Below are 288358 nucleotides of genomic sequence, written 5' to 3' on the forward strand. Positions count from 1 at the left end.
AGGCGTGGTAGATGTAGCACACGTTGATCCTTAATTGGAAATATGCGTGGTAGTAGACGGTGATCCTTAATTGGAAATAGACGTAGCACACGTTGATCCTTAATGGAAATAGGCGTGGTAGTGGCTTTGATCTTGTCCGGATCGGAAGCGTGGTTTGGATTTTAGATATTGAATCGGAAAGCGGTGAAACGTTGGGTTCACATTGAGGTACCGCATGCATAGAGTCACATGTCTTGCATTGAGTCACATTAGAGTTATGTGATAATTGAATGTATGTATTTATGTGATTGTGATGTGTGTTCGAGATATGGTAATTGAATTTGGTGATGTTTGGATGCATAACTTGGTGAAATATGTGATTATGTGATAATTGTGGTTATGTGTATAGTTGAGAATATAGCATTGAATTTTAATATTAACTCCTTGAGTTTTGATGTATGTTTGAAACATATGAAATAAATGTGGATTAATGTTATTGACATGATGATACGAGGTGTGATGAATTCCGTTAATTGTTGATTTAATCATTGTGCCTGATTATACTTTTTCATAATGATTTGAATTCTCACCCTTTCTGTTTGAATGTTACCTTTACATGGGTATCGTGCAGATACTCCAGAGTAGTATTGCTGAAGTAAGTGGACGGTAGCTCGCTCGAGATTAGCCGGAGAGTTTCCGTATTTTAGTTTGAAGACTAGGTAATGAGTCAATGCTCTGGTCATGTAACACTGGGTAGATTAGTAGTATTGAACTCATATCTTATTTGGATATGCATTATGTTATTACTTGGTTTATTTTATCTTGAGGTGATTATTGAGAGATGATCATGGTATGGGACATGGATCATGTTATGAAATACATGAGTATTCATTATTTTCCGCTGCGAACGCATATTCTTGGGTATTCATGATAATTGAAATGTGTTATTTTATATGACCAGGTGTATTGTATATCGATGATGAATGATGTTGGTTTTTGAAAGCTTTTAGTTTTTGAAAACGTCGATGTGAGGCCCTTATGTTTATACACGTGCTTATTTACTCTGATTATATGTTAAGTATTTTGGGGTAGAAAAAAGGGTGTTACACCATACACATTGGCGCCTCTTCATGAGGCCCAATGCATGTGCGCCAATGCATCTGGCGCCTCTTCTTACTAATTCTCTCTTGGATTATCCGAATAAGATATCGATGTCTATAAAATCTCTAAAGACGAATAATAACAATAAAAAAAATTAAAAATACTATAATGCCGCCAACTGCAATCAAGTAGATGTAGAAAGGAGGATTTGAGGATTTGCTCGTGAAAAAACAAAAGAATTTAACAGGTACTTAGTACTACATATTTGGTGTGATGCTTTGTCATTCCTCGGCTGATTTTAAACAATTCCACAATTTTTATGCCTATTTATTTATTTTAAACGGCACTTAGTAATAGACAATGTGAATTATGAGGAAGAAACTTACCACCCATGTCTCCCTTTGAAAGCTGATTAGGATCATAGTTGGCCATTTAAAGTCTCCCTTTGAAAGCTGATTAGGATCACAGTTGGCCATTTAAAGTTCTTTGCTCATTGTGATGAAATTTTGACCCATTTTATCCAGTTGAAAAACCATCTTATCTTGTTTCAACATCTTGTGTTGGTTATTATAGTGCCGCCTTAGGGAAAGGTTGATTCCAATGGCGTCTGTGCTGCATTTTTGGAGGAGCGGTTAAACATGGGTCTGAACTTCATTCTTTCTGCCGAGGTCAGAGCGCTTTCCTTTGTTCATATACGTTTTATCAGATTATTCATCATTCTTTGACATGATTTTCATATTTACTTATTGCAGCTTGATCACAAGAAAAAAGACTACAAATTTGGATTTGGTTTGACTGTTGGAGAATAAAATAGCATGACTAGAGCTGTATTTCCTTTTACATTAGCCAGCCTAGCCTAGCAAGTTTTCTTGCTTCATTTTACTTGTTGGAGATTTTTCTTTTTGGGAAAAAGAAACACAGGAGGAATATATCATTTGTGTCGGCAAACATCATTTAATCTACAAGTTGGCCTAAAAATACTTCAAATTTGTTGCCATGTTTTCCCTGGAGGGAGATGTAAAGTGATAATAGATGACCATGCATATTATAAGATTCATTTCAACATAATGCTCATGTTTGCTAATATCTTTCGATTTCTCAAGAGCGATGACTTAAAAAAGTCCTTGCATAATTTGGTGATTATGTTTACCATTTGGATGTTTTCACAGATTCATACTAATCAAACTTAATAAAGCGATTTGGATGTTTTTGCAGATTCATACAAGAGTTTTATTATGTAAAAATAATCAAATTAGTAAAGCGATTAATACTGATATCTAGTATTCATAAGAAGGCTCTAGATACCACTCAAATACGCCGATTAAGCACATGCTCTTGTTGAAATTCGAATCCATAATATATTGAATGGAAAATGTTGTGGACTATATATACATACATATATATATAAATAAAAGAGCACTAAGATCCATCTTCATTTTGAGTTTTTAAATGAGATTTATTTACTTTTTTATATTATATTACACCTTTTTATTTTCTAAACAACTTTTCTATATCTTTTGAATATTCATACAACTCAACAAAAACTCAAATGAATTCCATCAAATCCTATAATATATTCCATATTTATATTATATAAAAAATATAATTGAAACAATTTAATTCAAATATATTAAAAATTATACTTTTAATATATATATATCTATATATATATATATATAATATATATATATATATATATATATATATATATATATATATATAATTAAAAGAACTTAAAATAAATTACTAGTACAAAATGCAAAAAATATTATATTAAAAATATTTTTCAATAATTGTTATTCTTCTACCCATAATGTTTTCATATATGTTTTATCAAGTTGATTGATTTAGTAAATGCCAATTGTTTTTCTTTATACCGAATATTGAATTATAGAGGTAATTCTAAAAGAAAAACAACTTGTTTCGTTTTGTCTGGTTGACAAGATATCGAACGTATACTTTTTTTTATATTTTTATTTATTTTAATATGTTTTTTGTTTTCAATTTTAATTAAGATTCGATATATTTATATATGTTTTTATGAAATCTATAACATTAATTTTGTTTTTTAATTCACATGTTCAATTATAAACAATTTAATGAATGGAATGACTAGTGTTTACATCCTCTAATACAAGTGTAAATGTTTAAACGGAAAGTAGTTAGCATTTATATTCTCGTCGATAAATTAATATTTATCTATTATATTTATTTTACACTATCAATAAATCAAAATTGTCCAGTAAATATGTGTTAATGTAATATTTACATATAATAAATAAAAATGGTTCATAACATGACTTTCAAGGTACTTATATTAAAAGTAAAATATTACGAATATATAATTTAATATATATAATATTAATTAATTTTATATATTATTATATTCATTCTCAAACACTAGAACACTTTTTTTTACCATAATATAAATTCTTTTACATTAATATTAAATATAAAATATTACATTAATATACTCAAATCTTTGCCCTACAAATGGGGCAGGTAAGAGCCATTTTTAATAAATATTGGGGCAGACAATTTTTATGAAATGCATGCCCGCATGGTAAAGTATGAATTATTTCTCCATCTTCAAACTCGTACACACATATCATACACTGATTTTCAGTGTGTTGGAGCGGGATGGATGAGTCAAACGTTGACTCATTGATTCTCTCTTGGATGATCCGAACAAGATATCGGCGTCTATAAAATCTCCAAACACGAGTAATAATAATAAGAAAAATAACAAATATTATTAAAGTAGCAATTCCTATCAAGATGGCGTAGAAAGGATAATTTTGTGTTCCTGAAAAAGTAAAAGAATTTAACTTAAATATAAAAGACAATTCTATTGAATTGTAGAAACATAAATAAAAAATTACAATTATAACGAGAATACCTGCCATGCTAAAATTGACGGAAAGAAATCTTCAAAAATCAATAATTTGGCATTAAATATATATATCAACATATTATAAATATTAAGGGTGACAAATATTTGATACATGTGTGGTGGACGAAATTAAGTATGTATAACCAGACAATCTTAAACCTTACATTGGTATCTTCAAAGAATATGTTGGAGTGAGGTCGGCGAAATTAATGAAAAATATGAAAGTGTAATGTTTCGCAACCAACTATAACAAATTAGATGTGAAAATAGCTTGGGAGATAGTATGTAGAAAATATAATGATATTATGCTTACAAAGTTGTAAGTTGCATGATGATGAATGGTGTAATGGACTAGTTTTATAGCAAATTGGCTTACCGTATTTCACTAAATTTCTTTATAGGATTATTTGTTTTAAAAATTTAATTATGCTATTATGAGACATTTTTATCACATGAATTATTTGTCCATTATTTTCAATCTTTTTACTCAAATGCAAAACAAGTTACTTTCATAAAAATAAATAGATTTTGAGAATACATGCTAATAGCTAGCAAGGAACCACTGCAACTTATTAATTGGACAAAATGCATAACAATTATTTGTGAGAAGCATATTCGTAGAGGACCACTTACCTACCAAAATATGAAAGCATGCTTAATAAACTCACTACCTCTAAAATAGATAGAAAGTTTGGTATCATATGGTATTAGGTATCATAAGCTACATTGCTACTAGATTAAAAGTTGGATTTTCTTTTGTTTCTATTCATTTTCCATCTTAAAATTTGAGAATAAAATTCAATCGTTGCAATAAGTAAGCAAACACTTCATATACATTTATTATGCATTTTGACGAAAATAATCAATAAATAGAACACTTACACTATTTTGGTTATTATTAATCCTATTTTACTATTTTTGTTCACATGATTTTCTAACAAAAATAATTCAATAGCTAAAATGACTATTTAAAATAAATTTATAACGAAAATAGTTAATAAAGAGATATATTTGTAACAACTAATATATTAATAAACACAATATTCCATCTTTCAAAACATGTCTTACATTATTAGATAAGATTTGATTATTGTGATTTATAATTTTTATTATAAAATTATTAATAACTACAAATATTAAAAATTAATATGTAGTCACTTAATTTATAAAAAATAAATAATAAAATAGAAATAGAAAATAAAATACTTAAATAATAATTTTTATAAATCTATTGTATATTTTATTAATTATTTACTCACTTATATTGTCAATTTTAAATTTAGTAATTGATTACAACAAACACATTGAAGAACTTATACACAATTTTGTTCATTATAATTTTGTTCATTCATTATAATTTTGTTCATTAATAGAGCTTGTAGACTATAATCAACACCTACAAAATAATAGGAAATTATCTTAACAATTGGGAAAGACTATATAATACATAATGATTTAGGATCTTTCATCTTTGAGAAAAATAATTATATTTTTTGTCAGTTAAAAAAATATACATATTTATGTATTTTTACGTGTCTCGTGCTACTTTATATAATTTTATTTAATTATCAATAAAATCTTAAATTCTATGTGATCACTTATGTCACTAATAGTGATTAAGTGATATATCATTTAAATTGATTGAATAATATTCTAAAAGTCAACTGCTTATAACTATAAATGAACTATCGGTGCATGGCCAAAACTGAGCAATTTTTTTTTTATTTCTACAATCTATACATATGTACCTACAACCTTTTATATGTTGCAATTTACATGATAATGATAAACCACATGAACAACTAACACTTTCTTTTTTCATTGTACTCATCATACTTTGTTTTTATAATTAAATTTCTTAAACAAAAACCCACTTATACTAACCATATTTTATACAAACCATATTGATATATTGCCAGAAGATCATAAAGCTTATTGTGATATTTTAACAAAGAAAGGTACATTTATAATTTTAACATGAGATATTGTTCCATTATATTCACTATTTGGAGACAGTTGGAATTATATAACTCAACCAGAAATTACATCCCCTATAAAAGTCCTGAATAATCAAAGTAACCTAGAAATACTACTATATTCATTAAATACATTTATAATTCTAAATAATCTAAAATGACTTTTTCACTGAATACCAAATAAATGAACTATGGCATAATCATCACTGAATACCAAATAAATGAACTATAGCATAATCATCACTGCTTAATGTAATTCTAAATAAAATCTAAAATGACTTTTTCAGTGACCTTGTTTCCATCTTGATTAGTTACATTAAAAAATGAAAGGAAAAAAAACATTAAAACTGAAATACATGTTTCCCGTGTCACCACAAAATTTTCAACAAAAAATAATACATATTTTACACCAAAAGTAAAACAAAAATCAATCATAATGGAAAAAAAGGAAAAGAAACTACTAAGTCATCAACCTTCACTCCAACTCCAAATGCCACTATAATAATAATCAAATATTCGAAATTGATGTTCTTTAGCCTTTACAAAGCGAGTTTTATAAAGAAATATCCAACATAATATATCTATATCTATACATCACTTATATGCAATGTATTGCCATATGCATTACCAACATTGAATTGAGTGTCAACTGACATTTTCTAAAACTACCAATAAATTAGCATTTCATGTAAAAATTAATTAAGTTTAAATTTTTCTAAGTGGTAAACATTACATAAATCCATTGAGTGAATGAGACGCAACTATGTGTTTTTAGAATCAAGAGTCGGTAAGTGTAATAACTTCATAGAATACCTTTGTGTTTACCTATAAAGATACTAAGCATATATCGATATGTTGTTCCAACAACCATTCTCATACTTCTCAAGCTACAACCTATCATCAAAATGGAATCAATTAAAATTAGATTCATATTTTTGAATACAAAAGGAGTAAAAAAAAGCAAGCAAATTGGATGTCTCATAATAGATCAATTTAGAAGAAGAACAAAACTTTAAGAATAGGAGTCATCAAACAAATTGATGCTTTATTAGTTCCTTTATCCCCTCAACTTCACCTATTGATGCTTGAATGTTCCACCAATGCAGTACCATACTATCTTAAATCCATATGTATATTAGTATATACTTGATTATCATCGCAAAATCCCAAAAACGGATCAACCTGATTATATTAAGTACACATTAGTTAAGATGTTTTCTTTGGAGAAAGCATATAACATGGCTTCCAGACCAACATTGAGTAATAATAAAGATTAATCACTCACTTTAGATTTTGCTAATAAAATGTGCCCGTCATTCAATATATTTTCCAGGAAAATATCAAATCCCAGCGGATAATAGAAACATAGACCTCATTATTTTAGGTTCTAAAACATTATATTTTTAAAGATTAAAATAATCAGAATGATGATTAAAACAATCAAAATAATCAGGGTGAATGTGCAAAGAAAAACTACATGTGCAAAACAATTGGTGTCAATATGAATGAATGAGCTATAACTTCTATATTTGAAGGCATGTTAGTAGGAAGGTTGACATGAATCCAAAAGGCAGAAATGAAACTATGAACACGAAATGTGCATCACACTTTGTTTTAGAAAATCCCCATTGAAGGTAAAGATGGAAACCGTGAAAACATCAAAGATGACTACGAGAAAAAAAAAGTGAGACAAGGGATTACCTTACAAAAAATGGGAAGAATTCAGCCGAGACCTTCCATCGAAGACGTCTGTAATACGTATACAAAATCAAAAACGAAAAATAATTAGGCGGAAACCTTTCATCAGAAACATGGTGAGCAAAACCAGGCATTCTACTATGATTTCTACAACTAACACTATAGCTACGAATAAGTTTCTCACTAACCGATTCACTCCCTTGTTCATTAACAACCCTCCTAAGCTTCTGTCAAGACTCGGCAATCGGCTTATTAACAACATCACCAGAAACAAATTCTTTCTCTCCCAACTTATCTTCCTTTCTCCTCTGTATTAATCCCAATTTATTCCACAACTTGCCCCATTTGTGAAACTTGTTCGGCCCCTTTTGATCAACTCCAATTTCAACATCACAGGCTTCCTTAGAAGAAAGACGTTGTAGTACAATTAGAATGAACAATACCATTGTTCTTAGGATTCAGATTAGCACCCCTCAAATCTTCCTCAATGATCAAGACTTTTGCACCAAAGAATAACTCGGTTGTGGCCGGTGAAACCTTGGCATTAGATATCACTCTCAATTCATCGACATCTCCAATCACCATTGATTTCCTACGAGAATTTGACCTATCAAAACTTCTCCTTCTCCGAACTGAATAATAATGCTTTGTCTGATCTGAATCACCAGGATAATGCTCTCCACCACCACCACCACCACTTTCCAAATTCACCACCTCTTCTTCTTCTTCCTCAACCAAAACCTTATCACAATGAATAGAAACCATAGGGGAAAACCTCGGACACGCTTTCCCAATCAAATAACCATCCCAAGAAGCCCGAGGTGCATCGAATGAAAACCTCGAATCATCCACAGATAACCTAGGATCGGTATCACATGATCTTCTTCCCAATGATAAACCATACTCTCCAACTTCCAATTGCGTCTCTCTAAAATTCTTGTCCTACGCTTCTCAACCTCCCTGTTCGTCAAACCAACACCATTGCCGATGACAGAACCATCGCAAGCACTACCGCTTCTCTTCAACTTCTGTTTCCACAAGCATTCAAACAATGAACATAGAAAATAATGCGTATTCATTTATCATGTAAAGAGATGAAAAATATAGAGAATACTTACACTGAATCCAAATGAGGATCAAACAACTGCTGGAGGAAGATGGAAGAAAAAATAGTTAAAAGGTGACTTGATAATGCTATGACTTAACCGCAAGGAAAATTGCTTCCTTCTCTCTCTAAATTTTGCTACTTTCTAAAGCTGAAGTTCAATTTTCTCAGTTTGAGAATCCAAACCCTGTGACCTACCCAATATCCTCCCTCAACAGCATATAATTCACACTCATGCTTGAGTTTTCTCCATTTCTACAATCATTACTTCAAAAGCAGATCATTCATTTGAAGTTTTCGTGATAGGTTCCATCTCCATTTCACTAACATTGTGCCTCTCATTTTCATGATCAGTATCTTCAACGTTTTCGGGAAAAGGATTGCCCGTCTGCAGAAAGTTCGGGTTCTGGTTCAAAGGCAGAAGATAGCGGAACTATAGGCTTTAGTGTTTCACTTACAGGTGGCTTATACTTTACAATCATTTCATCAGAAGGAATTGGTTCGTCATCTCGGCTACTGTGGTCCCACATATTCCCTTGTTCTGCAAAACGCCAGTTATTTTCCTTAGGGTGAAGCAGCTGAGCCAGGAATCCGGGGCATTGTATGACCATGAGCAAGAACGATATCATTTGTTGTTGATGCTTCTCCATTCCATCCAGACGATCACTCAATAGAAGCAACTTACTCAGAGGATTCAAGGTGCTTCTTAGTTTAACCAACTCCTGTGTCAGGGTTTTTCTATCCGATTTGAGATTCTCCCCTTGTTTCCACAGGCTAGAATTAATCGCTTCTAGTGAGGGTTCATCAGAATTAATCAAGAAATTATAATTATCCAAAATTGATAGAAAACATAAACACAATTCTGCAATTAAAGTAGAAGAATCAAGAAAATCATGACCTAAAAAACGGGAAGATATATATATATATATATATATATATATATATATATATATATATATATATATATATATATATATATATATATATATATATATATATATATATATATATTCTATATTGGAAAGGAATAAATGCGATTGTTTGTTATTACAGCTGGGGAATCAGTGGAACCCTAGATCTTATTAAATCAACAAATTTAAGATCAATTCTGAATTTAGACCGCTAAAAAAATGAAACAGCGATGATGATGATGAAAGATTGGGATGGAGAAAGAAATGGGAATGGATGAGTTTATGGGAATTTTTGCAGAGATCCACACGATTTTGGAGGGAGAAAAACAAATAATAGTGGATTTTCACCGGAAAAATACTGATATTTTTTTTACTTTACTTATGTACAGTATATTTTTATTTTGACCAAACTTGTGTATTTTAATGAAAAAATGCTAAACTTGTTTTTGGTCAAGTATGAAATTATTATATTAACATGTGTATTTATTTATTTTGACCAAACTTGTGTATTTTAATGAAAAATGATTTTTTTTAAAGTCTAAAAGTATTATTTTAAAATGTGTATATTTGATTTTTTAAGAGAAAAAAAATAATTAAATTATTTTTACATTGTCATCATTGACGATGTATCATACCACATCACATTTATATTTTAAAAGAAAAAATAATTTAATAGACTATTACTTTTCTATTATCATGTAAAAATTATTTTAGATTATCAATGCATATCTATTAAACCTTTTTTAATTAAAATAATAATTATATTTTAATATTTATAAGTTTTATTGTCTGGTATAATAGTAAAGATTTAAATTTTGAGAGTGTGTTTCTCTCTCTCTCTCTCTCTCTCTCTCTCTCTCTCTCTCTCTCTCTCTCTATATATATATATATATATATATATATATATATATATTATATATATATATATATATATATAATATATATATATATATATATATATATATATATATATATATATATATATATATATATATTAGGTTTTAGTAGTGTTTTATAAAACTAAAAAAAATAATGAGTTATAAGTGTCAACAATTTAATATATTATAAAATATTATTTTAAATATTATTTTTTAGTTGGTTTTAATAAAAACATAAAGATAATACAATGTCGGTGTAAAATATTTTTACACTATTAATTAATAACATTCAATCATGTCATATCAGTATTTTAAAAATAAAAATATAATTTAATAGATATATGTATTTAATTGATTAACAATGTAGAAATCATAAATATTTTTTTCTTTTATAATTATTAAAAATATATCTTTTTGTTTTGTTGATGGCATTTGTTATTACTCTTATAAAAAAGGAAACAATTTTAACAACTAAATAAGTTGTTAAAACAAATTAGTTAACTAGATAAATTATATTATATTTAATATCTCTCCTTAAGTTTGAGCATAGAAAGTATGTCATAATAAAGTAATAGATAAGATTTGGATCAATAGGTTCAATGAAAACGCTGAGAAATTATTGTGTGATAGAAAGAATGTGAAAAAGTTGTTGTTTCTCAAATGAAGTGGGAATCAAGTTCAATATATTTGTGTATTTATAGAAGGGGAAATTGATATCAATATGTTTTATGGACTATTTATCAGAATATAGCATTGTTGTTTGTGAATAAGTAGTTTAAAGCCAATGATACGATTGATAAGTCATCGAAGCTCACATGCACTTGATGTCATTGTTTTGTATTCAAACTGATGATGAACTTTTCAATATAATTTTGAAGGGTAATTCAGTATTTTAGTATTAGTTTTTGTTAAGATTGACCTAGTTAATATAGGTTAGCACTTTTGTCTACGTGACATTATTGTTTGTATATATAAACAGTATAGTCGTCAATAGTTGATAGTGCAATACTGAGTGTGTGCATTATGTACAATGTATGTGCAACCACTTATTGTAATCATTCTGTAATAGTAGTGGAAGTTTATTATTCTCTCACTTCTTCCATCTTCACCTCCTTCATGTTATGCACCAAACATTGGTATCCAGAGATTTAGTTCATATCCACAGGGAAACATGGGTGAACGATGAGATGTTGTGTGGTTGATTTCGTTTCTTGAATTCGTGTTGAATTCCTGATCGGAATCGTAACATAATCACATTCTTGATTTTGTGGGATTGGGAAACACTAATGTTTCGTGAGATCTGAGTGGTTTGCACAAGGTTGAAGATGAACAAAAATGGTAATCTGAATAATAAGCTTCTAGTGTTCGATGGTAATAACTGGAATTGATGGATGATTAAGATGTGTATGCTGTTTGACGCTCAAGATGTTCTTGATCTCGTCAATGATGATTACATTCCGGTTGCACTTCCAGAAAATGAAACGGATGTACAGAGGAATGATCAGCTTGATCTGAGGAAGAAGGACCAGAAGGCGTTGTTCTACATCCATCAGTGTGTGGATGTGAACATGTTTGACAAAATCGCTTATTCGATGATGGAGAAGACTGCATGGGACACACTGGTATGGTGCTACGGTGATGATGCATCCGTGAAGAAGGTAAAGCTTCAGTCTCTCTAAGTAGTATGAGAATCTCGGCATGAAGAACAATGAGAAGGTATCTTACTATATCTCCAGAGTGATTCTTATCACAAATGAGACGAAGTTGTATGGAGAAACTCTCTCTGAAGAAAGTATCATTGAGAAGGTACTTAGATCTCTTACTCCTCAGTCTGATTATATTGTTATAGAAACTGAACATTCTAAGGATCTTAGCACCATGAGAATTGAAGAGCTGTAAAGCAGTCTAGAGGCACAAGAGTTGCGTCTGATTGAGAGAAACTCTGAAATAGAGGTAGAGCAACAGGCTCTGAAAGCAGCTTCTGGTAAGAAATATCAGAAGCAGTCTTGGTGAGAAGCAAGGAAGAGATCTAATGGTGTTTAGAAGTCAGAAACCTCAACTTCTGAAAGGCAAAAGAATGCTTAGAAGGGGAAGGATAAGTATGACAAGAGGAAAGTTCAGTGCTATTGTGGTAAGAAGTTTGGCCACTTCGTTGCTGATTGTTGATCAAACAAGGAAAGGAAGTAAGAAGAAGCAAATGTAGGCCAAGGAGATTCTGATGATGAATTTGTGCTAATGATGGCTTCTGAATCTGATTATGCATATTTGAAGGTGTTTGGTTCTGTTTGTTACAAACATGTTCTAGATACTAAGAGAAAGAAGTTGGATGACAAAAGTCGAGTTATGTTGCTTGTAGGGTACCACAGTACAGGTGCTTATAAGCTCTATTCTCTTGTCAATAACAAGGTTGAATTCAACAGAGATGTAATTATGAAGGAATCATAAGTATGGGGTTAAAGTAAATCTTAATCAAACTCTAGTGTAGAGTTAACCTCTAAAGATACTTTAGAATCTGAAGGTTCTGAAGATGAGTGAGAATCAGAAAATAATTTTGAAGGTAAGCCTGACTCTGAAGGTGAATCTGATTCTGATCCAGATTCTGATGGTGATTCAGAATCTGGTGGAGATCTAGACTCTAGGAATATTCCATACTCTGAAGGTGGTCATGCCTCTGAAGGTGGTACTTCTGAGGTTTTAGCATTTGATATTGTTCCAGCATCCGAAGGAGATTCTTAACAACTTCAGATGCCACAAAGAATCAGAAGCATATCAATAAGGTTTGCAGAGTTTAACATGCTGCAAGATACTTAAGTAATCTCTTAAGAAGAAGTTATCAAGTGTGCCATATTAGTAGACTTTAAACTAGTGAGTACTGAAGAAGCGCTCAAGAAGAAAGTGTGGTTGAAGGCCATGAAATAAGAACTTGAGGCTATAGAAAAAAATAAGACTTGGAAGCTGACTGAGCTCCAAAGAACAAGAAAGTCATCAGTGTCGTATGGGTTTTCAAGGTAAAACTAAAGCCAAATGGATCAATTGGCAAACACAAAGCAAGGTTAGTAGAAAGAGGCTTCCTACAGAAACCTGGGTCAAATTACTTTAAAGTGTTTGCTCCTGTAGCAAGACATGAGAATTAGATTGGTGATTAGTGTAACACCCCGATAAAATATGATAATTATTTAATTTAAGTTTAATAGTATATTATGATGATAATATGAATGAGAGGGTATTATTTTTCAAAATAAAAGATAAACCATTCATATATATTATTATTAGTATATTTATTAATTTAATTAAATAATTGGAATATTATTGGAATAATAAAGTTGGAATTGGAACGATTTTTGGAATCAGTAAAGAGTCCCATTTGGTAAAAAGGTTGTTTACACGTGAAAACAGAGAACACGTGATAATTGGGAGAAAAGAGAAGAAACTGAGAAAGGGAGAAGAAGAGGCTAGGGCTCAAGAGGAGAATTCACGATTTTTGAAGGTCAAAGAATCAATTGCCGGATTAACTCAGGTAAGGGGGTTTATCGTCGTTTAATGGGTATTATGGGTTAACATGTAATGGGTAGTGATAAGCCATTGAATTGACCATAATCAGGATGATGAATGCTGCAAATTGTGATGAATAAAATTATGTTAAAAACCGTGAATGGATTTGTATTTGGATGAGTTGTAATTTTCTGGTGTTGTAGCTTTTTACGGAATCGAAATCGGAGGTCCGGAAGTCCTCCAACGGCGAAAAATGCGGGTGATTCTGCATTCTGTTCATTGTTAGCGCAGGGACAGCTTTCTGTCTTGCGTTAACCGGTTAACCCAGAGCGTTAACCGGTTAACACTGTTATGATAATTAAAAAAAAAATAATTTCTGTTTTGCGTTAACGGGTTAACACTGTTATAATTTGCCAAAAAGCGTATTCTGTCTTGCATTAACAGGTTAACCCAGGGCGTTAACAGGTTAACGCTGTTGAAATACTGTTAGAAATGCATTCTGTCTTGCGTTAACAGGTTAACCCAGGGCGTTAACCGGTTAACACTGTTGAAAAACTGTTAAATTTGTATTCTGTCTTGCGTTAACAGGTTAACCCAGGGCGTTAACCGGTTAACACTGTTGAAAAACTGAAAAATTGTATTCTATCTTGCGTTAACAGGTTAACCAAATGCGTTAACGGGTTAACACTGTTTGAAAAGTGAAAAATTGATATTTAAATATGGTGTACATATTGGATGGGCAGAAGTTTGATTTTTCTGAGCTGTTGTTGTGCAGTTTTGGTTGTTTTAGCTGAGTGATGTAATTTAGCTGATGTATGATATAGTAGGGATCATTTCCCGTTGTTTTGAGCAGTATAGGTATTAGTAGAGTGTGCTAATACTGTGATTTATTATTTGGCATGACATGATATGATTCTGTGATAAATATGCTGATGATGTATGATGGTATGCATAATGCTGTGAATATATCTATTATGTATGCAATTGTGGATGGACTGTTTATGGCTTAGAGTGTGAGCATATGTCCATTGTGGATTGTTGTTGATGTTTGCATGCTAGGTGATTTAGCGTGCATAACATGGCCTTTATGGTGGTAGCTAATTCCCATGGTGAGGAATTAGTGAGTTGTTTATGGCTTAGAGTGTGAGCATATGTCCATTGTGGATTGTTGTTGATGTTTGCATGCTAGGTGATTTAGCGTGCATAACATGGCCTTTATGGTGGTAGCTAATTCCCATGGTGAGGGATTAGTGAGTGAGTCACTAGGTCTCAAATGAGTGGGACTAGTGAGCTTGGTAGCCGTATCTGGGTTTGATCGGTGAGGTTGAACTATATGTTCCCGAATAGTCGGTACCGCATGCATGGAGTCTCATTTCATAATGTATGTATGGCGTAAATGAATGGATGTATTCCAATATTATACGTGTGTTTTGTGTTTGTGTTTGTGTTGAGTATGATTATGAGTTGATGTTGCCGTTGCTGAATGTGTGATATGATTAGGGTGATGAATGTGTTAATTTACTTAACATTACATGATATTTTATAATGCTTATTATATCGATTGAGGAACTCACCCTTACAACTATGTTTCAGGTAACGAGCAGTGATTGAGTAGAAGCTAGTGCTTGGAGTCTAGTGTAGTTCCTTAGTGAGTCATGCTCTGGTATATGTAACATCGGGACGGGATGTTTTACCTTGTTTTCATTGTTGGTTGTTGAACAATTTTACATGTAATGTGTTACATGGTTCGAATGTTGTTAGATTTCTATCCGCTGCGAATTGTGCAATGTTTTATTTTGATTAATAAATGAGCATGACAAGTTATTTGGTGATTGGTGTGAAGTGTCAAGTGTGACACCCTGAAATTGCATATCTACTCTGATTTATATTTTGTTGTTTTAATTAATTATTGGGGTATTTTAGAAGGGTGTTACATTAGTGGTATCAGAGCATAGTCGGTCGAGTCGGGTCGTAATTATTCTGTTTCCCTGTATGTGATAGGTGTTGTGTAACCCTATCAGTACTTATTGTTTTAGCTTGTTGGATTAACTCATAATAGAGATGGCTGGAAGAGGTAGAGACGATGCTGCGATTGCTGAGGCTCTGGGTATGCTAGCTGGAGTACTTGGAGGGAATCCGAATGTTGTGGGATTGGGAGCTGCTCGTCAACTGTGTGAGTTCCAGAAGAACAATCCTCCAATGTTCAAGGGGGCATACGATCCAGATGGTGCTCAGAAGTGGTTGAAGGAGATCGAGAGGATCTTTCGAGTGACTGAGTGTGCCGATAACCAGAAGGTCAGGTTCGGTACGCATATGCTGTCAGAGGAAGCAGATGATTGGTGGGTTGTTGCCCGCACTGAGTTGGAAGCTGCTGGGAGTGCTGAGATCACTTGGGCGGTGTTCAGAGAGAGATTCCTGAGGAAGTACTTTCCAGAGGATGTCAGAGGAAAGAAAGAGATAGAGTTCTTAGAACTGAAGCAGGGCAACCGGTTTGTTACTGAGTATGCTGCTAAGTTCACAGAGTTGTCGAAGTATTACACTCCCTATGATGAGGCAGTAGCAGATGGGGCAGAGTTGTTTATGCTGTTAGCGACTTTGGAGGCTAAAGATAAACTGGTGATTTGCGATCTAGCCGTGGTGTGTGATTTTCCTGATGTGTTTCCTGAATAAGTGAATGAATTACCGCCAGAGCGTGAAGTTGAGTTCTCGATTGATTTGGTACCTGGTACTAGGCCGATATCGATGGCTCTGTACCGTATGTCTGCTGTTGAGTTAACTAAATTGAAGAGTCAGCTGGAAGATCTGTTGGATAAGAAATTTATTCGTCCGAGTGTGTCACCGTGGGGCGCACCAGTGTTATTGGTTAAGAAGAAAGAAAGTACTATGAGGTTGTGTGTGGACTGCAGGCAACTGAATAAAGTGACGATCAAGAATCGGTATCCTTTGCCGAGGATTGATGATTTGATGGATCAGTTGGTTGGTGCGAGTGTGTTCAGCAAAATAGATTTGAGATCGGGGTATCATCAGATACGTGTGAAAACTGAGGATATTCAGAAGACTGCTTTCAGAACAAGGTATGGACATTTTGAGTATTCTGTAATGCCTTTTGGTGTGACTAATGCGCCTGGGGTATTTATGGAGTATATGAATAGGATTTTCCATCCGTACCTAGACAAGTTTGTTGTGGTGTTTATTGACGATATTTTGGTGTATTCGAAATCTGAAGAAGAGCATGCTGAACATTTGAAAGTGGTTTTAGGAGTTCTACGAGAAAAGAAGTTATTTGCTAAACTGTCCAAGTGTGAATTTTGGTTAGAAGAGGTTAGTTTTCTTGGTCATGTGGTTTCAAGAGGTGGTGTTGTTGTTGATCCTTCTAAGATAGAAGCGGTATCTAAGTGGGAAGCTCCGAAGTCAGTTTCTGAGATAAGGAGTTTTCATGGACTTGCAGGTTATTATAGGAAATTCATTGAGGGATTTTCTAAGTTGGCGTTACCGTTGACGATGTTGACTAGAAAGGGGCAAGCGTTTGTTTAGGACTCAAAATGTGAAGAAGGTTTCCAAGAGTTAAAGAGAAGGTTAATTACTGCTCCTATTCTGATATTACCAAGTCCGTCGGAGCCATTTGAGGTTTACTGTGATGCTTCATTGTTGGGTTTGGGTGGTGTTTTGATGCAGAATAAGCAGGTTGTAGCTTATGCTTCGAGACAACTGAAGGTTCATGAGAGGAACTATCCGACACACGATTTAGAGTTGGCAGCTGTGGTATTTGTTCTGAAGTTATGGAGGCATTACTTGTACGGGTCAAGATTTGAGGTTTTCAGTGACCATAAAAGTTTAAAGTATTTGTTTGATCAGAAAGAGCTGAATATGAGACAGAGGAGATGGTTAGAGTTTCTGAAGGATTATGACTTTGGTTTGAATTACCATCCGGGTAAAGCAAACGTAGTGGCTGATGCATTGAGTCGGAAATCATTGCATATGTCTATGTTAATGGTTAAGGAATTGGATTTAATTGAGCAGTTTAGAGACTTGAGTTTGGTGTGTGAGAGTACTCATAATAGTGTTAAATTGGGAATGTTGAAGTTAACGAGTGGTATTCTAGATGAGATTAGAGAGGGTCAGAAATCCGATGTGCTTTTGGTTGATAAGTTGACTCTAGTGAATCAAGGTCAAGGTGGTGAATTCAGAGTTGATGAGAATGGTGTTTTGAAATTTGGTAATCGGGTGTGTATTCCGGATGTTACCGAACTTAAGAAGAGTATTCTTGAGGAAGGACATCGTAGTGGCCTGAGTATTCATCCTGGGGCTACGAAGATGTATCATGATTTGAAAAAGTTATTTTGGTGGCCGGGAATGAAAAGAGAAATTGCGAGTTTTGTTTATTCTTGTTTGACTTGTCAGAAGTCAAAGATTGAGCATCAGAAGCCGTCTGGGCTAATGCAACCGTTGGCTATTCCAGAGTGGAAGTGGGATAGTATCAGTATGGATTTTGTTTCTGGTTTACCGAGGACAATTAAGAATTTTGAAGCTATTTGGGTGATTGTTGACAGATTGACAAAATCGGCTCATTTCATTCCGATCAGAATGGATTATCCGTTAGAGAGATTAGCTGAGTTGTATATTGAGAAAATTGTAAGTTTGCATGGTATTCCGTCGAGTATTGTTTCGGACAGAGATCCTAGATTTACATCGAAGTTCTGGGAAGGTTTGCAGAGGGCTTTGGGAACTAAGCTGAGATTAGTTCTGCATATCATCCGCAGACTGATGGTCAGACTGAGAGGACGATTCAGTCACTGGAGGATCTTTTGAGGGCTTGTGTTTTGGAAAAGGGAGGTGCTTGGGATTGTTATTTACCTTTGATTGAGTTTACCTACAACAATAGTTTTCATTCGAGCATTGGTATGGCACCGTTTGAAGCTTTGTATGGTAGGAGATGTCGGACACCTTTATGTTGGTATGAGTCCGGTGAGAGTGTTGTGGTTGGACCGGAGATTGTTCAACAAACTATGGAAAAGATTAAGATGATTCAGGAGAAGATGAGGATTGCTCAGAGTCGTCAGAAGAGTTATCACGACAAGAGGAGGAAGTCACTTGAGTTTCAAGAGGAAGATCATGTGTTTCTTCGTGTTACTCCGATAACTGGGGTTGGTCGAGCTTTGAAGTCGAAGAAGTTGACACCTCGATTTATTGGTCCTTATCAGATTTTGGAGAGGATAGGGGAGGTAGCCTATCGTGTCGCTTTACCGCCGTCACTTGCGAATTTGCATGAGGTTTTTCATGTGTCTCAGTTGAGGAGGTACATTCCTGATCCGTCGCATGTGGTCCAAGTAGATGATGTACAGGTGAGAGATAACCTGACTATTGAAACATCACCTATGAGGATCGAGGATCGAGAGTTGAAGCAGTTGCGGGGTAAAGAGATTGCTTTGGTAAAGGTAGCTTGGGGAGGACCAGCAGGTGGCAATGTGACTTGGGAACTTGAGAGTCAGATGAAGGAGTCTTATCCAGAGTTATTCGCTTGAGGTATGTTTTCGAGGACGAAAACTCTTTTAGTGGGGGAGAGTTGTAACACCCCGATAAAATATGATAATTATTTAATTTAAGTTTAATAGTATATTATGATGATAATATGAATGAGAGGGTATTATTTTTCAAAATAAAAGATAAACCATTCATATATATTATTAGTAGTATATTTATTAATTTAATTAAATAATTGGAATATTATTGGAATAATAAAGTTGGAATTGGAACGATTTTTGGAATCAGTAAAGAGTCCCATTTGGTAAAAAGATTGTTTACACGTGAAAACAGAGAACATGTGATAATTGGGAGAAAAGAGAAGAAACTGAGAAAGGGAGAAGAAGAGGCTAGGGCTCAAGAGGAGAATTCACGATTTTTGAAGGTCAAAGAATCAATTGCCGGATTAACTCAGGTAAGGGGGGTTTATCGTCGTTTAATGGGTATTATGGGTTAACATGTAATGGGTAGTGATAAGCCATTGAATTGACCATAATCAGGATGATGAATGCTGCAAATTGTGATGAATAAAATTATGTTAAAAACCGTGAATGGATCTGTATTTGGATGAGTTGTAATTTTCTGGTGTTGTAGCTTTTTACGGAATCGAAATCGGAGGTCCGGAAGTCCTCCAACGGCGACAAATGCGGGTGATTCTGCATTCTGTTCGTTGTTAGCGCAGGGACAGCTTTCTGTCTTGCGTTAACCGGTTAACCCAGGGCGTTAACCAGTTAACACTGTTATGATAATTAAAAAAAAAATAATTTCTGTTTTGCGTTAACGGGTTAACCCAGGGCGTTAACGGGTTAACACTGTTATAATTTGCCAAAAAGCGTATTCTGTCTTGCGTTAACAGGTTAACCCAGGGCGTTAACAGGTTAACGCTGTTGAAATACTGTTAGAAATGCATTCTGTCTTGCGTTAACAGGTTAACCCAGGGCGTTAACCGGTTAACACTGTTGAAAAACTGTTAAATTTGTATTCTGTCTTGCGTTAACAGGTTAACCCAGGGCGTTAACCGGTTAACACTGTTGAAAAACTGAAAAATTGTATTCTATCTTGCGTTAACAGGTTAACCAAATGCGTTAACGGGTTAACACTGTTTGAAAAGTGAAAAATTGATATTTAAATATGGTGTACATATTGGATGGGCAGAAGTTTGATTTTTCTGAGCTGTTGTTGTGCAGTTTTGGTTGTTTCAGCTGAGTGATGTAATTTAGCTGATGTATGATATAGTAGGGATCATTTCCCGTTGTTTTGAGCAATATAGGTATTAGTAGAGTGTGCTAATACTGTGATTTATTATTTGGCATGACATGATATGATTCTGTGATAAATATGCTGATGATGTATGATGGTATGCATAATGCTGTGAATATATCTATTATGTATGCAATTGTGGATGGACTGTTTATGGCTTAGAGTGTGAGCATATGTCCATTGTGGATTGTTGTTGATGTTTGCATGCTAGGTGATTTAGCGTGCATAACATGGCCTTTATGGTGGTAGCTAATTCCCATGGTGAGGAATTAGTGAGTTGTTTATGGCTTAGAGTGTGAGCATATGTCCATTGTGGATTGTTGTTGATGTTTGCATGCTAGGTGATTTAGCGTGCATAGCATGGCCTTTATGGTGGTAGCTAATTCCCATGGTGAGGGATTAGTGAGTGAGTCACTAGGTCTCAAATGAGTGGGACTAGTGAGCTTGGTAGCCGTATCTGGGTTTGATCGGTGAGGTTGAACTATATGTTCACGAATAGTCGGTACCGCATGCATGGAGTCTCATTTCATAATGTATGTATGGCGTATAAGATGAATGGATGTATTCCAATATTATACGTGTGTTTTGTGTTTGTGTTTGTGTTGAGTATGATTATGAGTTGATGTTGCCGTTGCTGAATGTGTGATATGATTAGGGTGATGAATGTGTTAATTTACTTAACATTACATGATATTTTATAATGCTTATTATATCGATTGAGGAACTCACCCTTACAACTATGTTTCAGGTAACGAGCAGTGATTGAGTAGAAGCTAGTGCTTGGAGTCTAGTGTAGTTCCTTAGTGAGTCATGCTCTGGTATATGTAACATCGGGACGGGATGTTTTACCTTGTTTTCATTGTTAGTTGTTGAACAATTTTACATGTAATGTGTTACATTGTTCGAATGTTGTTAGATTTCTATCCGCTGCGAATTGTGCAATGTTTTATTTTGATTAATAAATGAGCATGACAAGTTATTTGGTGATTGGTGTGAAGTGTCAAGTGTGACACCCTGAAATTGCATATCTACTCTGATTTATATTTTGTTGTTTTAATTAATTATTGGGGTATTTTAGAAGGGTGTTACAATTAGGACAACTGCTAACAGGAATTGGCATCTGATGCATTTGGATGTGAAATCTTCATTTCTGAACGGTCCATTGCAAGAAGAGGTATATATGTCACAACCTCCTAGATTTGTGAAAAAGAATCGGGAGGTATATATGTCACAACCTCCTGTATGGACTAAAACAAGCTCCTAGAGCTTGGAATCTAAAAATTGATTCATTTTTCAAGCTCCAAGGATTTAGAAAGTGTAGATTGAGTGGTGTCTATGTTTAGCATACTTCTGAAGGCAATATTATTTTGGTATTCCTATATGTTGATGACATATTGCTAACATGAAGTTGTGAACATGAGATAGCTAAGTTCAAGAAGGTGTTGATGAATGAGTTTGAAATAACTGATCTAGGAAATATGACATATTTTCCAGGGATGGGGGTTATGTACTCTGAGAAGGGTATCATTTTGCATCAGTCGATGTATGAACTTGAACTTCTGAAGAGATTTGAGTTGCTGAATTATAAGACTGCGGTCACACCTTCAAAAACAAATTACAAATTGGATTAGATCCTAAAGGTGATGATGTAGATGCTACAACTTTCAAGTAGTTGGTTGGCTTTATGAGGTATTTATGTAATACCAGACCTGACATTTGCTATGCAGTTGGAATGTTAGTAGGTTCATGAGTAAACTGAAGTGGTCTCATTACCAAGTTGTTGTCAGGATTTTGAGGCATATTAAGGACTATGAAATATGGAGTTTTGTTCCTTTTTGGAGAAAATGCTAGTTCAAAGCTAATGTGTGTCGTAGACTCTTATTGGTGTGGAGACAAAGTTGATAGAAGAAGTAATTTTAGATATTTGTTTAAGTATCTGGGAAGTCCTACTTCTTGGTGTTCCAAGAAGCAACCAATTGTTGCTCTGTCAATCAATGAAATTGTAAGAGTAGTGGAAGTTTGTTATTCTCTCCCTTCTTCCATCTTCATCTTCTTCACCTTGTGCACCAACATATGGTTTTCTAGCTTTTGGATTTTTGAAAAATTAGTAAGTTTTCTGGAAAACATCTCTTGCAGGTATAAGTACCAATCTTTAAGGTGTGTGTGCAATCGGTTAAAAGGCTTCCTAATCGGTTTCTTAATCAATTCGATCAAAAGGTATAATTAATTAGACAACGATTTTGGATTTCTTAATTACTCATAATCGCTTCTTAATTTATTATGTACTTGCTAGAATTAGTTTAAAGAAGTTTTGAGAAGAAAAAAAAAGAGTTTGAAATGATTTTATAAGATAAAACACTAAGCACAAATATTGGCAGAGCCAGGAACTTAGATCAGGGGTACGCAATTATTTTTAATATATATATATATATATATATATATATATGTATATATATATATATATATATATATATATATATATATATATATGTATATATATATATATATATATATATATATATATATATATTCTTTTTCTACTATCTTTAAGCATTAAATTTTATTGATCAAAACACAAAAATTAAGAAAATTATTAATTTTATTGACAAGTAATGTCGTTTAATAAATTAACATACATATGAGTAACTTTTATTATATTTAATATAAGTTGTATGAAAAAAATATAACATAATTAAGAGAGATGCATTGATAAAAAGAATATTAATGTTATTATTATTTTTTATTATAAATAAAATAAAATAAAAATTATTAGAATCCTATAAGAAAACAATATGCTTTAGATAAGACTTTCATAACTTTTGCTCTTCTTCCGCCACATCACGCTTTTGAGGTTCACTACAACAAACAAGACCTTAGACAGCGCTTTTTTTAGCCTTAGACAGCGCTTTAAAGCGCTGTCTAAACCTCCGCTGCTAAAGGTTTAGACAGCGCTTTTTTAAATCTTAAAAGCGCTGTCTAAGCCCCCCCCCCCTTAGACAGCGCTTTGGCCAAAAGCGCTGTCTAAGCCCTCCCCCCCCCTTAGACAGCGCTTTGGCCAAAAGCGCTTTATAAGACCCTCTTATTTTAAATTTTTTAGGTATACCTTAGACAGCGCTTTTGAAAAGCGCTGTCTAAACCCCACCCCCTTAGACAGCGCTTTGGCCAAAAGCGCTTTCTAAGACCCTCCTATTTTAATTTTTTTAGGTATACCTTAGACAGCGCTTTTTACAAAAGCGTTGTCTAAGGTATACGAAAATTTTTGAAGCTTTTGTTTTAAACCACATTTTTTCCAGGTTTATAAACCAGAATTTCTACCTGTTTTCAACCAGATTTTGACAGACAATTATCACATTTTATATATGCCATTTTGGCCTTTTTTCTACCAATTTTTGGCTAACAAATATATATATATACCACTTCAAACCAATTTTGCCTTAAATGTATCAAAATATATACAAATTTATGTACACATTTACAAGTCATAACATATACTACAAATGTACACATTAATTACACAAATTTATGAACAAACATTGAGCTTTATCAAAATTAAACTAAATATTTGTACTAATCACCATGTTAATGCCTATTATTAGGTTGCCATGGCAGTAGTAGCAGCTTCAAGCAGCCTCCTAGCATCTGTGCCGTGTTCAGGTAACTCTGCAGGGGTCTGCCAAAAATTACAAGCAAGGAATTAATTGTTATTAAACTCCTTTAAGAGCAAGGAATGGATAGTTATTTAAAAACAACAAATATACCTTTCCATATAAGTTTTCCTTTGTGGCTGATGCACCATTAGAAAGCAACAACCTAATTACATCAGCATGCTCACCTCTTGCAGCATGATGAAGAGGCTGCAAAAATGGTGACAAAATATGGCAAACAAATCAGAAGAAATTAAGTAAACAAAGATGAAATAGGACTAGGAATTGGGATTGAGCCGGTATCTCTAGACATTCGACTCCCCCACCCCATCCTAAAGAAACACAGATATTTATAGTAGATTATACTATTAGTAGGATTGACTTAAGCCTCATGAATAGAAACTTAAATTTTAAGAAGGGTAAAAAAACTCACAATATCACCCTCAGAATCGACTGATTCTAACATCCTTTTTATATGCTCGGCGTCATTAGCTCTGTTAAGTAGAAGTTGGACTATCTCCAAAAACCCTGATATTGCCATTCAAAGTAGAACAACATCACAAATCTCAACCAAAAATACAAAGAGATTTCAACGTATAAAACATGATTTCAAGTTAATTCCACCTCCTGCACACGCATCGTGTAAAGGAATTGCTCCATCCTCATCTTTAGCCTCCAAATCAGCTCCTCTTTCTAGTAGAAGCTGCCGTTCATTATACACGATCAATAATTCACGTGTTTCAAAACAATAAAAGAGAAAAAAATTGAAGGAGCAAAATAACAAACCTGTGCGCATCCAAAATGGCCGTACAAACAGGTCAAATGAAGAGCTCTATCCCCATCCTCCAAAGGTTCATCAATACTACCACTCAAGTTATCTGAAATTATGCCAACACGTGGATAACCATCATCAGAATTAACAAAATGACATCCATTAGTTACCCAATATTCTAGTTAGCGTGTCTTTTAGCTCACATATCAAAACATAAAAGCTATAGTAGATCATTCAATGGTCATGGTTCAATTCTCAAAAGAGACTAAACCAGGATCAAAATACTCAAAATTACCGAACATTAGACAGTGTATTCATGGTTCAACCAATTGCAATATTCAAAATAATGAAATAACCATAATTTTCTCTGCAAATCATCTCAAACCTCCTCCAATTTAAAAATATATCCTCTACAATTATTCATATCAAGAATCAATTTCCATAAAAAATAATACAGTTTATCTAAAACAATAAAATTCATAGAGCTACAACCATGTTCACTCATCATTGGCAATTGACAATAATATATCTCACAAGTTATATATCTATCAAATAACAGTAAAAAAATAGGGTTTTGGATTCATAATTTTCTATGGAGAAGTAGGGTTTAAGAGAGAGGTAAACATTGAAGTAAAACAGAGACTAAAGAATTATGATGTGGAAGAAGAAATTGAGAGAAAGGAGAATAGAAACGATTTGTAGCACTTATTCTTTGAAAAACCAAGCTTGATATATACCTGTATCATACTTGTTGCTATCAATATCTATGCCAATAACCCGTGATGCACCAGCACTTTTTGCACCCTCTGCAACCTGTCAAGTACAAATTATGAATCATAACAGTAGCACACAAACAGGGAAAAACATGAACATCTGATATTGTAACTTTAGAAACTTACAGCAAGACCAACAGTTCCAAGGCCGAAAATTGCAACAATTGACCCTGGCTCAACTTTTGCAGTGTTCCAGACAGCTCCAAGGCCTAAAAAGTGAAGAAATAAAATAGTAACCATAAACTCGCAATAACAAGTGAACCAGGTTTAGGAAGGATACATATCCAAGAACACGTATTAAGGAAGAAATATAACAATTAACTAATAAGACAATCAAAAGCAAACTTCTTATTTCAACCCACCAATCTCCCCCCGGTATTGCACCCCTGGTTAAACCATCATTCTCCATGGAGCCATGACCTACAAATGGTGAGAAACAATGCCAAGGTAAAGTCAACATGTGAGTGAATGCCTAATGAAACAAAGCAAGATATGAAATGCAAGAAAATGGTCAAGAAATTCGGCAGCATAACCAAAGTCAGAACCATATTGTACTGTAAGCCAAAGCATATGATACACAAGCTGCACTACACATGATCATGGTTGTGGAATACAAGAGTTTAACAAAAATTCAGAATCATGAAAGATCCTTGCAAGGCATACTGACCTGCTATGATCTTACTGAACTACATGAAGCTAGGGATACACATTCTGAAAAATCACTGAGTTAAGACCAACATGTCCTAGTCCCATGAAGCATTGTCCTCCATACCTGCACATAATGGGACCTAGCAAACCAAAGTTGCACATCAAGCAAAATCCTGCTACCAGTCAGTAAACATTGGAACCATTCACAACATGAAACTAGTCAACATGCTCAACCACTATGGACAATCCAACAATCACATGGATAAGCCAAGGCATTATGGAATTACCTTGCAAAGCTGCCAACAGATACTTATTATACCAGCCAGGATCTTGCAGCTAGCCATGAGCAAATAAGACCATGCCACAAATCCTGCAATGTCAAGCCAGTTCCAAAGTGGTCAACCAGAAGATAAACCCTGAACAAATGGAGATAGTGTTACAGTACAGAACATACCATCAAAATCAAGCTACAATGCTGACCAAAGCAATATACTCATAGAAGTCTTCGACTACTTGGGTCTCTTTAAAAGTCTCTTGATGTCTCGTCCATGCTCACTTCAATAGAATCAATAAATCAAATATTGAGTCTTCAAATTTCAAATTTGGATAACAAGCTTCACCATCCTATGATAGAAGAAAAAAGAGAATAGAGAATGCTAACTGTGATATGGTATAACATATATAGTTAATGGAAATTTTTAAACTACTATAAGAATCAATAAACTAATTAAATTACGAAGTGCATGATCAGGGTTAAGCAATGAGAAGAAAATTCACAATCCCAATCAGATTATAACGGTTTGTTCGGCCTTAAGCTTGTGCCGGCCCTAACCCTCCACTCATTATTGCAGGAAGGTGACAGTGAGGATTCAAAAGTGGAAATATCGATTTGAAAATGACTTCTTAAATAAAAGAAAACTCACCGGTGGTAACAGGTCCAAGAGTGGCTTGCTTGTACAATCCATAAAGGATAAGCAAGTTTTCATTTGATGGACTCTCTTTTAGAGTCTTGACTTTCGCAGCATGCTCCTCAAAATCCTCCTGCATCACATTAACCAAGTGTGTAATGCTTGAAGTAATCATTTACTTATACTTATAAGCATAATATCAAGCACATGCAGAATTTTGATACTATTTCTATGAAAATGAAAAACATCACATGTTATGTTCATGTTCAGTACAGAGATCAGATTTAACATTCCTGCATAAAATTCAGCAAACAGTTTGAATCACATCATTTGAATAACAGGGTTTTTTCATACTGATAGCATTGAACAATTCCCAGTAACCGATTGCTGATAAAGAACTCCCCCAATTATAGTAAAAAGCAAACAAACCAGACCAGCAGGACTAGCATGCTTATCCCAAATCGTCACATTAATAGCCACCGTGAGAAACTTATTCACAACCCCAGTAACCGTAAAAGCAGTAGCCGAAACCGCTTTTCTCGCAGCAAATCCAAAGAAACTGATAAGCAAACCAAACACACAAGACAAAGAAACCGCAAGAAACGCATTCATCTCAAACAAACTCCCGGTACTCGAATTAATCGCATTCGAAACCTCAAAATTCTCTCCAGTTAGAAACCAAAAGAAAGGAGCAATCATTAAAGACAAGACATTGTTATAAAGAACAAAACCCCAAGTATTCAACCCAAGACTCATAACCATATGCTTGATATAAACCATCTCAGTAGTAATCGTAACCAAATAAGCAAAAGCCCATGAATAAGCGGTAAGAGTAAAACCCGAATCGGTAGCAACATAACCAACGGCACCAGCAAGAATAACAACAAGCGAGAAAAAAGTAAGGTTAGAAGGCGAAGGTTGACCTCGAAAAGCGGTATCAGCGAGAGCAACAAGAAGAGGGGTAAGAGATCTGAAAACAATGAAGGTATCAACGTTAGCGTGACGGAGTAGATTCGTGTTGGTGAAGATAGCGAGGAAGAAAACGAGTGCGGCAGGGAAGAATTTCTTGGCGATCGGAATGGTGAAAGGATCGTGATGAAGAAACCCTAATTTTCCGAAAAGGTAAACGCCGAGAGCTGAAGTGAGGTACTGTAAAGCGGTTAAGAGACCAGGGTAGTTGAATTGAGTGATGGCGTATTTGTTGATTATCGCTAACAAGCTTGAATAGAGAGCGTAACCTATCACCAAACCGCTTGTGGCGTAGTGCGATGGCTTGGTTGATGATGACATTGTTGCGGTTTTTTTTTGAAGGATTCAACAATGGTGTGAATTGGTTGGGATTTTTTTTATGGTGTTTGAAAATGAAGTGGATCACCGACACTAGAGAAAAATGGGGTTTTTAGGGTTGATTGGATTGGAGGAAATTGGTGTTTGTGTGTGTCAGTGAAGTGTAAATTGGGAGCAGAATGAGTAGAGGAAAAATGAAGAGGGAAAGAGGACAGCGCTTTTGGTTTTAATTTTTTTTTTTAATTTAAAGACTTTAGACAGCGCTTTATCAAAAGCGCTGACTAAGGTCTATATTTAAAAGCGCTTTCTAAAAGCGCTGTCTAAGGGGGGGTCTTAAACAGCGCTTTTAGAAAGCGCTGTCTAAGACCCCCCCTTAGACAGCGCTTTCATTATTTTTTTGGAACATTTTCCGTGTTTTATTTTAATTTTAACCTTAGACAGCGCTTTCTTTTAAAAGCGCTGTCTAAGATGCGCTGTTAAAAGTCATTTTTGGCGTAGTGGTTATTTGCAGTCCTATAGTTCATTTTTCCAACTCAATTTATGTAGTATTTTAGTTGGAAATGATGTTTGATAAAAAAGGAGCGAGGGGATGAGAAAATAATTCTTTAATTACAATTTTTATGTTTGACAAGACCTTCAGTTTTATGCATACGTACCAACATAAAAATGAGGGATCAAAACTTCATAGTTCGTGGTAAAAATTTCAAAGAAATAGGTGAATTGATATTAACATAAGCTTAGAGATCTTTTGTTATCAAAAGGAAAATACTCAACCAAATATGCACCGATAATGAGGGATTTTCAGCATTTAAGAGGGAGGGCTCAAAATTGGATCTAATCAACAAATATGTTAAATGGAAAGACTTATAATCAAAATATCATGGAGATGAGAGAATTATATCTCAACAAAGGTAACTCAAATCTAACTGCTCTCTTTTGAAAAGTTAAAAGAAAAAGGCACAAAGTGGCCAAAAGGATTAGATGAGGTTGTTACTTCGTTTTGTCTTTTGAAATTAAAATCAATATGATTAAGTTTATTTACAATGTGTGTATGTGTTATTAGAAGTAATTCATATTTATTAGTTGTACTATTTTCTTAGCCCCTAAGTTTGTTAGAGGGTATTTTAGTATTTTATCCTATTCTAGTAACCCTAGTTTTAGCTTATAAATAGGGTGACAATCATTGTAACTTTTATCATGTTTTGTAGCCGTCATTCTTAATAGAATATTTCCGTTCATCATTCATTCTACCTTTGCACCAACAATTGGTATCAGAGCCTGGTTCGGATTCATTGGGAAACACGGGAAACACGAGTGAACGTGAGGTCTTGTGTGTTTGATTTTGTATCTTAGATTCGTGTTGAATCTTGAACAAAATCTGATCAGAATTTTAATTCTGTGGGTTGGGAAACACTGTGTGAGAAATCTGAGTGTACTGTGCAAGGTAGAAAGATGAACGGAAACAGCAACATGAACACCAAACTTCCAGTATTTGACGGTAAAAACTGGAATCGTTGGATGATCCAAATGCGTGTACTGTTCGGTGCTCAAGATGTTCTAGATCTTGTCACTGATGGTTATGTTCCGGTAGCAGCAAATGCGACGGATGAACAGAAAAACGCGCAGAAGGAAGTAAGGAAGAAGGATCAGAAAGCATTGTTCTTCATTTATCAATGTGTTGATGTAAATGTGTTTGAGAAGATTGCAGATTCAACGACAGCAAAGGCTGCGTGGGACACACTGGTTAGATGTTATGGTGGTGACGCATCAGTGAAGAAGGTGAAGCTTCAGTCCTTGAGAAAGCAATATGAGAATCTCAACATGAAGAATAATGAGAAAGTTTCTGAATACATCTCCAGAGTGATTCTGATCACTAATGAGATGAAAGCGTGTGGAGAAACTCTTTCTGAAGAAACAATCATGGAGAAGGTATTGAGATCCCTTACCTCTCAATTTGATTACATTGTGGTAGCAATAGAACATTCCAAAGATCTGAGCACCATGAGAATTGAAGAGCTGCAGAGCAGTCTAGAAGCGCAAGAGTTGCGTTTGACTGAGAGAACTTCTGAAAGGGAAGTAGAGCAGCAGGCTATGAAAGCAACTTCGGATAGAAGGTATCAGAAGCAGTCAGAAGCCAGGAGAAGATCTGATGGTGGTCAGAAGTCAGAAAGCTCAATCTCTGATAGACAAAAGAATGCTCAGAAGGGAAAAGAGAAGTATGACAAGAAGAAGATCCAATGTTACTGTTGTAAGAAGTTTGGTCACTTTGCTAGAGACTGTTGGTCAAACAAGGAGAGAAAATCAGAAGAAGCAAATATAGCCAGAAGTTCTGATGACGAATCTGTGCTATTGATGGCCTCTGAATCTGATGACATGGATCTGATAGACTGGTGGTATATGGACACTGGCTGTTCAAATCATCTTACTGGAAACAAGAAATGGTTGGTTGACTTTGACTCTGAAAAGAGGACAAAGATCAGATGTGCTGATGACAAATATCTTAATGCAGAAGGTATGGGAAATGTCAGAGTGATTCTGAACAATGGGAAAACAGCATTGATTCAGAATGTGTGGTATGTACTTGGCATCAGAAGCAATCTGATGAGTGTGGGACAATCAATTGAGAAAGGTTTTTCAGTTACCATGAAGGGCAATCTTCTGAAGTTGTATGACTGCAATCAGAAATTGATTATGGAGTCAGAACAGGGAAGGAATAGAACATTCAAGGTGAATTTCAGAACTGCAGACTCAGAATGTCTTAGTGCAACAAGTGCTGAGAAGGAGAGTGAGTTGTGGCACAGAAGATTTGGTCATTTGAATTTCAGAAGCTTAAAACATCTGAATTCAAAGAAGTTGGTACATGGAATTCCTGCAATTAAGAAGCCTGAAAAGTCATGCAAAGTTTGCATGGAAGGAAAACAACCACGATTTCCATTTGCGTCAGAAACTGCTCCAAGAGCAAAACATGCCTTGGGAGTTGTACATTCTGATGTGTGTGGTCCATTTCCAGTAGCATCGATTGGAGGGAATAAATACTTTGTGTTATTTGTTGATGAATTCACAAGAATGACATGGGTATCCCTTATTAAGTTTAAACACGAGGTGTTTGATGAATTCAAGAAGTTCAGAATGAAGGCTAAGAATCAGAGTGGTCAGAAGTTGAAGATTCTTAGAACTGACGGTGGAGGTGAGTATAACTCCAAAGAGTTCCAGAAGTTCTGTGAGGAGAATGGAATTGAGCATGAGGTTACTGCTCCTTATATCCCTCAACACAATGGTCTTGCTAAAAGAAGAAATCGCACTTTGCTTGATATGGTGAGAAGCATGCTAAAGGAGAAGAAACTTCCTCAGAAGCTCTGGGGAGAAGCTGTTGCCACTGCAACGTATGTACTCAACCGATGTCCTACGAAGAAGTTGAAGGAAATAGTTCCAATACAGAAGTGGACTGGAGATAAGCAAAGTGTTAGTCATCTGAAGGTATTTGGTTCTGTTTGCTATAAACATGTTCCAGAAGCCAGAAGACAGAAGCTGGATGATAGAAGCAAAGTGATGATTCTGATAGGGTACCACAGTACAGGTGCATACAAGCTCTATTGTCCAGAAACCAACAAAATTGAATTCAACAGAGATGTGATTGTGAAGGAATCAGAATTTTGGAATTGGGATAAGTCTCAATTTGATTCTGATGTTAGAACTTCTGAAGAAAGGTCAGAGTTAAGAATTTCTGAAGTTGGAGTAAACTCTGACGTTGATTCTGATTCTGATAGTGATTCTGACTTTGGAGAAGACTCAGAAGATGAAGGCGACTCTGATGATCCAGACTCTGATGACCCAGACTCTGATGGTAATCCAGATTCTGGTGGCAATTCAGACTCTAGAAATATGCCAGCCCCTGAAGTTGGTCAAAGCTCTGGAGGAAGTCAACCATCTGAAGCTAGAAACTCTGAAGCTCAAGACTCTGAACAAGTTCAGAGACCACAAAGAATCAGAAACATCCCCAGAAGATATGCAGAATTTGACATGCTGCAAGACACTGAAGTAGACTCTGAAGGAGAAGTTATTCAGTGTGCCATGGTAGTAGACTCTGAACCCATAAGTACAGAAGAGGCTCTTAAGCAGAAGCTCTGGCTGAAGGCCATGAAAGAAGAACTTGATGCTATAGAGAGAAACAAGACTTGGAAGCTGACAGAACTTCCAAAAGACAAGAAAGCCATCAGCGTCAGATGGGTTTTCAAGCAGAAGTTAAAGCCAGATGGTTCAATTGGCAAACATAAAGCAAGGTTGGTAGCCAGAGGATTTCTACAGAAACCTGGGCTGGATTACTCTGAAGTGTTTGCACCTGTAGCAAGACATGAAACAATCAGAATGGTGATTGTAATAGCTGCTAACAGGAATTGGCCTCTGATGCATTTAGATGTAAAATCTGCATTTCTGAACGGTCCATTAGAAGAAGAAGTTTACGTGTCACAACCTCCTGGATTTGTGAAAAAGAATCAGGAAGGGATGGTGTACAGATTATACAAAGCTCTATATGGATTGAAACAAGCGCCCAGAGCTTGGAATCAGAAGATTGATTCATTTTTCAAGAAGCAAGGCTTTCAGAAATGTGAGATGGAGTTTAAAGAAGTTTTGAGAAGAAAAAAAAAAGAGTTTGAAATGATTTTATAAGATAAAACACTAAGCACAAATAGTGGCAGAGCCAGGAACTTAGATCAGGGGTACGCAATTATTTTTAAGATATATATATATATATATATATATATATATATATATATATATATATAAGCATTAAATTTTATTGATCAAAACACAAAAATTAAGAAAATTATTAATTTTATTGACAAGTAATGTCGTTTAATAAATTAACATACATATGAGTAACTTTTATTATATTTAATATAAGTTGTATGAAAAAAATATAACATAATTAAGAGAGATGCATTGATAAAAAGAATATTAATGTTATTATTATTTTTTATTATAAATAAAATAAAATAAAAATTATTAGAATCCTATAAGAAAACAATATGCTTTAGATAAGACTTTCATAACTTTTGCTCTTCTTCCGCCACATCACGCTTTTGAGGTTATTTGCAGTCCTATAGTTTATTTTTCCAACTTAATTTATGTAGTATTTTAGTTGGAAATGATGTTTGATAAAAAAGGAGCGAGGGGATGAGAAAATAATTCTTTAATTACAATTTTATGTTTGACAAGACCTTCAGTTTTATGCATACGTACCAACATAAAAATGAGGGATCAAAACTTCATAGTTCGTGGTAAAAATTTCAAAGAAATAGGTGAATTGATATTAACATAAGCTTAGAGATCTTTTGTTATCAAAAGGAAAATACTCAACCAAATATCCACCGATAATGAGGGATTTTCAACATTTAAGAGGGAGGGCTCAAACTTGGATCTAATCAACAAATATGTTAAATGGAAAGACTTATAATCAAAATATCATGGAGATGAGAGAATTATATCTCAACAAAGGTAACTCAAATCTAACTGCTCTTTTTTGAAAAGTTAAAAGAAAAAGGCACAAAGTGGCCAAAAGGATTAGATGAGGTTGTTACTTCGTTTTGTCTTTTGAAATTAAAATCAATATGATTAAGTTTATTTACAATGTGTGTATGTGTTATTAGAAGTAATTCATATTTATTAGTTGTACTATTTTCTTAGCCCCTAAGTTTGTTAGAGGGTATTTTAGTATTTTATCCTATTCTAGTAACCCTAGTTTTAGCTTATAAATAGGGTGACAATCATTGTAACTTTTATCATGTTTTGTAGCCGTCATTCTTAATAGAATATTTCCGTTCATCATTCATTCTACCTTTGCACCAACAATTGGTATCAGAGCCTGGTTCGGATTCATTGGGAAACACGGGAAACACGAGTGAAAGATGATAAAGTATACATTATGATTTTTAAAAAATGAAAATTACCTGTTTGATTGTGGGAACAACAACCCATTTTTTAAACGATCCAATGCTAGAAACATGTGATATGTCCATTCCAAGATATGGATTACTTTTGACTTGCACGAACCCAGGACAATGAATATTGTAACATCCTGATCCACCTGCCTGCATGTTTGTATCCAATTGAGCAAAACAATATTAAAATTATTTTTGTCTAATAAATTTAATAGTCATTTTATTAAGAATATTTAAGAATTATTAGGAACATTAAGTTTATAATAATACCATCCAACGTGATGTTAGGTAAATTTCTCTATCTCCATATAAGTTTGGCATAACCTTGTATATGAAAAAAATTGATACAAATAATTCATTAAAAAAAGTTTTATTGAAACATGAAAAATAAACCAAAAATACATGTATGAAATCTTAAAAATAACCTACCCTGATGCCATCAAATATGCTATTTAAATTAGATGGTTGACCACTCTCAACCAAAATTCCAGATAAACTATATTGTTTTCCTTTAAGCTGTAAATTATATGCACCAACGTATGCATATCCTCCATGAAATGTCGTAGTTTGATTTGTATCGAGGGTGATCGACTAGAAAATAAGAATACATATATTTCGATTAATAATTAGAAAATTCTTAAATACTAAAAATATTGGTGTAGACCCCGTTGCATCAACTTATTTTTCAAAATTTTAATTTAAATTACACAATATATTTGTAGTTGTGAGAAATTATTTTTAATTTATATTGATACTTAATCCTCAATAAATATATTATGATAGCTTAAATTTATTATATAATTTATAACCTTACACTGCATGATATGATTAGGAGAGTCCACTTACATGATACTCATGTGAATTTGATTGAAAACCTTTAATTTGATGTTTTTTTGTTTTCTTGTGAAAGGGAACTTTTTCTATTGGGCATTCTTCAATGATTTTACCATCAAGATCATAAGATGGTCTTTTTTGCACAATGTTTCTTGTAAAGGTTGGATAAAGCTATTTGGCAATGAAATGGAAATAAAACTAGGATTTATATTTCAAATTATGAATGATAAAATGCATAATAAATCAAGTAATCTTATTAAACCTATAAGGATTTAAACTTTTTATACCTGGATTTTATGATTTTTTAATAAAGGATGCTTTATAGAAGGTTGCTTCTGGATATTAATACAACCAAAATCAATGTCCACACGATGCTGGATATGTTAACAAAAATTACAATCATGTAAAACAGATGTAAAACAAATTATAACAAAGGAAAATAAATAATAAACAATACCAACGATATCAAATATAGTAAAATAACTTGTCTCATTTGATAGAGTTTCAGTTCTTGCATCAAACATTGCTACATGTTATGCAAAAGCTAAGAACTACCACCAAAAGTAACGTCAGGATTTTATAGAATTTACTTTTAATTGATTTTTATGTAATACTTGTTCAATTATTTATACGTATTTATACTAATACTAACTTAAGCTTCCTATATAAAATTGAACACATAATTTCGAGTTTAAAAATAAAAATAAAAATGATATTAAATTTAAATAAATGATTAAAAAAATTCAATTAATCTATTCAATATATTGTTATAACCATTAATAGTTTATAACTTGGTGATTTTAAATAATAAACTTGTTAATAGTAAAATAAGATATTAATTATTTATGATCTTTAAGGCGCTTGGGATTTGACAATCAAGTGATTTTAATAATATTTATGTTGTGCTATTAAATTTAAAATAATTTATATAATATAAATAAAATTATAACTTTTTGAAATATGACTTTTTAGATTAATTGAATAACTAATGTATTTGATCAATATATAGATTAAATATATCAATTATTTAATAAATATAAAATTTGATGTTTGATTAAAAAAGAAATGAAGGAAGTACACCAACTTTATATATTTTTTTGTTGACTCAATATTTGTTTCATTGTGAATTTAGAAACTAAAAATAATAATAATAATAATAATAATAATAATAGTGATAATTATTATTATTATTATTAAGATTATAATTATTATGAATAAGATTACCTGAATAATAATAATAATAATACTTAAATGTAATTGAATAAATTAAATAAGTATCTTGAATCATGTAATCCATAATCTAAAGAAATTATTAATAATCATTAATATTTTAAAATTCGTAAACAAATTTGAATTTAAACTTTACAAGATCAATCATTCTAAAGAAATTCAATCATGCTATATCCGAAGCGGCCTCATTTTTTAGAAAAGAAAAACGGTATATATATATATATATATATATATATATATATATATATATATATATATATATATATATAATATATATATATATATATATATATATATATATATATATATATATATATATATATGAATTAAATCTTAGAGAAAAATGTTTTGATCAAATATTACGAATCTTATTCATTGAAGTTTTTTTAATCAAATGTTGATAAAAGTGAAACAGTTTCATTTATTTTTTTTAGATTCACCATCTTAATTCTTATTGAATTTATTCATAATTTTTGAAAAATGATTAATATTTAACATATAAATAAAATTATAACTTTTGAAAAATGATTAAAATAATAAATGTACTTCATCATTTCTTTGTTATAACCAAATTTCGACTTTTAGAATCATTGAATAACTATTGTATCTGATTCATATTTATTTCATATATATAGTTTTATATTCAACATCTTAAGTCTAAAGATTTTTTTTTTACAATCATGTGATATAAATAATTTTTATGTTGTACCTTTTAAATTTTAAAATTATTTATATATTATAAATGAAATCTTAACTTTTTAAAAATTCATAAAATAATAAATGTATTATATCTATTTTTTATTATAATCAAGTTTTGACTTTTTATATTTATATAACAACCAATGTCTTATTAAATATCTTATTAAATATCTTATTAAATATACTCTTTATTATACAATATATTTAAAAATATTACATTAATACTTAAATCTTTGCCCTATAAGGATTTTTTTTTAAATAACCAACTTTTTCAAAAAAAATACCAAAATAACCATGTTTTCAAAAAAATACCAAAATAACCAACTTTGGGAGAGGATGCGTCGTGTGGATTGGCGCGTCCACACACCTTTAAGCGAAGCGCAATCACACACTCGCATTGATGGACTGAACAGAGTCGCCACCGAACTTTATTTATTTCTAAAAAGGAAAGGGGAAATATCGATAAAACCCAAGAAAAAAACGACAATGATTATTGGTCGTCGCAACCAAATCAGGGTTCGGGAGTCGGTTACGCAAGGGGAAGGTATTAGCACCCCTCACGTCCGTTGTATTCAACGGGAACCGTTTAGTTAGTTTCGTTTTGAATGTTAGCTTATGTTAGTCTTCTCAAGTTATTATGAGGGAGAGAAAGAATAGAAGAGGGAAGAAATGTTTTTAGATTTTTCGACGAAGGACTAAACCTAAGTTTTTTATTAGTGGGTCTGACAAGATTTATAAATTCTGCTCCTACGTATCTCAAAAGAGAAATCAAGGCTTACGTAGTTCTGGGTAGAAAAATGTTTGTTTGTTGGTCGATTTTAGCGAAAGCTATACTGTATTAATCGACGAAAACATTGTTTTACCTAAAACAGATGAGGAGTGGACGCGTACCACACATCGAACGGATTTATAAATCTACGTTCGGAAAAGCGTCACCTATCTCGACTCAACAATCGTGGACGAAACATTGTTTTGCATCACCTTAAGACAATATGTCTTTCGTTTATGAAAAAGGTTTTTGATTAATCACATGGCGGCGAGAAAGAGTTTGATCGGTTGGATGTATTTTTAGTGATGACGAGAACTTGGATGAGCGAGATATCCATCTCGAATCCTAGTCTCAGGAGTGCACGGTATACACCATGTTCCACTTCCATCTTTATTGAAAAAAATGTTTAATAAAGATTAAGTATTTTTAGGTTTGATTGAGAAAGGGTTTGAAGAAACCGCATTGACAATTTTAGACGATAGCGAGAGTTAAGATAGGCAAGGCATCCACCTTGAATCTTAATCTCAGGAGTGCACGGTATACACCATGTTCCATTTCCATCTTTATTGAAAAAGTGTTAAGGTAGGAATGAAGTATATTTTTTGAATTTTGAAAGACGAATATTTGATGAGAACGAGACATGAGCCTCGGGATCAATCACTCGGGGTTCCACTGGAATGCTAGATTCCAATGGTCCTTTTTCATTCGAATTATTTAAGAAAATTATTTAATGGACAACGAACACTTGATAAGAATCAAATGTTCAAAGGGTTACGCCAGAATGCTTGATCCCAACGGCCCTTATTTTATAAAAGTTAATTATCAAGCGTTTTAAGAATGAAAGAGAGGAATGAACGGTTAATCCAAAACAAGGGGCTCAGGACTGATTATTCGAGGGTTCCCACCGGAATGCAAGATTCAGATGGTCCTCTTCTTTCAGGTTTTTAAAAAAGGGAATTTAATCGGGTTGTAAAGATAGTTTAAAAATAAAATAAAATTATAGGGATAAAATTAATTTTACAATTTTATATATATATATATATATATATATATATATATATATATGTATGTATCGAATTTATATATATATATATATATATATATATATATATATATATATATATATATATATATATATATATATATATATATATATATATATATATATATATATATATATATATATATATATATATATATATATATATATATATGAACGAATTCCCACCAGAATGCTAGATTCTAATGGGAGGAAATGAAATTAAATGTCGAAACTATGGAAAGTTAGTGAAATTTAAATTGAAAAATTTAGTGAATTTGAAAGTGATTATTTATATGTGTAAAGGTATGAACATGGATACCAATAACCTAATTAAATTAACTAACACGCAAAAATCGACTAACCGAATAAAACCCAATATCGGAAAGTCAACCATTAATTAAATCTAAAAGGTAAACATTTAAAAATCTAAACAACTAAATAACGATTAAATTAAATTGATAAAAATATAAAAGTAAAATAAATAGCAAGAAATTATAAAAATTAAATGAAATAGTAAGCATAAAAATAAAAATATGGAGATATGCTACTCCCAAGTATCAAACCCATCCCACTAAAGAAAGTGAAACTGCTCTCTCTCCACTAGGACACTTATGGTCATCGGTTATCTTAATGATAACTTGAATATATGAACAGGGATAGCTAAAGGTAGTTTAGAATACAAATGAATTAAAATGAGATGGGCTACTGTTAATGGACCACTAATTAAAATTATGGAGGAATATAAAACGTAACCCTAGCCGCCTGGCTGTTGGGTTGAGATAACCATACATTAGTACCATTAACTCCAGCAGACAATAGTTAATGGAAAATTGCAAAAAAAAATTAAACGGTCATTTAATTTTTTAAAGAGATTTTAAATGCTCTTAAAATAAATAAAAAGAAAATGAACTGGGAACATGAAACAAATCCAAAGGATCCGTTCGTCTTCCTCACGAAGACAAACCTCTTCCTCTCTCAATCTCTCCTAAAGCTAACACCTTTCCAACTCTTAATCTCTCGTCGTCTCTCAATCGCTCATCTCCTCAAACTTTTGCACCTACCTCACAATACCCTACTCTCACCCTAAAATGCACAAGTCCATGGCTCTCAAAGAAAATCAAATAATAATGCTCACCTTCGGCGGTGGTTTCCAAGAACTCCCACGACAGCTTTTCGGTGGAGAATGTTGGTTTTTCGCTACAGCTCCCTCTCCTCTTCTGGATTTTTCGCCATCTCCAAGATTAGGTTTTTTCGTTTGGAAAAGTTTAGGGTTTCTTTCGCCTCCAAGATTTAGGGTTTTCGTCGTGGTTTTTGCCTCTTCCTACAGTATTCGCTTTGCTCCTTTTTATACTCAACAACTTAGGGTTCTGAGCTAGCTTATGGAGATCCAAAAGGGCATCTCCTGGAAGTACTTTAAGGCGCTCAGATTTTGGTCTGCCTTATTTGACGTTAATTCAGAAACGGTAATACAAACCTACACTTTCTTCTTCTAACTTTGTCTCAATTCCGTTTTGGGCTGTTTGTTAACTTTTACCGTCTTACCGAGTTGATGTATTTTTTACTGCAGTGAATTTCCACTACACATTTGAAAAAAAATGGAAGGTGTGTTGCTGAACTAATGGAATGGGATCGTGTTTGATTTGTTGTTGTTGATACTTGCAGCTTAACGTTTCAGATGAAGATATTAATCCATACTTTCCAAAATGCTGAAAGGCAACATAATATTACCATTGATGGAGTAGGAATCTCTTATCTTTACGTTGTAACAAAAATTGTTTCAAGTGAATTTCTTCATTGGTAGCAACGACCACTCCATTGGGACAAAAGCTTGTAAAGTTAATTGCGTAGGTTAGAGTCAAATCCTAACATCATTGTTGACTTGTTGTAAAAAGGTTCATACTTTCTGGTTCATTTATTCATTTGTGGAGTAAGCAGTTTGGATTTGGGGAATAGTTCTTTAGCTCATTTGTTTTTATCGATCCTTTTTGCTATTGCAGATTGAACGTGATGCTGGTCGTTTGATTGATTGTAGAGCTAGGATGAAATTCAGTCCTTTAGGGGCTTGTGCACTGGCCGGTACAGGGCTCCCCATTGACCGGTTCATGACATCAGATGCATTGGGATTTACAGCTCCGATGAGGAATAGGTATCTTACTTTTTACTTGCTTGAAATCAATCCATTTAGTTGTACTTGACATATGATTAATGTTAACTATGTGAATGTTCAAATGCAACCTTTTTACCTAAATAACTGACTATATTGTTATATTGAATAGTATTGATGCAGTTTCTGACCGATATTTTCTACTGGAGTTTCTTTCTGCTAATGCCATCACAGCAGTGCATCTTTCTCAATTGGGTGAAGAATGGGTATTGTGGGCTTCAGAAGAATTTGGATTTATCACTCCAAGCGACCCTGTTTCAACAGGAAGCAGCATAATGCCTCAGAAAAAGAATCGGAACCCAATGGAACTTGTTCGTGGTAAGTCTGGTAGAGTCATAGGGGGTTTGGTCACTCTTCTAACAGCGTGCAAAGGACTTCCACATGCTTACAATCGCGATTTGCAGGTAGTTAGATAATCAAAGTATATTTTATGGCTGTGCATGTTTTATGTTATGTTATTGCATTCGTTTGTTTTGTCTAAGCACTGTTTATTTGAGATTCATTAAAGAAAGTTGCTTTCTGTTGTAAGTAGGAAGACGAAGAACCAGTGTTTGACAGTGTTAGAGCTATTTTGGGAATGCTTGAAGTCTCAGCAGAATTTGCAATGAACATTACTTTCAATCGGGAAAGAATACAAAAGTCTTTACCTGCTGGTTTTCCTGGTGCAACAACACTTGCTGACTATCTTGTTAAGAAGGTAAGCCACATTAATTTAGCCTTCTCTCAATAAGCATCCCATCTCGAACTTCGTCCCATAGAGTAACTTTTGGTGCTTGAGCGTTGTTGTTGACTGCCTGTGATATTGTTGGATTGAATTTGGAAGAATTCTGCTAGTAGCTTTTATGCAGATACACACCTGTTATGGATGTATAGGCTGCAATATGATGGTTATGACATGAATTTGATCTTAATCAAAATGCACACTTGATATGAAGTGAGGCTGCTAGGTGAATGTTAACTGATTTGACCATGCTGTTAATGCCTGCCTGTAGGTTACTTGGATCACCAATTCAGTAGCATAGCTTTGATTATCAGTTTAGTGTAGACATTAGCATAATTTTGCTTGGTTTGTTTGCTGCTGCTATGCTATGTACAACATGCATGTTTTTCTGTTATGAAAATTTTGCAGGTTAAGGTTGGTTTAAGATGGTCGCACGTGAAGGACGTGTTTGGTGGTTTGAAAATGAACGGTTATTGCAGGATGATATCGCGCCACATTGAGTTTTAACCGGGGTCTCTAAGCACCATGGTTAGTTCAGAAATTTAACCGTTTTGAAATGGTTTCGGTGGGTGTGTGGTCTCAGGTGAAGCATCCTTAAAATCCCTAAAGTCATAATCTAAATCATCAATGTGATCCAAACCGGAGCTTGATAATTCGGAGGGAGTCACGTATCAAAATCATGAATGAGGGTGAGAGATGAATTTATAAAGTTGGGGATGGTTAACCGAATCGGGCAGTTGTTAGTGAAATTGAAGTGGAAATCAGTTAAATGTTAGCTGGCTGTTTAAACTGGGAGCTAGTTAGGTTGTATCCCTACTGAGTTAATTGGGAAAAATGTTGTTATGTTAGTAATTAGTTTAATAGAATTCTATTATTATGAAGTTTGTGTGAATTAGTGTTATGCTATTAAGAATGAAATTAGTTCAGTTATAAGCTAGTGTTAATGTTAAGTCTCATTACATTGTCTTACTTGAACTGTTAGTGCAGAATTTCTTATTAATTGGAAATTTTTGTTCAACTGTGAGGAATTATTCTTACTGTTATGTTTATTAAGCTCTGCAGGTTAGTAGGTGTTGCAGGTTGAATGTATGGGGATTGCTTAGCTTTCACTTCATGTTCCTTAACAATTGACACATCTAATGAGGCAGGAATAAAAGAGAAGGTTATGTAGACAATGATGGCTGCAGAGAAAGCATCCATATCATGACGTTGTGAGTGTTGGCTTTGTGTCATTGGTAGAGAGTAGTTTTGTTATGGAGTTAAGGCGGTCGAGAGAAGGCGCGAGAAGGCCGCAGAAGAGGGGTTCGTCCAGGATAATTGGTTTGGTGATTGATTCCAACGGTTCCTCGGTTCAATTTTATATGTTGTGGATTAAATGCTTGGAATGCTTGGAATGCAATCTTGTAACTTCAGATACTTTTTTTTGTAATGTTTATGTTGACACATATGTGGTTGTGGTTCATAATTGGATGTAATTAGAATAGAAATGTGAATGTATTATGGTTTATGGAATTGAAATGCTCATAATTATGCTCATAATTGTTGGATATATTTGTTTATGAAATTGAAAATGAATGTATGTATGGTTGAATTGGAAACTTGATGGTTACGGGTTAATAAAAATGGAAAAGTGAATGTATGACCTATGTTGTAATTTGAGTTAATGGTTTAATACAACATTGTATGGTTTGAAGAGAAATTGAGTGGTCGATTACACATATTAAAATTGAATTGGTTTATGTATGGTATAGGATAAAAATGGTTTAGAAGGTGGAAGAAGGATAGGGTCTAAAATGAAAATGAACAAAATAAAGAAATGGACTTTATATTGAACATGGTTAAAAGTGAACATGAACATGAATTAGGACTTGGAAAGTGTCAATGGTCATATAGTTGACTTTGGTCAACATGGCAAAATTGTAGTTTTTTTTCATGTATTGATACATTTGAATGCAATAATGGACTAAGGTTCCATGGATCTTAGATGCAAATGAACTTTAGGCCAAGTGACAAATGAAAAAAAATGAAAAAATTTCAGGACCAAAATCGGGGTATGACAGCTATAGACGGTTGTGGTTGCAGGGTTTGGTTCTTGGTTTTGTGTTTGGGTGGGTGGTATGAATGGATTGCAACGTTGGATGGTTCGTTGTTGGGTGGTTGGCATGAACGGGTTGTGATGTTAGGTGTGTGGTTGTTTTGTGTATGTGGTCGGTTGATGTTGTGTGGTTGGTTGTTGAGTTTCGGTGGGTTCACATTGGTGTTGGTTGGTGAATTGGTGTGGGGCATACGATGACAAAGCAAATTGGCGCGGATCCATAAAATACTGCGGCTCAGATACAAATTGCTGAGTTGTCACAAACCTAAACCATGCCATATATTTTAGAGTCGGTCTTGCACCTTGGATGACTGGTTCGTTCAAGATGTGTTGTCGTCGATTCCTCCATTGACGACACATGTCTTTTGCAAAGTCTCTCCAGTCAGAATAATCCCACTGTTCATCGACCCTTTTTTGATGCCAACTCCCCAAACATGTGGGAGATTCTGGAATATGTTGTAGCATTCCTAACTACAGTTTGACCCGGTCACTTTGGTGCATTTCAAATGTAGTGAATCAGATAATCGGTGTCTTCGATGTCCAAACTGCAGCATCGTCATGGTTCACATCATGATTCAGACCCAGATATGGCCTCCAAACAAACTGGAAAAAAAATACCAAATCTTAGATGGAAAATAATTTGAGAAGAATTTTTAAATTAAAATATAGTTTGGTAGAAGTATTACATCATCATGTCCAATGTGGTCCAATAGATTTTGATAGATTGCAATAGCGTGTTTCGGACACCTATTGTAGATCATTCCCCTTACTGACCACCTAAGATAATAAAAAGAAGTGAAAAATATTATTTACTGTTAATTTAAATAATAAATATAATTAACTAAATGGTGAATGGTAAAATGCTAGAGTTACTTCGTTGCAAAGGGGAACACGAATGGGCGCTCATTTATCGGGGCGAGCGACGGCATCCTAGACCACCCCCAAGCTTGAAGCAAATAAGCACATGAAAAAAAAGTACAGGTATTCTTTTTTGCAGTTCTACACATTGCACTATATAGATGGGCCAACACAGCTGAACCCCAACTATAAGTGTTTACCTTATTAATGTTGCGTAATAAAGGTAAATACATTATATTCATAAAATTACCTGTACTTTCTGGAAACAAAAAGTTACCAAATAAAATCATAATATAACACCGAGCTATTATTATTTTCTCATACTCGGTTGAATCGTCGGACAATACTATACTGGCATAATATTGTTTAAGATATTTTAAATTTATACCTTGCCCCCTTGCTTGACCGGATGTGTCTCCCTCAGTTTCGTCGTCTAACAAAGGGGCACCCAGTAATTCATTGCATATATTGTTGTCTTGGTTAACTTGCCCATTCACTGCCTTTCTGTCTATACAAAGACCCAACAACATGTACACGTCCTCAAGTGTGACGGTACACCCACCAATCGGAATGTGAAATGTGTGGGTCTCGGGTCTCCACCTCTTCAACAAATCCAAAATGAACTTGTAGTCCACCGAGTACGAAACAATGTTTAGTAGATTTCTAAATCCACATCCTCTAATATATGGTTCTATTAAAGAATCGTGGGGTACATATTCATGTACACGGCATCTAAGCCGCTTTGGATCCTAATAACAAAAAAATAAGAAAATACAATTAGAAGAAGAAATACATACTCAACAAACACACATCTATAATAACTAATCCTAAAATAGAAACTAAAAAGAGAGAGATTACAAAGGTATAACACAAAAAAGATATGTATAAGAAGTAATCCTAAAATAGAAACTAAAAAGAGAGAGATTACAAAGGTATAACACAAAGAAGATATGTATAAGAAGTAATCCTAAAATAGAAACTAAAAAGAGAGAGATTACAAAGGTATAACACAAAGAAGATGTGTATTAGAAGTAATCCAGAAATAGTAACTAAAAGAGAGAGAGATAACATACAAATGCCGATATATTCTCGATTGTGCCTTTGTGTTCATCGCCCATAGTCAACAAAGACATGATTTGAATTTGCAAAGCTTGAGTTTGGTAGATGAAAGAAATGTGGTAGAAGAAAATACTTGAGTATTGATGAAGATGATTTGATATTGTTGATATGAGAGACTATTTATAGATGAATGAGTGAGTAGGTTTGGAAACCTAAAAAGAGTGTGATTGGTTGCATGGAAAGGCAAGAGGAGACAAGAATGACAAAATTCAGCATGGAAGAGCATGTGAGGAATCTTCTTGGCGCATGTGAAGAAATCACATGCAAGGGAAGAGGAGCCCTTGAGTTTGGCGCCTACATGTGATTTCTCACATGAAAGGAAGACGCGCCCTTCCTCTTGGCGCCTTAGTATAAGGCAATTGGAAGGGGCGCCCTTCCTAGTGGCGTCTTTGTCTTGTTTTGTGAAAGGGCGCCCAAGCCTTTGGCGCCTCAGTTACTTTATGGCGCCTAGGGAATGGGCGCCTAGGTTGGAATCTTAGGGCACAAACATCAAAGATTCTTTGATTCCCTGGCGCTTGTGTATTCTTTTCAATCTTTTCTCTGCGTGCTGGATTTCTTCAACTGCATGCATGGTCAAGTCTGTGCAAACAATTACCAAATTATCAATGCATTGACCAACTTACCAATGACCAACTATTTATGTTGTGCAGTTGAACAACTTAGCAATGCATTCAATTTCAATTCCATTCAACACAATGTCTTCCACACAACATTATATGACCATTGCACATTTCGAAGGTGAAATATTTGATCATCAGTTGTTCGGTTTTTGTTTCCGAAACACAGAGGTGACTCCGTTTATACTAAATCGGCGATCAAATTTTTCACATCTGAAACAAAGAATAGAAAAGAAATTGCAGTGCAATAATGTGGGTCAGATCATCTATAAAAATCCAGTTTGTTTTACAGAAAACCAGGTAAAATTCTATCAAAAGAAGATTCGAGATGATGATGATGTTCAGCATATGTTTGGCAGTCACGAACATTCCGGTTACAACAATATAGAGTTGTATATATTACCACATCAACAACACGAGTGTTTTGTGAGACTGATGACGAACAAGCTGAGGTGAATGTTCCAGACGATGAAGAAGAGGAACCTGAGATCATGGTTGATTCGATGGTGAACGCTGAAGAGGAAGAGGAGCCAATACCAGCAAGTCATGTATATTGCCCACCCCAACACATGACAAGGTTAAATTTGGTTTCAGATGAACCTTCGGCAGATGTATGGTACAATCCTTACGTGCAAATGCAAGGATCTCTGAAACAAGGAGACAAATTTCGCACAAAAGAGGAATGTGTAAAAGCCATTAAGAAATTCCACATACAACTAGCAACAGATTTCAAAGTAGACAGAACTAACGCATCGAGGTATAAAGTTTATTGTTCGAATGAGCACTTCCTTTTTAAGTTGTCAGCTTCGTACCGGAAGAGGAGCGAGTCTTGGGAGATTGGATCAATGGGTCCAGATCACACATGCATGCTGACAAACCCAATGCAGGATCATCGTAAATTAAGCTCTCAGCTAATATGCGATGAAATATTGTCTGTTATTGGCGATAATCCGTCGTTAAAGGAATCTCGCATATTAGGGAAGAGTACGAGTACGCACCATCATATGGGAAGGCATGGATAGCTAGAACAAAAGCTGTTGAAAAAGTGTTTGGCAATTGGGAGGAATCTTACAAGCAACTTCCAAAATACCCGTTGGCTCTAAAACACTATGCTCTTGGGAAAATTTTCAAGATGGAAACATTGCCCGCATATACACCAGATGGTACGTGTGCTGTTGGAAATAGAATATTTCACCGTCTATTTTGGGCGTATCAACCGTGTATCATAGGTTTTTCTTTCTGTAAACCAATTATACAAATTGATGATACATGGTTGTATGGAAAATACAAAGGAACGTTACTGATGGCAGTGGCACAAGATGGGAACAACAATATTTTTTCGATCGCCTTTGCCCTAGTTGAAGGGGAGACTACTGAGGGATGGAGTTTTTTCCTAAGAAATCTCTGATTGCACGTTGCATCTCAGCCTTACTTGTGTTTGATCTCTGATAGACACCCCTCAATCATTAGTGCATATAATAACATTGACAATGGCTGGCAAAATCCTCATTCGGCGCATGTGTTTTGTATTAGACACATTGCTCAGAATTTCATGCGGGAAATCAAAGATCAGATGTTGCGTAAGAAGGTTGTCAATGTAGGTTACGCATTAACAAAACCTTTTTTCAAACACTACCGCGAGGAAATAAGATTGTCAAACGAAGATGCGGTTCGGTGGATCGATAGTATTCCGTTGGAGAAGTGGACTAGGGCATACGACAGCAGACAACGTTGGGGCCACATGACAACAAATCTTGTGGAATCAATGAACTCCGTCTTCAAAGGAATTCGTAACATACCAATAATCGCTTTGGTGCAAGCTACATATTTCAGGCTAGGGGCCTTTTTTGAAACCAGACGCTCAAAGTGGAGTTCCGTGTTGTAATCTGGACAGTTGTTCAGTGATGCTTCATTGAAATTCATCAGACATGAAGCTGCCAAAGCAAACACACACGTGGTTACGGTATTTGACTGAACTAAAGGTTGGTTTAGTGTTGCCAAGTCCATGGATCACAATGAGGGCATGCCAATGAGACAGTACAGAGTTAAATTAGATAGAGGTTAGTGCGACTGTGGAAGGTTCCAAGCCTTTTGTACCCCCTGCTCCCATATCATTGCGGCATGCTCAAAGGTTCGAAGGGATCCATCCTACTTGCTATCTGAAGTTTACAAAGTCGCCAGCCTTTCAAATGTTTATAAAATTAGTTTTTCGGTAGTGGCAAAAGAGGATTATTGGCCAGAATATCAAGGGGACATCGTGTGGCACAACGAAGTTATGCGAAGGAAGTAAAAGGGTCGCCCTAACAGCACCCGGATTCAAACCGAAATCGATACGGCGAACAAAATGGTTAGACTATGTAGTTCATGTCGTCAACTAGGTCACAATCGTAATAACTGTCATAGTGTTGGAACGAGCATAACCAGATAAGTTCAAATGTACCTTTGTTGCTATATATGGAAACTTAAATTTATTTCAAAGTACCTCTGTTGCAATATATGGAAAATTAATTTTACTTCATAGTAGACGTCTGTGACGAAAAGACAGTTGCTCATAAAAAATAACACAAACAATTAAAACAACTAGAATACAAAAACTATGCGATTATAACCATTAAAATAATTTTGAACATGTACTGCATCATCCTACGAGCGTCTTGGTCGGTTCTAACATCCACTCATTCGCGCACTTCTCCGTTTTGGTTGAACGTGGACACAAGCCATTGTATTCTTCTAATCCGTTCACCCTCTCCAATTTCTCCCTCTAACCAACTGTACAACGTCCGATTAAGACGTTCAAACGTATCTGTGTTCCAAAGTCGAACCTGTATCGGAGTCGCAACGGCAGAAAATATTACATCAGCATTTTGTTTCTGAATGTATGCAGACATTGTTGAAACAAAGAAAATTAAAATCAATGGTTGAACTAGACTAGGAGATGAATTTGAGTGAAAATAATTGTATGCAAGGGGATGGTATTTATAGAGACGGAAGATGAATTGGAAAAAATACGTAGGCGCCAATTGAATTGGCACCCACATGACACACACACACACACACACACACACACACACACAGACGCCACAAAAATTAGCGCCTTGCACACAAACACACACAGGCGCCATTGCCTCTGGCGCCTCCTCTTGGAGGGCCATGCAGGCGCCACACACATTGGCGCCTCCTCTTGGAGGGCCATGCAGGCGCCATATGTAACAACCCAATTTTTAGTATTGTTTCTTATATTATTATTATTATATTTTATTTATTTATTTGGAGCGTTAAGTAATTAGTTGATTGTTAGGTAGTATAACAATTGATTATATTAATTAATTTAGTTGATATGAGATATATTTAAATAATTATATTAATTAACTTAGTGTGTATGTTGGGTTGGTTTAAATTATTTGAATTAAATAGAGATATTTAAATATTAGGTTTTATTGGGCCTATTAATTAAATTAGATGTATTATGCTTTAAGCCCAAATAGAATACTAATATAAATAGTAAGAGGAGAGGGAGAATATGATTCATTTGATCATTTGACAAAAATAGAGAAAGAGAATAGGAAAAGTAAGGAGAAAAGGGGAAGAACAAAAGAGAAGCTAGGGTTTCCATCAAATTGAAGAGGTAAGGGGGAATCCTTATTATTATGGGTTAGTATGATTGGGTCAATGGGTAGAAACATGTGTAGGTTGAAATCCTTAAATTGCATGGTTTTGGAATTGTTAGGTATTGATGAATATTCTCGATTTGTGGTGATTGGATTGTGTTAAAACTGTAAATTAATGTTATATTGTATGAGTCATAATTTTCTGAACGTGTAGCTTTTTATGGAATCGAAATTGGAGGTTCGAAGCTCCTCCAACGATGAAAAACATAGAAAATTCTGATTCTGTTTTACGTTAACCGGTTACCCACCGAGCGTTAACCGGTTACTTGCTTAAAAATTTGTGATTCTGTTTTTGTGTCAACCGGTTACCCACTGAGTGTTAACCTGTTACTTGCTTAAAAATCTATTGATTCTGTTTTTGTGTTAACCGGTTACCCACCGAGCGTTAACCGGTTACTTGCTTGAAAATCTGCACAGGAATTTGTTTCTTTTTTATGTTAACCAGTTACTCACCGAGCGTTAACCGGTTACTTGCTCTGTTTTGTTTTAACCGGTTACTCACCAAGCGTTAACCGGTTACCACTGTTTGAAAAATGAAAAATTGAGATTTTAAAAGTTGTATTCATTGGTATGAAATCTAATTGTGTGTATTTGATAATTAGCCTATATTTGTGGATGATATATTGTTATGAATGTGTATGTGTACCATTGGTGGATAATTCATAGAGTTGAATTATGTTGATATGTGGAATGTTAAGATGGTAGAGATGATCTTAATTGCATATGTGTTGATATGTGTGCATTCATTCATGGCATGGTCGGCTTCATAATGAAAGCGGTGAAACCGTGGGTTCACATGGTAGCACACGTTGATCCTTAATTGGAAATAGGCGTGGTAGATGTAGCACACGTAGATCCTTAATTGGAAATAGGCGTGGTAGATGTAGCACACGTTTATCCTTAATTGGAAATAGGCGTGGTAGTAGACGGTGATCTTTAATTGGAAATAGGCGTGGTAGATGTAGCACACGTTTATCCTTAATTGGATATGCATTATGTTATTACTTGATTTATTTTATCTTGAGGTGATTATTGAGAGATGATCATGGTATGGGACATGGATCATGTTATGAAATACATGAGTATTCATTATTTTCCGCTGCGAACGCATATTCTTGGATATTCATGATAATTGAAATGTGTTATTTTATATGACCAGGTGTATTGTATATCGATGATGAATGACGTTGGTTTTTGAAAGCTTTTAGTTTTTGAAAACGTCGATGTGATGCCCTTTTGTTTATATGTGTGCTTATTTACTCTGATTATATGTTAAGTATTTTGGGGTAGAATAAGGGGTGTTACATTAGTGGTATCAGAGTCTGGTCGACCAGTTGGTCAATAGTCGTTAGGGTTTTCCATTCCGTGGTATTTGATTTGTGTATCTGACACAATCGATACTGTTTGTTCGGGCTATTCAGGACGATGGTTGCAGGCAGGAATGACGATGCAAATCCTGAGGCGCAGAGGATGTTGGCTGAATCCATGGGTCAGATCCATCAAGCGAATGCTGGTAACCGAAACGGAGATGATGATGAATTCCGTGTTTTGGGGAGATTCCAGCGGAACAATCCTCTTGTTTTTGAGGGTGAGCATGCACCTGAGAAAGCTCAAGCTTGGCTGAAGGCAATTGAGAAGATCTTCAGAGTCATGAACTGTACAGATGCTCAGAAGGTGCAGTTTGGTACCCATATGCTTGAGAAGGAAGCTGAAGATTGGTGGAATAACACTCTTCAGAGGTTCGAAGAAGACATCATTGAGGTTACTTGGGCTCTTTTCCATGATGTCTTCTTGGAGAACTATTTTCCGGAAGATTGTCGTGGGAAGAAAGAGGTGGAGTTCCTAGAATTGAAGCAAGGAAATGGTACTGTTGCGGAATATGCTGCTAGATTTTAGGAGCTTACCAAGTATTGTCCTCATTACAATACTGGTAATGCTGAGAGATCTAAATGCTTGAAGTTTGTGAATGGCTTGAGACATGATATCAAGAAGGCCATTGGTTACCAAAAGATTACTCGTTTTGCGGAGTTGGTTAACAAGAGTCGGATTTATGATGAGGATAGTAGGGAGAGTGCTTCTGTCTACAAGAGTTTGAAGGGGAAAAACCAAGATCGTGGGAAACCGTATGATGACAGAAGGAGACAATCTGGTTTTGGCAAGAAGCCAAGTGGGGGAGGATCTTCTACTCCACTTAAGTGTTTCAAATGTGGCGTTGAAGGTCATCGTGCTATGGATTGTAGTAGGGATCCTGTGACGTGTTTCAATTGTGGCAAGAGTGGTCACAGAGCAAACCAGTGTGGAGTTGGTTCGAGCGTGACTTGTTTCAATTGTGGTGAGAAAGGTCACATTAGTACCAAATGTGATAAGCCGAAGAAGGAGCAAGCGAAAGGAAAGGTGTTTGCATTGTCTGGTGCGGAGGCCACTACCGATGATAGGCTAATCCAAGGTACGTGCTTTATTAATGGTACACCTTTGATTGCCATTATTGATACCGGTGCAACACATTCTTTCATTTCTTTGGATTGTGCTAAGAGATTGAATCTTATATTATCTGATATGCATAGAAGTATGGTTATTGATACACCTGCTATGGGTTCTGTTTCTACTTCCTATGCGTGTTTGAATTGTCCGTTGAGTATCTTTGGTAGGGATTTTGGAATTGATTTAGTTTGTCTTCCTTTAGAGCAACTTGATGTGATTTTGGGTATGAATTGGTTAGAAGTTAATCGGGTGTATATCAACTGTTTCGAGAAGACGGTTATTTTTCCTGAGGTTGGTGCTCAGGAAGATTGGTGTGTGTCTGCTAAGCAAGTTGATGAATCGGTGCAAGATGGTGCAGAGTTGTTTATGTTGTTGGCAACTTTGGATATTCGTGAGAAGAAGACGATTGAAGAATTGCCAATAGTTTGTGAGTTTGCGGAGGTATTTCCGGAAGATATAAGTGATTTACCGTCGGAACGTGAGGTTGAGTTTTCGATTGATTTAGTCCCTAGAACTAGTCCTGTATCGATGGCTCCCTATAGAATGTCTGCTTCTGAGTTGAAAGAGTTGAAGAGTCAACTTGAAGACTTACTCGAGAAGAGGTTTATTCGTCCTAGTGTGTCGCCGTGGGGTGTGTAACACCTCAAATTTGCACCCTACCATTGTGTACATTCATTGCATACTAGGTCATAGCATTAACAATGTCCACTGCATAACATTGCATTGTCCATTTGCCCAAGTGCAAGCTCAGTTGATAAATCAGGTCAAACTAATCAGGAGAATCAGGCAATCAAGCAAGCAAGTGCCATTTTCATTGAGACAAAGTTCTGGGGTTGATTTTTCAAGCTCATGTGGTCCAAGGATCATTTTGAAGTGGTTTGGCCAAAGATTGGATGCTCGGAAGTCACCAGTCATTGTTCAGTCAACCAGAAAACCCTAGAAAGTCAACTGTGGTCAACTGTGCCTGATTTTATGGATTGGAAGGTGGGAAATGGTTTGAAAGGCCTCATTCATGTCCATATAAGTCTCATTTGACATGCCAAAGACCAAGGTTGAAGATTTGGAGGTCAGACAGAAAGTTTCCCAAAATAGCAGGTGACCTGTAATTTCAGCTGCCCAAAATGGAAACTTTTTCTCCTCAAAATAACTTCATCATACAAGCTTCAAATGGAATTTTGTCCAACATGAAAGTTGAAGATCTTGGTCTCACCTTTCCAAAAAGTCCAAGAACTCCAAAATCCAATGTGTGGTTTGCAAAATATGGCTCAGTGAATTTCAGAAAAGACCCGTAATCAAGAGGGCATAACTACCACATGGTTTGTCCAAATTGCAAGTTCTTTATATGCACAAACTCCATTTAATGTGTACTTCAAGGGTGCTTAATTGGATTTCTTTGAAAAGGCTCAATGCAAAAGCTCATTTTTGAAGTGAACTAATTAGAGGGAGGGGCAAAATGGTCCAAAATGAGAAATATGGGGAATTTGAAAATAAGGCCAATACCATTAGCTTCCAAATGATTTTTGTGGTTTGCTCAAAATGATAGTTTGCTGCTAAGATGCTTCTAAAGGTTAAAAGGCAAAAATACCAAATGCATTACATGAGCTAAATTTCACTAATCCATTTTTTGGCTTAATGGTGATTATAGTGGGATTAAGGACTGCATATATAAACTGAATCTAACAGAATTTTGCAGGGTTAATCACTTCTCACAAGTCTAACAGAAAATCAAAGAAAAATTCTCTCATATTCTCTCATTCCTCTCAAAATTTTCACAACACTCTTTAGCTTGAATTCACCAATTTCATGGATCTTGGAGCAAAATCTTGTTGAATTCGTCTTCTATATTGGTTGCTGAGTTTCTGTTTGCAGGTGTGAGATCAAAAATCATCAAGAAGTTGCACTGTTGAAGCAACTTCCATTTTCATGACAGCTTGAGGAATCCGTCGGAAACAGCACAATCGAGCCAAAAGATTGATCCTACTGCACTTCCTGATCAACGTGCTGCATCTGTTTCTGCAAATTGGAAGCTCAATCCGCGCGATTCCGTTGCTGCACAATCTCAAGGTTGGAAATCGAAACTCGCGATTGCTTCGATTAGCTTAGGGATTCTGTAGTATATTCATTGTAGAGCATGTATAAGCTTGTAGAATTGCATTTCGTTGAGAATTGATTGATTAATTCGCGATTGAAGTTTCGTCGCCATTTGTTCGTTCGTCCGATTCGCACTGTATGTTAATTTATAGACGAAATCGCAGCCATATTCGTATTCCTGATGAAAAACCGGTTCGATCGGTATATGATTTATGCATTTTCATTGACATTTGCCAAAAACCTAAATCCGGATTGGAGAAGTTGAAGAACAGACTATGAACATTCAATTTTCTGGGAATTTCACGCGGTAGATCCTCCATCTCGCGATTGCCTTTCATTTTCTTGTTTCTCAACGCCCGAGCCAGTAGAACAATGACACGTCAATTAATTGGACGGTGCCGTTTTGGCATCAGGCTACGTTATTACGTTTGTGCCGTTAGCTTCATAATTTAATTAATTAAATTAAATCCAATATAATTCTAAATAATATTGCAATAAATATTTAGCAACTTCAAAAATTCATAAAATGTCCAATTTTAATCCAAATAAATTCAGGATTTTTTTGTTGATCTTCTTTTTTTCTCTATTATTTTATAGAATTAAAAATAAAGATTGTGCTTGGTAGAAAAATAAATTGCCATAGAGATATCCATGATGTATGCCAAATTCACATGATTTACCATTTTAATTATAGAATCAACAGGCTTAATCCAAACTAATTGAAATTTTAGATATTGATTCCTGACTCATTTCTGGAATTTTTGAGATATAGTTTGTATTTTTTGGCCTTCTGGTTTTTTAGATATGAATTAATGAAATTGAATGTGACCATATGTGACACCTTGTGATATGCTGAATTCCCCAAATTTTTGCCATGCTTCCCCTTGGCCAATGGCCTTAATTTTTTGCATGTAGCACCATTAACATGTTAACATTCACTGTGAATTTTTGTGGATTTTTACAATCCATTTTCAATTTGATTAATATTTTTTCTTGCTGCCTAGCATTTTAGAGCTTCAATTGTGTAACCTTTTGTACATATGTTGCCATATTCTCATACTTAATCCAATGACCATGAAATTTGATAGAGTAGTTCCTAACACATTGAGCTCACATTTAGCTTTGGTCCCATGTATTTCCCATATACCATCACTGTTTACCATTAGATTGAAGTTGATGCATATTGTTGGGCCTCATTTGATTGTATTTTTGCATGCTTTGACATGTTTAATTAATCCCCATAGTTCCACTAGGCCAAATTGTATGAAAATTGACATGTAGCTTGTTGAATGTCCTCTGTTTAGGATATACTTTTTGTGGAATTTTCCATGCTGTTTTGGTATTTTTTGTGATGTGATCTTGCTGATTGCTCATATGTGGTTTACATTTGCTCCCTTTGCCTTACATGTTGTATAAATTGAAATAGGTACATAGTTTGGATATGGGACCAATTGGGATCCCTTTGTAATTGAAATATCTTGGTTTTGATCATGATTGGCTTGCTGTTTTAGGATTTTTCCTTCTTTTGGACCCTAGGCTAGTCCTAGTGGTCTTGTCACTTACATTTGAACTTGTCTTTGGCTTTTCAGGTTAAGAAGTTAAGGCTTAAGGATATTGTTTCACATTTGGGATTATCTTACTTGACTTGTAAACTAATGTGGCTGTTTTGTAGGATGTTGGTTCACATTGAGCTTTGTGCTATGCACATTATTGTTTGATTATGATTGTACATTGTTGATTCTTGTATTGTTGTCTGATTATGAATGGGATGCTGATTATGTTGGATTGTTCTCAGGTACCCTTTAGTTGCTCAGTTCTCTTAAGAACTTGCTTTGCTTTGCTTATAAGCAATTGGCATTGAGGTATGGAACTTTCTTCTTCATGTAGTCTGGAGACCCGGCTGTTACCGGGCCGGGCAAACTGTCTGAAGTCCTCCTTAAGAGGCAATGCTTGTGTATGTTTATATTTGTCCCAAGCAGGAAAAGTCCTCATTTGAGGCAATTGGTGGAAGGTAGGGATAAGCAATCTATCCCCCACTATTCCGTGAGTCTTCTCCTTGCTCCCATTACATGGTTGTAGCATTGAGATCCAAGCCCAAGATCTTGTACATTGTACAGTCGAGTCTATGTCCTGAGCGTAGAAGGGTCCCCCCATTCTAGACCCACGCTCCTTTGTCTGATGCTCTCTCTGACCAGAGATAGAAGCAATGAGGCACACCCCTCATCACCTTTCATCTAGCTTCACCTTAGCCCCTCAATGGCAAGGTTAAGAGCTAACCTGACCCCGATACAGAGGCTTGTTTGTTGAGGTTGATATGACCCCTCGACTAAAGCCTAGCCTTGATGTTTGAGCCCCTTGTTGGTGTGTTTATTTCATGCTGTATATGTTTGTGTGGTGTGATTGTATCCCCTAGGTTTGCTAGACTCCGCGTAGCCTCGTTTGCATGTCAATTAAGGTAGCACGGTTCCTTCGTATAGGACTTCCTTTCTTGCTTGAGCTTTCCTAAAACACAAACAAACATTATCCGCTCTTAAGGATACGTCAACTCCTTCTACTACAGGTGAGTAAGTCTCCAAAGGTCGAGCATCAGGTAGATTGCGTAGTGACGTTATCCACTTAAAAAACACAAACCAACAGGAATAGTTTAGCCGAACTACGGCAACTCTGATTCTCATGTCCAGATGAGATACGTAGGCACGAGATGCGATGTCTTGTCGAGTTTGACTAACAACTAACACTAATGTTTTTCTCTCGCCCTCGTTGCGATTGAGACCTCCCCCTTCTCTTGCCCTAGTTGCAATCGAGACCTTTCTTCTGCCTGTGTCTTCGTTTTGTGTTGTTGTGTGCTCGGAAGCTGATGTAAGTCCATCGAGTGGCGTTCGGGTTCCAGTGTGTTTTTTGGTTCGGATGCTGATGTAAGCCCAGTGATTGGCATTCAGGCTCCTCGTTTGCCTTCTTGTGTGTGTTTTGGTTCGAATGCTGATGTAAGCCCAGTGATTGGCATTCAGGCTCCACGTTTGCCTTTGCCTGTGTTTGTTTGCGTGCGTGTTAGCCGAGCTACGAATGCTCTGATTCTTCTTCGTCCAAGAAGATACGTATGCATAGGATGCGACGTCCTAGCGAGCATGTGTTGTTTCCCCGGTCCGAACTACTTTGACTCTGATGTCTATGCTTGATAGACTAAGTAGGCCCAGGATGCGATATCCTGCCGAGTCAGTCTTGTCTGTTTTCTTGTGTCTCCTTCAGCCAGTGTGTGTGTGTGTGAGCAGTGTTTTTAGCAACCATTTTCCTTCCTTTAGTGCGTGGATCCCGTCGAGTACGACGGATGCGTAGGGGTGCTCATACCTTCCCTTCGCATAACCGACTCCCGATCCCATTCTCTTTGGTCGCGAGACCACGTCTTTTCCAGGTTTACTTCGAGTGTTTCCTTTCCCTCTTTTGGGATAAATAACGCACGGTGGCGGCTCTGTTGTTCTTGTTTTCCCGCCGGTTTTTCGCGTAATGCGACAGCTGGCGACTCTGCTGGGGAACGTAGAGAAGTTGACCTGTGCTGGTCCTTCTTCCCTAAGCGAGTCTCTCCTAGCGCTCTCTAGGTTAGGGCTTTGGTTGTTATATGCTGCTTTATTTATTGCATTCATGTCGTTTACTGTTTGCTTTCAATGTGTGCATTAATGTTTGCATTCATTCATTTTATCTGCTGTGCTGGCTGTGTTTCTCTGTTTGGGGTGGGAGTTACTCGAGGTAAAAGGCCCAATACCCAGGCTATGAGTGCAATCTAGGAAACTTAGGAATAGAGTGATTCATGGGAAGCGGGTGGTATGGCGCCACTTAGCGAAACATCGACGTCACGAGCAGTTCAGACCCTGGTGGGGTATCATCGTTGCATGCTTCAGGTGTGTATATGATGGTATTCTGCGAAAGGTTATTTATGCTGCGTTTCTTTCGACCTTACCCTGGCCTAGATGACACCCGTGAGTGGGGAGGGGATGATCATTTTTACAGGTGTTGCTGACTTGTTGGTGACTGGTTGGTGACTCTTGGCACTGATGATGACTGTGAATTATGGACATTTATTTCTGGGACGCCGGAGTTCTGTCCGTGGTTTATCAGCGGGTTCCGTTTATTTCGGATCCCCGGGTTGAATTTGAAAGTACTTGTTCAGAGAATCTGGCTGTCATCCGTTCAGTGGATGTTCCTGTGATAGTGATGTAATCTCTGGTTCCGTTTATTTCGGAACCCCCCAAGTCGGATTTATGGTGACTTAGTCCCGATGACTGTGACTGATTCAAAGAATGGGTCTTCAGACGACTAGATGGCACAGTGACCTGCATTCATGCATTTGCATCATCCCATTTGCATCCATCTGCATTCAACCCATGTCTATCCGTACTCAGGGTCCATTTTTTATTAAGATTCTGGTTGAGAGACATCCAGATGTCAGAATGTTATTAATGAAAAATTATTTGTCTCTGTGATGCTAGAATCAAAGGACAGATATTCCTGGTATGGGTAGACACTGCATGCGTGAGTCATACTAACCCATTTGCTGTTTTGTAGGTATCAACTAGTGCGCATAGCTCGTCTGATCAGACATCCTGCTAGGGGGCAACAAATCCGAACTGATGGATCCTCCCAACGCCGGTATCCTCGAACTGAAAGAGATGGTGAGAGATTTGTTCAGTGTTGTGCAAGGGCTTGCCTTGGGGCAGAAAGCCATGGCCGAGAGATTGGAAAGGATTGAGGGCTGGATGATCAAGGAGAAAGTTCAGAGAAAAGCTCCATCATCCGAAGTGACAAATCCCTCTGAATCTGTAGCAAAGAAATTCTCTGACAGTGGTCCTTTCAAGAAGGAGGTTGAGCCAGTTGGTGTGCCAGCAAGGAAAGAACGCAGTAAGGATCGTTATCATCCTTATGCTACCGCTGCAACCGCTCCTGTTGGTAATCCACCTGTACCACAGCAACAACCACCACCTCAACAGAAGGCACCGAGAGCTAGGAGCCAGGTGAAGAAGAAAAAGGAGGAGCGTCAGTTCGAGGAACCACCTGTGACCTACACCCTTCTGTTCAGGAAATTGAGGGATTTGGGGTTAGTCCGGCCAAGGATTCTGATTCCCATAGCACAACAGAAGAGGCCTGCACATTATGACGAGAACGCCAGGTGCGAGTTCCATTCTGAGGCACCCGGGCACAGTGTTGAGGGTTGTAGGGCTTTCAAGCATGTCGTCCAGGACATGGTGGACTCAAAGATCATCATCTTGGCACAGATCATGGATGGGGATGTCAATCCTGTACCCAGGCAGGGTCCTGCAAAGATGAAGATGGTGAAAAAAGTCAAGAAAGGAATGGAGGTGACTGAGGAAGATCAGTTAAAGGGTCCGATGCCTGCGGTCTCAAAACCTCTGATGCAGGATGGAGCTTTCCCTGTTGTTGATAATTGTTGTGCGGCCGTTGCCACAGGGGGGTGTACATTGATGGGAGATACGACCCGGAAGATGAAAGAAGTGGAAATGGATAGTGAAATACTTGAAACGCCCAGTCAAGCAATCGAAACCGTACAGGTGGAGAGCGCTCTTGTTGTTGAGAAAGAGAGGAAGCTATCCATTTCTTCCTATAAACAAGCTCTAGAGGTGGTGAAGAACAAAGAGGCCCGAGGTTGGGGAAGGATCATTGACATAGTGGTGAAGGCAGACATGTACGGGATTGGTTATCCAGATCAAGAGTCGTCTAGACCAAACAGAGGACGTCGTCCACCGTACATCTTCGTCAGTGCAGGAATGCTGAATTCTGATCAGGCTTGTTCAGTGAGTGGAGAGATCGACCGCGACCGCGAGCTAGAGCTGTGGATAAAGTCGTGCGTACCAGGCAACTGGAAGGCCTCCAAAAGCATCACCGTCGCTCATCCGGAAGAGTAGTTTTTCTGTGTTAATTTTGTTTGCATGAAAGCCATACGTTTTGCCCGAAACGTACTGGTCCATTGTAAGGGCCACCTCATGTGTTTCATTGTGCAACATTTTGCATCAGTAATAAATGGATGTTTTTGTGATAAAAAGCGGTGTTCCCTGTTTTTCATTTTTTGCAGTTTTAAAAAATAAAAATGGCAATGTTTTTCGTTTTTCTTTTGAACTTGTCTCGTTCCAACCACAAAAGTGACCATTCTCCTGATCTCATGGATAACAATTTGGTTGCACCTCTATATGCCTTCGACAATCCGATCTATCATGCCGAAGAAAAAGGCGAAGAAGATTGTGATCTGCTGGAATTAGCCAGGGTGTTGAAACAAGAGGAGAAGGTGATTCAACTGCACGAGGAGCGAGTCAAGATTGTCATCCCAAGTACCGCCGAGGTCAGAGAGGAAACGAAAGTTGAGGCCGCTTCAGAGGCAAGTCAAAAACAGAATGGTAGCCCTGTCGAAAGAGCAGGTTGATATCTTCACCTGGTTGCATCAAGGTACACCAGGGTGGAATACCCATGTTGTGGGGCACGAGCTACCACGAGAGAAGACTATCCTCTAGTGAAGAAGAAAACCGGCGCCACGGATCAAAGGGCTACGGTGACTTTGTTTCATGGTATGACTCATCGTGAAAGCGAATGCCATGTTGATGACATGATGACAAAGTCCCAAGCAGAAGAGGGGCATCCGGTGGATCCGGGGCAAATTGTTTGGCCAGACCGAAACTACTCAGACTGAGGTTGAGTCTAAATCAGTGCACTTATGGAGTGCTGTCCGGTGAGCTGCCGAGGCTTGTTGTGGGCAAATCAGGGGAATCGAGGACGATCCTGTGAACAAAAAAAAAATAAAAAAAAAAGGAAGAAAAAAAAAACAACACTAGAGACGCCTGAACCGAAAAAAAAAAGAGAAAGAAATCAATGGTCAGGTGGAATGATGACTGCCAAGGGGCATGGAAAAATGAAAAAAAGAATAAGTTGCAGGAACCTCCGATTCTAATGCCTCCCGTGGAAGGAATAAATGTTGATTTGGTACTTGACAGCCCTCAAGGGGTCTAGGAGGTGTGTGGTGGGTCAGCATGACTAGTCTTGTCGAAAAGAGCATGCAATTTACCTAAGCAAAAAGTTTATCGACTGTGAAACAATACACTCACTGCTCGGAAAAACTTGATGTACTTTGGCATAGGCTGCTCGCCGACTGAGACAGTATGCTGGTTCATACCACCTTGTGGATGTCCAAAATGGATCTGATCAAGTATGTGCTTGAGAAGTCAGCATGGACCAGACGGGCTGCGAGAGGGCGAATGGTGTCGACTGAATACGATGTTCGGGGTACCTCCCAGAAAGCAATCAAGAGGAGGGTATTGTATGGTTATCTCGCCTAACAACCCATCGATGATTCTCAACCAAGGAAGTTTGGAGTCCCTGATGAGGACATCTCGAGGTACTCAAATCAAAAGATTGAGAGTGACCGATCCGGGAGGAGGGGCCTGACCCTGAATCCGAACGGATTCTGATGTCTGATGGGGAAAGTTTAAAGTGAATGAGCTGGTGCTTCCCCGACAACATTTGAATGCACCAACGATGGTGGCTGAGTACGAAGTTGGTATCCTGAGTGTCGTACTTCGATACATGCATCTACTGGGGCAACACCTTCCTCATTCAGTATGAGATGGAAGTGATATTGCCTGCTGGAGGCTAGATCTCATTGTGGAGAGTCCAGGTGGACATAGAATTGAAAAAGGCTGAGCGGATAAGGACTCGGTATGACACATTGAGCCTGACCGAGAAGAAAAGGGCTGACAGTTACTTGTCAAGGGGCAGTTGTACCCAGTAAATGAAACGTGTTGTTAACTAAGAAGTGCGACCTCGTGCATGCCACGTGAGAGAGTTGGTTTTGAAAAGGATCCTTCCTCCTCAAGACGATCATGGGGCAGATGGACAAACAGTTATGAATGTCCATTCGTGGTCAAGAAGGTTTCCTATGACAGAGCCTTGTTGTTGACAACCACGAATGATGAAGATTTTCCATTCCCTGTGAATGCGGACGCAGTTAGAAAATACTTCGTGAAAGAGACCCGCTGGACAAAAAGAATAAGAGAGTCCAGGCAAAAAAGGGCATCCCGGCGAACCAAGAAAAAGAGAGAAAAGGTTCGGGCAAAAGTTAGGGATAATAAAAGGAAAGAACTGTACACCCGGCAAGTCGAAAACCCCACAAGGGCGACTTGGGCAAAAAAGGGTATCCCGGTGGACTGGAACCCGAAAGGGCGGTCCAGGCAAAAGAGGGATTGAAACGAACAACTGCGTCCAGCATGATCGTTTGTGCTTGAGATATGACTTGGATAGTCCCCGGCAGAGATCGATTGGAAGCGTCTTGTTCAGAAGACAGAAAGTGCGGAAAGTCTTGAGGACATATGGGGTATAACCGAGTTGGAACCCGATGAGATCACGGTGTCATATTGCCAATAGGATAGATTTTTTCCTTTGTACGCAATCACCTCTTTCCAGGGTTTGCTTCCGGTGTGTTGCTCAATTTTGAGCCATCCTTTTTGTTTCAGTCAGTAAAATGCGTATTCAGTCAAATAGTTTTGTTTTTGTTTTCATTACCGCTTTGATTACGAAAACCTCCGTTTATTTTGATGAGAATATTTGCATTTTGAAACATAGAGGTCCCTTCCGGTGCATGCTTGTAAGATTGAAATCTGGAAATCTTATTCGGAAGTTTGAGTGACCAAGATGTTGAAGGGTTGGCACGCCTGGGGCACGCTTTTATCTAACAATCTCTTGTGCAGGTACCGTTAGATATCTTCATTCGCTGGCAAGTAGTGATATGAAACCTTTTGATAAAAGATCCCCACAGAGTCCAACCAGGGGCAAGGGATAGATGAACAATGAAAGGACGGCGAAAGAGTACGACGACGATCCTGGAGGGTTAATCAAGAAGACTCTTCAAAGTCTGAGGACCGGGAAGTTTGCATGAATCCCATGAGTTCGATCCTCGTGGGATGAATTAGAAAAGTCCAGATGAGCCTGGGAGTTCTCAAAAGTGGAAAGTCAACACTGTGGTAGGATGGTGAACACCAGTGTTCGACGAACCGAAGGGCGGCCCGTGTCCGATAGGCCGTATTTCCCCAATGGGTTTGAGAGTGTCATCTCCCTAGCAGATTCGAGATCGGTGCATCCCCAGCAAGCCTGAAGGTTACCATATCCTCAGCGGAGTTGTGATTGCTTTCCAAGTCTGAAGCTGTCTTCTCGGCAGAGTTTGTGTTGATGGTTCTCCCCCAGCAAGGTTCCCAAGAGGATCGGGTTCGGCGAAATCATCCCCAGTAGAGACAAGCATGGGTTGCCTCCCCTAGCTGGGTAATCTCCAAGCAGTATGGGTTCGATGGAGTTCATCCCCAGCGAGGTTTGCCTTTCCCCAGCAGGGTGGAAATGGACGTGGTAATGAGATCCTCAGCGCAGTTCTTGGAGCTCCCCGATGTTGTCTCTGGAGGAGACGTGTTTTTATGCATTCATCATGTAGATAAGCATAACATACTGCATCATTAGTGCATAGCATTTCCATGATCATGGGGCATTACGCTAAAAAAAAAACTCATGCATCTGCATTGCAAGCATATCCATTAGCCCGAGGCCGTGGTGATCATCCGAGAATGGGTCGTTGGAAAGAGTTTAGCATCGCTTGGATCGATTTCAGAAGTGGATATCCCCAGCAGGGTTGAGAGAGGCGCTTCCCCAACAAGTGACCCCGCAAGTGAGTGGGTATCCCCAGCGTTGTTACTCCCCGATTGGTAGCATCTTGCAAGCCTGGATTAATTCCCCTAGCAGGTGTGGGTGTGTCTGATCTCTCCATGTAGAGTCTACCCCTTAAGCAGAAAGTGTCTACCATTTCCTTCTGCGCTCCCCACTGAGTTATACCCTCGTGGATGACGGTTGTTTCCGTTCCCTCCCTAACGGGATGGGTTTTCCCTATTGAGTTCTTTCCTCATTAGGATGAGTCTTGTTTCAGTCTGCCTTTTGGGATTGATCCTAAATTGGCTCCCTGTCGGCTGTCTCTTGTACTTCCCTGGGGCATAAATGAATAGTTGCCCACTAACCGGCACTCATTCATCCTATCCTCAGCGGGATTGTGGGCTTCTACCTACAAACCGGTAGTTGTAAGTCCTATCTTTGTGGTTTTCTACCTACAAGCCGGTAGTTGTAAAATCCCACTTTCCTCCCCTATCAGAGGTAACCTTTGTGGTTCATTTTGTTTGTTGGCCTCTACCTGCAAACCGGTAGTTGTAAGTCCGATCTTTGTGGTTTTCTACCTACTAGCTGGTAGTTGTAAAATCCCACTTTCGTCCCCTTGGTGGAGTTAACCCTCTGTGCTCATCCTAGTTGATGACGGTTACTTTTTCCGTGGTTTTCTGCCTACTAACCGGTAGATGTAATCCCCTCTTTGCAGTTATCAGTACCCAGTTTGCGGTACTGATAGTCTTTTCCCCTCTGGATACTCGCCTTGATCAAGCAGTATTGCCCCTAGTGGGTCTCCCCCTTTCTTTTGGGTATTTGCTCCGAGTTAGCAACTTTATCCTCTTTTGATTGGTCATTTTTGCATACCTATTCCTGGTACCCCGATGCCTTTCTTTTCGGTCGTTTATCCATTTAACAACCTACAACCCGGTTATGGATAATCTTCCATGCGAGTGTATTATCTACGTTCTGACGGCTATAGATAATATGTCTCATGCACTCTCTGGTCAGTCTTTTGATTGTTTTCTCCAGCTGAGTAAGATTCGTATTCCTTGTGGAATCGAATATCCATCCTTTAACAAGTTTGCCTTTGCTCTCTTCAGGATGATGTCGGTCGATCTATCCATTTAACAACCAATCCGGTTATGGATAATCTTCCATGCGAGTATGTTATCTACGTTTTGACGGCTATAGATGATATGTCTCATGCGCTCTTCGGTCGAAGTCGTCCTCCCCAGTCGAGTAAGATTCGTATTCCCTATGGAATCGAATGTCCATCCTCTAACAAGACTGCTTTTCTAGCCCTCTTCAGGATGTTGAGTGTTTTGGAACACAAACCAATTCACGCTTTGGTCGGTCACCTGTTTCATACCTACAACCCGGTATCCTTGGTGTTCCTTCCTGTTTGCTCGCTGTCGTGACCTTGTTCCCCAGTGAGATCCCCTGCAGGTGTTCGAACCTTGCCTGGTCATCTTGTAGATGTCAGTATACCGTCAGCACCCGCGTGTGTTGTTTCTTTGGTGTCGGTAAACACCATCTTTCGGTGATTTCCAGTCATGCGTAAGTGTCTGGTCTTCCTTGGTGTCGGTAAACACCATCTTTCGGTGATTTTCCAGTCATGCGTAGTGTCTGGTCTTCTTTGATGTCGGTAAACATCATCTTTCGATGTTCGTAACGTCGTCCCTTCCCTAGTGAAGTTTCCTCCTCTCCGTTGGTGTCGATAAACGTCGAGTTTTTCCTATGCGTCCGTTGGCGTATAGTTGATATCTTTCCCCACAGGGTCGTCCCCGGAAGTTTTCTCCTCTCTGTTGGTGTCGATAAACGTCGAGTTTTTCCCAATTATCCGTTGATGATTTGGTTGTGTTCACTCTCCCCAGAAGAGTTCCTCCTCTCCGTTGGTGTCGATAAACGTCGAGTTTTTCCTATGCGTCCGTTGGCGTATAGTTGATATCTTTCCCCACAGGGTCGTCCCCAGAAGTTTACTCCTCTCCGTTGGTGTCGATAAACGTCGAGTTTTTCCTAGTCGTCCGATGATGTCTAGTTGCTTATTCCCTACAGATCATTTGGTAATACCATATGATTCCCCTCAGAGTTTCCTCCTCTCCGTTGGTGTCGATAAACGTCGAGTTTTTCCTATTCGTCCTATGACGTCTAGTTGTACCCTTCCCCAAGTGGATTTACCTCCCCGTTGGTTTCGATAAACGTTGTGTTTTTCTCATTCGTCCGATGACGTTTGATTGTGTACCCTATTCCCATTCATTCATTAATGTCTGGTTGATTTCCCAGCCAGAATTCCCAGTAGACGTCCTATTTGGTGTCCGGTTGTGGTCTCCCTTTCGTCCTATGACGTCTGGTTGAGTTTTCTCCTTCTCCGTTGGTGTCGATAAACGTTGAGTCTCCCTTTCGTCCTATGACGTCTGGTTGAGTTTTCTCCTTCTCCCTTTCGTCCGATGACGTCTGGTCGAGTCTCCCTTTCATCCTATGATGTCTGGTTGAGTTTTCTCCTTCTCCGTTGGTGTCGATAAACGTTGAGTCTCCCTTTCGTCCTATGACGTCTGGCTGAGTTTTCTCCTTCTCCGTTGGTGTCGATAAACGTTGAGTCTCCCTTTCGTCCTATGACGTCTGGCTGAGTTTTCTCCTTCTCCGTTGGTGTCGATAAACGTCGAGCTTCTCCCTTTCGTCCTATGACGTCTGGTCGAGTCTTCCCATGCATCCTATGATGATTGGTTACCTCTCCGTTGGTCTTGGTAAACGTTGAGTTTTTCCCCATTTCGTCCGCTGACGTATGGTTGTATCTCTCTTCCCATTCATCCGATGATGTCTGGTTACCTCTCCGTTGGTCTTGGTAAACGTTGAGTTTTTCTCATTACGTCCGCTGACGTATGGTTGTATCACTATCCTTCCATTCATTCATTAATGATTGGTTACCTCTCCGTTGGTTTTGGTAAACGTTGAGTTTTTCCCATTGCGTCCGCTGACGTATGGTTGTATCCTTTCCTGGTTATCCCCAGTAGAGTTGATTTACCTCTCCGTTGGTCTTGGTAAACGTTGAGTTTTTCCTAGTTGTCCGCTGGCATCTAGTTGAGATTTCTGATCCCAGTCATCGTGTGTCGATGTCTGGATGTGGTTGTGCTTTTGAAGAGAAGATAGGAGAAAGAAGAAAACAAGAAAAATTCCCAGCAGTGTGCAAATTTCTACGGTTCTTGGTATTCAATCCCTGTTTACCCTGAAAGTCTGACAGCCGATGCTCTCATCCGTTCGGGTTCCCAGTTGATTGAATAGGGGCAGCTGTAGCACCTCAAATTTGCACCCTACCATTGTGTACATTCATTGCATACTAGGTCATAGCATTAACAATGTCCACTGCATAACATTGCATTGTCCATTTGCCCAAGTGCAAGCTCAGTTGATAAATCAGGTCAAACTGATCAGGAGAATCAGGCAATCAAGCAAGCAAGTGCCATTTTCATTGAGACAAAGTTCTGGGGTTGATTTTTCAAGCTCATGTGGTCCAAGGATCATTTTGAAGTGGTTTGGCCAAAGATTGGATGCTCGGAAGTCACCAGTCATTGTTCAGTCAACCAGAAAACCCTAGAAAGTCAACTGTGGTCAACTGTGGTCAACTGTGCCTGATTTTATGGATTGGAAGGTGGGAAATGGTTTGAAAGGCCTCATTCATGTCCATATAAGTCTCATTTGACATGCCAAAGACCAAGGTTGAAGATTTGGAGGTCAGACAGAAAGTTTCCCAAAATAGCAGGTGACCTGTAATTTCAGCTGCCCAAAATGGAAACTTTTTCTCCTCAAAATAACTTCATCATACAAGCTTCAAATGGAATTTTGTCCAACATGAAAGTTGAAAATCTTGGTCTCACCTTTCCAAAAAGTCCAAGAACTCCAAAATCCAATGTGTGGTTTGCAAAATATGGCTCAGTGAATTTCAGAAAAGACCCGTAATCAAGAGGGCATAACTACCACATGGTTTGTCCAAATTGCAAGTTCTTTATATGCACAAACTCCATTTAATGTGTACTTCAAGGGTGCTTAATTGGATTTCTTTGAAAAGGCTCAATGCAAAAGCTCATTTTTGAAGTGAACTAATTAGAGGGAGGGGCAAAATGGTCCAAAATGAGAAATATGGGGAATTTGAAAATAAGGCCAATACCATTAGCTTCCAAATGATTTTTGTGGTTTGATCAAAATGATAGTTTGCTGCTAAGATGCTTCTAAAGGTTAAAAGGCAAAAATACCAAATGCATTACATGAGCTAAATTTCACTAATCCATTTTTTGGCTTAATGGTGATTATAGTGGGATTAAGGACTGCATATATAAACTGAATCTAACAGAATTTTGCAGGGTTAATCACTTCTCACAAGTCTAACAGAAAATCAAAGAAAAATTCTCTCATATTCTCTCATTCCTCTCAAAATTTTCACAACACTCTTTAGCTTGAATTCACCAATTTCATGGATCTTGGAGCAAAATCTTGTTGAATTCGTCTTCTATATTGGTTGCTGAGTTTCTGTTTGCAGGTGTGAGATCAAAAATCATCAAGAAATTGCACTGTTGAAGCAACTTCCATTTTCATGACAGCTTGAGGAATCCGTCGGAAACAGCACAATCGAGCCAAAAGATTGATCCTACTGCACTTCCTGATCAACGTGCTGCATCTGTTTCTGCAAATTGGAAGCTCAATCCGCGCGATTCCGTTGCTGCACAATCTCAAGGTTGGAAATCGAAACTCGCGATTGCTTCGATTAGCTTAGGGATTCTGTAGTATATTCATTGTAGAGCATGTATAAGCTTGTAGAATTGCATTTCGTTGAGAATTGATTGATTAATTCGCGATTGAAGTTTCGTCGCCATTTGTTCGTTCGTCCGATTCGCACTGTATGTTAATTTATAGACGAAATCGCAGCCATATTCGTATTCCTGATGAAAAACCGGTTCGATCGGTATATGATTTATGCATTTTCATTGACATTTGCCAAAAACCTAAATCCGGATTGGAGAAGTTGAAGAACAGACTATGAACATTCAATTTTCTGGGAATTTCACGCGGTAGATCCTCCATCTCGCGATTGCCTTTCATTTTCTTGTTTCTCAACGCCCGAGCCAGTAGAACAATGACACGTCAATTAATTGGACGGTGCCGTTTTGGCATCAGGCTACGTTATTACGTTTGTGCCGTTAGCTTCATAATTTAATTAATTAAATTAAATCCAATATAATTCTAAATAATATTGCAATAAATATTTAGCAACTTCAAAAATTCATAAAATGTCCAATTTTAATCCAAATAAATTCAGGATTTTTTTGTTGATCTTCTTTTTTTCTCTATTATTTTATAGAATTAAAAATAAAGATTGTGCTTGGTAGAAAAATAAATTGCCATAGAGATATCCATGATGTATGCCAAATTCACATGATTTACCATTTTAATTATAGAATCAACAGGCTTAATCCAAACTAATTGAAATTTTAGATATTGATTCCTGACTCATTTCTGGAATTTTTGAGATATAGTTTGTATTTTTTGGCCTTCTGGTTTTTTAGATATGAATTAATGAAATTGAATGTGACCATATGTGACACCTTGTGATATGCTGAATTCCCCAAATTTTTGCCATGCTTCCCCTTGGCCAATGGCCTTAATTTTTGCATGTAGCACCATTAACATGTTAACATTCACTGTGAATTTTTGTGGATTTTTACAATCCATTTTCAATTTGATTAATATTTTTTCTTGCTGCCTAGCATTTTAGAGCTTCAATTGTGTAACCTTTTGTACATATGTTGCCATATTCTCATACTTAATCCAATGACCATGAAATTTGATAGAGTAGTTCCTAACACATTGAGCTCACATTTAGCTTTGGTCCCATGTATTTCCCATATACCATCACTGTTTACCATTAGATTGAAGTTGATGCATATTGTTGGGCCTCATTTGATTGTATTTTTGCATGCTTTGACATGTTTAATTAATCCCCATAGTTCCACTAGGCCAAATTGTATGAAAATTGACATGTAGCTTGTTGAATGTCCTCTGTTTAGGATATAATTTTTGTGGAATTTTCCATGCTGTTTTGGTATTTTTTGTGATGTGATCTTGCTGATTGCTCATATGTGGTTTACATTTGCTCCCTTTGCCTTACATGTTGTATAAATTGAAATAGGTACATAGTTTGGATATGGGACCAATTGGGATCCCTTTGTAATTGAAATATCTTGGTTTTGATCATGATTGGCTTGCTGTTTTAGGATTTTTCCTTCTTTTGGACCCTAGGCTAGTCCTAGTGGTCTTGTCACTTACATTTGAACTTGTCTTTGGCTTTTCAGGTTAAGAAGTTAAGGCTTAAGGATATTGTTTCACATTTGGGATTATCTTACTTGACTTGTAAACTAATGTGGCTGTTTTGTAGGATGTTGGTTCACATTGAGCTTTGTGCTATGCACATTATTGTTTGATTATGATTGTACATTGTTGATTCTTGTATTGTTGTCTGATTATGAATGGGATGCTGATTATGTTGGATTGTTCTCAGGTACCCTTTAGTTGCTCAGTTCTCTTAAGAACTTGCTTTGCTTTGCTTATAAGCAATTGGCATTGAGGTATGGAACTTTCTTCTTCATGTAGTCTGGAGACCCGGCTGTTACCGGGCCGGGCAAACTGTCTGAAGTCCTCCTTAAGAGGCAATGCTTGTGTATGTTTATATTTGTCCCAAGCAGGAAAAGTCCTCATTTGAGGCAATTGGTGGAAGGTAGGGATAAGCAATCTATCCCCCACTATTCCGTGAGTCTTCTCCTTGCTCCCATTACATGGTTGTAGCATTGAGATCCAAGCCCAAGATCTTGTACATTGTACAGTCGAGTCTATGTCCTGAGCGTAGAAGGGTCCCCCCATTCTGGACCCACGCTCCTTTGTCTGATGCTCTCTCTGACCAGAGATAGAAGCAATGAGGCACACCCCTCATCACCTTTCATCTAGCTTCACCTTAGCCCCTCAATGGCAAGGTTAAGAGCTAACCTGACCCCGATACAGAGGCTTGTTTGTTGAGGTTGATATGACCCCTCGACTAAAGCCTAGCCTTGATGTTTGAGCCCCTTGTTGGTGTGTTTATTTCATGCTGTATATGTTTGTGTGGTGTGATTGTATCCCCTAGGTTTGCTAGACTCCGCGTAGCCTCGTTTGCATGTCAATTAAGGTAGCACGGTTCCTTCGTATAGGACTTCCTTTCTTGCTTGAGCTTTCCTAAAACACAAACAAACATTATCCCCTCTTAAGGATAGGTCAACTCCTTCTACTACAGGTGAGTAAGTCTCCAAAGGTCGAGCATCAGGTAGATTGCGTAGTGACGTTATCCACTTAAAAAACACAAACCAACAGGAATAGTTTAGCCGAACTACGGCAACTCTGATTCTCATGTCCAGATGAGATACGTAGGCACGAGATGCGATGTCTTGTCGAGTTTGACTAACAACTAACACTAATGTTTTTCTCTCGCCCTCGTTGCGATTGAGACCTCCCCCTTCTCTTGCCCTAGTTGCAATCGAGACCTTTCTTCTGCCTGTGTCTTCGTTTTGTGTTGTTGTGTGCTCGGAAGCTGATGTAAGTCCATCGAGTGGCGTTCGGGTTCCAGTGTGTTTTTTGGTTCGGATGCTGATGTAAGCCCAGTGATTGGCATTCAGGCTCCTCGTTTGCCTTCTTGTGTGTGTTTTGGTTCGGATGCTGATGTAAGCCCAGTGATTGGCATTCAGGCTCCACGTTTGCCTTTGCCTGTGTTTGTTTGCGTGCGTGTTAGCCGAGCTACGAATGCTCTGATTCTTCTTCGTCCAAGAAGATACGTATGCATAGGATGCGACGTCCTAGCGAGCATGTGTTGTTTCCCCGGTCCGAACTACTTTGACTCTGATGTCTATGCTTGATAGACTAAGTAGGCCCAGGATGCGATATCCTGCCGAGTCAGTCTTGTCTGTTTTCTTGTGTCTCCTTCAGCCAGTGTGTGTGTGTGTGAGCAGTGTTTTTAGCAACCATTTTCCTTCCTTTAGTGCGTGGATCCCGTCGAGTACGACGGATGCGTAGGGGTGCTCATACCTTCCCTTCGCATAACCGACTCCCGATCCCATTCTCTTTGGTCGCGAGACCACGTCTTTTCCAGGTTTACTTCGAGCGTTTCCTTTCCCTCTTTTGGGATAAATAACGCACGGTGGCGGCTCTGTTGTTCTTGTTTTCCCGCCGGTTTTTCGCGTAATGCGACAGGGTGCACCTGTTCTGTTGGTCAAGAAGAAAGAAGGTTCTATGAGATTATGTGTTGATTATAGACAACTGAATAAAGTGACGATTAAGAACAAGTATCCACTTTCGAGGATTGACGATCTGATGGATCAGCTGGTTGGAGCTTGTGTGTTTAGCAAAATTGGTTTGAGGTCTGGGTATCATCAGATTCGTGTAAAGGCTGAGGATATACAAAAGACTGCTTTTAGGACAAGGTACAGTCACTACGAGTGCTCCGTGATGCCTTTCGGTGTGACTAATGCACCTGGTGTATTTATGGAGTATATGAATAGAAATTTTCATGATTATCTGGATAAGTTTGTTGTTGTGTTCATCGATGATATATTGATTTATTCCAAGAGTAAAGAGAATCATGCAGAGCATTTGAAGGTTGTGTTATCGGTGTTGAAAGAGAGGAAGTTGTTTGCTAAGCTCTCTAAATGTGAGTTTTGGTTGAGTGAAGTAAGTTTTCTTGGACATGTGATTTTGAGTGGTGGTATTTCTGTGGATCCTACGAAGATTGAGGCTGTATCTTAGTGGCAAGCTCCTAAGTTTGTTGCTGAGATTCGAAGTTTCCTTGGTTTGGCTGGTTATTATAGGAAGTTCATTGAAGGATTTTCTAAGTTTTCGTCACCATTGACGCAGTTGACTAGGAAAGGTCAAGCTTTCATTTGGACTTCGTAGTGTGAAGGGAATTTTCAAGAGCTTAAGAGAAGATTGACTACAGCTCCTATTTTGATTTTACCGGATCCGTTAGAAACTTTCGTTGTGTATTGTGATGCTTCTTTGTATGGTTTGGGAGGTGTTTTGATGCAAAAAGGGAAAGTGGTAGCTTATGCTTCAAGGAAACTTAAAGTTCATGAGAGGAATTATCCGACGCATGATTTAGAGTTGGCCGCCGTTGTGTTTGTGTTGAAGCTTTGGAGACATTATTTGTTTGGATCGAGATTTGATGTGTTTAGTGATCACAAGAGTTTGAAGTACTTGTTCGATCAGAAAGAATTGACTATGAGGCAAAGGAGATGGTTGGAATTCTTGAAAGATTATGATTTTGGTTTGAATTATCATCCTAGAAAGGAGAATGTTGTAGCTGATGCATTGAGTAGGAAGTCATTGCACATGTCTATGTTGATGATTCGAGAGTTTGAATTGTTGGAGCAATTTAGAGATTTGAGTTTGGTTTGTGAAGCGACGTCTTCGTGTGTTAAGCTTGGTATGTTGAAGCTTACGTGTGGCATTCTTGACGAAATTAGAGAAGGTCAGAAGTCAGATTTGAAATTAGTCGATGTTATGACATTGATTAATCAAGACAAAGGTGGTGACTTTAGGATTGATGAGAATGGTATCATGAGGTGTCGTGATCGAGTTTGTGTTCTGGATGTTGCGGATTTGAGAAAGAGGATTCTTGAGGAAGGGCATAGAAGTGGTTTGAGTATTCATCCTGGTGCTACTAAAATGTATCAAGACTTGAGAAAGATGTTTTGGTGGCAAGGTATGAAGAAGGATGTAGCGGAATTTGTGTATTCATGTTTGACTTGTCAAAAGTCGAAGATTGAACATCAAAAGCCGTCTGGTTTGATGCAACCGTTATCTATTCCCGAGTGGAAGTGGGATAGTATCTCTATGGATTTTGTTTCGGATTTGCCGAGAACATCGAGTAATTGTGAGGCGATTTGGGTCGTTGTGGACAGGTTGACGAAATGTGCTCATTTTATTCCGATGAGGATGGACTATTTGATGGAGAGACTTGCTAAGTTGTACATCGAAAGGATTGTGTGTTCGCATGGTATTCCGTCGAGCATTGTTTCGGATAGAGATCCGAGGTTCACTTTGAGATTTTAGGAAGGTTTGCAAAGTGCTTTGGGTACGAAGTTGCGTTTAAGTTTGGCATATCATCCGCAAACTGATGGTCAAACGGAGAGGACTATTCAGTCACTTGGAGATCTTTTAAGGTCTTGTGTTTTGGAACATGGAGGAAATTGGAATAATTTCTTGCCTTTGATCGGGTTTACGTATAACAACAGTTTCCATTCGAGTAATGGAACGGCACCTTTTGAGGCTCTTTATGGTAGAAGGTGTAGAACTTCTTTATGTTGGTACGAATCGGGAGAGAGTGTTGTGGTTGGACCCGAGTTGATTCAAGAGACTATAGATAAGATTAAGATGATTCAAGAGAAGATGAAGGCTTCTCAGAGTCGTCAAAAGAGTTATCATGATAAGAGGAGGAAAGCTCTTGAGTTTGAGAAAGATGAGCATGTGTTTCTTCGAGTTACGCCAATAACAGGTGTTGGTAGAGCTTTGAAGTCGCGTAAGTTGACGCCGCGTTTCATTGGTCCTTATCAGATTTCCGAGAGGGTAGGTGAAGTGGCATATCGGATTGCATTACCACCGTCACTTTCTAATCTTCATGATGTGTTCCATGTGTCTCAATTGAGAAGGTACATCGCGGATCCATCGCATGTTGTTCCATTAGATGATGTTCAAGTGAGGGATAATTTGACGGTCGATACATCACCTATGCGAATTGAAGATCGAGAAGTGAAGAAGCTTCGTGGTAAGGAGATTTCTTTGGTGAAAGTGATATGGGGCGGAGTCGCCAATGGCAATATTACTTGGGAACTCGAGGATAAGATGAAGGAGTCGTATATGGAGTTGTTCGTTTGAGGTAAATTTTTGAGGCCAAAAATCTTTTAAGTGGGGGAGAGTTGTAACAACCCAATTTTTAGTATTGTTTCTTATATTATTATTATTATTATATTTTATTTATTTATTTGGAGTGTTAAGTAATTAATTGGTTGTTAGGTAGTATAATAATTGATTATATTAATTAATTTGGTGTGTTAATTAATTATTTAGTTGATATGAGATATAATTAAATAATTATATTAATTAACTTAGTGTGTATGTTGGGTTGATTTAAATTATTTGAATTAAATAGAGATATTTAAATATTAGGTTTTATTGGGCCTATTAATTAAATTAGATGTATTATGCTTTAAACCCAAATAGAATACTAATATAAATAGTAAGAGGAGAGGGAGAATATGATTCATTTGATCATTTGACAAAAATAGAGAAAGAGAAGAGGAAAAGTAAGGAGAAGAAGGGAAGAACAAAAGAGAAGCTAGGGTTTCCATCAAATTGAAGAGGTAAGGGGGAATCCTTATTATTATGGGTTAGTATGATTGGGTCAATGGGTAGAAACATGTGTAGGTTGAAATCCTTAAATTGCATGGTTTTGGAATTGTTAGGTATTGATGAATATTCTCGATTTTTGGTGATTGGATTGTGTTAAAATTGTAAACTAATGTTATATTGTATGAGTCATAATTTTCTGAACGTGTAGCTTTTTACGGAATCGAAATCGGAGGTCCGAAGGTCCTCAAACGATGAAAAACATAGAAAATTCTGATTCTGTTTTACGTTAACCGGTTACCCACCGAGCGTTAACCGGTTACTTGCTTAAAAATATGTGATTCTGTTTTTGTGTTAACCGGTTACCCACCGAGCGTTAACCTGTTACTTGCTTAAAAATCTGTTGATTTTGTTTTTGTGTTAACTGGTTACCCACCGAGCGTTAACCGGTTACTTGCTTGAAAATCTGCACAGGAATTTGTTTCTGTTTTATGTTAACCGGTTACTCACCGAGCGTTAACCGGTTACTTGCTCTATTTTGTGTTAACCGGTTACTCACCAAGCATTAACCGGTTACCACTATTTGAAAAATGAAAAATTGAGATTTTAAAAGTTGTATTCATTGGAATGAAATCTAATTATGTGTATTTGATAATTAGCCTATATTTGTGAATGATATACTGTTATGAATGTGTATATGTACCATTGGTGGATAATTCATAGAGTTGAATTATGTTGATATGTGGAATGTTAAGATGGTAAAGATGATCTTAATTGCATATGTGTTGGTATGTGTGCATTCATTCATGGCATGGTTGGCTTCATAGTGGAAGCGGTGAAACTGTGGGTTCACATGGTAGCACACATTGATCCTTAATTGGAAATATGAGTGGTAGATGTAGCACACGTTGATCCTTAATTGGAAATAGGCGTGGTAGATGTAGCACACGTTGATCCTTAATTGGAAATATGCGTGGTAGTAGACGGTGATCCTTAATTGGAAATAGACGTAGCACACGTTGATCCTTAATTGGAAATAGGCGTGGTAGTGGCTTTGATCTTGTCCGGATCGGAAGCGTGGCTTGGATTTTAGATATTGAATCGGAAAGCGGTGAAACGTTGGGTTCATATTGAGGTACCGCATGCATAGAGTCACATGTCTTGCATTGAGTCACATTAGAGTTATGTGATAATTGAATGTATGTATTTATGTGATTGTGATGTGTGTTCGAGATATGGTAATTGAATTTGGTGATGTTTGGATGCATAACTTGGTGAAATATGTGATTATGTGATAATTGTGGTTATGTGTATATTTGAGAATATAGCATTGAATTTTAATATTAACTCCTTGAGTTTTGATGTATGTTTGAAACATATGAAATAAATGTGGATTAATGTTATTGACATGATGATACGAGGTGTGATGAATTCCGTTAATTGTTGATTTAATCATTGTGCCTGATTATACTTTTTCATAATGATTTGAATTCTCACCCTTTCTGTTTGAATGTTACCTTTACATGGGTATCGTGCAGATACTCCAGAGTAGTATTGCTGAAGTAAGTGGACGGTAGCTCGCTCGAGATTAGCCGGAGAGTTTCCGTATTTTAGTTTGAAGACTAGGTAATGAGTCAATGCTCTGGTCATGTAACACTGGGTAGATTAGTAGTATTGAACTCATATCTTATTTGGATATGCATTATGTTATTACTTGGTTTATTTTATCTTGAGGTGATTATTGAGAGATGATCATGGTATGGGACATGGATCATGTTATGAAATACATGAGTATTCATTATTTTCCGCTGCGAACGCATATTCTTGGATATTCATGATAATTGAAATGTGTTATTTTATATGACCAGGTGTATTGTATATCGATGATGAATGATGTTGGTTTTTGAAAGCTTTTAGTTTTTGAAAACGTCGATGTGAGGCCCTTATGTTTATACGCGTGCTTATTTACTCTGATTATATGTTAAGTATTTTGGGGTAGAAAAAAGGGTGTTACACCATACACATTGGCGCCTCTTCATGAGGCCCAATGCATGTGCGCCAATGCATCTGGCGCCTCTTCTTACTAATTCTCTCTTGGATTATCCGAATAAGATATCGATGTCTATAAAATCTCTAAAGACGAATAATAATAATAAAAACAATAAAAAATACTATAATGCCGCCAACTGCAATCAAGTAGATGTAGAAAGGAGGATTTGAGGATTTGCTCGTGAAAAAACAAAAGAATTTAACTTAAATATAAAAGTGAATTCTATTGAATTGTAGAAGTATAAATATAAAATTAAAATTATAACGTAAATATCTCTGTTAACGCCCATGCTAAAGTTGAAGGAAAAAATCTGCAAAATTAATAATCAACCTATTATAAATATGGAAATATTTGACACATATGTGGTGGAGGAAATTAAGTATTTATAACTAGGGCTGGACAAGAAACCGTCAACCGGACCAGTCCGCAAAAACCGAAAAATAAAAACCAAAAAGTGCAGTTTCAAACGGGCCAGCGGTTTGACAAGCCCAACAGTGCGGCCTGTGGTGGATTGTAATGGGCGGTTCGGTTTATGGAGAAGCAACCGGCGGTACCCATACCCGCCCAATCCAGCTGAGTATATTTTCCAATACGTAGCCGTTTTATTTCTCCCACATAAGCGATGAAAAACTCTAGCGAAGAACCTGTTGCTCTGAAAATTATAGATAAAAGAGTTTTTCGTTGTTTATTTGTTTTTATGAAACTTGCGCCATTGTTGCTATGTGTAAGAACTCCTTCGCAATCTCAGTAACTCATATTCTTTATATCCAACTCTCATTGTATGGCGTTGTTGTTCTGTTTTAATCACTGTAGTTGATGATCCACATTCATCTTGACTTGTTTTTATTTTCCCCTCTTTTGGTATGTTCCTGATAAATGAATTTCTTATATGTTATTGTGTTTGATAAACTTTGTTTCATTTTATTTTTTGAATTGTGTTGCTCTATCTTCACTATGATTATGAATTAATTGATGTTTAATTTTCATTTCAATCATATTGATCTCTTTCTCATATTATTAAAAAAATATGTTCTTCCATTTTATGCAGAATCTTCTCAATTAAAGGATGAAGCCACTCAATTATAGAGAAAGAAAACTCATCACAGAAGTCATGCTCTTATCTTGTCTCCTCCACTAAAATGTTCAACCCTTTCTCTTCTTTTATATAAGCTATTTCTTTGATGTTGAATACAAAATTAGATAAAATACTCTACTTGCTTGTGTCTATTTTGTAATAGCTAATCATTATTAAATGCTTTTATAAGTTACTGATTTACTTTTTCTTAGAACCAAACGGGTTTGTAAATAATTGGACTGCTTTACTATAGAAGTTCATATATATAATTATTTGCATCTTTTGTAGCAAGACCAATTTGCTATCAACATTCATTCAGCCTATCAATTTTACTGAGCAAGAAGAATTTGAATACTAAGCTATTGTATCGGCTGTTTTTGAGGTCAAGCAAGTGGATAGTATTGCATCCCATTCAAAATTTGACTTGATTACTTCTGTAGATGCTAACATCAATAATAAGGTTTTTAGCTAACCAACTTATGTTTCTTACGCATGTCAATAATAGTAGTTTGGCTCATATTTAAGTCATGTAATGGTCAATCGGTCAATGTCATTGTTGAGTGAGAGAATTTCTTAGTTTCTTCTTTGTATGAATCGCTTAGTAAGTTCAATTTATGTATACTAATGTAAATGTATGGACTTGTGCATCAGGCCATCAACTTAGGTTTTTTTAGATACATTCAGTTTGTTATGTGCAATTTTTTCCCGTTATCACGGGTTGATGTAGAATTGCGTGTGTTGTTCTTACATGCATTATCTGCAACTTGCTTGCTTCCCTCTGCTTACTTATTTAACAACTATTTATTTATCTAAAGTTTATGGTTGTCCCATCTGATGTTTGTATACATGTTCTTCCCTATACATTATGCTGCTTCCTAAGTCAATTTCAAGGATTTTGTTTTTCTATTCTTCCTGTTATAATACAATTATGTACATCCCGTTTTTCTGCTATATCGTTTTTGTGGATGATCTGCTCTGCTATCCGGGATTGTTAACATATGCTACATATTATCTTATTTTGTGTTCAATGTTTCCATTTTTATCACCTACTTATTTTATTCATTTTATATGGCTACCAAAATATATCAAATTGCTTGTATTCATCCAGGTTGCCACTGGACAAATTGCCAGCACTGGAATGGCCCTTCTAAGCTATGTTCAGAAGGTATCTGATAAGGTGAGTCAATCATGACATAGTAGATTTGTGCTTTTCTTAGTCCTTTTTATTTCTTAAATTGAATTTTCCTTGCAGGTTTCTCTGGCTACTGATTTAATATGCAACTTCAACTCCATATTGGCTGATTTTAAACAATTCCACAATGTGAATTATGAGGAAGAAACTTACCACCCATGTCTCCCTTTGAAAGCTGATTAGGATCATAGTTGGCCATTTAAAGTCTCCCTTTGAAAGCTGATTAGGATCACAGTTGGCCATTTAAAGTTCTTTGCTCATTGTGATGAAATTTTGACCCATTTTATCCAGTTGAAAAACCATCTTATCTTGTTTCAACATCTTGTGTTGGTTATTATAGTGTCGCCTTAGGGGAAAGGTTGATTCCAATGGCGTCTGTGCTGCATTTTTGGAGGAGCGGTTAAACATGGGTCTGAACTTCATTCTTTCTGCCGAGGTCAGAGCGCTTTCCTTTGTTCATATACGTTTTATCAGATTATTCATCATTCTTTGACATGATTTTCATATTTACTTATTGCAGCTTGATCACAAGAAAAAAGACTACAAATTTGGATTTGGTTTGACTGTTGGAGAATAAAATAGCAGGACTAGAGCTGTATTTCCTTTTTCATTAGCCAGCCTAGCCTAGCAAGTTTTCTTGCTTCATTTTACTTGTTGGAGATTTTTCTTTTTGGGAAAAAGAAAACACAGGAGGAATATATCATTTGTGTCGGCAAACATCATTTAATCTACAAGTTGGCCTAAAAATACTTCAAATTTGTTGCCATATTTTCCCTGGAGGGAGATGTAGAGTGATAATAGATGACCATGCATATTATAAGATTCATTTCAACATAATGCTCATGTTTGCTAATATCTTTCGATTTCTTAAGAGCGATGACTTAAAAAAGTCCTTGCATAATTTGGTGATTATGTTTACCATTTGGATGTTTTCACAGATTCATACTAATCAAACTTAATAAAGCGATTTGGATGTTTTTGCAGATTCATACAAGAGTTTTATTATGTAGAAATAATCAAGTTAATAAAGCGATTAATACTGATATCTAGTATTCATAAGAAGGCTCTAGATACCACTCAAATAAGCTGATTAAGCACATGCTCTTGTTGAAATTCGGATCCATAATATATTGAATGGAAAATGTTGTGGACTCTATATACATACATATATATAAATAAAAGAGCACTAAGATCCATCTTCATTTTGAGTTTTTAAATGAGATTTATTTACTTTTTTATATTATATTACACCTTTTTATTTTCTAAACAACTTTTCTATATCTTTTGAATATTCATACAACTCAACAAAAACTCAAATGAATTCCATCAAATCCTATAATATATTCCATATTTATATTATATAAAAAATATAATTGAAACAATTTAATTCAAATATATTAAAAAATTATACTTTTAATATATATATATATATATATATATATATATATATATATATATATATATATTAAAAGAACTTAAAATAAATTACTAGTACAAAATACAAAAAATATTATATTAAAAATATTTTTCAATAATTGTTATTCTTCTACCCATAATGTTTTCATATATGTTTTATCAAGTTGATTGATTTAGTAAATGCCAATTGTTTTTCTTTATACTGAATATTGAATTATAGAGGTAATTCTAAAAGAAAAACAACTTGTTTCGTTTTGTCTGGTTGACAAGATATCGAACGTATACTTTTTTTTATATTTTTATTTATTTTAATATGTTTTTTGTTTTCAATTTTAATTAAGATTCCATATATTTATATATGTTTTTATGAAATCTATAACATTAATTTTGTTTTTTAATTCACATGTTCAATTATAAACAATTTAATGAATGGAATGACTAGTGTTTACATCCTCTAATACAAGTGTAAATGTTTAAACGGAAAGTAGTTAGCACTTATATTCTCGTCGATAAATTAATATTTATCTATTATATTTATTTTACACTATCAATAAATCAAAATTGTCCAGTAAATATGTGTTAATGTAATATTTACATATAATAAATAAAAATGGTTCATAACATGACTTTCAAGGTACTTATATTAAAAGTAAAATATTACGAATATATAATTTAATAAATATAATATTAATTAATTTTATATATTATTATATTCATTCTCAAACACTAGAACACTTTTTTTTTTACCATAATATAAATTCTTTTACATTAATATTAAATATAAAATATTACATTAATATACTCAAATCTTTGCCCTACAAATGGGGCAGGTAAGAGCCATTTTTAATAAATATTGGGGTAGACAATTTTTATGAAATGCATGCCCGCATGGTAAAGTATGAATTATTTCTCCATCTTCAAACTCGTACACACATATCATACACTGATTTTCAGTGTGTTGGAGCGGGATGGATGAGTCAAACGTTGACTCATTGATTCTCTCTTGGATGATCCGAACAAGATATCGACGTCTATAAAATCTCCAAACACGAGTAATAATAATAAGAAAAATAAAAAATATTATTAAAGTAGCAATTCCTATCAAGATGGCGTAGAAAGGATAATTTTGTGTTCCTGAAAAAGTAAAAGAATTTAACTTAAATATAAAAGACAATTCTATTGAATTGTAGAAACATAAATAAAAATTTACAATTATAACGAAAATACCTGCCATGCTAAAATTGACGGAAAGAAATATGCAAAAATCAATAATTTGGCATTAAATATATATATCAACATATTATAAATATTAAGGGTGACAAATATTTGATACATGTGTGGTGGACGAAATTAAGTATGTATAACCAGACAATCTTAAACCTTACATTGGTATCTTCAAAGTATATGTTGGAGTGAGGTCGGCGAAATTAATGAAAAATATGAAAGTGTAATGTTTCGCAACCAACTATAACAAATTAGATGTGAAAATAGCTTGGGAGATAGTATGTAGAAAATATAATGATATTATGCTTACAAAGTTGTAAGTTGCATGATGATGAATGGTGTAATGGACTAGTTTTATAGCAAATTGGCTTACCGTATTTCACTAAATTTCTTTATAGGATTATTTGTTTTAAAAATTTAATTATGCTATTATGAGACATTTTTATCACATGAATTATTTGTCCATTATTTTCAATCTTTTTACTCAAATGCAAAACAAACACTTCATATACATTTATTATGCATTTTGACGAAAATAATCAATAAATAGAACACTTACACTATTTTGGTTATTATTAATCCTATTTTACTATTTTTGTTCACATGATTTTCTAACAAAAATAATTCAATAGCTAAAATGACTATTTAAAATAAATTTATAACGAAAATAGTTAATAAAGAGATATATTTGTAACAACTAATATATTAATAAACACAATATTCCATCTTTCAAAACATGTCTTACATTATTAGATAAGATTTGATTATTGTGATTTATAATTTTTATTATAAAATTATTAATAACTACAAATATTTAAAAATTAATATGTAGTCACTTAATTTATAAAAAATAAATAATAAAATAGAAATAGAAAATAAAATACTTAAATAATAATTTTTATAAATCTATTGTATATTTTATTAATTATTTACTCACTTATATTGTCAATTTTAAATTTAGTAATTGATTACAACAAACACATTGAAGAACTTATACACAATTTTGTTCATTATAATTTTGTTCATTCATTATAATTTTGTTCATTAATAGAGCTTGTAGACTATAATCAACACCTACAAAATAATAGGAAATTATCTTAACAATTGGGAAAGACTATATAATACATAATGATTTAGGATCTTTCATCTTTGAGAAAAATAATTATATTTTTTTGTCAGTTAAAAAAATATACATATTTATGTATTTTTACGTGTCTCGTGCTACTTTATATAATTTTATTTAATTATCAATAAAATCTTAAACTCTATGTGATCACTTATGTCACTAATAGTGATTAAGTGATATATCATTTAAATTGATTGAATAATATTCTAAAAGTCAACTGCTTATAACTATAAATGAACTATCGGTGCATGGCCAAAACTGAGCAATTTTTTTTTATTTCTACAATCTATACATATGTACCTACAACCTTTTATATGTTGCAATTGACATGATAATGATAAACCACATGAACAACTAACACTTTCTTTTTTCATTGTACTCATCATACTTTGTTTTTAGAATTAAATTTCTTAAACAAAAACCCACTTATACTAACCATATTTTATACAAACCATATTGATATTGTCAGAAGATCATAAAGCTTATTGTGATATTTTAACAAAGAAAGGTACATTTATAATTTTAACATGAGATATTGTTCCATTATATTCACTATTTGGAGACAGTTGGAATTATATAACTCAACCAGAAATTACATCCCCTATAAAAGTCCTGAATAATCAAAGTAACCTAGAAATACTACTATATTCATTAAATACATTTATAATTCTAAATAATCTAAAATGACTTTTTCACTGAATACCAAATAAATGAACTATGGCATAATCATCACTGAATACCAAATAAATGAACTATAGCATAATCATCACTGCTTAATGTAATTCTAAATAAAATCTAAAATGACTTTTTCAGTGACCTTGTTTCCATCTTGATTAGTTACATTAAAAAATGAAAGGAAAAAAAACATTAAAACTGAAATACATGTTTCCCGTGTCACCACAAAATTTTCAACAAAACATAATACATATTTTACACCAAAAGTAAAACAAAAATCAATCATAATGGAAAAAAAGGAAAAGAAACTACCAAGTCATCAACCTTCACTCCAACTCCAAATGCCACTATAATAATAATCAAATATTGGAAATTGATGTTCTTTAGCCTTTACAAAGCGAGTTTTATAAAGAAATATCCAACATAATATATCTATATCTATACATCACTTATATGCAATGTATTGCCATATGCATTACCAACATTGAATTGAGTGTCAACTGACATTTTCTAAAACTACCAATAAATTAGCATTTCATGTAAAAATTAATTAAGTTTAAATTTTTCTAAGTGGTAAACATTACATAAATCCATTGAGTGAATGAGACGCAACTATGTGTTTTTAGAATCAAGAGTCGGTAAGTGTAATAGCTTCATAGAATACCTTTGTGTTTACCTATAAAGATACTAAGCATATATCGATATGTTGTTCCAACAACCATTCTCATACTTCTCAAGCTACAACCTATCATCAAAATGGAATCAATTAAAATTAGATTCATATTTTTGAATACAAAAGGAGTAAAAAAAAGCAAGCAAATTGGATGTCTCATAATAGATCAATTTAGAAGAAGAACAAAACTTTAAGAATAGGAGTCATCAAACAAATTGATGCTTTATTAGCTCCTTTATCCCCTCAACTTCACCTATTGATGCTTGAATGTTCCACCAATGCAGTACCATACTATCTTAAATCCATATGTATATTAGTATATACTTGATTATCAACGCAAAATCCCAAAAACGGATCAACCTGATTATATTAAGTACACATTAGTTAAGATGTTTTCTTTGGGGAAAGCATATAACATGGCTTCCAGACCAACATTGAGTAATAATAAAGATTAATCACTCACTTTAGATTTTGCTAATAAAATGTGCCCGTCATTCAATATATTTTCCAGGAAAATATCAAATCCCAGCGGATAATAGAAACATAGACCTCATTATTTTAGGTTCTAAAACATTATATTTTTAAAGATTAAAATAATCAGAATGATGATTAAAACAATCAAAATAATCAGGGTGAATGTGCAAAGAAAAACTACATGTGCAAAACAATTGGTGTCAATATGAATGAATGAGCTATAACTTCTATATTTGAAGGCAAGTTAGTAGGAAGGTTGACATGAATCCAAAAGGCAGAAATGAAACTATGAACACGAAATGTGCATCACACTTTGTTTCAGAAAATCCCCATTGAAGGTAAAGATGGAAACCGTGAAAACGTCAAAGATGACTACGAGAAAAAAAAAGTGAGACAAGGGATTACCTTACAAAAAATGGGAAGAATTCAGCTGAGACCTTCCATCGAAGACGTCTGTAATACGTATACAAAATCAAAAACGAAAAATAATTAGGCGGAAACCTTTCATCAGAAACATGGTGAGCAAAACCAGGCATTCTACTATGATTTCTACAACTAACACTATAGCTACGAATAAGTTTCTCACTAACCGATTCACCCCCTTGTTCATTAACAACCCTCATAAGCTTCTGTCAAGACTCGGCAATCGGCTTATTAACAACATCACCAGAAACACATTCTTTCTCTCCCAACTTATCTTCCTTTCTCCTCTGTATTAATCCCAATTTATTCCACAACTTGCCCCATTTGTGAAACTTGTTCGGCCCCTTTTGATCAACTCCAATTTCAACATCACAGGCTTCCTTAGAAGAAAGACGTTGTAGTACAATTAAAATGAACAATACCATTGTTCTTAGGATTCAGATTAGCACCCCTCAAATCTTCCTCAATGATCAAGACTTTTGCACCAAAGAATAACTCGGTTGTGGCCGGTGAAACCTTGGCATTAGATATCACTCTCAATTCATCAACATCTCCAATCACCATTGATTTCCTACGAGAATTTGACCTATCAAAACTTCTCCTTCTCCGAACTGAATAATAATGCTTTGTCTGATCTGAATCACCAGGATAATGCTCTCCACCACCACCACCACCACTTTCCAAATTCACCACCTCTTCTTCTCCTTCTTCTTCTTCCTCAACCAAAACCTTATCACAATGAATAGAAACCATAGGGGAAAACCTCGGACACGCTTTCCCAATCAAATAACCATCCCAAGAAGCCCGAGGAGCATCGAATGAAAACCTCGAATCATCCACAGATAACCTAGGATCGGTATCACATGATCTTCTTCCCAATGATAAACCATACTCTCCAACTTCCAATTGCGTCTCTCTAAAATTCTTGTCCTACGCTTCTCAACCTCCCTGTTCGTCAAACCAACACCATTGCCGATGACAGAACCATCGCAAGCACTACCGCTTCTCTTCAACTTCTGTTTCCACAAGCATTCAAACAATGAACATAGAAAATAATGCGTATTCATTTATCATGTAAAGAGATGAAAATTATAGAGAATACTTACACTGAATCCAAATGAGGATCAAACAACTGCTGGAGGAAGATGGAAGAAAAAATAGTTAAAAGGTGACTTGATAATGCTATGACTTAACCGCAAGGAAAATTGCTTCCTTCTCTCTCTAAATTTTGCTACTTTCTAAAGCTGAAGTTCAATTTTCTCAGTTTGAGAATCCAAACCCTGTGACCTACCCAATATTCTCCCTCAACAGCATATAATTCACACTCATGCTTGAGTTTTCTCCATTTCTACAATCATTACTTCAAAAGCAGATCATTCATTTGAAGTTTTCGTGATAGGTTCCATCTCCATTTCACTAACATTGTGCCTCTCATTTTCATGATCAGTATCTTTAACGTTTTCGGGAAAAGGACTGCCCGTCTGCAGAAAGTTCGGGTTCTGGTTCAAAGGCAGAAGATAGCGGAACTATATGCTTTAGTGTTTCACTTACAGGTGGCTTATACTTTACAATCATTCCATCAGAAGGAATTGGTTCGTCATCTCGGCTACTGTGGTCCCACATATTCCCTTGTTCTGCAAAACGCCAGTTATTTTCCTTAGGGTGAAGCAGCTGAGCCAGGAATCCGGGGCATTGTATGACCATGACCAAGAACGATATCATTTGTTGTTGATGCTTCTCCATTCCATCCAGACGATCACTCAATAGAAGCAACTTACTCAAAGGATTCAAGGTGCTTCTTAGTTTAACCAACTCCTGTGTCAGGGTTTTTCTATCCGATTTGAGATTCTCCCCTTGTTTCCACAGGCTAGAATTAATCGCTTCTAGTGAGGGTTCATCAGAATTAATCAAGAAATTCTAATTATCCAAAATTGATAGAAAACATAAACACAATTCTGCAATTAAAGTTGAAGAATCAAGAAAATCATGACCTAAAAACGGGAAGAGTAAAATATATATATATATATATATATATATATATATATATATATATATATATATATATATATATATATATATATATATATATATATATATATATATATATATATATATATATATATATATATATATATATATATATATTACTCTTCCCGTTTTTTACCAGAAGCATTTGGACTTGAGCAATTACCGGGAACATTTAACGAATACCGGATTTCACATCATTTAGCAATGATGTTGCCTACACAAAAGAGCCAATTAGAATCTCCAAAATGAAAATGAACATACAGTAGGGATATGAAATGATTTCAGAATAGAGAAACGAAACACATACCAAGCGATTCGTTTCAGGAAGCGAAAGCCAATGGTTATAAAGTGTCTGGACGAAGGTGAAATTAGACTTGAGTCCCATAGTAGACACTTCTGGGAGGTGCAACAATTCAAAATCCAATGAAGCCACATCGCTAACAATCTCCATTCTCATCAAAAACCAAATGTATCGATCAAATCGGGGATTAGGTTTTCAATGCGTTTGTAGAGAAACCGCGTGCAGATTATATTCTATATTGGAAAGGAATAAATGCGATTGTTTGTTATTACAGCTGGGGAATCAGTGGAACCCTAGATCTTATTAAATCAACAAATTTAAGATCAATTCTGAATTTAGACCGCTAAAAAAATGAAACAGCGATGATGATGATGAAAGATTGGGATGGAGAAAGAAATGGGAATGGATGAGTTTATGGGAATTTTTTGCAGAGATCCACACGATTTTGGAGGGAGAAAAACAAATAATAGTGGATTTTCACCGGAAAAATACTGATTTTTTTTTTACTTTACTTATGTACAGTATATTTTTATTTTGACCAAACTTGTGGATTTTAATGAAAAAATGCTAAACTTGTTTTTGGTCAAGTATGAAATTATTATATTAACATGTGTATTTATTTATTTTGACCAAACTTGTGTATTTTAATGAAAACTGATTTTTTTTAAAGTCTAAAAGTATTATTTTAAAATGTGTATATTTGATTTTTTAAGAGAAAAAAAAAATTAAATTATTTTTACATTGTCATCATTGACGATGTATCATACCACATCACATTTATATTTTAAAACAAAAAAATAATTTAATAGACTATTACTTTTCTATTATCATGTAAAAATTATTTTAGATTATCAATGCATATCTATTAAACCTTTTTTAATTAAAATAATAATTATATTTTAATATTTATAAGTTTTATTGTCTGGTATAATAGTAAAGATTTAAATTTTGAGAGTGTGTTTCTCTCTCTCTCTCTCTCTCTCTCTCTCTCTCTCTCTCTCTCTATATATATATATATATATATATATATATTATATATATATATATATATATATATATATATATATATATATATATATTTTAGGTTTTAGTAGTGTTTTATAAAACTAAAAAAATAATGAGTTATAAGTGTCAACAATTTAATATATTATAAAATATTATTTTAAATATTATTTTTTAGTTGGTTTTAATAAAAACATAAAGATAATACAATGTCGGTGTAAAATATTTTTACACTATTAATTAATAACATTCAATCATGTCATATCAGTATTTTAAAAATAAAAATATAATTTAATAGATATATGTATTTAATGGATTAATAATGTAAAAATCATAAATATTTTTTTTCTTTTATAATTATTAAAAATATATCTTTTTGTTTTGTTGATGGCATTTGTTATTACTCTTATAAAAAAGGAAACAATTTTAACAACTAAATAAGTTGTTAAAACAAATTAGTTAACTAGATAAATTATATTATATTAATATCTCTCCTTAAGTTTGAGCATAGAAGGTATGTCATAATAAAGTAATAGATAAGATTTGGATCAATAGGTTCAATGAAAACGCTGAGAAATTATTGTGTGATAGAAAGAATGTGAAAAAGTTGTTGTTTCTCAAATGAAGTGGGAATCAAGTTCAATATATTTTGTGTATTTATAGAAGTGGAAATTGATATCAATATGTTTTATGGACTATTTATCAGAATATAGCATTGTTGTTTGTGAATAAGTAGTTTAAAGCCAATGATACGATTGATAAGTCATCGAAGCTCACATGCACTTGATGTCATTGTTTTGTATTCAAACTGATGATGAACTTTTCAATATAATTTTGAAGGGTAATTCAGTATTTTAGTATTAGTTTTTGTTAAGATTGACCTAGTTAATATAGGTTAGCACTTTTGTCTACGTGACATTATTGTTTGTATATATAAACAGTATAGTTGTCAATAGTTGATAGTGCAATACTGAGTGTGTGCATTATGTACAGTGTATGTGCAGCCACTTATTGTAATCGTTCTGTAATAGTAGTGGAAGTTTATTATTCTCTCACTTCTTCCATCTTCACCTCCTTCATGTTATGCACCAAACATTGGTATCCAGAGATTTAGTTCATATCCACAGGGAAACATGGGTGAACGATGAGATGTTGTGTGGTTGATTTCGTTTCTTGAATTCGTGTTGAATTCCTGATCGGAATCGTAACATAATCACATTCTTGATTTTGTGGGATTGGGAAACACTAATGTTTCGTGAGATCTGAGTGGTTTGCACAAGGTTGAAGATGAACAAAAATGGTAATCTGAATAATAAGCTTCTAGTGTTCGATGGTAATAACTGGAATTGATGGATGATTAAGATGTGTGTGCTGTTTGGCGCTCAAGATGTTCTTGATCTCGTCAATGATGATTACATTCCGGTTGCACTTCCAGAAAATGCAACGGATGTACAGAGGAATGATCAGCTTGATATGAGGAAGAAGGACCAGAAGGCGTTGTTCTACATCCATCAGTGTGTGGATGTGAACATGTTTGACAAAATCGCTTATTCGATGATGGAGAAGACTGCATGGGACACACTGGTATGGTGCTACGGGGATGATGCATCCGTGAAGAAGGTAAAGCTTCAGTCTCTCTAAGTAGTATGAGAATCTCGGCATGAAGAACAATGAGAAGGTATCTTACTATATCTCCAGAGTGATTCTTATCACAAATGAGACGAAGTTGTATGGAGAAACTCTCTCTGAAGAAAGTATCATTAAGAAGGTACTTAGATCTCTTACTCCTCAGTCTGATTATATTGTTATAGAAACTGAACATTCTAAGGGTCTTAGCACCATGAGAATTGAAGAGCTGTAAAGCAGTCTAGAGGCATAAGAGTTGCGTCTGACTGAGAGAAACTCTGAAATAGAGGTAGAGCAACAGGCTCTGAAAGCAGCTTCTGGTAAGAAATATCAGAAGCAGTCTTGGTGAGAAGCCAGGAAGAGATCTAATGGTGTTCAGAAGTCAGAAACCTCAACTTCTGAAAGGCAAAAGAATGCTTAGAAGGGGAAGGATAAGTATGACAAGAGGAAAGTTCAGTGCTATTGTGGTAAGAAGTTTGGCCACTTCGTTGCTTATTGTTGATCAAACAAGGAAAGGAAGTCAGAAGAAGCAAATGTAGGCAAAGGAGATTCTGATGATGAATTTGTGCTAATGATGGCTTCTGAATCTGATTATGCATATTTGAAGGTGTTTGGTTCTGTTTGTTACAAACATGTTCTAGATACTAAGAGAAAGAAGTTGGATGACAAAAGTCGAGTTATGTTGCTTGTAGGGTACCACAGTACAGGTGCTTATAAGCTCTATTCTCTTGTCAATAACAAGGTTGAATTCAACAGAGATGTAATTGTGAAGGAATCATAAGTCTGGGGTTAAAGTAAATCTTAATCAAACTCTAGTGTAGAGTTAACCTCTAAAGATACTTTAGAATCTGAAGGTTCTGAAGATGAGTGAGAATCAGAAAATAATTTTGAAGGTAAGCCTGACTCTGAAGGTGAATCTGATTCTGATCCAGATTCTGATGGTGATTCAGAATCTGGTGGAGATCTAGACTCTAGGAATATTCCATACTCTGAAGGTGGTACTTCTGAGGTTTTAGCATTTGATATTGTTCCAGCATCCGAAGGAGATTCTTAACAACTTCAGATGCCACAAAGAATCAGAAGCATATCAATAAGGTTTGCAGAGTTTAACATGCTGCAAGATACTTAAGTAATCTCTTAAGAAGAAGTTATCAAGTGTGCCATATTAGTAGACTTTAAACCAGTGAGTACTGAAGAAGCGCTCAAGAAGAAAGTGTGGTTGAAGGCCACGAAATAAGAACTTGAGGCTATAGAAAAAAATAAGACTTGGAAGTTGACTGAGCTCCAAAGAACAAGAAAGTCATCAGTGTCGTATGGGTTTTCAAGGTAAAACTAAAGCCAAATGGATCAATTGGCAAACACAAAGCAAGGTTAGTAGAAAAGGCTTCCTACAGAAACCTGGGTCAAATTACTTTAAAGTGTTTGCTCCTGTAGCAAGACATGAGAATTAGATTGGTGATTAGGACAACTGCTAACAGGAATTGGCATCTGATGCATTTGGATGTGAAATCTTCATTTCTGAACGGTCCATTGCAAGAAGAGGTATATATGTCACAACCTCCTAGATTTGTGAAAAAGAATCGGGAGGTATATATGTCACAACCTCCTGTATGGACTAAAACAAGCTCCTAGAGCTTGGAATCTAAAAATTGATTCATTTTTCAAGCTCCAAGGATTTAGAAAGTGTAGATTGAGTGGTGTCTATGTTTAGCATACTTCTGAAGGCAATATTATTTTGGTATGCCTATATGTTGATGACATATTGCTAACATGAAGTTGTGAACATGAGATAGCTAAGTTCAAGAAGGTGTTGATGAATGAGTTTGAAATAACTGATCTAGGAAATATGACATATTTTCCAGGGATGGGGGTTATGTACTCTGAGAAGGGTATCATTTTGCATCAGTCGATGTATGAACTTGAACTTCTGAAGAGATTTGAGTTGCTGAATTATAAGACTGCGGTCACACCTTCAAAAACAAATTACAAATTGGATTAGATCCTAAAGGTGATGATGTAGATGCTACAACTTTCAAGTAGTTGGTTGGCTTTATGAGGTATTTATGTAATACCAGACCTGACATTTGCTATGCAGTTGGAATGTTAGTAGGTTCATGAGTAAACTGAAGTGGTCTCATTACCAAGTTGTTGTCAGGATTTTGAGGCATATTAAGGACTATGAAGTATGGAGTTTTGTTCCTTTTTGGAGAAAATGCTAGTTCAAAGCTAATGTGTGTCGTAGACTCTTATTGGTGTGGAGACAAAGTTGATAGAAGAAGTACTTTTAGATATTTGTTTAAGTATCTGGGAAGTCCTATTTCTTGGTGTTCCAAGAAGCAACCAATTGTTGCTCTGTCAATCAATGAAATTGTAAGAGTAGTGGAAGTTTGTTATTCTCTCCCTTCTTCCATCTTCATCTTCTTCCACTTGTGCACCAACATATGGTTTTCTAGCTTTTGGATTTTTGAAAAATTAGTAAGTTTTCTGGAAAACATCTCTTGCAGGTATAAGTACCAATCTTTAAGGTGTGTGTGCAATCGGTTAAAAGGCTTCCTAATCGGTTTCTTAATCAATTTGATCAAAAGGTATAATTAATTAGACAACGATTTTGGATTTCTTAATTACTCATAATCGCTTCTTAATTTATTACGTACTTGCTAGAATTAGTTTAAAGAAGTTTTGAGAAGAAAAAAAAAAGAGTTTGAAATGATTTTATAAGATAAAACACTAAGCACAAATATTGGTAGAGCCAGGAACTTAGATCAGGGGTACACAATTATTTTTATATATATATATATATATATATATATATATATATATATATATATATATATATATATATATATATATATATATATATATTATATATATATATATATATATATATATATATTCTTTTTCTACTATCTTTAAGCATTAAATTTTATTGATCAAAACACAAAAATTAAGAAAATTATTAATTTTATTGACAAGTAATGTCGTTTAATAAATTAACATACATATGAGTAACTTTTATTATATTTAATATAAGTTGTATGAAAAAAATATAACATAATTAAGAGAGATGCATTGATAAAAAGAATATTAATGTTATTATTTTTTATTATAAATAAAATAAAATAAAAATTATTAGAATCCTATAAGAAAACAATATGCTTTAGATAAGACTTTCATATATGCTTCAGAAGACAGAAGCTGGATGATAGAAGCAAAGTGATGATTCTGATAGGGTACCACAGTACAGGTGCATACAAGCTCTATTGTCCAGAAACCAACAAAATTGAATTCAGCAGAGATGTGATTGTGAAGGAATCAGAATTTTGGAATTGGGATAAGTCTCAATTTGATTCTGATGTTAGAACTTCTGAAGAAAGGTCAGAGTTAAGAATTTCTGAAGTTGGAGTAAACTCTGATGTTGATTCTGATTCTGATAGTGATTCTGACTTTGGAGAAGACTCAGAAGATGAAGGCGACTCTGATGATCCAGACTCTGATGACCCTGACTCTGATGGTAATCCAGATTCTGGTGGCAATTCAGACTCTAGAAATATGCCAGCCCCTGAAGCTGGTCAAAGCTCTGGAGGAAGTCAAGCATCTGAAGCTAGAAACTCTGAAGCTCAAGACTCTGAACAAGTTCAGAGACCACAAAGAATCAGAAACATCCCTAGAAGATATGCAGAATTTGACATGCTGCAAGACACTGAAGTAGACTCTGAAGGAGAAGTTACTCAGTGTGCCATGGTAGTAGACTCTGAACCCATAAGTACAGAAGAGGCTCTTAAGCAGAAGCTCTGGCTGAAGGCCATGAAAGAAGAACTTGATGCTATAGAGAGAAACAAGACTTGGAAGCTGACAGAACTTCCAAAAGACAAGAAAGCCATCAGCGTCAGATGGGTTTTCAAGCAGAAGTTAAAGCCAGATGGTTCAATTGGCAAACAAAAAGCAAGGTTGGTAGCCAGAGGATTTCTACAGAAACCTGGGTTGGATTACTCTGAAGTGTTTGCACCTGTAGCAAGACATGAAACAATCAGAATGGTGATTGTAATAGCTGCTAACAGGAATTGGCCTCTGATGCATTTAGATGTAAAATCTGCATTTCTGAACGGTCCATTAGAAGAAGAAGTTTACGTGTCACAACCTCCTGGATTTGTGAAAAAGAATCAGGAAGGGATGGTGTACAGATTATACAAAGCTCTATATGGATTGAAACAAGCGCCCAGAGCTTGGAATCAGAAGATTGATTCATTTTTCAAGAAGCAAGGCTTTCAGAAATGTGAGATGGAGTTTAAAGAAGTTTTGAGAAGAAAAAAAAAAGAGTTTGAAATGATTTTATAAGATAAAACACTAAGCACAAATAGTGGCAGAGCCAGGAACTTAGATCAGGGGTACGCAATTATTTTTATATATATATATATATATATAATATATATATATATATATATATATATATATATATATATATATATATATATATATATATATATATATATATATATATATATATATATATATATATATTCTTTTTCTACTATCTTTAAGCATTAAATTTTATTGATCAAAACACAAAAATTAAGAAAATTATTAATTTTATTGACAAGTAATGTCGTTTAATAAATTAACATACATATGAGTAACTTTTATTATATTTAATATAAGTTGTATGAAAAAAATATAACATAATTAAGAGAGATGCATTGATAAAAAGAATATTAATGTTATTATTATTTTTTATTATAAATAAAATAAAATAAAAATTATTAGAATCCTATAAGAAAACAATATGCTTTAGATAAGACTTTCATAACTTTTGCTCTTCTTCCGCCACATCACGCTTTTGAGGTTATTTGCAGTCCTATAGTTTATTTTTCCAACTTAATTTATGTAGTATTTTAGTTGGAAATGATGTTTGATAAAAAAGGAGCGAGGGGATGACAAAATAATTCTTTAATTACAATTTTATGTTTGACAAGACCTTCAGTTTTATGCATACGTACCAACATAAAAATGAGGGATCAAAACTTCATAGTTCGTGGTAAAAATTTGAAAGAAATAGGTGAATTGATATTAACATAAGCTTAGAGATCTTTTGTTATCAAAAGGAAAATACTCAACCAAATATCCACCGATAATGAGGGATTTTCAACATTTAAGAGGGAGGGCTCAAACTTGGATCTAATCAAGAAATATGTTAAATGGAAAGACTTATAATCAAAATATCATGGAGATGAGAGAATTATATCTCAACAAAGGTAACTCAAATCTAACTGCTCTCTTTTGAAAAGTTAAAAGAAAAAGGCACAAAGTGGCCAAAAGGATTAGATGAGGTTGTTACTTCGTTTTGTCTTTTGAAATTAAAATCAATATGATTAAGTTTATTTACAATGTGTGTATGTGTTATTAGAAGTAATTCATATTTATTAGTTGTACTATTTTCTTAGCCCCTAAGTTTGTTAGAGGGTATTTTAGTATTTTATCCTATTCTAGTAACCCTAGTTTTAGCTTATAAATAGGGTGACAATCATTGTAACTTTTATCATGTTTTGTAGCCGTCATTCTTAATAGAATATTTCCGTTCATCATTCATTCTACCTTTGCACCAACAATTGGTATCAGAGCCTGGTTCGGATTCATTGGGAAACACGGGAAAAACGAGTGAAAGATGATAAAGTATACATTATGATTTTTAAAAAATGAAAATTACCTGTTTGATTGTGGGAACAACAACGCATTTTTTAAACGATCCAATGCTAGAAACATGTGATATGACCATTCCAAGATATGGATTACTTTTGACTTGCACGAACCCAGGACAATGAATATTGTAACATCCTGACCCACCTGCCTGCATGTTTGTATCCAATTGAGCAAAACAATATTAAAATTATTTTTGTCTAATAAATTTAATAGTCATGTTATTAAGAATATTTAAGAATTATTAGGAACATTAAGTTTATAATAATACCGTCCAACGTGATGTTAGGTAAATTTCACTATCTCCATATAAGTTTGGCATAACCTTGTATATGAAAAAAATTGATACAAATAATTCATTAAAAAAAGTTTTATTGAAACATGAAAAATAAACCAAAAATACATGTATGAAATCTTAAAAATAACTTACCCTGATGCCATCAAATATGTTATTTAAATTAGATGGTTGACCACTCTCAACCAAAATTCCAGATAAACTATATTGTTTTCCTTTAAGCTGTAAATTATATGCACCAACGTATGCATATCCTCCATGAAATGTCGTAGTTTGATTTGTATCGAGGGTGATCGACTAGAAAATAAGAATACATATATTTCGATTAATAATTAGAAAATTCTTAAATACTAAAAATATTGGTGTAGACCCCGTTGCATCAACTTATTTTTCAAAATTTTAATTTAAATTACACAATATATTTGTAGTTGTGAGAAATTATTTTTAATTTATATTGATACTTAATCCTCAATAAATATATTATGATAGCTTAAATTTATTATATAATTTATAACCTTACACTGCATGATGTGATTAGGAGAGTCCACTTACATGATACTCATGTGAATTTGATTGAAAACCTTTAATTTGATGTTTTTTTGTTTTCTTGTGAAAGGGAACTTTTTCTATTGGGCATTCTTCAATGATTTTACCATCATAAGATCATAAGATGGTCTTTTTTTGCACAATGTTTCTTGTAAAGGTTGGATAAAGCTATTTGGCAATGAAATGGAAATAAAACAAGGATTTATATTTCAAATTATGAATGATAAAATGCATAATAAATCAAGTAATCTTATTAAACCTATAAGGATTTAAACTTTTTTAACCTGGATTTTATGATTTTTTAATAAAGGATGCTTTATAGAAGGTTGCTTCTGGATATTAGTACAACCAAAATCAATGTCCACACGATGCTGGATATGTTAACAAAAATTACAATCATGTAAAACAGATGTAAAACAAATTATAACAAAGGAAAATAAATAATAAACAATACCAACGATATCAAATATAGTAAAATAACTTGTCTCATTTGATAGAGTTTCAGTTCTTGCATCAAACATTGCTACATGTTATGCAAAAGCTAAGAACTACCACCAAAAGTAACGTCAGGATTTTATAGAATTTACTTTTAATTGATTTTTATGTAATACTTGTTCAATTATTTATACGTATTTATACTAATACTAACTTAAGCTTCCTATATAAAATTGAACACATAATTTCGAGTTTAAAAATAAAAATAAAAATGATATTAAATTTAAATAAATGATTAAAAAAATTCAATTAATCTATTCAATATATTGTTATAACCATTAATAGTTTATAACTTGGTGATTTTAAATAATAAACTTGTTAATAGTAAAATAAGATATTAATTATTTATGATCTTTAAGATGCTTGGGATTTGACAATCTAGTGATTTTAATAATATTTATGTTGTGCTATTAAATTTTAAAATAATTTATATAATATAAATAAAATTATAACTTTTTGAAATATGACTTTTTAGATTAATTGAATAACTAATGTATTTGATCAATATATAGATTAAATATATCAATTATTTAATAAATATAAAATTTGATGTTTGATTAAAAAAGAAATGAAGGAAGTACACCAACTTTATATATTTTTTTGTTGACTCAATATTTGTTTCATTGTGAATTTAGAAAATAAAAATAATAATAATAATAATAATAATAATAATAGTGATAATTATTATTATTATTATTATTATTAAGATTATAATTATTATGAATAAGATTACCTGAATAATAATAATAATAATAATTAAATGTAATTGAATAAATTAAATAAGTATCTTGAATCATGTAATCCATAATCTAAAGAAATTATTAATAATCATTAATATTTTAAAATTCGTAAACAAATTTGAATTTAAACTTTACAAGATCAATCATTCTAAAGAAATTCAATCATGCTATATCCGAAGCGGCCTCATTTTTTAGAAAAAAAAACGGTATATATATATATATATATATATATATATATATATATATATATATGAATTAAATCTTAGAGAAAAATGTTTTGATCAAATATTACGAATCTTATTCATTGAAGTTTTTTTAATCAAATGTTGATAAAAGTGAAACAGTTTCATTTTTTTTTTAGATTCACCATCTTAATTCTTATTGAATTTATTCATAATTTTTGAAAAATGATTAATATTTAACATATAAATAAAATTATAACTTTTGAAAAATGATTAAAATAATAAATGTACTTCATCATTTCTTTGTTATAACCAAATTTCGAATTTTAGAATCATTGAATAACTATTGTATCTGATTCATATTTATTTCGTATATATAGTTTTATATTCAACATCTTAAGTCTAAAGATTTTTTTTTTACAATCATGTGATATAAATAATTTTTATGTTGTACCTTTTAAATTTTAAAATTATTTATATATTATAAATGAAATCTTAACTTTTTAAAAATTCATAAAATAATAAATGTATTATATCTATTTTTTATTATAATCAAGTTTTGACTTTTTATATTTATATAACAACCAATGTCTTATTAAATATCTTATTAAATATACTCTTTATTATACAATATATTTAAAAATATTACATTAATACTTAAATCTTTGCCCTATAAGGATTTTTTTAAAATAACCAACTTTTTCAAAAAAAATACGAAAATAACCATGTTTTCAAAAAAATATCAAAATAACCAACTTTGGGAGAGGATGCGCCGTGTGGATTGGCGCGTCCACACACCTTTAAGCGAAGCACAATCACACACTCGCATTGATGGACTGAACAGAGTCGCCACCGAACTTTATTTATTCCTAAAAAGGAAAGGGGAAATATCGATAAAACCTAAGAAAAAAACGATAATGATTATTGGTCGTCGCAACCAAATCAGGGTTCGGGAGTCGGTTACGCAAGGGGAAGATATTAACACCCCTCACGTCCGTTGTATTCAACGGGAACCGTTTAGTTAGTTTCGTTTTGAATGTTAGCTTATGTTAGTCTTCTCAAGTTATTATGGGGGAGAGAAAGAATAGAAGAGGGAAGAAATGTTTTTAGATTTTTCGACGAAGGACTAAACCTAAGTTTTTTATTAGTGGGTCTGACAAGATTTATAAATCCTGCTCCTACGTATCTCAAAAGAGAAATCAAGGCTTACGTAGTTCTGGGTAGAAAAATGTTTGTTTGTTGGTCGATTTTAGCGAAAGCTATACTGTATTAATCGACGAAAACATTGTTTTACCCAAAACAGATGAGGAGTGGACGCATACCACACATCGAACGGATTTATAAATCTACATTCGGAAAAGCGTCACTTATCTCGACTCAACAATCGTGGCCGAAACATTGTTTTGCATCACCTTAAGACAATATGTCTTTCGTTTATGAAAAAGGTTTTTGATTAATCACATGGCGGCGAGAAAGAGTTTGATCGGTTGGATGTATTTTTAGTGATGACGAGAACTTGGATGAGCGAGATATCCATCTCGAATCCTAGTCTCAGGAGTGCACGGTATACACCATGTTCCACTTCCATCTTTATTGAAAAAAATGTTTAATAAAGATTAAGTATTTTTAGGTTTGAGTGAGAAAGGGTTTGAAGAAACCGCATTGACAATTTTAGACGATAGCGAGAGTTAAGATAGGCAAGGCATCCACTTTGAATCTTAATCTCAGGAGTGCACGGTATACACCATGTTCCATTTCCATCTTTATTGAAAAAGTGTTAAGGTAGGAATGAAGTATATTTTTTGAATTCTGAAAGACGAATATTTGATGAGAACGAGACATGAGCCTCGGGATCAATCACTCGGGGTTCCACTGGAATGCTAGATTCCAATGGTCCTTTTTCATTCGAATTATTTAAGAAAATTATTTAATGGACAACGAACACTTGATAAGAATCAAATGTTCAAAGGGTTACGCCAGAATGCTTGATCCCAACGGCCCTTATTTTGTCAAAGTTAATTATCAAGCGTTTTAAGAATGAAAGGGAGGAATGAACGGTTAATCCAAAACAACGGGCTCAAGACTGATTATTCGAGGGTTCCCACCGGAATGCAAGATTCAGATGGTCCTCTTCTTTCAGGTTTTTAAAAAAGGGAATTTAATCGGGTTGTAAAGATAGTTTAAAAATAAAATAAAATTATAGGGATAAAATTAATTTTACAATTTTATATATATATATCGAATTAATTATATATATATATATATATATATATATATATATATATATATATATATATATATATATATATATATATATATATATATATATATATATATAATATATATATATATATATATATATATATGATCGAATTCCCACCAGAATGCTAGATTCTAATGGGAGGAAATGAAATTAAATGTCGAAACTATGGAAAGTTAGTGAAATTTAAATTGAAAAATTTAGTGAATTTGAAAGTGATTATTTATATGTGTAAAGGTATGAACATGGAAACCAATAACCTAATTAAATTAACTAACATGCAAAAATCGACTAACCGAATAAAACCCAATATCGGAAAGTCAACCATTAATTAAATCTAAAAGGTAAACATTTAAAAATCTAAACAACTAAATAACGATTAAATTAAATTGATAAAAATATAAAAGTAAAATAAATAGCAAGAAATTATAAAAATTTAAATGAAATAGTAAGCATAAAAATAAAAATATGGAGATATGCTACTCCCAAGTATCGAACCCATCCCACTAAAGAAAGTGAAACTGCTCTCTCTCCACTAGGACACTTATGGTCATCTGTTATCTTAATGATAACTTGAATATATGAACAGGGATAACTAAAGGTAGTTTAGAATACAAATGAATTAAAATGAGATGGGCTACTGTTAATGGACCACTAATTAAAATTATGGAGGAATATAAAACGTAACCCTAGCCGCCTGGCTGTTGGGTTGAGATAACCATACATTAGTACCATTAACTCCAGCAGACAATAGTTAATGGAAAATTGCAAAAAAAAATTAAACGGTCATTTAATTTTTTAAAGAGATTTTAAATGCTCTTAAAATAAATAAAAATAAAATGAACTGGGAACATGAAACAAATCCAAAGGATCCGTTCGTCTTTCTCACGAAGACAAACCTCTTCCTCTCTCAATCTCTCCTAAAGCAAACACCTTTCCAACTCTTAATCTCTCGTCGTCTCTCAATCGCTCATCTCCTCAAACTTTTGCACCTACCTCACAATACCCTACTCTCACCCTAAAATGCACAAATCCATGGCTCTCAAAGAAAATCAAATAATAATGCTCACCTTCGGCGGTGGTTTCCAAGAACTCCCACGACAACTTTTCGGTGGAGAATGTTGGTTTTTCGATAACAGCTCCCTCTCCTCTTCTGGATTTTTCGCCGTCTCCAAGATTAGGTTTTTTCGTTTGGAAAAGTTTAGGGTTTCTTTCACCTCCAAGATTTAGGGTTTTCGTCGTGGTTTTTTGCCTCTCCCTACAGTATTCGCTTTGCTCCTTTTTATACTCAACAACTTAGGGTTCTGAGCTAGCTTATGGAGATCCAAAAGGGCATCTCCTAGAAGTACTTTAAGGCGCTCAGATTTTGGTCTGCCTTATTTGACGTTTATTCGGAAACGGTAATACAAACCTACACTTTCTTCTTCTAACTTTGTCTCAATTCCGTTTTGGGCTGTTTGTTAACTTTTACCGTCTTACCGAGTTGATGTATTTTTTACTGCAGTGAATTTCCGCTACACATTTGAAAAAAAATGGAAGGTGTGTTGCTGAACTAATGGAATGGGGTCGTGTTTGATTTGTTGTTGTTGATACTTGCAACTTAACGTTTCAGATGAAGATATTAATCCATACTTTCCAAAATGCTGAAAGGCAACATAATATTACCATTGATGGAGTAGGAATCTCTTATCTTTACGTTGTAACAAAAATTGTTTCAAGTGAATTTCTTCATTGGTAACAGCGACCACTCCATTGGGACAAAAGCTTGTAAAGTTAATTGCATAGGTTATAGTCAAATCCTAACATCATTGTTGACTTGTTGTAAAAAGGTTCATACTTTCTGGTTCATTTATTCATTTATGGAGTAAGCAGTTTGGATTTGGGGAATAGTTCTTTAGCTCATTTGTTTTTATCGATCCTTTTTGCTATTGCAGATTGAACGTGATGCTGGTCGTTTGATTGATTGTAGAGCTAGGATGAAATTCAGTCCTTTAGGGGCTTGTGCACTGGCCGGTACAGGGCTCCCCATTGACCGGTTCATGACATCAGATGCATTGGGATTTACAGCTCCGATGAGGAATATGTATCTTACTTTTTACTTGCTTGAAATCAATCCATTTAGTTGTACTTGACATATGATTAATGTTAACTATGTGAATGTTCAAATGCAACCTTTTTACCTAAATAACTGACTATATTGTTATATTGAATAGTATTGATGCAGTTTCTGACCGAGATTTTCTACTGGAGTTTCTTTCTGCTAATGCCATCACAGCAGTGCATCTTTCTCAATTGGGTGAAGAATGGGTATTGTGGGCTTCAGAAGAATTTGGATTTATCACTCCAAGCGACCCTGTTTCAACAGGAAGCAGCATAATGCCTCAGAAAAAGAATCCAGACCCAATGGAACTTGTTCGTGGTAAGTCTGGCAGAGTCATAGGGGGTTTGGTCACTCTTCTAACAGCGTGCAAAGGACTTCCACATGCTTACAATCGCGATTTGCAGGTAGTTAGATAATCAAAGTATATTTTATGGCTGTGCATGTTTTATGTTATGTTATTGCATTCGTTTGTTTTGTCTAAGCACTATTTATTTGAGATTCATTAAAGAAAGTTGCTTTCTGTTGTAAGTAGGAAGACGAAGAACCAGTGTTTGACAGTGTTAGAGCTATTTTGGGAATGCTTGAAGTCTCAGCAGAATTTGCAATGAACATTACTTTCAATCGGGAAAGAATACAAAAGTCTTTACCTGCTGGTTTTCCTGGTGCAACAACACTTGCTGACTATCTTGTTAAGAAGGTAAGCCACATTAATTTAGCCTTCTCTCAATAAGCATCCCATCTCGAACTTCATCCCATAGAGTAACTTTTGGTGCTTGAGCGTTGTTGTTGACTGCCTGTGATATGGTTGGATTGAATTTGGAAGAATTCTGCTAGTAGCTTTTATGCAGATACACACCTGTTATTGATGTATAGGCTGCAATATGATGGTTATGACATGAAATTGATCTTAATCAAAATGCACACTTGATATGAAGTGAGGCTGCTAGGTGAATGTTAACTGATTTGACCATGTTGTTAATGCCTGCCTGTAGGTTACTTGGATCACCAATTCAGTAGCATAACTTAGATTATCAGTTTAGTGTAGACATTAGCATAATTTTGCTTGGTTTGTTTGCTGTTGCTATGCTATGTACAACATGCATGTTTTTCTGTTATGAAAATTTTGCAGGTTAAGGTTGGTTTAAGATGGTCGCACGTGAAGGACGTGTTTGGTGGTTTGAAAATGAACGGTTATTGCAGGATGATATCGCGCCACATTGAGTTTTAACCGGGGTCTCTAAGCACCATGGTTAGTTCAGAAATTTAACCGTTTTGAAATGGTTTCGGTGGGTGTGTGGTCTCAGGTGAAGCATCCTTAAAATCCCTAAAGTCATAATCTAAATCATCAATGTGATCCAAACCGGAGCTTGATAATTCGGAGGGAGTCACGTATCAAAATCATGAATGAGGGTGAGAGATGAATTTATAAAGTTGGGGATGGTTAACCGAATCGGGCAGTTGTTAGTGAAATTGAAGTGGAAATCAGTTAAATGTTAGCTGGCTGTTTAAACTGGGAGCTAGTTAGGTTGTATCCCTACTGAGTTAATTGGGAAAAATGTTGTTATGTTAGTAATTAGTTTAATAGAATTCTATTATTATGAAATTTGTGTGAACTAGTGTTATGCTATTAAGAATGAAATTAGTTCAGTTATAAGCTAGTGTTAATGTTAAGTCTCATTACATTGTCTTACTTGAACTGTTAGTGCAGAATTTCTTATTAATTGGAAATTTTTGTTCAACTGTGAGGAATTATTCTTACTGTTATGTTTATTAAGCTCTGCAGGTTAGTAGGTGTTGCAGGTTGAATGTATGGGGATTTCTTAGCTTTCACTTCATGTTCCTTAACAATTGACACATCTAATGAGGCAGGAATAAAAGAGAAGGTTATGTAGACAATGATGGCTGCAGAGAAAGCATCCATATCATGACGTTGTGAGTGTTGGCTTTGTGTCATTGGTAGAGAGTAGTTTTGTTATGGAGTTAAGGAGGTCGAGAGAAGGCGCGAGAAGGCCGCAGAAGAGGGGTTCGTCCAGGATAATTGGTTTGGTGATTGATTCCAACGGTTCCTCGGTTCAATTTTATATGTTGTGGATTAAATGCTTGGAATGCTTGGAATGCAATCTTGTAACTTCAGATACTTTTTTTGTAATGTTTATGTTGACACATATGTGGTTGTGGTTCATAATTGGATGTAATTAGAATAGAAATGTGAATGTATTATGGTTTATGGAATTGAAATGCTCATAATTATGCTCATAATTGTTGGATATATTTGTTTATGAAATTGAAAATGAATGTATGTATGGTTGAATTGGAAACTTGATGGTTATAGGTTAATAAAAATGGAAAAGTGAATGTATGACCTATGTTGTAATTTGAGTTAATGGTTTAATACAACATTGTATGGTTTGAAGAGAAATTGAGTGGTCGATTACACATATTAAAATTGAATTGGTTTATGTATGGTATAGGATAAAAATGGTTTAGAAGGTGGAAGAAGGATAGGGTCTAAAATGAAAATGAACAAAATAAAGAAATGGACTTTATAATGAACATGGTTAAAAGTGAACATGAACATGAATTAGGACTTGGAAAGTGTCAATGGTCATATAGTTGACTTTGGTCAACATGGCAAAATTGTAGTTTTTTTCATTTATTGATACATTTGAATGCAATAATGGACTAAGGTTCCATGGATCTTAGATGCAAATGAACTTTAGGCCAAGTGCCAAATGAAAAAAAATGAAAAATTTTCAGGACCAAAATCGGGGTATGACAGCTATAAACGGTTGTGGTTGCGGGGTTTGGTTCTTGGTTTTGTGTTTGGGTGGGTGGTATGAATGGATTGAAACGTTGGATGGTTCATTGTTGGGTGGTTGGCATGAACGGGTTGTGATGTTAGGTGTGTGGTTGTTTTGTGTATGTGGTCGGTTGATGTTGTGTGGTTGGTTGTTGAGTTTCGGTGGGTTCACATTGGTGTTGGTTGGTGAATTGGTGTGGGGCATACGATGACGAAGCAAATTGGCGCGGATCCATAAAATACTGCGGCTCAGATACAAATTGCTGAGTTGTCACAAACCTAAACCATGCCATATATTGTTGAGTCGGTCTTGCACCTTGGATGACTGGTTCGTTCAAGATTTGTTGTCATCGATTCCTCCATTGACGACACATGTCTTTTGCAAAGTCTCTCCAGTCAGAATAATCCGACTATGCATCGACCCTTTTTTGATGCCAATTCCACAAACACGTGGGAGATTCTGGAATATGTTGTAGCATTCCTAACTACAGTTTGACCCGGTCACTTTGGTGCATTTCAAATGTAGTGAATCAGATAATCGGTGTCTTCGATGTCCAAACTGCAGCATCGTCATGGTTCACATCATGATTCAGACCCAGATATGGCCTCCAAACAAACTGGAAAAAAATACCAAATCTTTAGATGGAAAATAATTTGAGAAGAATTTTTAAATTAAAATATAGTTTGGTAGAAGTATTACATCATCATGTCCAATGTGGTCCAATAGATTTCGATAGACTGCAATAGCGTGTTTCGGACACCTATTGTAGATCATTCCCCTTACTGACCACCTAAGATAATAAAAAGAAGTGAAAAATATTATTTACTGTTAATTTAAATAATAAATATAATTAACTAAATGGTGAATGGTAAAGTGCTAGAGTTACTTCGTTGCAAAGGGGAACACGAATGGGCGCTCATTTATCGGGGCGAGCGACGACATCCTAGACCACCCCCAAGCTTGAAGCAAATAAGCACATGAAAAAAAAGTACAGGTATTGTTTTTTGCAGTTCTACACATTGCACTATATAGATGGGCCAACACAGCTGAACCCCAACTATAAGTGTTTACCTTATTAATGTTGCGTAATAAAGGTAAATACATTATATTCACAAAATTACCTGTACTTTCTGGAAACAAAAAGTTACCAAATAAAATCATAATATAACACCGAGCTATTATTATTTTCTCATACTCGGTTGAATCGTCGGACAATACTATACTGGCATAATATTGTTTAAGATATTTTAAATTTATACCTTGCCCCCTTGCTTGACCGGATGTGTCTCCCTCAGTTTCGTCGTCTAACAAAGGGGCACCCAGTAATTCATTGCATATATTGTTGTCTTGGTAACTTGCCCATTCACTGCCTTTCTGTCTATACGAAGACCCAACAACATGTACACGTCCTCAAGTGTGACGGTACACCCACCAATCGGAATGTGAAATGTGTGGGTCTCGGGTCTCCACCTCTCCAACAAATCCAAAATGAACTTGTAGTCCACCGAGTACGAAACAATGTTTGGTAGATTTCTAAATCCACATCCTCTAATATATGGTTCTATTAAAGGATCGTGGGGTACATATTCATGTACACGGCATCTAAGCCGCTTTGGATCCTAATAACAAAAAAATAAGAAAATACAATTAGAAGAAGAAATACATACTCAACAAACACACATCTATAATAAGTAATCCTAAAATAGAAACTAAAAAGAGAGAGATTACAAAGGTATAACACAAAAAAGATATGTATAAGAAGTAATCCTAAAATAGAAACTAAAAAGAGAGAGATTACAAAGGTATAACACAAAGAAGATATGTATAAGAAGTAATCCTAAAATAGAAACTAAAAAGAGAGAGATTACAAAGGTATAACACAAAGAAGATGTGTATTAGAAGTAATCCAGAAATAGTAACTAAAAGAGAGAGAGATAACATACAAATGCCTATATATTCTCGATTGTGCCTTTGTGTTCATCGCCCATAGTCAAAAAGACATGATTTGAATTTGCAAAGCTTGAGTTTGGTAGATGAAAGAAATGTGGTAGAAGAAAATACTTGAGTATTGATGAAGATGATTTGATATTGTTGATATGAGAGACTATTTATAGATGAATGAGTGAGTAGGTTTGGAAACCTAAAAAGAGTGTGATTGGTTGCATGGAAAGGCAAGAGGAGACAAGAATGACAAAATTCAGCATGGAAGAGCATGTGAGGAATCTTCTTGGCGCATGTGAAGAAATCACATGCAAGGGAAGAGGAGCCCTTGAGTTTGGCGTGTAACACCCTTCTAAAATACCCCAAATATTTAATTAAAATATAACAACATATCAATCAGAGTAATATGCAATCAAGGGTGTCACACAATATTTCACACTATTCGCCATAAATATTTAGTCATGCTCATTATTTAACTCAAAACATAAAGTATTGCACAATACGCAGCGGATAGAGATCAAATCGATCATTCAAACATGTAACATACTACATGTAAACTGGTTCAACAATCATCAACAACACAATTAAAATGTTCCCTCCCGATGTTACATCTATCAGAGCATGACCCACTAGGGAGACTACACTAGACTCCAAGCATTAGCTTCTACTCAACTCATTACTCGTTACCTGAAAAATAGTTGTAAGGGTGAGTTCCTCAATCGATATAATAAGCATTATAGAATATAATGTCATGTTAAGTAATTTAACACATTAATCACCCTAATCACAACATACAATCAGTAACAGCACATCGGCTCAACATCATACTCACACCAACATAAATCACAAGTATAATCTCAAATCATACTCCATAACAACACAAACACACGTATAATATTGGAATACATCCATTCATATTATACGCCATACATACATTATGCAATGAGACTCCACACATGCGGTACCGACTATTCTTGAACATATAGTTCAAGCTCACCGATCAAATCCAGATACGGCTACTAAGCTCACTAGTCCCACTCATTTGAGATCTAATGACTCACTCACTAATTCCTCACCATGGGAATTAGCTACAGCCCCGAAGGCTATGCTATGCACACTAATCATCTAGCATGCAAACATCAACAACAAATCCACAATGATTCACTCACTAATTCCTCACCATGGGAATTAGCTACAGCCCCACAGGCTATGCTATGCACGCTAATCATCTAGCAATGCAACATCAACAACAATTCACAATGGACATATGCTCACACTCTAAGCCATACAACAGTCCATTCACAAATACATGCATAATATATACACTCACAGCATTATGCATATCATCATACATCATCAACACATGTATCAACACATCATTATCATGTCAATCAATTACACACAGTATTAGCACACTCTACTAATACCTATACTGCTCAAAACAGCGGGAAATAATCCCTATTACATCATACGCCAACATAGGCCAACTCTCAATTATGTACACAACATTAAAAAACCAATTTTTCCACTCTGCAACAGTGTTAACCGGTTAACGCCCTGGGTTAACCGGTTAACGCAGCACAACACGCCTCCTGTCCCAAAACTTAACAGTGTTAACCGGTTAACGCCCTGGGTTAACCGGTTAACGCAGCACAAACAGCAATATCTCAGCAATCACAACAGTGTTAACCGGTTAACGCCCTGGGTTAACCGGTTAACGCAAGCAAAACAACACATTTTCACAATTCAAAACGGTGTTAACCGGTTAACACCCTGGGTTAACCGGTTAACGCAAGACAGAAGCTGTTCCTGCGCTAACTCAAGGCAGAATGCAGAATTCTCCGCATTTTCCGCCATTGGAGGACTTCCGGACCTCCGATTCCAATTCCGTAAAAAGCTACACTTTCGGAAATTTACAACTAACCCAAACACAGATTCAATTACAGTCTAACACAACTTATTCATCAAAATTTCTCAGCATTCCTAAATCCCAATTAGGGTCAAATTACGGTTTATCACTACCCATTACATGCTAACCCATAATACCCATTAAACGACGATAAACCCCCCTTACCTGAGTTAATCCGGCGAATCTCAAGCTCCAAGCTCTTCTCTTCTCCAACCTTCTTCCTCTTGCTCTGCCTCTTTGCCCTTTTCCTCTTTCACGACCGCTTCTCTGTTTTTCACGTAAAAACCTTTTTACTCCAATGGGACTCTTTCCTTAATTCCCACTTATATATTATTCCAATAATAATATTCTAATAATAAAATAATCCAATTATTTGATTAAATTAATAATATACTATTAACTTAATTTAAATAATTATTTTATTTTATTGGGGTGTTACAACACTCCCCCACTAAAAGAGTTTTCGTCCTCGAAAACATACCTCAAGCGAACAACTCTGGGTAAGACTCATTCATCTTACTCTCCAGTTCCCAAGTCACATTGCCACCTGCTGGTCCTCCCCAAGCTACCTTCACCAAGGCAATCTCTTTACCCCGCAATTGCTTCAACTCTCGATCCTCAATCCTCATAGGTGATGTTTCAACAGTCAGGTTATCTCTCACCTGTACATCATCTACTTGGACTACATGCGATGGATCATGAATGTACCTCCTCAACTGAGACACATGAAAAACCTCATGCAAGTTCGCAAGCGACGGCGGTAAAGCGACACGATAGGCTACCTCCCCTATCCTCTCCAAAATCTGATAAGGACCAATAAATCGAGGTGTCAACTTCTTCGACTTCAAAGCTCGACCAACACCAGTTATCGGAGTAACATGAAGAAACACATGATCTCCCTCTTGGAACTCAAGTGACTTCCTCCTCTTATCATGATAACTCTTCTGACGACTCTGAGCAATTCTCATCTTCTCCTGAATCATCTTAATCTTTTCTGTAGTCTGTTGAACAATCTCCGGTCCAACCACAGCGCTCTCACCGGACTCATACCAACATAACGGTGTCCGACATCTCCTACCATACAAAGCTTCAAACGGTGCCATACCAATGCTCGAATGAAAACTATTGTTGTAGGTAAACTCAATCAAAGGCAAATAACAATCCCAAGCACCTCCCTTTTCCAAAACACAAGCCCTCAAAAGATCCTCTAATGACTGAATCGTCCTCTCAGTCTGACCATCAGTCTGCGGATGATATGCAGAACTCAATCTCAGCTTAGTTCCCAAAGCCCTCTGTAGACCTTCCCAGAACTTCGATGTAAATCTAGGATCTCTGTCTGAAACAATACTCGACGGAATACCATGCAAACCTACAATCTTCTCAATATACAACTCAGCTAATCTCTCTAACGGATAATCCATTCTGATCGGAATGAAATGAGCCGATTTTGTCAACCTGTCAACAATCACCCAAATGGCTTCAAAATTCTTATTTGTCCTCGGCAAACCAGAAACAAAATCCATACTGATACTATCCCACTTCCACTCTGGAATAGCCAACGGTTGCATTAGTCCAGACAGCTTCTGATGCTCAATCTTTGACTTCTGACAAGTCAAACAGGAATAAACAAAACTCGCAATTTCTCTTTTCATTCCCGGCCACCAAAATAACTTCTTCAAATCATGATACATCTTCGTAGCTCCAGGATGAATACTCAAGCCACTACGATGTCCTTCCTCCAGAATACTCTTCTTAAGTTCGGTAAGATCCGGAATACACACCCGATTACCAAATTTCAAAACACCATTCTCATCAACTCTGAATTCACCACCTTGGCCTTGATTCACTAAAGTCAACTTATCAACCAAAAACACATCGGATTTCTGACCCTCTCTGATCTCATCCAGAATACCACTTGTTAACTTCAACATTCCCAATTTAACACTATTGTGAGTACTCTCACACACCAAACTCAAGTCTCTAAACTGCTTAATCAAATCCAATTCCTTAACCATTAACATAGACATATGCAATGATTTCCGACTCAACGCATCAGCCACTACATTTGCTTTACCCGGATGGTAATTCAAACCAAAGTCATAATCCTTCAGAAATTCTAACCATCTCCTCTGTCTCATATTCAGCTCTTTCTGATCAAACAAATACTTTAAACTTTTATGGTCACTGAAAACCTCAAATCTTGACCCATACAAGTAATGCCTCCATAATTTCAGAACAAATACCACAGCTGCCAACTCTAAATCATGTGTCGGATAATTCCTCTCATGAACCCTCAGTTGTCTCGAAGCATAAGCTATAACCTGCTTATTCTGCATCAACACACCACCCAAGCCCAACAATGAAGCATCACAGTAAACCTCAAATGATTCCGACGAACTCGGTAATATCAGAATAGGAGCACTAGTCAACCTTCTCTTTAACTCTTGGAAACCTTCTTCACATTTCGAGTCCCAAACAAACGCTTGTCCCTTTCTAGTCAACATCGTCAACGGTAACGCCAACTTAGAAAATCCCTCAATGAACTTCCTATAATAACCTGCAAGTCCAAGAAAACTCCTTATCTCAGAAACTGACTTCGGAGCTTCCCACTTAGATACCGCTTCTATCTTAGAAGGATCAACAGCAACACCACCTCTTGAAATCACATGACCAAGAAAACTAACCTCTTCTAACCAAAATTCACATTTAGAGAGTTTAGCAAATAACTTCTTTTCTCGTAGAACTTCTAAAACCACTCTCAAATGCTCAGCATGCTCTTCTTCAGATTTCGAATACACCAAAATGTCATCAATAAACACCACAACAAACTGGTCTAGGTACGGATGGAAAATCCTATTCATATACTCCATGAATACTCCAGGCGCATTAGTCACACCAAAAGGCATTACAGAATACTCATAATGTCCATACCTTGTTCTGAAAGCAGTCTTCTGAATATCCTCAGTTTTCACACGTATCTGATGATACCCAGATCTCAAATCTATCTTGCTGAACACACTCGCACCAACCAACTGATCCATCAAATCATCAATCCTCGGCAAAGGATACCGATTCTTGATCGTCACTTTATTCAGTTGCCTGTAGTCCACACACAACCTCATAGTACCTTCCTTCTTCTTAACCAACAACACTGGTGCACCCCACGGTGACACACTCGGACGAATAAATTTCTTATCCAACAGATCTTCCAGCTGACTCTTCAATTCAGCTAACTCAACAGCAGACATACGATACGGAGCCATCGATATCGGTCTAGTACCAGGTACCAAATCAATCGAGAACTCAACTTCACGCTCTGGCGGTAATTCATTCACTTCTTCAGGAAACACATCAGGAAAATCACACACCACAGCTAGATCGCCAATCACCAGTTTATTTTTAGCCTCCAGAGTCGCTAACAGCATAAACAACTCCGCCCCATCTGCTACTTCCTCATTCACCTGCCTGGCTGATAGAAACAAACTCTTTCCTTCTTCAATCTCAGGGAATATCACAGTCTTATCAAAACAGTTAATAGAAACTCGGTTAAACACCAACCAGTTCATTCCCAAGATAACATCAATCTGCACTAATGGAAGACACACAAGGTCTATCCCAAAGTCTCTATCAAAAATACTCAAAGGACAATTCAAACAAACTGAAGTAGTAGTCACTGAACCCTTCGCAGGAGTATCAATCACCATACTACCAAGCATCTCAGATATCTCTAACTTAAGTTTCACAGCACAATCCAAAGATATAAAGGAATGAGTAGCACCGGTGTCAATAATAGCTACAAGAGGAAAGCCATTAATATAACACGTACCTCGGATCAAACGATCATCTGCAGAAGTCTCAGAACCCGATAAAGCAAAGACCTTGCCTCCTGACTGATTCTCTTTCTTCGGCTTAGGACACTGTGGACTGATATGACCCAACTCTCCACAGTTGAAACAAGTTACAGTCTTCAACCGGCACTCTGCAGCCAAATGACCACCTTTGCCACACTTGAAACACTTCATCTCAGCACTGGTACACTCATGGACACGATGTCCAGCCCGACCACATCTATAACACTTAGCAGGGGCACTAGAGTCTCCCCCACTAGGCCTCTTCATCCCACTCTGCTTCTGGAAACCTTTGCCAGCTGCATACGGTTTTCCACGATCATTCTGATTCTTGCCTTTCCTATCAACTCTCTGTTGATAGCTCTCTGCTCTGGCTTTGGAATCCTGTTCAAAAATCCTGCAACAGTCAACCAAGTCAGAAAACACTCTGATCCGCTGATATCCAATAGCCTGCTTGATCTCGGGACGTAACCCGTTCTCAAACTTCACACATTTCGAAAATTCTCCAGCAGCCTCATTATAGGGAGTATAATACTTCGACAGCTCTGTGAACTTAGCAGCATACTCCGTAACAGACTTGTTACCCTGCTTCAATTCCAAGAACTCTATCTCTTTCTTTCCTCTGACATCCTCTGGAAAGTACTTCCTCAGAAATCTCTCTCTGAATACAGCCCAAGTGATCTCAGTATTCCCAGCATTTTCCAACTCAGTGCGGGTAGCAACCCACCAATCATCTGCTTCTTCTGACAGCATATGCGTACCGAACCTGACCTTCTGGTTATCGGCACACTCAGTCACTCGGAAGATCCTCTCGATCTCCTTCAACCACTTCTGAGCGCATCTGGATCGTATGCTCCCTTGAACATTGGAGGATTGTTCTTCTGGAACTCACTCAGTTGACGAGCAGCTCCCATTCCCACAACATTCAGATTTCCTCCAAGTACTCCAGCTAGCATACCCAGAGCCTCAGCAATCGCAGCATCATCTCTACCTCTTCCAGCCATCTCTATTCTGAAAACCCAAACAAACTAAAACAATGAGTACTGATAGGGTTACACAACACCTATACCGTACAGGGGAAATAGAATAATTACGACTCGACTCGACCGACTATGCTCTGATACCACTAATGTAACACCCTTCTAAAATACCCCAAATATTTAATTAAAATATAACAACATATCAATCAGAGTAATATGCAATCAAGGGTGTCACACAATATTTCACACTATTCGCCATAAATATTTAGTCATGCTCATTATTTAACTCAAAACATAAAGTATTGCACAATACGCAGCGGATAGAGATCAAATCGATCATTCAAACATGTAACATACTACATGTAAACTGGTTCAACAATCATCAACAACACAATTAAAATGTTCCCTCCCGATGTTACATCTATCAGAGCATGACCCACTAGGGAGACTACACTAGACTCCAAGCATTAGCTTCTACTCAACTCATTACTTGTTACCTGAAAAATAGTTGTAAGGGTGAGTTCCTCAATCGATATAATAAGCATTATAGAATATAATGTCATGTTAAGTAATTTAACACATTAATCACCCTAATCACAACATACAATCAGTAACAGCACATCGGCTCAACATCATACTCACACCAACATAAATCACAAGTATAATCTCAAATCATACTCCATAACAACACAAACACACGTATAATATTGGAATACATCCATTCATATTATACGCCATACATACATTATGCAATGAGACTCCACACATGCGGTACCGACTATTCTTGAACATATAGTTCAAGCTCACCGATCAAATCCAGATACGGCTACTAAGCTCACTAGTCCCACTCATTTGAGATCTAATGACTCACTCACTAATTCCTCACCATGGGAATTAGCTACAGCCCCGAAGGCTATGCTATGCACACTAATCATCTAGCATGCAAACATCAACAACAAATCCACAATGATTCACTCACTAATTCCTCACCATGGGAATTAGCTACAGCCCCACAGGCTATGCTATGCACGCTAATCATCTAGCAATGCAACATCAACAACAATTCACAATGGACATATGCTCACACTCTAAGCCATACAACAGTCCATTCACAAATACATGCATAATATATACACTCACAGCATTATGCATATCATCATACATCATCAACACATGTATCAATACATCATTATCATGTCAATCAATTACACACAGTATTAGCACACTCTACTAATACCTATACTGCTCAAAACAGCGGGAAATAATCCCTATTACATCATACGCCAACATAGGCCAACTCTCAATTATGTACACAACATTAAAAAACCAATTTTTCCACTCTGCAACAGTGTTAACCGGTTAACGCCCTGGGTTAACCGGTTAACGCAGCACAACACGCCTCCTGTCCCAAAACTTAACAGTGTTAACCGGTTAACGCCCTGGGTTAACCGGTTAACGCAGCACAAACAGCAATATCTCAGCAATCACAACAGTGTTAACCGGTTAACGCCCTGGGTTAACCGGTTAACGCAAGCAAAACAACACATTTTCACAATTCAAAACGGTGTTAACCGGTTAACACCCTGGGTTAACCGGTTAACGCAAGACAGAAGCTGTTCCTGCGCTAACTCAAGGCAGAATGCAGAATTCTCCGCATTTTCCGCCATTGGAGGACTTCCGGACCTCCGATTCCAATTCCGTAAAAAGCTACACTTTCGGAAATTTACAACTAACCCAAACACAGATTCAATTACAGTCTAACACAACTTATTCATCAAAATTTCTCAGCATTCCTAAATCCCAATTAGGGTCAAATTACGGTTTATCACTACCCATTACATGCTAACCCATAATACCCATTAAACGACGATAAACCCCCTTACCTGAGTTAATCCGGCGAATCTCAAGCTCCAAGCTCTTCTCTTCTCCAACCTTCTTCCTCTTGCTCTGCCTCTTTGCCCTTTTCCTCTTTCACGACCGCTTCTCTGTTTTTCACGTAAAAACCTTTTTACTCCAATGGGACTCTTTCCTTAATTCCCACTTATATATTATTCCAATAATAATATTCTAATAATAAAATAATCCAATTATTTGATTAAATTAATAATATACTATTAACTTAATTTAAATAATTATTTTATTTTATTGGGGTGTTACATGGCGCCTACATGTGATTTCTCACATGCATGGAAGACGCGCCCTTCCTCTTGGCGCCTTAGTATAAGGCAATTGGAAGGGGCGCCCTTCCTAGTGGCGTCTTTGTCTTGTTTTGTGAAGGGGCGCCCAAGCCTTTGGCGCCTCAGTTACTTTATGGCGCCTAGGGAATGGGCGCCTAGGTTGGAATCTTAGGGCACAGACCTCAAAGATTCTTTGATTCCCTGGCGCTTGTGTATTCTTTTCAATCTTTTCTCTGCGTGCTGGATTCCTTCAACTGCATGCGTGGTCAAGTTTGTACAAACAATTACCAAATTATCAATGCATTGACCAACTTACCAATGACCAACTATTTATGTTGTGCAGTTGAACAACTTAGCAATGCATTCAATTTCAATTCCATTCAACACAATGTCTTCCACACAACATTATATGACCAGTGCACATTTCGAAGGTGAAATATTTGATCATCAGTTGTTCGGTTTTTGTTTCCGAAACACAGAGGTGACTCCGTTTATACTAAATCGGCGATCAAAATTTTCACATCTGAAACAAAGAATAGAAAAGAAATTGCAGTGCAATAATGTGGGTCAGATCATCTATAAAAATCCAGTTTGTTTTACAGAAAACCAGGTAAAATTTTATCAAAAGAAGATTCGAGATGATGATGATGTTCAACATATGTTTGGCAGTCACGAACATTCCGGTTACAACAATATAGAGTTGTATATATTACCACATCAACAACACGAGTGTTTTGTGAGACTGATGACGAACAAGCTGAGGTGAATGTTCTAGACGATGAAGAAGAGGAACCTGAGATCATGGTTGATTCGATGGTGAACGCTGAAGAGGAAGAGGAGCCAATACCAACAAGTCATGTATATTGCCCACCCCAACACATGACAAGGTTAAATTTGGTTTCAGATGAACCTTTGGCAGATGTATGGTACAATCCTTACGTGCAAATGCAAGGATCTCTGAAACAAGGAGACAAATTTCGCACAAAAGAGGAATGTGTAAAAGCCATTAAGAAATTCCACATACAACTAGCAACAGATTTCAGAGTAGACAGAACTAACGCATCAAGGTATAAAGTTTATTATTCGAATGAGCACTTCCTTTTTAAGTTGTCAGCTTCGTACCGGAAGAGGAGCGAGTCTTGGGAGATTGGATCAATGGGTCCATATCACACATGCATGCTGACAAACCCAATGCAGGATCATCGTAAATTAAGCTCTCAGCTAATATGCGATGAAATATTGTCTGTTATTGGCGATAATCCGTCGTTAAAGGAATCTCGCATATTAGGGCAGAGTACGAGTACGCACCATCATATGGGAAGGCATGGATAGCTAGAACAAAAGCTGTTGAAAAAGTGTTTGGCAATTGGGAGGAATATTACAAGCAACTTCCAAAATACCCGTTGGCTCTAAAACACTATGCTCTTGGGAAAATTTTCAAGATGGAAAAATTGCCCGCATATACACCAGATGGTACGTGTGCTGTTGGAAATAGAATATTTCACCGTCTATTTTGGGCGTATCAACCGTGTATCATAGGTTTTTCTTTCTGTAAACCAATTATACAAATTGATGATACATGGTTGTATGGAAAATACAAAGGAACGTTACTGATGGCAGTGGCACAAGATGGGAACAACAATATTTTTTCGATCGCCTTTGCCCTAGTTGAAGGGGAGACTACTGAGGGATGGAGTTTTTTCCTAAGAAATCTCCGATTGCACGTTGCACCTCAGCCTTACTTGTGTTTGATCTCTGATAGACACCCCTCAATCATTAGTGCATATAATAACATTGACAATGGCTGGCAAAATCCTCATTCGGCGCATGTGTTTTGTATTAGACATATTGCTCAGAATTTCATGCGGGAAATCAAAGATCAGATGTTGCGTAAGAAGGTTGTCAATGCAGGTTACGCATTAACAGAACCTTTTTTCAAACACTACCGCGAGGAAATAAGATTGTCGAACAAAGATGCGGTTCGGTGGATCGATAGTATTCCGTTGGAGAAGTGGACTAGGGCATACGCAAGCAGACAACGTTGGGGCCACATGACAACAAATCTTGTGGAATCAATGAACTCCGTCTTCAAAGGAATTCGTAACCTACCAATAATTGCTTTGGTGCAAGCTACATATTTCAGGCTAGGGCCTTTTTTGAAACCAGACGCTCAAAGTGGAGTTCCGTGTTGTAATCTGGACAGTTGTTCAGTGATGCTTCAATGAAATTCATCAGACATGAAACTGCCAAAGCAAACACACACGTGGTTACGGTATTTGACTGAACTAAAGGTTGGTTTAGTGTTGCCGAGTCCATGGATCACAATGAGGGCATGCCAATGAGACAGTACAGAGTCAAATTAGATAGAGGTTAGTGCGACTGTGGAAGGTTCCAAGCCTTTTGTACCCCCTGCTCCCATATCATTGCGGCATGCTCAAAGGTTCGAAGGGATCCATCCTACTTGCTATCTGAAGTTTACAAAGTCGCCAGCCTTTCAAATGTTTATAAAATTAGTTTTTCGGTAGTGGCAAAAGAGGATTATTGGCCAGAATATCAAGGGGACATCGTGTGGCACAACGAAGTTATGCGAAGGAAGTAAAAGGGTCGCCCTAACAGCACCCGGATTCAAACCGAAATCGATACGGCGAACAAAATGGTTAGACTATGTAGTTCATGTCGTCAACTAGGTCACAATCGTAATAACTGTCATAGTGTTGGAACGAGCATAACCAGATAAATTCAAATGTACCTTTGTTGCTATATATGGAAACTTAAATTTATTTCAAAGTACCTCTGTTGCAATATATGGATAATTAATTTTACTTCATAGTAGACGTCTGTGACGAAAAGACAGTTGTTCATAAAAAATAACACAAACAATTAAAACAACTAGAATACAAAAACTATGCGATTACAACCATCAAAATAATTTTGAACATGTACTGCATCATCCTACGAGCGTCTTGGTCGGTTTTAATATCCACTCATTCACGCACTTCTCCGTTTTGGTTGAACGTGGACACAAGCCATTGTATTCTTCTAATCCGTTCACCCTCTCCAATTTCTCCCTCTAACCAACTGTACAATGTCCGATTAAGACGTTCAAACGTATCTGTGTTCCAAAGTCGAACCTGTATCGGAGTCGCAACGGCAGAAAATATTACATCAGCATTTCGTTTCTGAATGTATGCAGACATTGTTGAAACAAAGAAAATTAAAATCAATGGTTGAACTAGACTAGGAGATGAATTTGAGTGAAAATAATTGTATGCATGGGGATGGTATTTATAGAGACGGAAGATGAATTGGACAAAATACGTAGGCGCCAATTGAATTGGCACCCACATGACACACACACACACACACACACACACACACACACACACACACACACACACACACACACACACACACACACACACACACACAGACGCCACAAAAATTAGCGCCTTGCACACAAACACACACAGGCGCCATTGCCTCTGGCGCCTCCTCTTGGAGGGCCATGCAGGCGCCATATGTAACAACCCAATTTTTAGTATTGTTTCTTATATTATTATTATTATATTTTATTTATTTATTTGGAGCGTTAAGTAATTAATTGATTGTTAGGTAGTATAATAATTGATTATATTAATTAATTTGGTGTGTTAATTAATTATTTAGTTGATATGAGATATATTTAAATAATTATATTAATTAACTTAGTGTGTATGTTGGGTTGGTTTAAATTATTTGAATTAAATAGAGATATTTAAATATTAGGTTTTATTGGGCCTATTAATTAAATTAGATGTATTATGCTTTAAGCCCAAATAGAATACTAATATAAATAGTAAGAGGAGAGGGAGAATATGATTCATTTGATCATTTGACAAAAATAGAGAAAGAGAAGAGGAAAAGTAAGGAGAAAAGGGGAAGAACAAAAGAGAAGCTAGGGTTTCCATCAAATTGAAGAGGTAAGGGGGGAATCCTTATTATTATGGGTTAGTATGATTGGGTCAATGGGTAGAAACATGTGTAGGTTGAATTCCTTAAATTGCATGGTTTTGGAATTGTTAGGTATTGATGAATATTCTCGATTTGTGGTGATTGGATTGTGTTAAAACTGTAAATTAATGTTATATTGTATGAGTCATAATTTTCTGAACGTGTAGCTTTTTACGGAATCGAAATCGGAGGTTCGAAGGTCCTCCAACGATGAAAAACATAGAAAATTCTGATTCTGTTTTACGTTAACCGGTTACCCACCGAGCGTTAACCGGTTACTTGCTTAAAAATCTGTGATTCTGTTTTTGTGTTAACCGGTTACCCACTGAGTGTTAACCTGTTACTTGCTTAAAAATCTATTGATTCTGTTTTTGTGTTAACCGGTTACCCACCGAGCGTTAACTGGTTACTTGCTTGAAAATCTGCGCAGGAATTTATTTCTTTTTTATGTTAACCGGTTACTCACCGAGCGTTAACCGGTTACTTGCTCTGTTTTGTTTTAACCGGTTACTCACCAAGCGTTAACCGGTTACCACTGTTTGAAAAATGAAAAATTAAGATTTTAAAAGTTGTATTCATTGGTATGAAATCTAATTGTGTGTATTTGATAATTAGCCTATATTTGTGGATGATATATTGTTATGAATGTGTATGTGTACCATTGGTGGATAATTCATAGAGTTGAATTATGTTGATATGTGGAATGTTAAGATGGTAGAGATGATCTTAATTGCATATGTGTTGATATGTGTGCATTCATTCATGGCATGGTCGGCTTCATAATGAAAGCGGTGAAACGGTGGGTTCACATGGTAGCACACGTTGATCCTTAATTGGAAATAGGCGTGGTAGATGTAGCACACGTAGATCCTTAATTGGAAATAGGCGTGGTAGATGTAGCACACGTTGATCCTTAATTGGAAATAGGCGTGGTAGTAGACGGTGATCTTTAATTGGAAATAGACGTAGCACACGTTGATCCTTAATTGGAAGTAGGCGTGGTAGTGGCTTTGATCTTGTCCGGATCGGAAGCGTGGCTTGGATTCTAGATATTGAATCGGAAAGCGGTGAAACGTTGGGTTCACATTGAGGTACCACATGCATAGAGTCACATGTCTTGCATTGAGTCACATTAGAGTTATGTGATAATTGAATGTATGTATTGATGTGATTGTGATGTGTGTTTGAGATATGGTAATTGAATTTGGTGATGTTTGGATGCATAACTTGGTGAAATATGTGATTATGTGATAATTGTGGTTATGTGTATATTTGAGAATATAGCATTGAATTTTAATATTAACTCCTTGAGTTTTGATGTATGTTTGAAACATATGAAATAAATGTGGATTAATGTTATTGACATGATGATACGAGGTGTGATGAATTCCGTTAATTGTTGATTTAATCATTGTGCCTGATTATACTTTTTCATAATGATTTGAATTCTCACCCTTTCTGTTTGAATGTTACCTTTACATGGGTATCGTGCAGATACTCCAGAGTAGTATTGCTGAAGTAAGTGGACGGTAGCTCGCTCGAGATTAGCCGGAGAGTTTTCGTATTTTAGTTTGAAGACTAGGTAATGAGTCAATGCTCTGGTCATGTAACATTGGGTAGATTAGTAGTATTGAACTCATATCTTATTTGGATATGCATTATGTTATTACTTGATTTATTTTATCTTGAGGTGATTATTGAGAGATGATCATGGTATGGGACATGGATCATGTTATGAAATACATGAGTATTCATTATTTTCCGCTGCGAACGCATATTCTTGGATATTCATGATAATTGAAATGTGTTATTTTATATGACCAGGTGTATTGTATATCGATGATGAATGATGTAGGTTTTTGAAAGCTTTTAGTTTTTGAAAACGTCGATGTGATGCCCTTTTATTTATATGCGTGCTTATTTACTCTGATTATATGTTAAGTATTTTGGGGTAGAAAAAGGGGTGTTACATTAGTGGTATCAGAGTCTGGTCGACCAGTTGGTCAATAGTCGTTAGGGTTTTCCATTCCGTGGTATTTGATTTGTGTATCTGACACAATCGATACTGTTTGTTCGGGCTATTCAGGACGATGGTTGCAGGCAGGAATGACGATGCAATTGCTGAGGCGCAGAGGATGTTGGCTGAATCCATGGGTCAGATCCATCAAGCGAATGCTGGTAACCGAAACGGAGATGATGATGAATTCCGTGCTTTGGGGAGATTCCAGCGGAACAATCCTCTTGTTTTTGAGGGTGAGCATGCACCTGAGAAAGCTCAAGCTTGGCTGAAGGCAATTGAGAAGATCTTCAGAGTCATGAACTGTACAGATGCTCAGAAGGTGCAGTTTGGTACCCATATGCTTGAGAAGGAAGCTGAAGATTGGTGGAATAACACTCTTCAGAGGTTCGAAGAAGACATCATTGAGGTTACTTGGGCTCTTTTCCATGATGTCTTATTGGAGAACTATTTTCCGGAAGATTGTCGTGGGAAGAAAGAGGTGGAGTTCCTAGAATTGAAGCAAGGAAATGGTACTGTTGCGGAATATGCTGCTAGATTTCAGGAGCTTACCATGTATTGTCCTCATTACAATACTGCTAATGCTGAGAGATCTAAATGCTTGAAGTTTGTGAATGGCTTGAGACATGATATCAAGAAGGCCATTGGTTACCAACAGATTACTCGTTTTGCGGAGTTGGTTAACAAGAGTCGGATTTATGATGAGGATAGTAGGGAGAGTGCTTCTGTCTACAAGAGTTTGAAGGGGAAAAACCAAGATCGTGGGAAACCGTATGATGACAGAAGGAGACAATCTGGTTTTGGCAAGAAGCCAAGTGGGGGAGGATCTTCTACTCCACTTAAGTGTTTCAAATGTGGCGTTGAAGGTCATCGTGCTATGGATTGTAGTAGGGATCCTGTGACGTGTTTCAATTGTGGCAAGAGTGGTCACAGAGCAAACCAGTGTGGAGTTGGTTCGAGCGTGACTTGTTTCAATTATGGTGAGAAAGGTCACATTAGTACCAAATGTGATAAGCCGAAGAAGGAGCAAGCGAAAGGAAAGGTGTTTGCATTGTCTGGTGCGGAGGCCACTACCAATGATAGGCTAATCCAAGGTACGTGCTTTATTAATGGTACACCTTTGATTGCCATTATTGATACCGGTGCAACACATTCTTTCATTTCTTTGGATTGTGCTAAGAGATTGAATCTTATATTATCTGATATGCGTAGAAGTATGGTTATTGATACACCTGCTATGGGTTCTGTTTCTACTTCCTATGCGTGTTTGAATTGTCCGTTGAGTATCTTTGGTAGGGATTTTGGAATTGATTTAGTTTGTCTTCCTTTAGAGCAACTTGATGTGATTTTGGGTATGAATTGGTTAGAAGTTAATCGGGTGTATATCAACTGTTTCGAGAAGACGGTTATTTTTCCTGAGGTTGGTGCTCAGGAAGATTGGTGTGTGTCTGCTAAGCAAGTTGATGAATCGGTGCAAGATGGTGCAGAGTTGTTTATGTTGTTGGCAACTTTGGATATTCGTGAGAAGAAGACGATTGAAGAATTGCCAATAGTTTGTGAGTTTGCGGAGGTATTTCCGGAAGATATAAGTGATTTACCGCCGGAACGTGAGGTTGAGTTTTCGATTGATTTAGTCCTTAGAACTAGTCCTGTATCGATGGCTCCCTATAGAATGTCTGCTTCTGAGTTGAAAGAGTTGAAGAGTCAACTTGAAGACTTACTCGAGAAGAGGTTTATTCGTCCTAGTGTGTCGCCGTGGGGTGCACCTGTTCTGTTGGTCAAGAAGAAAGAAGGTTCTATGAGATTATGTGTTGATTATAGACAACTGAATAAAGTGACGATTAAGAACAAGTATCCACTTCCGAGGATTGACGATCTGATGGATCAGCTGGTTGGAGCTTGTGTATTTAGCAAAATTGGTTTGAGGTCTGGGTATCATCAGATTCGTGTAAAGGCTGAGGATATACAAAAGACTGCTTTTAGGACAAGGTACAGTCACTACGAGTACTCCGTGATGCCTTTCGGTGTGACTAATGCACCTGGTGTATTTATGGAGTATATGAATAGAAATTTTCATGATTATCTGGATAAGTTTGTTGTTGTGTTCATCGATGATATATTGATTTATTCCAAGAGTAAAGAGAATCATGCCGAGCATTTGAAGGTTGTGTTATCGGTGTTGAAAGAGAGGAAGTTGTTTGCTAAGCTCTCTAAATGTGAGTTTTGGTTGAGTGAAGTAAGTTTTCTTGGACATGTGATTTTGAGTGGTGGTATTTCTGTGGATCCTACGAAGATTGAGGCTGTATCTTAGTGGGATGCTCCTAAGTTTGTTGCTGAGATTCAAAGTTTCCTTGGTTTGGCTGGTTATTATAGGAAGTTCATTGAAGGATTTTCTAAGTTGTCGTCACCATTGACGCAGTTGACTAGGAAAGGTCAAGCTTTCATTTGGACTTCGTAGTGTGAAGGGAATTTTCAAGAGCTTAAGAGAAGATTGACTACGGCTCCTATTTTGATTTTACCAGATCCGTTAGAAACTTTCGTTGTGTATTGTGATGCTTCTTTGTATGGTTTGGGAGGTGTTTTGATGCAAAAAGGGCAAGTGGTAGCTTATGCTTCAAGGAAACTTAAAGTTCATGAGAGGAATTATCCGACGCATGATTTAGAGTTGGCCGCCGTTGTGTTTGTGTTGAAGCTTTGGAGACATTATTTGTTTGGATCGAGATTTGATGTGTTTAGTGATCACAAGAGTTTGAAGTACTTGTTCGATCAGAAAGAATTGAATATGAGGCAAAGGAGATGGTTGGAATTCTTGAAAGATTATGATTTTGGTTTGAATTATCATCCTAGAAAGGAGAATGTTGTAGCTGATGCATTGAGTAGGAAGTCATTGCACATGTCTTTGTTGATGATTCGAGAGTTTGAATTGTTGGAGCAATTTAGAGATTTGAGTTTGGTTTGTGAAGCGACGTCTTCGTGTGTTAAGCTTGGTATGTTGAAGCTTACGTGTGGCATTCTTGACGAAATTAGAGAAGGTCAGAAGTCAGATTTGAAATTAGTCGACGTTATGACATTGATTAATCAAGACAAAGGTGGTGACTTTAGGATTGATGAGAATGGTATCATGAGGTGTCGCGATCGAGTTTGTGTTCTGGATGTTGCGGATTTGAGAAAGAGGATTCTTGAGGAAGGGCATAGAAGTGGTTTGAGTATTCATCCTGGTGCTACTAAAATGTATCAAGACTTGGGAAAGATGTTTTGGTGGCAAGGTATGAAGAAGGATGTAGCGGAATTTGTGTATTCATGTTTGACTTGTCAAAAGTCAAAGATTGAACATCAAAAGCCGTCTGGTTTGATGCAACCGTTATCTATTCCCGAGTGGAAGTGGGATAGTATCTCTATGGATTTTGTTTCGGATTTGCCGAGAACATTGAGTAATTGTGAGGCGATTTGGGTCATTGTGGACAGGTTGACGGAATGTGCTCATTTTATTCCGATGAGGATGGACTATTTGATGGAGAGACTTGCTAAGTTGTACATCGAAAGGATTGTGTGTTCGCATGGTATTCCGTCGAGCATTGTTTCGGATAGAGATCCGAGGTTCACTTCGAGATTTTAGGAAGGTTTGCAAAGTGCTTTGGGTACGAAGTTGCGTTTGAGTTTGGCATATCATCCGCAAACTGATGGTCAAACGGAGAGGACTATTCAGTCACTTGGAGATCTTTTAAGGTCTTGTGTTTTGGAACAAGGAGGAACTTGGAATAATTTCTTGCCTTTGATCGAGTTTACGTATAACAACAGTTTCCATTCGAGTAATGGAACATCACCTTTTGAGGCTCTTTATGGTAGAAGGTGTAGAACTCCTTTATGTTGGTACGAATCGGGAGAGAGTGCTGTGGTTGGACCCGAGTTGATTCAAGAGACTACAGATAAGATTAAGATGATTCAAGAGAAGATGAAGGCTTCTCAGAGTCGTCAAAAGAGTTATCATGATAAGAGGAGGAAAGCTCTTGAGTTTGAGAAAGATGAGCATGTGTTTCTTCGAGTTACGCCAATAACAGGTGTTGGTAGAGCTTTGAAGTCGCGTAAGTTGACGCCGCATTTCATTGGTCCTTATCAGATTTCCGAGAGGGTAGGTGAAGTGGCATATCGGATTGCATTACCACTGTCACTTTCTAATCTTCATGATGTGTTCCATGTGTCTCAATTGAGAAGGTACATCGCGGATCCATCGCATGTTGTTCCATTAGATGATGTTCAAGTGAGGGATAATTTGACGGTCGATACATCACCTATGCGAATTGAAAATCGAGAAGTGAAGAAGCTTCGTGGTAAGGAGATTTCTTTGGTGAAAGTGATATGGGGCGGAGTCGCCAATGGCAATATTACTTGGGAACTCGAGGATAAGATGAAGGAATCGTATCCAGAGTTGTTCGTTTGAGGTAAATTTTTGAGGCCGAAAATCTTTTAAGTGGGGGAGAGTTGTAACAACCCAATTTTTAGTATTGTTTCTTATATTATTATTATTATATTTTATTTATTTATTTGGAGTGTTAAGTAATTAATTGGTTGTTAGGTAGTATAATAATTGATTATATTAATTAATTTGGTGTGTTAATTAATTATTTAGTTGATATGAGATATAATTAAATAATTATATTAATTAACTTAGTGTGTATGTTGGGTTGATTTAAATTATTTGAATTAAATAGTGATATTTAAATATTTGGTTTTATTGGGCCTATTAATTAAATTAGATGTATTATGCTTTCACTACGCCAAAAACTGGAATAGACAGCGCCCCTTAGAGGGCGCTTTATTACAAACGCGCACTCTAAAGTGAAGAGAAAAAATAAGGAGCATACTATTGGAATAGACAGCGCACTTTAGAGGGCGCTTTTGTAACAAAGCGCACTCTAAAGTGAAGCGAAAAAATAATGAGGAAATGGAGGGACACCAATAGAGGACGCTTTATTGAAAGCGACCTCTAAGGGTAACCTTAGAGGGCGCTTTTGAAAAAGCGCTCTCTATGTCCATGTACATTTCCAGTTTATAAGGCGCTTTTGGAAAGCCTTAGAGAGCGCTTTCAGAAGCGCCCTCTTAGGCCCCCTTTAGAGGGCTCTTTTGTAAAAAAGCGCCCTCTAAAGTGAAGTCAAAAAAAAATAATGAGGAAATGGAGGGACAACAATAGAGGGCGCTTTAGTGAAAGCGCCCTCTAAGGTTACCCTTAGAGGGCGCTTTTAAAAAAGCGCTCTCTAAGTCCATGTACATTTCCAGTTTAGAAGGCGCTTTTGGAAAGCCTTAGAGAGCGCTTTCAGAAGCGCCCTCTTAGGCCCCCTTTAGAGGGCGCTTTTTTTACAAAAGCGCCCTCTAAGGTCCCCTTTAGTAAACATTAAAATTATAACATATACTGCATGTCTCTTTATTTTCCCTTTCTACAAGCTATTTCGTTTACGTAACTGGGTTTTCTCTCTACTGCGTCCACCGTCTACTGCGATTACTCTCGTCCTCCGTTCGTTCTCCCTCCCTCACCGTCGTCGTCGCCGTCGCCTTTTTCTGCTGCTGCGTTCACGTCCACCGTCATTGTTCACTTCTTCTCCATCGTTACCGTCACCTTGAAGGTATTTCTCTTCTCCATCTTTACCGTTCACTTTCTTCATGTGTTTGATTAGGGCATTTTCTAAACTTAGTTTTACATTTTGTGCATTATGTTGATTAATGTTGTTTAGGGCAAACTGAGTTTTTTATTTCTGATTGAAAACTGATATCATTTGAAGTGTGTTTGAGCTTGTGCTTGGAAGTTTGATGATTATGGATGCAAGTTTGTTCATGTTCCAAACACCATAAGTTTGCATTGGTCTTTTGCATGCAGTAGGTGTGTGTGAGTTTGCATTGGTATTTTGCATGCAGTAGGTCTTTTGCATGAGAAATGGAAGGTATATGAATGTGTTGACGTATTGAATCATTGTCTTACTTGGGTCTTATTGAATCATTTCTATATTACAGATAAAATGGCTAACCAAGACGATACCCATGCCGCGAATGAATCACGTAATAATGTTGAAAAAGAAATCAAACGAGGATTGACTGTTATGAAGTCAATCATTCGTGCAAGAGACAAGGGTGTAAAATTTGAAGTGCATTGGAGTGCTGAAGACCAACTAATTGAGCCTAACGGTTCAATGTTGGCAAGTTACATTGGTTTTCGTGTTCGACAACATATTCCGATTACATGTGATAATTGGAGAAGTCCGGACTTGAAGGTTGGCAAGGAAAAAATATGGTCGGAGATACAGGTACTTACCATATATTGTTATATGTTTTTTTTGTTGACTATTTGTTAACCATATATTGTTATAATATGACTTTATAATAACACACTCCATTTGTATGTTTTTTAGAGATCCTTTCACATCGATGAAAGCCGGCAAAAATATTGTATTCAATTGGCCGGAAAAAGACTCCGAGGATTTCGATCCTTTTTGTGCAACAAATTTCTCAAGGATGAGGAAGGAAAATTTGTTGAAGGAGAACGTCCAATGAAGTATGCCGAGATTATTTCATCCGATGAATGGGATAACTTTGTCGCCAAACGAAGAAACGAAAAATTCCATGTAATGTCTATTAATTATGGTATTATACAATTGTTAAGTTACTTGGTTCTAATATGCCTTAAACTTTTTTATCCAGGAAGTAAGCGACAAAAATAGGAAAAGGGCATCAAAACCCGCGTATCCGTACAAAAAAGGGCGTACGGGTTATGCATGGTTACAACAAAGAATTGTGAGTATATTCAAATGCTATGAGCTTATACATTGTCACAATATGTTATAATTGATGATCTTATAATCTAATTCAATGTGTAGCTAGCCGAGGAGAAAAGTGACGCAACATCTCTTCCGGAGCACGTATTATGGAAGGCTGCTCGGGTTGGGAAGGATGGGGCTGTCGTTGAAGCGGTCCAAAATGTTTATGACGAATGTGTAAGTATATGTAACATTATTTCTTTAATTATATCGAAAATTTTGTTAGACATATAATTCAATTTTAATCTCCTCTAATAATATTTCAGGAGACTTTATCCCAAACCGTACCTTCAACCGAGGTCCAGGATTGCAGGAGCGTACTTAGTCGAGTACTAAATGTTCCTGAGTATTCCGGTCGTGTGAGGGGTAAGGGTTTTGGTGTGACTCCGTCGTCATTTTATAAAAAACCAAAAACAAAAAATCCTACCAACAAAGAGGTGATGGAGACCTTGGCGGAGTTAAGGGCACAAGTACTCCAACTGCAAATCGAGAATGCAAGGTATAGAGAGGAAAGGTGCGCCTCCGAGGCAAAAGATACTAGTGACCGAGCTAGTATCAATTATCAACCGAAATTTCCCGAGGTAATTATATATGTTATTATGAAATTAAAATAGCACTTTTTTACTTGACACATATACAAGTTAACAATAACATTTATTATTGGTTTAGGGCATTTCACCTTGTCAGCTGTATCTATCGTCACCAACTTATCGCATGGTTGGCAAGGGAAAAGTGCACAATACTTCGGGTGAATTACTTCACCATAATCCCCTCCCGGTGGGATTTATGAAAGTTTCGGTTGACCTCGTATTAGATACGGACGCCGTTCTACCATTACCTGACGTTGTTTCAGAGACAACATTGATGCGAGATGCAGTCGGATCCTTTGTTGGTTGGCCGTCAGATCTAATTTTCCCTGATGCCGAGGTATATATGTTCTAAATGATTATGAATATTTAGTATTCACATTTCAATTCAGCTACAATTGTGATATCAAACACAATAACATATAAGAAATTCATTTATCAGGAACATACCAAAAGAGGGGAAAATAAAAACAAGTCAAGATGAATCTTCTCAATTAAAGGATGAAGCCACTCAATTATAGAGAAAGAAAACTCATCACAGAAGTCATGCTCTTATCTTGTCTCCTCCACTAAAATGTTCAACCCTTTCTCTTCTTTTATATAAGCTATTTCTTTGATGTTGAATAAAATATTAGATAAAATACTCTACTTGCTTGTGTCTATTTTGTAATAGCTAATCATTATTAAATGCTTTTATAAGTTACTGATTTACTTTTTCTTAGAACCAAACGGGTTTGTAAATAATTGGACTGCTTTACTATAGAAGTTCATATATATAATTATTTGCATCTTTTGTAGCAAGACCAATTTGCTATCAACATTCATTCAGCCTATCAATTTTACTGAGCAAGAAGAATTTGAATACTAAGCTATTGTATCGGCTGTTTTTGAGGTCAAGCAAGTGGATAGTATTGCATCCCATTCAAAATTTGACTTGATTACTTCTGTAGATGCTAACATCAATAATAAGGTTTTTAGCTAACCAACTTATGTTTCTTACGCATGTCAATAATAGTAGTTTGGCTCATATTTAAGTCATGTAATGGTCAATCGGTCAATGTCATTGTTGAGTGAGAGAATTTCTTAGTTTCTTCTTTGTATGAATCGCTTAGTAAGTTCAATTTATGTATACTAATATAAATGTATGGACTTGTGCATCAGGCCATCAACTTAGGTTTTTTGAGATACATTCAGTTTGTTATGTGCAATTTTTTCCTTCTATCATGGGTTGATGAAGAATTGCTTGTGTTCTAATTGGATGATTGGATCATCTCTACATTAGGTCTATTTGAGTTATCATTATTCTGAATAGTTTACAAGCTTTACTGTTTTATCCCCTAATCCGAAACATATCTACCGATTCAATCTGTTGCACGGTGTGGTACAATTTATTGACATGCGAATAAATCCATTTTATTACTGAAAACATTGACTTTTGTTTTGCAGAGTGTCACCAATCATTTATCATTGGGTGGGGATGTATTTTGGAATGGTCAGCATCGGAAGTCTGGTGTTGGTTATGCTGCTCGCTACAACACTGATAAAATGGTAATGATGACTTAAGACTTGTTCTTACATGCATTATCTGCAACTTGCTTGCTTCCCTTTGCTTACTTATTTAATTTCGGATCTTTCACAACTGTTTATTTATCTAAAGTTTATGGTTGTCTCATCTGATGTTTGTACACATTTTCTGCCCTATACATTATGCTGTTTCCTAAGTCAATTTCAAGGATTTTTTTTCTACTCTTCCTGTTATAATACAATTATGTACATCATAAAGATAATATACCAAGCGGATATAGTATGCTTCTACTTATCGAATTGTATTGGTTATTGTTATCCTACAAAGGGCTACCATTAGCACAGTCATGGTGTGGTGGGGGCCCTGACTGCAACAGCACTTGCCACTGCATCACAGTTCATTGTTGCAACCACGGATAGTGGGAATAGAGTTGTGATAGTGCTCCCCCATCTATTCCTATATTGACTTAACCTCCGTTGTATCGAATAATGGCCATCCCGTTTTTCTGCTATATCGTTTTTGTGGATGCTCTGCTCTGCTATCTGGGATTGTTAACATATGCTACATATTATCTTATTTTCTGTTCAATGTTTCCATTTTTATCACCTAATTATTTTATTCATTTTATATGGCTACCAAAATATATCAAATTGCTTGTATTCATCCAGGTTGCCACTGGACAAATTGCCAGCACTGGAATGGCCCTTCTAAGCTATGTTCAGAAGGTATCTGATAAGGTGAGTCAATCATGACATAGTAGATTTGTGCTTTCCTCAGTCCTTTTTATTTCTTACGTTGAATTTTCCTTGCAGGTTTCTCTGGCTACTGATTTGATGTGCAACTTCAACTCCATGTCAAGAGACGTCACTGCTAGCTTTGGTTATGACTACATCCTTAGACAGGTACTTAGTACTACATATTTGGTGTGATGCTTTGTCATTCCTCGACTGATTTTAAACGATTCCACGATTTTTATGCCTATTTCTTTATTTTAAATGGCACTTAGTAATACACAATGTGAATTATGAGGAAGAAACTTACCACCCATGTCTCCCTTTGAAAGCTGATTAGGATCATAGTTGGCCATTTAAAGTCTCCCTTTGGAAGCTGATTAGGATCACAGTTGGCCATTTAAAGTTCTTTGCTCATTGTGATGAAATTTTGACCCATTTTATCCAGTTGAAAAACCATCTTATCTTGTTTCAACATCTTGTGTTGGTTATTATAGTGCCGCCTTAGGGGAAAGGTTGATCCCAATGGCGTCTGTGCTGCATTTTTGGAGGAGCGGTTAAACATGGGTCTGAACTTCATTCTTTCTGCCGAGGTCAGAGCGCTTTCCTTTGTTCATATAGGTTTTATCAGATTATTCATCATTCTTTGACATGATTTTCATATTTACTTATTGCAGCTTGATCACAAGAAAAAAGACTACAAATTTGGATTTGGTTTGACTGTTGGAGAATAAAATAGCAGGACTAGAGCTGTATTTCCTTTTTCATTAGCCAGCCTAGCCTAGCAAGTTTTCTTGCTTCATTTTACTTGTTGGAGATTTTTCTTTTTGGGAAAAAGAAAACACAGGAGGAATATATCATTTGTGTCGGCAAACATCATTTAATCTACAAGTTGGCCTAAAAATACTTCAAATTTGTTGCCATGTTTTCCCTGGAGGGAGATGTAGAGTGATAATAGATGACCATGCATATTATAAGATTCATTTCAACATAATGCTCGTGTTTGCTAAAATCTTTCGATTTCTCAAGAGCGAAGACTTAAAAAAGTCCTTGCATAATTTGGTGATTATGTTTACCATTTGGATGTTTTCACAGATTCATACTAGAACTAATCACACTTAATAAAGCGATTTGGATGTTTTCGCAGATTCATACCAGAGTTCTATTATCTAGAAATAATCTAGTTAATAAAGCGATTAATACTGATATCTAGTTGAAATTGGGATCCATAAATGTTGTGGACTCCCTAATACCTTTCAATATGTTGAGAGACAGAACTAGAAAGTGCGACGTTATAGATGTCATATAAAAAATAGATAGAAAAATTGAGAACGTTTGCAAATGTATGAACATGCTTACACTTTGATAATTAATATTTCCTTTTTTTTTTAATTATAAATTGTTTTTACTTTTCATTTAAAATTATAATTTATTAATAATATTGAAAAAAACAAATCAACATAAAAAAAAATATAAATATTTAAAAATACTTGTGATACAAAATATTTTTACAAAAGTTATAATAAAATGAGGAGATAACAGTAAATTGATTTAGTAAATGTCAAATCATGCTAATTTTTTTCTTCTTTGTACCCATTGTTGAACTATAGAGTTAATTCTAAAAGAAAAACAATTTGTTTCTTTTTGTCTGGTTGAAAAGATATCGACGGTACTTTTTTTAATATTTTTTTTCATTTTAATATGTTATTTTCTTCAATTTTTAATTAATATTCCATATATTTATATATGCTTTTATGAAATCTGTAACATTAATTTTGTCTTTTAATTCACATGTTCAATAATAAACAATTTATAGTATAGAATGACTAGTGTTTAACTATTTTAGAAATAACGAGTTTCTTGCATATTAAATAAGTGTAAATATTTAAACCGAAAGTAGTTAGCATTTATATTCTCCTCGATAAATTAATGTTTATCTATTATATTTATTTTACACTCTCAATAGATCAAAATTGTTCAATAAATATGTGTTAATATAATATTTATATATAATAAATAAAAATGGTTCATAGCATGACTTTCAATATAGTTATATTAAAAGTAAAATATTACAAATATATAATTTAATAAACATAATATAATTAATTTTATATATTATTATATTCATTCTCAAACACTAGAACACTTTATTTTTACCTTAATATAAATTCTTTTACATTAATATTGAATATAAAATAAGACATTAATATATCTCAAATCTTTGCCCTACAAATGGGACAGGTAAGAGTCATCTTTAATAAATACTGGGGCAAACATTTTTTATGAAATGCATGTCCGCATGACAAATTTTGCAGCATAATCAGTGACAGACATGTTTCCTTGCTTCAGTTCAAGGAACTCAATTTCTTTCTTACCACGGACATCTTCCGGATAATACTTTCTCATGAATTCCCTACGGAATACATCCCAAGTAATGACTTCACCTGCCACGGTCAACCTCTCGTGAGTCTCTAGCCACCAGTCATCAGCTTCGACTGCTAGCATGTGAGTACCATACCGAACCTTCTGAGCTGGAGTGCAATCCATAACACGGAAGATTCTCTCGATCTCTTTCAACCATCCTAAGGCTGCATCTGGATCATGCTTCCCTTTAAACACCGGCGGATTCTCTCTTTGAAAAGTCGCCAAGCTACGTGATCCAGCATCTCCACCAGCATTTGGCAAGTTCTGCACAGCTTGTGCCATCGCTTGCATTGCGGCAGCCATTGCAGCGTCATTCCTTCCAGCCATTTCAACTTATCATTACAACACAACTTAAAGTTAGATTAGTAACAATACACAATTGTTAGACAGTAACGACACGACAACTGGCCGGACAGACCGACCTGCTCTGATACCACTAATGTAACACCCTTCTAAAATACCCCGAATATATAATTAAAATAACAACATATCAATCAGAGTAAGGATGCAATTAAGGGTGTCACACAACCACTTCACACCATAATAACTGTCATGCTTCTTTATTTAATCAAAATCACATTTTTGCATAATTCGCAGCGGATAGAAATCAAATCAACCAATCAAAACATATAACATATTACATGTAAAATGGGTCGACAACCAACAATAAAACAATTAAACATCCCGTCCCGATGTTACATCTATCAGAGCATGACCCACTAAGGAGACTACACTAGACTCCAAGCACTAGCTTCTACTCAATCACTGCTCGTTACCTGAAAAATAGTTGTAAGGGTGAGTTCCTCAATCGATATAATAAGCATTATAAAATATCATGCAATGTTAAGTAATTTAACACGTTTCATCACCCAAATCAGATTACACATTCAGCAACGGCACCTCAACTCAAACGTCATACTCAACACCAACATAAGCACACGTATAACCTCAATTACATTAAATACTCATACAACGAACCAACAAAAATGCAACTCTAATGAGACTCGACTCGTCATGCATGTGGTACCATTCGGAGTAAAACTCCCAACTTAAAATCATTGCCATTTTATTGGGCATCAAGGCATAAGCCTTCAACTTTCAACTTAAAATTTGCCAATCCAGGCCAACGTGGTGTGAGCAAAGCTCCGACTTAATGCATATGAATTTACATGACATACACGACTTTAAATTCCCACAACATAATAACAATAGCAACACAACAATATTTTCAACACAATCAACTTAAAATCAACTTTGGCTCACCAAGCCTACAACTCAGAATCTTTTACAACTGTCCGTACACGGAAACAACTTCACACTCATTCATACTTGTATCAACACTTCATAACATAAACCTGTAACACCTCAAAATTTGCCCTCTTCTCTTGGGACTAGCATAACATATTTGCATATCATTTTTAGGTCATTAGGCATTGCATATTGCATATCATGTGGTCACATTGTGCAAGCCATTCTCCCAAGTCTTGATCAGAAGATGAGGAAGACAAAGTGCAAGCTAGGGTTTCATTGGACTGGTCATTGATCATCTGAGGATGTGGAGGTCCAAATTAGGGTTTCATGATTCTCAAAGGATGTTGGTCTTCATCTTGATTGCAATGATTCATCATCATCATCATGGTTTGATTTCATCAAGTGTTGAAGCTGATTCCTTGGGATTAGGGTTTTGACCACTGGTCAACCCTAATCAGTTGCATTGGGCCAGTCAGGGCATGATCAGGAGATAGGGTCTATGATGGAGATGGGGATCATTCTATGATTATATGGGGATTATTGAGGCTAGGGTTTCATTCTTGGGCCATTTCATCAGAAGATTGGGGCTCAGTTGGATCAATGCATTGCCAAATTCATCTATCAGTTGAAAAAGTTAACTGTGGTCAACTGTGCATGATTTAATGGATTTGGAGGTGGAAATGAGTTGGATACACTTCATTCATGTTGGAACAAGTGTTATTTGACATGTCAAAGCTCAAGAATGGAGAAAATAAAGTCAGAACAAAAATTGCCAAAAATAGAAAGTGACTTGTAATAGAAGTTTCCAAAAATGGAAAGTTTTTGACCTCAAAAATACATGTCCAAGGAAGCTTCAAATGAAAATTTGTTCAACATGAAAGTTGTAGATCTTGTTCTCACCTTTCTAAAAAGTCCAAGAACTTGAAAATCCCATGTATGGTTGGCAAGTTATGGTCCACTCAATTTCAAAAATGACCCATAATCAGAGGGGCATAACTTCCACATGGAGTGTCCAAATTGAGTGATCTTTTTATGCACAAACTCCATTTGACATATACTTTCATGGTGCATAATTGGATTTCATCAAAAATGGTCAATGCAAAAAGTCAAATTTCAAGTGCACAGTTAAAAATCCAGGGGCAAAATGGTCCAACTTGAGAAATAATGGGAATTTTTGAATGGGGATTTTTGCAACACCTCACAAATGATATTTGGAAATGATTGGAATCATCATAACATGCCTAGGCCTCATGGTTTGAGATTTAGCTTTTGGAATGAACTTGAAAATGAATAATATTACCATCACATAGTGAATTTCCAAAATATGTATCCAATCAACATGAAACAAGTGGCAACAGCTCATGACAGATGTTTAGGGCATGTGTGAGCTGTCAATGAGCTGGCATTGGCTGGCATGTGCAATTACCATTTTGCCCTTGCTTAAGAATAATGCAATTTTGCTAATTACATGGCATGGTGCTAATTCATGATTAAGGAGCTCGATTAAGTTGAGGTACTTAAGCTTAATCATAACAAACTCTAACAGATTTTCACAATTCCCCAAAAATCTCAATCTCTTTTCCCTCCAAATTCTCCAAATTCTCAAAAACCTCATAGAACTTCAATTGATCAAAACTCTCTCAATTCTTGATCAATTTGTGAAATTCTTCTTGCTGCAACTTCCACTCGTCATCATCTGCAACTGTTTTTGGAAATCAAGATCAAAGGAGCACCAAATCGTGACTGTCCTATATGATGCATCAATGGTGAATTGAGGAATTCGTGCAATAGGAGCCATTTCAATTGAACCTGGACCTTTCATTCACCTCACCTATCATCATTCTTGATCTGTTTTGGTGATCCAAGCGCAAACTCATCCAATTTCAACACTGCCATTTCCAGGTACTTGAAAATCGAATCTCACCATTGCTTTAATGCTTGTATGCGTTTTGTAGCTTGTTGAATGTAGAGTTCGATGATGCTTTTGGTTTGTAAAATGGATTAGCATAGAGGAAGTTATCTTGATTAGAAGTTAGGATGCCAAACCCTAAGTTGTTCGATTCGTGAAATTTAGGAACAATTAGGATGATTCATGTACATATTTGAGATCCTGAGGATGAGACCGTTCCAACGAGTATCCATTTGTAGATTTTGGTTAAGTTTTAGTGTTCTTGATGTTCTTCCCCAAATCTGGGAAACTGATGAAGAAGATGATGAATTCTGGGCGCACAACCGTGTTTAATCCATTTTTGCGCCTTTCCAGTTTGAAATCATGTTTCCCGCGCGCCTGGACGAATCAGGAAGTGCCAACACATTAAAACGAAGTGACGTCGTTTTGGCAAGGCTGAGCGTAATTACAAGATTGCCATTAAAAAACTTAATTAAATTAATTTAATTCAAATATATATTCATAAATCATTTTGACCTTAAAAAATTCATAAAAAATATTTTACAAATCAGAAAAATATGAGAGTTTTTGTGTTGGATCCCATTTTTCCTCTAGTTTTTTATGAGTATGATTTCCAAAGTTGTGCATGATGAAATATTGACTTGGTCTATGGATGTTTGACTTGTATGCATTTTTGACATGTTCTACCATTTCCATTGTGAAATACTCATGCCTTAAAAGAAATTCTTGAAATTTTTTGTGGTGATTCTAGACATGTTGCTGGTGATTTACATGTAAAGTTTGTGGTGTTTGGATACCTGATGATTGAGTTATCATTTTTTGAACTTAGGTGTGACAATTTGTGTCACACCTAACTAGGGCAACTTCATGAAATTATTTGCCTAGCCTATGATTGCTTGATTGAGTTGAAATTTTACATGGATGTTTATGGATATGTTGAGATGCTATGTGAATTTTGCTGGATTTTTATGTGGCATTTTCAATTTGATTGATATTTTTCACCTCTGTTGGTCAATTGTGCAAGCTCATGTGACACATGTTTGTAAATCTAATGTGAAATTCTCATATGGTTTTGGATGAATGTGAAATTTGGTATGCTGGTTGTAGACACATTATAGGACATCCCTGTTTTGGTCCCATTCATTTCTTAATTGATTTCACTGATTTATGAATTTTTGAAGTGAATGCATGTGTTGATGCTATGGTTTGGCTTGAATAATTGTGTCTGGATTTCTTGATTTTCAATGCCTTAGTTCCTTTTGTCCAATTGAGCTGAAGATTGACATGCTATACCTTGAATATGTCCTGTTTAGGTGTGAATTATTTGAGGATTTTTGGAATTGTTTTGGTATGCTTTTGATTGAAGTTATTCTGTTTGGACATTGGATGTTGCATTTGACCTAGTTTGACTTGTTTTGGTCATGAAATGAATATGGAGAATGATATGAGTATGGGATCAATTGCATTTGCTTTCCATTTGCATTAATTTGGTTTTGGTTGAGAATTGTTTGCTGTTTAGAATTTTTTCTCCCTTTTGGACCCTAGGCTTGGCCTAGTGGTCTAGTTTCTCACATTTGGTTTGACTTTTCAGGATGAAATGCACAATGCTTAAGGAGATTGCTTCAAGGCAATTTGAATTGAGATTGTTGGATGTGGAGAACTAACATAACTTTGTTTTGTAGGTTGTGAAGCTTGAGCTTGAGCTTATAGCCTGCCTTTGTGTTGCTTAATTGTATAGATTAACTGATTAACATTTGCTGTTTATTGTTGTCTGGCTGAGTACTGATGATACTTGATTGTTTTCAGGTACATTTAGTTGCTTACAGTTCTTTTAAGAACTTGCTTGCTGCTGCTTGGTTTTTAAACCACTTGAGGTAGGACTTCTATTCTTCATGTAGTCTGGAGACCCGGCCTGTTACTTGGCCGGGCAAACTGTCTGAAGTCCTCCTTAAGAGGCGATGTTTGTGGTTGTTTACATTTGTGCCTAAGCAGGTGAAGTCCTCTATGAGGCAATTGGTGGAAGCCAAGGGATATGCAATCTATCCCCCACTACTCTGTGAGTCGTCCCTCTGCTCACACGGCTGTGTGTTGATGCATTGGGACACAAACCCAAGATCTCGTGCTGTTGCACAATCGAGTCAGAGTCTTTGAGCGTAGAAGGGTCCCTCCATTCTGGACCCACGCTCCTTTGTCTGAAGCTCTCCCTGGTCAGGGATAAGAGCTGTGAGGTCTCATCCTCACTTCACCTTTCATCTGCTTCACCTTAGCCTCGTAATGGCAAGGTTAAGAGCGAATCTACACATGTACAGATGACTTGCTTCGGCAGTCAAACCCATTGTGTGAGCCTCACTTGATTGGTTATAGTGTGTGCTATGTGAATATTTGTTTGACATGTTTGCTTGAATTGTTTTGATCTGTATGCTTGTATGTTTGCTTCTTTCCTGGATAGGATTAGCTTGCAGTTGTGCAAGTAGGTAGAAACCTGAACGTAGGGTAACGATGCATGACAACACTAGGCTCGAGTCCAGCTCCCTGGTAGTGTGTCTTCCCTCAGTTTCTGGCTAGATTTTCTTTCCCTTGAGGGGGAACTACATCGCCCTGATCCTTGTTCCAGACGAGGTATGTAGGCAGGAGACCGTGCGAGGTCTCTCCAGGCACCCTTTTCTTTTTTGCGTGTGTTTTGTTTGGCAGCTATCAGGCTCGAGTTCCCGACTCCCTGTTAGTCTGCGTGTGTCGTTTCTTTTGACGTCTCAACGTTTCTTCTGGCTTGCTTGATGACTTGTAGGCTCGAGTTCCCGACTCCCTACTAGTTTGCATGTTCTTCCTTTCCCTTGAGGGGGAACTACATCGCCCTGATCCTTGTTCCAGACGAGGTATGTAGGCAGGAGGTCGTGCGAGACCTCTCCGGGCACTTTTTTTTCTTTTTGTGTGTGTTTACTTGTCATCTGATTGCGTTTGTTTGGTTCGGATGCTGACGTAAGTCCAGAGATTGGCTGTCGGGCTCCACGTTTGCCCTTTTGAGTGTGTTTTGGTTCGGATGCTGACGTAAGTCCAATGATTGGCTGCTGGGCTCCATGTTTGCCATCTGTTTGTGTGTTTTGTGTTGTTTGGCGTGCGTAAGCCGAACTACAGTGGCTCTGATTCTCGTTCCAGACGAGATATGTAGGCATAGGATGCGATGTCCTATCGAGCTCCCTTCTCTTAACCCCACATGCATTCCCCGTGTGTGTGTGTGATGTTTTAGCAACCTATTCTTTATTTTAGAACGTGGATCCCGTCGAGTACGACGGACGTGAGGGGTGCTAATACCTTCCCCTTGCGTAACCGACTCCCTTACCCTTTCTCTTTGGTCGCGAGACCATTTCCTTTCCAGGTTTCTCTGAGCGTTTCCTTTCCCTATTTTGGGATAAATAACGCGCAGTGGCGGCTCTGTGTTGTGTTTTTATTTGAGTCCCGCCGGTTGATTTTCGCGGATGCGACAAAACCCAACAAAATTACTCATCACAATTAACTATAATAGGCCAATCACCAATTATGTTCACAACATTAAAATATCAATTTTTCCAATTTCCAACAGTGTTAACCGGTTAACGCCCTGGGTTAACCGATTAACGCAGGACAGAACACGCTTTCTGGCCATTTACAACAGTGTTAACCGGTTAACACCCTGGGTTAACCGGTTAACGCAGACAGAACAGCAATTTTCACAAATTACAACAGTGTTAACCGGTTAACATCCTGGGTTAACCGGTTAACGCAAGACAGAAAGCTGTTCCTGCGCTAACACGAAGCAGAATGCAGAATTCTCCGCATTTTCCGCCGTTGGAGGACTTCCGGACCTCCGATTCCAATTCCGTAAGAAGCGATACGTTCGGAAAATCACAACACACTCAAATACAGATTCAATTACAACTTTAACACAACTTATCCAACACAATTTCTCAGCATTCCACATTCCCAATTAGGGTCAAATCAACGGTTTATCACTACCCATTACATGTTAATCTATAATACCCATTAAACGACGATAAACCCCCCTTACCTGATTAATCCGGCAAATCTTTGAGCTCCAAGCTTTTCTCTTCTCCAACCTCTGCCCTTGCTCTTCCTCTTTGCCCTTTCTCCACTTTCCACTTTTCAGCCGCTTCTCTGTTTCACGTAAAACTCTTTTTACCAAAATGGGATTCCTTTTCCTTATTTCACACTTATATATTTTCCAATTTATATTATTATCCCAATAATAATAATAATAATAATCCCATAATTCCAATTACTTAATTAAGTTAATAAATATAATATTAGCTTAAATTAAATAATTATTTATTTTTATTGGGGTGTTACAACTCTCCCCTACTAAAAGAGTTTTCGTCCTCGAAAACATACCTCAAGCGAATAACTCAGGATAAGACTCCTTCATCTGGCTCTCAAGTTCCCAAGTCACATTGCCACCTGCTGGTCCTCCCCAAGCTACCTTCACCAAGGCAATCTCTTTACCCTGCAGCTGCTTCAACTCTCGATCCTCGATCCTCATAGGTGATGTTTCAACAGTCAGGTTATCTCTCACCTGCACATCATCCACTTGGACTACATGCGACGAATCGGGAATGTACCTCCTCAACTGAGACACATGAAAAACCTCATGCAAATTCGCAAGTGACGGCGGTAAAGCGATACGATAGGCTACCTCTCCTATCCTCTCCAAAATCTGATAAGGACCAATAAATCGAGGTGTCAACTTCTTCGACTTCAAAGCTCGACCAACCCCAGTTATCGGAGTAACACGAAGAAACACATGGTCTCCCTCTTGAAACTCAAGTGACTTCCTCCTCTTGTCGTGATAACTCTTCTGACGACTCTGAGCAATTCTCATCTTCTCCTGAATCATCTTAATCTTTTCCGTAGTTTGTTGAACAATCTCCGGTCCAACCACAGCACTCTCACTGGACTCATACCAACATAACGGTGTCCGACATCTTCTACCATACAAAGCTTCAAACGGCGCCATACCAATGCTCGAATGAAAACTATTGTTGTAGGTAAACTCAATCAAAGGCAAATAACAATCCCAAGTACTTCCCTTTTCCAAAACACAAGCTCTCAAAAGATCCTCTAATGACTGAATCGTCCTCTCAGTCTGACCATCAGTCTGCGGATGATATGCAGAACTCAATCTCAGCTTAGTTCCCAAAGCCCTCTGCAAACCTTCCCAGAACTTCGATGTAAATCTAGGATCTCTGTCCGAAACAATACTCGACGGAATACCATGCAAACTTACAATCTTCTCAATATACAACTCAGCTAATCTCTCTAACGGATAATCCATTCTAATCGGAATGAAATGAGCCGATTTCGTCAATCTATCAACAATCACCCAAATAGCTTCAAAACTCTTACTTGTCCTCGGTAAACCAGAAACAAAATCCATACTGATACTATCCCACTTCCACTATGGAATAGCCAACGGTTGCATTAGCCCAGACGGCTTCTGATGCTCAATCTTTGACTTCTGACAAGTTAGGCACGCATACACAAAATGAGCCACATCTTCTTTCATTCCGGGCCACCAAAATATTTTCTTTAAATCCTGATACATTTTAGTAGCTCCTGGATGAATACTCAAACTGCTTCTATGACCCTCTTCTAGAATGCTTCTTTTCAAAATCGCATCATCAGGAATACAAATTCTTTCCCCCAATTTCAACACACCTCTCGCATCAATCTTAAAGTCACTCTTCTCTGATTGACCACAACGATTAAGGATATCTACTAATTTCACATCCAATGTCTGTGCCTCTCGGATACTATCCATAAAATCATTATTAATCTTTAGCATTCCTAGCATTACACTCTGCGGTGTTACTTCGCAAACCAAACTCATATCACGAAATTGCTCAATTAATTCCAACTCCTTAATCATCATTGCTGACACATGCAGGGTCTTTCTACTTAAAGCATCGGCCATAACATTTGCTTTTCCTGGATGATAATTCAACCCGAAATCATAATCCTTAAGCAATTCTAACCACCTACGTTGTCTCATGTTCAGCTCTTTCTGATCAAATAGATACTTTAAACTTTTATGATCGCTGAAAACTTCAAATCTGGAACCATAAAGGTAATGCCTCCAGATTTTTAGCACAAACACCACAGCAGCAAGTTCAAGATCATGCGTAGGATAGTTCTTTTCATGAACTCTTAACTGTCGCGACGCATAAGCAATTACTTTATTATTTTGCATGAGCACACCTCCTAAACCCATCAATGAAGCATCACAGTAGATTATAAACGGTTCCTCCGGATTTGGCAAAGTCAAAACCGGCGCCGACGTCAATCTCCTTTTTAATTCATTAAAACCCTCTTCGCACTGAACATCCCACACGAAAGCTTTACCCTTACAAGTTAATTTAGTCAACGGAAGTGCTAACTTAGAGAATCCTTCAATAAACCTTCTATAATATCCAGCTAATCCCAAAAAGCTTCTAATCTCGGTAACCGACTTAGGAGTCTCCCATTGCAACACAGCTTCTACCTTGGAAGGATCTACAGCAATACCTTTTCCTGAAATTACATGGCCGAGAAAACTGACTTCTCTTAACCAAAATTCACACTTGGACAGCTTCGCATACAATTTCTTATCTTTCAAAACATCCAACACTAATCTCAAATGTTCCTTGTGCTCTTCTTCGGACTTAGAGTAAATCAAAATATCATCAATAAATACTACCACAAAATGGTCCAGATAAGTATGGAAAATACGATTCATGTATTCCATAAATACTCCCGGCGCATTAGTCACACCGAAAGGCATCACAGAATACTCATAATGTCCATACCGAGTTCTGAACGCTGTCTTCTGGATGTCTTCATCTTTCACTTTGATCTGATGATAGCCCGATCTCAAATCAATTTTACTGAACACACAGGCACCCACTAATTGATCCATCAAATCATCTATTCTCGGTAGTGGATACTTATTCTTGATCGTTACTTTATTCAATTGTCTATAATCAATACAAAGCCTCATACTACCATCTTTCTTCTTTACTAGCAACACTGGAGCTCCCCACGGTGACACACTTGGTCTTATAAACTTCTTCTCAAGTAATTCTTCCAATTGCTTCTTTAATTCACACAATTCAGATGCCGACATTCTATACGGTGCCATCGAAACAGGCCTAGTACCAGGTACCAGATCAATAGTAAATTTAACCTCCCTCTCTGGTGGCACACTAGGAATTTCATCAGGAAAAACTTCAGGGAATTCTTTCACCACTAACAGTTCCTCAATCTTAGCTTTACTCTCAACCGACAACGTCGCCATCAAAGAAAACATCTGAGCTCCCTCTTTCATCAATTTTCGCAATTCTCCGAAAGGTAATAAGTCAACTCCTTCCTCTTCAGGAGTGGAAAACCTTACCGACTTATGATGACAATTTATATGAACATAATTATACTCTAACCAGTTCATACCAAGAATTACATCCATCCCATCCAACGGCAAACATACTAAATCAACATAGAAATCTTTATCGAAGATCGACAAAGGACATTTTAAACATACCAAAGAAGTAGTTATTGATCCCTTAGCTGGGGTCTCAACAATCAATTCACCATCCAAAGCGGACAATTTTAAACCCAGTCTTCGAGCACAGTTAGCAGAAATAAAACAGTGTGTAGCACCGGTATCAATAATAGTAATTAAAGGAGTACCATTTATGAAACATGTACCTCGGATAAGTCTGTCCTCACTAGAGGTTTGAGTTCCGGTCAATGCGAACACTTTTCCAGTTTGAGATTTCTTTGGCTTCTGACACTGACTTCCAATATGCCCCTCTTCGCCACAATTAAAACAAATCATTTCCTTGTGCTTGCAATCAGCTATTGCATGGCCAGTCTTACCACAGCGGAAACACCTCTTTACTTCAGCAGTGCATACATTACTCTTATGACCAGCCTGACCACATTTGAAACAAACTATACCAGCGGGATCACCTCCCCTACTAGTTCTCTGAGCCGGAGCAGCTCCTTGTTTCCCTTTTCCCACTGGAGCATCATACGGCTTGCCACGGTTTTGATGTTGCTTGCCCCTGCGGTCACTGACAATCTTGTAATGAGCATTATTGTCTTCTTCAAATATCCTGCAGCTATCAACCAATTCAGTAAAAATGCGTATCTTCTGATACCCAACAGCCTTCTTAATTTCAGAGCGCAGTCCGTTTTCAAACTTGATGCACTTTGAAAATTCAGCACCAGCACCAGTGTAATGAGGATAAAATTTGGAGAGCTCCACAAATTTTGCAGCATAATCAGTGACAGACATGTTTCCTTGCTTCAGTTCAAGGAACTCAATTTCTTTCTTACCACGGACATCTTCCGGATAATACTTTCTCATGAATTCCCTACGGAATACATCCCAAGTAATGACTTCACCTGCCACGGTCAACCTCTCGTGAGTCTCTAGCCACCAGTCATCAGCTTCGACTGCTAGCATGTGAGTACCATACCGAACCTTCTGAGCTGGAGTGCAATCCATAACACGGAAGATTCTCTCGATCTCTTTCAACCATCCTAAGGCTGCATCTGGATCATGCTTCCCTTTAAACACCGGCGGATTCTCTCTTTGAAAAGTCGCCAAGCTACGTGATCCAGCATCTCCACCAGCATTTGGCAAGTTCTGCACAGCTTGTGCCATCGCTTGCATTGCGGCAGCCATTGCAGCGTCATTCCTTCCAGCCATTTCAACTTATCATTACAACACAACTTAAAGTTAGATTAGTAACAATACACAATTGTTAGACAGTAACGACACGACAACTGGCCGGACAGACCGACCTGCTCTGATACCACTAATGTAACACCCTTCTAAAATACCCCGAATATATAATTAAAATAACAACATATCAATCAGAGTAAGGATGCAATTAAGGGTGTCACACAACCACTTCACACCATAATAACTGTCATGCTTCTTTATTTAATCAAAATCACATTTTTGCATAATTCGCAGCGGATAGAAATCAAATCAACCAATCAAAACATATAACATATTACATGTAAAATGGGTCGACAACCAACAATAAAACAATTAAACATCCCGTCCCGATGTTACATCTATCAGAGCATGACCCACTAAGGAGACTACACTAGACTCCAAGCACTAGCTTCTACTCAATCACTGCTCGTTACCTGAAAAATAGTTGTAAGGGTGAGTTCCTCAATCGATATAATAAGCATTATAAAATATCATGCAATGTTAAGTAATTTAACACGTTTCATCACCCAAATCAGATTACACATTCAGCAACGGCACCTCAACTCAAACGTCATACTCAACACCAACATAAGCACACGTATAACCTCAATTACATTAAATACTCATACAACGAACTAACAAAAATGCAACTCTAATGAGACTCGACTCGTCATGCATGTGGTACCATTCGGAGTAAAACTCCCAACTTAAAATCATTGCCATTTTATTGGGCATCAAGGCATAAGCCTTCAACTTTCAACTTAAAATTTGCCAATCCAGGCCAACGTGGTGTGAGCAAAGCTCCGACTTAATGCATATGAATTTACATGACATACACGACTTTAAATTCCCACAACATAATAACAATAGCAACACAACAATATTTTCAACACAATCAACTTAAAATCAACTTTGGCTCACCAAGCCTACAACTCAGAATCTTTTACAACTGTTCGTACACGGAAACAACTTCACACTCATTCATACTTGTATCAACACTTCATAACATAAACCCAACAAAATTACTCATCACAATTAACTATAATAGGCCAATCACCAATTATGTTCACAACATTAAAATATCAATTTTTCCAATTTCCAACAGTGTTAACCGGTTAACGCCCTGGGTTAACCGGTTAACGCAGGACAGAACACGCTTTCTGGCCATTTACAACAGTGTTAACCGGTTAACACCCTGGGTTAACCGGTTAACGCAGACAGAACAGCAATTTTCACAAATTACAACAGTGTTAACCGGTTAACATCCTGGGTTAACCGGTTAACGCAAGACAGAAAGTTGTTCCTGCGCTAACACGAAGCAGAATGCAGAATTCTCCGCATTTTCCGCCGTTGGAGGACTTCCGGACCTCCGATTCCAATTCCGTAAGAAGCGATACGTTCGGAAAATCACAACACACTCAAATACAGATTCAATTACAACTTTAACACAACTTATCCAACACAATTTCTCAGCATTCCACATTCCCAATTAGGGTCAAATCAACGGTTTATCACTACCCATTACATGTTAATCTATAATACCCATTAAACGACGATAAACCCCCCTTACCTGATTAATCCGACAAATCTTTGAGCTCCAAGCTTTTCTCTTCTCCAACCTCTGCCCTTGCTCTTCCTCTTTGCCCTTTCTCCACTTTCCACTTTTCAGCCGCTTCTCTGTTTCACGTAAAACTCTTTTTACCAAAATGGGATTCCTTTTCCTTATTTCACACTTATATATTTTCCAATTTATATTATTATCCCAATAATAATAATAATAATAATCCCATAATTCCAATTACTTAATTAAGTTAATAAATATAATATTAGCTTAAATTAAATAATTATTTATTTTTATTGGGGTGTTACATTGATTATAGACAACTCAATAAAGTGACGATTAAGAACAAGTATCCACTTCCGAGGATTGACGATCTGATGTATCAGCTGGTTGGAGCTTGTGTGTTTAGCAAAATTGGTTTGAGGTCTGGGTATCATCAGATTCGTGTAAAGGCTGAGGATATACAAAAGACTGCTTTTAGGACAAGGTACAGTCACTACGAGTACTCCGTGATGCCTTTCGGTGTGACTAATGCACCTGGTGTATTTATGGAGTATATGAATAGAAATTTTCATGATTATCTGGATAAGTTTGTTGTTGTGTTCATCGATGATATATTGATTTATTCCAAAAGTAAAGAGAATCATGCCGAGCATTTGAAGGTTGTGTTATCGGTGTTGAAAGAGAGGAAGTTGTTTGCTAAGCTCTCTAAATGTGAGTTTTGGTTGAGTGAAGTAAGTTTTCTTGGACATGTGATTTTGAGTGGTGGTATTTCTGTGGATCCTACGAAGATTGAGGCTGTATCTTAGTGGGATGCTCCTAAGTTTGTTGCTGAGATTCGAAGTTTCCTTGGTTTGGCTGGTTATTATAGGAAGTTCATTGAAGGATTTTCTAAGTTGTCGTCACCATTGACGCAGTTGACTAGGAAAGGTCAAGCTTTCATTTGGACTTCGTAGTGTGAAGGGAATTTTCAAGAGCTTAAGAGAAGATTGACTACGGCTCCTATTTTGATTTTACCGGATCCGTTAGAAACTTTCGTTGTGTATTGTGATGCTTCTTTGTATGGTTTGGGAGGTGTTTTGATGCAAAAAGGGCAAGTGGTAGCTTATGCTTCAAGGCAACTTAAAGTTCATGAGAGGAATTATCCGACGCATGATTTAGAGTTGGCCGCCGTTGTGTTTGTGTTGAAGCTTTGGAGACATTATTTGTTTGGATCGAGATTTGATGTGTTTAGTGATCACAAGAGTTTGAAGTACTTGTTCGATCAGAAAGAATTGAATATGAGGCAAAGGAGATGGTTGGAATTCTTGAAAGATTATGATTTTGGTTTGAATTATCATCCTAGAAAGGAGAATGTTGTAGCTGATGCATTGAGTAGGAAGTCATTGCACATGTCTATGTTGATGATTCGAGAGTTTGAATTGTTGGAGCAATTTAGAGATTTGAGTTTGGTTTGTGAAGCGACGTCTTCGTGTGTTAAGCTTGGTATGTTGAAGCTTACGTGTGGCATTCTTGACGAAATTAGAGAAGGTCAGAAGTCAGATTTGAAATTAGTCGATGTTATTACATTGATTAATCAAGACAAAGGTGGTGACTTTAGGATTGATGAGAATGGTATCATGAGGTGTCGTGATCGAGTTTGTGTTCTGGATGTTGCGGATTTGAGAAAGAGGATTCTTGAGGAAGGGCATAGAAGTGGTTTGAGTATTCATCCTGGTGCTACTAAAATGTATCAAGACTTGAGAAAGATGTTTTGGTGGCAAGGTATGAAGAAGGATGTAGCGGAATTTGTGTATTCATGTTTGACTTGTCAAAAGTCAAAGATTGAACATCAAAAGCCGTCTGGTTTGATGCAACCGTTATCTATTCCCGAGTGGAAGTGGGATAGTATCTCTATGGATTTTGTTTCGGATTTGCCGAGAACATCGAGTAATTGTGAGGCGATTTGGGTCGTTGTGGACAGGTTGACGAAATGTGCTCATTTTATTCCGATGAGGATGGACTATTTGATGGAGAGACTTGCTAAGTTGTACATCGAAAGGATTGTGTGTTCGCATTGTATTCCGTCGAGCATTATTTCGGATAGAGATCTGAGGTTCACTTCGAGATTTTAGGAAGGTTTGCAAAGTGCTTTGGGTACGAAGTTGCGTTTGAGTTTGGCATATCATCCGCAAACTGATGGTCAAACGGAGAGGACTATTCAGTCACTTGGAGATCTTTTAAGGTCTTGTGTTTTGGAACAAGGAGGAAATTGGAATAATTTCTTGCCTTTGATCGAGTTTACGTATAACAACAGTTTCCATTCGAGTAATGGAACGGCACCTTTTGAGGCTCTTTATGGTAGAAGGTGTAGAACTCCTTTATGTTGGTACGAATCGGGAGAGAGTGTTGTGGTTGGACCCGAGTTGATTCAAGAGACTACAGATAAGATTAAGATGATTCAAGAGAAGATGAAGGCTTCTCAGAGTCGTCAAAAGAGTTATCATGATAAGAGGAGGAAAGCTCTTGAGTTTGAGAAAGATGAGCATGTGTTTCTTCGAGTTACGCCAATAACAGGTGTTGGTAGAGCTTTGAAGTCGCGTAAGTTGACGCCGCGTTTCATTGGTCCTTATCAGATTTCCGAGAGGGTAGGTGAAGTGGCATATCGGATTGCATTACCACCGTCACTTTCTAATCTTCATGATGTGTTCCATGTGTCTCAATTGAGAAGGTACATCGCGGATCCATCGCATGTTGTTCCATTAGATGATGTTCAAGTGAGGGATAATTTGACGGTCGATACATCACCTATGCGAATTGAAGATCGAGAAGTGAAGAAGCTTCGTGGTAAGGAGATTTCTTTGGTGAAAGTGATATGGGGCGGAGTCGCCAATGGCAATATTACTTGGGAACTCGAGGATAAGATGAAGGAATCGTATCCGGAGTTGTTCGTTTGAGGTAAATTTTTGAGGCCGAAAATCTTTTAAGTGGGGGAGAGTTGTAACAACCCAATTTTTAGTATTGTTTCTTATATTATTATTATTATATTTTATTTATTTATTTGGAGTGTTAAGTAATTAATTGGTTGTTAGGTAGTATAATAATTGATTATATTAATTAATTTGGTGTGTTAATTAATTATTTAGTTGATATGAGATATAATTAAATAATTATATTAATTAACTTAGTGTGTATGTTGGGTTGATTTAAATTATTTGAATTAAATAGAGATATTTAAATATTAGGTTTTATTGGGCCTATTAATTAAATTAGATGTATTATGCTTTAAACCCAAATAGAATACTAATATAAATAGTAAGAGGAGAGGGAGAATATGATTCATTTGATCATTTGACAAAAATAGAGAAAGAGAAGAGGAAAAGTAAGGAGAAGACGGGAAGAACAAAAGAGAAGCTAGGGTTTCCATCAAATTGAAGAGGTAAGGGGGGAATCCTTATTATTATGGGTTAGTATGATTGGGTCAATGGGTAGAAACATGTGTAGGTTGAAATCCTTAAATTGCATGGTTTTGGAATTGTTAGGTATTGATGAATATTCTCGATTTTTGGTGATTGGATTGTGTTAAAATTGTAAACTAATGTTATATTGTATGAGTCATAATTTTCTGAACGTGTAGCTTTTTACGGAATCGAAATCGGAGGTCCGAAGGTCCTCAAACGATGAAAAACATAGAAAATTCTGATTCTGTTTTACGTTAACCGGTTACCCACCGAGCGTTAACCGGTTACTTGCCTTAAAATATGTGATTCTGTTTTTGTGTTAACCGGTTACCCACCGAGCGTTAACCTGTTACTTGCTTAAAAATCTGTTGATTCTGTTTTTGTGTTAACTGGTTACCCACCGAGCGTTAACCGGTTACTTGCTTGAAAATCTGCGCAGGAATTTGTTTCTGTTTTATGTTAACCGGTTACTCACCGAGCGTTAACCGGTTACTTGCTCTGTTTTATGTTAACCGGATACTCACCAAGCATTAACCGGTTACCACTATTTGAAAAATGAAAAATTGAGATTTTAAAAGTTGTATTCATTGGAATGAAATCTAATTATGTGTATTTGATAATTAGCCTATATTTGTGAATGATATATTGTTATGAATGTGTATATGTACCATTGGTGGATAATTCATAGAGTTGAATTATGTTGATATGTGGAATGTTAAGATGGTAAAGATGATCTTAATTGCATATGTGTTGGTATGTGTGCATTCATTCATGGCATGGTTGGCTTCATAGTGGAAGCGGTGAAACTGTGGGTTCACATGGTAGCACACGTTGATCATTAATTGGAAATATGCGTGGTAGATGTAGCACACGTTGATCCTTAATTGGAAATAGGCGTGGTAGATGTAGCACACGTTGATCCTTAATTGGAAATATGCGTGGTAGTAGACGGTGATCCTTAATTGGAAATAGACGTAGCACACGTTGATCCTTAATTGGAAATAGGCGTGGTAGTGGCTTTGATCTTGTCCGGATCGGAAGCGTGGCTTGGATTTTAGATATTGAATCGGAAAGCGGTGAAACGTTGGGTTCACATTGAGGTACCGCATGCATAGAGTCACATGTCTTGCATTGAGTCACATTAGAGTTATGTGATAATTGAATGTATGTATTTATGTGATTGTGATGTGTGTTCGAGATATGGTAATTGAATTTGGTGATGTTTGGATGCATAACTTGGTGAAATATGTGATTATGTGATAATTGTGGTTATGTGTATATTTGAGAATATAGCATTGAATTTTAATATTAACTCCTTGAGTTTTGATGTATGTTTGAAACATATGAAATAAATGTGGATTAATGTTATTGACATGATGATACGAGGTGTGATGAATTTCGTTAATTGTTGATTTAATCATTGTGCCTGATTATACTTTTTCATAATGATTTGAATTCTCACCCTTTCTGTTTGAATGTTACCTTTACATGGGCATCGTGCAGATACTCCAGAGTAGTATTGCTGAAGTAAGTGGACGGTAGCTCGCTCGAGATTAGCCGGAGAGTTTCCGTATTTTAGTTTGAAGACTAGGTAATGAGTCAATGCTCTGGTCATGTAACACTGGGTAGATTAGTAGTATTGAACTCATATCTTATTTGGATATGCATTATGTTATTACTTGGTTTATTTTATCTTGAGGTGATTGATGCGTGTTTTTCGCAAGTGTACGAATCACGTCAAAGTAATATAAAAGATTATCGAATCCACAGAGACCAAGTGTCAATCTATCAAACCTGTTGTTATGGTGTGTATCTAAGGCAACTATTTTTAAGGGTTTTAATAAGGGTGCAATGGTAAATAAAATTATAATTTTAAATAATAAATAAAGACAGGCTCGAATGTAATTCACGCAATCAATGATAATCCAGTACTTGTTAGTGGAACTACTTATGGGCAATGTTTTCTCCTTTGAAAAGAACTAATTTAACAGGAACTGTCGCTTTCGCGTATTCAGAACCGAGTTGTACTCTCTAATCAACCCCTCCTATTGTCACGGATAAAAAGGTGCGTACTGCGTTAGAGTAGTAAACCTATTTTTAAGAAATATAGTATCTTAACTAAGTTGAAAAGTATTTTAACCTGGACTTCTTAGCAAAAAGAGGTTCTTACGAACCAGAGTTTAAACTTCCTAACGCGTCCGAAAATCGTTTTAAAATCTCTTTTCATTTTAATCTAAAATCTCCTAATAAACTAGACAAAGCGCTTTTGGCTGTTTTTGAAATAGTTAAAAACAATTACTTGAATTGAAAGATAAAATAGCCCTTAGGTGTTTCCACGAACAATTATACTGATTACTGGTTTAATTACGATCCTTACATTCTAACCTTTATAGAATTAGTTAGACATGATAAAGTAAATATTCTTTTTATAGTTTTTCATAAAAGTAATTTAAAGCGAGTGCGGATAATAAACAAAGTAAAGTGCGAGTGCAGGAAATAAACAACGTAAATGTGCGAGTGCAGGAAATAAACAACGTAAATGTGCGAGTGCAGGAAATAAACAACGTAAATGTGCGAGTGCAGGAAATAAACAACGTAAATGTGCGAGTGCAGGAAATAAACAACGTAAATGTGCGAGTGCAGGAAATAAACAAAAGTAAAATACGAACTTGAATTAAAATGGCGGCAGGATTAACTTCCTCCAGAGTGCTCCAAAAACTCGAACCACAGACAGATTACAGACTCGATCACTCGATTGCAGAGGCACCCCGATGTGGAATGGCAACTGCTTTATAACTGATATATGCCTAGAGAATTCTAATTCTGGATGAAGAAAAACGAAAATCTAAGGTCCTATTTATAGTAAAAACTGAAAGCATGAAATGACAGGGACGCCCCTCCACTAAAAAGTGGAGGTTACTGATTTTGGCCTTGTGGCGCCCGCCACAGGCCTATGGCGCCCGCCATGGTCCCTACAGGGGATGATGGAGTGGGGATCGTGGGTCTTGACGGTTGAGGAGTGGTCTTGAGACGTGGCCACGTCATGGCTAACCCCATGGCGCCCGCCACGGTGGGTGCCGTAAGTGCAAAACGCTGAATTTCTAGGTTTTCGCCCGTTTTCACTCCTTTTTCGCTCCTTTTCCCGATTCAAGCTCCGATTATTATAAAAACCTGAAAACATAAGAAAACAAAGAAATAACAAAGCAAAACAACAATAAAAGCTAAGAATGCATGCGAAATCGGAGTCAGAAATACGGTGAATTTTAGTGTGATCAAATTCTCCCACACTTAAATCTTTGCTTGTCCTCAAGCAAACATTAAAGCTTAAGAAAATATGGTGTCAACACTTGTCTTTGGGCTAAAGGGATTCTAAGTTCAAGTCAGGATGCAGTGACAGATACTAACTAAGTGAACCAAGGGTACCATAGTAACACAAACACAAACTTCAATCCTATATTAACCACTCCATATCATCCCACAATACCTAGGCCTATCTTCTCATCTTTTTGTGTCCTTTTCATTCAGGCGCAATCACATTAAGCCCGTTATCTGTACATGCTTCATAGTAGAGTGACCGGTTAGTGATTCTGATCCATAACATAAGGTTTCTGGCACATAAGCATGTGTAAACCTGTTTTATTTCGCCTAAATGTAGCTGCGGGGGATCGGATCGTAATCCGCCCTACCAAGTTCAGTGCCAGATACCTCTGAACCAACTAACAATAGGTGACTTGCAAATTTTTTTTTTTTTTTTTTTTTTTTTTTTTTTTTTTTTTTTTTTTTTTTTTTTTTTTTTTTAGTATTAGCACTGGATCATTCACTTATGTTCATCGGCCCCCTACGTAGAGCATGCTTAAGCCGGAGCTGACTGCTAAGATAAACTACTTAGGACAATTTTTAAAATGATAGTAAAGGCCAAGATGGTGGGGTTTAGGAGTGATTCCTATATTCAAGAGGTCTATGGTGCTAAAATGGTTCTGATGTTTCAAAAAGTTGACCTAGGTCACTACATCCTAATCTAAACCTGTCCCAAAGCCCAAAAAACATGTGAAACAAAAAAATTTTCTGGTAAGGCTAAGGAAATGGGAAAAAATGAAGATGAACTAAAAAGACATTATACTGGTGACTCGTCAGACTCATGCATTATCTAAGAAAATGGGAAAAAATGAAGATGAACTAAAAAGACATTATACTGGTGACTCGTCAGACTCATGCATTATCTAAGAAAATTAAATTACTGAAAGGAAATAACTGAAAGGAAATAATTAACTAGAAAGGGAAATGACAGAAAGCAATAAAATCCCCTCCCACACTTAGATCGAACATTGTCCCCAATGTTTCGAAATAAGATAAGGGGGGTAACCTGAAAAAGACTACTGAGGAGGGGCACTGGTGCCTTCGCCGTCCTGATGTGATGGTCTGGAACGACGGGATCTACTACGATGCTGGTCCCTCCGGTCGAGTCGTGCTGATAAAGCAGCCTGAGCACTCCGAACCTCTCGAAGGTTACCTAAGATGGAACCCTGAGTGGCCTCGACAAGCTGGTAGTGTTGGCTGTTGAACTCTCTCTGACGGTTCTGCTCTAATGAGATATCGTTCAAGGTACGGCAAACGTTGCTATAGGCACGATCCGAAACCAATCGCGATTGTTGCATGAAGCTCATATTGTCCGTCAGCTGCTGTGAAATAGTAGAGAGAAGGCCATCACGCCTTTCTTCTCTAGCTGTCATATCACGCCACATCTCCTCGGTGACATGGAATCCAGGAGCAGTACCTAGTCGAGAGAATTTCTCGACTTTGAAGCCTCTGAATAATTTTCCGTTGCCTTTCGCCCGGTCTTCCATCACGAAGAAGAAATCCGTTGGACTCCATTGTTGAATGCTCCTTAGGTAGTGAAAATGGTAGAAAAAGTGGTTTATGAGGGAATGATAAAGTTTTGATTTTTTTTTGTTTTTTTGATGGATGAAAATGGAAATGGATGTTGGATATGTTTTATGGATGGTGGGTATTTTGGAAATGAGGGAGCTTTAATGGGGTTCAAGGAGGATTTGGAAGGTTGGAAAAATGGGTTTTTGGTGAAGAAAGGGATGAAAATGGTGGAAATGGGGATTCAGCCCCGTACTTGTTGTTGGTACGGTGTGGCGCCCGCCACAGGGCCTATGGCGCCCGCCACAAGGCCAATTCCTGGGCCTTGTGGTTTTGGATCCTCCTTTTGGGCCTTCTTGCACCTTTGTCTTCCGGGGGGTCTGAATAGCGTTTTCTTCTTCTTTTCAAGGCTTGAGGCTTGCATATTTTTTGTAAAGACAAAAATGAAAATATTTTTGTCTTATATTTTTTTTCTTTGCACGACAAAAAATAAAATAATTAAAGAAACAAAAGAAAAAGAAAAAGTTAACATTAGTGCATAATATGTATATATATAAGAAATTCAGAGTGCATGAAAATATAAAAGCTGCAGTAAAGTAAAATATGTCTGGAAATGCGATAAATAAAATACTAGGATCTCAGGATCTTAGGATCTTAGATACTTCGAAAGGGCCAGTCCATCTCGAACGGAGTTTACCTGGAAAAAGTCGTAACCTAGAATCGAACAGGAGAACAGGATCGCCTATTTTGAAGTCTCTTCTTATGATTCTTTTGTCATGCCAAGCTTTTGTTCTTTCTTTGTATATGATGGCATTTTCGTAGGCAGATTGTCTGAGCTCTTCTAATTTGTGGATGTCAAGGATACGTTTCTCACCAGCTGTCAAGTAATCCAAATTCAAAGTTTTGATGGCCCAATAGGCCTTATGTTCCAATTCAAAAGGTAAGTGACATGATTTTCCATAGACCAGTTGATAAGGGGTTGTTCCTATAGGAGTTTTGAAAGCGGTTCTATAGGCCCATAATGCTTCTTGAAGTTTCTGTGACCAATCCTTTCTAGATATAGAGACAGTCTTCTCGAGGATTTGTTTTATCTCCCTATTAGATACTTCCACTTGTCCATTGGTCTGTGGGTGGTATGGTGTTGCTACTCTATGCTTAACTCCATACTTGCTTAAAAGTTTATCACATATTCTCGATATGAAGTGCGATCCTCCATCGCTTATGACTAAACGGGGTGTTCCAAACCTGGGAAATATATAATTTTTGAATAATTTGATGACTACTCTGGTGTCGTTTGTGGGTGCGGCGATAGCTTCAATCCATTTAGACACGTAGTCAACAGCTACTAAGATGTACTGATTTCCAAAAGATGGTGGGAACGGTCCCATAAAGTCTATACCCCATACGTCGAAGAGTTCTACTTCTTGGATATTTCTTAACGGCATTTCATTACGTCTTGAAATATTTCCTGTGCGTTGGCATCTATCACACTTGACAATGAAAGCATGGACATCACGCCACATAGTAGGCCAGAATAGGCCAGCTTGAAGAATCTTGGCGTAGGTCTTAGATGTGCTTGCATGTCCACCATAGGGTGCAGAGTGACAATGCTCAATTATATTATTTACCTCTTCTTCTGGAACACAACGGCGGAAAATGCCATCTTTACCTCTCTTGAAAAGAAATGGTTCGTCCCAATAGAAGTTTCTCACATCACTATAGAACTTCTTCTTCCGGTGGTAGTTTAGATCAGGGGGTATGATGTCAGCGGCTAGATAATTAACAAAGTCTGCATACCAAGGTACATCACTTATGGCTAAGGATTTTTGAAAATACTCATGAGGGTCTGGGTTATCTTCTTCAATGGTTTCTAGTTGGGCTATCAGTCTATCATAGGCAAAATCGTCATTTATGGGAACTGGATCAGGTTTCAGGTATTCTAGCCTAGATAGGTGATCAGCTACCACATTATCAGTGCCTTTCTTATCACGGATATCCAAATCAAACTCTTGCAGTAATAGAATCCATCGAAGTAACCTAGGCTTGGCATCCTTTTTGCTTAGTAAGTAACGAATGGCAGCATGGTCGGTATAAACTATAATCTTGGCTCCTACTAGATAAGATCTAAATTTGTCTATTGCAAAAACTACAGCTAGGAGCTCTTTTTCGGTTGTTGCGTAATTGAGCTGTGCAGCGTCTAGGGTTCTACTGGCATAATAAATCACATGTAACTTCTTATCTTTTCTCTGACCTAGAACGGCTCCAACAGCGTAATCACTGGCGTCACACATTATCTCAAACGGTTCTGACCAATCAGGGGGTTTCATTATAGGTGCTGAAGTCAGAGCTTCCTTCAGAAGATTAAATGCTTCAGTACATTTTTCATCGAAGATAAATTCAGCATCTTTCATTAAAAGACCAGTTAAGGGCTTTGTTATTTTGGAGAAATCTTTGATGAAACGTCGGTAAAATCCGGCATGTCCAAGAAAACTTCTTATCTCCCTGATAGTCTTCGGCGGTTTTAGATTCTCTATGACTTCTATTTTTGCTTTATCTACCTCTATACCTTTTTCGGAAACTATATGTCCTAAAACAATCCCTTCGGTGACCATGAAATGACATTTTTCCCAATTTAGCACAAGGTTTACCTCTACACATCTCTCTAGGATTTTCTCAAGGTTGACAAGACAATTTTTGAAATCTGATCCACAAACTGAGAAATCGTCCATAAATACTTCCATAATTCCATCTAAATAATCAGCAAAGATAGACATCATGCAGCGTTGGAAAGTTGCAGGAGCATTACAAAGTCCAAAAGGCATTCTTCTATAGGCAAAAGTTCCAACTGGGCATGTAAAGGTAGTTTTTTCTTGATCTTCGGGGTGAATAGGTATTTGGAAGAATCCTGAATATCCATCTAAATAACAAAAGTAAGAGTGTCGGGCTAGGCGCTCCAACATTTGATCTATGAATGGTAATGGGAAATGGTCCTTCCTAGTTGCTTTATTTAATTTTCTATAATCTATGCACATACGCCAACCTCCATCGGTTCTTTTTGCTACAGGTTCGCCCTTCTCGTTTTGCACGACTGTGATGCCTCCCTTTTTGGGTACTACATGCACGGGACTCACCCATTTACTGTCCGAGATCTGATATATTATACCTGCCTCTAGTAACTTAAGAACTTCAGTCTTAACTACCGCACTCATTATAGGATTTATTCTACGTTGGTGTTCTCTGGAAGGTTTTGAATCTTCTTCAAGCAAAATCCAATGCATGCATACGGATGGGCTTATTCCTTTTAGATCAGAGATTTTATATCCTAAGGCTGAGGGGTACCTACGTAAAACTTCTAATAATTGATCGGTTTCTTTTTGGTTTAAGGTAGCACTGACTATAACTGGACGATTCATATCTTCATCCAGAAATTCATATCTCAGGTTTTTAGGCAGTTCCTTAAGTTTTACGGTCGGTTTCATAGGGCAAGGCATAGGATCTGGGGTAAGAGATAAACATTCGTGAAGGTTATCATCAATGTAGGGTGTTTTATAATTGTCATCTTCCAAAATAAGGGTTGATGGCAATTTTATAGATTTATTTTCTTCTTCTTGTTCTAATTCCCTAATGCATTCTTCGATGATATCTAAGGCATAACAAGAATCTCCTATCACAGGTGCCATAAGAAATTTTGACAATATAAATTCTATCTTCTCTTCACCTACCTCAAAAGTTAGTTTTCCTTTTTTAACATCTATTACGGCTCCAGCAGTCGATAAGAACGGTCTACCTAGGAGGATTGGTATGTCGTCATCTTCTTTAATGTCCATGACAACAAAATCAGTAGGTATAAACAACTGACCCACCCTAACAGGGACGTCTTCAAGTATGCCTATAGGGTATTTAACGGATCTATCGGCTAATTGAAGCGACATCTTAGTAGGTTGTAATTCTCCTAAGTTTAATCTCTCACAAACTGCTAAAGGCATTAAGCTCACACTAGCTCCTAAGTCTAGAAAAGCTTTTTCGATGACATGATTCCCTAAAATACAAGGAATGGAAAAATTTCCGGGATCTTTATCTTTCTTTGCTAACCTATCTTCGGAAATAGAATTACATTCCACGGGTTTCGGATCTTCAAGTCTACGTTTATTCGTAAGTATGTCTTTGAGAAACTTAGCATAAGAAGGTATTTGGGTGATGGCTTCTGTAAAGGGGATTTCTACGTGAAGTTTTTCTATAACCTTAACGAATTTTTGATATTGATTATCGATTTGGGTTTTCTTTAATCTTTGAGGGTATGGTATTGGTGGTTTGTATGGCGGTGGTGGTACATAGGTTTTATTTTTAGGTTCTTCTCCTTTTTCTTGACTTTCCGGGGTTTCAGGCTTCTCTGGTTCCTTTTCCTCACTCCTCTTAGAAGTTTCAGGCTCACTTAATCTAGGGTTTAAAGGCTCCTTATAAGCGGTTCCACTTCGTAGAGTAATGGCATTAGCTTGCCCTTTCGGGTTTTGTTGAGGTTGTCCAGGGAACTGTCCTCCAGGGGTAGTCTGTGGGGCTTGGTTTAACGCTACCTGAGAGATCTGGGTTTCAAGCATCTTATTATGAGTAATGATTTGATCAACCTTGGTTCCTAACTGGGTAATTAGTTCGTTAACATGGACGCTTTGGTTCATGAACTCTTTGTTTTTCTGTTTTTGAGCAACGATGAAATCTTTTACAATTTCTTCAAAGCTCGGGTTTGGCGGTACAGGTTGCATAGGTTGATTTGTTCTAGGGGCTTGGTAACCTTGTTGTCTCGGAGGTGCGGTATTTTGAATAGGGTTATTATTTTTGTAGGAGAAGTTTGGGTGATTCCTCCATCCAGGGTTATATGTGTTAGAAAATGGGTTCCCTTGGGTATAGTTCACTTGCTCAGTGTTGGTTTCATTTAACAGATTGCATTCGGCGGATTGGTGTCCTTGCGTTCCACATATCTCACAATTCGGCAAAACTGCGGCTACAGTATTCGGAGTTGTACACATATGTTCGACTCTAAGGGCCAACGCGTCCATTTTAGCCTGCATCATGTCTATAGAGCTTAGCTCATGTATTCCTCCTTGGGCTTCCTTCTTTTCCACTGTCGCTCGTTCTACTCCCCATGATTGATGGTTTTGGGCCATATCCTCGATAAGGGCACTAGCTTCAGGGTAAGGTTTATTCATCAGTGCGCCACCAGCGGCAGCGTCGATGGTCATCTTAGTGTTATAATGAAGTCCATTATAGAAGGTTTGGATGATTAGCCAATTCTCTAAGCCATGGTGTGGGCATGCTCTTAATAGTTCTTTATATCTCTCCCAGGCTTCGAACAACGACTCTCCTTGGAGTTGGGTAAATCTAGTTATAAGGTTTCGAAGAAGAGCGGTCTTACTTGGGGGAAAATATCTAGCAAGAAAAACTTTCCTAAGGTCATCCCAAGTTGTTATTGAATTGGGTGGAAGGGAATCTAACCATGATAGAGCTTTATCTCTGAGGGAAAAGGGAAATAATCTTAAGCGTATCGCCTCAGGAGAAGCTCCATTGGTTTTAAAGGTGTCTGCTAACTGAAGAAAGTTTTTTAAATGTTGGTTTGGGTTATCAGTAGCGAGACCTGAGAATTGTCTCTGTTGCACTAATTGCAGCAGGGATGGTTTAAGTTCAAAATTATTGGCTGGGATAACGGGGTTTACTATACTGGAACTAGGTTCCTCGTTTGATGGTTGGGCGAAGTCCTTAAGAGGTCTTCGGTTTTGTTCTTCGGCCATAGCTATCCTATTCCTATGGAAAAATAAACGTGCGCGAGCGTAACGTTCAGGTTCAGCTAGAGGGTCTACTAAACTTCCGGCACTGCGAGTCTTTCGCATTGACCGGTGGGTAACAACCTAAGTCTAAACGGTATAACTACAGGGTAATGAAATTTGACGAAATTGGTCCCCGGCAACGGCGCCAAAAACTTGATGCGTGTTTTTCGCAAGTGTACGAATCACGTCAAAGTAATATAAAAGATTATCGAATCCACAGAGACCAAGTGTCAATCTATCAAACCTGTTGTTATGGTGTGTATCTAAGGCAACTATTTTTAAGGGTTTTAATAAGGGTGCAATGGTAAATAAAATTATAATTTTAAATAATAAATAAAGACAGGCTCGAATGTAATTCACGCAATCAATGATAATCCAGTACTTGTTAGTGGAACTACTTATGGGCAATGTTTTCTCCTTTGAAAAGAACTAATTTAACAGGAACTGTCGCTTTCGCGTATTCAGAACCGAGTTGTACTCTCTAATCAACCCCTCCTATTGTCACGGATAAAAAGGTGCGTACTGCGTTAGAGTAGTAAACCTATTTTTAAGAAATATAGTATCTTAACTAAGTTGAAAAGTATTTTAACCTGGACTTCTTAGCAAAAAGAGGTTCTTACGAACCAGAGTTTAAACTTCCTAACGCGTCCGAAAATCGTTTTAAAATCTCTTTTCTTTTTAATCTAAAATCTCCTAATAAACTAGACAAAGCGCTTTTGGCTGTTTTTGAAATAGTTAAAAACAATTACTTGAATTGAAAGATAAAATAGCCCTTAGGTGTTTCCACGAACAATTATACTGATTACTGGTTTAATTACGATCCTTACATTCTAACCTTTATAGAATTAGTTAGACATGATAAAGTAAATATTCTTTTTATAGTTTTTCATAAAAGTAATTTAAAGCGAGTGCGGATAATAAACAAAGTAAAGTGCGAGTGCAGGAAATAAACAACGTAAATGTGCGAGTGCAGGAAATAAACAACGTAAATGTGCGAGTGCAGGAAATAAACAACGTAAATGTGCGAGTGCAGGAAATAAACAACGTAAATGTGCGAGTGCAGGAAATAAACAACGTAAATGTGCGAGTGCAGGAAATAAACAAAAGTAAAATACGAACTTGAATTAAAATGGCGGCAGGATTAACTTCCTCCAGAGTGCTCCAAAAACTCGAACCACAGACAGATTACAGACTCGATCACTCGATTGCAGAGGCACCCCGATGTGGAATGGCAACTGCTTTATAACTGATATATGCCTAGAGAATTCTAATTCTGGATGAAGAAAAACGAAAATCTAAGGTCCTATTTATAGTAAAAACTGAAAGCATGAAATGACAGGGACGCCCCTCCACTAAAAAGTGGAGGTTACTGATTTTGGCCTTGTGGCGCCCGCCACAGGCCTATGGCGCCCGCCATGGTCCCTACAGGGGATGATGGAGTGGGGATCGTGGGTCTTGACGGTTGAGGAGTGGTCTTGAGACGTGGCCACGTCATGGCTAACCCCATGGCGCCCGCCACGGTGGGTGCCGTAAGTGCAAAACGCTGAATTTCTAGGTTTTCGCCCGTTTTCACTCCTTTTTCGCTCCTTTTCCCGATTCAAGCTCCGATTATTATAAAAACCTGAAAACATAAGAAAACAAAGAAATAACAAAGCAAAATAACAATAAAAGCTAAGAATGCATGCGAAATCGGAGTCAGAAATACGGTGAATTTTAGTGTGATCAGTGATTATTGAGAGATGATCATGGTATGGGACATGGATCATGTTATGAAATACATGAGTATTCATTATTTTCCGCTGCGAACGCATATTCTTGGATATTCATGATAATTGAAATGTGTTATTTTATATGACCAGGTGTATTGTATATCGATGATGAATGATGTTGGTTTTTGAAAGCTTTTAGTTTTTGAAAACGTCGATGTGAGGCCCTTATGTTTATACGCGTGCTTATTTACTCTGATTATATGTTAAGTATTTTGGGGTAGAAAAAAGGGTGTTACACCATACACATTGGCGCCTCTTCATGAGGCCCAATGCATGTGCGCCAATGCATCTGGCGCCTCTTCTACTTATCCAATTGTATTAGTTATTGTTATCCTACAAAGGGCTACCATTAGCACTGTCATGGTGTGGTGGGGGCCCTGACTGCAACAATACTTTCCACTGCATCACAGTTTATTGTTGCAACCACGAATAGTGGGAATAGAGATGTGATAGTGCTCCCTCATCTATTCCTATTTTGACTTAACCTCCATTGTATAGAATAATGGCCATCCCGTTTTTCTGCTATATCGTTTTTGTGGATGATCTGCTCTGCTATCTGGGATTGTTAACATATGGCTACCAAAATATATCAAATTGCTTGTATTCATCCAGGTTGCCACTGGACAAATTGCCAGCACTGGAATGGCCCTTCTAAGCTATGTTCAGAAGGTATCTGATAAGGTGAGTCAATCATGACATAGTAGATTTGTGCTTTTCTTAGTCCTTTTTATTTCTTAAATTGAATTTTCCTTGCAGGTTTCTCTGGCTACTGATTTAATATGCAACTTCAACTCCATGTCAAGAGACGTCACTGCTAGCTTTGGTTATGACTAGATCCTTTGGCAGGTACTTAGTACTACATATTTGGTGTGATGCTTTGTCATTCCTCGGCTGATTTTAAACAATTCCACAATTTTTATGCCTATTTATTTATTTTAAACGGCACTTAGTAATAGACAATGTGAATTATGAGGAAGAAACTTACCACCCATGTCTCCCTTTGAAAGCTGATTAGGATCATAGTTGGCCATTTAAAGTCTCCCTTTGAAAGCTGATTAGGATCACAGTTGGCCATTTAAAGTTCTTTGCTCATTGTGATGAAATTTTGACCCATTTTATCCAGTTGAAAAACCATCTTATCTTGTTTCAACATCTTGTGTTGGTTATTATAGTGTCGCCTTAGGGGAAAGGTTGATTCCAATGGCGTCTGTGCTGCATTTTTGGAGGAGCGGTTAAACATGGGTCTGAACTTCATTCTTTCTGCCGAGGTCAGAGCGCTTTCCTTTGTTCATATACGTTTTATCAGATTATTCATCATTCTTTGACATGATTTTCATATTTACTTATTGCAGCTTGATCACAAGAAAAAAGACTACAAATTTGGATTTGGTTTGACTGTTGGAGAATAAAATAGCATGACTAGAGCTGTATTTCCTTTTTCATTAGCCAGTCTAGCCTAGCAAGTTTTCTTGCTTCATTTTACTTGTTGGAGATTTTTCTTTTTGGGAAAAAGAAAACACAGGAGGAATATATCATTTGTGTCGGCAAACATCATTTAATCTACAAGTTGGCCTAAAAATACTTCAAATTTGTTGCCATATTTTCCCTGGAGGGAGATGTAGAGTGATAATAGATGACAATGCATATTATAAGATTCATTTCAACATAATGCTCATGTTTGCTAATATCTTTCGATTTCTCAAGAGCGATGACTTAAAAAAGTCCTTGCATAATTTGGTGATTATGTTTACCATTTGGATGTTTTCACAGATTCATACTAATCAAACTTAATAAAGCGATTTGGATGTTTTTGCAGATTCATACAAGAGTTTTATTATGTAGAAATAATCAAGTTAATAAAGCGATTAATACTGATATCTAGTATTCATAAGAAGGCTCTAGATACCACTCAAATAAGCTGATTAAGCACATGCTCTTGTTGAAATTCGGATCCATAATATATTGAATGGAAAATGTTGTGGACTCTATATACATACATATATATATATAAATAAAAGAGCACTAAGATCCATCTTCATTTTGAGTTTTTAAATGAGATTTATTTACTTTTTTATATTATATTACACCTTTTTATTTTCTAAACAACGTTTCTATATCTTTTGAATATTCATACAACTCAACAAAAACTCAAATGAATTCCATCAAATCCTATAATATATTCCATATTTATATTATATAAAAAATATAATTGAAACAATTTAATTCAAATATATTAAAAAATTATACTTTTAATATATATATATATATATATATATATATATATATATTAAAAGAACTTAAAATAAATTACTAGTACAAAATACAAAAAATATTATATTAAAAATATTTTTCAATAATTGTTATTCTTCTAGCCATAATGTTTTCATATATGTTTTATCAAGTTGATTGATTTAGTAAATGCCAATTGTTTTTCTTTATACCGAATATTGAATTATAGAGGTAATTCTAAAAGAAAAAGAACTTGTTTCGTTTTGTCTGGTTGACAAGATATCGAACGTATACTTTTTTTTTATATTTTTATTTATTTTAATATGTTTTTTGTTTTCAATTTTAATTAAGATTCGATATATTTATATATGTTTTTATGAAATCTATAACATTAATTTTGTTTTTTAATTCACATGTTCAATTATAAACAATTTAATGAATGGAATGACTAGTGTTTACATCCTCTAATACAAGTGTAAATGTTTAAAAGGAAAGTAGTTAGCATTTATATTCTCGTCGATAAATTAATATTTATCTATTATATTTATTTTACACTATCAATAAATCAAAATTGTCCAGTAAATATGTGTTAATGTAATATTTACATATAATAAATAAAAATGGTTCATAACATGAATTTCAAGGTACTTATATTAAAAGTAAAATATTACGAATATATAATTTAATAAATATAATATTAATTAATTTTATATATTATTATATTCATTCTCAAACACTAGAACACTTTTTTTTACCATAATATAAATTCTTTTACATTAATATTAAATATAAAATATTACATTAATATACTCAAATCTTTGCCCTACAAATGGGGCAGGTAAGAGCCATTTTTAATAAATATTGGGGCAGACAATTTTTATGAAATGCATGCCCGCATGGTAAAGTATGAATTATTTCTCCATCTTCAAACTCGTACACACATATCATACACTGATTTTCAGTGTGTTGGAGCGGGATGGATGAGTCAAACGTTGACTCATTGATTCTCTCTTGGATGATCCGAACAAGATATCGGCGTCTATAAAATCTCCAAACACGAGTAATAATAATAAGAAAAATAAAAAATATTATTAAAGTAGCAATTCCTATCAAGATGGCGTAGAAAGGATAATTTTGTGTTCCTGAAAAAGTAAAAGAATTTAACTTAAATATAAAAGACAATTCTATTGAATTGTAGAAACATAAATAAAAAATTACAATTATAACGAAAATACCTGCCATGCTAAAATTGACGGAAAGAAATCTGCAAAAATCAATAATTTGGCATTAAATATATATATCAACATATTATAAATATTACGGGTGACAAATATTTGATACATGTGTGGTGGACGAAATTAAGTATGTATAACCAGACAATCTTAAACCTTACATTGGTATCTTCAAAGAATATGTTGGAGTGAGGTCGGCGAAATTAATGAAAAATATGAAAGTGTAATGTTTCGCAACCAACTATAACAAATTAGATGTGAAAATAGCCTGGGAGATAGTATGTAGAAAATATAATGATATTATGCTTACAAAGTTGTAAGTTGCATGATGATGAATGGTGTAACGGACTAGTTTTATAGCAAATTGGCTTACCGTATTTCACTAAATTTCTTTATAGGATTATTTGTTTTAAAAATTTAATTATGCTATTATGAGACATTTTTATCACATGAATTATTTGTCCATTATTTTCAATCTTTTTACTCAAATGCAAAACAAGTTACTTTCATAAAAATAAATAGATTTTGAGAATACATGCTAATAGCTAGCAAGGAACCACTGCAACTTATTAATTGGACAAAATGCATAACAATTATTTGTGAGAAGCATATTCGTAGAGGACCACTTACCTACCAAAATATGAAAGCATGCTTAATAAACTCACTACCTCTAAAATAGATAGAAAGTTTGGTATCATATGGTATTAGGTATCATAAGCTACATTGCTACTAGATACAAAGTTGGATTTTCTTTTGTTTCTATTCATTTTCCATCTTAAAATTTGAGAATAAAATTCAATCGTTGCAATGAGTAAGCAAACACTTCATATACATTTATTATGCATTTTGACGAAAATAATCAATAAATAGAACACTTACACTATTTTGGTTATTATTAATCCTATTTTACTATTTTTGTTCACATGATTTTCTAACAAAAATAATTCAATCGCTAAAATGACTATTTAAAATAAATTTATAACGAAAATAGTTAATAAAGAGATATATTTGTAACAACTAATATATTAATAAACACAATATTCCATCTTTCAAAACATGTCTTACATTATTAGATAAGATTTGATTATTGTGATTTATAATTTTTATTATAAAATTATTAATAACTACAAATATTTAAAAATTAATATGTAGTCACTTAATTTATAAAAAATAAATAATAAAATAGAAATAGAAAATAAAATACTTAAATAATAATTTTTATAAATCTATTGTATATTTTATTAATTATTTACTCACTTATATTGTCAATTTTAAATTTAGTAATTGATTACAACAAACACATTGAAGAACTTATACACAATTTTGTTCATTATAATTTTGTTCATTCATTATAATTTTGTTCATTAATAGAGCTTGTAGACTATAATCAACACCTACAAAATAATAGGAAATTATCTTAACAATTGGGAAAGACTATATAATACATAATGATTTAGGATCTTTCATCTTTGAGAAAAATAATTATATTTTTTTGTCAGTTAAAAAAATATACATATTTATGTATTTTTACGTGTCTCGTGCTACTTTATATAATTTTATTTAATTATCAATAAAATCTTAAATTCTATGTGATCACTTATGTCACTAATAGTGATTAAGTGATATATCATTTAAATTGATTGAATAATATTCTAAAAGTCAACTGCTTATAACTATAAATGAACTATCGGTGCATGGCCAAAACTGAGCAATTTTTTTTTATTTCTACAATCTATACATATGTACCTACAACCTTTTATATGTTGCAATTGACATGATAATGATAAACCACATGAACAACTAACACTTTCTTTTTTCATTGTACTCATCATACTTTGTTTTTAGAATTAAATTTCTTAAACAAAAACCCACTTATACTAACCATATTTTATACAAACCATATTGATATTGCCAGAAGATCATAAAGCTTATTGTGATATTTTAACAAAGAAAGGTACATTTATAATTTTCACATGAGATATTGTTCCATTATTATCACTATTTGGAGACAGTTGGAATTATATAACTCAACCAGAAATTACATCCCCTATAAAAGTCCTGAATAATCAAAGTAACCTAGAAATACTACTATATTCATTAAATACATTTATAATTCTAAATAATCTAAAATGACTTTTTCACTGAATACCAATAAATGAACTATGGCATAATCATCACTGAATACCAAATAAATGAACTATAGCATAATCATCACTGCTTAATGTAATTCTAAATAAAATCTAAAATGACTTTTTCAGTGACCTTGTTTCCATCTTGATTAGTTACATTAAAAAATGAAAGGAAAAAAAACATTAAAACTGAAATACATGTTTCCCGTGTCACCACAAAATTTTCAACAAAAAATAATACATATTTTACACCAAAAGTAAAACAAAAATCAATCATAATGGAAAAAAAGGAAAAGAAACTACCAAGTCATCAACCTTCACTCCAACTCCAAATGCCACTATAATAATAATCAAATATTGGAAATTGATGTTCTTTAGCCTTTACAAAGCGAGTTTTATAAAGAAATATCCAACATAATATATCTATATCTATACATCACTTATATGCAATGTATTGCCATATGCATTACCAACATTGAATTGAGTGTCAACTGACATTTTCTAAAACTACCAATAAATTAGCATTTCATGTAAAAATTAATTAAGTTTAAATTTTTCTAAGTGGTAAACATTACATAAATCCATTGAGTGAATGAGACGCAACTATGTGTTTTTAGAATCAAGAGTCGGTAAGTGTAATAGCTTCATAGAATACCTTTGTGTTTACCTATAAAGATACTAAGCATATATCGATATGTTGTTCCAACAACCATTCTCATACTTCTCAAGCTACAACCTATCATCAAAATGGAATCAATTAAAATTAGATTCATATATTTGAATACAAAAGGAGTAAAAAAAGCAAGCAAATTGGATGTCTCATAATAGATCAATTTAGAAGAAGAACAAAACTTTAAGAATAGGAGTCATCAAACAAATTGATGCTTTATTAGCTCCTTTATCCCCTCAACTTCACCTATTGATGCTTGAATGTTCCACCAATGCAGTACCATACTATCTTAAATCCATATGTATATTAGTATATACTTGATTATCATCGCAAAATCCCAAAAACGGATCAACCTGATTATATTAAGTACACATTAGTTAAGATGTTTTCTTTGGAGAAAGCATATAACATGGCTTCCAGACCAACATTGAGTAATAATAAAGATTAATCACTCACTTTAGATTTTGCTAATAAAATGTGCCCGTCATTAAATATATTTTCCAGGAAAATATCAAATCCCAGCGGATAATAGAAACATAGACCTCATTATTTTAGGTTCTAAAACATTATATTTTTAAAGATTAAAATAATCAGAATGATGATTAAAACAATCAAAATAATCAGGGTGAATGTGCAAAGAAAAACTACATGTGCAAAACAATTGGTGTCAATATGAATGAATGAGCTATAACTTCTATATTTGAAGGCAAGTTAGTAGGAAGGTTGACATGAATCCAAAAGGCAGAAATGAAACTATGAACGCGAAATGTGCATCACACTTTGTTTCAGAAAATCCCCATTGAAGGTAAAGATGGAAACCGTGAAAACATCAAAGATGACTACGAGAAAAAAAAAGTGAGACAAGGGATTACCTTACAAAAAATGGGAAGAATTCAGCTGAGACCTTCCATCGAAGACGTCTGTAATACGTATACAAAATCAAAAACGAAAAATAATTAGGCGGAAACCTTTCATCAGAAACATGGTGAGCAAAACCAGGCATTCTACTATGATTTCTACAACTAACACTATAGCTACGAATAAGTTTCTCACTAACCGATTCACTCCCTTGTTCATTAACAACCCTCCTAAGCTTCTGTCAAGACTCGGCAATCGGCTTATTAACAACATCACCAGAAACACATTCTTTCTCTCCCAACTTATCTTCCTTTCTCCTCTGTATTAATCCCAATTTATTCCACAACTTGCCCCATTTGTGAAACTTGTTCGGCCCCTTTTGATCAACTCCAATTTCAACATCACAGGCTTCCTTAGAAGAAAGACGTTGTAGTACAATTAGAATGAACAATACCATTGTTCTTAGGATTCAGATTAGCACCCCTCAAATCTTCCTCAATGATCAAGACTTTTGCACCAAAGAATAACTCGGTTGTGGCCGGTGAAACCTTGGCATTAGATATCACTCTCAATTCATCGACATCTCCAATCACCATTGATTTCCTACGAGAATTTGACCTATCAAAACTTCTCCTTCTCCGAACTGAATAATAATGCTTTGTCTGATCTGAATCACCAGGATAATGCTCTCCACCACCACCACCACCACTTTCCAAATTCACCACCTCTTCTTCTCCTTCTTCTTCTTCCTCAACCAAAACCTTATCACAATGAATAGAAACCATAGGGGAAAACCTCGGACACGCTTTCCCAATCAAATAACCATCCCAAGAAGCCCGAGGTGCATCGAATGAAAACCTCAAATCATCCACAGATAACCTAGGATCGGTATCACATGATCTTCTTCCCAATGATAAACCATACTCTCCAACTTCCAATTGCGTCTCTCTAAAATTCTTGTCCTACGCTTCTCAACCTCCCTGTTCGTCAAACCAACACCATTGCCGATGACAGAACCATCGCAAGCACTACCGCTTCTCTTCAACTTCTGTTTCCACAAGCATTCAAACAATGAACATAGAAAATAATGCGTATTCATTTATCATGTAAAGAGATGAAAAATATAGAGAATACTTACACTGAATCCAAATGAGGATCAAACAACTGCTGGAGGAAGATGGAAGAAAAAATAGTTAAAAGGTGACTTGATAATGCTATGACTTAACCGCAAGGAAAATTGCTTCCTTCTCTCTCTAAATTTTGCTACTTTCTAAAGCTGAAGTTCAATTTTCTCAGTTTGAGAATCCAAACCCTGTGACCTACCCAATATCCTCCCTCAACAGCATATAATTCACACTCATGCTTGAGTTTTCTCCATTTCTACAATCATTACTTCAAAAGCAGATCATTCATTTGAAGTTTTCGTGATAGGTTCCATCTCCATTTCACTAACATTGTGCCTCTCATTTTCATGATCAGTATCTTCAACGTTTTCGGGAAAAGGACTGCCCGTCTGCAGAAAGTTCGGGTTCTGGTTCAAAGGCAGAAGATAGCGGAACTATAGGCTTTAGTGTTTCACTTACAGGTGGCTTATACTTTACAATCATTCCATCAGAAGGAATTGGTTCGTCATCTCGGCTACTGTGGTCCCACATATTCCCTTGTTCTGCAAAACGCCAGTTATTTTCCTTAGGGTGAAGCAGCTGAGCCAGGAATCCGGGGCATTGTATGACCATGACCAAGAACGATATCATTTGTTGTTGATGCTTCTCCATTCCATCCAGACGATCACTCAATAGAAGCAACTTACTCAGAGGATTCAAGGTGCTTCTTAGTTTAACCAACTCCTGTGTCAGGGTTTTTCTATCCGATTTGAGATTCTCCCCTTGTTTCCACAGGCTAGAATTAATCGCTTCTAGTGAGGGTTCATCAGAATTAATCAAGAAATTATAATTATCCAAAATTGATAGAAAACATAAACACAATTCTGCAATTAAAGTAGAAGAATCAAGAAAATCATGACCTAAAAAACGGGAAGAGTAATATATATATATATATATATATATATATATATATATATATATATATATATATATATATATATATATATATATATATATATATATATATATATATATATATATATATATATATATATATATATATATATATATATATATATATATATATATATATATTACTCTTCCCGTTTTTTACCAGAAGCATTTGGACTTGAGAAATTACCGGGAACATTTAACGAATACCGGATTTCACATCATTTAGCAATGATGTTGCCTACACAAAAGAGCCAATTAGAATCTCCAAAATGAAAATGAACATACAGTAGGGATATGAAATGATTTCAGAATAGAGAAACGAAACACATACCAAGCGATTCGTTTCAGGAAGCGAAAGCCAATGGTTATAAAGTGTCTGGACGAAGGTGAAATTAGACTTGAGTCCCATAGTAGACACCTCTGGGAGGTGCAACAATTCAAAATCCAATGAAGCCACGTCGCTAACAATCTCCATTCTCATCAAAAACCAAATGTATCGATCAAATCGGGGATTAGGTTTTCAATGCGTTTGTAGAGAAACCGCGTGCATATTATATTCTATATTGGAAAGGAATAAATGCGATTGTTTGTTATTACAGCTGGGGAATCAGTGGAACCCTAGATCTTATTAAATCAACAAATTTAAGATCAATTCTGAATTTAGACCGCTAAAAAAATGAAACAGCGATGATGATGATGAAAGATTGGGATGGAGAAAGAAATGGGAATGGATGAGTTTATGGGAATTTTTGCAGAGATCCACACGATTTTGGAGGGAGAAAAACAAATAATAGTGGATTTTCACCGGAAAAATACTGATTTTTTTTTACTTTACTTATGTACAATATATTTTTATTTTGACCAAACTTGTGTATTTTAATGAAAAAATGCTAAACTTGTTTTTGGTCAAGTATGAAATTATTATATTAACATGTGTATTTATTTATTTTGACCAAACTTGTGTATTTTAATCAAAAATGATTTTTTTTAAAGTCTAAAAGTATTATTTTAAAATGTGTATATTTGATTTTTTAAGAGAAAAAAAAATAATTAAATTATTTTTACATTGTCATCATTGACGATGTATCATACCACATCACATTTATATTTTAAAAGAAAAAATAATTTAATAGACTATTACTTTTCTATTATCATGTAAAAATTATTTTAGATTATCAATGCATATCTATTAAACCTTTTTTAATTAAAATAATAATTATATTTTAATATTTATAAGTTTTATTGTCTGGTATAATAGTAAAGATTTAAATTTTGAGAGTGTGTTTCTCTCTCTCTCTCTCTCTCTCTCTCTCTCTCTCTCTCTCTCTCTCTATATATATATATATATATATATATATATATATATATATATATATATATATATATATATATATATATATATATATATTAGGTTTTAGTAGTGTTTTATAAAACTAATTTTTTTTTAATATTATTTTAAAAACCAAGTGTCAACAATTTAATATATTATAAAATATTATTTTAAATATTATTTTTTAGTTGGTTTTAATAAAAACATAAAGATAATACAATGTCGGTGTAAAATATTTTTACACTATTAATTAATAACATTCAATCATGTCATATCAGTATTTTAAAAATAAAAATATAATTTAATAGATATATGTATTTAATTGATTAACAATGTAGAAATCATAAATATTTTTTTCTTTTATAATTATTAAAAATATATCTTTTTGTTTTGTTGATGGCATTTGTTATTACTCTTATAAAAAAGGAAACAATTTTAACAACTAAATAAGTTGTTAAAACAAATTAGTTAACTAGATAAATTATATTATATTTAATATCTCTCCTTAAGTTTGAGCATAGAAAGTATGTCATAATAAAGTAATAGATAAGATTTGGATCAATAGGTTCAATGAAAACGCTGAGAAATTATTGTGTGATAGAAGAATGTGAAAAAGTTGTTGTTTCTCAAATGAAGTGGGAATTAAGTTCAATATATTTTGTGTATTTATAGAAGGGGAAATTGATATCAATATGTTTTATGGACTATTTATCAGAATATAGCATTGTTGTTTGTGAATAAGTAGTTTAAAGCCAATGATACGATTGATAAGTCATCGAAGCTCACATGCACTTGATGTCATTGTTTTGTATTCAAACTGATGATGAACTTTTCAATATAATTTTGAAGGGTAATTCAGTATTTTAGTATTAGTTTTTGTTAAGATTGACCTAGTTAATATAGGTTAGCACTTTTGTCTACGTGACATTATTGTTTGTATATATAAACAGTATAGTCGTCAATAGTTGATAGTGCAATACTGAGTGTGTGCATTATGTACAGTGTATGTGCAACCACTTATTGTAATCGTTCTGTAATAGTAGTGGAAGTTTATTATTCTCTCACTTCTTCCATCTTCACCTCCTTCATGTTATGCACCAAACATTGGTATCCAGAGATTTAGTTCATATCCACAGGGAAACATGGGTGAACGATGAGATGTTGTGTGGTTGATTTTGTTTCTTGAATTCGTGTTGAATTCCTGATCGGAATCGTAACATAATGACATTCTTGATTTTGTGGGATTGGGAAACACTAATGTTTCGTGAGATCTGAGTGGTTTGCACAAGGTTGAAGATGAACAAAAATGGTAACCTGAATAATAAGCTTCTAGTGTTCGATGGTAATAACTGGAATTGATGGATGATTAAGATGTGTGTGCTGTTTGGCGCTCAAGATGTTCTTGATCTCGTCAATGATGATTACATTCCCGTTGCACTTCCAGAAAATGCAACGGATGTACAGAGGAATGATCAGCTTGATCTGAGGAAGAAGGACCAGAAGGCGTTGTTCTACATCCATCAGTGTGTGGATGTGAACATGTTTGACAAAATCGCTTATTCGATGATGGAGAAGACTGCATGGGACACACTGGTATGGTGCTACGGTGATGATGCATCCGTGAAGAAGGTAAAGCTTCAGTCTCTCTAAGTAGTATGAGAATCTCGGCATGAAGAACAATGAGAAGGTATCTTACTATATCTCCAGAGTGATTCTTATCACAAATGAGACGAAGTTGTATGGAGAAACTCTCTCTGAAGAAAGTATCATTGAGAAGGTACTTAGATCTCTTACTCCTCAGTCTGATTATATTGTTATAGAAACTGAACATTCTAAGGATCTTAGCACCATGAGAATTGAAGAGCTGTAAAGCAGTCTAGAGGCACAAGAGTTGCGTCTGACTGAGAGAAACTCTGAAATAGAGGTAGAGCAACAGGCTCTGAAAGCAGCTTCTGGTAAGAAATATCAGAAGCAGTCTTGGTGAGAAGCCAGGAAGAGATCTAATGGTGTTCAGAAGTCAGAAACCTCAACTTCTGAAAGGCAAAAGAATGCTTAGAAGGGGAAGGATAAGTATGACAAGAGGAAAGTTCAGTGCTATTGTGGTAAGAAGTTTGGCCACTTCGTTGCTGATTGTTGATCAAACAAGGAAAGGAAGTCAGAAGAAGCAAATGTAGGCAAAGGAGATTCTGATGATGAATTTGTGCTAATGATGGCTTCTGAATCTGATTATGCATATTTGAAGGTGTTTGGTTCTGTTTGTTACAAACATGTTCTAGATACTAAGAGAAAGAAGTTGGATGACAAAAGTCGAGTTATGTTGCTTGTAGGGTACCACAGTACAGGTGCTTATAAGCTCTATTCTCTTGTCAATAACAAGGTTGAATTCAACAGAGATGTAATTGTGAAGGAATCATAAGTCTGGGGTTAAAGTAAATCTTAATCAAACTCTAGTGTAGAGTTAACCTCTAAAGATACTTTAGAATCTGAAGGTTCTGAAGATGAGTGAGAATCAGAAAATAATTTTGAAGGTAAGCCTGACTCTGAAGGTGAATCTTATTCTGATCTAGATTCTGATGGTGATTCAGAATCTGGTGGAGATCTAGACTCTAGGAATATTCCATACTCTGAAGGGGGTCATGCCTCTGAAGGTGGTACTTCTGAGGTTTTAGCATTTGATATTGTTCCAGCATCCGAAGGAGATTCTTAACAACTTCAGATGCCACAAAGAATCAGAAGCATATCAATAAGGTTTGCAGAGTTTAACATGCTACAAGATACTTAAGTAATCTCTTAAGAAGAAGTTATCAAGTGTGCCATATTAGTAGACTTTAAACCAGTGAGTACTGAAGAAGCGCTCAAGAAGAAAGTGTGGTTGAAGGCCACGAAATAAGAACTTGAGGCTATAGAAAAAAATAAGACTTGGAAGTTGACTGAGCTCCAAAGAACAAGAAAGTCATCAGTGTCGTATGGGTTTTCAAGGTAAAACTAAAGCCAAATGGATCAATTGGCAAACACAAAGCAAGGTTAGTAGAAAGAGGCTTCCTACAGAAACCTGGGTCAAATTACTTTAAAGTGTTTGCTCCTGTAGCAAGACATGAGAATTAGATTAGTGATTAGGACAACTGCTAACAGGAATTGGCATCTGATGCATTTGGATGTGAAATCTTCATTTCTGAACGGTCCATTGCAAGAAGAGGTATATATGTCACAACCTCCTAGATTTGTGAAAAAGAATCGGGAGGTATATATGTCACAACCTCCTGTATGGACTAAAACAAGCTCCTAGAGCTTGGAATCTAAAAATTGATTCATTTTTCAAGCTCCAAGGATTTAGAAAATGTAGATTGAGTGGTGTCTATGTTTAGCACACTTCTGAAGGCAATATTATTTTGGTATGCCTATATGTTGATGACATATTGCTAACATGAAGTTGTGAACATGAGATAGCTAAGTTCAAGAAGGTGTTGATGAATGAGTTTGAAATAACTGATCTAGGAAATATGACATATTTTCCAGGGATGGGGGTTATGTACTCTGAGAAGGGTATCATTTTGCATCAGTCGATGTATGAACTTGAACTTCTGAAGAGATTTGAGTTGCTGAATTATAAGACTGCGGTCACACCTTCAAAAACAAATTACAAATTGGATTAGATCCTAAAGGTGATGATGTAGATGCTACAACTTTCAAGTAGTTGGTTGGCTTTATGAGGTATTTATGTAATACCAGACCTGACATTTGCTATGCAGTTGGAATGTTAGTAGGTTCATGAGTAAACTGAAGTGGTCTCATTACCAAGTTGTTGTCAGGATTTTGAGGCATATTAAGGACTATGAAGTATGGAGTTTTGTTCCTTTTTGGAGAAAATGCTAGTTCAAAGCTAATGTGTGTCGTAGACTCTTATTGGTGTGGAGACAAAGTTGATAGAAGAAGTACTTTTAGATATTTGTTTAAGTATCTGGGAAGTCCTATTTCTTGGTGTTCCAAGAAGCAACCAATTGTTGCTCTGTCAATCAATGAAATTGTAAGAGTAGTGGAAGTTTGTTATTCTCTCCCTTCTTCCATCTTCATCTTCTTCACCTTGTGCACCAACATATGGTTTTCTAGCTTTTGGATTTTTGAAAAATTAGTAAGTTTTCTGGAAAACATCTCTTGCAGGTATAAGTACCAATCTTTAAGGTGTGTGTGCAATCGGTTAAAAGGCTTCCTAATCGGTTTCTTAATCAATTCGATCAAAAGGTATAATTAATTAGACAACGATTTTGGATTTCTTAATTACTCATAATCGCTTCTTAATTTATTATGTACTTGCTAGAATTAGTTTAAAGAAGTTTTGAGAAGAAAAAAAAAAGAGTTTGAAATGATTTTATAAGATAAAACACTAAGCACAAATAGTGGCAGAGCCAGGAACTTAGATCAGGGGTACGCAATTATTTTTAATATATATATATATATATATATATATATATATATATATATATATATATATATATATATATATATATATATATATATATATATATATATATATATATATATATATCTTTTTCTACTATCTTTAAGCATTAAATTTTATTGATCAAAACACAAAAATTAAGAAAATTATTAATTTTATTGACAAGTAATGTCGTTTAATAAATTAACATACATATGAGTAACTTTTATTATATTTAATATAAGTTGTATGCAAAAAATATAACATAATTAAGAGAGATGCATTGATAAAAAGAATATTAATGTTATTATTATTTTTTATTATAAATAAAATAAAATAAAAATTATTAGAATCCTATAAGAAAACAATATGCTTTAGATAAGACTTTCATAACTTTTGCTCTTCTTCCGCCACATCACGCTTTTGAGGTTATTTGCAGTCCTATAGTTTATTTTTCCAACTTAATTTATGTAGTATTTTAGTTGGAAATGATGTTTGATAAAAAAGGAGCGAGGGGATGAGAAAATAATTCTTTAATTACAATTTTATGTTTGACAAGACCTTCAGTTTTATGCATACGTACCAACATAAAAATGAGGGATCAAAACTTCATAGTTCGTGGTAAAAATTTCAAAGAAATATGTGAATTGATATTAACATAAGCTTAGAGATCTTTTGTTATCAAAAGGAAAATACTCAACCAAATATCCACCGATAATGAGGGATTTTCAGCATTTAAGAGGGAGGGCTCAAACTTGGATCTAATCAACAAATATGTTAAATGGAAAGACTTATAATCAAAATATCATGGAGATGAGAGAATTATATCTCAACAAAGGTAACTCAAATCTAACTGCTCTCTTTTGAAAAGTTAAAAGCAAAAGGCACAAAGTGGCCAAAAGGATTAGATGAGGTTGTTACTTCATTTTGTCTTTTGAAATTAAAATCAATATGATTAAGTTTATTTACAATGTGTGTATGTGTTATTAGAAGTAATTCATATTTATTAGTTGTACTATTTTCTTAGCCCCTAAGTTTGTTAGAGGGTATTTTAGTATTTTATCCTATTCTAGTAACCCTAGTTTTAGCTTATAAATAGGGTGACAATCATTGTAACTTTTATCATGTTTTGTAGCCGTCATTCTTAATAGAATATTTCCGTTCATCATTCATTCTACCTTTGCACCAACAATTGGTATCAGAGCCTGGTTTGGATTCATTGGGAAACACGGGAAACACGAGTGAACGTGAGGTCTTGTGTGTTTGATTTTGATTCTTAGATTCGTGTTGAATCTTGAACAAAATCTGATCAGAATTTTAATTCTGTGGGTTGGGAAACACTGTGTGAGAAATCTGAGTGTACTGTGCAAGGTAGAAAGATGAACAGAAACGGAAACATGAACACCAAACTTCCAGTATTTGACGGTAAAAACTGGAATCGTTGGATGATCCAAATGCGTGTACTGTTCGGTGCTCAAGATGTTCTAGATCTTGTCACTGATGGTTATGTTCCGGTAGCAGCAAATGCGACGGATGAACAGAAAAACCCGCAGAAGGAAGTAAGGAAGAAGGATCAGAAAGCATTGTTCTTCATTTATCAATGTGTTGATGTAAATGTGTTTGAGAAGATTGCAGATTCAACGACAGCAAAGGCTGCGTGGGACACACTGGTTAGATGTTATGGTGGTGACGCATCAGTGAAGAAGGTGAAGCTTCAGTCCTTGAGAAAGCAATATGAGAATCTCAACATGAAGAATAATGAGAAATTTTCTGAATACATCTCCAGAGTGATTCTGATCACTAATGAGATGAAAGCGTGTGGAGAAACTCTTTCTGAAGAAACAATCATGGAGAAGGTATTGAGATCCCTTACCTCTCAATTTGATTACATTGTGGTAGCAATAGAACATTCCAAAGATCTGAGCACCATGAGAATTGAAGAGCTGCAGAGCAGTCTAGAAGCGCAAGAGTTGCGTTTGACTGAGAGAACTTCTAAAAGGGAAGTAGAGCAGCAGGCTCTGAAAGCAACTTCTGATAGAAGGTATCAGAAGCAGTCAGAAGCCAGGAGAAGATTTGATGGTGGTCAGAAGTCAGAAAGCTCAACCTCTGATAGACAAAAGAATGCTCAGAAGGGAAAAGAGAAGTATGACAAGAAGAAGATCCAATGTTACTGTTGTAAGAAGTTTGGTCACTTTGCTAGAGACTGTTGGTCAAACAAGGAGAGAAAATCAGAAGAAGCAAATATAGCCAGAAGTTCTGATGACGAATCTGTGCTATTGATGGCCTCTGAATCTGATGACATGGATCTGATAGACTGGTGGTATATGGACACTGGCTGTTCAAATCATCTTACTGGAAACAAGAAATGGCTGGTTGACTTTGACTCTGAAAAGAGGACAAAGATCAGATGTGCTGATGACAAATATCTTAATGCAGAAGGTATGGGAAATGTCAGAGTGATTCTGAACAATGGGAAAACAGCATTGATTCAGAACGTGTGGTATGTACTTGGCATCAGAAGCAATCTGATGAGTGTGGGGCAATTAATTGTGAAAGGTTTTTCAGTTACCATGAAGGACAATCTTCTGAAGCTGTATGACTGCAATCAGAAATTGATTATGAAGTCGGAACAGGGAAGGAATAGAACATTCAAGGTGAATGTCAGAACTGCAGACTCAGAATGTCTTAGTGCAACAAGTGCTGAGAAGGAGAGTGAGTTGTGGCACAGAAGATTTGGTCATTTGAATTTCAGAAGCTTAAAACATCTGAATTCAAAGAAGTTGGTACATGGAATTCCTGCAATTAAGAAGCCTGAAAAGTCATGCAAAGTTTGCATGGAAGGAAAACAACCACGATTGCCATTTGCGTCAGAAACTGCTCCAAGAGCAAAACATGCCTTGGGAGTTGTACATTCTGATGTGTGTGGTCCATTTCCAGTAGCATCGATTGGAGGGAATAAATACTTTGTGTTATTTGTTGATGAATCCACAAGAATAACATGGGTATCCCTTATTAAGTTTAAACACGAGGTGTTTGATGAATTCAAGAAGTACAGAATGAAGGCTGAGAATCAGAGTGGTCAGAAGTTGAAGATTCTTAGAACTGACGGTGGAGGTGAGTATAACTCCAAAGAGTTCCAGAAGTTCTGTGAGGAGAATGGAATTGAGCATGAGGTTACTGCTCCTTATACCCCTCAACACAATGGTCTTGCTAAAAGAAGAAATCGCACTTTGCTTGATATGGTGAGAAGCATGCTAAAGGAGAAGAAACTTCCTCAGAAGCTCTGGGGAGAAGCTGTTGCCACTGCAATGTATGTACTCAACCGATGTCCTACGAAGAAGTTGAAGGAAATAGTTCCAATACAGAAGTGGACTGGAGATAAGCAAAGTGTTAGTCATCTGAAGTATTTGGTTCTGTTTGCTATAAACATGTTCCAGAAGCCAGAAGACAGAAGCTGGATGATAGAAGCAAAGTGATGATTCTAATAGGGTACCACAGTACAGGTGCATACAAGCTCTATTGTCCAGAAACCAACAAAATTGAATTCAGCAGAGATGTGATTGTGAAGGAATCAGAATTTTGGAATTGGGATAAGTCTCAATTTGATTCTGATGTTAGAACTTCTGAAGAAAGGTCAGAGTTAAGAATTTCTGAAGTTGGAGTAAACTCTGACGTTGATTCTGATTCTGATAGTGATTCTGACTTTGGAGAAGACTCAGAAGATGAAGGCGACTCTGATGATCCAGACTCTGATGACCCAAACTCTGATGGTAATCCAGATTCTGGTGGCAATTCAGACTCTAGAAATATGCCAGCCCCTGAAGCTGGTCAAAGCTCTGGAGGAAGTCAACCATCTGAAGCTAGAAACTCTGAAGCTCAAGACTCTGAACAAGTTCAGAGACCACAAAGAATCAGAAACATCCCCAGAAGATATGCAGAATTTGACATGCTGCAAGACACTGAAGTAGACTCTGAAGGAGAAGTTATTCAGTGTGCCATGGTAGTAGACTCTGAACCCATAAGTACAGAAGAGGCTCTTAAGAAAAAGCTCTGGCTGAAGGCCATGAAAGAAGAACTTGATGCTATAGAGAGAAACAAGACTTGGAAGCTGACAGAACTTCCAAAAGACAAGAAAGCCATCAGCGTCAGATGGGTTTTCAAGCAAAAGTTAAAGCCAGATGGTTCAATTGGCAAACATAAAGCAAGGTTGGTAGCCAGAGGATTTCTACAGAAACCTGGGCTGGATTACTCTGAAGTGTTTGCACTTGTAGCAAGACATGAAACAATCAGAATGGTGATTGTAATAGCTGCTAACAAGAATTGGCCTCTGATGCATTTAGATGTAAAATCTGCATTTCTGAACGGTCCATTAGAAGAAGAAGTTTACGTGTCACAACCTCCTGGATTTGTGAAAAAGAATCAGGAAGGGATGGTGTACAGATTATACAAAGCTCTATATGGATTGAAGCAAGCGCCCAGAGCTTCGAATCAGAAGATTGATTCATTTTTCAAGAAGCAAGGCTTTCAGAAATGTGAGATGGAGTTTAAAGAAGTTTTGAGAAGAAAAAAAAAAGAGTTTGAAATGATTTTATAAGATAAAACACTAAGCACAAATAGTGGCAGAGCCAGGAACTTAGATCAGGGGTACGCAATTATTTTTAATATATATATATATATATATATATATATATATATATATATATATATATATATATATATTCTTTTTCTACTATCTTTAAGCATTAAATTTTATTGATCAAAACACAAAAATTAAGAAAATTATTAATTTTATTGACAAGTAATGTCGTTTAATAAATTAACATACATATGAGTAACTTTTATTATATTTAATATAAGTTGTATGAAAAAAATATAACATAATTAAGAGAGATGCATTGATAAAAAGAATATTAATGTTATTATTATTTTTTATTATAAATAAAATAAAATAAAAATTATTAGAATCCTATAAGAAAACAATATGCTTTAGATAAGACTTTCATAACTTTTGCTCTTCTTCCGCCACATCACGCTTTTGAGGTTATTTGCAGTCCTATAGTTTATTTTTCCAACTTAATTTATGTAGTATTTTAGTTGGAAATGATGTTTGATAAAAAAGGAGCGAGGGGATGAGAAAATAATTCTTTAATTACAATTTTATGTTTGACAAGACCTTCAGTTTTATGCATACGTACCAACATAAAAATGAGGGATCAAAACTTCATAGTTCGTGGTAAAAATTTCAAAGAAATAGGTGAATTGATATTAACATAAGCTTAGAGATCTTTTGTTATCAAAAGGAAAATACTCAACCAAATATCCACCGATAATGAGGGATTTTCAGCATTTAAGAGGGAGGGCTAAAATTTGGATCTAATCAACAAATATGTTAAATGGAAAGACTTATAATCAAAATATCATGGAGATGAGAGAATTATATCTCAACAAAGGTAACTCAAATCTAACTGCTCTCTTTTGAAAAGTTAAAAGAAAAAGGCACAAAGTGGCCAAAAGGATTAGATGAGGTTGTTACTTCGTTTTGTCTTTTGAAATTAAAATCAATATGATTAAGTTTATTTACAATGTGTGTATGTGTTATTAGAAGTAATTCATATTTATTAGATGTACTATTTTCTTAGCCCCTAAGTTTGTTAGAGGGTATTTTAGTATTTTATCCTATTCTAGTAACCCTAGTTTTAGCTTATAAATAGGGTGACAATCATTGTAACTTTTATCATGTTTTATAGTCGTCATTCTTAGTAGAATATTTCCGTTCATCATTCATTCTACCTTTGCACCAACAATTGGTATCAGAGCCTGGTTCGGATTCATTGGGAAACACGGGAAACACGAGTGAACGTGAGGTCTTGTGTGTTTGATTTTGTTTCTTAGATTCGTGTTGAATCTTGAACAAAATCTGATCAGAATTTTAATTCTGTGGGTTGGGAAACACTGTGTGAGAAATCTGAGTGTACTGTGCAAAGTAGAAAAATGAACGGAAACGGCAACATGAACACCAAACTTCCAGTAATCGACGGTAAAAACTGGAATCGTTGGATGATCCAAATGCGTGTGCTGTTTGGTGCTCAAGATGTTCTAGATCTTGTCACTGATGGTTATGTTCCGGTAGCAGCAAATGCGACGGATGAACAGAAAAACGCGCAGAAGGAAGTAAGGAAGAAGGATCAGAAAGCATTGTTCTTCATTTATCAATGTGTTGATGTAAATGTGTTTGAGAAGATTGCAGATTCAACGACAGCAAAGGCTGCGTGGAAGACACTGGTTAGATGTTATGGTGGTGACGCATCAGTGAAGAAGGTGAAGCTTCAGTCCTTGAGAAAGCAATATGAGAATCTCAACATGAAGAATAATGAGAAATATTCTGAATACATCTCCAGAGTGATTCTGATCACTAATGAGATGAAAGCGTGTGGAGAAACTCTTTCTGAAGAAACAATCATGGAGAAGGTATTGAGATCCCTTACCTCTCAATTTGATTACATTGTGGTAGCAATAGAACATTCCAAAGATCTGAGCACCATGAGAATTGAAGAGCTGCAGAGCAGTCTAGAAGCGCAAGAGTTGCGTTTGACTGAGAGAACTTCTAAAAGGGAAGTAGAGCAGCAGGCTCTGAAAGCAACTTCGGATAGAAGGTATCAGAAGCAGTCAGAAGCCAGGAGAAGATCTGATGGTGGTCAGAAGTCAGAAAGCTCAATCTCTGATAGACAAAAGAATGCTCAGAAGGGAAAAGAGAAGTATGACAAGAAGAAGATCCAATGTTACTGTTGTAAGAAGTTTGGTCACTTTGCTAGAGACTATTGGTCAAACAAGGAGAGAAAATCAGAAGAAGCAAATATAGCCAGAAGTTCTGATGACGAATCTGTGCTATTGATGGCCTCTGAATCTGATGACATGGATCTGATAGACTGGTGGTATATGGACACTGGCTGTTCAAATCATCTTACTGGAAACAAGAAATGGCTGGTTGACTTTGACTCTGAAAAGAGGACAAAGATCAGATGTGCTGATGACAAATATCTTAATGCAGAAGGTATGGGAAATGTCAGAGTGATTCTGAACAATGGGAAAACAACATTGATTCAGAACGTGTGGTATGTACTTGGCATCAGAAGCAATCTGATGAGTGTGGGACAATTAATTGAGAAAGGTTTTTCAGTTACCATGAAGGACAATCTTCTGAAGTTGTATGACTGCAATCAGAAATTGATTATGAAGTCAGAATAGGGAAGGAATAGAACATTCAAGGTGAATGTCAGAACTGCAGACTCAGAATGTCTTAGTGCAACAAGTGCTGAGAAGGAGAGTGAGTTGTGGCACAGAAGATTTGGTCATTTGAATTTCAGAAGCTTAAAACATCTGAATTCAAAGAAGGTGGTACATGGAATTCCTGCAATTAAGAAGCCTGAAAAGTCATGCAAAGTTTGCATGGAAGGAAAACAACCACGATTGCCATTTGCGTCAGAAACTGCTCCAAGAGCAAAACATGCCTTGGGAGTTGTACATTCTGATGTGTGTGGTCCATTTCCAGTAGCATCGATTGGAGGGAATAAATACTTTGTGTTATTTGTTGATGAATTCACAAGAATGACATGGGTATCCCTTATTAAGTTTAAACTCGAGGTGTTTGATGAATTCAAGAAGTTCAGAATGAAGGCTGAGAATCAGAGTGGTCAGAAGTTGAAGATTCTTAGAACTGACGGTGGAGGTGAGTATAACTCCAAAGAGTTCCAGAAGTTCTGTGAGGAGAATGGAATTGAGCATGAGGTTACTGCTCCTTATACCCCTTATCACACTGGTCTTGCTAAAAGAAGAAATCGCACTTTGCTTGATATGGTGAGAAGCATGCTAAAGGAGAAGAAACTTCCTCAGAAGCTCTGGGGAGAAGCTGTTGCCACTGCAACGTATGTACTCAACCGATGTCCTACGAAGAAGTTGAAGGAAATAGTTCCAATACAGAAGTGGACTGGAGATAAGCAAAGTGTTAGTCATCTGAAGGTATTTGGTTCTGTTTGCTATAAACATGTTCCAGAAGCCAGAAGACAGAAGCTGGATGATAGAAGCAAAGTGATGATTCTGATAGGGTACCACAGTACAGGTGCATACAAGCTCTATTGTCCAGAAACCAACAATATTGAATTCAGCAGAGATGTGATTGTGAAGGAATCAGAATTTTGGAATTGGGATAAGTCTCAATTTGATTCTGATGTTAGAACTTCTGAAGAAAGGTCAGAGTTAAGAATTTCTGAAGTTGGAGTAAACTCTGACGTTGATTCTGATTCTGATAGTGATTCTGACTTTGGAGAAGACTCAGAAGATGAAGGCGACTCTGATGATCCCGACTCTGATGACCCAAACTCTGATGGTAATCCAGATTCTGGTGGCAATTCAGACTCTAGAAATATGCCAGCCCCTGAAGATGGTCAAAGCTCTGGAGGAAGTCAACCATCTGAAGCTAGAAACTCTGAAGCTCAAGACTCTGAACAAGTTCAGAGACCACAAAGAATCAGAAACATCCCCAGAAGATATGCAGAATTTGACATGCTGCAAGACACTGAAGTAGACTCTGAAGGAGAAGTTATTCAGTGTGCCATGGTAGTAGACTCTGAACCCATAAGTACAGAAGAGGCTCTTAAGCAAAAGCTCTGGCTGAAGGCCATGAAAGAAGAACTTGATGCTTTAGAGAGAAACAAGACTTGGAAGCTGACAGAACTTCCAAAAGACAAGAAAGCCATCAGCGTCAGATGGGTTTTCAAGCAGAAGTTAAAGCCAGATGGTTCAATTGGCAAACATAAAGCAAGGTTGGTAGCCAGAGGATTTCTACAGAAACTTGGGCTGGATTACTCTGAAGTGTTTGCACTTGTAGCAAGACATGAAACAATCAGAATGGTGATTGTAATAGCTGCTAACAAGAATTGGCCTCTGATGCATTTAGATGTAAAATCTGCATTTCTGAACGGTCCATTAGAAGAAGAAGTTTACATGTCACAACCTTCTGGATTTGTGAAAAAGAATCAGGAAGGGATGGTGTACAGATTATACAAAGCTCTATATGGATTGAAACAAGCGCCCAGAGCTTGGAATCAGAAGATTGATTCATTTTTCAAGAAGCAAGGCTTTCAGAAATGTGAGATGGAGTTTAAAGAAGTTTTGAGAAGAAAAAAAAAGAGTTTGAAATGATTTTATAAGATAAAACACTAAGCACAAATAATGGCAGAGCCAGGAACTTAGATCAGGGGTACGCAATTATTTTTAATATATATATATATATATATATATATATATATATATATATATATATATATATATATATATATATTCTTTTTCTACTATCTTTAAGCATTAAATTTTATTGATCAAAACACAAAAATTAAGAAAATTATTAATTTTATAGACAAGTAATGTCGTTTAATAAATTAACATACATATGAGTAACTTTTATTATATTTAATATAAGTTGTATGAGAAAAATATAACATAATTAAGAGAGATGCATTGATAAAAAGAATATTAATGTTATTATTATTTTTTATTATAAATAAAATAAAATAAAAATTATTAGAATCCTATAAGAAAACAATATGCTTTAGATAAGACTTTCATAACTTTTGCTCTTCTTCCGCCACATCACGCTTTTGAGGTTATTTGCAGTCCTATAGTTTATTTTTCCAACTTAATTTATGTAGTATTTTAGTTGGAAATGATGTTTGATAAAAAAGGAGCGAGGGGATGAGAAAATAATTCTTTAATTACAATTTTATGTTTGACAAGACCTTCAGTTTTATGCTTACGTACCAACATAAAAATGAGGGATCAAAACTTCATAGTTCGTGGTAAAAATTTCAAAGAAATAGGTGAATTGATATTAACATAAGCTTAGAGATCTTTTGTTATCAAAAGGAAAATACTCAACCAAATATCCACCGATAATGAGGGATTTTCAACATTTAAGAGGGAGGGCTCAAACTTGGATCTAATCAACAAATATGTTAAATGGAAAGACTTATAATCAAAATATCATGAAGATGAGAGAATTATATCTCAACAAAGGTAACTCAAATCTAACTGCTCTCTTTTGAAAAGTTAAAAGAAAAAGGCACAAAGTGGCCAAAAGGATTAGATGAGGTTGTTACTTCGTTTTGTCTTTTGAAATTAAAATCAATATGATTAAGTTTATTTACAATGTGTGTATGTGTTATTAGAAGTAATTCATATTTATTAGTTGTACTATTTTCTTAGCCCCTAAGTTTGTTACAGGGTATTTTAGTATTTTATCCTATTCTAGTAACCCTAGTTTTAGCTTATAAATAGGGTGACAATCATTGTAACTTTTATCATGTTTTGTAGCCGTCATTCTTAATAGAATATTTCTGTTCATCATTCATTCTACCTTTGCACCAACAATTGGTATCAGAGCCTGGTTCGGATTCATTGGGAAACACGGGAAACACGAGTGAAAGATGATAAAGTATACATTATGATTTTTAAAAAAATAAAATTACCTGTTTGATTGTGGGAACAACAACCCATTTTTTAAACGATCCAATGCTAGAAACATGTGATATGTCCATTCCAAGATATGGATTACTTTTGACTTGCACGAACCCAGGACAATGAATATTGTAACATCCTGATCCACCTGCCTGCATGTTTGTATCCAATTGAGCAAAACAATATTAAAATTATTTTTGTCTAATAAATTTAATAGTCATTTTATTAAGAATATTTAAGAATTATTAGGAACATTAAGTTTATAATAATACCGTCCAACGTGATGTTAGGTAAATTTCACTATCTCCATATAAGTTTGGCATAACCTTGTATATGAAAAAAATTGATACAAATAATTCATTAAAAAAAGTTTTATTGAAACATGAAAAATAAACCAAAAATACATGTATGAAATCTTAAAAATAACTTACCCTGATGCCATCAAATATGCTATTTAAATTAGATGGTTGACCACTCTCAACCAAAATTCCAGATAAACTATATTGTTTTCCTTTAAGCTGTAAATTATATGCACCAACGTATGCATATCCTCCATGAAATGTCGTAGTTTGATTTGTATCGAGGGTGATCGACTAGAAAATAAGAATACATATATTTCGATTAATAATTAGAAAATTCATAAATACTAAAAATATTGGTGTAGACCCCGTTGCATCAACTTATTTTTCAAAATTTTAATTTAAATTACACAATATATTTGTAGTTGTGAGAAATTATTTTTAATTTATATTGATACTTAATCCTCAATAAATATATTATGATAGCTTAAATTTATTATATAATTTATAACCTTACACTGCATGATATGATTAGGAGAGTCCACTTACATGATACTCATGTGAATTTGATTGAAAACCTTTAATTTGATGTTTTTTTGTTTTCTTGTGAAAGGGAACTTTTTCTATTGGGCATTCTTCAATGATTTTACCATCATAAGATCATAAGATGGTCTTTTTTGCACAATGTTTCTTGTAAAGGTTGGATAAAGCTATTTGGCAATGAAATGGAAATAAAACAAGGATTTATATTTCAAATTATGAATGATAAAATGCATAATAAATCAAGTAATCTTATTAAACCTATAAGGATTTAAACTTTTTATACCTGGATTTTATGATTTTTTAATAAAGGATGCTTTATAGAAGGTTGCTTCTGGATATTAATACAACCAAAATCAATGTCCACACGATGCTGGATATGTTAACAAAAATTACAATCATGTAAAACAGATGTAAAACAAATTATAACAAAGGAAAATAAATAATAAACAATACCAACGATATCAAATATAGTAAAATAACTTGTCTCATTTGATAGAGTTTCAGTTCGTGCATCAAACATTGCTACATGTTATGCAAAAGCTAAGAACTACCACCAAAAGTAACGTCAGGATTTTATAGAATTTACTTTTAATTGATTTTTATGTAATACTTGTTCAATTATTTATACGTATTTATACTAATACTAACTTAAGCTTCCTATATAAAATTGAACACATAATTTCGAGTTTAAAAATAAAAATAAAAATGATATTAAATTTAAATAAATGATTAAAAAAATTCAATTAATCTATTCAATATATTGTTATAACCATTAATAGTTTATAACTTGGTGATTTTAAATAATAAACTTGTTAATAGTAAAATAAGGTATTAATTATTTATGATCTTTAAGACGCTTGGGATTTGACAATCTAGTGATTTTAATAATATTTATGTTGTGCTATTAAATTTTAAAATAATTTATATAATATAAATAAAATTATAACTTTTTGAAATATGACTTTTTAGATTAATTGAATAACTAATGTATTTGATCAATATATAGATTAAATATATCAATTATTTAATAAATATAAAATTTGATGTTTGATTAAAAAAGAAATGAAGGAAGTACACCAACTTTATATATATTTTTGTTGACTCAATATTTGTTTCATTGTGAATTTAGAAACTAAAAATAATAATAATAATAATAATAATAATAATAATAATAATAGTGATAATAATTATTATTATTATTAAGATTATAATTATTATGAATAAGATTACCTGAATAATAATAATAATAATAATAATTAAATGTAATTGAATAAATTAAATAAGTATCTTGAATCATGTAATCCATAATCTAAAGAAATTATTAATAATCATTAATATTTTAAAATTCGTAAACAAATTTGAATTTAAACTTTACAAGATCAATCATTCTAAGGAAATTCAATCATGCTATATCCGAAGCGGCCTCATTTTTTAGAAAAGAAAAACGGTATATATATAGGATTTAATTGAAATACACTGACAGCATAAAAGGATTTTACACTGTCAGTTAATCATAGCCGTTGGATGTTGAAACAAGTTTGACTTTTATTTTAAAAATCTATAAAGTAATGCAAACAGGTGATGGTGATGAATCGATTGTGTAAAACATTTTACACTGACAGTGTATAATAATTAATCTCATATATATATATATATATATATATATATATATATATATATATATATATATATATATATATATATATATATATATATATATATATATATATATATATATATATATATGAATTAAATCTTAGAGAAAAATGTTTTGATCAAATATTACGAATCTTATTCATTGAAGTTTTTTTAATCAAAAGTTGATAAAAGTGAAACAGTTTCATTTATTTTTTTTAGATTCACCATCTTAATTCTTATTGAATTTATTCATAATTTTTGAAAATGATTAATATTTAACATATAAATAAAATTATAACTTTTGAAAAATGATTAAAATAATAAATGTACTTCATCATTTCTTTGTTATAACCAAATTTCGACTTTTAGAATCATTGAATAACTATTGTATCTGATTCATATTTATTTCATATATATAGTTTTATATTCAACATCTTAAGTCTAAAGATTTTTTTTTTACAATCATGTGATATAAATAATTTTTATGTTGTACCTTTTAAATTTTAAAATTATTTATATATTATAAATGAAATCTTAACTTTTTAAAAATTCATAAAATAATAAATGTATTATATCTATTTTTTATTATAATCAAGTTTTGACTTTTTATATTTATATAACAACCAATGTCTTATTAAATATCTTATTAAATGTCTTATTAAATATACTCTTTATTATACAATATATTTAAAAATATTACATTAATACTTAAATCTTTGCCCTATAAGGATTTTTTTTAAAATAACCAACTTTTTCAAAAAAAAATACGAAAATAACCATGTTTTCAAAAAAATACCAAAATAACCAACTTTGGGAGAGGATGCGCCGTGTGGATTGGCGCGTCCACACACCTTTAAGCGAAGCGCAATCACACACTCGCATTGATGGACTGAACAGAGTCGCCACCGAACTTTATTTATTCCTAAAAAGGAAAGGGGAAATATCGATAAAACCCAAGAAAAAAACGACAATGATTATTGGTCGTCGCAACCAAATCAGGGTTCGGGAGTCGGTTACGCAAGGGGAAGGTATTAGCACCCCTCACGTCCGTTGTATTCAACAGGAACCGTTTAGTTAGTTTCGTTTTGAATGTTAGCTTATGTTAGTCTTCTCAAGTTATTATGGGGGAGAGAAAGAATAGAAGAGGGAAGAAATGTTTTTAGATTTTTCGACGAAGGACTAAACCTAAGTTTTTTATTAGTGGGTCTGACAAGATTTATAAATCCTGCTCCTACGTATCTCAAAAGAGAAATCAAGGCTTACGTAGTTCTGGGTAGAAAAATGTTTGTTTGTTGGTCGATTTTAGCGAAAGCTATACTGTATTAATCGACGAAAACATTGTTTTACCCAAAACAGATGAGGAGTGGACGCATACCACACATCGAACGGATTTATAAATCTACATTCGGAAAAGCGTGACTTATCTCGACTCAACAATCGTGGCCGAAACATTGTTTTGCATCACCTAAAGACAATATGTCTTTCGTTTATGAAAAAGGTTTTTGATTAATCACATGGCGGCGAGAAAGAGTTTGATCGGTTGGATGTATTTTTAGTGATGACGAGAACTTGGATGAGCGAGATATCCATCTCGAATCCTAGTCTCAGGAGTGCACGGTATACACCATGTTCCACTTCCATCTTTATTGAAAAAAATGTTTAATAAAGATTAAGTATTTTTAGGTTTGATTGAGAAAGGGTTTGAAGAAACCGCATTGACAATTTTAGACGATAGCGAGAGTTAAGATAGGCAAGGCATCCACCTTGAATCTTAATCTCAGGAGTGCACGGTATACACCATGTTCCATTTCCATCTTTATTGAAAAAGTGTTAAGGTAGGAATGAAGTATATTTTTTGAATTTTGAAAGACGAATATTTGATGAGAACGAGACATGAGCCTCGGGATCAATCACTCGGGGTTCCACTGGAATGCTAGATTCCAATGGTCCTTTTTCATTCGAATTATTTAAGAAAATTATTTAATGGACAACGAACACTTGATAAGAATCAAATGTTCAAAGGGTTACGCCAGAATGCTTGATCCCAACGGCCCTTATTTTGTCAAAGTTATCTATCAAGCGTTTTAAGAATGAAAGGGAGAAATGAACGGTTAATCCAAAACAAGGGGCTCAGGACTGATTATTCGAGGGTTCCCACCGGAATGCAAGATTCAGATGGTCCTCTTCTTTCAGGTTTTTAAAAAAGGGAATTTAATCGGGTTGTAAAGATAGTTTAAAAATAAAATAAAATTATAGGGATAAAATTAATTTTACAATTTTATATATATATATCGAATTAATTATATATATATATATATATATATATATATATATATATATATATATATATATATATATATATATATATATATATATATATATGATCGAATTCCCACCAGAATGCTAGATTCTAATGGGAGGAAATGAAATTAAATGTCGAAACTATGGAAAGTTAGTGAAATTTAAATTGAAAAATTTAGTGAATTTGAAAGTGATTATTTATATGTGTAAAGGTATGAACATGGATACCAATAACCTAATTAAATTAACTAACACGCAAAAATCGACTAACCGAATAAAACCCAATATCGGAAAGTCAACCATTAATTAAATCTAAAAGGTAAACATTTAAAAATCTAAACAACTAAATAACGATTAAATTAAATTGATAAAAATATAAAAGTAAAATAAATAGCAAGAAATTATAAAAATTTAAATGAAATAGTAAGCATAAAAATAAAAATATGGAGATATGCTACTCCCAAGTATTGAACCCATCCCACTAAAGAAAGTGAAACTGCTCTCTCTCCACTAGGACACTTATGGTCATCTGTTATCTTAATGATAACTTGAATATATGAACAGGGATAGCTAAAGGTAGTTTAGAATACAAATGAATTAAAATGAGATGGGCTACTGTTAATGGACCACTAATTAAAATTATGGAGGAATATAAAACGTAACCCTAGCCGCCTGGCTGTTGGGTTGAGATAACCATACATTAGTACAATTAACTCCAGCAGACAATAGTTAATGGAAAATTGCAAAAAAAAATTAAACGGTCATTTAATTTTTTAAAGAGATTTTAAATGCTCTTAAAATAAATAAAAAGAAAATGAACTGGGAACATGAAACAAATCCAAAGGATCTGTTCGTCTTCCTCACGAAGACAAACCTCTTCCTCTCTCAATCTCTCCTAAAGCAAACACCTTTCCAACTCTTAATCTCTCGTCGTCTCTCAATCGCTCATCTCCTCAAACTTTTGCACCTACCTCACAATACCCTACTCTCACCCTAAAATGCACAAATCCATGGCTCTCAAAGAAAATCAAATAATAATGCTCACCTTCGGCGGTGGTTTCCAAGAACTCCCACGACAGCTTTTCGATGGAGAATGTTGGTTTTTCGCTACAGCTCCCTCTCCTCTTCTGGATTTTTCGCCGTCTCCAAGATTAGGTTTTTTCGTTTGGAAAAGTTTAGGGTTTCTTTCGCCTCCAAGATTTAGGGTTTTCGTCGTGGTTTTTGCCTCTCCCTACAGTATTCACTTTGCTCTTTTTTATACTCAACAACTTAGGGTTCTGAGCTAGCTTATGGAGATCCAAAAGGGCATCTCCTGGAAGTACTTTAAGGCGCTCAGATTTTGGTCTGCCTTATTTGACGTTAATTCGGAAACGGTAATACAAACCTACACTTTCTTCTTCTAACTTTGTCTCAATTCCGTTTTGGGTTGTTTGTTAACTTTTACCGTCTTAACGAGTTGATGTATTTTTTACTGCAGTGAATTTCCGCTACACATTTGAAAAAAAATGGAAGGTGTGTTGTTGAACTAATGGAATGGGATCGTGTTTGATTTGTTGTTGTTGATACTTGCAGCTTAACGTTTCAGATGAAGATATTAATCCATACTTTCCAAAATGCTGAAAGGCAACATAATATTACCATTGATGGAGTAGGAATCTCTTATCTTTACGTTGTAACAAAAATTGTTTCAAGTGAATTTCTTCATTGGTAGCAGCGACCACTCCATTGGGACAAAAGCTTGTAAAGTTAATTGCGTAGGTTAGAGTCAAATCCTAACATCATTGTTGACTTGTTGTAAAAAGGTTCATACTTTCTGGTTCATTTATTCATTTGTGGGTTAAATACACTTTACCCCCCTGTAATGTTAGCGAGTTTAGGGTTACCCCCCTGGTAAAGTTATTTTTTCAATACCCCCCTTATGTTATGTAGATTCCTTCATAGAACCCCCTTAATATCCAGGTGGCATGGAATCTTGGTTTTTTATTTCAGACGTGGCTTTTTAATTTTTTTATTTTTACATGTGAATCTCCAGCATGGCATAAATTAGAAATTAGGGTTCCCTTCCCAAATCCATCCCCCTCTCTCTCTTCGTGAAATCCCAAATCCCTACCCCAAATCCATCCCTCTCTTCATCTTCGTCCGTGTCCCCTTCATCTGGGTTATGGGTGGCAGCAAGGCATCTTCCACGAGTGAAGTTGGAAACGGCTTACCAAGATGTGGATGCAATGAAACCATGAAGTTGTTCGTCTCCAAGTCAATTGAAAACCCCGGTCGCAAATTTTGGAAATGCAGGAATTATATGGTGAGCAATTTTGAAGCATTTTATTATTTTGAGTTTGATTTCGAAATTAATTGTTGGTGGTGTTTGTCTCAAATTGCAGAATGGGTGCGATTTATTTTTGTGGGATGATTTGGTCAGTGAGTTTGCAGTGAAAGAAACCAATCCGTCCGGATGCCGCCAATGTGAAGTCAACAAGGCTTATTTGATTGAATTTGCTAAAGAGATTGTTGAGGAGATAGATTGCAGAGCCGGAAAGCTTAACAAGTTAGAAAAACTGAAGAAAAAGATTGCAATGGAAAAGAGGAAATTTTTTTGGTTAATGTTTGTAATTGGTCTGTCATGGATGTTGATAGCAGCTATGGTTAAGTTAGTCTAATGAGTCTGTCATGTAATTGTTATGTCATTAGTGTTTTTCAGCAATGTAATGTTGAACTTGTAATGTGTTCATCAATGAAAACAAGTTAGATTTTGACATAGTATTGTTGTAGATAAGTAGCTCCAGTGAAGTATAATGTTCTGTCAAGGGAAAACAAGTTGTTCTGTTCTGCTTCTAAGTACATGTTTGGATTAACTGTGATCTAATCTAGGTGCAAAATCACAGTGCAATTGAAATTTCTGCAAATGCTGTAGGAGGACTATTTTAGTTAGATTTTGTAACATGGAAATAATGGTTGTTGTTAAAGCAAATATGTAGTAAATTGTGTCATTACTTGTTTATGTAGCATTACTCGTTATCAGAATATATAAAACTATCTATTTGATTTTTAGAGAACTACTTTAATTGGCAAGTTGGCAGTGGTACTTGAATTAGAGACAGTTTTTCTGTTATTGGGCAACAAAGGGTTATTTAATGGTGTATGGCCAATTTAGAGTCAAAATTTTATGAGTTTTTCTTGCTTTAAAAAACTGCAAGGGTTCTGCAATATGTTGACTAAAATTAACAAAAGATGAGTGGTAGCAGAGTTCAAATCAGAGTACAAAAACTATGAACACAGCAAGATATTTCCCTCTATGGTTTGTATTTGTATGAAAGAGACAGTGCAGAGTTCAAGGATTTAATGGTTTGAAAAAGAAGGAAAATAAGAGAGAGCATTCAAAAATATTAACCATATTTCTAATCAAACAAATTTCTAATGTATGAATCCAGCCACCAAGCAGTAAGTGCATATGTTTGTTACAAAAGGATTACAAAATACATGTCTTCAAAGATCAGTTGGCATTACAAAAGAGTTTTCCAAAAGGATTACATGTCTTCATTTTCTGGTAGGGTAATTGGTTTGTCACTAGATATTCCTTCACTGTCATCTAACCCCTCTACCTTCTCCTCATCTAACCGAACAATTCCATTATCAGGGGGGTGGTCATCATCATTCACACATTTAGGTTCCCTATCAGCAGGGTCCATGTTCCCAGTACTATGTTCAACATACAAATCTCCTTTCACATTCATAACACTTAAGTATAGAGCAACATCATCAACAGCATCATCATCTTTCCTAATCAGAAAAAAAACCATCTTGAATTTCTAAAACTTTTGTCCATACCCTAACACAATCAGCCTTATACCCTAACCTACTCAACAACTTCTCAATGTTATCCATGTTCCAATTTGAAACATGTATCCCATTAACTGTCGTATCCGTACCCCCTCTGTATATAATTTCTTCTTCAGAAACCCTGTAAAATTCACCCCCATGGTGGAGTGTAACACTAAAGTGTTGTGAATCCTGTCAATATATTATACCCACATGTCAAAGATTGTTGATTTCAAGATTTTACCCTACGACATTGATGAACTTCAAATTTTTACTAACCTCGGACTTTGGACACTTCACTGAGCTCGTCTTCACTGAGCTGGATCGCTTCTTCGTATTCGCTGAGGTTGTCTTCATCTTCGTCTTCACTGCGGTCATCTTCATCTTCATCTTCGTCTTCACTGCGGTCATCTTCATCTTCGTCTTCATCTTCGTCTTCCCTGAGGTCATCTTCCTCTATGTTCAGAACCCTAATTTTCTAAGGGGGAATTTGAAATTGCAAAGTGTAAAATGACACATAATCACTTTAACAAAATTAAAAATATGCCAGGTGTAGGACCTCTTATTAGATTCCATGCCACCTGGATATTAGGGGGTTCTATGAAGGAATCTACATAACATAAGGGGGGGTTTACAAAAAATATTTTTACAGGGGGGTAATCCTAAACTCGCTAACATTACAGGGGGGAAAAGTGTATTTAACCCTTCATTTGTGGAGTAAGCAGTTTGGATTTGGGGAATAGTTCTTTAGCTCATTTGTTTTTATCGATCCTTTTTGCTATTGCAGATTGAACTTGATGCTGGTCGTTTGATTGATTGTAGAGCTAGGATGAAATTCAGTCCTTTAGGGGCTTGTGCACTGGCCGGTACAGGGCTCCCCATTGACCGGTTCATGACATCAGATGCATTGGGATTTACAGCTCCAATGAGGAATAGGTATCTTACTTTTTACTTGCTTGAAATCAATCCATTTAGTTGTACTTGACATATGATTAATGTTAACTATGTGAATGTTAAAATGCAACCTTTTTACCTAAATAACTGACTATATTGTTATATTGAATAGTATTGATGCAGTTTCTGACCGAGATTTTCTACTGGAGTTTCTTTCTGCTAATGCCATCACAGCAGTGCATCTTTCTCGATTGGGTGAAGAATGGGTATTGTGGGCTTCAGAAGAATTTGGATTTATCACTCCAAGCGACTCTGTTTCAACAGGAAGCAGCATAATGCCTCAGAAAAAGAATCCAGACCGAATGGAACTTGTTCGTGGTAAGTCTGGCAGAGTCATAGGGGGTTTGGTCACTCTTCTAACAGCGTGCAAAGGACTTCCACATGCTTACAATCGCGATTTGCAGATAGTTAGATAATCAAAGTATATTTTATGGCTGTGCATGTTTTATGTTATGTTATTGCATTCGTTTGTTTTGTCTAAGCACTATTTATTTGAGATTCATTAAAGAAAGTTGCTTTCTGTTGTAAGTAGGAAGACGAAGAACCAGTGTTTGACAGTGTTAGAGCTATTTTGGGAATGCTTGAAGTCTCACCAGAATTTGCAATGAACATTACTTTCAATCGGGAAAGAATACAAAAGTCTTTACCTGCTGGTTTTCCTGGTGCAACAACACTTGCTGACTATCTTGTTAAGAAGGTAAGCCACATTAATTTAGCCTTCTCTCAATAAGCATCCCATCTCGAACTTCGTCCCATAGAGTAACTTTTGGTGCTTGAGCGTTGTTGTTGACTGCCTGTGATATTGTTGGATTGAATTTGGAAGAATTCTGCTAGTAGCTTTTATGCAGATACACACCTGTTATGGATGTATAGGCTGCAATATGATGGTTATGACATGAATTTTATCTTAATCAAAATGCACACTTGATATGAAGTGAGGCTGCTAGGTGAATGTTAACTGATTTGACCATGCTGTTAATGCCTGCCTGTAGGTTACTTGAATCACCAATTCAGTAGCATAGCTTAGATTATCAGTTTAGTGTAGACATTAGCATAATTTTGCTTGGTTTGTTTGCTGCTGCTATGCTATGTACAACATGCATGTTTTTCTGTTATGAAAATTTTGCAGGTTAAGGTTGGTTTAAGATGGTCGCACGTGAAGGACGTGTTTGGTGGTTTGAAAATGAACGGTTATTGCAGGATGATATCGCGCCACATTGAGTTTTAACCGGGGTCTCTAAGCACCATGGTTAGTTCAGAAATTTAACCGTTTTGAAATGGTTTCGGTGGGTGTGTGGTCTCAGGTGAAGCATCCTTAAAATCCCTAAAGTCATAATCTAAATCATCAATGTGATCCAAACCGGAGCTTGATAATTCGGAGGGAGTCACGTATCAAAATCATGAATGAGGGTGAGAGATGAATTTATAAAGTTGGGGATGGTTAACCGAATCGGGCAGTTGTTAGTGAAATTGAAGTGGAAATCAGTTAAATGTTAGCTGGCTGTTTAAACTGGGAGCTAGTTAGGTTGTATCCCTACTGAGTTAATTGGGAAAAATGTTGTTATGTTAGTAATTAGTTTAATAGAATTCTATTATTATGAAATTTGTGTGAATTAGTGTTATGTTATTAAGAATGAAATTAGTTCAGTTATAAGCTAGTGTTAATGTTAAGTCTCATTACATTGTCTTACTTGAACTGTTAGTGCAGAATTTCTTATTAATTGGAAATTTTTGTTCAACTGTGAGGAATTATTCTTACTGTTATGTTTATTAAGCTCTGCAGGTTAGTAGGTGTTGCAGGTTGAATGTATGGGGATTGCTTAGCTTTCACTTCATGTTCCTTAACAATTGACACATCTAATGAGGCAGGAATAAAAGAGAAGGTTATGTAGACGATGATGGCTGCAGAGAAAGCATCAATATCATGACGTTGTGAGTGTTGGCTTTGTGTCATTGGTAGAGAGTAGTTTTGTTATGGAGTTAAGGCGGTCGAGAGAAGGCGCGAGAAGGCCGCAGAAGAGGGGTTCGTCCAGGATAATTGGTTTGGTGATTGATTCCAACGGTTCCTCGGTTCAATTTTATATGTTGTGGATTAAATGCTTGGAATGCTTGGAATGCAATCTTGTAACTTTAGATACTTTTTTTGTAATGTTTATGTTGACACATATGTGGTTGTGGTTCATAATTGGATGTAATTAGAATAGAAATGTGAATGTATTATGGTTTATGGAATTGAAATGCTCATAATTATGCTCATAATTGTTGGATATATTTGTTTATGAAATTGAAAATGAATGTATGTATGGTTGAATTGGAAACTTGATGGTTACAGGTTAATAAAAATGGAAAAGTGAATGTATGACCTATGTTGTAATTTGAGTTAATGGTTTAATACAACATTGTATGGTTTGAAGAGAAATTGAGTGGTCGATTACACATATTAAAATTGAATTGGTTTATGTATGGTATAAGATAAAAATGGTTTAGAAGGTGGAAGAAGGATAGGGTCTAAAATGAAAATGAACAAAATAAAGAAATGGACTTTATAATGAACATGGTTAAAAGTGAACATGAACATGAATTAGGACTTGGAAAGTGTCAATGGTCATATAGTTGACTTTGGTCAACATGGCAAAATTGTAGTTTTTTTTCATGTATTGATACATTTGAATGCAATAATGGACTAAGGTTCCATGGATCTTAGATGCAAATGAACTTTAGGCCAAGTGCCAAATGAAAAAAAATGAAAAATTTTCAGGACCAAAATCGGGGTATGACAGCTATAGACGGTTGTGGTTGCGGGGTTTGGTTCTTGGTTTTGTGTTTGGGTGGGTGGTATGAATGGATTGCAACGTTGGATGGTTCGTTGTTGGGTGGTTGGCATGAACAGATTGTGATGTTAGGTGTGTGGTTGTTTTGTGTATGTGGTCGGTTGATGTTGTGTGGTTGGTTGTTGAGTTTCGGTGGGTTCACATTGGTGTTGGTTGGTGAATTGGTGTGGGGCATACGATGACGAAGCAAATTGGCGCGGATCCATAAAATACTGCGGCTCAGATACAAATTGCTGAGTTGTCACAAACCTAAACCATGCCACATATTGTTGAGTCGGTCTTGCACCTTGGATGACTGGTTCGTTCAAGATGTGTTGTCGTCGATTCCTCCATTGACGACACATGTCTTTTGCAAAGTCTCTCCAGTCAGAATAATCCCACTGTGCATCGACCCTTTTTTGATGCCAATTCCCCAAACACGTGGGAGATTCTGGAATATGTTGTAGCATTCCTAACTACAGTTTGACCCGGTCACTTTGGTGCATTTCAAATGTAGTGAATCAGATAATCGATGTCTTCGATGTCCAAACTGCAGCATCGTCATGGTTCACATCATGATTCAGACCCAGATATGGCTCCAAACAAATTGGAAAAAAAATACCAAATCTTTAGATGGAAAATAATTTGAGAAGAATTTTTAAATTAAAATATAGTTTGGTAGGAGTATTACATCATCATGTCCAATGTGGTCCAATAGATTTCGATAGACTGCAATAGCGTGTTTCGGACACCTATTGTAGATCATTCCCCTTACTGACCACCTAAGATAATAAAAAGAAGTGAAAAATATTATTTATTGTTAATATAAATAATAAATATAATTAACTAAATGGTGAATGGTAAAGTGCTAGAGTTACTTCGTTGCAAAGGGGAACACGAATGGGCGCTCATTTATCGGGGCGAGCGACGGTATCCTAGACCACCCCCAAGCTTGAAGCAAATAAGCACATGAAAAAAAAAGTACAGGTATTCTTTTTTGCAGTTCTACACATTGCACTATATAGACGGGCCAACACAGCTGAACCCCAACTATAAGTGTTTACCTTATTAATGTTGCGTAATAAAGGTAAATACATTATATTCACAAAATTACCTGTACTTTCTGGAAACAAAAAGTTACCAAATAAAATCATAATATAACACCGAGCTATTATTATTTTCTCATACTCGGTTGAATCGTCGGACAATACTATACTGGCATAATATTGTTTAAGATATTTTAAATTTATACCTTGCCCCCTTGCTTGACCGGATGTGTCTCCCTCAGTTTCGTCGTCTAACAAAGGGGCACCCAGTAATTCATTGCATATATTGTTGTCTTGGTTAACTTGCCCATTCACTGCCTTTCTGTCTATACGAAGACCCAACAACATGTACACGTCCTCAAGTGTGACGGTACACCCACCAATCGGAATGTGAAATGTGTGGGTCTCGGGTCTCCACCTCTCCAACAAATCCAAAATGAACTTGTAGTCCACCGAGTACGAAACAATGTTTAGTAGATTTCTAAATCCACATCCTCTAATATATGGTTCTATTAAAGGATCGTGGGGTACATATTCATGTACACGGCATCTAAGCCGCTTTGGATCCTAATAACAAAAAAATAAGAAAATACAATTAGAAGAAGAAATACATACTCAACAAACACACATCTATAATAAGTAATCCTAAAATAGAAACTAAAAAGAGAGAGATTACAAAGGTATAACACAAAAAAGATATGTATAAGAAGTAATCCTAAAATAGAAACTAAAAAGAGAGAGATTACAAAGGTATAACACAAAGAAGATATGTATAAGAAGTAATCCTAAAATAGAAACTAAAAAGAGAGAGATTACAAAGGTATAACACAAAGAAGATGTGTATTAGAAGTAATCCAGAAATAGTAACTAAAAGAGAGAGAGATAACATACAAATGTCGATATATTCTCGATTGTGCCTTTGTGTTCATCGCCCATAGTCAACAAAGACATGATTTGAATTTGCAAAGCTTGAGTTTGGTAGATGAAAGAAATGTGGTAGAAGAAAATACTTGAGTATTGATGAAGATGATTTGATATTGTTGATATGAAAGACTATTTATAGATGAATGAGTGAGTAGGTTTGGAAACCTAAAAAGAGTGTGATTGGTTTCATGGAAAGGCAAGAGGAGACAAGAATGACAAAATTCAGCATGGAAGAGCATGTGAGGAATCTTCTTGGCGCATGTGAAGAAATCACATGCAAGGGAAGAGGAGCCCTTGAGTTTGGCGCCTACATGTGATTTCTCACATGCAAGGAAGACGCGCCCTTCCTCTTGGCGCCTTAGTATAAGGCAATTGGAAGGGGCGCCCTTCCTAGTGGCGTCTTTGTCTTGTTTTGTGAAGGGGCGCCCAAGCCTTTGGCGCCTCAGTTACTTTATGGCGCCTAGGGAATGGGCGCCTAGGTTGGAATCTTAGGGCACAGACATCAAAGATTCTTTGATTCCCTGGCGCTTGTGTATTCTTTCAATCTTTTCTCTGCGTGCTGGATTCCTTCAACTGCATGCATGGTCAAGTCTGTACAAACAATTACCAAATTATCAATGCATTGACCAACTTACCAATGACCAACTATTTATGTTGTGCAGTTGAACAACTTAGCAATGCATTCAATTTCAATTCCATTCAACACAATGTCTTCCACACAACATTATATGACCAGTGCACATTTCGAAGGTGAAATATTTGATCATCAGTTGTTCGGTTTTTGTTTCCGAAACACAGAGGTGACTCCGTTTATACTAAATCGGCGATCAAATTTTTCACATCTGAAACAAAGAATAGAAAAGAAATTGCAGTGCAATAATGTGGGTCAGATCATCTATAAAAATCCAGTTTGTTTTACAGAAAACCAGGTAAAATTTTATCAAAAGAAGATTCGAGATGATGATGATGTTCAACATATGTTTGGCAGTCACGAACATTCCGGTTACAACAATATAGAGTTGTATATATTACCACATCAACAACACGAGTGTTTTGTGAGACTGATGACGAACAAGCTGAGGTGAATGTTCCAGACGATGAAGAAGAGGAACCTGAGATCATGGTTGATTCGATGGTGAACGCTGAAGAGGAAGAGGAGCCAATACCAGCAAGTCATGTATATTGCCCACCCCAACACATGACAAGGTTAAATTTGGTTTCAGATGAACCTTCGGCAGATGTATGGTACAATCCTTACGTGCAAATGCAAGGATCTCTGAAACAAGGAGACAAATTTCGCACAAAAGAGGAATGTGTAAAAGCCATTAAGAAATTCCACATACAACTAGCAACAGATTTCAGAGTAGACAGAACTAACGCATCGAGGTATAAAGTTTATTGTTCGAATGAGCACTTCCTTTTTAAGTTGTCAGCTTCGTACCGGAAGAGGAGCGAGTCTTGGGAGATTGGATCAATGGGTCCAGATCACACATGCATGCTGACAAACCCAATGCAGGATCATCGTAAATTAAGCTCTCAGCTAATATGCGATGAAATATTGTCTGTTATTGGCGATAATCCGTCGTTAAAGGAATCTCGCATATTAGGGCAGAGTACGAGTACGCACCATCATATGGGAAGGCATGGATAGCTAGAACAAAAGTTGTTGAAAAAGTGTTTGGCAATTGGGAGGAATCTTACAAGCAACTTCCAAAATACCCGTTGGCTCTAAAACACTATGCTCTTGGGAAAATTTTCAAGATGGAAACATTGCCCGCATATACACCAGATGGTACGTGTGCTGTTGGAAATAGAATATTTCACCGTCTATTTTGGGCGTATCAACCGTGTATCATAGGTTTTTCTTTCTGTAAACCAATTATACAAATTGATGATACATGGTTGTATGGAAAATACAAAGGAACGTTACTGATGGCAGTGGCACAAGATGGGAACAACAATATTTTTTCGATCGCCTTTGCCCTAGTTGAAGGGGAGACTACTGAGGGATGGAGTTTTTTCCTAAGAAATCTCCGATTGCACGTTGCACCTCAGCCTTACTTGTGTTTGATCTCTGATAGACACCCCTCAATCATTAGTGCATATAATAACATTGACAATGGCTGGAAAATCCTCATTCGGCGCATGTGTTTTGTATTAGACATATTGCTCAGAATTTCATGCGGGAAATCAAAGATCAGATGTTGCGTAAGAAGGTTGTCAATGCAGGTTACGCATTAACAGAACCTTTTTTCAAACACTACCGCGAGGAAATAAGATTGTCGAACGAAGATGCGGTTCGGTGGATCGATAGTATTCCGTTGGAGAAGTGGACTAGGGCATACGCAAGCAGACAACGTTGGGGCCACATGACAACAAATCTTGTGGAATCAATGAACTCCGTCTTCAAAGGAATTCGTAACCTACCAATAATCGCTTTGGTGCAAGCTACATATTTCAGGCTAGGGGCCTTTTTTGAAACCAGACGCTCAAAGTGGAGTTCCGTGTTGTAATCTGGACAGTTGTTCAGTGATGCTTCAATGAAATTCATCAGACATGAAGCTGCCAAAGCAAACACACACGTGGTTACGGTATTTGACTGAACTAAAGGTTGGTTTAGTGTTGCCGAGTCCATGGATCACAATGAGGGCATGCCAATGAGACAGTACAGAGTCAAATTAGATAGAGGTTAGTGCGACTGTGGAAGGTTCCAAGCCTTTTGTACCCCCTGCTCCCATATCATTGCGGCATGCTCAAAGGTTCGAAGGGATCCATCCTACTTGCTATCTGAAGTTTACAAAGTCGCCAGCCTTTCAAATGTTTATAAAATTAGTTTTTCGGTAGTGGCAAAAGAGGATTATTGGCCAGAATATCAAGGGGACATCGTGTGGCACAACGAAGTTATGCGAAGGAAGAAAAAGGGTCGCCCTAACAGCACCCGGATTCAAACCGAAATCGATACGGCGAACAAAATGGTTAGACTATGTAGTTCATGTCGTCAACTAGGTCACAATCGTAATAACTGTCATAGTGTTGGAACGAGCATAACCAGATAAATTCAAATGTACCTTTGTTGCTATATATGGAAACTTAAATTTATTTCAAAGTACCTCTGTTGCAATATATGGAAAATTAATTTTACTTCATAGTAGACGTCTGTGACGAAAAGACAGTTGTTCATAAAAAATAACACAAACAATTAAAACAACTAGAATACAAAAACTATGCGATTACAACCATCAAAATAATTTTGAACATGTACTGCATCATCCTACGAGCGTCTTGGTCGGTTTTAATATCCACTCATTTGCGCACTTCTCCGTTTTGGTTGAACGTGGACACAAGCCAATGTATTCTTCTAATCCGTTCACCCTCTCTAATTTCTCCCTCTAACCAACTGTACAACGTTCGATTAAGACGTTCAAACGTATCTGTGTTCCAAAGTCGAACCTGTATCGGAGTCGCAACGGCAGAAAATATTACATCAGCATTTCGTTTCTGAATGTATGCAGACATTGTTGAAACAAAGAAAATTAAAATCAATGGTTGAACTAGACTAGGAGATGAATTTGAGTGAAAATAATTGTATGCAAGGGGATGGTATTTATAGAGACGGAAGATGAATTGGACAAAATACGTAGGCGCCAATTGAATTGGCACCCACATGACACACACACACACACACACACACAGACGCCACAAAAATTAGCGCCTTGCACACAAACACACACAGGCGCCATTGCCTCTGGCGCCTCCTCTTGGAGGGCCATGCAGGCGCCACACACATTGGCGCCTCCTCTTGGAGGGCCATGCAGGCGCCATATGTAACAACCCAATTTTTAGTATTGTTTCTTATATTATTATTATTATATTTTATTTATTTATTTGGAGCGTTAAGTAATTAATTGATTGTTAGGTAGTATAATAATTGATTATATTAATTAATTTGGTGTGTTAATTAATTATTTAGTTGATATGAGATATATTTAAATAATTATATTAATTAACTTAGTGTGTATGTTGGGTTGGTTTAAATTATTTGAATTAAATAGAGATATTTAAATATTAGGTTTTATTGGGCCTATTAATTAAATTAGATGTATTATGCTTTAAGCCCAAATAGAATACTAATATAAATAGTAAGAGGAGAGGGAGAATATGATTCATTTGATCATTTGACAAAAATAGAGAAAGAGAAGAGGAAAAGTAAGGAGAAAAGGGGAAGAACAAAAGAGAAGCTAGGGTTTCCATCAAATTGAAGAGGTAAGGGGGGAATCCTTATTATTATGGGTTAGTATGATTGGGTCAATGGGTAGAAACATGTGTAGGTTGAAATCCTTAAATTGCATGGTTTTGGAATTGTTAGGTATTGATGAATATTCTCGATTTGTGGTGATTGGATTGTGTTAAAACTGTAAATTATAGTTATATTGTATGAGTCATAATTTTCTGAACGTGTAGCTTTTTACGGAATCGAAATCGGAGGTTCGAAGGTCCTCCAACGATGAAAAACATAGAAAATTCTGATTCTGTTTTACGTTAACCGGTTACCCACCGAGCGTTAACCGGTTACTTGCTTAAAAATCTGTGATTCTGTTTTTGTGTTAACCGGTTACCCACTGAGTGTTAACCTGTTACTTGCTTAAAAATCTATTGATTCTGTTTTTGTGTTAACCGGTTACCCACCGAGCGTTAACCGGTTACTTGCTTGAAAATCTGCGCAGGAATTTGTTTCTTTTTTATGTTAACCGGTTACTCACCGAGCGTTAACCGGTTACTTGCTCTGTTTTGTTTTAACCGGTTACTCACCAAGCGTTAACCGGTTACCACTGTTTGAAAAATGAAAAATTGAGATTTTAAAAGTTGTATTCATTGGTATGAAATCTAATTGTGTGTATTTGATAATTAGCCTATATTTGTGGATGATATATTGTTATGAATGTGTATGTGTACCATTGGTGGATAATTCATAGAGTTGAATTATGTTGATATGTGGAATGTTAAGATGGTAGAGATGATCTTAATTGCATATGTGTTGATATGTGTGCATTCATTCATGGCATGGTCGGCTTCATAATGAAAGCGGTGAAACGGTGGGTTCACATGGTAGCACACGTTGATCCTTAATTGGAAATAGGCGTGGTAGATGTAGCACACGTAGATCCTTAATTGGAAATAGGCGTGGTAGATGTAGCACACGTTGATCCTTAATTGGAAATAGGCGTGGTAGTAGACGGTGATCTTTAATTGGAAATAGACGTAGCACACGTTGATCCTTAATTGGAAGTAGGCGTGGTAGTGGCTTTGATCTTGTCCGGATCGGAAGCGTGGCTTGGATTCTAGATATTGAATCGGAAAGCGGTGAAACGTTGGGTTCACATTGAGGTACCGCATGCATAGAGTCACATGTCTTGCATTGAGTCACATTAGAGTTATGTGATAATTGAATGTATGTATTGATGTGATTGTGATGTGTGTTCGAGATATGGTAATTGAATTTGGTGATGTTTGGATGCATAACTTGGTGAAATATGTGATTATGTGATAATTGTGGTTATGTGTATATTTGAGAATATAGCATTGAATTTTAATATTAACTCCTTGAGTTTTGATGTATGTTTGAAACATATGAAATAAATGTGGATTAATGTTATTGACATGATGATACGAGGTGTGATGAATTCCGTTAATTGTTGATTTAATCATTGTGCCTGATTATACTTTTTCATAATGATTTGAATTCTCACCCTTTCTGTTTGAATGTTACCTTTACATGGGTATCGTGCAGATACTCCAGAGTAGTATTGCTGAAGTAAGTGGACGGTAGCTCGCTCGAGATTAGCCGGAGAGTTTTCGTATTTTAGTTTGAAGACTAGGTAATGAGTCAATGCTCTGGTCATGTAACACTGGGTAGATTAGTAGTATTGAACTCATATCTTATTTGGATATGCATTATGTTATTACTTGATTTATTTTATCTTGAGGTGATTATTGAGAGATGATCATGGTATGAGACATGGATCATGTTATGAAATACATGAGTATTCATTATTTTCCGCTGCGAACGCATATTCTTGGATATTCATGATAATTGAAATGTGTTATTTTATATGACCAGGTGTATTGTATATCGATGATGAATGATGTTGGTTTTTGAAAGCTTTTAGTTTTTGAAAACGTCGATGTGATGCCCTTTTGTTTATATGCGTGCGTAATTACTCTGATTATATGTTAAGTATTTTGGGGTAGAAAAAGGGGTGTTACATTAGTGGTATCAGAGTCTGGTCGACCAGTTGGTCAATAGTCGTTAGGGTTTCCATTCCGTGGTATTTGATTTGTGTATCTGACACAATCGATACTGTTTGTTCGGGCTATTCAGGACGATGGTTGCAGGCAGGAATGACGATGCAATTGCTTAGGCGCAGAGGATGTTGGCTGAATCCATGGGTCAGATCCATCAAGCGAATGCTGGTAACCGAAACGGAGATGATGATGAATTCCGTGCTTTGGGGAGATTCCAGCGGAACAATCCTCTTGTTTTTGAGGGTGAGCATGCACCTGAGAAAGCTCAAGCTTGGCTGAAGGCAATTGAGAAGATCTTCAGAGTCATGAACTGTACAGATGCTCAGAAGGTGCAGTTTGGTACCCATATGCTTGAGAAGGAAGCTGAAGATTGGTGGAATAACACTCTTCAGAGGTTCGAAGAAGACATCATTGAGGTTACTTGGGCTCTTTTCCATGATGTCTTCTTGGAGAACTATTTTCTGGAAGATTGTCGTGGGAAGAAAGAGGTGGAGTTCCTAGAATTGAAGCAAGGAAATGGTACTGTTGCGGAATATGTTGCTAGATTTCAGGAGCTTACCAAGTATTGTCCTCATTACAATACTGCTAATGCTGAGAGATCTAAATGCTTGAAGTTTGTGAATGGCTTGAGACATGATATCAAGAAGGCCATTGGTTACCAACAGATTACTCGTTTTGTGGAGTTGGTTAACAAGAGTCGGATTTATGATGAGGATAGTAGGGAGAGTGCTTCTGTCTACAAGAGTTTGAAGGGGAAAAACCAAGATCGTGGGAAACCGTATGATGACAGAAGGAGACAATCTGGTTTTGGCAAGAAGCCAAGTGGGGGAGGATCTTCTACTCCACTTAAGTGTTTCAAATGTGGCGTTGAAGGTCATCGTGCTATGGATTGTAGTAGGGATCCTGTGACGTGTTTCAATTGTGGCAAGAGTGGTCACAGAGCAAACCAGTGTGGAGTTGGTTCGAGCGTGACTTGTTTCAATTGTGGTGAGAAAGGTCACATTAGTACCAAATGTGATAAGCCGAAGAAGGAGCAAGCGAAAGGAAAGGTGTTTGCATTGTCTGGTGCGGAGGCCACTACCGATGATAGGCTAATCCAAGGTACGTGCTTTATTAATGGTACACCTTTGATTGCCATTATTGATACCGGTGCAACACATTCTTTCATTTCTTTGGATTGTGCTAAGAGATTGAATCTTATATTATCTGATATGCGTAGAAGTATGGTTATTGATACACCTGCTATGGGTTCTGTTTCTACTTCCTATGCGTGTTTGAATTGTCCGTTGAGTATCTTTGGTAGGGATTTTGGAATTGATTTAGTTTGTCTTCCTTTAGAGCAACTTGATGTGATTTTGGGTATGAATTGGTTAGAAGTTAATCGGGTGTATATCAACTGTTTCGAGAAGACGGTTATTTTTCCTGAGGTTGGTGCTCAGGAAGATTGGTGTGTGTCTGCTAAGCAAGTTGATGAATCGGTGCAAGATGGTGCAGAGTTGTTTATGTTGTTGGCAACTTTGGATATTCGTGAGAAGAAGACGATTGAAGAATTGCCAATAGTTTGTGAGTTTGCAGAGGTATTTCCGGAAGATATAAGTGATTTACCGCCGGAACGTGAGGTTGAGTTTTCGATTGATTTAGTCCCTAGAACTAGTCCTGTATCGATGGCTCCCTATAGAATGTCTGCTTTTGAGTTGAAAGAGTTGAAGAGTCAACTTGAAGACTTACTCGAGAAGAGGTTTATTCGTCCTAGTGTGTCGCCGTGGGGTGCACCTGTTCTGTTGGTCAAGAAGAAAGAAGGTTCTATGAGATTATGTGTTGATTATAGACAACTGAATAAAGTGACGATTAAGAACAAGTATCCACTTCCGAGGATTGACGATCTGATGGATCAGCTGGTTGGAGCTTGTGTGTTTAGCAAAATTGGTTTGAGGTCTGGGTATCATCAGATTCGTGTAAAGGCTGAGGATATACAAAAGACTGCTTTTAGGACAAGGTACAGTCACTACGAGTGCTCCGTGATGCCTTTCGGTGTGACTAATGCACCTGGTGTATTTATGGAGTATATGAATAGAAATTTTCATGATTATCTGGATAAGTTTGTTGTTGTGTTCATCGATGATATATTGATTTATTCCAAGAGTAAAGAGAATCATGCCGAGCATTTGAAGGTTGTGTTATCGGTGTTGAAAGAGAGGAAGTTGTTTGCTAAGCTCTCTAAATGTGAGTTTTGGTTGAGTGAAGTAAGTTTTCTTGGACATGTGATTTTGAGTGGTGGTATTTCTGTGGATCCTACGAAGATTGAGGCTGTATCTTAGTGGGAAGCTCCTAAGTTTGTTGCTGAGATTCGAAGTTTCCTTGGTTTGGCTGGTTATTATAGGAAGTTCATTGAAGGATTTTCTAAGTTGTCGTCACCATTGACGCAGTTGACTAGGAAAGGTCAAGCTTTCATTTGGACTTCGTAGTGTGAAGGGAATTTTCAAGAGCTTAAGAGAAGATTGACTACGGCTCCTATTTTGATTTTACCGGATCCGTTAGAAACTTTCGTTGTGTATTGTGATGCTTCTTTGTATGGTTTGGGAGGTGTTTTGATGCAAAAAGGGCAAGTGGTAGCTTATGCTTCAAGGCAACTTAAAGTTCATGAGAGGAATTATCCGACGCATGATTTAGAGTTGGCCGCCGTTGTGTTTGTGTTGAAGCTTTGGAGACATTATTTGTTTGGATCGAGATTTGATGTGTTTAGTGATCACAAGAGTTTGAAGTACTTGTTCGATCAGAAAGAATTGAATATGAGGCAAAGGAGATGGTTGGAATTCTTGAAAGATTATGATTTTGGTTTGAATTATCATCCTAGAAAGGAGAATGTTGTAGCTGATGCATTGAGTAGGAAGTCATTGCACATGTCTATGTTGATGATTCGAGAGTTTGAATTGTTGGAGCAATTTAGAGATTTGAGTTTGGTTTGTGAAGCGACGTCTTCGTGTGTTAAGCTTGGTATGTTGAAGCTTACGTGTGGCATTCTTGACGAAATTAGAGAAGGTCAGAAGTCAGATTTGAAATTAGTCGATGTTATGACATTGATTAATCAAGACAAAGGTGGTGACTTTAGGATTGATGAGAATGGTATCATGAGGTGTCGTGATCGAGTTTGTGTTCTGGATGTTGCGGATTTGAGAAAGAGGATTCTTGAGGAAGGGCATAGAAGTGGTTTGAGTATTCATCCTGGTGCTACTAAAATGTATCAAGACTTGAGAAAGATGTTTTGGTGGCAAGGTATGAAGAAGGATGTAGCGGAATTTGTGTATTCATGTTTGACTTGTCAAAAGTCAAAGATTGAACATCAAAAGCCGTCTGGTTTGATGCAACCGTTATCTATTCCCGAGTGGAAGTGGGATAGTATCTCTATGGATTTTGTTTCGGATTTGCCGAGAACATCGAGTAATTGTGAGGCGATTTGGGTCGTTGTGGACAGGTTGACGAAATGTGCTCATTTTATTCCGATGAGGATGGACTATTTGATGGAGAGACTTGCTAAGTTGTACATCGAAAGGATTGTGTGTTCGCATGGTATTCCGTCGAGCATTGTTTCGGATAGAGATCCGAGGTTCACTTCGAGATTTTAGGAAGGTTTGCAAAGTGCTTTGGGTACGAAGTTGCGTTTGAGTTTGGCATATCATCCGCAAACTGATGGTCAAACGGAGAGGACTATTCAGTCACTTGGAGATCTTTTAAGGTCTTGTGTTTTGGAACAAGGAGGAAATTGGAATAATTTCTTGCCTTTGATCGAGTTTACGTATAACAACAGTTTCCATTCGAGTAATGGAACGACACCTTTTGAGGCTCTTTATGGTAGAAGGTGTAGAACTCCTTTATGTTGGTACGAATCGGGAGAGAGTGCTGTGGTTGGACCCGAGTTGATTCAAGAGACTACAGATAAGATTAAGATGATTCAAGAGAAGATGAAGGCTTCTCAGAGTCGTCAAAAGAGTTATCATGATAAGAGGAGGAAAGCTCTTGAGTTTGAGAAAGATGAGCATGTGTTTCTTCGAGTTACGCCAATAACAGGTGTTGGTAGAGCTTTGAAGTCGCGTAAGTTGACGCCGCGTTTCATTGGTCCTTATCAGATTTCCGAGAGGGTAGGTGAAGTGGCATATCGGATTGCATTACCACCGTCACTTTCTAATCTTCATGATGTGTTCCATGTGTCTCAATTGAGAAGGTACATCGCGGATCCATCGCATGTTGTTCCATTAGATGATGTTCAAGTGAGGGATAATTTGACGGTCGATACATCACCTATGCGAATTGAAGATCGAGAAGTGAAGAAGCTTCGTGGTAAGGAGATTTCTTTGGTGAAAGTGATATGGGGCGGAGTCGCCAATGGCAATATTACTTGGGAACTCGAGGATAAGATGAAGGAATCGTATCCGGAGTTGTTCGTTTGAGGTAAATTTTTGAGGCCGAAAATCTTTTAAGTGGGGGAGAGTTGTAACAACCCAATTTTTAGTATTGTTTCTTATATTATTATTATTATATTTTATTTATTTATTTGGAGTGTTAAGTAATTAATTGGTTGTTAGGTAGTATAATAATTGATTATATTAATTAATTTGGTGTGTTAATTAATTATTTAGTTGATATGAGATATAATTAAATAGTTATATTAATTAACTTAGTGTGTATGTTGGGTTGATTTAAATTATTTGAATTAAATAGAGATATTTAAATATTAGGTTTTATTGGGCCTATTAATTAAATTAGATGTATTATGCTTTAAACCCAAATAGAATACTAATATAAATAGTAAGAGGAGAGGGAGAATATGATTCATTTGATCATTTGACAAAAATAGAGAAAGAGAAGAGGAAAAGTAAGGAGAAGAGGGGAAGAACAAAAGAGAAGCTAGGGTTTCCATCAAATTGAAGAGGTAAGGGGGGAATCCTTATTATTATGGGTTAGTATGATTGGGTCAATGGGTAGAAACATGTGTAGGTTGAAATCCTTAAATTGCATGGTTTTGGAATTGTTAGGTATTGATGAATATTCTCGATTTTTGGTGATTGGATTGTGTTAAAATTGTAAACTAATGTTATATTGTATGAGTCATAATTTTCTGAACGTGTAGCTTTTTACGGAATCGAAATCGAAGGTCCGAAGGTCCTCAAACGATGAAAAACATAGAAAATTCTGATTCTGTTTTACGTTAACCGGTTACCCACCGAGCGTTAACCGGTTACTTGCTTAAAAATATGTGATTCTGTTTTTGTGTTAACCGGTTACCCACCGAGCGTTAACCTGTTACTTGCTTAAAAATCTGTTGATTTTGTTTTTTTGTTAACTGGTTACCCACCGAGCGTTAACCGGTTACTTGCTTGAAAATCTGCACAGGAATTTGTTTCTGTTTTATGTTAACCGGTTACTCACCGAGCGTTAACCGGTTACTTGCTCTATTTTGTGTTAACCGGTTACTCACCAAGCATTAACCGGTTACCACTATTTGAAAAATGAAAAATTGAGATTTTAAAAGTTGTATTCATTGGAATGAAATCTAATTATGTGTATTTGATAATTAGCCTATATTTGTGAATGATATACTGTTATGAATGTGTATATGTACCATTGGTGGATAATTCATAGAGTTGGATTATGTTGATATGTGGAATGTTAAGATGGTAAAGATGATCTTAATTGCATATGTGTTGGTATGTGTGCATTCATTCATGGCATGGTTGACTTCATAGTGGAAGCGGTGAAACTGTGGGTTCACATGGTAGCACACATTGATCCTTAATTGGAAATATGAGTGGTAGATGTAGCACACGTTGATCCTTAATTGGAAATAGGCGTGGTAGATGTAGCACACGTTGATCCTTAATTGGAAATATGCGTGGTAGTAGACGGTGATCCTTAATTGGAAATAGACGTAGCACACGTTGATCCTTAATTGGAAATAGGCGTGGTAGTGACTTTGATCTTGTCCGGATCGGAAGCGTGGCTTGGATTTTAGATATTGAATCGGAAAGCGGTGAAACGTTGGGTTCACATTGAGGTACCGCATGCATAGAGTCACATGTCTTGCATTGAGTCACATTAGAGTTATGTGATAATTGAATGTATGTATTTATGTGATTGTGATGTGTGTTCGAGATATGGTAATTGAATTTGGTGATGTTTGGATGCATAACTTGGTGAAATATGTGATTATGTGATAATTGTGGTTATGTGTATATTTGAGAATATAGCATTGAATTTTAATATTAACTCCTTGAGTTTTGATGTATGTTTGAAACATATGAAATAAATGTGGATTAATGTTATTGACATGATGATACGAGGTGTGATGAATTCCGTTAATTGTTGATTTAATCATTGTGCCTGATTATACTTTTTCATAATGATTTGAATTCTCACCCTTTCTGTTTGAATGTTACCTTTACATGGGTATCGTGCAGATACTCCAGAGTAGTATTGCCGAAGTAAGTGGACGGTAGCTCGCTCGAGATTAGCCGGAGAGTTTTCGTATTTTAGTTTGAAGACTAGGTAATGAGTCAATGCTCTGGTCATGTAACACTGGGTAGATTAGTAGTATTGAACTCATATCTTATTTGGATATGCATTATGTTATTACTTGGTTTATTTTATCTTGAGGTGATTATTGAGAGATGATCATGGTATGGGACATGGATCATGTTATGAAATACATGAGTATTCATTATTTTTCGCTGCGAACGCATATTCTTGGATATTCATGATAATTGAAATGTGTTATTTTAGATGACCAGGTGTATTGTATATCGATGATGAATGATGTTGGTTTTTGAAAGCTTTTAGTTTTTGAAAACGTCGATGTGAGGCCCTTATGTTTATACGCGTGCTTATTTACTCTGATTATATGTTAAGTATTTTGGGGTAGAAAAAAGGGTGTTACACCATACACATTGGCGCCTCTTCATGAGGACCAATGCATGTGCGCCAATGCATCAGGCGCCTCTTCTTACTAATTCTCTCTTGGATTATCCGAATAAGATATCGATGTCTATAAAATCTCTAAAGACGAATAATAACAATAAAAACAATAAAAAATACTATAATGCCGCCAACTGCAATCAAGTAGATGTAGAAAGGAGGATTTGAGGATTTGCTCGTGAAAAAACAAAAGAATTTAACTTAAATATAAAAGTGAATTCTATTGAATTGTAGAAGTATAAATATAAAATTAAAATTATAACGTAAATATCTCTGTTAACGCCCATGCTAAAGTTGAAGGAAAAAATCTGCAAAATTAATAATCAACCTATTATAAATATGGAAATATTTGACACATATGTGGTGGAGGAAATTAAGTATTTATAACTAGGGCTGGACAAGAAACCGTCAACCGGCCCAGTCCGCAAAAACCGAAAAATAAAAACCAAAAAGTGCAGTTTCAAACGGGCCAGCGGTTTGACAAGCCCAACAGTGCGGCCTGTGGTGGATTGTAATGGGCGGTTCGGTTGATGGAGAATCAACCGGCGGTACCCATACCCGCCCAATCCAGCTGAGTATATTTTCCAATACGTAGCCGTTTTATTTCTCCCACATAAGCGATTAGAAACTCTAGCGAAGAACCTGTTGCTCTGAAAATTATAGATAAAAGAGTTTTTCGTTGTTTATTTGTTTTTATGAAACTTGCGCCATTGTTGCTATGTGTAAGAACTCCTTCGCAATCTCAGTAACTCATATTCTTTATATCCAACTCTCATTGTATGGCGTTGTTGTTCTGTTTTAATCACTGTAGTTGATGATCCACATTCATCTTGACTTGTTTTTATTTTCCCCTCTTTTGGTATGTTCCTGATAAATGAATTTCTTATATGTTATTGTGTTTGATAAACTTTGTTTCATTTTATTTTTTGAATTGTGTTGCTCTATCTTCACTATGATTGTGGATTAATTGATGTTTAATTTTCATTTCAATCATATTGATCTCTTTCTCATATTATTAAAAAAATATGTTCTTCCATTTTATGCAGAATCTTCTCAATTAAAGGATGAAGCCACTCAATTATAGAGAAAGAAAACTGTCAACATTCATTCAGCCGAGCAAGAAGAATTTGAATACTAAGCTATTGTATCGGCTGTTTTTGAGGTCAAGCAAGTGGATAGTATTGCATCCCATTCAAAATTTGACTATAATATATTCCATATTTATATTATATAAAAAATATAATTGAAACAATTTAATTCAAATATATTAAAAAATTATACTTTTAATATATATATATATATATATATATATATATATATATATATATATATATATATATATATATATTAAAAGAACTTAAAATAAATTACTAGTACAAAATACAAAAAATATTATATTAAAAATATTTTCAATAATTGTTATTCTTCTACCCATAATGTTTTCATATATGTTTTATCAAGTTGATTGATTTAGTAAATGCCAATTGTTTTTCTTTATACCGAATATTGAATTATAGAGGTAATTCTAAAAGAAAAACAACTTGTTTCGTTTTGTCTGACTTAAAATAAATTACTAGTACAAAATACAAAAAATATTATATTAAAAATATTTTCAATAATTGTTATTCTTCTACCCATAATGTTTTCATATATGTTTTATCAAGTTGATTGATTTAGTAAATGCCAATTGTTTTTCTTTATACCGAATATTGAATTATAGAGGTAATTCTAAAAGAAAAACAACTTGTTTCGTTTTGTCTGGTTGACAAGATATCGAACGTATACTTTTTTTTTATATTTTTATTTATTTTAATATGTTTTTTTTTTCAATTTTAATTAAGATTCCATATATTTATATATGTTTTTATGAAATCTATAACATTAATTTTGTTTTTTAATTCACATGTTCAATTATAAACAATTTAATGAATGGAATGACTAGTGTTTACATCCTCTAATACAAGTGTAAATGTTTAAGCGGAAAGTAGTTAGCATTTATATTCTCGTCGATAAATTAATATTTATCTATTATATTTATTTTACACTATCAATAAATCAAAATTGTCCAGTAAATATGTGTTAATGTAATATTTACATATAATAAATAAAAATGGTTCATAACATGACTTTCAAGGTACTTATATTAAAAGTAAAATATTACGAATATATAATTTAATAAATATAATATTAATTAATTTTATATATTATTATATTCATTCTCAAACACTAGAACACTTTTTTTTACCATAATATAAATTCTTTTACATTAATATTAAATATAAAATATTACATTAATATACTCAAATCTTTGCCCTACAAATGGGGCAGGTAAGAGCCATTTTTAATAAATATTGGGGTAGACAATTTTTATGAAATGCATGCCCGCATGGTAAAGTATGAATTATTTCTCCATCTTCAAACTCGTACACACATATCATACACTGATTTTCAGTGTGTTGGAGCGGGATGGATGAGTCAAACGTTGACTCATTGATTCTCTCTTGGATGATCCGAACAAGATATCGGCGTCTATAAAATCTCCAAACACGAGTAATAATAATAAGAAAAATAAAAAATATTATTAAAGTAGCAATTCCTATCAAGATGGCGTAGAAAGGATAATTTTGTGTTCCTGAAAAAGTAAAAGAATTTAACTTAAATATAAAAGACAATTCTATTGAATTGTAGAAACATAAATAAAAATTTACAATTATAACGAAAATACCTGCCATGCTAAAATTGACGGAAAGAAATCTGCAAAAATCAATAATTTGGCATTAAATATATATATCAACATATTATAAATATTAAGGGTGACAAATATTTGATACATGTGTGGTGGACGAAATTAAGTATGTATAACCAGACAATCTTAAACCTTACATTGGTATCTTCAAAGAATATGTTGGAGTGAGGTCGGCGAAATTAATGAAAAATATGAAAGTGTAATGTTTCGCAACCAACTATAACAAATTAGATGTGAAAATAGCTTGGGAGATAGTATGTAGAAAATATAATGATATTATGCTTACAAAGTTGTAAGTTGCATGATGATGAATGGTGTAATGGACTAGTTTTATAGCAAATTGGCTTACCGTATTTCACTAAATTTCTTTATAGGATTATTTGTTTTAAAAATTTAATTATGCTATTATGAGACATTTTTATCACATGAATTATTTGTCCATTATTTTCAATCTTTTTACTCAAATGCAAAACAAGTTACTTTCATAAAAATAAATAGATTTTGAGAATACATGCTAATAGCTAGCAAGGAACCACTGCAACTTATTAATTGGACAAAATGCATAACAATTATTTGTGAGAAGCATATTCGTAGAGGACCACTTACCTACCAAAATATGAAAGCATGCTTAATAAACTCGCTACCTCTAAAATAGATAGAAAGTTTGGTATCATATGGTATTAGGTATCATAAGCTACATTGCTACTAGATACAAAGTTGGATTTTCTTTTGTTTCTATTCATTTTCCATCTTAAAATTTGAGAATAAAATTCAATCGTTGCAATGAGTAAGCAAACACTTCATATACATTTATTATGCATTTTGACGAAAATAATCAATAAATAGAACACTTACACTATTTTGGTTATTATTAATCCTATTTTACTATTTTTGTTCACATGATTTTCTAACAAAAATAATTCAATAGCTAAAATGACTATTTAAAATAAATTTATAACGAAAATAGTTAATAAAGAGATATATTTGTAACAACTAATATATTAATAAACACAATATTCCATCTTTCAAAACATGTCTTACATTATTAGATAAGATTTGATTATTGTGATTTATAATTTTTATTATAAAATTATTAATAACTACAAATATTTAAAAATTAATATGTAGTCACTTAATTTATAAAAAATAAATAATAAAATAGAAATAGAAAATAAAATACTTAAATAATAATTTTTATAAATCTATTGTATATTTTATTAATTATTTACTCACTTATATTGTCAATTTTAAATTTAGTAATTGATTACAACAAACACATTGAAGAACTTATACACAATTTTGTTCATTATAATTTTGTTCATTCATTATAATTTTGTTCATTATAATTTTGTTCATTCATTATAATTTTGTTCATTAATAGAGCTTGTAGACTATAATCAACACCTACAAAATAATAGGAAATTATCTTAACAATTGGGAAAGACTATATAATACATAATGATTTAGGATCTTTCATCTTTGAGAAAAATAATTATATTTTTTTGTCAGTTAAAAAAATATACAGATTTATGTATTTTTACGTGTCTCGTGCTACTTTATATAATTTTATTTAATTATCAATAAAATCTTAAATTCTATGTGATCACTTATGTCACTAATAGTGATTAAGTGATATATCATTTAAATTGATTGAATAATATTCTAAAAGTCAACTTCTTATAACTATAAATGAACTATCGGTGCATGGCCAAAACTGAGCAATTTTTTTTTTATTTCTACAATCTATACATATGTACCTACAACCTTTTATATGTTGCAATTGACATGATAATGATAAACCACATGAACAACTAACACTTTCTTTTTTCATTGTACTCATCATACTTTGTTTTTAGAATTAAATTTCTTAAACAAAAACCCACTTATACTAACCATATTTTATACAAACCATATTGATATTGCCAGAAGATCATAAAGCTTATTGTGATATTTTAACAAAGAAAGGTACATTTATAATTTTAACATGAGATATTTGGAGACAGTTGGAATTATATAACTCAACCAGAAATTACATCCCCTATAAAAGTCCTGAATAATCAAAGTAACCTAGAAATACTACTATATTCATTAAATACATTTATAATTCTAAATAATCTAAAATGACTTTTTCACTGAATACCAAATAAATGAACTATGGCATAATCATCACTGAATACCAAATAAATGAACTATAGCATAATCATCACTGCTTAATGTAATTCTAAATAAAATCTAAAATGACTTTTTCAGTGACCTTGTTTCCATCTTGATTAGTTACATTAAAAAATGAAAGGAAAAAAAACATTAAAACTGAAATCTGAAATACATGTTTCTCGTGTCACCACAAAATTTTCAACAAAAAATAATACATATTTTACACCAAAAGTAAAACAAAAATCAATTATAATGGAAAAAAAGGAAAAGAAACTACCAAGTCATCAACCTTCACTCCAACTCCAAATGCCACTATAATAATAATCAAATATTGGAAATTGATGTTCTTTAGCCTTTACAAAGCGAGTTTTATAAAGAAATATCCAATATAATATATCTATATCTATACATCACTTATATGCAATGTATTGCCATATGCATTACCAACATTGAATTGAGTGTCAACTGACATTTTCTAAAACTACCAATAAATTAGCATTTCATGTAAAAATTAATTAAGTTTAAATTTTTCTAAGTGGTAAACATTACATAAATCCATTGAGTGAATGAGACTCAACTATGTGTTTTTAGAATCAAGAGTCGGTAAGTGTAATAGCTTCATAGAATACCTTTGTGTTTACCTATAAAGATACTAAGCATATATCGATATGTTGTTCCAACAACCATTCTCATACTTCTCAAGCTACAACCTATCATCAAAATGGAATCAATTAAAATTAGATTCATATTTTTGAATACAAAAGGAGTAAAAAAAAGCAAGCAAATTGGATGTCTCATAATAGATCAATTTAGAAGAAGAACAAAACTTTAAGAATAGGAGTCATCAAACAAATTGATGCTTTATTAGCTCCTTTATCCCCTCAACTTCACCTATTGATGCTTGAATGTTCCACCAATGCAGTACCATACTATCTTAAATCCATATGTATATTAGTATATACTTGATTATCATCGCAAAATCCCAAAAACGGATCAACCTGATTATATTAAGTACACATTAGTTAAGATGTTTTCTTTGGAGAAAGCATATAACATGGCTTCTAGACCAACATTGAGTAATAATAAAGATTAATCACTCACTTTAGATTTTGCTAATAAAATGTGCCCGTCATTAAATATATTTTCCAGGAAAATATCAAATCCCAGCGGATAATAGAAACATAGACCTCATTATTTTAGGTTCTAAAACATTATATTTTTAAAGATTAAAATAATCAGAATGATGATTAAAACAATCAAAATAATCAGGGTGAATGTGCAAAGAAAAACTACATGTGCAAAACAATTGGTGTCAATATGAATGAATGAGCTATAACTTCTATATTTGAAGGCAAGTTAGTAGGAAGGTTGACATGAATCCAAAAGGCAGAAATGAAACTATGAACACGAAATGTGCATCACACTTTGTTTCAGAAAATCCCCATTGAAGGTAAAGATGGAAACCGTGAAAACATCAAAGATGACTACGAGAAAAAAAAAGTGAGACAAGGGATTACCTTACAAAAAATGGGAAGAATTCAGCTGAGACCTTCCATCGAAGACGTCTGTAATACGTATACAAAATCAAAAACGAAAAATAATTAGGCGGAAACCTTTCATCAGAAACATGGTGAGCAAAACCAGGCATTCTACTATGATTTCTACAACTAACACTATAGCTACGAATAAGTTTCTCACTAACCGATTCACTCCCTTGTTCATTAACAACCCTCCTAAGCTTCTGTCAAGACTCGGCAATCGGCTTATTAACAACATCACCAGAAACACATTCTTTCTCTCCCAACTTATCTTCCTTTCTCCTCTGTATTAATCCCAATTTATTCCACAACTTGCCCCATTTGTGAAACTTGTTCGGCCCCTTTTGATCAACTCCAATTTCAACATCACAGGCTTCCTTAGAAGAAAGACGTTGTAGTACAATTAGAATGAACAATACCATTGTTCTTAGGATTCAGATTAGCACCCCTCAAATCTTCCTCAATGATCAAGACTTTTGCACCAAAGAATAACTCGGTTGTGGCCGGTGAAACCTTGGCATTAGATATCACTCTCAATTCATCAACATCTCCAATCACCATTGATTTCCTACGAGAATTTGACCTATCAAAACTTCTCCTTCTCCAAACTAAATAATAATGCTTTGTCTGATCTGAATCACCAGGATAATGCTCTCCACCACCACCACCACCACTTTCCAAATTCACCACCTCTTCTTCTCCTTCTTCTTCTTCCTCAACCAAAACCTTATCACAATGAATAGAAACCATAGGGGAAAACCTCGGACACGCTTTCCCAATCAAATAACCATCCCAAGAAGCCCGAGGTGCATCGAATGAAAACCTCGAATCATCCACAGATAACCTAGGATCGGTATCACATGATCTTCTTCCCAATGATAAACCATACTCTCCATCTTCCAATTGCGTCTCTCTAAAATTCTTGTCCTACGCTTCTCAACCTCCCTGTTCGTCAAACCAACACCATTGCCGATGACAGAACCATCGCAAGCACTACCGCTTCTCTTCAACTTCTATTTCCACAAGCATTCAAACAATGAACATAGAAAATAATGCGTATTCATTTATCATGTAAAGAGATGAAAAATATAGAGAATACTTACACTGAATCCAAATGAGGATCAAACAACTGCTGGAGGAAGATGGAAGAAAAAATAGTTAAAAGGTGACTTGATAATGCTATGACTTAACCGCAAGGAAAATTGCTTCCTTCTCTCTCTAAATTTTGCTACTTTCTAAAGCTGAAGTTCAATTTTCTCAGTTTGAGAATCCAAACCCTGTGACCTACCCAATATCCTCCCTCAACAGCATATAATTCACACTCATGCTTGAGTTTTCTCCATTTCTACAATCATTACTTCAAAAGCAGATCATTCATTTGAAGTTTTCGTGATAGGTTCCATCTCCATTTCACTAACATTGTGCCTCTCATTTTCATGATCAGTATCTTCAACGTTTTCGGGAAAAGGACTGCCCGTCTGTAGAAAGTTCGGGTTCTGGTTCAAAGGCAGAAGATAGCAGAACTATAGGCTTTAGTGTTTCACTTACAGGTGGCTTATACTTTACAATCATTCCATCAGAAGGAATTGGTTCGTCATCTTGGCTACTGTGGTCCCACATATTCCCTTGTTCTGCAAAACGCCAGTTATTTTCCTTAGGGTGAAGCAGCTGAGCCAGGAATCCGGGGCATTGTATGACCATGACCAAGAACGATATCATTTGTTGTTGATGCTTCTCCATTCCATCCAGACGATCACTCAATAGAAGCAACTTACTCAGAGGATTCAAGTTGCTTCTTAGTTTAACCAACTCTTGTGTCAGGGTTTTTCTATCCGATTTGAGATTCTCCCCTTGTTTCCACAGGCTAGAATTAATCGCTTCTAGTGAGGGTTCATCAGAATTAATCAAGAAATTATAATTATCCAAAATTGATAGAAAACATAAACACAATTCTGCAATTAAAGTAGAAGAATCAAGAAAATCATGACCTAAAAAACGGGAAGAGTAAAATATATATATATATATATATATATATATATATATATATATATATATATATATATATATATATATATATATATATATATATATATATATATATATATATATATATATATATATATATATATATATATATATATATATTACTCTTCCCGTTTTTTACCAGAAGCATTTGGACTTGAGAAATTACCGGGAACATTTAACGAATACCGGATTTCACATCATTTAGCAATGATGTTGCCTACACAAAAGAGCCAATTAGAATCTCCAAAATGAAAATGAACATACAGTAGGGATATGAAATGATTTCAGAATAGAGAAATGAAACACATACCAAGCGATTCGTTTCAGGAAGCGAAAGCCAATGGTTATAAAGTGTCTGGACGAAGGTGAAATTAGACTTGAGTCCCATAGTAGACACCTCTGGGAGGTGCAACAATTCAAAATCCAATGAAGCCACATCGCTAACAATCTCCATTCTCATCAAAAACCAAATGTATCGATCAAATCGGGGATTAGGTTTTCAATGCGTTTGTAGAGAAACCGCGTGCAGATTATATTCTATATTGGAAAGGAATAAATGCGATTGTTTGTTATTACAGCTGGGGAATCAGTGGAACCCTAGATCTTATTAAATCAACAAATTTAAGATCAATTCTGAATTTAGACCGCTAAAAAAATGAAACAGTGATGATGATGATGAAAGATTGGGATGGAGAAAGAAATGGGAATGGATGAGTTTATGGGAATTTTTTGCAGAGATCCACACGATTTTGGTGGGAGAAAAACTAATAATAGTGGATTTTCACCGGAAAAATACTGATTTTTTTTTTACTTTACTTATGTACAGTATATTTTTATTTTGACCAAACTTGTGTATTTTAATGAAAAAATGCTAAACTTGTTTTTGGTCAAGTATGAAATTATTATATTAACATGTGTATTTATTTATTTTGACCAAACTTGTGTATTTTAATGAAAAATGATTTTTTTTTTAAAGTCTAAAAGTATTATTTTAAAATGTGTATATTTGATTTTTTAAGAGAAAAAAAAAATAATTAAATTATTTTTACATTGTCATCATTGACGATGTATCATACCACATCACATTTATATTTTAAAAGAAAAAATAATTTAATAGACTATTACTTTTCTATTATCATGTAAAAATTATTTTAGATTATCAATGCATATCTATTAAACCTTTTTTAATTAAAATAATAATTATATTTTAATATTTATAAGTTTTATTGTCTGGTATAATAGTAAAGATTTAAATTTTGAGAGTGTGTTTCTCTCTCTCTCTCTCTCTCTCTCTCTCTCTCTCTCTCTCTCTCTATATATATATATATATATATATATATATATATATATATATATATATATATATATATATATATATATATATATATATATATATATATATATATTAGGTTTTAGTAGTGTTTTATAAAACTAAAAAAATAATGAGTTATAAGTGTCAACAATTTAATATATTATAAAATATTATTTTAAATATTATTTTTTAGTTGGTTTTAATAAAAACATAAAGATAATACTGTCGCATTACGCGAAAAACCGGCGGGAAAAGAAGAAACAACAGAGCCGCCACCGTGCGTTATTTATCCCAAAAGAGGGAAAGGAAACGCTCGAAGTAAACCTAGGAAAGAACATGGTCTCGCGACCAAAGAGAATGGGTTCGGGAGTCGGTTATGCGAAGGGAAGGTATTAGCACCCCTACGCATCCGTAGTACTCTACGGGATCCACGCACAAAAGGAAGGATAAATGGTTGCTAAACACTGCTCAAACTCACACACACTGGCTGAAGGAGACAAAAGAAACTGACTGAAACTGACTCGGCAGGATATCGCATCCTGGGCCTACTTAGTCTATCAGGCATAGACATCAGAGTCGAAGTAGTTCGGACTGGGGAAACGACACATGCTCGCTAGGATGTCGCATCCTATGCATACGTATCTTCTCGGACGAGAGAAGAATCAGAGCATTCGTAGCTCGGCTGACGCGCACACAAACAAACAAGACACAGGCAAACGTGGAGCCTGAATGCCAATCACTGGACTTACATCAGCATCCGAACCTAAACACACACACACTGGAACCCAAATGCCACTCGATGGACTTACATCGGCTTCCAAGCACACAACGACACAACAGGTTAATAGGGAGTCGGGGACTCGAGCCTATAACTGTCAAACAACACACACAAAAGAAAAGAAAAGGCGCCCGGAGAGATCAGCTCAATCTCCTGCCTACATACTTCATCTGGTATGAAGATCAGGGCGATGTAGTTCCCCTACGCAGGGATAAAAGATCTAGCCTAACCAGATAACAGAGGGAGACACAACTCTAGGGAGACTACGACTCGAGCCTAGATGTTGTCATGCAAAGTCAACCCTAAGTTAAGGTTTCTAGCTAAATGGCACAAGGGCCAACCTATCCTAGACACGGCTTGCACAGGAAGCAAGGGTCTCGATTGCAACTAGGGCAAGAGAAAGGGGAGGTCTCAATCGCAACGAGGGCGAGAGAAGAGAATTAGTGTTAATGGTTAGTCAAACTCGACAAGACATCGCATCTCGTGCCTACGTATCTCATCTGAACATGAGAATCAGAGTTGCCGTAGTTCGGCTACGGAGGGACAAAGGTCTCGATTGCAACTAGGGCAAGAGAAAGGAAAAAGGCTCGATCGCAACGAGGGCGAGAGAAAGGAAAGGTCTCGATCGCAACGAGGGTGAGAGAAAAGAATCGCAACGAGGGCGAAAGCAAACAAGGATTACTCTAAACTAAACCTAACTTGCACAGGCAAGCAAGTCAAACAAACATACAAGCACAGATAGCACACACTATATGCATACAAGAGGCTCAAACAAGGGTTAGGTTTTAGTCGAGGGGTCATATCAACCTCAACAAACAAACCTCTGGAAATGGGTAGTAGGTGCTCTTAACCTTGCCATTGAGGGGCTAAGGTGAAGCAGATGAAAGGAGATGAGGAGTGTGCCTCATTGCTTCTATCCCTGGCCAGGGAGAGCTTTTGACAAGAATGTGTGGGTTCAGAAAGTGGGAACCCTTCTACACATTTGATACTGACTCAACTGTGCAATTGCACAAGATCTTGGGTTTTTATCTGTAATGCATCAACACAGTGGTGTGAGCAAAACAGAAGACACACTGAATAGCAGGGGATAGGTTGCTTATCCCTTGGTTCTGCCAATTGCCTCTTCACTTAGGAGGTCTTTGACTCTGTACAAGGACAAATTAAACATACACAAACATTGCCTCTTAAGGAGGACTTCAGACAGTTGCCTGGCCAAGTAACAGGCCAGGTCTTCCAGACTACATGAAGAAAAAGGAATTATACCTCAAGCAAGTTGCTAAATAGCAAAGCAAAGCAAGTTCAAAGAACTTAAGCAACTAATGGTACCTGAAATAGTCAAACTAATCAGTACACATTTCAACAGCTAAAGCAAAAGGAATTGAGAAACAACAGACAAATCAGGTAATCAGATGTGCAAAGCACAGGACTCAAATCACATGAGTCAAGCCACCTACAAAACAAAGGTTAGCTCATGATAAACAATCAAGCTTGATCAAAAGAAATTGATCTCATTAGTCACTTGGTGTTCAACCTGAAAACATAAGCTCAACAGTAAGTAACTGGACCACTAGGACAAGCCTAGGGTCAAAAAGGAATGAGAAAGTCAAAACAGCAAATGAAAGTCAACCAAAATCAAGTTCAAACATTTAAGAAGCAAGCTCAATTGGTCACAAGTTCAAATCATGCATCATCATCAATTCACAAGCAAAAGAAGTCAAAGCATGGCAAGAGATAGCTCAAAGAAGTCAACAGAATGACTTGCATCAAAAGTCAACTCAAACATTTTCAGAAATCACCAAATAAATCAAGATTAATCCTAACACCTATCATGGTAAGCATGTAAAATTTCATCACATTTGGACAAGTGGAAGGCAGTCAATGAAAATCATAAAGTCAAAGCAAATTTGAACATGCTTAATGAAGTCAACAGCAAGACTTAGCTCAAAACCAAACATAATCAACTCCAAAAATCACCAAATAATTCATGCTCAATCAAAATCCATAACATGACATGCATATGAAATTTCAGCTCAATTGGATCATGGGAAGATGGTCAATTAAAATCAGAAAGTCACAATCAATTCAAGCAAGCACAAAGAAGTCAAACAAACATGTATCAACTTCAAAAAATCATAACTAAATGAAAACAGATGAGAAATGAATGGGATTAACACCAATGCAAAGCTTAAGATGTCTAGTATGCACATGTAAAATTTCATGATCATCCAATAAAGTATGAGAATTTCCCAAATGAAATGGCAAGATGTATCACACAAAGTCAACAATTGACTAGGCAGGGGATAAAAATCTCAAACAATTAGGAAATGGCATAATTAAATCCAAGAAAACTCACACATAAACTAGACATATACAAGAAGGTTCATGCAAAATTTCACATTAATTGGAGGTCAGGAAGAATGTCATCAAAATTCATGAAATTGCACATCCATGGTGTGACACAAGTTGTCACATCCTACTTCAAAAAATCACAACTCTCAAACCACATAAGCTAAAATCATGATCTTTACACCAAAATAAGCATGAATGAGTGTAGATTATGCACAAAACATTTCAGAATCATTGGATACATCCTCATCATTTCACAAAAGAATTGGCAAAATGTACAAAATGTGCATACATGTCAAGAACCCTAATGCCATTAAAAATCCAGCCATCCAAAAAATCAAAAAAAATCATGATAAAATAATAGACATTCATGTGAATATGATGCAAAAAATTTCATGAATTTTGGAGTTGAAATGAGTGAGAAATGATTTTTAGAAGTTAAGCAATCAATTTGGAATAACATGAACAAAGCAACATGGAATTAATAAGTCAAAGGTTGACCGAGTGGCACTTTTGTAAATATGACCCTCATTTATCTAAACGCTGCGCATAGGGAGTAAGAACCAAATGTTCTGATTGGCTATTATGGAATGGAACAGTGCTCAACCATCATGCACACGCGAACAGTCAAGTTTCTGGGAAATTATTAGGGTTTATAAAGCAACAGTGAACTTCATCATCAACATTCAAATCGAAAATTTCAATGTGCCCAGAATCCACAATTAAACACACCATTCGAACAAGTGAACCAAGCACAAGCATAATCCAAACATGGTTTTCAGTGAATCATCATCATCAAAGTAAATCGACCAAAACATATTTGAGCATACAAATGAAAATCCAGATTTCTCATGCATATCATAACCATTTTAAGTGAGACAAGTTGTAATGTACTCAGCATCAAAAGACCTACCTGAAACATCTCATGATTTTGGAAATAGAGGAGACCGAAAACTTACTTGGATTTGAAGCAAATGGAGAAACAGTGGTTCTTTGGATGTTTTGCCTTGAAACAGGTCTTCCTTATGGTTTGGAATGAAGGATTCTTGAAGTAAATTAGCTCAGCAAGGCTTGGAATCTTTCAAACCTCGATTTGCCATGGATGGTTCTTTGAAAGAACAGAACTCGAGGCTGCTATACAGTTGATGTTTGCTGCTGCAAAAGGCTCTCAAATGTTGGCCAAGTGATGGAACAATGAAGATTCGCTCGAGTGCTTTGAAGGTTTTGAGCAGAAATTGCAATTTGGTGAAAATGCAAATTGAGAGAGAATGAGGATTTCTGTCGTGTTAGAGGCTGCTAGGGTTCAAAAATGACAGAAAATATCTTTAAATACTTCTGTTTATTGTTGGTTAATGATGTGCTAAACTTGTTTAACTCAAATGGAACCATTTGCACATTTTGCTAATTTAAACCAATGCACATGGAGGGTGTGAGGTCTGGCCGAGTTTGGGCCTTGGACAAGTTTCAAATATCCTTCCAAACAATTCCCAAATGGCCAAATATGTTAAAAATTGCTAAATTAAAAAGTCAACTTTTTGCACCACTTGAAATAAAATAGGACAAGTCAAAAGATGCCATTTTGATTGGCAATGTTTTAGCACATGAAATTTACATTTTTGGAAAGAGGAGATGAAATGTGGTTTGTAGGAAAAAACCCCACCAAAATTTGCCAAATGGTTTGAGAGATATGGCCTTTTGAAGTTCAAGATTTTGTGAAAATGATTTGATCATATCTTGACAACCATGCATGGGAATTGAGAGTTCTTGGACTTTTTGGAAATGGGAGAACAAGATCTTCAACTTTCATGTTGGGTAAAAATTCATTTGAAGCTTGTATCATGATGTAAGTTTGGGATCAAGAAGTTTCCATTTTTGGCAGTTAAAATTACAGGTCCACTTTCTATTTTTGGAAATTTTCTGATTGGCTTCAAATTCTTCAATGATGTCGATTGCCATGATATATGAGGCCTATTGGGACATGAATAAACTCTCTCAAACCAAATCCATCCATCAAAACCATAAAATCAACCACAGTTGACCAAGTTTGACTTTCTAGGGTTTCTGACTGATTGTGCATGAACTGATGACTTCTGAACATCCAACCCTTGACTTAAACACTCCAAATGGACCTCCAAGTCATGTGAACATGATGGACAAACCCTAAGGCCTTGGCTCCTTGAGAAACACCCTTGCTTGCTTGGTTGACTGATCTCCTGATTAGTTTGACCTAATTTCTTGACTTGTTTGCACTTGAGGCAACTGGGGGCAATGCAATGCTATGCAATGGACCATGATATGCTATGACCTAATATGAAAGTGTATGTACAATGATAGGTGCAAATTTGAGGTGCTACAGCTGCCCCTATTCAATCAGCTGGGAACCCGAATGGATGATAGCAGCGGCTGTCAGACTTTCAGGGTAAACAGGGATTGAATACTAAGAACCGTAGAATTTGCACAATGCAGGGATCCAATCACGGAAACGTCCACTGGGATCTGATACTTATTACTGGGTATTTTATATTTATTTATTTTTTGTTTTTTCTTTCAAAGGGTACGGCCACATCCAGACATCGCAAAGACGATGAACGGGAAAAGAAATCACAACTAGATGCCAACGGACAACTAGGAAAAACTCAGCGTTTACCAAGACCAACGGAGAGGTAACCAGACATTAATGAATGACCGGAAGAGATACAACCATACGTCAACGGACGAAATGGGAAAAACTCAACGTTTACCAAGACCAACGGAGAGGTAACCAGACATTAATGAATGACTGGAAGAGATACAACCATACGTCAACGGACGAAATGGGAAAAACTCAACGTTTACCAAGACCAACGGAGAGGTAACCAATCATCATCGGATGAATGGAAAGAGATATACAACCATACGTCAGCGGACGTAATGGGAAAAACTCAACGTTTACCAAGACCAACGGAGAGGTAAATCCACATGGGGACAGGTACAACTAGACGTCATAGGACGAATAGGAAAAACTCGACGTTTATCGAAACCAACGGAGAGGTAACTCTGCATGGAGAGGGGTACAACCAGACATCATCGGATGACTAGGAAAAACTCGACGTTTATCGATACCAACGGAGAGGAGGAAACTCTACTGGGGAGAGTGAACACAACCAAATCATCAACGGATGATTGGGAAAAACTCGACGTTTATCGACACCAACGGAGAGGAGGAATACTTCTTCGATTTGAAAATCGGAAATTGGCCTGAACGTCACTTCGGTCTGAATACCGGAAAATTGGCCTGAGTGCCATGAGTGCATCGACCTGATCGTCGGAAACTCCTTCGGTCTGAATACCGGAAAATTGGCCTGAGTGCCATGAGTACGTCGACCTGATCGTCGGAAACTCCTTCGGTCTGAATACCGGAAAATTGGCCTGAGTGCCATGAGTACATCGACCTGATCGTCGGAAACTCCTTCGGTCTGAATACCGGAAAATTGGCCTGAGTGCCATGAGTACGTCGACCTGGTCGTCGGAAACTCCTTCGGTCTGAATACCGGAAAATTGGCCTGAGTGCCATGAGTACATCGACCTGATCGTCGGAAACTCCTTCGGTCTGAATACCGGAAAATTGGCCTGAGTGCCATGAGTACGTCGACCTGATCGTCGGAAACTCCTTCGGTCTGAATACCGGAAAATTGGCCTGAGTGCCATGAGTACATCGACCTGATCGTCGGAAACTCCTTCGGTCTGAATACCGGAAAATTGGCCTGAGTGCCATGAGTACGTCGACCTGATCGTCGGAAACTCCTTCGGTCTGAATACCGGAAAATTGGCCTGAGTGCCATGAGTACGTCGACCTGATCGTCGGAAACTCCTTCGGTCTGAATACCGGAAAATTGGCCTGAGTGCCATGAGTACATCGACCTGATCGTCGGAAACTCCTTCGGTCTGAATACCGGAAAATTGGCCTGAGTGCCATGAGTACGTCGACCTGATCGTCGGAAACTCCTTCGGTCTGAATACCAGAAAATTGGCCTGAGTGCCATGAGTACATCGACCTGATCGTCGGAAACTCCTTCGGTCTGAATACCGGAAAGACATGAGACATATCATCTATAGCCGTCAAAACGTAGATAATACACTCGCATGGAAGATTATCCATAACCGGGTTGTAGGTTGTTAAATGAATAATCGACCGACATCATCCTGAAGAGAGCGAAGGCAAACTTGTTAAAGGAGGGGCATTCGATTCCACAAGGAATACGAATCTTACTCTGCTGGAGATAACAATCGAAAGATTGACCAAAGAGTGCATGAGATATATTATCTATAGCCATCAGAACGTAGATAATAACCTCGCATGGAAGATTATCCATAACCGGGTTGTAGGTTGTTAAATGAATAATCGACCGACATCATCCTGAAGAGAGCGAAGGCAAACTTGTTAAAGGATGGGCATTCGATTCCACAAGGAATACGAATCTTACTCTGGTGGTGATAACAATCGAAAGATTGACCAAAGAGTGCATGAGATATATTATCTATAGCCGTCAGAACGTAGATAATAACCTCGCATGGAAGATTATCCATAACCGGGTTGTAGGTTGTTAAATGGATAAACGACCGAAAAGAAAGGCATCAGGGTACCAGGCTAGGTATGCAAAAGATAACCAATCAAAGGAGGATAAAGTTGCTAACTCGGAGCAAATATCCAAAAAGAAGGGGAAGACCCAATGGGGACAATACTGCTTGATCAAGGCAAGTATCCAAAGGGGAAAAGAGTATCAATACCACAAAGAGGGGATTACATCTACCGGTTTGTAGGCAGAAAACCACGGAAAAGTAACCAGTCATCGATAGGATGAGCACACAGGGTTAACTCTACCAAGGGGATGAAAGTGGGATTTTACAACTACCAGCTAGTGGGTAGAAAACCACAAAGATAGGACTTACAGCTACCGGTTTGTAGGTAGAGGCCACCAAACAGAATGAACCACAAAGGTTACCTCTGCTAGGGGGTGAAAGTGGGATTTTACAACTACCAGCTTGTAGGTAGAAAACCACGAAGATAGGACTTACAACTACCGGTTTGTAGGTAGAGGCCCACAAACAGAATGAACCACAAAGGTTACCTCTACTAGGGGGTGAAAGTGGGATTTTACAACTACCAGCTTGTAGGTAGAAAACCACGAAGATAGGACTTACAACTACCGGTTTGTAGGTAGAGGCCCACAAATTCCGCTGAGGATAAGATGAATGAGTGCCGGTTAGTGAGCAACTATTCATTTATGCCCCAGGGAAGCATAAGAAACAGTCGACGGGGAGCCAGTTTAGGATCGATCCAAAAAGGCAGACTGAACAAGACTCATCCTAATGAGGAAAGAAACTCAATAGGGAAAACCCATCCCGTGTAGGGAGGGAACGGAAGCAACCGTCATCCACGAGGATGTATCTCAGTGGGGAAATGGCAGGAAAGATTGACACTTTCTGCTTAAGGGGTAGACTCTATATGGAGAGATCAGACACACCCATATCTGCTTAAGGAAAAAGACCCAAGCTGGCAAGACGCTAACAATTGGGGAGTAACACTGCTGGGGATACCCACTCTACTGAGGAATCACTTGTTGGGGAAAACACCATCCTCTCAACCATGCTCATGAACCCAATTCTGAAACCGATCCAAAGGCGCAATGCTAAACTCTTTCCAACAACCCAATCTCGGCTGGTCACCACGGCCTAGGGCTAATGGATATGTTTGCAATGTTGATGCATGAGTTTTTTTGTTGTTTTACACAATGCCCCATGATCATGGAAATGCTATGCACTAATGATGCAATATGCTATGCTTGTCTAAATGATGAATGCATAAACACACGTCTCCTCCATAGACAACACCGGGGAACTCCAGGAACTGTGCTGGGGATCCTATAACCATGTCAACTTCCATCCTGCTGGGGAAAGACAAACTTTTGCTGGGGAAAAACCATCAACACAACCTCTGCTGGGAAGACAACTTCAGACTTGGAAAACAATTACAACTCCGTTGGGGATACGGCAACCTTCAGGCTTGCTGAGGAGACACTGATCTCGAATCTGTTATGGAGGTAACACTCTCACACCTACTGGGGAAATACAGCTTATTAGACACGGAACACCTGTCGAGTCGCCGAACAGCGGCATCCATCGTCCACCCATAGTGTCGGCTTTCCTCTTTTACGAACTTCCAGACGCTTCATGACTTTTCTGCTCCATCGTCTTGTATTCCCAATCTCGTCCGTACTCCACGGAGATCGAACTCTTGGTATTCAGACAAACTTTCCAATCATCAGACTTTGAAGAGTCTTCTTGATTAACTTTCCAGAACCGTCGTCGTAATCCTTCACTGTCCTTTCACCGTTCAACTATCCCTTTCCCCTGATCAGGCTCTGCCGGGATTTTTGTCAACAAGGGTTCACAGTACCACCAGTAAGTGAATGAAGATATCTAACAGTACCTGCATCAGAAATCGTCAGATAAAAGCGTGCCCCAGGTATGCCTTCAGGTGTTTCAATATTTCAACACTTAGGTCACTCAAAACTTCCGAGTAAGATTTCCAGATTTTAATCTCACAAGCATGCATCGGAAAGGACCTCTATGTTTCAAAATGCAAATATTCTTTATCAAAACGAACGGATGTTTTCGTAATCAAAGCGGTAATGAAAACAAAAACAAAACTATTTGACTGAACACACACTTTATTGACTGAAACAAAAAGATGGCTCAGAACTGAGCAACACACAAAAAGCAAAACCTGGAAAGAGGTGATTGCGCACAAAGGAAAAAATTTATCCTATTGGCAATGCGGAACCGTGATCTCATCGGGTTCCAACTCGGTTACACCCCATATGTCCTCAAGACTTTCCGCACTTTCTGTCTTCTGAACAAGACGCTTTCAATCGATCTCTGTCGGAGACTATCCAAGTCATCATGAGCAAAAACGATCATGCTGGATGCAGTTGTTCGTTTCATTCCCTCTTTTGCCTGGACCGCCCTTTCGGGTTTCAGTCCACCGGGATACCCCTTTTTTTGCCCAAGTCGCCCTTGCGGGTTTTCAACTTGCCGGGTGTACAGTTCTTTTCTTTTATATCCCTAATTTTTGCCCGAACCTTTCTCTTTTTTCTTGGTTCGCCGGGATGCCCATTTTTGCCTGGACTCTTTATTCTTTTTGTCCAGCGGGTCTCCTTCACGAAGTATTTTCTAACTGCATCCGCACTCATAGTGGATGGAAATCGTCGTCATCCGTGGTCATCAACAACATGGCCTGGTCTGAGAAGACCTTCTTGACCACGAATGAGACACTCATAACTGTTTATCCATTTGCCCCACGATCGTCTTGAGGAGGAAGGATTCTTTTCAACCAATTCTTCCACGTGGTACGCTCTAGGTCACACTTCTCAGTCAACAATACACTTCATTCACTGGGTACAACGCCCCATGACAAGTAACTGTCAGCCCTCTTCCTCAGTTGGGTCAAACGTCATACCGAGTCCTTATCCATTTGGCCTTCTCTGATTTCTCATACATCTGTGAGGAAGACACTGCCCCTAGGTAGATGCACATCCCAAGGTTTGGTACCCAGGATACAGACTTTATGTTCAGCCACCATTGTTGGTGCAACCAACTGTGATTCGGGAAGCACTACCTCATTCATTTTAACTTCCCCATCAGACATCGGAATCCGTTCGGATTCAGGGCCAGGCCCCTCCTCCGGGATCGGTCACCCTCAATCTTTCGATTTGGGTACCTCGAGATGTCCTCATCAGGGACCTCAAACTTCCTTGGTTGATAACCTTCCATGGGTTGCTACTAGCTTTTCAAACACACCTAGCCAAATCCATTTTGGATATCCACGAAGTGGTAGGAATCAGCATACACTGTCTCAGTCGGCGAGCAGCCTATGCCAAAGTACATCAAGTTTTTTCGAACAGTGAGTGTATTGTTTCACCGTCGATAAACTTTTTGCTTAGGTAAATTGCATACTCTTTTCGACAAGACTAGTCATGCTGACTCAGTACGCACCTCAGACAAATTGAATAAGTGATCTTGTTTTTAAGGTAACCTCTCTTTTTAAATATTCCCCAGCAGAGTCGCCAATTCTGTCATACGGTGAACTGGACTTTTTGTGGTTTTAATCGCAATGTCGCGGTTAGCAAGAGTCGCCACCGACTTTTCTTTTATCCAATAAGGAAAGGTGGAAAAGAACAGGAAAGACCTTAATTTAGATTTTGGGTTCGGGAGGTACATTATACAAAGGGAAGGTGTTAGCACCCTTTGTATCCATGGTTATCCATGGGCTCTTAATTGCTCGATCACTTATATTATTTTTGTCTAAAAAAAAGTGTTTGTGAATTGTTTGGAAAATTGTTTTGAAAAGAGAATTTAACTTTGTAATGATTCTTGTATGAATGTATACAAAGTGGTTATCTCGTTTAGTTTTGAAAATTGTTTAGAAAAATATAACTCGGTAATGATTCTAGTATGAATGTATACCAAGTGGTGATTTTCTAAAGGTATTTTGAAAGGTGTGAGGTGCGAAAAAGTGTTTTAAGTTGTGAGCCAGCAATTAAGAGTTATACCGACCCAAGGTCTTTACGGGCATTTCCTATCCTTATGAGGGTAAAACTGTCCTTATTATTGAGAAATAAGTAGTTTTATCCTTTGGATGTAAAAGGGTCATCGTAGGGTCATCGATTGGTCATTGAAGGCAACAGTTATGAGGATACCTTAGCATTCGAAGGGACTATCATCATTTAATCGTAGGCAACATCGGAGGGTCATCGAGGGACAAAGTTGTATATTCGAAGGCAACATCCGAGGGACTATAATTTATTTTATGATGATTTAACCGAAGGGTCTTTGCTAAGGGTATCCCCACATTCGCGGGACATGACCGTAATATCGTAATCGTAAGGCAACAAAGAGAGGTCCAAGATCACTTACTCAAAGGCAAAGTTTTACAATTAATTAGGTGATTAGGAGGAATTCTCCCACATTAAAATTAATACATTAAAATTAATACATTAAAATTAATACATTAAAATTAATACATCAAAATTAATTAGGTAATTTAGGGTGAAAACTCCACAAGGGTATCCCACAAATAAAGTGGAATACCTAGCCAATAACCTTTTCCTGGGATATGTGAACCTTTTCGAAGCTCAAAAAGAAACATGTCAGAATACCAAATCAGGGTGCAATCGAAGATTACACCGGAAAAATATCGCAACAGTAAATAGGATAGGATGAATAATGCATGGCTATGATAAAAACATAAAAAAAAACAGACTAGAAAAATCAGGTACTGTCTCGTTCGCCTCTGCCTCGCCTAGCGAAGGCCAGGCGAACGGCCACGGATTTTGAATTTTGAGAAAAACAGCCCCATGTTAGGAACCTTGAACTTTATGGCATTTTATCACAGGAACAGCATGGTCAAACATTCAGGGTATTCAGGCATATTTAAATTCACATACGAAAGCAAATTATATATCAACATTTAATCATGATGCATTATATGTGTAGATATGGCCAATTGAAAGTATAAACAATAGAGATATGCAAACCTGTTTGCCAATTCAAGGTTGAAGGGATTGACCACTTGTGGTATCGGAATGAGTTAGGCGGCGGGAATTGGGCGGCGATGGCTTCGGGGCGGATGAGCTGCCTTCAGGGTTTCTTTATTCTGAATTCTCCGGGTTGGCAGGGTTCCTATGCCAAAGTTTCTATCCGTCCTTCTCTGTTCTCTCTCTTTCTTTTTCCTCAAGGTTTTGTTCCAAGGAAACCTCAGAGTGTTTTGCTTCTCTTCCTTCTTTCTCCAGTGAATCTCCCAGTGTAAACTCCAAGTCTAACTCCCCCTCCTTTTCCTCTACTGAAACTTCAGTATTTATAGACTAATTTTGTGGGTAATGGGCTTGGAATGAGGGAGACCCAAGTCCAAAATAATTTGTTATATTTTAGGAAAAATGATGGGTAATTTTTGGGGTATGACAGCTGCCCCTGTTCAATATTCTTGAACCGAGAGAGTTAGGATGGCGTGTATGCCATTCGTGGTCTGGAGGTGGAAGATTATTGAACACTAGAATGCCCCAAAAATTTGCACTTGAGAATCGACAGTTGGTCTTGATGGAGATGGGCTTAAAGATGCCATCCGGGAGGTTTGATGACGAAAGCTTCAGATCGAGCCGTACATTAGGCCAATTTGAAGACATGGGTGCCATACTGGGTCGTACATTAGACCGAATAATGAGTCATCCATTAGGCTGCCGACTTCGCTGGGGAGTCGGAGTGTGTCATATGCTGTTGGGGATAAAGGATCAGAATGGACCATACGCTAGATCGTATCTGAGTTGAAGAGAGAGCCGTCCGTTAGGCTGAATCTGATGATGAAAGGGGTGGTCGTACACTAGACTACACTTCAGAAATGTACCGTACACTAGGTAGCATCTGAGTAGTTGAGGATCCGAATGGGTCGTACGTTAGACCGTATTGGAGTTGCTGGAGCTCAGAATGGATCGTACATTAAATCGAATCTGAGTTGCAGAATGAGCCGTCCAGTAGGCTGAATCTGATGGTAAAAGGGAGTAGTCGTACACTAGACTACACTTCAGAAATGTACCGTGCACTAGGTAGCATCTGAATAAGGGAGTAGCCGTATACTAGACTACCATTCAGAAATGTACCTGTCCGAAGGTAGCATCTGAGTAAGGGAGTAGCTGTATACTGGACTACCATCCAGAAATGTACCTGTCCGAAGGTAGCATCTGGGAAAGGGAGTAGCCGTATACTGGACTACCATCCAGAAATGTACCTGTCCGAAGGTAGCATCTGGGAAAGGGAGTAGCCGTATACTGGACTACCATCCAGAAATGTACCTGTCCGAAGGTAGCATCTGGGAAAGGGAGTAGCCGTATACTAGACTACCATCCAGAAATGTACCTGTCCGAAGGTAGCATCTGGGAAAGGGAGTAGCCGTATACTGGACTACCATCCAGAAATGTACCTGTCCGAAGGTAGCATCTGGGAAAGGGAGCAGCCGTATACTAGACTACCATTCAGAAATGTACCTGTCCGAAGGTAGCATCTGAGAAAGGGAGTAGCCGTATACTGGACTACCATCCAGAAATGTACCTGTCCGAAGGTAGCATCTGAGAAAGGGAGTAGCCGTATACTAGACTACCATCCAGAAATGTACCTGTCCGAAGGTAGCATCTGGGAAAGGGAGCAGCCGTATACTAGACTACCATTCAGAAATGTACCTGTCCGAAGGTAGCATCTGAGAAAGGGAGTAGCCGTATACTAGACTACCATTCAGAAATGTACCTGTCTGATCACACTAAAATTCACCGTATTTCTGACTCCGATTTCGCATGCATTCTTAGCTTTTATTGTTGTTTTGCTTTGTTATTTCTTTGTTTTCTTATGTTTTCAGGTTTTTATAATAATCGGAGCTTGAATCGGGAAAAGGAGCGAAAAAGGAGTGAAAACGGGCGAAAACCTAGAAATTCAGCGTTTTGCACTTACGGCACCCACCGTGGCGGGCGCCATGGGGTTAGCCATGACGTGGCCACGTCTCAAGACCACTCCTCAACCGTCAAGACCCACGATCCCCACTCCATCATCCCCTGTAGGGACCATGGCGGGCGCCATAGGCCTGTGGCGGGCGCCACAAGGCCAAAATCAGTAACCTCCACTTTTTAGTGGAGGGGCGTCCCTGTCATTTCATGCTTTCAGTTTTTACTATAAATAGGACCTTAGATTTTCGTTTTTCTTCATCCAGAATTAGAATTCTCTAGGCATATATCAGTTATAAAGCAGTTGCCATTCCACATCGGGGTGCCTCTGCAATCGAGTGATCGAGTCTGTAATCTGTCTGTGGTTCGAGTTTTTGGAGCACTCTGGAGGAAGTTAATCCTGCCGCCATTTTAATTCAAGTTCGTATTTTACTTTTATTTATTTCCTGCACTCGCACATTTACGTTGTTTATTTCCTGCACTCGCACATTTACGTTGTTTATTTCCTGCACTCGCACATTTACGTTGTTTATTTCCTGCACTCGCACATTTACGTTGTTTATTTCCTGCACTCGCACTTTACTTTGTTTATTATCCGCACTCGCTTTAAATTACTTTTATGAAAAACTATAAAAAGAATATTTACTTTATCATGTCTAACTAATTCTATAAAGGTTAGAATGTAAGGATCGTAATTAAACCAGTAATCAGTATAATTGTTCGTGGAAACACCTAAGGGCTATTTTATCTTTCAATTCAAGTAATTGTTTTTAACTATTTCAAAAACAGCCAAAAGCGCTTTGTCTAGTTTATTAGGAGATTTTAGATTAAAAAGAAAAGAGATTTTAAAACGATTTTCGGACGCGTTAGGAAGTTTAAACTCTGGTTCGTAAGAACCTCTTTTTGCTAAGAAGTCCAGGTTAAAATACTTTTCAACTTAGTTAAGATACTATATTTCTTAAAAATAGGTTTACTACTCTAACGCAGTACGCACCTTTTTATCCGTGACAATAGGAGGGGTTGATTAGAGAGTACAACTCGGTTCTGAATACGCGAAAGCGACAGTTCCTGTTAAATTAGTTCTTTTCAAAGGAGAAAACATTGCCCATAAGTAGTTCCACTAACAAGTACTGGATTATCATTGATTGCGTGAATTACATTCGAGCCTGTCTTTATTTATTATTTAAAATTATAATTTTATTTACCATTGCACCCTTATTAAAACCCTTAAAAATAGTTGCCTTAGATACACACCATAACAACAGGTTTGATAGATTGACACTTGGTCTCTGTGGATTCGATAATCTTTTATATTACTTTGACGTGATTCGTACACTTGCGAAAAACACGCATCAAGTTTTTGGCGCCGTTGCCGGGGACCAATTTCGTCAAATTTCATTACCCTGTAGTTATACCGTTTAGACTAAGGTTGTTACCCACCGGTCAATGCGAAAGACTCGCAGTGCCGGAAGTTTAGTAGACCCTCTAGCTGAACCTGAACGTTACGCTCGCGCACGTTTATTTTTCCATAGGAATAGGATAGCTATGGCCGAAGAACAAAACCGAAGACCTCTTAAGGACTTCGCCCAACCATCAAACGAGGAACCTAGTTCCAGTATAGTAAACCCCGTTATCCCAGCCAATAATTTTGAACTTAAACCATCCCTGCTGCAATTAGTGCAACAGAGACAATTCTCCGGTCTCGCTACTGATAACCCAAACCAACATTTAAAAAACTTTCTTCAGTTAGCAGACACCTTTAAAACCAATGGAGCTTCTCCTGAGGCGATACGCTTAAGATTATTTCCCTTTTCCCTCAGAGATAAAGCTCTATCATGGTTAGATTCCCTTCCACCCAATTCAATAACAACTTGGGATGACCTTAGGAAAGTTTTTCTTGCTAGATATTTTCCCCCAAGTAAGACCGCTCTTCTTCGAAACCTTATAACTAGATTTACCCAACTCCAAGGAGAGTCGTTGTTCGAAGCCTGGGAGAGATATAAAGAACTATTAAGAGCATGCCCACACCATGGCTTAGAGAATTGGCTAATCATCCAAACCTTCTATAATGGACTTCATTATAACACTAAGATGACCATCGACGCTGCCGCTGGTGGCGCACTGATGAATAAACCTTACCCTGAAGCTAGTGCCCTTATCGAGGATATGGCCCAAAACCATCAATCATGGGGAGTAGAACGAGCGACAGTGGAAAAGAAGGAAGCCCAAGGAGGAATACATGAGCTAAGCTCTATAGACATGATGCAGGCTAAAATGGACGCGTTGGCCCTTAGAGTCGAACATATGTGTACAACTCCGAATACTGTAGCCGCAGTTTCGCCGAATTGTGAGATATGTGGAACGCAAGGACACCAATCCGCCGAATGCAATCTGTTAAATGAAACCAACACTGAGCAAGTGAACTATACCCAAGGGAACCCATTTTCTAACACATATAACCCTGGATGGAGGAATCACCCAAACTTCTCCTACAAAAATAATAACCCTATTCAAAATACCGCACCTCCGAGACAACAAGGTTACCAAGCCCCTAGAACAAATCAACCTATGCAACCTGTACCGCCAAACCCGAGCTTTGAAGAAATTGTAAAAGATTTCATCGTTGCTCAAAAACAGAAAAACAAAGAGTTCATGAACCAAAGCGTCCATGTTAACGAACTAATTACCCAGTTAGGAACCAAGGTTGATCAAATCATTACTCATAATAAGATGCTTGAAACCCAGATCTCTCAGGTAGCGTTAAACCAAGCCCCACAGACTACCCCTGGAGGACAGTTCCCTGGACAACCTCAACAAAACCCGAAAGGGCAAGCTAATGCCATTACTCTACGAAGTGGAACCGCTTATAAGGAGCCTTTAAACCCTAGATTAAGTGAGCCTGAAACTTCTAAGAGGAGTGAGGAAAAGGAACCAGAGAAGCCTGAAACCCCGGAAAGTCAAGAAAAAGGAGAAGAACCTAAAAATAAAACCTATGTACCACCACCGCCATACAAACCACCAATACCATACCCTCAAAGATTAAAGAAAACCCAAATCGATAATCAATATCAAAAATTCGTTAAGGTTATAGAAAAACTTCACGTAGAAATCCCCTTTACAGAAGCCATCACCCAAATACCTTCTTATGCTAAGTTTCTCAAAGACATACTTACGAATAAACGTAGACTTGAAGATCCGAAACCCGTGGAATGTAATTCTATTTCCGAAGATAGGTTAGCAAAGAAAGATAAAGATCCCGGAAATTTTTCCATTCCTTGTATTTTAGGGAATCATGTCATCGAAAAAGCTTTTCTAGACTTAGGAGCTAGTGTGAGCTTAATGCCTTTAGCAGTTTGTGAGAGATTAAACTTAGGAGAATTACAACCTACTAAGATGTCGCTTCAATTAGCCGATAGATCCGTTAAATACCCTATAGGCATACTTGAAGACGTCCCTGTTAGGGTGGGTCAGTTGTTTATACCTACTGATTTTGTTGTCATGGACATTAAAGAAGATGACGACATACCAATCCTCCTAGGTAGACCGTTCTTATCGACTGCTGGAGCCGTAATAGATGTTAAAAAAGGAAAACTAACTTTTGAGGTAGGTGAAGAGAAGATAGAATTTATATTGTCAAAATTTCTTATGGCACCTGTGATAGGAGATTCTTGTTATGCCTTAGATATCATCGAAGAATGCATTAGGGAATTAGAACAAGAAGAAGAAAATAAATCTATAAAATTGCCATCAACCCTTATTTTGGAAGATGACAATTATAAAACACCCTACATTGATGATAACCTTCACGAATATTTATCTCTTACCCCAGATCCTATGCCTTGCCCTATGAAACCGACCGTAAAACTTAAGGAACTGCCTAAAAACCTGAGATATGAATTTCTGGATGAAGATATGAATCGTCCAGTTATAGTCAGTGCTACCTTAAACCAAAAAGAAACCGATCAATTATTAGAAGTTTTACGTAGGTACCCCTCAGCCTTAGGATATAAGATCTCTGATCTAAAAGGAATAAGCCCATCCGTATGCATGCATCGGATTTTGCTTGAAGAAGATTCAAAACCTTCCAGAGAACACCAACGTAGAATAAATCCTATAATGAGTGCGGTAGTTAAGACTGAAGTTCTTAAGTAACTAGAGGCAGGTATAATATATCAGATCTCGGACAGTAAATGGGTGAGTCCCGTGCATGTAGTACCCAAAAAGGGAGGCATCACAGTCGTGCAAAACGAGAAGGGCGAACCTGTAGCAAAAAGAACCGATGGAGGTTGGCGTATGTGCATAGATTATAGAAAATTAAATAAAGCAACTAGGAAGGACCATTTCCCATTACCATTCATAGATCAAATGTTGGAGCGCCTAGCCAGACACTCTTACTTTTGTTATTTAGATGGATATTCAGGATTCTTCCAAATACCTATTCACCCCGAAGATCAAGAAAAAACTACCTTTACATGCCCAGTTGGAACTTTTGCCTATAGAAGAATGCCTTTTGGACTTTGTAATGCTCCTGCAACTTTCCAACGCTGCATGATGTCTATCTTTGCTGATTATTTAGATGGAATTATGGAAGTATTTATGGACGATTTCTCAGTTTGTGGATCAGATTTCAAAAATTGTCTTGTCAACCTTGAGAAAATCCTGGAGAGATGTGTGGAGGTAAACCTTGTGCTAAATTGGGAAAAATGTCATTTCATGGTCACCGAAGGGATTGTTTTAGGACATATAGTTTCCGAAAAAGGTATAGAGGTAGATAAAGCAAAAATAGAAGTCATAGAGAATCTAAAACCGCCGAAGACTATCAGGGAGATAAGAAGTTTTCTTGGACATGCCGGATTTTACCGACGTTTCATCAAAGATTTCTCCAAAATAACAAAGCCCTTAACTGGTCTTTTAATGAAAGATGCTGAATTTATCTTCGATGAAAAATGTACTGAAGCATTTAATCTTCTGAAGGAAGCTCTGACTTCAGCACCTATAATGAAACCCCCTGATTGGTCAGAACCGTTTGAGATAATGTGTGACGCCAGTGATTACGCTGTTGGAGCCGTTCTAGGTCAGAGAAAAGATAAGAAGTTACATGTGATTTATTATGCCAGTAGAACCCTAGACGCTGCACAGCTCAATTACGCAACAACCGAAAAAGAGCTCCTAGCTGTAGTTTTTGCAATAGACAAATTTAGATCTTATCTAGTAGGAGCCAAGATTATAGTTTATACCGACCATGCTGCCATTCGTTACTTACTAAGCAAAAAGGATGCCAAGCCTAGGTTACTTCGATGGATTCTATTACTGCAAGAGTTTGATTTGGATATCCGTGATAAGAAAGGCACTGATAATGTGGTAGCTGATCACCTATCTAGGCTAGAATACCTGAAACCTGATCCAGTTCCCATAAATGACGATTTTGCCTATGATAGACTGATAGCCCAACTAGAAACCATTGAAGAAGATAACCCAGACCCTCATGAGCATTTTCAAAAATCCTTAGCCATAAGTGATGTACCTTGGTATGCAGACTTTGTTAATTATCTAGCCGCTGACATCATACCCCCTGATCTAAACTACCACCGGAAGAAGAAGTTCTATAGTGATGTGAGAAACTTCTATTGGGACGAACCATTTCTTTTCAAGAGAGGTAAAGATGGCATTTTCCGCCGTTGTGTTCCAGAAGAAGAGGTAAATAATATAATTGAGCATTGTCACTCTGCACCCTATGATGGACATGCAAGCACATCTAAGACCTACGCCAAGATTCTTCAAGCTGGCCTATTCTGGCCTACTATGTGGCGTGATGTCCATGCTTTCATTGTCAAGTGTGATAGATGCCAACGCACAGGAAATATTTCAAGACGTAATGAAATGCCGTTAAGAAATATCCAAGAAGTAGAACTCTTCGACGTATGGGGTATAGACTTTATGGGACCGTTCCCACCATCTTTTGGAAATCAGTACATCTTAGTAGCTGTTGACTACGTGTCTAAATGGATTGAAGCTATCGCCGCACCCACAAACGACACCAGAGTAGTCATCAAATTATTCAAAAATTATATATTTCCCAGGTTTGGAACACCCCGTTTAGTCATAAGCGATGGAGGATCGCACTTCATATCGAGAATATTTGATAAACTTTTAAGCAAGTATGGAGTTAAGCATAGAGTAGCAACACCATACCACCCACAGACCAATGGACAAGTGGAAGTATCTAATAGGGAGATAAAACAAATCCTCGAGAAGACTGTCTCTATATCTAGAAAGGATTGGTCACAGAAACTTCAAGAAGCATTATGGGCCTATAGAACCGCTTTCAAAACTCCTATAGGAACAACCCCTTATCAACTGGTCTATGGAAAATCATGTCACTTACCTTTTGAATTGGAACATAAGGCCTATTGGGCCATCAAAACTTTGAATTTGGATTACTTGACAGCTGGTGAGAAACGTATCCTTGACATCCACAAATTAGAAGAGCTCAGACAATCTGCCTACGAAAATGCCATCATATACAAAGAAAGAACAAAAGCTTGGCATGACAAAAGAATCATAAGAAGAGACTTCAAAATAGGCGATCCTGTTCTCCTGTTCGATTCTAGGTTACGACTTTTTCCAGGTAAACTCCGTTCGAGATGGACTGGCCCTTTCGAAGTATCTAAGATCCTGAGATCCGGTGCTATTGAAATCAAGAACCAGACATGTAAACCGTTCATCGTCAATGGACAGAGGTTGAAGCCCTACGAAGGAGGTGACATCCCGACAACATACACCTGCCATACTCTGAGTGATCCACCATATCCTTCCAATGATGTTTAAATATCGGTCGTCGAGCTAATGACGTTAAACAAGCGCTGCATGGGAGGCAACCCATGGTTTTTCTTATTTTTTGTACTTTTTATTTTTTACTTTTACTTTATTTTGTTTATATTATTATTATTATGTCAGGACTAACGATTGAATGTTTTATGTGCTTTCAGGACTTGTTTGCTAACCTTGTACAGAATGCAGAACCCTGATGACATGCACGTGGCCTTTAGAGATGATGCACCGAGAGAGCGTTACTATGTTCACATGAGACGCCCTATGGCTCCTACCAGGTACCCTGACCATGACTGCATGGATGCCTTGGGGATAGAGCCAAGCGTCAGATTTTTATGCCATCAACTCCAGTGGGAACAGTTTGACTACAGGAACAACACTTATAGGAACTTGACTCTTGAGTTCCTCAGCTCGTTTCATTATGACCCCTGGGCTGGACCCGATGGACTCGCTGTTTTCAGGTTGTTCGGGATTGACTACTCATTCTCTCACAAGGAGTTTGGTGATTTGCTAGGTTTCCAGACTACTCCTGATGCTATTCCAGATACACCGATGGGGTATTTTATGAGCAGAGAAGTGGAAAAGTTTTGGACTAAAATATCCGGCGGAGGGAGCCAAGATCCTTCTACCCAGTTTTCTCAGGTAATCCACAACCCTGCATTGAGGTACTTCCAGATGATTCTAGCACATTCTTTCCTAGGTTTTCCAGATACAGAGACACTGCTAAGTGAAGAGGAGATTTTCCTACTGTTTTGTGCGACTCAGTCTCGCCCTGTTGCTTGTGGCAACTTTCTGTTAAAGGGCTTGGCTAGTGTTGCCAGATCATCCGTAGGCATCATCCATGTCGGTGGGATTGTTACACAGATTGCTACTGCATTGGGTCTGTCTCGCAAGTTATTGCACCTCAGGACCTTCTGCTTCTACACCACCCTGGATATTGATTTTTGTCTTGATAGAGGACTGATGAGGAGGGCTTCTTTTGAGCCCAACATGTTTAGACTGCTGATCGACGGCGAAGCGATACACTATTTCACATTACCAGATCAGCTGATGACCAGTGTCCATGATCCTGAAAATTGGAGTTATGCTCTAGAGGGTTATGGAGAGACTGTCGAAGAGCCGAAATCGCCTCCCGCCGCTGAGTACACTCCTACACCTCTTACTCCCCAGATCACTGTTATGTCTAACAATTTGTCTCTGCAGCCACCTGACCTACAAACACAGATTTATGAGCTCCGTAAGGAGACTGCCCTGCTCAAGCAGGAAGTGGCAGACTTAGAGTTACAGATGCAGGTTTCTGATCTCACTCATGCCTCAGAGACCGATGCTCTACATCAGGAGATTGAAGAGCTTCGGAGGGAGATAGCTGAGTTTCGTGGATCAAGCCAGGAAAAGACGCCTACCACATGACTCATTCTACCCTGACAGCATTACCCTAGTATTTTATTTATCGCATTTCCAGACATATTTTACTTTACTGCAGCTTTTATATTTTCATGCACTCTGAATTTCTTATATATATACATATTATGCACTAATGTTAACTTTTTCTTTTTCTTTTGTTTCTTTAATTATTTTATTTTTTGTCGTGCAAAGAAAAAAAATATAAGACAAAAATATTTTCATTTTTGTCTTTACAAAAAAATATGCAAGCCTCAAGCCTTGAAAAGAAGAAGAAAACGCTATTCAGACCCCCCGGAAGACAAAGGTGCAAGAAAGCCCAAAAGGAGGATCCAAAACCACAAGGCCCAGGAATTGGCCTTGTGGCGGGCGCCATAGGCCCTGTGGCGGGCGCCATAGGCCCTGTGGCTGGCGCCACACCGTACCAACAACAAGTACGGGGCTGAATCCCCATTTCCACCATTTTCATCCCTTTCTTCACCAAAAACCCATTTTTCCAACCTTCCAAATCCTCCTTGAACCCCATTAAAGCTCCCTCATTTCCAAAATACCCACCATCCATAAAACATATCCAACATCCATTTCCATTTTCATCCATCAAAAAACCAAAAAAATCAAAACTTTATCATCCCCTCATAAACCACTTTTTCTACCATTTTCACTACCTAAGGAGCATTCAACAATGGAGTTCAACGGATTTCTTCTTCGTGATGGAAGACCGGGCGAAAGGCAACGGAAAATTATTCAGAGGCTTCAAAGTCGAGAAATTCTCTCGACTAGGTACGTCGACGATAACTGTCTGTATGCTTTGGGTATTTATCATAGTGTTTTTAATTTATTAGAATTTCTAGGCTTGCATAATATTTTCATTAATCAGGAACCTACCTATGAGCGACTGACAACTGAGTTTTTGAGTTCTTTAATATACACTGTCAGTCCTAACACTGCTAGCACTGTTGGTACTGTTATTTTTAGACTGTTCGGAATTGAGTATGAATTCAGTACCGACAATCTAGCAGGTTTGTTAGGAATCCCTCATAGGGAAGGTGCAATTTGTGAGGCACCTTTGGATGCGGAGTGGTCGGCCGAGGTATTTACCTTCTGGCAAAGGCTTTCAAGTTCTTCAATTAATTCTTTCGAAGGGATACTTGCGTCGACCATTCACAACCCGGCCATAAGAGTTTTTAGACTTCTTTTGGCATGTACTATTTTTGGCCGGGAAAGTCCAAACAAGGTAAATGCTCGTGAACTCCTATTTTTGCAAGGATGCCTCACTAGAACCCACATCAATCCGGTCCCGTTTATGCTTGCTCATATGACTTTATTTACTAACAAAACAGGACCGATTGTTTTTGGAGGGCTTGTTACGTATATTGCTCGGGCTCTTGGCCTGAACGATGAGATAGCTACACTTGAACCACTACCTCCTCGCACAATTAATTTAAAATTTCTGAAAGACATGAAATTGTGCCGAGCAAGGAGAGAAGGTGGTTATGAGTTGATGGTTCATGGGGTAGCTATCCCATCTGTTGCTTTACCATGCAGTAGACGTACTGATGTACGTGATGAAAGGAACTGGACCTATGATCTTAATGCTCCACGTGTTTTGGGTCCACTTCCTCCTAATATTCCCAATGGGGAGGCACATGACACTGATGATGAGTATGATCGGAGAGAGCAGTCTCCCATCCCTCACATGTCCCCCCATCGTCCTTCACAGTCACACACCGCACCATCTTCCTCTAACCCTGTTGCAGGTACTGCTCCTGGATTCCATGTCACCGAGGAGATGTGGCGTGATATGACAGCTAGAGAAGAAAGGCGTGATGGCCTTCTCTCTACTATTTCACAGCAGCTGACGGACAATATGAGCTTCATGCAACAATCGCGATTGGTTTCGGATCGTGCCTATAGCAACGTTTGTCGTACCTTGAACGATATCTCATTAGAGCAGAACCGTCAGAGAGAGTTCAACAGCCAACACTACCAGCTTGTCGAGGCCACTCAGGGTTCCATCTTAGGTAACCTTCGAGAGGTTCGGAGTGCTCAGGCTGCTTTATCAGCACGACTCGACCGGAGGGACCAGCATCGTAGTAGATCCCGTCGTTCCAGACCATCACATCAGGACGGCGAAGGCACCAGTGCCCCTCCTCAGTAGTCTTTTTCAGGTTACCCCCCTTATCTTATTTCGAAACATTGGGGACAATGTTCGATCTAAGTGTGGGAGGGGATTTTATTGCTTTCTGTCATTTCCCTTTTTAGTTAATTATTTCCTTTCAGTTATTTCCTTTCAGTAATTTAATTTTCTTAGATAATGCATGAGTCTGACGAGTCACCAGTATAGTGTCTTTTTAGTTCATCTTCATTTTTTCCCATTTCCTTAGCCTTACCAGAAAATTTTTAAAAAAAGAAAATGATGTTGTTTCACATGTTTTTTGGGCTTTGGGACAGGTTTAGATTAGGATGTAGTGACCTAGGTCAACTTTTTGAAACATCAGAACCATTTTAGCACCATAGACCTCTTGAATATAGGAATCACTCCTAAACCCCACCACCTTGGCCTTTACTATCATTTTAAAAATTGTCCTAAGTAGTTTATCTTAGCAGTCAGCTCCGGCTTAAGCATGCTCTACGTAGGGGGCCGATGAACATAAGTGAATGATCCAGTGCTAATACTAAAAAAAAAAAAAAAAAAAAAAAAAAAAAAAAAAAAAATTTTGCAAGTCACCTATTGTTAGTTGGTTCAGAGGTATCTGGCACTGAACTTGGTAGGGCGGATTACGATCCGATCCCCCGCAGCTACATTTAGGCGAAATAAAACAGGTTTACACATGCTTATGTGCCAGAAACCTTATGTTATGGATCAGAATCACTAACCGGTCACTCTACTATGAAGCATGTACAGATAACGGGCTTAATGTGATTGCGCCTGAATGAAAAGGACACAAAAAGATGAGAAGATAGGCCTAGGTATTGTGGGATGATATGGAGTGGTTAATATAGGATTGAAGTTTGTGTTTGTGTTACTATGGTACCCTTGGTTCACTTAGTTAGTATCTGTCACTGCATCCTGACTTGAACTTAGAATCCCTTTAGCCCAAAGACAAGTGTTGACACCATATTTTCTTAAGCTTTAATGTTTGCTTGAGGACAAGCAAAGGTTTAAGTGTGGGAGAATTTGATCACACTAAAATTCACCGTATTTCTGACTCCGATTTCGCATGCATTCTTAGCTTTTATTGTTGTTTTGCTTTGTTATTTCTTTGTTTTCTTATGTTTTCAGGTTTTTATAATAATCGGAGCTTGAATCGGGAAAAGGAGCGAAAAAGGAGTGAAAACGGGCGAAAACCTAGAAATTCAGCGTTTTGCACTTACGGCACCCACCGTGGCGGGCGCCATGGGGTTAGCCATGACGTGGCCACGTCTCAAGACCACTCCTCAACCGTCAAGACCCACGATCCCCACTCCATCATCCCCTGTAGGGACCATGGCGGGCGCCATAGGCCTGTGGCGGGCGCCACAAGGCCAAAATCAGTAACCTCCACTTTTTAGTGGAGGGGCGTCCCTGTCATTTCATGCTTTCAGTTTTTACTATAAATAGGACCTTAGATTTTCGTTTTTCTTCATCCAGAATTAGAATTCTCTAGGCATATATCAGTTATAAAGCAGTTGCCATTCCACATCGGGGTGCCTCTGCAATCGAGTGATCGAGTCTGTAATCTGTCTGTGGTTCGAGTTTTTGGAGCACTCTGGAGGAAGTTAATCCTGCCGCCATTTTAATTCAAGTTCGTATTTTACTTTTATTTATTTCCTGCACTCGCACATTTACGTTGTTTATTTCCTGCACTCGCACATTTACGTTGTTTATTTCCTGCACTCGCACATTTACGTTGTTTATTTCCTGCACTCGCACATTTACGTTGTTTATTTCCTGCACTCGCACTTTACTTTGTTTATTATCCGCACTCGCTTTAAATTACTTTTATGAAAAACTATAAAAAGAATATTTACTTTATCATGTCTAACTAATTCTATAAAGGTTAGAATGTAAGGATCGTAATTAAACCAGTAATCAGTATAATTGTTCGTGGAAACACCTAAGGGCTATTTTATCTTTCAATTCAAGTAATTGTTTTTAACTATTTCAAAAACAGCCAAAAGCGCTTTGTCTAGTTTATTAGGAGATTTTAGATTAAAAAGAAAAGAGATTTTAAAACGATTTTCGGACGCGTTAGGAAGTTTAAACTCTGGTTCGTAAGAACCTCTTTTTGCTAAGAAGTCCAGGTTAAAATACTTTTCAACTTAGTTAAGATACTATATTTCTTAAAAATAGGTTTACTACTCTAACGCAGTACGCACCTTTTTATCCGTGACAATAGGAGGGGTTGATTAGAGAGTACAACTCGGTTCTGAATACGCGAAAGCGACAGTTCCTGTTAAATTAGTTCTTTTCAAAGGAGAAAACATTGCCCATAAGTAGTTCCACTAACAAGTACTGGATTATCATTGATTGCGTGAATTACATTCGAGCCTGTCTTTATTTATTATTTAAAATTATAATTTTATTTACCATTGCACCCTTATTAAAACCCTTAAAAATAGTTGCCTTAGATACACACCATAACAACAGGTTTGATAGATTGACACTTGGTCTCTGTGGATTCGATAATCTTTTATATTACTTTGACGTGATTCGTACACTTGCGAAAAACACGCATCACTGTCCGAAGGTAGCATCTGAGAAAGGGAGTAGCCGTATACTAGACTACCATCCAGAAATGTACCTGTCCGAAGGTAGCATCTGGGAAAGGGAGTAGCCGTATACTGGACTACCATCCAGAAATGTACCTGTCCGAAGGTAGCATCTGGGAAAGGGAGTAGCCGTATACTAGACTACCATCCAGAAATGTACCTGTCCGAAGGTAGCATCTGGGAAAGGGAGCAGCCGTATACTAGACTACCATCCAGAAATGTACCTGTCCGAAGGTAGCATCGGGGAAAGGGAGTAGCCGTATACTAGACTACCATCCAGAAATGTACCTGTCCGAAGGTAGCATCTGGGAAAGGGAGTAGCCGTATACTGGACTACCATCCAGAAATGTACCTGTCCGAAGGTAGCATCTGGGAAAGTGAGTAGCCGTATACTAGACTACCATTCAGAAATGTACCTGTCCGAAGGTAGCATCTGAGAAAGGGAGTAGCCGTATACTAGACTACCATCCAGAAATGTACCTGTCCGAAGGTAGCATCTGGTCAGATGAAGGTCTAACTTGGTCGTGCATTAGACTGTACTTGAGTTGAAGAAGGTCAGAATGGATCGTACGCTAGATCGTATCTGAGTTGTTGAGGGTCAGAATGGATCGTCCGTTAGATCGTATCTGAGTTGAAGAAGGTCAGAATGGATCGTACGCTAGATCGTATCTGAGTTGTTGAAGGTCAGAATGGATCATACATTAGATCGTCTCTGAGTTGTCGAAGGTCAGAATGGATCGTATGCTAGATCGTATCTGAGTTGAAGGAGTCATATGTTGAGCTGAATCAGAATGAACCGTATGTTAGGCTGTATCTGTATACGTTGTACTTGCAATAAATGTCTGGGATGGGCTTAAAGATGCCATCGCTAGGAGGATATCGAAGTGTTGTCAGAATGAATGTTCCCATGAATTGCATCTGGAATATGTATCTAAATCTTGTCTGTGATTGATAAAGGCGTCTGCCTGAATGAGCCTTTTACTTTGACTATATCAGGAGGATAATTAACCTGCAAAGAAAAGTTAGCTTTATGCTATGTCATGATGCATGAGATGTTTTATGCTTTCGAAAATAAATGCGAATGTTGTATGCATGCGTATGCTGTGAAATGATGTAATGAATGAGTTATGCGTATGAGAAGTTCTGCTTGGGGACTCTACTGGGGAAAATAAATCCCCATCTACTGATTGGAGATATTCGTATTGAGGACCCTCTCTCGGCTGGGGGTTCTGATTTCTGTCTGATGGTAGAGATATTCAACAGAGCCTGGCTGGGGATGGATGAGATGATCAATCTGTCTGATGATGCCGACCTCTGTTGGGGAATAGCTGGCTGTGCCGGGGAATACTGCCAACTTCTTCTGGGGAAAAACAGGCTTGCTGGGGGAAGAGAATTGGTAGTGGATTCATTGGAAGCATGATTAGACCTTTTCCTTGATCCTGAAGTAGGGTAGTAATTGCTATTGCTATTCTATGCATGTATTTTGGTAAACATTGGTCATATTCAAATGCACATATTAATTCAAATTAAATCAATGGACATTTACGCAACCAAAACAGAAAAGTAAAAAAACAAAAGCATCTTTTTTTGAAAGAGGGTTGTATTGATTTTTGAAAGAAGGCCTATAAACAGGAAAATTGTGTACAAGGAGACAGAAATCCTAGTAAGAGGAAATTGTCAAAAACAAAGAGAAAGCTATGCAGAAAAAGTCCTATTGATTTTAAGTCTACTACTGCCATTATGTCTTCAAGCATCTCATCCCCTGCTGTCGGATAGAAGTGATTGGCTTGGTCAGTCCCTTGAACTTGGATGAAAGTTGACTGAGAACGGGACATAGTCATACGCTTTAATCCCTAATTTTTGCCTGGACCGCCTTTTCAGGTTTTCAGTCCACCAGGATACCCTTTTTTGCCCAAGCCACCTTTTCAGGTTTTCGACTTGCCGGGTGTACATTTTTTTATATATATCCCTAATTTTTGCCCGAATCCTTTTGGTTTGCCGGGATGCCCTTACTTTTGCCTAGATACGTCGATCTAGCGGGTCTTTTTCATGCGTAGTATTTTTTAACTATGTCCGCGTTCACGGGATGCGGGAAATCTTTGCCATCCACTGTAGCAAGTATCATGGCTCCACCAGAGAATACCTTCTTAACTACAAATGGCCCTTTGTACGTGGGAGTCCATTTGCCTCTGGGATCAGTTTGCGGTAGCACGATACACTTGATTACCAAGTCGCCAATTTGATACACTTGTCTCTTGACCTTTTTGTTGAATGCCCTGGTCATGCGCTTCTGATATATCTGCCCGTGACATACAGCCGCAAGTCTCTTCTCATCCATCAAATTTATCTGATCGAGTCGAGTCTGAATCCGTTCCTCTTCATCTAAGCCCGCCTCTTTCATGATTCTTAGCGAGGGAACCTGAACTTCCACTGGTAAGATGGCTTCCATTCCATAGACTAAAGAGAACGGAGCTGCCCCTGTCGAAGTGCGTACTGAAGTGCGATAGTCATGAAAAGCAAATGGTAACATCTCATGCCAGTCTTTGTACATTACTGTCATCTTTTGTATAAGCTTCTGGACATTGTTAGCAGCCTCCACGGCGCCGTTCATCCTTGGCCGGTACGGAGAAGAATTAGAGTGTTTTATTTTGAACCGCGTGCAGAGTTCAGTAACCATCTTGTTGTTCAAATTAGCACTATTATCAGTGATAACTCTTTCAGGAGACAACAAGTTTCTCGAATAGATATTTGATAGAACCCATCTTAGAAATCAATAAAGTGGTATGATTCAACATGTACTGTCTTAGTCGGCGAGCAGCCCAAGCCAAAGCGCAACAAGCTTTCTCGAGCTATGAGTATCTTGTTTCACAGTCGGTACCTTTTGCTAAGGCGGTATATGGCATGCTCTTTTCGACCAGACTCGTCATGTTGCCCCAACACACCTCATTGGATTTTCTAACACGGTCAAATACATGATTAGAGGTCTTCCTTCAACTGGTGGTGTCAGAATTGGAGGTTCTTGGAGACACTTCTTGATTTTATCAAAAGTTTCCTGACATTCATCATCTCTTGACTGTCCTCAGTAATTTGAAGATAGGTTTGCAAGTAGCAGTCAAGTAGGATATAAACCGGGCAATGTAATTCAAGTGCCCCAAGAGGCTTCTGACTTCTTTCTTGTCTACTTTTAGTACTCAGATCGACAGTTTCAATTGACTCCTCATGCGGCTGTATAGTCCTTTCTTCTTTCAGTAACAGTCTGGCAAGTTCTTCAGGTACTTCACAATCTTCCTCACTTCCATCTTCGGCTTGGTAGATCGGATTTTCGAAGTCATAATGAACAGTAGCAGAACTATTATCAACAGGATCCAGAGTGGATGTGGATACGCAATTTGTTACGTGAGTGTGTGAAAGAAAGCATAGCTTATTTGAAAAATGACAGGAAAGATAAAGAGCGCAATATTTGAATGCAAAAAGTCCATTGATTTATTGAATATGAATATGCTTATGAGAATGACAAAACATTTAACCAAATTTGATACATTGAATAAACAACAAACAATTACTCCTGACTAAAGGAAGTTGGAATAGTGTCTTCAGCCTTCCAATTATCCAAGTTGCAATCGCTATTCACATCTTCTACAGCATTAACAGTCTTGTCATGATCGGGCATAGGAGCAGTGATGACATTAGGAATATCCAGAGGATCAAATTCAAATTCCCCAGCGTCGATCATATCCTGAATCTTGTTCTTCAGCGACCAGCAATCATTCGTATCATGCCCGGGGCTATCGGAGTGATAGGCACACCTGGCGTTGGGATTATAACGAGGAGAAGTAGTGTTGGGTTTTGCAGGAGGATCTCTGAGGGTAATTAAATTTACTTTTAGCATACCCTGCAGTGCTTGTGCTAAAGTCATATTGATCTTCGTAAACTGCCTTCTTCCCGGGTTAATGTGCCTCACAGATTTCTTGTCCTTTTTCTTCTTGAGCAAGAGAGTCTTTAGTTCCTCCTGCCCCTTGGATAAGTTCAAGATCATCTCCTGGAGTTGAGCATTCTGAGTCTGGAGATCTTTGACAGTTTGTTCGAGGTCCATTTTTCTGTTTGAAGGAAAACCGTGAGAATACTGATCCTTTTAGAGTACCTGTTATGCAATGTCATGTTATGCTATGCAATGTATGAAATGTTTTCAAGGACTTTTGGAATTTAATTTTGCATAAACTACCAAAAAAGAAAGCCACTTTTATTAATAATATTTGATTAATATTCATTATAATAAGAAGTAAAATACAATAAAAGCTCAGGTCTCCCAGGGACGGCTTCTTTTTGGGCGAAGATATGTATTGAGTCTTCGTTCCTCATTAAGCTGGCCGGTGAGCTCTAACACCTTCTTCCTTGTAGCACAGAACTGGGCTTCAAAAGTATCCCTTTCCTCTCTCAACTGGATCCAGGACTTCTTTAACTCTTCAACATCGGTAGGCATATCTGGATAAGGAACGATCTGAGGAGTACCTCCTTCAGCTTCTGGTTCAACAATCAGTGGTCCGACTGCCAGATATGGCATGACAAGTTCACGAGCTCTTGTGCGGACCCATCTGAGATAAGGTTCCATAGGAATAGAGTTTTTCTGTCCTAAAGTACTTCTTTTCACCATGCCCCAAGCTCGCACAAATCTTTGACGGAGACCTTGGGAATCGTTATCATAGTCAAACACCGTGCCTTGTATAATTATTTCATGTGGACCATCTCTTCGAGCACAACCAAACTGACGTAGGGCTAAAGCAGGATTATAAGTAATACCTCCTCTTATCCCCATGAGTGGTACATTAGGGAATTCTCCACAACGGTCAATGATGATATTGTTTTCTTTGAAATGAGGACACCAACGGATGTCTGAGTGGGAGAGCGACATTATCCTTTGAGACCATCTCAAACTTTGCTCATTCTTCAAGACTGACTGAGGAAGGTGCGAAATAAACCACCTGGATAATAAAGGTATGCAGCACATGAGAGTCCCTTGCCTCTTCATAGTACGAGTGTGAAGGGAATGCAGAATGTCGCCGAGCAAGGTAGGCACAGGGTTACGAGCGAGAAATATCTGAATAGCATTCATATCTATGAATTGATCTGGATTAGGGAATAACACCAAACCATAGATTAGTAATGCTAGAATCTCCTCGAAAGCATGGACATTCATGACTTTTAAGAATTCTCGGGCCTTATTCATCAGAAATTTGGCAAGTAAACCCTTAACTCCACTTCTTGTTACCCAATTAGCTTCAATATCTGACTTTGTCATGTGTAAAGCTGCGGCAACTTTTTCGGACCTCGGAATCTTTTCTAAACCACTGAAAGGTATTTGATCAAGAATAGGTATCCCAAGCAGCTGGGAAAATTCTTCTAATGTGGGCACCAACTGATAATCTGGGAATGTGAAGCAATGATGTTTAGGATCGAAGAACTGGAATAGGACTCTCATCATATCTTCTTTGAAACCAGTGGTAACCAAATCGAGGAGAGAACCATGCTTTTTGACGAACTGAGCCTGATCAGGAAGTTCTGACACTAAATCCTTGAGTTGAGGAGAGATGACTACAAAATTTATCCGGATAGTCTTCCTGGGAGCCATAGCCTTACAAAATAGAGCCAAGTTAAATCCCTAAGTCCTCGAAGTGATTAGTGCAATGTCATAATGTTATGATGTTATGATGTTATGATGTTATGATGTTATGATATTATGATATTAAACAAATAACAAGCATAAGCAAGTCATACAACAATCATTCCTAGGTTTTAAGGCTTGCATGAGTTCCATAGGTAAGTACCCTCCCCACTGAAGTTTGGTGGGTTCAACCTGTCTTAGAATAGTAACCGGGTTCTAGAAGGATCTCAAATCATTGACCTTTCCTTAAGTCCACTTCAGTGCAACACCAAGTGGTTGACCGAAGCTTCCCTAAAGTCCAATCTCAAAGAGTGTAGTATCGAGTCTCAACCAACTCCAGTCGGAACCGAAGCCAGTTATCTCACTACTTTCTAATGGCCAGGATGAGTCAATTAGGGTTCTAAAGGTCTGGTTAATGCTTTTATGACACCACGCGAATGCCAAATATTTCCTCAACTAACATGAGGAACATCAGGACATCCAAAGTGCCACATTAACCGTAGCCATCATTTTGACCATTCCAGTATACGCCAGACAGTCGCGATGATCTCTTGCTACTTACCTAAGGTACACTAGATCCGGGTGTAGGATCTTTCACTCAAGCATAACATACCCAAGCAATCCCTTAAAAATAAATCAGACAAATTGAATAAGTGATCTTGTTTTTAAGGTAACCTCTCTTTTTAAATATTCCCCAGCAGAGTCGCCAATTCTGTCATACGGTGAACTGGACTTTTTGTGGTTTTAATCGCAATGTCGCGGTTAGCAAGAGTCGCCACCGAATTTTCTTTTATCCAATAAGGAAAGGTGGAAAAGAACAGGAAAGACCTTAATTTAGATTTTGGGTTCGGGAGGTACATTATACAAAGGGAAGGTGTTAGCACCCTTTGTATCCATGGTTATCCATGGGCTCTTAATTGCTCGATCACTTATATTATTTTTGTCTAAAAAAAAGTGTTTGTGAATTGTTTGGAAAATTGTTTTGAAAAGAGAATTTAACTTTGTAATGATTCTTGTATGAATGTATACAAAGTGGTTATCTCGTTTAGTTTTGAAAATTGTTTAGAAAAATATAACTCGGTAATGATTCTAGTATGAATGTATACCAAGTGGTGATTTTCTAAAGGTATTTTGAAAGGTGTGAGGTGCGAAAAAGTGTTTTAAGTTGTGAGCCAGCAATTAAGAGTTATACCGACCCAAGGTCTTTACGGGCATTTCCTATCCTTATGAGGGTAAAACTGTCCTTATTATTGAGAAATAAGTAGTTTTATCCTTTGGATGTAAAAGGGTCATCGTAGGGTCATCGATTGGTCATTGAAGGCAACAGTTATGAGGATACCTTAGCATTCGAAGGGACTATCATCATTTAATCGTAGGCAACATCGGAGGGTCATCGAGGGACAAAGTTGTATATTCGAAGGCAACATCCGAGGGACTATAATTTATTTTATGATGATTTAACCGAAGGGTCTTTGCTAAGGGTATCCCCACATTCGCGGGACATGACCGTAATATCGTAATCGTAAGGCAACAAAGAGAGGTCCAAGATCACTTACTCAAAGGCAAAGTTTTACAATTAATTAGGTGATTAGGAGGAATTCTCCCACATTAAAATTAATACATTAAAATTAATACATTAAAATTAATACATTAAAATTAATACATTAAAATTAATACATTAAAATTAATACATCAAAATTAATTAGGTAATTTAGGGTGAAAACTCCACAAGGGTATCCCACAAATAAAGTGGAATACCTAGCCAATAACCTTTTCCTGGGATATGTGAACCTTTTCGAAGCTCAAAAAGAAACATGTCAGAATACCAAATCAGGGTGCAATCGAAGATTACACCGGAAAAATATCGCAACAGTAAATAGGATAGGATGAATAATGCATGGCTATGATAAAAACATAAAAAAAAACAGACTAGAAAAATCAGGTACTGTCTCGTTCGCCTCTGCCTCGCCTAGCGAAGGCCAGGCGAACGGCCACGGATTTTGAATTTTGAGAAAAACAGCCCCATGTTAGGAACCTTGAACTTTATGGCATTTTATCACAGGAACAGCATGGTCAAACATTCAGGGTATTCAGGCATATTTAAATTCACATACGAAAGCAAATTATATATCAACATTTAATCATGATGCATTATATGTGTAGATATGGCCAATTGAAAGTATAAACAATAGAGATATGCAAACCTGTTTGCCAATTCAAGGTTGAAGGGATTGACCACTTGTGGTATCGGAATGAGTTAGGCGGCGGGAATTGGGCGGCGGGAATTGGGCGGCGATGGCTTCGGGGCGGATGAGCTGCCTTCAGGGTTTCTTTATTCTGAATTCTCCGGGTTGGCAGGGTTCCTATGCCAAAGTTTCTATCCGTCCTTCTCTGTTCTCTCTCTTTCTTTTTCCTCAAGGTTTTGTTCCAAGGAAACCTCAGAGTGTTTTGCTTCTCTTCCTTCTTTCTCCAGTGAATCTCCCAGTGTAAACTCCAAGTCTAACTCCCCCTCCTTTTCCTCTACTGAAACTTCAGTATTTATAGACTAATTTTGTGGGTAATGGGCTTGGAATGAGGGAGACCCAAGTCCAAAATAATTTGTTATATTTTAGGAAAAATGATGGGTAATTTTTGGGGTATGACACCCTCTTCTGCTTGGGACTTTGCCATCATGTCATCAACATGGCATTTGCTTTCACGATGAATCATATCATGAAACAAAGTCACCGTAGACCTCTGATACGTGGCACCGGCCTTCTCGATACTGAACGACATCTCCTTAGAACAAGAAGGTGCCCCTTGTGTGATGGACCTGGTTTACTTCATATCATCTGGCAACAATTCAAATCTAATCTTGGCCAGGAAGCCATCCATGAAGATAAACACTAAGACCTGAGCTATATAATCAACCAATACCTCATTGTGAAGTACCGGGAATTCATCCTTCAGATTAGCTCTGTTCACATCTTGGTGGTCCATACACCTTCTCATCTTTCAGCACCAGTTTCCGCTTCACTGGAGGACAGTCTTCTCTTAAGGGTAGCTCGTGCCCCATGACATTGGTATTCCGCCCTGGTGTATCTAGATACAATCAGGCATACGTATCAACCTGCTCTTCTAACAGGGCTACCATTCTGTTCTCGACTTGCCTCTGAAGCGGCCTCAACTTTCACTTTCCCTTCTGACCTCGGCAGTACTTGGGATGACAAACTTGACTCGCTCCTCGTGCGGTTGAATCACCTTCTCCTCTTGTTTCAACAACCTGGCTAATTCTAGCTGATCACAATCTTCTGCGCCTTCTTCTTCGGCATGATAGCTTGGATTGTCGAAGTCATATAGAGGTGTAACCAAATTGTTATCGATGAGCTCAGGAGAATCACTTTTAAGGTCGGAACCAAATGAATCAAAAGGAAAGAGAATAAAAACATTGCCATTTTTATTTTTATTTTTATTTTTAAAACTGCAAAATAAGTGAAAGACAGGGAACACTGCTTTTAATTACAAAAACATCCATTTATTAATGATGCAGAAATTGCAAAATGAAACATGAGGTGGCCCTTACAATGGACCAGTATGCTTCGGGCAAAACGTATGGCTTTCATGCAAATAAGATTAAAACACAGAAATACTACACTCCTGGATGAGTGACAGTGATGCTTTTGGAGGCCTTCCAGTTGCCTGGTACGCACGACTTTATCCACGCCTCAAGCTCGCGGTCGCTGTCGTCTTCACCCACTGAACGGGCATGACCAGGATCCAACATCCCTGCACTGACGAAGGTGTATGGTGGGCGACATCCTCTATTTGGTCTAGACGATGCTTGACCCGGCTGATAACCGACCCCAAACATGTCTGCTTTTATCACGATGTCAATGATCCTTCCCTAGCCTTGCGCCTCTTTGTTTTTCACCACCTCCAGAGCTTGCTTATAAGAAGAAATGGACAACTTCTTCTCTTTCTCAGCAACAAGGGCCTTCTCTACCTGGACGGTTTCAACTGCCAGACGGGGTGCTCCACACCTTACATCGTCCATTTCTACTTCCTTCATCTTCTGGGTCGTATCTTTCATCAATACACTTCCCTCTATGGTGACGATCGCACAAGAATTATCACTAACAGGGAAAACTCCATCCTGCTCCAGAGGTTTTGGGACCACAGCCATTGGAACCTTTAGCTGATCCTCCTCAGTCATCTCTAATCCTTTCTTGGCCTTTTTCACCATCTTGACTTTTACAGGACCCTTTCTGGGCACAGGGTTGACATCCCCCTTCAAAATCTGGGCCAAGTTAATGGTCTCGGAGTCCACCATGTCCTGGACGACATGCTTAAAAGCTCTACAGCCCTCAATGTTGTGTCCAGGTGCCCCAGAGTGAAACTCGCACTTGGCATTCTCATCATAGTTTGGTGGCCTTTTCTGCCGTTCTAGGGGAATCAATATCTTTGGCCGTACTAAAGCAAGATCCATCAACCTTTGGAACAGAAGGGCGTAAGTCACGGGTGGTTCCTCAAACTGACGATCCTCTTTCTTCTTCTTCACCTGGCTTTCAGCTCTCGGTGTCTTCTGTTGAGGTGGCAGTTGTTGCTGTTGAACAGGTGATTTGCTGACAGGAGTGGGTACAGTGGTAGCATAAGGGTAATAACGATCTTTACCACGCTCTTTTCGGACAGGCATACCACCTGATTCGACCTTCTTAAGCTGACTATCGCCAGAGGATTTCTGTACCACAGATGACGGAGCATCCCCCTGAACTTTCTCCTTTGTCATCCAGCTTTCAATCCTATCCAACCTCTCAGCAATCGCCTTCTGCCCCCAGGCGAGCCCCTGCACGGCTTTGAACAACTCCCCTATCATCTCTTTCAACTCGAAGATATCGGCGTTGGGAGGATCCATTAGTCTGAGCTACTTGAACGGAAGAGCTATGCACACCAATTAGTCACTGACACCTACAAAACAGCAAAAATGTTAGTATGACTCACGCATGCAATGTCTATCCATACCAGGAAAATTCTGTCCTTTGATTCCGGTTTCATCGAGACAAATAAAATTTTATCAACAACATTCTGACATCTGGATGTCTCTCAACCTGAGTCTCAATTAAAAAAAAATGGACCCTGAGTATGGACAGGCATGATTTGAATGCAGATGAATGCAAAATGATATGACGCAAATGCATGAATGCAGGTTACTGTGCCACCAAGTCATCTGAAAGCCCAATACTCCTCTGAACCAGTCATATCTGTGGGATCAAGTTACCATAAATCCAACTTGGGGGGTTCCGAAATAAACGGAACCGGAGATTACATCACCATCTTTACAGGAACAACCACTGAACGGGTGACAAACGGATCCTCTGAACAAGTACTCTCAACTCAGCCCGGGGATCCGAAATAAACGGAACCCGCTGATAAACCACAGACAGAACTCCGGCGTCCCAGAAATAAATGTCCATAAATCTCGGTCACCAACAGTACCCAGAGTCACCAACAAGTCACCAACAAGTCAGTTACAGTACCTGTAAAAATGATCATTCCCTCCCCACTCACGGGTGTCATCTAGGCCAGGGTAAGGTCGAGAGAAACGCAGCATAAATAACCTTTCGCAGAATATCATCCTGTGCACACCCGATGTATGCACCGATAATATCCCACCAGGGTCTGAACTGCTCGTGATATCAATGTTCCGCTAAGTGGCGCAATACCACCCGCTTCCCATGAATCACTCTATTCCTAGGTATCCTAGATTTCGCTCATGGTCTGGGTATTGGACCTTTTACCTCAAGTGACTCCCACCCCCAAACAAAGAAACACAGACAGCACAGCAGATGATAATGAATGAATGCAAACATTGATGCAAATAATAAATACAAATAATAAATGCACATATATACAATGAATGCAATAAATAACAGCACAAAGCAACCGAAGCCCTAACCTAGAGAGCGCTAGGAGAGACTTGCTCAGGGAAGATGGACCAGCACAGGTCAACTTCTCTACATCCCCAGCAGAGTCGCCAGCTGTCGCATTACGCGAAAAACCGGCGGGAAAAGAAGAAACAACAGAGCCGCCACCGTGCGTTATTTATCCTAAAAGAGGGAAAGGAAACGCTCGAAGTAAACCTAGGAAAGAACATGGTCTCGCGACCAAAGAGAATGGGTTCGGGAGTCGGTTATGCGAAGGGAAGGTATTAGCACCCCTACGCATCCGTAGTACTCTACGGGATCCACGCACAAAAGGAAGGATAAATGGTTGCTAAACACTGCTCAAACTCACACACACTGGCTAAAGGAGACAAAAGAAACTGACTGAAACTGACTCGGCAGGATATCGCATCCTGGGCCTACTTAGTCTATCAGGCATAGACATCAGAGTCGAAGTAGTTCGGACTGGGGAAACGACACATGCTCGCTAGGATGTTGCATCCTATGCATACGTATCTTCTCGGACGAGAGAAGAATCAGAGCATTCGTAGCTCGGCTGACGCGCACACAAACAAACAAGACACAGGCAAACGTGGAGCCTGAATGCCAATCACTGGACTTACATCAGCATCCGAACCTAAACACACACACACTGGAACCCAAATGCCACTCGATGGACTTACATCGGCTTCCAAGCACACAACGACACAACAGGTTAATAGGGAGTCGGGGACTCGAGCCTATAACTGTCAAACAACACACACAAAAGAAAAGAAAAGGCGCCCGGAGAGATCAGCTCAATCTCCTGCCTACATACTTCATCTGGTATGAAGATCAGGGCGATGTAGTTCCCCTACGCAGGGATAAAAGATCTAGCCTAACCAGATAACAGAGGGAGACACAACTCTAGGGAGACTACGACTCGAGCCTAGATGTTGTCATGCAAAGTCAACCCTAAGTTAAGGTTTCTAGCTAAATGGCACAAGGGCCAACCTATCCTAGACACGGCTTGCACAGGAAGCAAGGGTCTCGATTGCAACTAGGGCAAGAGAAAGGGGAGGTCTCAATCGCAACGAGGGCGAGAGAAGAGAATTAGTGTTAATGGTTAGTCAAACTCGACAAGACATCGCATCTCGTGCCTACGTATCTCATCTGAACATGAGAATCAGAGTTGCCGTAGTTCGGCTACGGAGGGACAAAGGTCTCGATTGCAACTAGGGCAAGAGAAAGGAAAAAGGCTCGATCGCAACGAGGGCGAGAGAAAGGAAAGGTCTCGATCGCAACGAGGGTGAGAGAAAAGAATCGCAACGAGGGCGAAAGCAAACAAGGATTACTCTAAACTAAACCTAACTTGCACAGGCAAGCAAGTCAAACAAACATACAAGCACAGATAGCACACACTATATGCATACAAGAGGCTCAAACAAGGGTTAGGTTTTAGTCGAGGGGTCATATCAACCTCAACAAACAAACCTCTGGAAATGGGTAGTAGGTGCTCTTAACCTTGCCATTGAGGGGCTAAGGTGAAGCAGATGAAAGGAGATGAGGAGTGTGCCTCATTGCTTCTATCCCTGGCCAGGGAGAGCTTTTGACAAGAATGTGTGGGTTCAGAAAGTGGGAACCCTTCTACACATTTGATACTGACTCAACTGTGCAATTGCACAAGATCTTGGGTTTTTATCTGTAATGCATCAACACAGTGGTGTGAGCAAAACAGAAGACACACTGAATAGCAGGGGATAGGTTGCTTATCCCTTGGTTCTGCCAATTGCCTCTTCACTTAGGAGGTCTTTGACTCTGTACAAGGACAAATTAAACATACACAAACATTGCCTCTTAAGGAGGACTTCAGACAGTTGCCTGGCCAAGTAACAGGCCAGGTCTTCCAGACTACATGAAGAAAAAGGAATTATACCTCAAGCAAGTTGCTAAATAGCAAAGCAAAGCAAGTTCAAAGAACTTAAGCAACTAATGGTACCTGAAATAGTCAAACTAATCAGTACACATTTCAACAGCTAAAGCAAAAGGAATTGAGAAACAACAGACAAATCAGGTAATCAGATGTGCAAAGCACAGGACTCAAATCACATGAGTCAAGCCACCTACAAAACAAAGGTTAGCTCATGATAAACAATCAAGCTTGATCAAAAGAAATTGATCTCATTAGTCACTTGGTGTTCAACCTGAAAACATAAGCTCAACAGTAAGTAACTGGACCACTAGGACAAGCCTAGGGTCAAAAAGGAATGAGAAAGTCAAAACAGCAAATGAAAGTCAACCAAAATCAAGTTCAAACATTTAAGAAGCAAGCTCAATTGGTCACAAGTTCAAATCATGCATCATCATCAATTCACAAGCAAAAGAAGTCAAAGCATGGCAAGAGATAGCTCAAAGAAGTCAACAGAATGACTTGCATCAAAAGTCAACTCAAACATTTTCAGAAATCACCAAATAAATCAAGATTAATCCTAACACCTATCATGGTAAGCATGTAAAATTTCATCACATTTGGACAAGTGGAAGGCAGTCAATGAAAATCATAAAGTCAAAGCAAATTTGAACATGCTTAATGAAGTCAACAGCAAGACTTAGCTCAAAACCAAACATAATCAACTCCAAAAATCACCAAATAATTCATGCTCAATCAAAATCCATAACATGACATGCATATGAAATTTCAGCTCAATTGGATCATGGGAAGATGGTCAATTAAAATCAGAAAGTCACAATCAATTCAAGCAAGCACAAAGAAGTCAAACAAACATGTATCAACTTCAAAAAATCATAACTAAATGAAAACAGATGAGAAATGAATGGGATTAACACCAATGCAAAGCTTAAGATGTCTAGTATGCACATGTAAAATTTCATGATCATCCAATAAAGTATGAGAATTTCCCAAATGAAATGGCAAGATGTATCACACAAAGTCAACAATTGACTAGGCAGGGGAGAAAAATCTCAAACAATTAGGAAATGGCATAATTAAATCCAAGAAAACTCACACATAAACTAGACATATACAATAAGGTTCATGCAAAATTTCACATTAATTGGAGGTCAGGAAGCATGTCATCAAAATTCATGAAATTGCACATTCATGGTGTGACACAAGTTGTCACATCCTACTTCAAAAAATCACAACTCTCAAACCACATAAGCTAAAATCATGATCTTTACACCAAAATAAGCATGAATGAGTGTAGATTATGCACAAAACATTTCAGAATCATTGGATACATCCTCATCATTTCACAAAAGAATTGGCAAAATGTACAAAATGTGCATACATGTCAAGAACCCTAATGCCATTAAAAATCCAGCCATCCAAAAAATCAAAAAAAATCATGATAAAATAATAGACATTCATGTGAATATGATGCAAAAATTTTCATGAATTTTGGAGTTGAAATGAGTGAGAAATGATTTTTAGAAGTTAAGCAATCAATTTGGAATAACATGAACAAAGCAACATGGAATTAATAAGTCAAAGGTTGACCGAGTGGCACTTTTGTAAATATGACCCTCATTTATCTAAACGCTGCGCATAGGGAGTAAGAACCAAATGTTCTGATTGGCTATTATGGAATGGAACAGTGCTCAACCATCATGCACACGCGAACAGTCAAGTTTCTGGGAAATTATTAGGGTTTATAAAGCAACAGTGAACTTCATCATCAACATTCAAATCGAAAATTTCAATGTGCCCAGAATCAACAATTAAACACACCATTCGAACAAGTGAACCAAGCACAAGCATAATCCAAACATGGTTTTCAGTGAATCATCATCATCAAAGTAAATCGACCAAAACATATTTGAGCATACAAATGAAAATCCAGATTTCTCATGCATATCATAACCATTTTAAGTGAGACAAGTTGTAATGTACTCAGCATCAAAAGACCTACCAGAAACATCTCATGATTTTGGAAATAGAGGAGACCGAAAACTTACTTGGATTTGAAGCAAATGGAGAAACAGTGGTTCTTTGGATGTTTTGCCTTGAAACAGGTCTTCCTTATGGTTTGGAATGAAGGATTCTTGAAGTAAATTAGCTCAGCAAGGCTTGGAATCTTTCAAACCTCGATTTGCCATGGATGGTTCTTTGAAAGAACAGAACTCGAGGCTGCTATACAGTTGATGTTTGCTGCTGCAAAAGGCTCTCAAATGTTGGCCAAGTGATGGAACAATGAAGATTTGCTCGAGTGCTTTGAAGGTTTTGAGCAGAAATTGCAATTTGGTGAAAATGCAAATTGAGAGAGAATGAGGATTTCTGTCGTGTTAGAGGCTGCTAGGGTTCAAAAATGACAGAAAATATCTTTAAATACTTCTGTTTATTGTTGGTTAATGATGTGCTAAACTTGTTTAACTCAAATGGAACCATTTGCACATTTTGCTAATTTGAACCAATGCACATGGAGGGTGTGAGGTCTGGCCGAGTTTGGGCCTTGGACAAGTTTCAAATATCCTTCCAAACAATTCCCAAATGGCCAAATATGTTAAAAATTGCTAAATTAAAAAGTCAACTTTTTGCACCACTTGAAATAAAATAGGACAAGTCAAAAGATGCCATTTTGATTGGAAATGTTTTAGCACATGAAATTTACATTTTTGGAAAGAGGAGATGAAATGTGGTTTGTAGGAAAAAACCCCACCAAAATTTGCCAAATGGTTTGAGAGATATGGCCTTTTGAAGTTCAAGATTTTGTGAAAATGATTTGATCATATCTTGACAACCATGCATGGGAATTGAGAGTTCTTGGACTTTTTGGAAATGGGAGAACAAGATCTTCAACTTTCATGTTGGGCAAAAATTCATTTGAAGCTTGTATCATGATGTAAGTTTGGGATCAAGAAGTTTTCATTTTTGGCAGTTAAAATTACAGGTCCACTTTCTATTTTTGGAAATTTTCTGATTGGCTTCAAATTCTTCAATGATGTCGATTGCCATGATATATGAGGCCTATTGGGACATGAATAAACTCTCTCAAACCAAATCCATCCATCAAAACCATAAAATCAACCACAGTTGACCAAGTTTGACTTTCTAGGGTTTCTGACTGATTGTGCATGAACTGATGACTTCTGAACATCCAACCCTTGACTTAAACACTCCAAATGGACCTCCAAGTCATGTGAACATGATGGACAAACCCTAAGGCCTTGGCTCCTTGAGAAACACCCTTGCTTGCTTGGTTGACTGATCTCCTGATTAGTTTGACCTAATTTCTTGACTTGTTTGCACTTGAGGCAACTGGGGGCAATGCAATGCTATGCAATGGACCATGATATGCTATGACCTAATATGAAAGTGTATGTACAATGATAGGTGCAAATTTGAGGTGCTACAAATACAATGTCGGTGTAAAATATTTTTACACTATTAATTAATAACATTCAATCATGTCATATCAGTATTTTAAAAATAAAAATATAATTTAATAGATATATGTATTTAATTGATTAACAATGTAAAAATCATAAATATTTTTTTTCTTTTATAATTATTAAAAATATATCTTTTTGTTTTGTTGATGGCATTTGTTATTACTCTTATAAAAAAGGAAACAATTTTAACAACTAAATAAGTTGTTAAAACAAATTAGTTAACTAGATAAATTATATTATATTTAATATCTCTCCTTAAGTTTGAGCATAGAAAGTATGTCATAATAAAGTAATAGATAAGATTTGGATCAATAGGTTCAATGAAAACGCTGAGAAATTATTGTGTGATAGAAAGAATGTGAAAAAGTTGTTGTTTCTCAAATGAAGTGGGAATCAAGTTCAATATATTTTGTGTATTTATAGAAGGGGAAATTGATATCAATATGTTTTATGGACTATTTATCAGAATATAGCATTGTTGTTTGTGAATAAGTAGTTTAAAGCCAATGATACGATTGATAAGTCATCGAAGCTCACATGCACTTGATGTCATTGTTTTGTATTCAAACTGATGATGAACTTTTCAATATAATTTTGAAGGGTAATTCAGTATTTTAGTATTAGTTTTTGTTAAGATTGACCTAGTTAATATAGGTTAGCACTTTTGTCTACGTGACATTATTGTTTGTATATATAAACAGTATAGTCGTCAATAGTTGATAGTGCAATACTGAGTGTGTGCATTATGTACAGTGTATGTGCAACCACTTATTGTAATCGTTCTGTAATAGTAGTGGAAGTTTATTATTCTCTCACTTCTTCCATCTTCACCTCCTTCATGTTATGCACCAAACATTGGTATCCAGAGATTTAGTTCATATCCACTAGGAAACATGGGTGAACGATGAGATGTTGTGTGGTTGATTTCGTTTCTTGAATTCGTGTTGAATTCCTGATCGGAATCGTAACATAATCACATTCTTGATTTTGTGGGATTGGGAAACACTAATGTTTCGTGAGATCTGAGTGGTTTGCACAAGGTTGAAGATGAACAAAAATGGTAATCTGAATAATAAGCTTCTAGTGTTCGATGGTAATAACTGGAATTGATGGATGATTAAGATGTGTGTGCTGTTTGGCGCTCAAGATGTTCTTGATCTCGTCAATGATGATTACATTCCGGTTGCACTTCCAGAAAATGCAACGGATGTACAGAGGAATGATCAGCTTGATCTGAGGAAGAAGGACCAGAAGGCGTTGTTCTACATCCATCAGTGTGTGGATGTGAACATGTTTGACAAAATCGCTTATTCGATGATGGAGAAGACTGCATGGGACACACTGGTATGGTGCTACGGTGATGATGCATCCGTGAAGAAGGTAAAGCTTCAGTCTCTCTAAGTAGTATGAGAATCTCGGCATGAAGAACAATGAGAATGTATCTTACTATATCTCCAGAGTGATTCTTATCACAAATGAGACGAAGTTGTATGGAGAAACTCTCTCTGAAGAAAGTATCATTGAGAAGGTACTTAGATCTCTTACTCCTCAGTCTGATTATATTGTTATAGAAACTGAACATTCTAAGGATCTTAGCACCATGAGAATTGAAGAGCTGTAAAGCAGTCTAGAGGCACAAGAGTTGCGTCTGACTGAGAGAAACTCTGAAATAGAGGTAGAGCAACAGGCTCTGAAAGCAGCTTCTGGTAAGAAATATCAGAAGCAGTCTTGGTGAGAAGCCAGGAAGAGATCTAATGGTGTTCAGAAGTCAGAAACCTCAACTTCTGAAAGGCAAAAGAATGCTTAGAAGGGGAAGGATAAGTATGACAAGAGGAAAGTTCAGTGCTATTGTGGTAAGAAGTTTGGCCACTTCGTTGTTGATTGTTGATCAAACAAGGAAAGGAAGTCAGAAGAAGCAAATGTAGGCAAAGGAGATTCTGATGATGAATTTGTGCTAATGATGGCTTCTGAATCTGATTATGCATATTTGAAGGTGTTTGGTTCTGTTTGTTACAAACATGTTCTAGATACTAAGAGAAAGAAGTTGGATGACAAAAGTCGAGTTATGTTGCTTGTAGGGTACCACAGTACATGTGCTTATAAGCTCTATTCTCTTGTCAATAACAAGGTTGAATTCAACAGAGATGTAATTGTGAAGGAATCATAAGTCTGGGGTTAAAGTAAATCTTAATCAAACTCTAGTGTAGAGTTAACCTCTAAAGATACTTTAGAATCTGAAGGTTCTGAAGATGAGTGAGAATCAGAAAATAATTTTGAAGGTAAGCCTGACTCTGAAGGTGAATCTGATTCTGATCCAGATTCTGATGGTGATTCAGAATCTGGTGGAGATCTAGACTCTAGGAATATTCCATACTCTGAAGGTGGTCATGCCTCTGAAGGTGGTACTTCTGAGGTTTTAGCATTTGATATTGTTCCAGCATCCGAAGGAGATTCTTAACAACTTTAGATGCCACAAAGAATCAGAAGCATATCAATAAGGTTTGCAGAGTTAAACATGCTGCAAGATACTTAAGTAATCTCTTAAGAAGAAGTTATCAAGTGTGCCATATTAGTAGACTTTAAACCAGTGAGTACTGAAGAAGCGCTCAAGAAGAAAGTGTGGTTGAAGGCCACGAAATAAGAACTTGAGGCTATAGAAAAAAATAAGACTTGGAAGTTGACTGAGCTCCAAAGAACAAGAAAGTCATCAGTGTCGTATGGGTTTTCAAGGTAAAACTAAAGCCAAATGGATCAATTGGCAAACACAAAGCAAGGTTAGTAGAAAGAGGCTTCCTACAGAAACCTGGGTCAAATTACTTTAAAGTGTTTGCTCATGTAGCAAGACATGAGAATTAGATTGGTGATTAGGACAACTGATAACAGGAATTGGCATCTGATGCATTTGGATGTGAAATCTTCATTTCTGAACGGTCCATTGCAAGAAGAGGTATATATGTCACAACCTCCTAGATTTGTGAAAAAGAATCGGGAGGTATATATGTCACAACCTCCTGTATGGACTAAAACAAGCTCCTAGAGCTTGGAATCTAAAAATTGATTCATTTTTCAAGCTCCAAGGATTTAGAAAGTGTAGATTGAGTGGTGTCTATGTTTAGCATACTTCTGAAGGCAATATTATTTTGGTATGCCTATATGTTGATGACATATTGCTAACATGAAGTTGTGAACATGAGATAGCTAAGTTCAAGAAGTTGTTGATGAATGAGTTTGAAATAACTGATCTAGGAAATATGACATATTTTCCAGGGATGGGGGTTATGTACTCTGAGAAGGGTATCATTTTGCATCAGTCGATGTATGAACTTGAACTTCTGAAGAGATTTGAGTTGCTGAATTATAAGACTACGGTCACACCTTCAAAAGCAAATTACAAATTGGATTAGATCCTAAAGGTGATGATGTAGATGCTACAACTTTCAAGTAGTTGGTTGGCTATATGAGGTATTTATGTAATACCAGACCTGACATTTGCTATGCAGTTGGAATGTTAGTAGGTTCATGAGTAAACTGAAGTGGTCTCATTACCAAGTTGTTGTCAGGATTTTGAGGCATATTAAGGACTATGAAGTATGGAGTTTTGTTCCTTTTTGGAGAAAATGCTAGTTCAAAGCTAATGTGTGTCGTAGACTCTTATTGGTGTGGAGACAAAGTTGATAGAAGAAGTACTTTTAGATATTTGTTTAAGTATCTGGGAAGTCCTATTTCTTGGTGTTCCAAGAAGCAACCAATTGTTGCTCTGTCAATCAATGAAATTGTAAGAGTAGTGGAAGTTTGTTATTCTCTCCCTTCTTCCATCTTCATCTTCTTCACCTTGTGCACCAACATATGGTTTTCTAGCTTTTGGATTTTTGAAAAATTAGTAAGTTTTCTGGAAAACATCTCTTGCAGGTATAAGTACCAATCTTTAAGGTGTGTGTGCAATCGGTTAAAAGGCTTCCTAATCGGTTTCTTAATCAATTCGATCAAAAGGTATAATTAATTAGACAACGATTTTGGATTTCTTAATTACTCATAATCGCTTCTTAATTTATTATGTACTTGCTAGAATTAGTTTAAAGAAGTTTTGAGAAGAAAAAAAAAGAGTTTGAAATGAATTTATAAGATAAAACACTAAGCACAAATAGTGGCAGAGCCAGGAACTTAGATCAGGGGTACGCAATTATTTTTAATATATATATATATATATATATATATATATATATATATATATATATATATATATATATATATATATATATATATATATATATATATATATATATATATATATATTCTTTTTATACTATCTTTAAGCATTAAATTTTATTGATCAAAACACAAAAATTATGAAAATTATTAATTTTATTGACAAGTAATGTCGTTTAATAAATTAACATACATATGAGTAACTTTTATTATATTTAATATAAGTTGTATGAAAAAAATATAACATAATTAAGAGAGATGCATTGATAAAAAGAATATTAATGTTATTATTATTTTTTATTATAAATAAAATAAAATAAAAATTATTAGAATCCTATAAGAAAACAATATGCTTTAGATAAGACTTTCATAACTTTTGCTCTTCTTCCGCCACATCACGCTTTTGAGGTTATTTGCAGTCCTATAGTTTATTTTTCCAACTTAATTTATGTAGTATTTTAGTTGGAAATGATGTTTGATAAAAAAGGAGCGAGGGGATGAGAAAATAATTCTTTAATTACAATTTTATGTTTGACAAGACCTTCAGTTTTATGCATACGTACCAACATAAAAATGAGGGATCAAAACTTCATAGTTCGTGGTAAAAATTTCAAAGAAATAGGTGAATTGATATTAACATAAGCTTAGAGATCTTTTGTTATCAAAAGGAAAATACTCAACCAAATATCCACCGATAATGAGGGATTTCAGCATTTAAGAGGGATGGCTCAAACTTGGATCTAATCAACAAATATGTTAAATGGAAAGACTTATAATCAAAATATCATGGAGATGAGAGAATTATATCTCAACAAAGGTAACTCAAATCTAACTGCTCTCTTTTGAAAAGTTAAAAGAAAAAGGCACAAAGTGGCCAAAAGGATTAGATGAGGTTGTTACTTCGTTTTGTCTTTTGAAATTAAAATCAATATGATTAAGTTTATTTACAATGTGTGTATGTGTTATTAGAAGTAATTCATATTTATTAGTTGTACTATTTTCTTAGCCCCTAAGTTTGTTAGAGGGTATTTTAGTATTTTATCCTATTCTAGTAACCCTAGTTTTAGCTTATAAATAGGGTGACAATCATTGTAACTTTTATCATGTTTTGTAGCCGTCATTCTTAATAGAATATTTCCGTTCATCATTCATTCTACCTTTGCACCAACAATTGGTATCAGAGCCTGGTTCGGATTCATTGGGAAACACGGGAAACACGAGTGAACGTGAGGTCTTGTGTGTTTGATTTTGATTCTTAGGTTCGTGTTGAATCTTGAACAAAATCTGATCAGAATTTTAATTCTGTGGGTTGGGAAACACTGTGTGAGAAATCTGAGTGTACTGTGCAAGGTAGAAAGATGAACGGAAACGGCAACATGAACACCAAACTTCCAGTATTTGACGGTAAAAACTGGAATCGTTGGATGATCCAAATGCGTGTACTGTTCGGTGCTCAAGATGTTCTAGATCTTGTCACTGATGGTTATGTTCCGGTAGCAGCAAATGCGACGGATGAACAGAAAAACACGCAGAAGGAAGTAAGGAAGAAGGATCAGAAAGCATTGTTCTTCATTTATCAATGTGTTGATGTAAATGTGTTTGAGAAGATTGCAGATTCAACGACAGCAAAGGCTGCGTGGGACACACTGGTTAGATGTTATGGTGGTGACGCATCAGTGAAGAAGGTGAAGCTTCAGTCCTTGAGAAAGCAATGTGAGAATCTCAACATGAAGAATAATAAGAAAGTTTCTGAATACATCTCCAGAGTGATTCTGATCACTAATGAGATGAAAGCGTGTGGAGAAACTCTTTCTGAAGAAACAATCATGGAGAAGGTATTGAGATCCCTTACCTCTCAATTTGATTACATTGTGGTAGCAATAGAACATTCCAAAGATCTGAGCACCATGAGAATTGAAGAGCTGCAAAGCAGTCTAGAAGCGCAAGAGTTGCGTTTGACTGAGAGAACTTCTGAAAGGGAAGTAGAGCAGCAGGCTCTGAAAGCAACTTCTGATAGGAGGTATCAGAAGCAGTCAGAAGCCAGGAGAAGATCTGATGGTGGTCAGAAGTCAGAAAGCTCAACCTCTGATAGACAAAAGAATGCTCAGAAGGGAAAAGAGAAGTATGACAAGAAGAAGATCCAATGTTACTGTTGTAAGAAGTTTGGTCACTTTGCTAGAGACTGTTGGTCAAACAAGGAGAGAAAATCAGAAGAACCAAATATAGCCAGAAGTTCTGATGACGAATCTGTGCTATTGATGGCCTCTGAATCTGATGACATGGATCTGATAGACTGGTGGTATATGGACACTGGCTGTTCAAATCATCTTACTGGAAACAAGAAATGGCTGGTTGACTTTGACTCTGAAAAGAGGACAAAGATCAGATGTGCTGATGACAAATATCTTAATGCAGAAGGTATGGGAAATGTCAGAGTGATTCTGAACAATGGGAAAACAACATTGATTCAGAACGTGTGGTATGTACTTGGCATCAGAAGCAATCTGATGAGTGTGGGACACTTAATTGAGAAAGGTTTTTCAGTTACCATGAAGGACAATCTTCTGAAGCTGTATGACTGCAATCAGAAATTGATTATGGAGTCAGAACAGGGAAGGAATAGAACATTCAAGGTGAATGTCAGAACTGCAGACTCAGAATGTCTTAGTGCAACAAGTGCTGAGAAGGAGAGTGAGTTGTGGCACAGAAGATTTGGTCATTTGAATTTCAGAAGCTTAAAACATCTGAATTCAAAGAAGTTGGTACATGGAATTCCTGCAATTAAGAAGCCTGAAAAGTCATGCAAAGTTTGCATGGAAGGAAAACAACCACGATTGCCATTTGCGTCAGAAACTGCTCCAAGAGCAAAACATGCCTTGGGAGTTGTACATTCTGATGTGTGTGGTCCATTTCCAATAGCATCGATTGGAGGGAATAAATACTTTGTGTTATTTATTGATGAATTCACAAGAATGACATGGGTATCCCTTATTAAGTTTAAACACGAGGTGTTTGATGAATTCAAGAAGTTCAGAATGAAGGCTGAGAATCAGAGTGGTCAGAAGTTGAAGATTCTTAGAACTGACGGTGGAGGTGAGTATAACTCCAAAGAGTTCCAGAAGTTTTGTGAGGAGAATGGAATTGAGCATGAGGTTACTGCTCCTTATACCCCTCAACACAATGGTCTTGCTAAAAGAAGAAATCGCACTTTGCTTGATATGGTGAGAAGCATGCTAAAGGAGAAGAAACTTCCTCAGAAGCTCTGGGGAGAAGCTGTTGCCACTGCAACGTATGTACTCAACCGATGTCCTACGAAGAAGTTGAAGGAAATAGTTCCAATACAGAAGTGGACTGGAGATAAGCAAAGTGTTAGTCATCTGAAGGTATTTGGTTCTGTTTGCTATAAACATGTTCTAGAAGACAGAAGACAAAAGCTGGATGATAGAAGCAAAGTGATGATTCTGATAGGGTACCACAGTACAGGTGCATACAAGCTCTATTGTCCAGAAACCAACAAAATTGAATTCAGCAGAGATGTGATTGTGAAGGAATCAGAATTTTGGAATTGGGATAAGTCTCAATTTGATTCTGATGTTAGAACTTCTGAAGAAAGGTCAGAGTTAAGAATTTCTGAAGTTGGAGTAAACTCTGACGTTGATTCTGATTCTGATAGTGATTCTGACTTTGGAGAAGACTCAGAAGATGAAGGCGACTCTGATGATCCAGACTCTGATGACCCAGACTCTGATGGTAATCCAGATTCTGGTGGCAATTCAAACTCTAGAAATATGCCAGCCCCTGAAGATGGTCAAAGCTCTGGAGGAAGTCAACCATCTGAAGCTAGAAACTCTGAAGCTCAAGACTCTGAACAAGTTCAGAGACCACAAAGAATCAGAAACATCCCCAGAAGATATGCAGAATTTGACATGCTGCAAGACACTGAAGTAGACTCTGAAGGAGAAGTTATTCAGTGTGCCATGGTAGTAGACTCTGAACCCATAAGTACAGAAGAGGCTCTTAAGCAGAAGCTCTGGCTGAAGGCCATGAAAGAAGAACTTGATGCTATAGAGAGAAACAAGACTTGGAAGCTGACAGAACTTCCAAAAGACAAGAAAGCCATCAGTGTCAGATGGGTTTTCAAGCAGAAGTTAAAGCCATATGGTTCAATTGGCAAACATAAAGCAAGGTTGGTAGCCAGAGGATTTCTACAGAAACCTGGGCTGGATTACTCTGAAGTGTTTGCACCTGTAGCAAGACATGAAACAATCAGAATGGTGATTGTAATAGCTGCTAACAGGAATTGGCCTCTGATGCATTTAGATGTAAAATCTGCATTTCTGAACGGTCCATTAGAAGAAGAAGTTTACGTGTCACAACCTCCTGGATTTGTGAAAAAGAATCAGGAAGGGATGGTGTACAGATTATACAAAGCTCTATATGGATTGAAACAAGCGCCCAGAGCTTGGAATCAGAAGATTGATTCATTTTTCAAGAAGCAAGGCTTTCAGAAATGTGAGATGGAGTTTAAAGAAGTTTTGAGAAGAAAAAAAAAAGAGTTTGAAATGATTTTATAAGATAAAACACTAAGCACAAATAGTGGCAGAGCCAGGAACTTAGATCAGGGGTACGCAATTATTTTTAATATATATATATATATATATATATATATATATATATATATATATATATATATATATATTCTTTTTCTACTATCTTTAAGCATTAAATTTTATTGATCAAAACACAAAAATTAAGAAAATTATTAATTTTATTGACAAGTAATGTCGTTTAATAAATTAACATACATATGAGTAACTTTTATTATATTTAATATAAGTTGTATGAAAAAAATATAACATAATTAAGAGAGATGCATTGATAAAAAGAATATTAATGTTATTATTATTTTTTATTATAAATAAAATAAAATAAAAATTATTAGAATCCTATAAGAAAACAATATGCTTTAGATAAGACTTTCATAACTTTTGCTCTTCTTCCGCCACATCACGCTTTTGAGGTTATTTGCAGTCCTATAGTTTATTTTTCCAACTTAATTTATGTAGTATTTTAGTTGGAAATGATGTTTGATAAAAAAGGAGCGAGGGGATGAGAAAATAATTCTTTAATTACAATTTTATGTTTGACAAGACCTTCAGTTTTATGCATACGTACCAACATAAAAATGAGGGATCAAAACTTCATAGTTCGTGGTAAAAATTTCAAAGAAATAGGTGAATTGATATTAACATAAGCTTAGAGATCTTTTGTTATCAAAAGGAAAATACTCAACCAAATATCCACCGATAATGAGGGATTTTCAACATTTAAGAGGGAGGGCTCAAACTTGGATCTAATAAACAAATATGTTAAATGGAAAGACTTATAATCAAAATATCATGGAGATGAGAGAATTATATCTCAACAAAGGTAACTCAAATCTAACTGCTCTCTTTTGAAAAGTTAAAAGAAAAAGGCACAAAGTGGCCAAAAGGATTAGATGAGGTTGTTACTTCGTTTTGTCTTTTGAAATTAAAATCAATATGATTAAGTTTATTTACAATGTGTGTATGTGTTATTAGAAGTAATTCATATTTATTAGTTGTACTATTTTCTTAGCCCCTAAGTTTGTTAGAGGGTATTTTAGTATTTTATCCTATTCTAGTAACCCTAGTTTTAGCTTATAAATAGGGTGACAATCATTGTAACTTTTATCATGTTTTGTAGCCGTCATTCTTGATAGAATATTTCCGTTCGTCATTCATTCTACCTTTGCACCAACAATTGGTATCAGAGCCTGGTTCGGATTCATTGGGAAACACGGGAAACACGAGTGAAAGATGATAAAGTATACATTATGATTTTAAAAAAATGAAAATTACCTGTTTGATTGTGGGAACAACAACCCATTTTTTAAACGATCCAATGCTAGAAACATGTGATATGACCATTCCAAGATATGGATTACTTTTGACTTGCACGAACCCAGGACAATGAATATTGTAACATCCTGATCCACCTGCCTGCATGTTTGTATCTGGATACAAAACAATATTAAAATTATTTTTGTCTAATAAATTTAATAGTCATTTTATTAAGAATATTTAAGAATTATTAGGAACATTAAGTTTATAATAATACCGTCCAACGTGATGTTAGGTAAATTTCACTATCTCCATATAAGTTTGGCATAACCTTGTATATGAAAAAAATTGATACAAATAATTCATTAAAAAAAGTTTTATTGAAACATGAAAAATAAACCAAAAATACATGTATGAAATCTTAAAAATAACTTACCCTGATGCCATCAAATATGCTATTTAAATTAGATGGTTGACCACTCTCAACCAAAATTCCAGATAAACTATATTGTTTTCCTTTAAGCTGTAAATTATATGCACCAACGTATGCATATCCTCCATGAAATGTCGTAGTTTGATTTGTATCGAGGGTGATCGACTAGAAAATAAGAATACATATATTTCGATTAATAATTAGAAAATTCTTAAATACTAAAAATATTGGTGTAGACCCCGTTGCATCAACTTATTTTTCAAAATTTTAATTTAAATTACACAATATATTTGTAGTTGTGCGAAATTATTTTTAATTTATATTGATACTTAATCCTCAATAAATATATTATGATAGCTTAAATTTATTATATAATTTATAACCTTACACTGCATGATATGATTAGGAGAGTCCACTTACATGATACTCATGTGAATTTGATTGAAAACCTTTAATTTGATGTTTTTTTGTTTTCTTGTGAAAGGGAACTTTTTCTATTGGGCATTCTTCAATGATTTTACCATCATAAGATCATAAGATGGTCTTTTTTGCACAATGTTTCTTGTAAAGGTTGGATAAAGCTATTTGGCAATGAAATGGAAATAAAACAAGGATTTATATTTCAAATTATGAATGATAAAATGCATAATAAATCAAGTAATCTTATTAAACCTATAAGGATTTAAACTTTTTATACCTGGATTTTATGATTTTTTAATAAAGGATGCTTTATAGAAGGTTGCTTCTGGATATTAATACAACCAAAATCAATGTCCACACGATGCTGGATATGTTAACAAAAATTACAATCATGTAAAACAGATGTAAAACAAATTATAACAAAGGAAAATAAATAATAAACAATACCAACGATATCAAATATAGTAAAATAACTTGTCTCATTTGATAGAGTTTCAGTTCTTGCATCAAACATTGCTACATGTTATGCAAAAGCTAAGAACTACCACCAAAAGTAACGTCAGGATTTTATAGAATTTACTTTTAATTGATTTTTATGTAATACTTGTTCAATTATTTATACGTATTTATACTAATACTAACTTAAGCTTCCTATATAAAATTGAACACATAATTTCGAGTTTAAAAATAAAAATAAAAATGATATTAAATTTAAATAAATGATTAAAAAAATTCAATTAATCTATTCAATATATTGTTATAACCATTAATAGTTTATAACTTGGTGATTTTAAATAATAAACTTGTTAATAGTAAAATAAGATATTAATTATTTATGATCTTTAAGATGCTTGGGATTTGACAATCTAGTGATTTTAATAATATTTATGTTGTGCTATTAAATTTTAAAATAATTTATATAATATAAATAAAATTATAACTTTTTGAAATATGACTTTTTAGATTAATTGAATAACTAATGTATTTGATCAATATATAGATTAAATATATCAATTATTTAATAAATATAAAATTTGATGTTTGATTAAAAAAGAAATGAAGGAAGTACACCAACTTTATATATTTTTTGTTGACTCAATATTTGTTTCATTGTGAATTTAGAAAATAAAAATAATAATAATAATAATAATAATAATAATAGTGATAATTATTATTATTATTATTATTAAGATTATAATTATTATGAATAAGATTACCTGAATAATAATAATAATAATAATTAAATGTAATTGAATAAATTAAATAAGTATCTTGAATCATGTAATCCATAATCTAAAGAAATTATTAATAATCATTAATATTTTAAAATTCGTAAACAAATTTGAATTTAAACTTTACAAGATCAATCATTCTAAAGAAATTCAATCATGCTATATCCGAAGCGGCCTCATTTTTTAGAAAAGAAAAACGGTATATATATATATATATATATATATATATATATATATATATATATATATATATATATATATATATATATATATATATATATATATATATATATATATTAATTCTTAGAGAAAAATGTTTTGATCAAATATTACGAATCTTATTCATTGAAGTTTTTTTAATCAAATGTTGATAAAAGTGAAACAGTTTCATTTATTTTTTTTAGATTCACCATCTTAATTCTTATTGAATTTATTCATAATTTTTGAAAAATGATTAATATTTAACATATAAATAAAATTATAACTTTTGAAAAATGGTTAAAATAATAAATGTACTTCATCATTTCTTTGTTATAACCAAATTTCGACTTTTAGAATCATTGAATAACTATTGTATCTGATTCATATTTATTTCATATATATAGTTTTATATTCAACATCTTAAGTCTAAAGATTTTTTTTTTACAATCATGTGATATAAATAATTTTTATGTTGTACCTTTTAAATTTTAAAATTATTTATATATTATAAATGAAATCTTAACTTTTTAAAAATTCATAAAATAATAAATGTATTATATCTATTTTTTATTATAATCAAGTTTTGACTTTTTATATTTATATAACAACCAATGTCTTATTAAATATCTTATTAAATATCTTATTAAATATACTCTTTATTATACAATATATTTAAAAATATTACATTAATACTTAAATCTTTGCCCTATAAGGATTTTTTTTAAAATAACCAACTTTTTCAAAAAAAATACGAAAATAACCATGTTTTCAAAAAAATACCAAAATAACCAACTTTGGGAGAGGATGCGCCGTGTGGATTGGCGCGTCCACACACCTTTAAGCGAAGCGCAATCACACACTCGCATTGATGGACTGAACAGAGTCGCCACCGAACTTTATTTATTCCTAAAAAGGAAAGGGGAAATATCGATAAAACCCAAGAAAAAAACGACAATGATTATTGGTCGTCGCAACCAAATCAGGGTTCGGGAGTCGGTTACGCAAGGGGAAGGTATTAGCACCCCTCACGTCCGTTGTATTCAACGGGAACCGTTTAGTTAGTTTCGTTTTGAATGTTAGCTTATGTTAGTCTTCTCAAGTTATTATGGGGGAGAGAAAGAATAGAAGAGGGAAGAAATGTTTTTAGATTTTTCGACGAAGGACTAAACCTAAGTTTTTTATTAGTGGGTCTGACAAGATTTATAAATCCTGCTCCTACGTATCTCAAAAGAGAAATCAAGGCTTACGTAGTTCTGGGTAGAAAAATGTTTGTTTGTTGGTCGACTTTAGCGAAAGCTATACTGTATTAATCGACGAAAACATTGTTTTACCCAAAACAGATGAGGAGTGGACGCATACCACACATCGAACAGATTTATAAATCTACATTCGGAAAAGCGTCACTTATCTCGACTCAACAATCGTGGCCGAAACATTGTTTTGCATCACCTTAAGACAATATGTCTTTCGTTTTTGATTAATCACATGGCGGCGAGAAAGAGTTTGATCGGTTGGATGTATTTTTAGTGATGACGAGAACTTGGATGAGCGAGATATCCATCTCAAATCCTAGTCTCAGGAGTGCACGGTATACACCATGTTCGACTTCCATCTTTATTGAAAAAAATGTTTAATAAAGATTAAGTATTTTTAGGTTTGATTGAGAAAGGGTTTGAAGAAACCGCATTGACAATTTTAGACGATAGCGAGAGTTAAGATAGGCAAGGCATCCACCTTGAATCTTAATCTCAGGAGTGCACGGTATACACCATGTTCCATTTCCATCTTTATTGAAAAAGTGTTAAGGTAGGAATGAAGTATATTTTTTGAATTTTGAAAGACGAATATTTGATGAGAACGAGACATGAGCCTCGGGATCAATCACTCGGGGTTCCACTGGAATGCTAGATTCCAATGGTCCTTTTTCATTCGAATTATTTAAGAAAATTATTTAATGGACAACGAACACTTGATAAGAATCAAATGTTCAAAGGGTTACGCCAGAATGCTTGATCCCAACGGCCCTTATTTTGTCAAAGTTAATTATCAAGCGTTTTAAGAATGAAAGGGAGGAATGAACGGTTAATCCAAAACAAGGGGCTCAGGACTGATTATTCGAGGGTTCCCACCGGAATGCAAGATTCAGATGGTCCTCTTCTTTCAGGTTTTTAAAAAAGGGAATTTAATCGGGTTGTAAAGATAGTTTAAAAATAAAATAAAATTATAGGGATAAAATTAATTTTACAATTTTATATATATATATCGAATTATATATATATATATATATATATATATATATATATATATATATATATATATATATATATATATATATATATATATATATATATATATATATATATATATATATATATATATATATATATATATATATATATATATATGATCGAATTCCCACCAGAATGCTAGATTCTAATGGGAGGAAATGAAATTAAATGTCGAAACTATGGAAAGTTAGTGAAATTTAAATTGAAAAATTTAGTGAATTTGAAAGTGATTATTTATATGTGTAAAGGTATGAACATGGATACCAATAACCTAATTAAATTAACTAACACGCAAAAATCGACTAACCGAATAAAACCCAATATCGGAAAGTCAACCATTAATTAAATCTAAAAGGTAAACATTTAAAAATCTAAACAACTAAATAACGATTAAATTAAATTGATAAAAATATAAAAGTAAAATAAATAGCAAGAAATTATAAAAATTTAAATGAAATAGTAAGCATAAAAATAAAAATATGGAGATATGCTACTCCCAAGTATCGAACCCATCCCACTAAAGAAAGTGAAACTGCTCTCTCTCCACTAGGACACTTATGGTCATCTGTTATCTTAATGATAACTTGAATATATGAACAGGGATAGCTAAAGGTAGTTTAGAATACAAATGAATTAAAATGAGATGGGCTACTGTTAATGGACCACTAATTAAAATTATGGAGGAATATAAAACGTAACCCTAGCCGCCTGGCTGTTGGGTTGAGATAACCATACATTAGTACCATTAACTCCAGCAGACAATAGTTAATGGAAAATTGCAAAAAAAAATTAAACGGTCATTTAATTTTTTAAAGAGATTTTAAATGCTCTTAAAATAAATAAAAAGAAAATGAACTGGGAACATGAAACAAATCCAAAGGATCCGTTCGTCTTCCTCACGAAGACAAACCTCTTCCTCTCTCAATCTCTCCTAAAGCAAACACCTTTCCAACTCTTAATCTCTCGTCGTCTCTCAATCGCTCATCTCCTCAAACTTTTGCACCTACCTCACAATACCCTACTCTCACCCTAAAATGCACAAATCCATGGCTCTCAAAGAAAATCAAATAATAATGCTCACCTTCGGCGGTGGTTTCCAAGAACTCCCACGACAGCTTTTCGGTGGAGAATGTTGGTTTTTCGCTACAGCTCCCTCTTCTCTTCTGGATTTTTCGCCGTCTCCAAGATTAGGTTTTTTCGTTTGGAAAAGTTTAGGGTTTCTTTCGCCTCCAAGATTTAGGGTTTTCGTCGTGGTTTTTGCCTCTCCCTACAGTATTCGCTTTGCTCCTTTTTATACTCAACAACTTAGGGTTCTGAGCTAGCTTATGGAGA

At 36.2% G+C, this 288358-nt stretch overlaps 7 protein-coding genes, 2 long non-coding RNA genes, 2 other non-coding genes and 3 pseudogenes across 14 annotated transcripts in view; 6 read left to right on the plus strand and 8 right to left on the minus strand.

Annotated features, from left to right (window-relative positions):
* The window catches only part of LOC127103804 (argininosuccinate lyase, chloroplastic), a 63538-nt gene extending 21271 nt beyond the window's left edge, over nucleotides 1-42267 (plus strand). Inside the window, exon 3 of the mRNA XM_051041046.1 lies at nucleotides 42055-42267. Within this exon, the coding sequence (XP_050897003.1) occupies nucleotides 42055-42252 (198 nt within the window). The 3' untranslated portion in view covers nucleotides 42253-42267. The remainder of the gene's footprint in view (nucleotides 1-42054) is intronic.
* On the plus strand, nucleotides 1652-2166 carry LOC127103808 (uncharacterized). The gene is made up of 2 exons (XR_007794798.1): nucleotides 1652-1748; nucleotides 1833-2166. It is a non-coding gene; the product is annotated as an uncharacterized LOC127103808 (long non-coding RNA).
* On the minus strand, nucleotides 24763-25463 carry LOC127106013 (uncharacterized). Its single transcript, XM_051043288.1, has 5 exons — nucleotides 25400-25463; nucleotides 25244-25335; nucleotides 25082-25160; nucleotides 24891-24985; nucleotides 24763-24789 (listed from the first exon to the last, which is right to left on the minus strand). The coding sequence occupies exons 1-5, from the start codon at nucleotides 25461-25463 to the stop codon at nucleotides 24763-24765; spliced, it is 357 nt and encodes a 118-aa protein (XP_050899245.1).
* Nucleotides 27892-28863, minus strand: LOC127103802 (GDP-fucose transporter 1-like). The gene has a single exon (XM_051041044.1). The coding sequence runs from the start codon at nucleotides 28846-28848 to the stop codon at nucleotides 27907-27909; it is 942 nt and encodes a 313-aa protein (XP_050897001.1). The 5' UTR covers nucleotides 28849-28863; the 3' UTR covers nucleotides 27892-27906.
* A 37637-nt stretch (nucleotides 42268-79904) lies between the features above and the next one.
* On the plus strand, nucleotides 79905-166548 carry LOC127103805 (mitochondrial import receptor subunit TOM40-1). 4 transcript variants are annotated; one of them, XM_051041048.1, is made up of 6 exons: nucleotides 79930-79994; nucleotides 132363-132464; nucleotides 133110-133178; nucleotides 133254-133343; nucleotides 166133-166228; nucleotides 166313-166548. In XM_051041048.1, the coding sequence occupies exons 1-6, from the start codon at nucleotides 79983-79985 to the stop codon at nucleotides 166367-166369; spliced, it is 426 nt and encodes a 141-aa protein (XP_050897005.1). In that variant the 5' UTR covers nucleotides 79930-79982; the 3' UTR covers nucleotides 166370-166548. The 4 variants fall into 4 exon arrangements, with proteins under 4 accessions (XP_050897006.1, XP_050897005.1, XP_050897004.1 ...); XM_051041047.1 differs by lacking the exons at nucleotides 166133-166228; nucleotides 166313-166548 and adding exons at nucleotides 133670-133765; nucleotides 133850-134166 and having other exon boundaries at nucleotides 79968-79994; XM_051041049.1 differs by lacking the exon at nucleotides 132363-132464 and having other exon boundaries at nucleotides 79905-79994; nucleotides 133254-133364.
* Nucleotides 80828-81341, plus strand: LOC127103807 (uncharacterized). Its single transcript, XR_007794797.1, has 2 exons — nucleotides 80828-81021; nucleotides 81106-81341. It is a non-coding gene; the product is annotated as an uncharacterized LOC127103807 (long non-coding RNA).
* Nucleotides 162665-162771, plus strand: LOC127109506 (small nucleolar RNA R71). The gene has a single exon (XR_007796784.1). It is a non-coding gene; the product is annotated as a small nucleolar RNA R71 (small nucleolar RNA).
* A 4901-nt stretch (nucleotides 166549-171449) lies between the features above and the next one.
* On the minus strand, nucleotides 171450-174610 carry LOC127101692 (uncharacterized; annotated as a pseudogene).
* A 3922-nt stretch (nucleotides 174611-178532) lies between these two features.
* On the minus strand, nucleotides 178533-191771 carry LOC127101693 (uncharacterized). Its single transcript, XM_051039154.1, has 6 exons — nucleotides 191709-191771; nucleotides 191535-191621; nucleotides 190841-191002; nucleotides 190682-190735; nucleotides 190421-190561; nucleotides 178533-178547 (listed from the first exon to the last, which is right to left on the minus strand). The coding sequence occupies exons 1-6, from the start codon at nucleotides 191769-191771 to the stop codon at nucleotides 178533-178535; spliced, it is 522 nt and encodes a 173-aa protein (XP_050895111.1).
* A 7778-nt stretch (nucleotides 191772-199549) lies between these two features.
* LOC127101695 (argininosuccinate lyase, chloroplastic) lies at nucleotides 199550-201188 on the plus strand. Its single transcript, XM_051039155.1, has 5 exons — nucleotides 199550-199558; nucleotides 199794-199942; nucleotides 200073-200367; nucleotides 200493-200657; nucleotides 201090-201188. Exons 1-5 carry the CDS (start codon nucleotides 199550-199552, stop codon nucleotides 201186-201188), a joined length of 717 nt encoding a protein of 238 aa, XP_050895112.1.
* Nucleotides 201189-223783: 22595 nt separating this feature from the next.
* On the minus strand, nucleotides 223784-225518 carry LOC127101696 (protein OCTOPUS-like; annotated as a pseudogene).
* On the minus strand, nucleotides 225344-226620 carry LOC127101697 (heat shock factor protein HSF8-like; annotated as a pseudogene).
* Nucleotides 226621-244359: 17739 nt separating this feature from the next.
* On the minus strand, nucleotides 244360-244466 carry LOC127109508 (small nucleolar RNA R71). The gene has a single exon (XR_007796785.1). It is a non-coding gene; the product is annotated as a small nucleolar RNA R71 (small nucleolar RNA).
* Nucleotides 244467-281929: 37463 nt separating this feature from the next.
* LOC127101698 (uncharacterized) lies at nucleotides 281930-283819 on the minus strand. Its single transcript, XM_051039158.1, has 7 exons — nucleotides 283757-283819; nucleotides 283583-283669; nucleotides 283407-283466; nucleotides 282889-283050; nucleotides 282730-282783; nucleotides 282471-282611; nucleotides 281930-281941 (listed from the first exon to the last, which is right to left on the minus strand). The coding sequence occupies exons 1-7, from the start codon at nucleotides 283817-283819 to the stop codon at nucleotides 281930-281932; spliced, it is 579 nt and encodes a 192-aa protein (XP_050895115.1).
* Nucleotides 283820-288358: the final 4539 nt, after the last annotated feature.

Source organism: Lathyrus oleraceus, chromosome 7 (assembly GCF_024323335.1).
Source record: "Lathyrus oleraceus cultivar Zhongwan6 chromosome 7, CAAS_Psat_ZW6_1.0, whole genome shotgun sequence".
Classification (NCBI taxonomy): domain Eukaryota; kingdom Viridiplantae; phylum Streptophyta; class Magnoliopsida; order Fabales; family Fabaceae; genus Lathyrus; species Lathyrus oleraceus.

Coding starts and splice junctions, on each gene's coding strand:
- LOC127101698 (XM_051039158.1), bottom strand. CDS start 283,819: ATGTTTGATGCAAGAACTGAAACTCTATCAAATGAGACAAGTTATTTT. Junction 283,670..283,756: donor ATTTTACTATATTTGATATC/GTTGGTATTGTT, acceptor TAACATATCCAG/CATCGTGTGGACATTGATTT. Junction 283,051..283,406: donor CATCTTATGATCTTATGATG/GTAAAATCATTG, acceptor CTTATTTTCTAG/TCGATCACCCTCGATACAAA.
- LOC127103802 (XM_051041044.1), bottom strand. CDS start 28,848: ATGTCATCATCAACCAAGCCATCGCACTACGCCACAAGCGGTTTGGTG.
- LOC127101695 (XM_051039155.1), top strand. Junction 199,943..200,072: donor ACAGCTCCAATGAGGAATAG/GTATCTTACTTT, acceptor TATATTGAATAG/TATTGATGCAGTTTCTGACC. Junction 200,368..200,492: donor ACAATCGCGATTTGCAGATA/GTTAGATAATCA, acceptor TGTTGTAAGTAG/GAAGACGAAGAACCAGTGTT.
- LOC127106013 (XM_051043288.1), bottom strand. CDS start 25,463: ATGATCTACTATAGCTTTTATGTTTTGATATGTGAGCTAAAAGACACG. Junction 25,161..25,243: donor GCCATTTTGGATGCGCACAG/GTTTGTTATTTT, acceptor AATGAACGGCAG/CTTCTACTAGAAAGAGGAGC. Junction 24,790..24,890: donor TCGATTCTGAGGGTGATATT/GTGAGTTTTTTT, acceptor GTGTTTCTTTAG/GATGGGGTGGGGGAGTCGAA.
- LOC127103805 (XM_051041048.1), top strand. Junction 133,344..166,132: donor ATGACTACATCCTTAGACAG/GTACTTAGTACT, acceptor TGGTTATTATAG/TGTCGCCTTAGGGGAAAGGT. Junction 166,229..166,312: donor ACTTCATTCTTTCTGCCGAG/GTCAGAGCGCTT, acceptor TACTTATTGCAG/CTTGATCACAAGAAAAAAGA.
- LOC127101693 (XM_051039154.1), bottom strand. CDS start 191,771: ATGTTTGATGCACGAACTGAAACTCTATCAAATGAGACAAGTTATTTT. Junction 190,736..190,840: donor GCATATTTGATGGCATCAGG/GTAAGTTATTTT, acceptor TTCATATACAAG/GTTATGCCAAACTTATATGG. Junction 190,562..190,681: donor ACCTAACATCACGTTGGACG/GTATTATTATAA, acceptor ACAAACATGCAG/GCAGGTGGATCAGGATGTTA.